A 233,294-nucleotide genomic window follows, 5' to 3' on the forward strand; every position below is an offset into this window, starting at 1 on the left:
TCTCCTTCCTCCCTCCAACCTCTCTTTCTACCCCACAAACTTACTGATTGATAAAAATATTTCTATATATAATTCTAAATAAATAAATAAATAAATGCCAGGTCTGGCAATTGGCTCTCAACAAGGAAGAACTGTGCAAAGAGATTGAAATGGCAGAGCTTGCTGGCAGCGGGAGGTGGAGATGGGCTCCCCAGAGTCCCCTAGGGTTGCCGCCCCTGCTATGCATTCATGGTGTAATGCTTCAAAGTGAGGAATTCCCTTCTGTCTGCGATAGAACCGCTGACCGAGGGCTCAGAATGCTTGCTTGTTTTCCGCCTCTCAGCCACCTTCAGCCTGGTTAACATCTTGAGTGTCTATACTCCCACTTTGTGCTCTGACATACAAACTAAGGACCAGTTCTATGAGGAACTAGACCAGGCTGCCAGGAGAGTCGCAGACTGTGAAGACCTATTTTTCTTGCTGAGAGATTTCAATGCCAGAGTTGGGAACGAACATCAGCCATGGGACAATGTGCTCTCCCAAGTCCCAGGCTTTGTGCATTGCAGAGATGTCTGCAAACACGACATGAAGGCTGGCAGCAACAACCCCGCTGTGTGGGAATCCCTTGGAGACGATTGCAGTGCCTGGAGACACACAGTCAGGTTGTGTATCCATAGCAGCGACCAGAGAAGGAATGACAGCTAGGAGGAGCACAGAGAGAAGAAACACCATGGTGCACCTGTAACATCACCAACCTTCATCAACCCCAGATGCAACAAAACATGTCTCTCCTGTATTGGTCTCTACAACCACATCAGGTGCCAGCAGTTTGACTTCACCCCCAAAGGCACACTCCTCCATTGTCTCCCAAGACAAAAGGATGCCAACAACAAGTGGCAATCCAGGTGTGTGCCCCCCCTAACCCTTCTCTACCCACTTTCTCCATGCTTTGCTTGTTTTTTTTTTTTTTTTTTTTTGTCATAACAGCATGGGACCAGCAGCAATTAGCCTTAAGAACCTGTGACCAATTTACTTATGGGATTACTTTACCCCATATTCACCCGTTTTGATCAGTGGTGTAGCACTATTATGGGTGCCACATAATGCCCATTATGGAAGAAATCAATCTTATAGTGTGGCAGCATGTACACTTTGATGCCAATTGACATCAAGCTGGTGCGTTCACTGTACACTATTTGGCACCTGCTAAAACACATTTTGGCTTAGGCAAAGCTACCCAGATGTTTAGAAACTTGTTGCGAGTTCTGATTGGTTTTTGGTTTATTGTTATTTTAACTTTTTAAAGTTTAAAATTATTGTTAATTCTTCTTAGTGATAATTTTATAGTTTTATCGTTTTTGTGAACCCTTTTGAGGGTTCCCCCCTCATTGTTATTTATTTTTTTTACAATCAAGCAGTGTATGCATTTTATGAAAGAAATAAATTATGGTGTAGACTTCTGGTGGGTGCCAGTTGGGCTTCTGTAACACGCGAGGGACACACCTAACACTTAACCAAGGAGTGGGCTCATGACAAGACCATCTCCTTGAGCCATTCCTGTTCAGTGTGTCCGCACACTTGGTAGCTTTCCCAAAAGCCAGTTAGAGTGTGCTGTCTGCCAGTTTTATCCCTCTCTGGATTATGAAATATAACCTGCCTTCATCTCCCCCACCACCACCCACACGCTGTGGCTGCCACTACAGCATACCTGTACTGGACTTCCTGTACTTTGCATCTGAGCACCAACTCACTTCGAAGCCAGACTGCTCTTTGCCCGCTGACAATGCAATGCTGGACTTTCTCCTCCCAGCCACCCTCTCCCACAGAGACCCTGGATGCTAATGCAATGCAAGGCAGAGAAGAGCAGCTTTGCTATGGCTTGCTGAAACAGTTGTTTTTTTGGAGAGTGGGACACATAAAATCCACAAGGCCTCCAGCACAGCTGGAGTTTTACCTGGGACCAGGTACCCAGCTGGGACCAGGAAGAATGTAAGAAGAGCTCTGCTGGATCGGATCAAAGGCCCATCTTGTCCAAAAACATGTGGAAGGTGGCCACATAGAAATGCTCTGATACCTTATGCTTGGGGATTTAGGCTTGAAAAGGGGGTTCTTTCCCCTAAAAGGAGGACTGGACAAGTTAATGGAAGAGAAGGCTTTTCTAACAACAACAACAAAGTTTTATTGATTTCCAAAAATAACAATTAGGAAAAAAGTAAAAAAGTTACAAAAACAATATCTCAGCTCCTCACCATTCCCCCCTCTAGGAAAGCTATTGATGGCTATTAGCCATGAGGTTCTGCCTCCATGGTTGGAGGCAGCAGTGCTTCTGAAACCCCATTGCTGGAAACCAAACAGGAGGAGGGAGTGTTCTTGTGCTTGAATACTGCTTGCAGGTGTTCCATTGGGGTGTCTGGCTGGCCAATGGGAAGACAGGATGCTGCACTAGATGGGCCACTGGCCTGCTCCAGCTGGCTTTTATTATGTTCAGCTATTGGCAGAGGAGCCCCCAATGGTAGTTCTGCCACCCTCAGAAGTTTGTAGATTTGTTGGGCGGTGATGGCCCAGGAGAGATATTCTTGTTAAGTATAATTGTTTAATTGCCCTGAAATGGAGAATGCCTGTATGTATATTGCTGAAGGTTTCACACTGGAAAATTTCATTGGAATTGTACACTAAAAAAATAGCTCTCGGTCTGCTGGCAGAATTATAGCAAAGAGGCAGCCAGACTGACCACTCTTGGCAGGGAATTTCCTCAATCTGAGAGCAGCCATTGAAAAAGTCCTCTCTCCTGTCACCACCAGCCATGCTTCTGATGTTGATGGGACCTCCACCACCTCTTCTCCTTCTCCTTCTCCTTCTCCTTCTCCTTCTCCTTCTCCTTCATATACCGCTAAGCCCTTTGAGCAGGACTACACTCTGCCTTGGCTTTGGTCCCAGATGCATTGTTTTGCGTCGGGGAGAAAACAACTGCCTTGCTCTTTTTATTTGTCTTCTTATATGTGGACAGCATTTTGTAGGGGTATTGTTTAACATTATTTTGAAGAGCTGAAAAATAATTTTGTTAGTGGTAGGAAAAGGCATTTGAGCTGCAGCAACACAGAAATCCCCATAAGAGCAAGCAGATTGTATTTAGTGAAACAAAGCAACAAAGATGTTGGAATTCATTTATATCTGCTTTTGTAGCTCTCCAAAAACTGAATTCTGGCAGGATCCCCAAAGCGACAGGGAGTTGTGTTTGTCTAACAGCCATGAACAGCACAGAGTGTATCCAAAACTTCCCTTTCACAAACTGGGTATTAAATAGGCCTGTTGAACTGATTCAATATTTATGTTGATCCACTACCTACCTTTTAACCAATTAATCTGATAAACTTTGCATATCACCAGATCTATGATACAGGCCAGGGGGCCTTTTTGAGTTACCAAGAGTAAGAAATCACTTTGCAAATTAAATAAGCAGAACCTAATGCTAATTGTTGGATGAAAAGGTAATTTTAATGGTTTCTTTTTGTTGTTGTTGTTGTTTCCAATCACAGTTAGCATACCAGAAGAGAGAAAGATTGAGTAACAGAAAGAGGAAGGAGGTGTCAAAGAGCAAAAAAGAGTGGGAGGATGTGTGAGAGAGAGATTGCACTATGCAATCTATGTAAATAGGCTTGCCATATTTCAAAAAGTGAAAATCAAGTCAGAAAATTTGTTGAGCTTTTTAAAGTTTCTGCCCGGATCTCGGGGGGTGGGGGTGGGAATGAAGCTACAGTGGTACCTCGGGTTAAATACTTAATTTGTTCCGGAGGTCTGTTCTTAACCTGAAACTGTTCTTAACCTGAAGCACCACTTTAGCTAATGGGGCCTCCTGCTGCTGCCACGCCACCGGAGCACAATTTCTGTTCTCATCCTGAAGCAAAGTTCTTAACCTGAAGCACTATTTCTGGGTTAGCGGAGTCTGTAACCTGAAGCGTATGTAACCTGAAGCATATGTAACCTGAGGTACCACTGTATTTTAATGGGAAATTGCCAGTATTGTAGAGTTGTAAACGTCATCTAGGTTCAGGAATCACAGCTAGCACTTTCTTTTCATGGAAAAGCCTCATTGCACACCTGTCCTGCTAACACATGTTGTCTGTGCTCCCTCAGCAGCGAGTGGAAGAGACAACACTTAAAAAAATTAATTGTCCTTTAAATGTAATATAGATCATTCCTCCTAGTCTCTGTTGTCTGGTGCATAATTACTTTATGGTGCTATAAAATATATATTGCATTCCCTGGCAACACTTATAGCACAAAGCAAGGTTGCCAGTGTTTCTTGGGAGTCAGATGTGGAAGGATCATAGCTAAGTGGCAGAGCATCTGTTTTGCACACAAGAAGTCCCAGGTTCAGTCCCCAGCAGCACCTCCAAGCAGGGCTGGGAATGTCTCTTGCCTGCAACTGTCTAGAGCAGCTGCCAGCCAGACTAGACAATGCTGAGATAGATGGAACCCAATGGTCTGATTCAGTAGGTTGCAGCTTCCTTCTTAAATCAGAACCACGAGGATGGGAATCTTACTTTCTTTCTTGGAGGAAGGGCGAAGCATCTGTTTTGCACAAGAAAGCCCCAGGTTCAATACCCAAAGGCATCTGTGAGAGACTCCCCACCTTAAACCTTGGAGAGCCTCTGAAAGTCAGTGGGTAGACAACACAGAGATAGGTGGGCCAATGGTCTGCTTCAATACAATGCCTCTTCCTATGTTCCTGTTTAAATCAAAACCACAACCTATTTATTTTTAGAGGGAGGGACATAGTTGGACAAATGGTCTGTATAAGACAGCTTGTACGATGAGCCCATGTAGCATTTCAAAACGAGGTGGTGGTGGTGGGGTAGAATAAAATAATGCCTTGATGCAATGCAATTATTCAGCTAAATCTGTATTGAAATGTGCAAAGGGCTTTGGCTGTACTAGTGATGGTGAAGTCTCTGGCCGTGATTGACCGAGCTGCCCTCATGGGACAGAAATATTGTGAGCTGACATTAACAATAAGTGCAATCTTCCTAATTTAAACATATATATCAATATAAACAATCCTTGTGTCCAAACAAATATCCTAACGGAATTGACAATTGTAAGATACATTTCATTTTACTATGGGTTTGAATGCCTGGGCAGCTCATATTAATATAGATGTTTAATCATGATTGATGGATTGTCCTTATCCTTAATGTCAGCTGATAATATTTCTGCATTCAGATCATGGAGTAATGGAGGGCGGGTGTTTATCCTTCCAACCATAAGGAATTTTGAGTTCATCGCCCATTGGTTCAATGTCCCCACATCTCAGGAACATAAATTAAAAGTGCGCAAAGATATGCAGATATTGAGGATTTTCCCCAAACACAGAGAATCTGTATATGATTTCTGACCAGAAAGAGCCACAGGATGTGCCCACATCATATGACACCCCCCCCCCGGAGGAATTATCAGCATTACGTTGCTGGCGTCTAACTGGCCAATTCTTTCCTATACAAAAAACCCTCTGCTCTTGGTGGTGATCTGGGATACTTTTTTCCTGTCATCTTATTGACCCTGGTTCTAATTCGAGCTCCAAAGACACTCAGCAGCGCCAGGCCCCCCAAGATGCATCTTCAGCAAAGAGAGTCATAAAGGCAGCCCTGGGATGGGAAAATCAATCCTTTAAAGTGGAAATCAATAGCTATAACTAATATTAATAGTGATTATCCTGTCTCTATTGCACTTTGCAGCTGGGAATGAATTGTTTTCAAGGATTTAGTGGTTGCTGAACTTTGCAATGCAACACAGAGCTGGAGATTTAGCACAGAGAGAAATCTCCTTCTGTCTGAAGCAGCATGGGGCACCAATTATAAGAATGTAAGAATAGTCTGCTGGATCAGGCCAAAGGGGACCCATCTAACTCAACATTCTGTTTTCACAGTGGCCAAACCAATTGCCCACTGAGAAGCCCACATGCAGGACCTGAGCTCAACAGCAGCTCTTCCTACATGTGATTCCCAGCAACTTCCCCAGGCATGGAGGTTCTGCTTTTATGGTAGACTTTCATATGGGGAGCCCCGCTAGATCGGACTAAAGACCTGTCTAGTCCAGCCTCCTGTTCTCACAGTAGTGTCCTTATGTCCTCATGCCACGGCCTTGCTCCCAAGCCCAACTGCAGTCTTGAAGAGCTGCCACCAAACTCTTCAGTACAGCCTGGCTTTCAGCAGTGATAATTCCAAACAAGGCTGAAGAAACAATCCTGACTTGCCCACCTTGCTTTGTATTTTGTCTGCTGCCAATCAGACTTTAAGGGACTGTGTTGATGAAAGGGAAGAGTGTGAGAGAAAGGGGAGGTATGAGATATATTTATGCGCCCCCTTGCCCAGATTGTCCGAAGCTTTGGGCTGGGTTATCATCAATATGCTGATGAAACCCAGCTTTATCTGTTGATGGATGGCCGCCCTGACTTGGCCCCAGACACACTGACCAGATGCTTGGAAGCTGTGGCTGGATGGCTGCGTGGGAGCCGGTTGAAGTTAAATCCTTCGAAGACAGAGGTCCTCTGGCTGGGTCGGGATGACATGGGGTTGGGGGCCCATCTCTTGCAGGGCCTCAATTAGTGCCAGCGCCTTCTGTCAAGAGCTTGGATGTAACCTTTGATGCCTCCCTTTCCATGGAGGTGCATGTTGCAGCCACAGCAAAGGTGGTATTTTTCCATCTCCGCTGTATTAAGCAGTTGGTCCCTTACCTTTCTCGCCCTGATCTGGCCACAGTGATCCATGCCACGGTCACCTCCAGGCTTGACTACTGTAATTCACTATGTGCAGGGCTGCCCTTGAAACTGTCCCAGAAACTCCAGAGGGTGCAGAATGCAGCGGCGAGGCTCCTTACAGGGTCCTCGCCGCGGGATCACATTCATCCAGTTTTTTGCCAGCTGCACTGGCTCCCGGTGGAGTACAGGGTCAGGTTTAAGGTGCTGGTTTTGACCTTTAAAGCCCTATGCAGCCTAGGACCCACATACCTACGGGACTGCCTCTCTTGGTATGCCCTGCGGAGGACCTTAAGGTCCATAAATAACAACACTCTAGAGGTCCCAGCCCCAAGGAAGTCAGATTAGCCTCAACCAGGGCCAGGGCCTTTTCAACACTGGCTCCAGCCTGGTGGAGCACTCTGCCTCATGAGACCAGGGCCCTGCGGGATCTGATTTCTTTCTGCAGGGCCTGCAAGACAGAGCTGTTCGCCTGGCCTTTGGTTTGGACTTAGTCTGACCCTTATGTTTCCCTTCCTCTATGGGCTACTTTTAAAATGAGGCTGCATTTTAAATTGCATTTTAACCTGTATTTTAAATTGTTTTGGTTTTTTGTCATCCCCCCATTATGTTTTTACTGTAATTTTTACTGGTGTTAGCTGCCCTGAGCCTGGCTCTGGCCGGGGAGGGCGGGGTATAAATACAATTTATTATTATTATTATTATTATTATTATTATTATTATTATTATAAAAGGTAGCTGCCCCAGACTGTGTCAGACCATTGCATCTATCTAGCTTAATATTGTCTACACTGACGGGCAGTAGCTCTCCAAGGCTTTGGAGAAAGAAGTTCGCAGATGGAAAAATACAAAGTACAAAAAAGAAAAAACAGTTAAAAACAATTCCATCTTTTCTTCACTTCTCTTATATTTACTTGTTATTTTTTTTTATTAATGTAATCTTTTTCTTTTGAAATTTCAATAAATATCATTTAAAAAAAAAAAAAGAAGTTCGCAGATGCTACTGGGAACTGAACCTTCCACCTGCAAAATATGTGCTCTGCCACTGAGCTACATCCCTTCCTCTAAAAATAAAGTAAGTCTTCATGTTTTGGTTTAAATAGGAGCATAGGGAGCTGCCTTGTAAAAAAAAAATCCCAGACCACACAGCTCAGTATTGTCTGCACCAGGCTTCCTCAACCTTGGCCCTCCATATGTTTTGAGACTACAGTTCCCATCACCCCTGACCACTGGTCCTAGCTAGGGATCATGGGAGTTGTAGGCCAAAAACATCTGGAGGGCTGAGGTTGAGGAAGCCTGGTCTACACTGAATGGCGGGGCTTTCCATTGTTTCAGACGGGGAGTCTCTCTCATGCCCACCTGGAGATGCCATTGGGGATTGAACCTGGAACCTTCTGCATGCAAAACAGATGCTCCAATGCTGAGCCAGGACCATTTCCCCTTGATCAAACAAGTAGATTGATCAGGCCAAAGGTTAAGAAAATGAAGGTATTTAATTTCCCTTTGCTTGTTTATTGTTTGAGAGCGAGTGACTGGCCCAAGGTCACCCAGTGAGTTTCATGGCTGTGGAGGGGATTCAAACTATGGTCTCTCCCAGATCCTAGTCTAACCACTACACAACACTGTCTTGTAACATGCATTCTTGTTGTATGATTGCATTTGAAAGCAAGCTTACTGAATATTTTAAAAGAAGAGGCATGTAGGCAGTAGCCAGTGAAATCTGAGTGAGACGGGGTCCAGATCTTGTAGCATGGCCATCTCACCACAGCAGTGCAGCACTGGACTCCAAGGCATCTCTCCCAGCCTGCCTTCAGCCAGCCAACCAAGATGGTTCTTGCCTTTCCCTCCAGGTACTCCAAGCCTCATGCTAAAGACCCTGATTCTTCTTCTGAAAGCATGCCCAGTTACCCTGGCAGCCTTCCCCTCTGTGCCCTGTGGCCAGAGCCACCCTATTTGTTTCTTTAAATAGCTCTGTGTTTTGCCAGGTTAATGACTCGGGGTGGCTCCTCTGCCAGGGGTTTCCCCGATCACAGGAAATTGTAGCTTGACCTGGCTTGACCTGTATTGTAGCACTTTGCCAAATCTAGCATCTGCTCCCCTCAAACTTTATGAGGAATATAGGAAGCTGCCTTATACTGAATCAGATCCTTGATCTAGCCAGATCAGCTTTGTCCACACTGACTGGCAGCAGCTCTCCAGGGTTTCAAGCAGGGGTCACTCCAAGCCCTACCTGGACATGCCACTGAAGACTGAGCCCGGAGCTTTCTTTACGCAAAACAGGCACCCTTCCACTGAGCCACAGCTGTTCTGCACCTGAAGGAACCCAAGTTTAATGCCAGACAAATACAAATTTTATTGGGAAATTCTGGACTAGCAGATTGCAGAAGAGAGACTCAGCAACTTCTTCATGGGTCTGCCAGAGCTGGATATATATATTTTCCCCTTCACCGGGACTCTGTGTCCAATAGAAAACTGTGCCCAAATGATGGTCTCTGGTGGCAACAAGTTGCTGCAATGTAAATGGCACACTGCCTTCCAGTACCAGACAGATTGCTCTCAGGCTTTCTTCTGAAATGGAATATAGTTGCAATCGTCCATAGTGAGGGATTTTTTTCCATAGTGAGGGATTCAGAAGGAGAGAGAGCTGTTGGCCACAAGCCTCCCAGCAGAATACAAAGGGACCTTCTTTTAAGCCGTCTGGGCTGGAACTGAAATTGCACACACAGAAAGAAAGAGAGAACACTTTGCTAATCTGCTGACATCCCACCCCACCCCAGACTGGCCAGGTTTGCAGTGTTTATGGGGCTGAGTTCCAGGCTATTGTGGGCAGCCCTATGTCAAAACTAAGTTGTGGGCAACCCTATGTTCCCCATGGTATTCTTGCGGAGAAGCTGGTAAAATGTGGACTGTTAGGTGGATTTGTAGCTGGTTGACTGACCAAACTCAAAGAGTGCTCACTAATGGTTCCTTGTCATTCTGAGAAAAAGTTGCAAGTGGGGTGCCACAGGGTTCTGTTGTGGGCCCGTAGTTGTTCAACATCTTTATGGACAGCTTTGATGAAGTAAATGAAGGGATGCTCATTAAATTTGCAGTTGACACCAAACTGGGACGGGTAGCCAATATCTCTGAAGACACAACTTCAAGTTTACCACAACAGGTAGGAAAACTGGGCCCAAACTAACAAAATGAATTTCAATAGGGGCAAATGTCAGGTTCTTCATTTAGGCAGGAATAACCAGTTGCACAAATATAAGATGGGGGACACCCAGCTTGACAGCAGGAACATGTGAAAAGGATCTGGAGGTCTTAGTGGACCACAAGCTTCACTTGAGTCAACAGTGTGATGCAGCAGCAAAAAAAAAGAGGTACAGTGGTACCTCAGGTTAAGTACTTAATTCGTTCCGGAGGTCTGTTCTTAACCTGAAACTGTTCTTAACCTGAAGCACCACTTTAGCTAATGGGGCCTCCTGCTGCTGCTGCACCGCCAGAGCACGATTTCGGTTCTCATCCTGAAGCAAAGTTCTTAACCTGAAGCACTATTTCTGGGTTAACAGAGTGTGTAACTTGAAGCGTATGTAACCTGAAGCATATGTAACCCGAGGTACCACTGTAATGCTATTCTGGGCTGCATCAACAGAAGTATTGTGTCCAGATCAAGGGAAGTCATAGTACCACTCTATTGTGCCTTGGTCAGGCCACACCTGGAGCCTTGTGTCCAGATCTGGGTGCCACAATTCAAGAAGGATATTGACAAGCTGGAATATGTGCCCAGGAAGGTGACCAAGATGATCAAGGGTCTGGAAACCAAGCCTTATGAGGAACGGTTGAGGGAGCTGAGTGTATTTAGCCTGGAATGGAGGAGACTGAGAGGAGTTATGATAGCAATTTTCAAATATCTAAAGTGCTGTCCCACGAAAGATGGAACAAGTTTGTTTTCTCCTGCTCTGGAGGGTAGGACCCAACCCAATGGCTTCGAGCTATAAGAAAGTAGATTCTGACTAAATATCAGGAAGAACTTTCTGATGGTAAGAGCTGTTTGACAGTGGAACAGACTCGCTCGGAAGGTGGTGAGTTCTCCATTCTTGGAGGTTTTTAAGCAGAGGCTGGATGGCCATCTGTCATGGATGCTTTAGTTGAGATTCCTGCGTTGCAGGGGGTTGGACTAGATGACCCACAGGGTCCCTTCCAACTCTAAAATTCTATGCGTCTATGAAAACTGTTCCTCAAATTTCTAAAAAGTGTGTTCTCTGCCTGTGAAAAAAGCTCCAGGGTAAAAAAAAAAGAGTGTTGTTCAGAATCTTTTAATGGTGGAAAAATTGTCCAGGCTGAGGGAATTGGAATAATAGAATCATAGGACTGTAGAGCTGGAAAGGGATCCTAGGGTCATCTAGGCCAACCCCCTGCAGTGCAGGAATTACAGCTAATTGTCCTAGATCTGCCACCTTTTTAAAAGAATTGTGGCACCCTTATTGGTTATTCAGGTGGTACCTGACTCTCCAAGTGCCGGAGGAGTCTTGAATGTCGGATGTGGAACCCCCTGACCTTTTCCTCCTGGTCTAGGGAGTGCAGTGTGAGTCTCGCAGTGCTTGACTCCTCTTGACAGAAAGAGGCATAATTGGCTCACCGAGCCTTCCCTGAATGTATTACAAAACACAGTGTATTAAGAATTTCACGGAGGTAAACAAGTGCATCTAATTTTCTCTGTCAATGGTTGGCAGCAATGCATTTTCCCCAATGATTGCTAAAAGTCAAGGCTCTCCACACCCCTCCCTGACCTATGATCAGCGTGGGCGCTGTGGATTTTTTTTCCAGTCAGAGGCCAGCTTAATGGTTAACTTTGTTGCCCTCACTTTCTGATGTCTTGATATCTTTTGATTTTTACACAAACTTAGCCAAGGAAGCATGAATGCAGATGTTGATGTGTGTGAGAGAGAGGGGGGGGGGGACACACTGAGCAACTGGCCGGTGAGAAGGGCCAGGGAATAGGAATTAACTCTGGTCAATGCAAGGGACAGTTGGGGAATATTCTCAATGAGGACTTGAGACTTGATTGCCATTTTCCCAGGTCCAAAAGACAAGACTATGGTGCTGCTGCAAAGCCAGAGCCTATAAATACCTCTAATTAGACTGATAACACAAGCCCCACCCCCCTCCGACTTTACGCTGTAAATCTCCCTTGCCAATTAGGCTGAGAGGGCCATAAACGAGAATTTACGACCCAGCCACAAAGTAATCCCTGTCAGAAGCTTGGCTTGGTTGCCTTCCATGATAGAGTCACTTTTAAAAATTATTATCCTCATCACCATCTACACACCTTGTCCATCAGGAGGAGATTTAGGAAAGGCTGCCAAAAGGAACTTGGCACACTTGGATTGGCTTGCAGCAGGATGTTGGAGGCAGTGGGGGAGATAAATCTGTGCATTAAGAACATTGACAACCCCTGCTGGATCAGACCAAAGGCCCGTCTAGTCATACAAAACATCAGAAATAACCACTGATCTTAGAATGGACAAGCATGAAGGAAGCAATTTCAGAGTGAGGTGGCAGAGTGAAACGGCTTACAAGTATTGAAGGCATTCAGTGCAATTTATTTGGATGTGAATAGAGGCAATAGTTTGCAGATGTAAAGTCACTCCAAGTTGGTTTATTTCATAGCCTACCACTGCTGTTCTAGAGGGTCCCTGTGCTTATTCTGCCTACATTATAGCTCTAATTTGAATGGTTCCTATCTGCGTTTCTGGAATTTCACTTCCCTCTGACCCCACTGCACACAACTCCCCTTCCATTGCCATGAATGTGTATACACACTCTCACTCACACCATGTATATGGTAAAGTAAGACTCTAGATCAGCACAACTTGGGCTGAAATAACAAGTGTGTGATCATCTTAGGAGCCACAAGACTCTCTTGGTATTGTTGTCCTTGTTTTACTGTAAACAATAAGCAAGCAGAATTCTCCTCAGGACAGCCAATTCCAGTGGTGTAGCATCAGTTGCTGGCAGCCAGGGCAGCCGGCCAAACATGCGCAGGGTGGCGGCAGCGGCGGCGAGGTGCAGACGTCTTACTCATATGTAAGGATGTTGGAGAATTCTGATGAAAATGGAAGCAGAAATGGAAATTATTGATGCTAACTTATTTGTCCCATGTTTGGAAAATCAATCCAGCAAATATGATTGGTAATTGATTTTATTTTCTCTCTCAGTTTGCAGTGTGTTTCCTTTGCATTGAAATGAAAGGGGCAGAATACGGTAATGACAATGTAATTGATGCAACTTACATATGGTGTGTTAATTGTATAACTGAAAGACAGAATTCCCTCATATGAAGCTGCTCAGGTTTTTAGATCTTCGAGGGAGGCCCTTCTCTCAGTCCTGCCACCCTTACAGGCACAACTTGGTGGGGTCATGAGAGAGAGTCTTTTCAGTGGTTGTTCCCGGACAACTTTAGAACTCCCTCCCTGGAGCAACCAGACTGGCTCGCTCCTTTTCATCCTTCTGCTGGCAGGTGAAGGCTGTTTTATTGCTACCGACTTTTGGGAACTGATAGTTTTTGAAGGAAAGGGCTTTTAATGGTGCTGTGCTGTTTTACGACCCGCATTTTAATAGATTTGCTTTTTATATTGTTTTAATTCTATGAGAGTTTAATTACTTTTAATGATTGCCTTTTATATGCTTTTAGCTTTTTGTATTGATTTGTGTAAGCTGCCTTGAGTCCCATTCTGGGGAGAAAGGTGGGGAATAAACCAACCAACCAACTTAATGTAATGACAATGTAAATTACATAACTTACATAAGTTTTGTGATTTTGCCATAGCAGACAGCGAGGCCAACGATGCAGCTTTTGGTGGAAGATGAATTGTGGCAGAATGGAAACAGTGCTGCTTATGTCACAAATGTGGTGGAATAGAAAACAACACCATCTTACATCGTAAGTAATAAAATCTTGCCAGAAATCCAAAGAGGAATTTTTTAGGAATTCAATGATAAATGCAGATCTTGCTCTTAGTTTTGCCATTATGCTGCCTTTCCTTCTTCCAATGCCACACATGAATGAGAAGCATTTGGGAGATATGTGGAAGTCCCACAACACTGAGGACCTTTACAAAGCACTGTTGTCAGCCCAGCCCAAGTCATCTGGAAGACACTGACTTCACCTTTTGACTTCCTCACCTCCTAAACTCCGCCCCCTGACCTGGCTGCCTTGGTAATATGATTTGTATAGATTGCTTGATTTCATCCTTGTATTCCCAGACAATTCATAATCTCCTGGGGAAGATGGGCAGATAATGGGCTTTCCCTGAGCAGACGTAGTCCCAAAGTGCAAGGGGAACTGGGATAAATTTACCCCTGAAAAAAATGTCACATTTCAAGTTGTTCTCTGTGAAGGACAACAGTAAATATTCTCCCAGCGTTCCCTAGATTTGGTAAATCTGGGAAATACTTGATATTCAGGAAATTGCCTTTGGCTTCCAAAGAATTTGTGGAGGGAGTAAAATATTGATAATAGCTAACAGCAGGCATGCTGCAATTTATTAGTTTTGTAAGACAACTTTTTTCTCCTGAAGTGAATTAACAACAATTAACAAGACACATGGGATCCACTTTCAGTTTGCCATTCTGCAGGTGTCCCCCCCCTTTTTTTTAAAATGTGTGTTCCTAGGTCTAATGACCACAAACCAGAAGGGAAATTCGGTGCTTTATAACACAGCTCTCCCTGTTTGTTTACATGGGGAAATAACCAGCAAATTAACCACCCTCTTTCAACCTTCTCCAATAAGATTGTGTTTGTTTTTGCTGTCCTCTACTTCATCAAAGAAAAGGCTTCAGAAAAGCATTGTCATTTCTTCTCCAGTGTTTTCATGATTAGCTATTAGGACAAGCAGGCCTGCTTTGCAAGCTCTGAGCTGGCTCAATCAAATCTTAAGCACCCTTGCAAGCACTCCTCTCCTCCAAGAAAGCATAAATAGGACAGGCTCAATTTTTTTGCAAACATTTGGTGGGAAAGTAAGATAAATGTCGTGTGTGTGTGTGTGTGTGTGTGTATGTATTTGTAGGTCATGGGAAGAAGCCCATACCTATTTGCCATGTTCAGGTGCTGTTGGATACAAATGTCCTCTTTGGAGGCATGGCACCCTCTGGAACAACTGGCACACCTGGAATATGTCAAGTGCCTCAACAGGCTCCTGACACTATAGGTGGAATAAGCCTGCAAAGTGCCTTCTTCTTGGTCATGGTTCACCTCCTAGCAGGAGAGGCAGGGGTGGAAGAGGGCACCATTCCTCCCTTGCAGTGAAACTTGACCCCACAGTAGCTCACAAGGCTTGAAAAGGTCTGGTGGAGTTGGGGAGGGGGAGCTTTCGAATGAGTGGCTTTTTATCTGCCATCCCTTAGGGAGCTTGAGCTCAGCAACCAATGAAATTATATCTGTTGTTTTAAGCAGCGGAGAAAACTTCCCCTGATCTTTATTGAGATTTATGGCTTCCCTCGAGCTTAATTGTCTCTGGGAGCTTTGGATGTTCTTAACGGGCAACGTAAGTGGTGCTAAGAAGGATGGTGGAGGCTCAAAAGGACTGGCCCTCCCCCATCTCCTTCTTGCTTAATCTAAGAGCCTGGCTTTAAACTTGGTGCTTGAAAAACTCAGTCTGGCAACCAAGCCCTATGAGGAACATTTGAGGGACATGGAAGGTGAAGCAAGCTTGTTTTTTGCTTCCCCAGAGGAGAGGACCCCAATGAACGGGTCCAAATGACAAGAAAGAAGATTTCAACTTAACATTAGAAAGAACTTTCTGACAGTAAGAGCTACTGGAGGATAGTGGACTCTCCATGGAGGTTTTTAAGCAGAGATTGGATGGAGATCTGCCAAAGATCCTTTGACTGTAATTCCTGCATTGCGGGGGGGGGGGGGGGGTTGCACTAGATGACACTTGGGAATCCCACCCTACTCTACAATTCTAATTTTTTCCCCAATGAAAGTTGTTTGGAGACCCTTTGGACAATTAAAAGGTAATTACAGCCATACCTCGGGTTGAAGTTGCTTCAGGTTGAGTGCTTTCGGGTTGCACTCCGTGGCGACCCCGGAAGTAACAGAACATGTTACTTCCAGGTTTTGCCACTCACCCATGCGCAGATGGTCAAAATGACGTCAGGCCCATGCGCGGAAGCGGCAAATCACGACCCGTGCACGCGCAGACACGAGTTGCGTTCACTTCAGGATGCGAACGGGGCTCCGGAACGGATCCCGTTCGTATCCAGAGGTACCACTGTAATATGTTTGATCAGCCCGTCCAACAACCAACCAACCAACCAACCAACCAACCAACCAATTATTCTGCAATGGTTTCCCAATGTTATGGCACCATTGACACCTGAAGGGGCACATTCATTCATTCATTCAGTCAGTCAGTCTGTCAGTCAGCATTCATTCACTCACTCACTCACTCACTCACTCACTCACTGTATTTATATTGCACCTTTGTTCTCCAAATTACTTAAGGTGACACACATGGTTCTCTGCCTACCCACAACCACCCTGTGAGGTAGGTTAGGCCAAGAGGCAGTGATTGGCACAAGGTCATCCAGTGAGCTTCATGATCAGGTGGGGATTTGAAACCTGGTCTCCCAGTTCTTAGTACAACACTCAAACCACTACACGACATTGGCTATTCAACTATAGCGCAGCAAATGTGGGGTGACACTGCCTCCCACCTGGCCTCAAACATTTGCAGTATAAGAAGTTCTCAGATTTCAGCAGGAAGGTATGGGGCATACCCCAGTTGCAAACAAAGCAGTCTGTCTGCTCTGAAACTTTTCCAGGCGCAATTAGTCTTTGGAAGAGGCATCACGTGTAACTGCCCTGATCCCATCACAAGCACAAATCATCATCATAAATGCGCAATAAAAAGGATGCCTGGAGGAGGTGCTATGGTCAATATCTCTCATTTCAGTTTCCCCATTGTTTAAAAAATGCTTTGGCTCTCACTGTGCCCGAGGAGCTAGAGAGGCAGAAGGTTTCCATCTGCCTCGGCCCTGAACTGCAATGACTCAGGCTCTGCTGGACGAAACAGCCTGGAGAAATATCTTCTCATCACCGTCGTTAAAGCAAATTGAATTTGTGCAGGAAAAAGCTACTAAATGCATTTTGCGGCAACCGGAGAAACAGACTCTTGTCTGCCTGGTTTTCCTTTGGGCTTGGAGGTGCGAAAGAAGGTTAGGGTCATGCTAGTCATTGTCTTACGTTGCATTTGCATTTCCCCCCCTTTAATGCAAAATAAAAACCCCAAATATATATTAAGAACACAAACCTAGGAAGCTTAAGAAAAATTCTCAGTGGCAAAAACACGTCCTCTCATGTTGCAGAGGGTTGGATTAGATGACACTTGGGGTCCCATCCAGCTCTATCGTTCTATGACTCTATGACCTCAGAAGGTGGTGGACTCTCCTTCCTTGAGGTTTTTAAACAGATATTGGATGACCATCTGCCAGAGATTCTTTAGCCGTGATTCCTGCATTGCAGGGAGTTGGACTACACACTAGATGATCCTTGGGAGTCCCTTTTAACTCCATGATTCTCTCACCTTTAGCTCTGCCAACATTTCCCCCACTGGAGCATGTGGGAACATTCCTTCACTGCCAAGTGCCAAAATAGCTCTTGAGCTCCTGCAGCGTCTTTGCGGAGGACCCAGCGTGAGGCAACATGTTGCCGCAATTAACAAGCAGCTGGCGTTGGCAGTGGTCCTTGGTTTGCAGCTGCACCTCTGAGCCTGTTTTCCAATGTTGTTTTGACAAGACAGGTTTTTTGGGGGTGGGGGGGGGTGGGGGATGGCATCAGGGAATTTTGCTGCCCCTGGGATTGCCCCGACTTGCACAAAACAATTCGCTCTAGCATTCAGGAGACCAGGTGCAATGAGGGTTTCATAATTAAATCAAGCACCTTGTATGCAGGCCTCTGGAATTTGCAGGTTTGCCTTGTGAGGAAAGACAGTTAGGACCCAAAAAGGCTTTACCATGAGGGGCTAGGCTGGGCCTGCATATCTTATGGCCCACTGGGCCAAACCTGACTGCCCTGTCAAGTATTCTCTATCTCTCTCACATAAACAAACTCACACATGTTCCACCAACGAAACCTCCAAAGTTCTTAGGGTTGCGGTTAGCCATATGTGGCTAAGCTACAGTTCCGGTAGCCTCATCCCAAAATGGACCTTGTGGAGTTGGAAAAAGCTTAAGAAAGGGCAGTGCTATTTTTCTAGAAAAAGAGGTGCCAGAACTCGCCATGAACGCCTCCCTCATTCTCTTAGAATGGCATTGGCGCCCACCTGAGTTCTGGGGAGTTCCATCTGAAAAGAAAAGCCCTGGGAAAGGTCAACCCAAATGACTGAGCATCCTGTTCTCAGAGTGGCCAAGTGGGTGCCCTAATGAGAAGCCCCAAAGGAGGAAGAAGATAAGAAGAAGAGTTTGGATTTGATATTCCGCTTTATCACTACCCGAAGGAGTCTCAAAGCGGCTAACATTCTCCCTTCCCTTCCCCCTCCACAACAAACACTCTGTGAGGTGAGTGGGGCTGAGAGACTTCAGAGAAGTGTGACTGGCCCAAGGTCACCCAGCAGCTGCATGTGGAGGAGCAGAGACGCGAACCCGGTTCACCAGATTAGGAGTCTACCGCTCTTAACCACTACACCACACTGGCTCTCACACTGACCCAAATGGAACAACAGCCCTCCCCACTTGTGATTCCCAACAAAAGGAATTCAGAGACAGGCTGCTTCTAGTGATGGAGGGAGTGTATTTATTTATTTAATAACAGTTAAAGGTAAAGGATTCCTGGATGGTTAAGTCCAGTCAAAGGTGACTATGGGGTTGCGGCGCTCATCTCACTTTCAGGCTGAGGGAACCTGTGTTTGTCCACAGACAGCTTTCTTGGTCACGTGGCCAGCATGACTAAACTGCTTCTGGCAGAACATGACACCGTGACGGGTGCCAGAGCGCATGGAAACGCTGTTTACCTTCCCACCACAGTGGCACCTATATATCTGCTTGCACAGGTGTGCTTTCGAACTGCTAGGTGGGCAGGAGCTGGGACAGAGCAACGGGAGCTCACCCCGTCACGGGGATTCGAACCGCCGACCTTCTGATCGGTAAACTCAAGAGGCTCAGTGGTTTAGACCACAGCGCCACCCGTGTCACTAAATAACATTTATACACTGCTTGGTTGTAAAATAACAAGAAGAATCTCGAAATGGTTTACAAGGAGAATAAAACAATAACATTACCAGTAAAAATTGTTAAAAACAATGTTTTAAAACTTTTTTTTTAAAAAAACCCAACATAAATAAAGTAAAAACAGATTAAAACACACAGCACCATTCTACACATCTGGGTAGGTTTGCCTAAACAAAAATGTTTTTACAGGTGCTTGTAGGCGCTGCCACGCTAAAATATTGTTTCTTTTTCAAATATGGAATGAGTATTATATGGCACCTGGAACAGTGCCAGTTCCACAGATCAATATCCTTCTGGAGTTGTGGTGCCCAGAACTGGACACAGGACTCCAGGTGGGATCTGACCAAGGCAGAATAGAGTTTTAATTTAGAAATTATAATGAGAGAGAGTGGTGAGGGGGGGAGAGAAGGAGGGGGATATAAAGTATTTGGAAAACAGCAGCTTTGTATACTCTTGCTGAGATTGAATTTGTGGTTAAAATCTCCCCAATGCTTAGATATCCCAGTCAGTGGTGAATGAAAAGAATCTCCCACTCCCACAATCTCCCACTCCCACAGTTTCGTTTATTACAGATGTACCCAAATCAACGTTGTGTGTGTGTGTGTGTGTGTGTGTGTGTGGCGCAACCCCAAATGTACCCAAATCAATGTTGTGTGTGTGGCGCAACCCCAAATGTACCCAAATCAACGTTGTGTGTGTGTGTGTGTGTGTGTGTGTGTGTGGCGCAACCCCAAGCCGAGAAAATAGGTTAGAAAATTGACTTTAAAAGTTCCCTTTCAGCTTCTTGTAACCCCCCGTAGCCTTTTCTCTTTCTTTCATAAAGAAAAGTGAGCACCATCTGGCAATCCAGGAGGTATTTAACCTTAACTCTGGTTTAATGTCACATTGGGATAACTTGATTCTCTTTTGCCTGAGATCACCTGCCTTTAAGGAAGGCTTTGTTACCGAGAGTCAACCAGCCAATGCGACATTAGACCTTTAAAGGGGCAGGGGAAAAGATGGAAGGAAAATGACTTTGCTCAAGTCTGCACACACACACACCCCGGTGCCCGTGCATAGTGAGCCCTCCATTCCCAGCAACCAGAACCTTTATCTTGCATATTTACTCTGTAGGCTTTCTGATCTGCCGAGTGGGCTTGTGTCTTCTCTCTGCAAAGACCGACCACATCTTGTTGAGGACAGATTAAAAAGAAGGACTTATTTACACAAAGTTAAACTACGGAACTCCCTGCCACAGGAGGCGGTGATGGCCACCAACTTGGATGGCTCTGCAAGAGGACTGGACAAATTCATGGAGGAGGCGAGGGTTATGGGTAGCTACTAGCCATGATGGTGATGTCCTGCCTTCACAGTGGGAGGCAGCAACGCTTCTGAATGCTAATTGGTAGAAGCCTCAATAAGGGAGAGGGTTCTTTTGCTCGAGTCTTGCTTGTGAGTTTGTCACATGCATCTAATTGGCCCTTGTGAGAACAGGATACAGTGGTACCTCGGGTTACAGACACTTCAGGTTACAGACGCTTCAGGTTACAGACTCCGCTAACCCAGAAATAGTACCTCAGGTTAAGAACTTTGCTTCAGGATGAGAGCAGAAATTGCACAGCAGTGGCGTGGTGACAGCGGGAGGCCACATTAGCTAAAGTGGTTCTTCAGGTTAAGAACAGTTTCAGGTTAAGAACGGACCTCCAGAACGAATTAAGTTATTAACCCGAGGTACCACTGTACTGGGCTAGATGGGCCATTGGCCTGAGCCAGCAGAGCTCTTCTTATGGTCTGATGGTTGGTGTAAATAGAAAATAGGTATAAAAGGAGAATTCCCAGGATGCCAAGATCTAGGTTTGGGGCAAATACTCTTTGGTGAGAGAACCCCAACAGAGGTTTAAAATCACAAAGTGTGGAAACATATTCTGTTAGACCTTTGAAATATGCTCTTTGGAGTGAATTCCAATAGTTCCCCTTTTCCCTTACCATAGAAAAAGACCGCACATTTGCTGAGTTAAAAATGCTTTACTTAAAAACTCTTCCAAGGCCAGGTTCATGTGTTTTTCCCCCATACAACATTCAGAAAAATTGCATAGGCAGTTAAACTTGGTTTTGTTCCAAAGTGGTAAAAGTTCTGAAATTATTGGTAAAGGAATTCAAAAGTGGCTTGTGAGACCCATGTAGTCTCAGCTGGAGCAACCAGCTTAGCCCTCCTAACATGCTGAGCTTCTCAGGTAGACTAAAGGTAGAAAAGAAAGGCTACCTATTTCCTCCCAAGGTAAGGGGAAATGGGCATAGTTAAGCCTGGCAGATCAGCTTATTCTGTGGTATTAACTCGCTCATGTATTACTTAGACCAGGCATAGGCAAACTCGGCCCTCCATATGTTTTGGACTACAACTCCCATCATCCTTAGCTAACAGGACCAGTGGTCAGGGATGATGGGAGCTGTGGTCCCAATACATCTGGGAGGCCGAGTTTGCATATGCCTGACTTAGACTTAAGCATGTTGGTTATATGAGGCTGGTTAACCCACACTTATGATTAGATGGGCTATGGGCATGTTCCAGGAAGCTCATCTTAATTTCTTAACGAGCCAACATCTATACTAAGGAGAGATGAGTTCTGATTTGAATCTGTGATTTCTGTTCATTTATCACCCACCTTTTGGGATGTTTGGGAAGCAGCAGGGGTTATTCGGCAGAGGAGAATACTTTGCATATGCTCAGAGGCGTGTTTGCCTCATATGAAGATGGGAGAAAAAGCTCTTGGAGAAAGACATGCTTTGGGAGTTAAATGCCCAAGTATTAAACAGGTTTTTATTTTAAGCTGAGCTCTGGGATTTCTCTTCACCCATTGTTTCTCCAATTGTTCTACAACAAGGTGGCAAATGTCAGAGAGCTGTCTAACGGTTTCTCTCTTTTCCTTCCTCCTTCTTGTTTCCACAGGTCTCCCTTAAACCACCAGCTCAGTGTAAGAGAACATCAGTATGTGTGTGGGAGGGTGGGGGGGGTAGTTTTCTGCAGAAGGAAAAGGTCAAGAAAGCCACCAAGGTGAGCTGTGCTCTCCACACTGAAGCCAGGTGTCTGCAGCAGCTCAGGGTCTCTACGCCACTTCAGAAAGCACAAGGACCACCTGGCAATAAAGAGCTACAGAAGAAAGGGATAGTAACTTACATTATATAATGCATAAATTTTAACCCACTCTTTTAAAAACAGCTGCACTGGCTCCATAATAATCTGCCTGCTGATTCCAGCATCCTCTCCTCACAGTGGCCACCCAGTTGCCCCAAATGGGGAGCCCACAAGCAGGACCTGAGTGCAACAGTATTGTTCAATTGTTGTTCCCCATTGTCTGCTATTTAGAGGTAAACTGCCCCTGGGCATGGAGGTTCTGCTTTCACAATAGACCTCTGCAAAAAGAGCCCTACTGGATCAGACCAAAGGGGGTCCATTTGGTCCAGCATCCTGTTCACACAGTGGCCAACCAGATCCCCCAACGGGAAGCCTGCAAGCAGGACCTGAGCACAAGGAGAGCACCTCACCTCTCCTGTAGCACCCAGCAACTGGTATTCAGAGGCATTGCTTCCTCCAGCCATGAAGGCAGAGCACAGCCATTGTGGCTAGCAGCCCTTGACAGCCCTCAACGTGAATTGGTTTAATCTGCTTTCTAAGCAGTCCAAGTTGGTGGCCACCATTGCCCTCTTCGGGAGTGAGTTCCACAGTGTGACTGTGCGCTGCTTGAAGAAGGACTTTCTTTTATCTGTCCTGAATCTTCCAACCTTCAGCTTCATTGGACGTCCATGAGTTCTAGTGTAATTATGAGAGTGGGAGGAAAACTTATCCTCTGTCCTCTTTCTTTAGGTGGACAAGATGTGAGTTCTAGTGCCAGTGGATTCACACAAGGAACAAGATCCATCTCCTCCTCATAGCTGGACTTTACAGCTGAAGATTCCTGCTCTGGGGGCTGATGGGCTGGAGGCTTCTTCTCAGGAGTCTTGGCCTGCCCTTTTGGTCCAGGTGCCCTCTATCACGCAATCTGAACGCAATCTGAACATCGCTGGCACAGGACCTCCTCCTCTTTTTTCATGTGCAAAGGAGAGCTTCACTGATGGGAGTTGCAACTCAGTTTGGCATCAGTTGCTCAGAACAGCAGGTGGTGGTTTAATTTCAAGGTGCAAGAAGACTTCAGGGAGAAGCATTGGATGGTAGCTGTGCCCTGCTTTTCAAGGAACTGTTTGCATGAGAGAGAGGGGGAGAGTAGAGACCCAAATGGCTTCATCTTTCAGAGCATCAGCGAAGAGAATCAGATTTGGGGAGGGGTGGGGAGCAGAGATATCAGCATCCATAGGAGAGAGGATACATTTTCCTGTAAGCCACAGGTGGTATTACCTTCTTTGTGGCTCAAGGGCTGCATTCCGTTCCGGGCAGCTTTCCAAGGGCTGCATGCCAGTGGTGGGCGGGGCTAGCGGCAAAAGTGGGCGGAGCAACAAATGTGAATTTTTCACTTTGGTGTAGTAGGCTGGTTTCTAACACACGTGCCCTGCTCTGTTCTCCATCCAAGTAACTAAGAGTCATACTCAGAGCTCAAGAACACACCTCGACCAAGAAAAAAAACCCCCAGGAGGAGTAAGAACATAAGAACAGCTTGCTAGATCAGGCCAGTGGCTCATCTAGTGCAGGCAACATTGCGTTAGATACAGTGGTACCTCAGGTTACAGACACTTCAGGTTACATACGCTCCAGGTTACAGACTCTGCTAACCCAGAAATATTACCTCGGGTTAAGAACTTTCTTCAGGATGAGAACAGAAATTGCATGACGGCGGCACGGCAGCAGCGGGAGGCCCCATTAGCTAACGTGGTGCTTCAGGTTAAGAACAGTTTCAGGTTAAGAACGGACCTCCGGAACAAATTAAGTACGTAACCAGAGGCACCACTGTACACCAGAAAGCGACTTCTTCTGTCCCTTTTTCATTCAGCTCTATGAGGACTAGAATCTTACTTTAATTTTAGGGGAAGGGCAGCAGCCATCATTGCATGGGTCCCAGGTTCAAAACCCAGCCCCATCAGATAGAGCTGTCCAATAATGTTAAGAGCTGCTGCCCGTTCGTGTTGGCAATGATAGGCTAGATGGGCACTTGGTACAAGGCAGCACCTCACGTTCTTCTGTCGACATGCAGCCACCTAGAGGGGTGGGATCCTGCACTGTGGAGAGGGGAGGGTTGAACTTGATGACCTTTGGGGTTCCTTTTAACTCTACAGTCCTATGATTCCAAGTACAGCATGAATAAATTAAATATTCTTTGGGCTGGGAATTCCGGCAGTTTTCCAGGAACGAGTTGCATCAGACTTCTGCTGCTGGCAAACAGCAACTCCCTTCTCCTGACGGCATGGCTGGCTGATGCCCTCTGGCTGGGTTGGCGTCCAACCCGAGTTCCTCCTGTCGCGACATCCGCTTCAAGAAAGCCCTCTTCAAGAAGCTTCTCCCAAGATCAGGTTGGCACATTGTACAAGGTTTCTGTAGCCAAGCTCAGGGGCATAGGAAGGGGGGGGCGGTCTGCCCCAGGTGCCGTCATGGAGAGGGTGTGTGTGACAAATTATCAAGGAACAATTACTGCCCTACTAGGGCAGTTCATAAAAAGCTTTTTCAAAAATGCCTGCTCCAAAGGTCTTATCTTACTACACTAGGGATTATATAGCTATATATGAAATTTCATGCATATCAGTTAATATCTTGACCCTCCTCCACGAAAATAGCTGTTTACTTGGCTGTTTTCCTACGTGGTGAAGGCTGAAATTTCAATTGGGTGGAGCAGGGTCAAGATATTAACTGGCATGTTTTTTGTTTTGGTAAACCACTTTGCAGGTTTTTTTTAAAATAAATAAATATAAATAAAACAACACAAGCCAAAACACAATCCATCCTGCAGATTTAAGTATCCGTCCACAGTCACCTACTTGTTATCAGAGGCCCAGAATCTATATTCCTTTGTAAGAACATATGAAATAAAGTAAAACCATATTTGCAGGCAAAAAATAAAATAAAAAATCAATGGGGGGGGGGAGTTGTTGACAAGAAATTTTCCATACCAGGTACCACCTGACCTTCCTACGCCTCTGACCATGCTGTTGTCTCCTGGAAGCTAACAGCCCTACCTGTGTTTAGCAGGACGGGAAGAAATAGCTTATGAAGGAATCGGTTCTATCACCATGGATAAACCTCTCCAAGTAGCTCTCCTGGGTAACAGCTTGTTGAGGAAGGGGAGTTGAGTGATCTGAAGTGTTTACTTTCCAGAGCATTAGCGGCAGGCTTGGGAGAGCTGGATTGTGGGAGATCATTGTTCTTTTATCATCAAAATTAAGTGTAGGGGAGAAATTAAGAACATAAAAGCCTGCTGCACCAGGTCAATGGCCCATCACCTGCTCTCATAGTGCTTTTTATAGCATGCCTGTGCAAGCAGGACCTGAGCACAACAACAACAGCCTCCCTTCCTCCTTTTGAGAGGCATACTGCTTCCAACAGTGGAAGTGGAACATAGGCATTGTGGATAATGGCCACCAGTCTTCCAGCATTCAGTTTCATTCAGTTCCACCAGCATATTCAAACAGTTGAACGATGCCTCTGTATTGAAACCTCCACATCCAACCCCCATTTAATAACCTTCAGCAAAGGAGAGTTGAAACACAGCGAACCCTCCTTGGAGGTCTTCAAGCAGAGGTTGGCTGGTCATATGCCAGGGATTCTTTAGCTATGATTCTTGCATTGTGAGGGGTTGGACCAGATGATCCTTAGCATCCCTTTTCAGTCTATGTTTGGGGCTATATGAATACCTGTCACTCAGAGGCAATGGTGGTAGGGTGGTCACTTTCCTGTCCCCCTTGTGAATTTCCTGGAAGCGTCTGACTAGGAGAAGCAGAAGGCTGGACAAGAGTTAGACTCTTGGTCTGATCTAACATGTTCTCATGTTTTTGTTTTAAATCTGAATGCCTTTTTATATTTATCCTACTTTTCTATATAAAAAGGCACCCAACAGTCCAATAAGGACATTCATCCAAGCATTTAAAACCTCAATAAGAAAGCAATGCAAGCAAATGCTCCTTTAGGAAAGGTGGAACCATCCCGCTTAGTGGAGATGCAGCTGGCAGAGATCAAGACATCCCCCCCCCCCCAAAAAAAGATCTCTTCCAAGAGCAGCAACAGGGCTGGCTATAGTGTTTGCCTCTCATCCCAGCCTAGGGATTCAATTTCATGGCATGGGCTTTGCAACCCCCCCCCCCCTGTTAAATTTTAACTCCTTTCACATGGGCTGCCGTGAACTTTGCCTGACATCCAGAGGCATGCGACCCTGCCGTGTTTCATCAAGTTGCACTCCTGATCTCTGCAAACAGAGGATGGTGCCCATGGCCTCAGTGCAGTTCTCCTGTGAGTGGCTGGATATTTTGGTGTTCCATGGGTTTCCATAGTTAATATATGCTTCCTCCTCCGCCACCAATTAAAGTTGGAAGTAACTGCACAATTAGAGTAACAGAATTGTAGAGTTGAAAGGGACCCCAAGGGTCATGTAGCGCAATACCTTGCAATGCAGGAATCTCAGCTAAAGAATTCCTGATAGATGGCCATCCAACCTCTGCTAAAAAACCTCCATGGAAGGACAGTCCACTACAAGGATGTCCATTCACTGTTGAACAGCTCTTATCCTCAGAAAGTAGTTCCTAACATTGAGTTGGATATTTGAAGATGGCTGCCATAATATCTTCTTTTCCAACATACCCAGTTCCCTCCACTGTTCCTCATAATGCTTGGTTTTCAGATTCTTGGTCATCTTGGTCATCCTCCTCTGCCCATGTTCCAGCTTGTCAATAATCCTTCTTAACTGTGGTGCCCAGAATTGGACCAGGACTCCAGGTGTGGTCTGACCAAGACAGAATAGAACTGTACTTTGACTTCCCTTTATCTGGACACTATACTTCTGTTGATGCACCCTAGAATGGCATAAGCTTTTTTTGATGCTACATGACACAGCAATTAGGACAGAAAGGTTTGTGCTTCTAGGATAGCTCAGTCAGTAGAGCAGAAGACTCTTAATCTTAGGGTTGTGAGTTTGAGCCCCACATTGAGCAAAAAGATTCCTGCATTGCAAGGGGTTGGACTAGATGACCCTCGTGGTTACTTCCAACTCTACAGTTCTATGAAGAGTGGAAAGAGCAAGAAGTAACCACCCTCAGAAAGGGATAACTCTGCACAATGTGCCTCTGTATGAGTCAGTGTTCAGGGCATGCCTCCTGAGATGCTACATGACACAGCAATTAGAACCTCCTCTGAGGTAAAGGAATTCTGTAAAATCCCTTAATCAGGGTGATCTGAGTGGTGCCATCAATGGGGTGGAGATGTATGGCAAAATCCCACCCCCACGCAGGTCTTGACTGGCAGGGAGGCCTGGGCAGCAACTAATGCAGAGAAACCACATGCAACCACCTTCAATGGCAAGGAATTCTCTTGTCCCCTGCACAGCATTCAAGTGGAACAGAATTACCCAGCTGAAACTGTTCGGAATAAGGCAAGCCCAGAGCATAGGCAGCTTCCCTATACCAAGTCAGAGTCTTGGTCAGTCTAGTTTGGGATTACCTACACTGACTGGCAGCAGCTCTCCAGTGCTTCATACAGGGAATCTTTCCTAGCTCTACCTGGAGATGCCATTGAGGGTGGAACTTAGGAGTTTCTGAGCTGCAGACCTTCTCCATGCAGCTAAAACGGTTCCCTGTAAAGCCAAGTATGATCAGTTTCAGAGATCAATTGATTCCTCCCCTCAACCCCCCCCCCAGGTGTAAAGAAAATATATCTTTTCCTGGTCAATTTCTATTTAAGGGTAAGAATAAGTTTTTAAGGGCCCCTTATCCCTTCCCCACTCAAAAACCTTGTTGTCTTAAACCTTTTCTTTTTATTAAAAAAATAAGTGTTAATGACATTGGAAATAAATTGTTTTGTTCAGAATTCTGAGAACCACAGACCTAATTAAGGCATTCTGAATAACATCTTCATATCTGAAGAAGTGTGCATACACACGAAAGATTATACCCAGAACAAACTTGGTTGGTCTCTAAGGTGCTACTGGACAATTTATTTATTTATTTCGACTGCATTCAGACCAACACGGCTACCTACCTGAATCTTGAATAACATTTGTGAGCCTTTAGTGCATTCATCCTGTCAGATAGTACTTAACATACTGTGCACTCCATGATAATCATTCAAAGTAATTATCCTTTGGGCTTGCAAAAGCAATTCTTTGCCAACCCAGAACTGTATGATTGAAAAGGACACTATGAGGCATAGTCCTATGAGAAGCTCATTGTGGACATGATGGAATTGTTAGAAAGGCATTGCCATCCCACCTCAGAGGTTGTGAATGGGGGACAGTGGGGGGGGGGTCTTCTTGTTGTCTTGGCCCAAGATGTGGTATAGTTGTTGAGTGTCAGGCTAAGACCTGGGACACCATGGTTCAATTCCCCCAGTCAGCCATGAAGCTTTCACTGGGTGACCTTAGGCCAGTTGCTATTTCCCTTGGCCTAACCTACTGTGGTGTGGAAAGCCATGGATAGCTTTGTTGTTGTTGTTTAGTCGTTTAGTTGTGTCCGACTCTTCGTGACCCCCTGGACCAGAGCACGCCAGGCACTCCTGTCTTCCACTGCCTCCCGCAGTTTGGTCAAACTCATGCTGGTAGCTTCGAGAACACTATCCAACCATCTCGTCCCCTGTCGTCCCCTTCTCCTTGTGCCCTCCATCTTTCCCAACATCAGGGTCTTTTCCAGGGAGTCTTCTCTTCTCATGGATAGCTTTACTCTCCTCCAATCCTCTTTTCAAGACATCAATGGGCTTATCCACTCTTATCTTTTGCCCAGCTCTTTCCAGGAGCTGGTCCATGCCGTAAAGCTCTATGTCTGAGTGCTTTGTTTTTGCTCCTTTGCCTGCTTTCCCTGCGAAAACCTGCTCTTTAAAGCTGAAGCACAACAAATGGCAATTCAGGTTTTGTGTGGATTGCCCTTTGCTCCAATACAGCATTAAAGAGCAGGTTTTTGCTGTGTGAAGAAGCACTTCACGAATCTTCCAGCATTTAGCTTCATTAGATGTCCAGTGTTATGAAATTGAGAGAGACTTTTTTCTGTCCAATTTCTCCATTACATGCCTAATTTAATAAACTTCTATCATGTCACTTCTTAGACATAAGAACATGAGAAGAGTCCTGCTGGATCAAGCCAATGGGAATGAGTTGCAAAAATTAACTATGCTTTGCTTTTCAGGGACAAAAAGAAAAGGAAAAGGAAAAAGGAAAAAAAAATGGGTCTGGATCACATGTTGACAACATAGGAAAAACAAATAGTCTCCACTGATTCTGGAATAAATGTTGTGTATACATAGCCTCCAATCAGGTGAAAAGGCCAACTCTGAAGCAATATTGGGGGGGGGGGGATTTCCTAATAGCTGTTCGACCATGGAATGGACTCCCTCGGAAAGTGGTGGACCTTCCTTCTCTGGAGGTTTTTCACGTTTGGGATTCTTTAATTGTGATTCCTGCATTGCAGTTGGTCGGTCTAGATTCTATTATCTGTGCCTCGGAATTTTCATAATAGTAATTTGCTCATAAGCAGGGGAAATGGCCGCAAAGGACAAGGAGGAATTTTGCAGGCCCACCAAGCAGCGCTGAGAGCAGCGAACAGATGCAACTCATCACACTAATCAGCTTTTCCTTCCCAGAGAGGTTGCTCTATTGAGAAAGAGATGTGGGGAGGGATCACTCTGGTCTCTCATGGCAACCCTGAGATGGGGATGAGAGAGTGGTGATGGGGGTTGGGGTTGGGAGAGAAACTGGGCTTTGATTTAATTTTTCCCCATGTGCCTTTCACAGGACTCGAATGAGCAAACAAAAGCCCCCTGGGAAAAGGGGTTGCTCATTTTTCTATTCCCCCTACCAACTCCTTTTCTTTCTCATTTTTTAAAAGAAGAGGGGAAAAATAGGGTTAGAGCAAGATGGATGGTCCTCCTGGCCAATAGGAGGAAGAGCTCAGCCATCCCGGCTGTTAGCCCATTAGAGGACATTGATGATGGATGGCCCTAAACGGGGATGATCACCAGCCTTGGAAAGATGCATTCTTTTGTCAGACTTAAATCTGCAGCCTGGATTTGTCCCCAAACTAAAGCTGGTTCTCCTCAGAGTAGGACAAATTCAAGGGCTGACTTAAATCCATTGATTTCAATGGGGCAGCTTTAAGTAGGGCTGACATCAGGTTGCATTCAAGCAAGTTTTACTCAAAGTAGACCCATTGGGATTAACAGGCTGAAATTACTCCTGTTTGTGGATGTTTCAGTGTGTACCTTCTGAACAGGACCAGCACTGAAGGCAACTCACTGGATGCAATGAATACTACTATATTTTTTATTTATATGCACTATTTGTATCATGCTTTTTATATTATTGTACTTGTTTTAAAGAAATAAGGCTTGCTTCCAATGCATTTGTTGTTTAAACTGTTTTTTTTATTATCTTATGTGTAAATTGCCTTGAGACAGTGGTTTGAAAGACAATTAATAAATTAATTGTAGCAACAACAACAACAACAGCAGCAGCAACAACACAACCCCTTGCATTCTAATTTTTTGTTTCTGGGGTAAGCTAGCTTCCCTTCCCCCACTCAACCATTCTAGATATTATTTATTTTGCTTCCTTTCATTTAATTTACATCCCACTGTCTTTTCCAAGGAGATCAAGAGGGCGTACGTTGTTTCCCCGCTCCTCTCATTTAATCCCCACAACAACCCTGTGATGTAGGTTAGGCTGAGAGGCAGTGACTGGCCCCCAAGGTCATAACCAGTGAGCTTCATGTGGCCCAGCTGCAGGGATTTGAACCCTGGTCTCTCTCAGGTCCTACGAGTCTGACACTCTACCCACTACCCCACCCTGGATTTCCCAGTGGTTGATGTGTAGATGATGACCTCAACTGTCCTTGTAATAGGGAAGGACCTCATGACTGCCGTGTCAAGTGCTTGAGACGCCGCTGAAATTTGCGCAACGAAACAGCATATAGGCATGCACACTGTTGTTCAGGGCTGGATTTCCTCTTTCATTTTATTGCATGTCACATTTTAAAAACTTACTAGTACTGCAATGTGTGTGTGTGTGTGTGTTTTGGGGGTCAGTCCCACAGCACCTGCACCACCTCTGAACAGATTCACCCATATGGCTCTGAAACAGTGTGCAGAGCCAAAGGGTTGGCCACTCCATTCCCCACTGAAAAGCTCCCCTTTGGATGAGGCTCCCTGATGAGCTGGGCACGCCTGGGTTTTTTTGGTGGTGGGGGTGGGGTGGGGTCTCTATTCTCCTTCTCCCCCATCAACCTGCTGACCTGCCTTTGACCTGTGAGTGCTTCTGTAATGGCATTGACTTCTATCCATAATGTAGCAGGGGCAAGAAGGAAGAAAAATGGTGGTGTGTGTGTGTGGAAATTAAAGAGGGAGGGCGCTGCTGTGTCCCCTGCCAAAGGGGGATTTGAACAGGCCCACCATCCTTAACAACTTGGGACCCACAATATTGCTTTACCCCATACATGCTTGCTTGACCTCTTCAATTGGCAGAACTGGCACTACTGGTGCCACATAAAACCTGTTCCACATTTGTAAGAAATAAGTCTGCACTCTTTTCACTTCCCACAAGGCACCTCAAAGTGATTTGCAATCTAATTGCATACAGTATTTGTTTTGGGGGTTTTTTGGGGGGGCAGTTTTGGTACTACTTAACTATAACCACCTCTAGAGACGGTATGCAAGAAAATCAATATAAGATGAAAAAAAATGGGTTAAAATAATAAAGATTTGAATTTAGTTAAAATGCCTGCAGGGTGACCACGCTGGGTCTAGTGGGGCTTCCTCCCAGGTAAGCACGCCTGGCTTTGCAGCCTTAATTGTTAAAGCAGATTGGACCTACTCGTCTCCTACCTTATTATCTGGCATGTACTCATGATATCCTGCAGTGCCAGCTTATCACCATTCTATTTCCCCTCAGACAACAAGAGACTTTAAGTCTAGGGCCTACCCTACTTCTCACAAAATTGGCATTCCCAATCTACTGAGAGCCAGTGTGGTGCAGTGGTTAAGAGCGGTAGACTCGTAATCTGGTAAACTGGGTTCGCGTCTCCGCTCCTCCACATGCAGCTGCTGGGTGACCTTGGGCCAGTCACACTTCTCTGAAGTCTCTCAGCCCCACTCACCTCACAGAGTGTTTGTTGTGGGGGAGGAAGGGAAAGGAGAATGTTAGCCGCTTTGAGACTCCTTCGGGTAGTGATAAAGCAGAATATCAAATCCAAACTCTTCTTCTACTGTGGCGATCACACAGGGTTCCCGGACGTTTCACCGTCTATTGATCCCTGTGCCACCACTTTATTTCTCGCTGCCACCACCCAGGCCCTACCTGGTACAATACTGAGTTCAGTCAGGGTTAAGTTAGAACATAACTTCTGTTTATTTATTGCAGTTTAACAAGCGTGTGGTTTCATAAACTGGATCGGTCAATTACAATCGTGGGGTGCCTATCCAGACCTATAACTTCCACTACCTGCTCTCACTCACTAAACCACCTCTCAGATATTTACTTGTCTTCCTAGCTCCTAACTGTTCCTGACTCAGCTTATTTCGCTACACTAACTCAACCTACCCACAGACTCTATCCCAATTCACTCCCACTCCAACCAACCACCCAACTCCCAATGAACTCCTCCTTCGTCCCTCCCACAGCTGGTTTTATAGTCCCTCTGACTCCACCCCCCTGGGTTCTGATTGAATAACCTGTTTAACTATTTCACCTCCAGCACTCTCATATGTTCACGTCACATCCACGAGCTCCATTTTCAAGTCCCCCCCCCTCCCCAAAGTCATTAAGACTTTGGCCTTGATCAGTCCCTCCATCGTAAAAGACCCAATCTAAATTGAAAATCAAAACCATTTGGGACTGAGTAGAGGCTTGGAGCCACGTCTAAACTTTTAAAATTCATCATTTCACCAGCTGAGACTTCGATAGCACAACCAAAGAGAATCTCCAAAGCCAAATGATATTTTACATACAGTGTGAATGTGGTAAAAGATGTGGAGTGCACTCAGCTCACAGGAACAGGCAGATAGAGGTGGTGGAAGAGAAAATTCACTGCTCTCTTTAAATAGATGCAGGCTTTCGCAGCACCCAGACATGTTTTCCTGAAAACTGGGTGCGTTGTGATGAGACTTTGTCAGATTGCATCAAATCTGGTCATTAGAAAATCAGGAAACTCTCTTCTTTTGTTTTCCTTTGGTGTCCTCTGCTCTGGTGCACTATTGGGCCGCCAAGGATCTATCTCATTCTCTCTTTCTCTCTCTTTCAGGAAGGTGATGGATGGTTGGTGAAGGACCCTGAGTGAGAGGCAGGGAAGGGAAGACCTCCCAGCATGAGAAACCTGGAAAAGAAAGGGAAGTCCCAGGTGAGAGAGGACTCTGTGCTTTCATTTCTCTTTCTCTCTCAGTTTTCATTTTTGTTCGGATTAGTTTCTTTTATTTTCTTGTATCATGAAAAAGCTTTAATAAAACCTTATTTTTAAAAAAGAAAGGAAATAAGCAAACAAGGAAAAGAGGCGTAGTGACGGTTTATTTGTTGGTTGCTTATTGCATTTATATCCTACTTTTTCCTCCCAGGAGGTTAAGGTGGCACACACGATTCTCCCCTTCCTCTTTCAATCCCCACAAGAAAAAGTCTCAAAGTGGCTCCACAATATGAAATTAATTTATTTCATAAAATTTATGCACCGCTTGATCGTAAAAACAAAAAACCTCAAAGCAATATATAAACAAGATAATAAAATTGTCAGTAAGAAGAACCAACAACAATACTTTTCATTGCTATTCTTAGCAGTCTCCTCCTACTGATGGTTTTATTGTATACCTTTTGTATACCTTTGTAATACTTCTGTTGTTGTTTTTTAAATTTGCTATACTGTTTAGGGATGCTTTATATTTTAAGTGGTATAAAAACGATCTTAAATGAGTAAATAAAACTTTTCTCTCTCCTCTCTGCCGGAAAGGATATGATTTCAGACACAGGTGTGTGTGTGTGCATATGTGTGTGTGTTTGGGGTTCCTGTTTAGGGGGAGGGGAAAATTAATATCCCATTTTTATTATTATTAATGGCAAGCGTATCTTGAGAGACTGTCTATTAAGCCTCAGAAAGTAGGTATCTCAGAAAACCTCCACCTGCATTGATGCTGAAATTCAATCCAAGTGCAGGACATTTGAATGGGTGTAGAATTTCTCTTCCTGAGAATTGTGGCTTTTGCTGTTTCTTTTTAATGCAAGCTTCTCTCTCTTAAGATGGAGAAGGTGTGCATGAAAGTGTGTCCATGCATTAGGGGAGGGGGCAAAGTGTGGTGAAACTTCTGCAGCTCCTTGTCCCCCTCCCATTAGCAGCTTAGCTCACAGGTAGCCCAGGTGGTACCCACCAGTTGTGGTTAGACCACGACACCACCCACGGTTGTTGGTTGAAATCAGAGCAGGAGTCGGGATTTTCTGTTATGGCGTCAGGGACTCCCAGGTTCCTTGCTCTACTTGTGTCAGGTGAGAAAGTCCAGTTACCTGTTTGTTCAAGAAGGGTTCTACTCTACAGCATCCATTCAAAGAGGTTCTACTTTACAACATCCAGAGGGCACAGGTTGCCTACCCCAGGACCCAACCCTTAATATTATTGACATAGGTCGATGATAAAAATGTAACCATAAGCACCTAAGAAGAGCCTGCTGGATCAGGCCCAAGGGGTCCATCTAATCCAGTGTCCTCACAGAGCCTTCTCCTCTCCTGTGGTTTCCAGCAACTGGTATTTAGAAGTACTGCTGCCTCAAATTATAGAGGAATAACACAGCCATTATGGCCAATAGCCCTTATTAGCCCTTTTCTAGTCCTCTTTTATAGCCATCTAGGTTGGTGGCCATCACTTGCCTCCTGAGGAAGGGAGTTCCATAGTTTAACTCTGTGCTGCATTTTATCTGTCCTTCTAGCATTCTGCCGATTTCATTTTTAAATAATGATTACAAAATATTTGCATTTCTTATGGCAAATAGAATGAAAAAAATCTTAAAAGAATTTATTCACCATGACCAAGCTGGATTTCTTCCAGGCAGACAAATCAAAGATAATATTAGAAATCTATTGAACATTATAGAGTTATTTGGAAGTGAGAAATGAAAAAAAAAGCAGCATTAATGTTCATAGATATGGAGAAAGCATTTGATAATGTTTCTTGGAGCTTCATGAAAAAAGGTGATGGAGGAGATGGGATTTGGAGAAAAATTTAATAGGGGAATGCAAGCTGTTTACTCAGATCAAAATGCAAAAATAATTGTAAATTGGGTGATAACGGATAAATATAGAATACAAAAAGGAACGAGTCAGAGAAAAACTTTTCTCTATCCACTTCCTCACCTTTTCTCCAAACTAAGAAGCCCCCAATGCTGCAATCTTTCCTCATAGGGGAGTCACTCCAACCCCCCCCCTTCATTTGGGTTGCTCTTTTCTGAACGGATACAACCCTGATTTCCCATTTCCGTTCTCTTTTGTGCTGGCCCTCGTCTCCTCCGCCTACTGTCTCTTGTCAGAGAAAGCAAGAGAACTGTTTCCAGGTAACCTTCCAGGGAGAGTCAATCAACGTTTGTAAAATGAAAAAAGACAAGTAAGCGGCGACATGATAGAGGTTAATAAAGTTATCCCCAGCATAGAGAGAGTGGATAGAGAAAAGTTTTCCTCCCTTTCTCAAAACACCTAGAACTTGGAATATTCATGACGGATGAAAGAAAGCCTTCCGTCATAGTTAAAACTATGGAACTCGCTCCCACAGGAGGCAGTGATGGCCATCAACCTGAATGGCTTTAAAAGAGGATTGGACCAACTCATGGAGAAGGAAAGGGCTACTGATGGCTGCTAGCTATGCTCTGTCTCCACTGCAAGTAGTACAGTGACAGTAATATGAATGCCATTTGCTGGAAACTGCTGGAGGGGACAGTGCTCTTGTGCTCTGGTTTTGCTTGAGGGTTTCCCAGAGGCATCTGCACAGCCACTGTGAGAACAGGATACTGGACTAGATGGGCCTGATCCAACACAGCTCTTGTTATGTTCTTATGCAAGAGCTGCTCTGGTAATGGGGTGTGCGTGTGCGTGAGTGAGTGCATGAGTATGCATCACTGCCAACTTTTGAAAATGCAACAGAGGACTTACTCCCTGCTCCCCCATCCTCTTCTGGAAATTCCTGCTCCTTGACCACAATGTTTGACCCAGCCAAGTAAAGGAAGTACATGACAGGATCTTGAGCATAACCAGACAGGATATTTTCAGATTCATTTTATGTTCTTGAACATATGCTAAAACAAACAAACAAAAAAATAATTAATCTGGCAACATTTTAAGGCTAAAGCAGGCTAAAGCTGCCATGACTATCTCCATGCATCCAGCATCTGCTTAGCTCACTGGTAAATGGTACTACAGCTCTCACAAGGCCTCTTCGTCCTGAACTATGTTTTGCAAGGCTCATCTTAATTTGATTGCAAAGGAGGTGACTTCCCCAGAGCTGGGCTTATTCTAGGTTTGGGGTTGTTGTTGTTTTTTTGCAGCTTATCCGAATGGCTGAGGAGGCTCGCAGTTAATCAAGATTTCAACATGGAACACTGGAAAGAAATTGTCATGACTCCCTGCAAAGAATTATGGGAAATCAGAAAGCTGGTGTAAACTATTTATCTCATTTATTTCAACCATTTGTATACTGTACTGCTTAGTTAAAGCAGACCAATTCCGCATTGCAAAGATGTCTGCAGACAAGAGGTCTGGCAACATCAACCTGTGGGGAGTCCCTTGCAGACAAACGAAAGGGTCTGGAGCAGGGGTCGGCAACCTTTTTCAGCTGTGGGCTGATCCACAATCCCTCAGACCATGTGGTGGGCCGGACTATATTTTTTTTGGGGGGGGAGAACGAATTCCTATGCCCCACAAATAACCCAGAGATGCATTTTAAATAAAACCACACATTCTACTCATGTAAAAACACACTGATTCCTGGACCGTTAACGAGCCGGAATGAGAAGGTGATTGGGCCGCATCCGGCCCCCGGGCCTTAGATTGCCTACCCCTGGACTGGAGCATGGGTTGGCAAACTAAGGCCCGCAGGCCGAATCAGGCCCAATTGCCTTCTAGATCCGGCCCGTGGAAGGTCCAGGAATCGCCGTGTGGATCACCAGTGGGTGGATCGCCAGTGCGCACGTTCTTTCCCTCTCCCTCACACAGCGGTGCTTTTCTCCTCAGCAATGGAACAATCTTGTCCTATACCTGGCGCCTTTGACAGTGGGAGTCAGCTCACCCGCCTGCCTGCCTCAGCAGGGTGGCACTGTGAAGGGGGTGTGTGACTCTGGCTGGTGGTTGCTGCTGCCTTTTCCTCCTGCTCCTCTTCCCTCTCCCTCAGTCTGCCCTTCCTTCTCCGCGCCCCTTTTCCACACCGCTTCCTCATGCTGCCTGCCTGCCTCCCTCCTTCATTCCTCCCATGGCATTCAGGTGGGTTGTTGAGGAGGCCGTGGCTGCCGCTTGCGGGTTGGCGGATGGCTCTGTCTTCTCCTCCATGTTGCCTCTCCATCCGTGGCTCCTCTGCCAGGGCTGCTGCTTCTGTCTCTGCCGGCCAACACAGCCTCCTACCCTGCCATGGCTCCTGGGTGGCTGAAGAAGCCCAACTGCAGCTATTGGTACAACAACTGGGACAGGTAAATCGAAGCATCTTCTTTGCGGGCGGGTGAAGATCATTCATCCCCCCCCAATATAGTTTGGCCCCCCACAAGGTCTGAAGGACAGTGGACCGGCCCCCTGCTGAAAACGTTTGCTGACCCCTGGTTCTCTGGCACTGGGGGGCAGAGAGTAGGTAGGGGCATGGCTGGTGCGCATCCTGAGGGCATGGCGCACTGCCTGCGGGGGCGGGGCACCCAGCATGGGCGGGGGGACAGCCGCTATAGCACCCCACCGGGATCGTGCTGCAGGGGGCGGTGCGCTCCCCCCGCACTCCTCTTCCTCCGCCAGTGCCCCTGGTCTGGAGGCAGACAGTCAGGTCATGCATCCACAGCAATGACCAGAGGAAAAATGACCACTGGGAGGAGCGCAAAGAGAAGAAGTGCCCTGGTGCATCTACAGCTGCACAACTGGATGCCTTCATCTGCCCCAGCTGTAACAGCTCTCCCACATCAGTCACTACAGCCACAGCCGGTGCTGCAACCTTTCAACAACTTGACCTCACCCCCAAAGGCACACGCCTCCTTCGTCTCCCAAGACGGATGCCAGCGAAGTCAAAGCAGACTCTTAAGTGGTGTGCAAGTGACAGTAAGGCTAAAAATGGCTTAAAACTATAAAGTAAGAGTTCACTTAAAAAGTCTGCTGGAATAAAGTTTTCAGTGAGTTCTGCAGGGAGGGAGGGCTACCATCCTAAGCACATGGCTCCTGGTGGGTATACATGGTGTAGCTGAGCCGTGGAGAAGGGAACTAACTCCTCTCAAGATCTCCATGAAAAGGCAGGGATTAAAGGTATCCTGGACCCAAAGGGCCTTGTAAATTAATACAGTAACCTTGAACCTGGCCTAGTAGCATTTTGGGTAGGACCTTTTTGAGAGCGGGAATGATGTGCTGGTCTGTCCTCATCAACAGTCCAGCAACAGAGTTTTGCACCAGCTGGATGAAAATATAATAAATAATGGCAAATTTAATCAAGTGAGAGGAAGGGAGCCTAGGGTATCTGCAGTAGTGTATTGGAAAAAATCAGAACCACGAGGTTCCTCCATGAGAGTCGCAGCCATGCCCCCTCGCAGCCACAGCCCCTTCTACAATTCTATAACTTCCTAAGGTTATACAATAAACTTATAACTATTCAATAAAATAATCCATTTATCCATTGGACTTGTTCTTGTTACAAATGTATTTTGTAAATAAAGTTTATTAAACAGCTGCTGCTAAAAAAAGATAACGAGCAGTGAATGGGGAACTGGGATCTCTCTAGATATCGTTCAAGATGGTAATAACTTTATTTTTTAATGTTTTTAAATGGTGATGAAGGACATCAGCAAGTTTCTTTACACTGTTTCTGTAAACTGCAGGTAGAAGTACTAACCACAGAGAAATTCAAGCAAAATGCTTTTAATGGGGATACTCTATAGACCACTGATATGGTGCCCTCCAAAGGATTTGGACTACAATTCCCATTAGTTGGAACTGATGGGACTTGTAGTCCAGAGCATCTGGACGGCACCATATTAGTGAAGAAAAAACAATGCTAGATAACTTGTTTAGGGAAGTTTTTAACGACTGATGTTTTAATGTATTTTTAATCTTCTGTTGGAAGCCGCCCAGAGTGGCTGGGGAAACCCAGCCAGATAGGTGGGGTAGATATAATAAATTAATAATAATAATAATAATAATAATAATAATAATAATAATAATAATAATACTAATAAAAGGATGCATTGCAACCATCCATGCAAATCTCCATGGGTTGCCTTTCAGCTGGATCTACTATCTTCTGTGCCTGTACATGGACAAATAATTTGGCATGGTCCAATATCCCCTTAAAGTTATGTTTCTCTTGAAGTTCCATTGTACATAACAGGACTTGCACCCCATTCTCTTGAAGCAGAAGCACCTTGCATTTTCAGTGTGCCTGAATGCTTGGCCTTGGAACAGAAAAAACAACTCCTCCTAGGCGTTCTTCCCATGCATCTTCTCCAGAGGGACCCTGGGGCCAGGAGATGGCCTGGGCCAAAAGGCAGAAAGGTGGATCAGATCCCCAGTGTGCCAGTGAGGGAGAAGATGTGATCCTGAAGTTGTGCCTGGAAGTGGCTGCAGAGGCTTTTTTTGGGGACTGGGGTGTGGGCTTGAAGTTTCTGACCCACAACCAGAGAGGCTGAACCTGTGAGTTTAGCACTGAATGGGCTGTTAAATTTGCTTGAACTGAGGACTGTGTGAAGATCCCATGAACAAGGAAATCTGTGTAGCTGTGTGATTTACTTAAGAAGAAGAACTATTTTCTATTACTGGGGAATGATCAGGAGCTCACCAAGTTAGTGGCTAAATATCTCTATTTGGTTTTTTGTGGTCGAAATAGACTGCAGACGCCTGATCTCCCTGGAGACCTTGAGATGTGGCGATAGACTGCTCTGCCTCCTTTCTTTTAGCAAATGTTTTGTGCCACTGGGGAAGTGGTATTGAGTTGTTTTGGATGTATGTATGTGATGCCAGTAAAAGGTCTGATATATATATAAGATGAAGAACTGGGTGGAAAGCCCATACAGGCTATTGCAGAGGGGCTCGTTTCTGTTCTTGGGACTGTGGACTGATTTGCAAAGAGATTCTTTTCTGCAAATTAGCAATGGACCTGGAATGTTGTTAATTCCTGTCCCCCCCCCCCTTAGTGTTTTTGATGGTGGGAACTGGGAAATGCATTTCATTAGAATCACTCGGTAATCTTTGTTCATTGGAAAGCTGTCTTTGAAATATAGACACTTTTTTGGGGGGCGGGAATATATTTTTATTGATACTTACCCAAAGATTTACAAAAGTTCATACTCAATACAAAGTATCTTTTTATAATACACCAGGATAAAAGAAATAATTTTAAAATCTAATCTAAAAAAGAACAGGAGCAAAACAAAAAGGAAAAAAGGAAAAAGAAAAGAAAAGAAAAAAGAGAAAATAAAATGGAATAAGATAAAAACATGTTCCTCCATCCTTCACCTAAATATAGTATTAACCACTCATTAACATCTAACTGTTCTATTTTCTATAAGCCAATCTTTTTCCATCTTTAAATCCAGATATTACACATTCATTTCATTTTCTCTTTCACGCAAAAAGTCCATAATTGTTTTTGAAATGTAGAATTGACTGCAGTGTGTACCCAGAAGGAGAGAGGAGACCGGGAGGATTCCTGAGAAATGAGAAATTGCTTGGTTGGGTTAAACAGTGTCAATGTTTTTGATTATGTGTTTTAATGCCTTTTCTAACTCTTCTGTTGTTGTTTTATTGAGAGGTTTATCACACATCTGAGGTCAGATGTGATTTTCTAGGGTGGATATTGTTACGGGTTTGCAGGGGCCAACAATCCCCTAAAATTCCTGGGTGCCAGCTTCCCCCCTTAATTTCTGAAATTACCAAATGTGCAGTTTGAAGTCAAGTCAGCCTGCTCAGGAGCTGAGCTTGAAGACGTGCCATCCAAGAATAAAGATATCAGAATCATTACCCTGACAAAAGGTGATACATTCAGCATCAGACAAGAAAGGGGGAAGCTGCCAGGATTACAGGGGGGGACATGATGTCACCACAGGAAAATGTGCCTTTTGCAGAAGGCATTTGAAATGGAGGTTGCCAGGGTGATGGGGGAGATGCTGAAAGTGAAAGGGGAGGAGTTATTTTTTGCAAAGACTGCTGGGAAGAAGATGGAGGAATAAGGCAATTCTCCATGTGGAAGAGGCAGCAAGCAAGACTGGCTGCTGGTTTGGACCTAAGCTAGCTGAAGCTATGAGAAGAGCCATGAGGGACAACCTTGGAGCCAGTGGCATAGCGTGGGTTGTCAGCACCCGGGGCAAGGCAAGTAATTTGCGCCCCCTAACCCGTGGATTTGCGCCCCCTAACCCTAACCCCCAGATGTTGCGCCCGGTGCGGCCGGCCCCCCCTGCACCCCCCACGCTACGCCACTGCTTGGAGCATAATGTTCTGCACCCCCTCCATTGAAGGCTAAATGTTGTTGTTGTTTCAATTTATATACTGCCCTTTACCAAAAGATCCCAGCGTGGTGCACAACATTAAAACATATAAATGATAAAAACGTAATAAAAAGCATACTGACAGACTAAACTAGTCATCATAGGTAGCACTTTGTCCTGGATCGTAGGCAAGTCAATTGGAAAATGGCAGGTTTTTGTAAAGCTCAACAATTTTGGGGCTGTCCGGGTTTTTACTTTTTGAAAAATATCAAAGCCCTATCATAATAACAGTCATCTCCGCACTTTTACAGACCATAGATTATTTAATAGCCACAAGCCTGGTAAAGAGGAATGTTTTTGTCTGGTGCCTGGCCCTAAAGACATGTAATGATGGCGCCAGGTGAGCCCCTCTGGGGAAAGCATTCCACAATTGGGGAGCCACTACAGAAAAGGCCTGTTATCTTGTTGCCAAGCTCCAAACCTCTCTGGGATGGGGGACATAGACAAGGGCCTCAGATGGTTTATATGTGTAAAATAAACCAAATTTCTTAAGGGCGCTAGTCTCCACTGTGTCTTGATTTCCCAATGGAAACACAATCCCACATGGGCACCTAGAATCCTCTGGCTTCTACTGCTCAGCAGAGATTGGGTGTGGTGTGTAGACTCTCCTCCATTCACTCTGATTGGCTCTAGCCAGCACAAAGGGTGAGAAAAGTCTGTGGCTAAATATCTCCCCCTTCATGCTAAGTGGGTGGCTATATTGGAAACAGGGACCATGTTGCAGAAATAGTAGTGTGTCTTGGAACCCCAGCCCCTGACATCTATACCTCTATGTCCTCCTCACCAACCCAAGTTCTCAGGAGGCTCAGTCTGTAGCATTGATGCTCCCATTGAAGAAAAGGTGATCTCAGTTCATTTCTCTCTCTCTCTCTCTCTCTCTCTCTCTGTGTGTGTGTGTGTGTGGTGACAGGCAGAACTTGTTTGTTTTTTTAATATAGTGATGAAGCGCAAGGAAGGTTATCTGAGGAATCGTGACTCACAAACCTTTCTGCCGTGTGACTCCAATATGTTGACAAGCAATTGCAGGAGAGAATGAATTTACTTTGGTTACTAGGAAGGCTGCAGGAGGCGGAACATAGATGCAGTGAGCTTTGGGAAGGAAGCCTTGGCAACCACATAGGGTTGTATACAATGCCAGCCATTCTCAGAGTAGACCCGATGAAGTCAATAGGCATGATTACCTTAGTGTCATTCCTTTCTGAGGAAGAACTGAGTGAAACTTAGTTGGATTCAAGCCCACTTTTCTACATAATGCTCAAATTTTGGAGGCAAAATGGTAGAATCATAGAAGCACATAATTGCAGGGGGGGAGTACTTCCAAGGCTCATCTAGTCCACCCCCTTGCAATGCAGGAATCATGGCTGAAGAATCTCCTACAGATAGCTATCCAACCTCTGTTTATAAACCCCGAAGAAAGGAGAGACCTCCATCTCCCAAGCTTGTAGAATAATAGAAAATAGAGTAGCAGAGTTGGAAGGCCCCCTGTTGGGTGACCAACAGCCACCCAACCACTGTTTCAAAACCTCCAAAGAATGAGAGCCCCTCACCTTCCATGGTAGTCCAACCCATTGTCGAATGGCTCTTGGTTTCAGAAAGTTATTCCTAATGTTTAGTTGGAAACTTTTTTCTTTTCATTTGAGTCCATTGTTTTGGGTCCTATCTTCTGAAGCAGCAGAAAACAAGATGGCTCCATCTTCCATGCTATAGCTTTTCAGATATTTGAAGACATCTATAATGCCACTTCTCAGTCTTTTCTTCACCAAGCTAAATATCCCCAACTCCCTCAACCACTCCCATTTACAGACCCTCCACCATCTCAGTCTGCACATGTTCCAGCTTATCAACTTCCTTCTTAAATCGTGGCATCCAGAACTGGAAACATGACTCCAGGTGTGGTCTGACCAAGGCAGAATAGAGTGGTACTATGACTTCCCTTGATCTGGACACTAGACTTCTTGTTGATGCCGCCTAGAACAGCATCAGCTCTTTTTTTGCTGCTGCATCACACTGTTGACTCATGTGAAGCTTGTGGTCCATTAAGACCAGATCCTTTTCATATGTTCCTGCTGTCAAGCTGGGTGTCCCCCATCTTATATTTGTGCAACTGGTTATTCCTGCCTAAGTGAAGAACCTGATATTTGTACTTATTGAATAGAGAGTCTGAAGGTTCCCCAGGTTGCCATTCCCAGGCCCAAATGGAGAGAATCATTTCCATGTGACTTGATTGGTAGATTTACTGTTAGAAGAGCTAGCAAAGTAATTAATTACACTCCAGGTACAAGATCTACTTACCGTCAAGTTAGAATGCTATTAATTATTATTAACTAGGATTTGTACAACACACACCTGGCATGCAAAGTGCTTCATGTGCTTTATATCAATGATGTGATGCTCAACACCTGTGAGCCACAATAGTACCAGTGTTCAGAGTCAAGGAACAAAATATGGGAGTAGAGCAAGGGTAAACACAGACATGCCCCCCCCCCCCCGCCGCAGGCATTCAGGATCATATGGCTGTCTACCAAGACTGGAGTGACTTTCTGGATGTTGGTGGGCTCCCAGTTCCTGTCAGCCCCAGCAGCCATCATGACCAGTGATCAAGCATGTTAAGGAACAGGCGTTGTAAGTCCAGCAACATTCAGAAGACACCAGGCTGTAAAAGGCTAGAATGGACAGATCCTTGGTCAGATTTCCTTGCCTGTGGAAAGGGTTTAGGCTAGAGCTCTCCTGGACAGGCAGGGTTGCATTTAGGCAAATTTTAGACACTGAACTTTATTATTGCTAATTTATCATTACTAAAAGGATTACTGTTATTTCATTTTAGAAGTGATCTTTATACTATAATTTTTAAATTGTTCTGACTGTTGAAGTTTTTACTATGAAATTGATTCAGTATCTTAAAGGAAGTGATTCATATTGTTGTTAGTTGGCTTCCATTTTTCTTGGGAGACAATGGAGGAGTGTGCCTTCAGAGGTAAAGTCAAGCTGTTAGAGAGTTACTGTGCCTGCTGTGGCTGTAGAGACCGATATGGGAGAGACATGTTTAATTGCAGCTGGGGCAGATGAAGGTGTTCGGTTTCACTGCTTCAGGTGCACTATGGCGTTTCTTATCTCTGCACTCCTCCCAGCAGTCATTCCTCCCCTGATCACTGCTGTGGATACACAACCTGACTGTCTTTCTCCAGGTCCTGTGGCCATTCCCGCATGGCAGGATTCATGTTGCCAGCCTTCATGTCTCATTTGCAGACATCTTTATAATGCAGAGTTGGTCTGCCAACAAGCCTAGTGCCTGAGGCCAGCTCCCTGTAAAGCTCCCTAATAAAAATAAAACAAAATTATTTCACAATTAAAGACAGTTTAAAACAGCCGTCAACCCATTAAAGCATTAAAACTGGTGCACTTTTCCCCGCACCTCCAGATACACAACCAGCTTGTCTCATAATTCTTTGTGCAAGGGTTCCTCAGGCAGCACCTAGTTCAGGGCGATGTCTGGTTGGCTGGGGAGGCTGAACTGGGCCATAGCTGTTAACCTTTCCCTTTTTTAAGGGAAAATCCTATTCGGAATAAGGGCATTTCCCTTTAAAAAAGGGAAACGTTGATAGCTATGAACTGGGCCCTTCAGTAGAAAGTGGGCAGGCCCTTGTCCTCCTCCTCTTTGAGCTTGAAGAGGCCCTTCAGGCCCCAGGTGTTGAGCATGGGACCTAGACTGTCAGCAAAGATGGACTTGTCCATCTCCCTTTTCCGAGTCCCAGCCTCCACACCTGCAACAAAAGCCAAGACTGTTCTCTGCGTTGTGACTAATCTTCCTGGTGGGAACCTGCATTCAGATGGTACCTCTCTTGCTATACTTAGTTCCAATTTTGTTTTAATGAGCTCTTTTAATGCCTCACATTGTTCAGCAAATTGTTGTTGTAGTACAGCAAATTCCTTCCTCAAACTCCCTTCTCCCTCTCACAGGGGAGGCGCCGTGTTATCTCCAGCCTGTTCAAATCTCAGTTCAGCTGCGTTCTTTGTCTCCTGCTTTTTTTAATGGTTTGTAAGATCTCCGTTTTTGCTTTGTGAAGGGCCCACAGACATCTCCTTATCTCCTCTACTAATGTGAGAGCTAGTAGCAGGTCGGAAATTCCTCTCGCAGCCAGATTTTACAGGCTGCTAGCCAGCTCTCCAGGATTAAGCAGCTACCTTCAGTAGCAAAATAATGTTAGCCAGCCTAGATGTCACTGGGTGTAAGTTGTCCACAACTTACTTCCATAAAGCAGCATGCTCAAAACACAAGCCTGGTAGGCCTCATCTTGGTATGGACATTAGCATCACATTCTCCAATACCCTTTTAGAGAGGTGAGCCATTGCCGTAGCTGCCTTGCCAATACACTTGTCCAGCTCAGCATCAGTGAAAAGCTTGGTGGTTATGGTAGAGCCCAGGTAGACAAAACCATCTATTACTTCAAGCAAGTGGTCACCAGTGTTGATGCATGGAGTGCTGGCAACATCCTGATCCAAGATGTTGGTCTTTGCCAGGCTGATCGTGAGGCCAAACTCCATACAGACTTGGGCAAAATGGCTAATGACTGTAGAGCTTCCTTGGAGTGCACTGTCAAGTCTGTGTCATCTGCAAACAACATCTCTCAGATAAGGACCCATCACACTTTTGTCTTGGCATGGAGACATGCCAGGTTGAACAGACCTCTATTGCTCCTTGAATGGAAGCACATACCATTGTCAGTCAAAGTGAAGGCATAGGTGAGCAACAGGAGAGAAGAATATGCCAAAGAGAGTTGGGGCAAGAACAAAGCCCTATTTCCCACCTCTCTTTATAGGGAAGGCATCTGAGGATGAGTCTTCATATCGGATGGTGTAGCGCTTATGCTTGTGGAAGGTGGACACCCTATCTTACTGAACAGTGTGAAGAGTCTTTTTCAGCTGATGAGGTCAAAAGCCTTGCCAGGTTTAAGATGATGAACAACAGGCATCTCTGCTATCAGCATTTCTTCTGTAGGTGGTGCAGGGACAAAATCATGTTGACTGTTGACCTCTGAGCTCTAAAGCTACATTGACAGGATAGATCCTGTCAGTGAGTGACTGCAATCTGTTGAGAACTACATGAGCAAAGGCTTTCCCCACAGTATGCAGCAGGGAGATTCCACAGTAGTTGTTACAGTCATGGCTGTCACTTGCGGCCCCTTCCAACTCTTGTGGAGATGCGTCATGAGGGAGGAATTGAGGCCGGCTTTCAGCACTTCAGTTAGGATTCCGTCCTGTCCTGGGGCTTTACCACATGCCTGAGAGTTGATGGCGTTCTTCAGCTCATCAAGGGAGGGAGGGAGGGACTTCCAGCTCTTCCAAGAGAGGCAGAGTCTGGATGCTGTCAACCGCTGTGTCAACGACCATGTTTTCCCATCAGTACAGTTCTTGATAGTGCTCTGTCCATCACTTCATCTGCTTGCTGTGGTCTGTGGTGATCTTTCCAGACCAGATTTTCAGAGGTGGTGTTTTTCTGAGTGTTGGTCCAAAAGCTTTCTTTATGCCTGTACAGTGGTACCTCGGGTTACAGATGCTTCAGGTTACAGACGCTTCAGGTTACAGACTCCGCTAACCCAGAAATAGTACCTCAGGTTAAGAACTTTGCTTCAGGATAAGAACAGAAATTGCATGGCGGAGGCGCTGTGGCAGTGGGAGACCTCATTAGCTAAAGTGGTACCTCAGGTTAAGAACAGTTTCAGGTTAAGAACGGACCTCCAGAACGAATTAAGTTCTTAACCCGAGGTACCACTGTATACATTTTGTGAGCAATGCAGGTGTCAGCAGTGAGTTGGATGCTCTGACACAGCTTTAGCAGGGCGCCAGCTCCTGGGGGCCACGCTCTTTTGGGTCCTCTCAATATTTTTGGGGTTGGGGCCAGCTCTCTCCCAATGTCCCAAAAGCATGGAGGTGAAGAGCTCCAGCGGTCACTTCCTTCTCCTCCCCGTGCTGCTGCACAGGGGAAGAACAGTTGACGCAGCTTCCCACCGGTGGCAGTGCCAGGAGAAGGAGGAGCTGCTTGTCATTGAAGCTGCGCAGCACCAAGTTTGGCTCCACCCCCGGCTCCTTCTGGTGTCCTGCCATCACACACACAATGTCCCCCCCCCCCCCATCACCCTTGTAAGCCAGCACCTGTGGCCAGTAGTCATTGACACATTGCCTGGCAATCTGCTGGGCACTAATCATTTACTTTCTCAGCGCAGCAAGTGTCTTTTCACAGGATGTTTGCTTGTAGTTCACAAGAGTCTCATGCTTTGCAATGATAACAGGCTCCATGTCCTTCATGTTGGCCTCCAACCAGTCAAGGACCTGTTGTTCTCTTTCACCAAAGGAGGACATAGCTGTGTTGAAGGCTGCCTCTTTGATGTGGTTCCCCCTTGTTTTGACAATATCTCTGGGGCAGTTCAGTAGAGCTTGTTCAATGGAATCAGAGAAGTACTCACAAATTTCAGGTATGACTGTTCTGGCAGTGTTGATTTGAGGCCGCACTTTCTGCTTTGTGCTATGGGCCCCCTGTGGCTGGATAAGGATTTTGTTCATCACCAGTGCCAATTCCCTGGTTACAATCAAGTCTAGCTGATGCCAGTGACCCTGGATGTCTCCAGGACATTCAGTGTTTTGTCTTGGTAGAGAAGATAATTTTTGTGCCGCAGGGGCTGTGATACAAGCACTTCTCAAGCAGCCTTTGTTCTTGTTCATGCTGCCAATACCAAAGTGACCAACGCAGTTGCACCATATTTGATGATCGCCCCCAACTCTGGCATTGAAACCTCCCAGCAGGAAGCCTGGGACCCTCCTGACAGCCTTGTCTAGTTCCTTGTAGAACTAGTCCTTGGTTTGTATGTCAGAGCACACAGTGGGAACATAGACACTCAATATGTTAGCCAGATTGGAGGTGGTTGAGAGGCAAAGGGAAAGCAAGCATTGTCAGTTAGCAGTTCTATCAAATACAGCAGGAAGTTCCTCACTGAGAAGCCATGGATACATAGGTCTTCTGGATGCCCTCCTTGCCAGAAGAGGATGTGGTCCTTTCTCCAAGGCAGCCATTCAAAGTGAGTCTGGTCTCCTGTAAAGTGACAATGTCAATGTTGAGCGCTTTCAGCTCATGGTCAATGATGGCCATCTTCCATGAGTTGCTGACTTGCAGCATGGACAAGCTAGGGCACATGGTCCTGACACTCTAGCTTTCTAGACACAAGAGGGTTTGTTTCTTTTCTTCTTTTACCTGGTGCAGTGGTTTGGTCCACTTGTCAAGTGATACTGTAAGCTCTAAGCATTCATTGTAGCAGGTGGATGGTGGTGGATCAGCACCTTATTGACCGGGGGCTGCCTGGCTTAAAGTGGACAATAGCTGACCAGTGAGACATGATGATCTCTTCCACCAATGAAGGCAACCTGTACTGCTCATACCTTATGCCATTCAGGTTGAGATTATAACTCGTAACTGCTGCCTCCCCCACCAGAGGTACTGCCCCTCCCCTAACACTCCATACACCCCAAAAAGTAGATCAGATAAATATTAGTAGCAGCAACAGCAGTAATACTAGTATTAATCTATCGATTAGATTTTGTAACCACATGGCAGGTTAAAACAATCTAAAGATAGAATATCAAAAACAGAGTACAATCTAGAGTGTTGGGTAGGTCCCCAAATACATCTCTTAGGTGCCATAGGCTTTTGAAATGGCAATGTCTATCACTTTCTTCCTTTCAAAATGGGGCAAGCCAACCCTGCTGCATTCTGTTCTCTTTCTGCAGAGCAGAGCCATGGATGGTGTTTGAGTCCTAAAGTCATGTCCTGAGTGTACCAATGCTGACAGGCTCATTTTCTCCATGTCAGGAGTGGTTGCTGTTCTTTAAACTGTAGGGAGCTTTCTAGGTCATATGTAATTCAGCCACAACCTGGGGTGGATGGGGGCAGGGGGAACACACCATGCTCCTTCTGGGGTAGTTTGTCCACCTTTGGACCCCACCCTGCACTCAGCTCTCACCTGTGGCTCCTAGAAGCTATTGGCATGTGACAGCAGCCACACCCTGGGAAATGAATTCAACTGGCCAGCTAAGCCAGAGGAGCCAATGGGTCTCAAAATCTGAGCTAGGGACCTGTTTACCCCCTGCATTCACAGACAGGGTCTAGTGTCTGGAAATATTTCCAGATTTGTCTGGCAGGGCAAGAAGCCTAGAATAAAATTTAAAATACTAACAGATGTAAAGGAAAGAGGTGGATTTGCCCTGCCAGACTTTAAACTTTACTATGAATCAGCAGCTTTTTGCTGGTTGAAAGAATGGCTGCTTCTTGAAAACACAGACATTTTGGATTTAGAAGGTTTCAACAACGTATTTGGATGGCATGCATATCTGTGGTATGACAAGGTCAAAGCGCATAAAGCATTTAAAAACCATATTGTCAGGAAAGCATTGTTTAATGTTTGGATAAGATATAAGGACTTATTGGAAAACAAAACCCCAAGGTGGCTGTCACCAATGGAAGCGAAAGCTCAGAAAAAGCTCAATACGGAGGTCAAATGGACGAAATATTGGGAAATTTTGGAACAAGATGGAGATAGACTGAAATTGCAGAGTTTTGAGAAACTAAAAAACAAAGTGCGAGACTGGCTTCATTATTATCAGATAATGGAGGCATATAATTTGGACAAGAAAATTGGTTTCCAGGTGGAAAAATCAAAATTAGAAACTGAACTGTTAGAACCCAAAACTAAGATTTTGTCAAAGATGTATAACTTGCTGTTGAAATGGAATACTCAGGATGAAACGGTGAAATCTGCTATGATTAAATGGGCACAAGATGTTGGACATAACATAATGATGGCTGACTGGGAACAGTTATGGACCACAGATATGAAGTTTACGGCATGCAATGCCTTAAGAGAGAATATTATGAAAATGATATACAGGTGGTACATGACCCCAGTCAAGCTTGCAAAAATCTATCACTTGCCCGATAATAAATGTTGGAAATGTAAAGAAACTGAAGGTACATTCTTTCACCTTTGGTGGACGTGCCCAAGGATTAAGGCTTTCTGGGAGATGATTTATAATGAATTTTAAAAAGTATTTAAATATACCTTCTTGAAGAAACCAGAGGCCTTTCTCCTGGGCATAGTTGGCCAATCGGTGTTAAAGAAGGACAGAACTTTCTTTATGTATGCCACAACAGCAGCAAGAATACTTATTGCAAAGTATTGGAAGACACAAGACCTACCCACTCTGGAAGAATGGCAGATGAAGGTGATGGACTACATGGAATTGGCGGAAATGACTGGCAGAATCCGAGACCAGGGAGAAGAGTCGGTGGAAGAAGATTGGAAGAAATTTAAAGACTATTTACAGAAATACTGCAAAATTAATGAATGTTAGATTGATGTTGGATTGAAGTTAAGTGGTTTTTAGCTGTAATGGTATAAAAGAATATGAAAAAATGGATTTTTAACAGGTAAAAATTTAATGCTATAATATATTAAGATTAAAGATCAGGATAAAACAAAGAGGGAAAGGATTTGCTGAACTAATAAATTGAACTGGAATACAAAAAAGGGAGGTATGAGGAGGTCCAGGAAACAAGCAAATGAAAGATAAGTGATGGAAAGATTGAATTGTTTTTAACTATTTTTATTTTGTATTTTTTCCTTTTTTCTTTTTTATTTTGTAATATTGTGAAAACCCTAATAAATATTTATTAAAAAAACAAAAACAAAGACAGGGTCTAGTGGATTGAGGAGCTGAGACTGATACGGTGTCTAATGATCAAGAAGATGGTTTCTGCATGTGCTGGAGAGGGAAGTGAGGGGCAGAAGGAGCTTCTCAATCTGGGAAGGTTGGAGGTTTAACCTAGAAGAAAAATTCTGGCCTTAAACCTCTGCTGCCTTGTAGCTATACTCATTAGGGACAAAGGCTTTGGGAGTAAACCCTGAGGAATAATCTCTATCCACTGCATTGTGGGACATCTTTGGGAGAGGAAAAGGCAAAGGAGTAAACCCTGGCACCTTGTATGCCTCCGTCCGGAAACTCCTGCAGCCAAGTTGGTGCCAAATGTATTGCTCCGCTTTACTTTGGATTGAGAGGGGAGTCTTGTCATCTGAGCAGCCCAGGACTTGCATGCGCACTGTCCAGGCTTACACCCCAGGGAGGTCACTTTGATGCTGAAAATGCAGCAACAGTAATGCGAGAAGCAGCAGTTACAACCACAGCAGGCACTGTAACCTTCCAGCAGTTTGACTTCACCCCCAAAGGCACACTCCTCCATTGTCTCATGGGACGGACAGATGACAAACCAAGCCTAATTCAGAACCATGAGCATTAGAACCTTACTTCACTTTTAAGGCTTATCACTTGATGGTGGAGCCTGTGGACAACACAGGAAAGGTCCCAGGTCGAATTCCTGATGACATCTCCTGGTGAGGCTGAGGGAAGAGACAGTGGTGGAGCATTCCCCTCAGCGCCTGGGGCAGGTGCACCTGTGCCTGGGCATGCGCAGCACACCATGGACACTGGGCATGCTGCTGGAGTGACCCTGGTTCTCTGGCTGGCTGGCTTTGAGGGGCGCATTCATAGCGCCCTGCAAACCCAGAGTTGCTTTGTGAGACTCGCAGGGGTGGCACTGGGCTTGCAGGGAGCTGGGGTGTCCATCTCGGGCACCCTCCAGCTGGAGGGCAGCTGGGAGGGAAATGGCGGTTCAGGAACCTTGCGAGCCCAGCCCCAAGCTGCTTTTGCAAGCAGTGCTGGGCTCTTCGGGCACCTGGGCTGCTGCATCCTTCTCAGGCACCCTCTCAGCTGGAGGGTGGCTGAGAAGGAAGATGCCCTGTGACCCTCAAAAAAAAAAAAATGTGCCCAGAGAGCCCCCAGCCCCCCCACTACACCTCTGGGAAAGACTCTCACCTTGAACCCTGGAGAGCCATTGTTACTAGTCAGTGAAGACAGTACTGAGGTGGTTGATCAACGATTTGACTCTGTAGAAGGCAGCTTTCACTGTTTTTATCTATGGCAGCCCTTCATCCAGAACGATGAGGACTAGAATCTTAGGATAAGGGTCATATAGCTCTCAGTTGGTGGGCTTAAGCTTTGCATGCAGGATGAGGCAGCATCCTATGTCCCTAGCAGGGGTGACAACTTGAATAAAATATTGAGGTGGGTGTGTGGCAGGTAAGCCCCGCCACGCATAATCGATCACAGGACATGGCAGGCAACACACCATTTGACTCGCAATGCCCACCAACTTTGGGGTCCCTTAAGCCCCCTCAAGTATTTTATGTGGGGGACGAAGGGAGCCTGGCTGTAGGAGTTGGTTCCTAAGGTCCCTAGGAAATCTCCCCCTCCGAAACTCCCCCTCCCTAAAATCCCAGCTGCGCGCGCCCTGAGACCCGGACAATGCCCCGTCGCTGCTAGACCTGTCGGCCATCAGGTTACCCCTTGGCGGGGTCCCTTTTGCAATTTCAGCTGCGGGCGGTGGAAGGGGAGAAGCAGCAAAGCGAGTGAGCGAGTGAGTGAGAGAGACAGAAACAGAGCGGGGCACGCGCGGGCGCGCACACACACCCGAGTACTTTAGTTATATTGTTGGGTGAGTTTGCAACAACTCCCTCCGTCTCGGCTTCGCGCGGACCCCGTGGGAGCGGAATTTTGACTCGCCTCTCGCTGGGACTTTCTTGGCGGCGTTTTCCTATCCAGACCTAGAGACAGTCACATTCATCTTTTTTATTTTTCTTCCAAGTGTGGGGTGGAGTAGAGGAGGAGCAGGAAAGAGAGGGGCGAAAGGGGGGAGACCCCCCCAATCAACAAATCAATCTCCAAACAGCCAACCTTTGCACAAGTAATTCTTGCGGAGAGGGGGCAAAAAAAATCACTTAAATCTGCCTCCTAAAAAACCCCCCAAAACCCTTCTTCCGGCTTTGATTTTTTTTTGGTCCTGTGAGGTTTCTTCTTCTTTCTTTGCTCCCCTTCCTTTTTTAATTAAAAAGAAAAAAGAAATTCCTCCACCGATCGCTCTCCCACAAATCGCGTTTGGCATGAGTTAAACCAGAAACGATGGACACCAAGCATTTTCTTCCATTGGGTGAGTTTTATTGGCTGATTTTCCTCGGCTTCTATTTTTTTTTTTAAAAAAGAAAAGAAAGCGGGGCGGCGTGGTGGTGGTGGGGAGCTGGAGAGGGGCCGCTTCGGGAAAAAAAATGCAAAGCTATATTGTAATATCTCTATGTTGCCAGTGTTACACACACACACAGAGAGACACAATATTGAGTGTCGTGGAAAGGGATCTGGGAAATGGGGTGTGTTGTGGGGGAGGTAAAATGTCTTTATTACGCAGCCGATCTTTTGATCACAGAGAAGGTCCGAGCTCTCCGCTCGCTCTCTAGGGGGGAGGGGAAAGGGGGCGGCCAGGAGCGAAAACCCCTTTGATAACATTTCAAAGAAGCGGCCTTGTCAATTTCACAAGGCTCCCTCGTCGTTTTCACTCTCCCGGTGCAAATCATGGGCAAATCAGGGCAGGCCACGGCGATCTGTTGTGTTGCTTTTGTGTTGCATTTGATTTTTCTTTTAAATGCTTTTTTAAAAAAGTGATCTCTGCAAATTTGCATGGAGCGCCTTGGGACAGTCCAAGGAAGAGCCCATGCACCCCCCCCAAAAAAAACCTACTGTTAATTGCTGGGGGGAGGGAATGGGTTTGTTGTTGTTGTTTGAGGGGAAGACACCGTTTCTGGGATCGGGTCTGGCTGCGTTTCCTTTTTCGCCTTTGGAAGTTGGCAGTGGGTTGAGCGATTGAACGTAGGGCGGAGTGGAGGGGGAGGGAGAAAGATCCGAAAGAGGCTTTCAAAATCGAGAGGAAAAAGGCCTGATCTTGCAACTGTTGCAAAACTCCGGCGGTGATCCCACCACGGTGTGGGAAAGTTTCTCTTCAAAAGAAAAATAGCAGAAAAGTGATCCAGTTAACTTCCCAGTCCAGCTCTGCGTTTTGACTTTTGCGTTCTGAATAGAATAAGCAGCTCCTTGTGATTTTAGGGGGCGGGCTTTTTAAGCAGGAAAAACTGTATTGGTTAACAGTTTCCACTTCTGGATTTTAGGGGGATTTGTAATTTTTTTTATCCCGCCCCCCTTGGGGGGGAAGGCAAATCCTGAATCCTAGCATCTTTCTGGAACTGTAGCTTTAAAGAACACACCTATTTCTCTTCCCTCACCCCCACGATATTTCTCCCCTCCTTTAATTTTTATTTCTCTTTAAATCTATTTTCAATGCATCTTCTCCTCCCAAAAATCTCCCAAAAAGCACAGTGCATTTGGTAGGACTATTTACAAAGTCTGTGAGGGTTACAGCCAGCCTTGATCTAGGAGCCTGGTCTTGACAGAAATATTGGATGATGAGGGGATTCCCCCGACACCACTCCCACCCCCAGTCTTACACCTCCTCCTCCTCCTTTCCTTTTCTTTCAAATTAATTTCCACCTGTGATTTTCTTCTTCTTCCTTATTTATGACAAGAGTTTCAAGTACTTATCAGCCCTGTTCTGACTTGCAAGTCTTTGCCACTGTCTGGATTTCTCCCTCTCTCCCCCCCCCCTCTCCTGGTTGATGCTCACGGCTGAACATGATAAAAGTTCTGAGAAGCAGGTTCAGTGTGGCCTCTTTCTGTGGTTTGCCTCATGATGTGCTGCACTTGTAGATAGCTGGGGTGGGGGGCTGCATTTGCACCCGTCTCTTAATAATCTCTTAACCACCAGGGTTGGTGCCACTGGAAAGGGCAAATTGATGGCCACTAGCCACAGTGCTATGCTCTGACTGACAGCAGCACTTCTGAATACCAGTTGCTGTAAACTGCAGGAGGGGAGAGGGCTCCTGCATTTGGGCTTCCCATTCAGGTACCTGGTTGACCAACAGGATGCTGAACTAGATGGGCCGCTGACCTGAACCAGCAAGTTTGCCTTATGTTTTTTTTTAGTGTTGCCTTGGGTTTGATTCCTTCTATTCACGTCAGTAAACTTTGTAGTGAACTAGTCCCAAAGTTTTGCATCCATGACAAAGGTTGTCTTCATCATATCCCCCCATGATATGATCTTATTTTTATTCACTCTGCCCTGTTTCTTTGGTCCTTTGCATCTTTAATCAATTTGCAATGTGCCCAGAGATGGTAAGAGTGAGAGATGATAATGCCTAATAAATAACGAATAAAATGTGTGAACTGTGTGGATAAAACCCTCCTTCTACAGCCTCCAATGAATTTGCTTTCCTCTTGCATACAGAATGTCCCAGGTTCAGTTGCCAATTGCATCTCCAGGTAGGTTCTGAGAAAGTCCCCTGACTGAAAAGGCAGAGACCCATTTCTGCCACTCAGCGCAGACAGCATTGAGCTCAGCGGACCAATGGGCGAACTCAATATGAGACAGCTTATTTATTTAGAAGCATGAGGACTGGGCTATTAGTTTGGAGGAAGGAGCATAACTCAGTGGCTGAGCACCTGCCTTGCATGCAGAATGTCCCAGGTTCAATCCTCACCTGCATTTCCAGGTAGGGCTGCAGATATCCCCTGCCTGAAACCCTGGAGAGCCGCTGTCAGTGTAGATTGTTTTGAGCTAGAAAATCCAGTAGTCTGATTCAGGATAAGGCAGCTCCCTACATTCCTGTTCAATTGAACCCTTTATCCAGAATGATGAGGACTAGAATAATTACTTTATTATTTTGGGAATTGTTGCTTTGCATGCAGAAGGGTCCCAGGTTCATTCTCTGACATCTCCAGGACAGGGTAGGCAGAGACCCTCTGCTTGAACTCCTGGTGAGCTGCTACCATTCAGCTACCAGGGGTCTGGCTCAGTAGAAAGTGGCTATGCTCACTGACAGTAGGGTTCACACACACATACGAGCCCCGCCCCCAAATGGTTCAGTTGGTTAGAGCTTTGTGCTGATCATGCGAAGGTTGCAGGTTTGATTCCCGTATGGGACAGCTGCATGTTCCTGCATTCCAGGGGGGTGGGCTGGATGACCCTCAGGTTCCATTCCCACTCTTCTATAATTCTGTGTTGAGATTTCTGCATTGCAGGGGGTTGAACTAGATGATACTCAGGGTCTCTTCCAATTCAGATTCTTTGATTCTATGAAACAGCAAGCACAATATTCTCCTTTAGGTACCTGCAAATTTTTAGAATCTGATGCAGAGGGCTTGAGTCTATGTAAATTTATGTCATAATAAATGCATTGGTCTTGAAGGCAGGGAGTGAGGAACAGGAGTCCTGGGAGGCAGAAGTGGCCCTCCATCATGCTCTGCTTGGCCCTCAGGGCATCCCCTAAGCCACATTCTCTTCCTAGACCACACCCCTCTCTGGCCCTGCTCCTTAACAACTGCTTTTGTTTGGCTGCGATGTGTCCTTGATCTGTGATGATGCCTTTTGCTTTGCCTGGACAGAGGATGGAGGAGGCGTGTGGGTGTTGAAACTAGTCTACTGCACAAAGATAAAATTCACATCTGCTCCTCTGCTCACCTTTTCCTCTAGCCTTGCCCACAACCAGATCATGGCCTCTGGAAGGTTGCTCAGAAAGTTGTGGACACAAACTTAAAAACCTTACCATCCAAAGGCTGAAGACTGTGATCATTTCTCTGTCTGTATGGCCCCCTCAGAGTGATTTCCCAACCACGCCCAATTACAGTGCTATCTTACGGCTTTTTTCTTTTCTTTTTTACTCCCAAGACTCCCAACTCCCAAGTTTTTGGAAGGCAACTGAGTCATGTGTTGTGGGTATGATGGAATAATTCTCGCTTTTGTGCTGCTACTGCAGTGTGTGTGTGTGTGTGTGTGTGTGTGTAGAAGAGGTGCCTCAAGATAACCCATGAAGAGCTCGAAAGTATGGCATCCGCTCTTCCTGGATTCTCGGTACTCCTCCACCCTGAAAGCGAGAGAGTGGTTAAGGCACAAAGCAAAACCCCATCTAGACTTCATTTTTTTGACTTGCTGTGAGTCAGGGTTTGCCTTCAGCCAAGCCATTGGGCATGGATGTGCCTCAGGTTTGTGGCTTTGCCTCCACAGTCTGCTTCTGAATACCAGTTGCTGGAAGCAGCAGGACAGGAGAGTGTTCTTGTTCTCAGGTTCTGTTTGAAGGCTTTGCATTGGAGCATCTGGTTGGCCAACCTCAGAACAGGATGCTGGACTATGATGAGCCCTCTTTAGCCTGATCCAGCAGCCAGTCTCTTAAGGAGACCGGTTGTGATAGCAGAACCATGCCTAAGGGTTTCCTGTCCAGCTACTGGAAAGGATATGTTGTTGCAGTCAGGTCCTGATTGAGGGTTTCCAATTAGGGCATCCAGTTGGGTACTGTAAGAATAAGATGCTGGACTAGATGGACTTGATCCTGCAAGCTCTTCTTATCTTCTTATGACTAGATGGGCCAATGGTTTGATCCTGAAGTTGATCACCTCTGCTTTACCAAGTGGCCTGAAGGTTGTCTATGGAGGGATGTGGACCTTGGGCTTTGCAAAATGAGAGGACTGTCCTTGTCCTCCTGAAAGCTGGTTTTGAACTAGGATGACTGGTGTGCCGTCATGCTTGCAAACGGGACAAAGGTCTGGTTTCCGCACCATCACCATCCTGCTCCCCATTTCTGCGTAGGCAATCTTGCAATTTCATAATGAAATGTTAAAATATTGTTTTCACAGGGGAGAATTGCCCTTGGGACTATTTTGTTCAAAACTCAGCAATTGCTAAGAAGAACTAGAAGAAAAAGGAAAAGGAAAAAAAAAAGATTAAATCCCCCTTTATATGTCAACAGCATAGGTTAAACATGTTTCTTCATGTTTGCTTTGCTCTTCAAAACCAGATAGTGCTGCCTAGCCCTGCAGTGCTGGGGCCTCCAGTATCTCAGAAAACACCTTTTGTGCCTTTGCATGTGTGACTGCAAGTTAGCAGCCCCCTCTCCACAGACACACACCTCCAAGCATTCTGGAAGGAACCGGGTTATATTGCCCCCCTCCCCCTAAAATGTTTACTGTGAGAACATCTCTGGCCAAACGTGTGGTCCAGGCCTTTCATAGATAAAAGTTTTCCTCTCTTTGTTGTAGTGCAAGATCTCTTGGACACCCAGCAAAGCTGGATGTTGGAATATCCAAGGAGGGATTAAAATTATTTTATTTGTTTGTTAAAATTTATACACTACCACTTGATTGTAAAAAAAAAAAAAAAGCAAATCAAAACCTCACAGCAGTTTTACAAAAAAAGTTAAAACAGTAAAATTATCAATATGAAAAGTTAACGTCAATAATTTAAAACATTCCAAAAGTTAAAACAACTGATTAAAACTCATATCAACTTTGTAAACATCTGGGCAGACTTGTCTAAAGAAGAATGCTTTTATTAGGCACTGAAGAGAGTACAGTGGTACCTCGGGTTACATACGCTTCAGGTTACAGACTCCGCTAACTTGGAAGTAGTACCTCTGGTTAAGAACTTTGCTTCAGGATGAGAACAGAAATCGTGCGGCGGCAGCGGGAGGCCCCATTAGCTAAAGTGGTGCTTCAGGTTAAGAATGGACCTCCGGAATGAATGATGTACGTAACCAGAGGTACCACTGTATAGTGAAGGAACTTGCTTGATCTCAATAGGCAGGGAGTCCTGGGGGGGGGGGGGGATTGCCACCATCAGTCCTAAAGGAAATTCAGTCCAAAAGAAAGTCCTTCTTCATGCAGTGCAAACTATGAAATTTATTCCCACAGGAGGCAGAGATGGCCACCAACTTTGATGGCTTTAAAAGAGGATTTAGAGTCAAATTCACAGAGGAGAGGGCTATCAGTGGCTGCTAGCCACAATGGCTGTGCTCTGCCTCCGCAGTTGGAGCCAGCAATTATTCTGAATGCCGGTTGCTGGAAACCACAGGAGGGGAGAGGGCTGCTCTTGTGCTCAGGTCCTGCTTATGGGCTTCCTATAATGGGCATCTGGTTGGTCAATGTGGGAACAGGATGCTGGAGTAGGTGGGCCACTGGCCTGATCCAGCCGAGCGCTTCTTTACCATTTCAGACACCATGTGCAATTCCTAACATTCAGGGATGTCGGAGTGAATGGGTCCCAGAGTTGCATTGCTGGCTGGGAGCCCGGGGTAACCTTTCATACTTTTTATTCTTTAGCAAACTGCCTTTTATCAAGAGCTAAGAGGCAGTCCAGGATTTTAGGTATCCATTACTGTTGTTGTTCTTGGCAATGGGCAATGCCATTTCCATGCCAGGTCTTGGAGAGAGAAAATCCCAAATCAAAGCAGAATCAGCACATTGACACGGAGATGGGGATCTCTGCTCCATTGTGGTCAAACATCAAATTTCTGGGCTGCTATAGGATTCTGCTTTTTGTGTGTATGTGTGTGAGGGACAGGGTGTTTTCTCTAATTATAACAACTACAGTGGTACCTCTGGATGCGAACGGGATCTGTTCTGGAGCCCCGTTCACATCCAGAAGCGAACACAACCCGGCGACTCGCCGCTTCTGCACATGCGCGTGACGCCATTTTGACCATCTGCGCATGCGTGAGCAGCGAAACCCGGAAGTAACGCGCTCCATTACTTCCGGGTTGCTGCAGCTCGCAACCCGAAAATACTGTATTTTTCGCTCTATAGGACACACCGGACCATAAGACACACCTTGTTTTAGAGGGGGAGAACAAGGGAAAAAAATTCTCCCCCTCTCTGCTCAGCGCCCCTTCAGCAAAGCGGCAGGAGAAACGGAACCCCTTCCATTTCTCCTCCCGCTTGGCTGAAGGGGTGCTGTGCAGCTCTCCCTTTCTGCTGAAGCCAGGAGAGCAAGACTCTCCTGGCTTCAGCGAAAGGAACCTGAAGCCTGTGGAGCCCAGCAGGAACTCGTGCTACGCTCTGAAGGCTTCAGGCAGCTATCCCTGAAGCCTGGAGAGCGAGAGGGGTCGGTGTGCACCAACCCCTCTCGCTCTCCAGGCTTCAGTGAAAGCAACGTGAAGCCTCCAGAGCGCAGAGGGAGCGCTCCCTCTGCGCTTCGGAGGCTTCACGTTGCTATCGCTGAAGCCAAGGAGCCTGCATTCGCTCCATAGGACACACACATTTCCCCTTAATTTTTGGAGGGGGAAAAGTGCGTCCTATAGAGCGAAAAATACGGTTACGTATCCCGAAGCTACTTCAACCCGAGGTATGACTGTACTACTACTATTACTACTACAATGCTTTCAAGTAAGGATGACATCAAGTATCTTTTGGGACTGATATGGGATCACTATCTCGAAGACGATGGCAAACCCCTTAGGGCAGTACCCAACTAGCGCATTCCACAGGTGCAAGCATTTCCTCTCTTTTTTCTTTTAGCGCATGTATATCTCACCATTTCCTCCAAGGAGCTCAAGGTGGGCTACTTGATTTTCTTCCTCCTCATTTAATCCCCACACCAACCCTGTGAGGTAGGTCGGGCTGAGAGGCAGGGACTTGGACACACCTGGGGTGCTTCATGGCCAGATTGGAATGTTGGATCTTGTTGTCTCAGATTCTCATTTAATCCCCACAACAACTGCATGTGGCAGGTCACCCTGAGAGGCAGGAACTGACTCCCAAGTTTCATGGCTGAGTCCTGGATTTGAACCCATGTCTCTTAGGTCCAGCACGCTGGCACTTTATGCAATATTACAGATACATTTTTTAAACATTGCTCAGCATATCAATAATATTTTTCTATTTTTAAAAGATACCCTTTTGTAAAAACTCTTCCGCCTTCCTCAGGAGAAGCTTGTGTTCTTTCTTTCCCTTCGTGTTCAAGGGACAGAAGGGGCTTGTGTGAGAACAGGGGTTGGGGGCCATAGAAGAAACGGTACCTTAAACATGATCAGAAATACTGAGTTGTACTCAAAAATAAATAGACAATTCCAAAATAAAATCATATGTAACAAAACCATAAGTCTCATGTTTTCATTTACACTGATCTCCTCTCCAATACCTTTACTTGATATTTCTTGCTGCTTTCTGCTTTCCTTATAGAATCTTTATAAAAAATTAAATCTCTTAAATCCTATACCAATCTTTAACAATTTCAATTAATCCCTTCACCTCCCTCCCCCACAGCCCAGTACTTCCCTCCACCTGTGTGTGACCTACTATTATTTTTGTTACTGTTATTCACTTTATTTGTTATTCCATCCTTAATATATTATTATCCTTTCTCCTTGTGCCTTTTAAACTTTTGCATATTAATTTTTAAGCTCCAGCACAGTTGATTTTCATTCATGAGGAGGGGTGATGTGGAGCATCTGTGACCGTCTGGATGTTGCCCATCATCCATCATCACTGTTTGGGGTTGCTGATGGTAGTTGGCCCACCAGCAACTGGAGAGTCACAGGTTCCCCTTCCTTTTATTTATTTCATAAAATTTATACACCACTTGATTGTAACTCCCCCCCAAATGAACCAATAAGAAAAAATAAACAGCAATAATGTAAGGCGTTGAAAAACTCACATAAGAATAGACTATAAACCGATTAAAATTCACACCGACATTCTAAACATCTGGGGCAGCTTGTTTAAACGAAAATGTTTTTAGCAGGTGCTGAAAAAAGTACAGTGAAGGCGCCTGCCAAGTAGCAATGGGCAGGGAGCGCCAAAATGTTGGGGCTGCTAAACTAAAGGATTGAGTTCCTACAAATGTAGAACCAACAAAATTTGGGTGTCCTTTTAGGAACTGAAATGGATCAAATGCTGCTTCCTTCAAAGGAGAAACTTGGCTTGGTTTTTTTTTTGGGGGGGTGTCTTCAAGCCCAGCCCACTTAACTACTTTTATGTCAGCTGAGGAAAGTTTTCTTTTGTCCATCTTCCCTGTTCTGTTTAGAGGTCAGGTTTTATTTCTGGGGAGTCTTGAATTTGGACCTCCTGTGAACTATGGTGACCCACCCCCCTTGGCCTTCTTGGGGCTGCAGACGGTCACCCCGCCCCCCAAATGAAAGGCCCCTGATCTTGTGGGCTCATAAAGTGGGTAATGGCTTTCCCAGCTGTTTCTCTGCCTTTAAAAAAAAAAAAGTTTATGCTGTTTCCCTCCCCACAATGATGCTGCTTGCTCAGATGCTTTTATGGATTTGGGCGGGGGAGCGAGCAGGTTGATGGGGTGCAGGATGTGAAGAGAGGGAAAGAGCAAAATAACGGCCCCCTCCTACAGACTTCAAGGCATCCGCAGGGGTGTTTATCCAAGAGCCAGACTTGGGTTTGGGTGTGAAAGTCAGGTGACACATCATTGAGAAGAGGACCAGAATGGAGTCACATTCAAAGCAGGGCTAGATTGAAGCCGGCTTTGCAGGTCAAGTCCAAAGATGTAGATGCTAGTCCACATTATTCTTTTATTTTTTTATTTTTTAAAAATTGAGTCTTCCGCCATGTACATGTTCTGTTCCTGCAGGAAATTCCAGGCTGGTTTCCTGACTTAGGGGATGCTGAACTAATTTGGCTTTCTTGGCATTTCAACACAAGCCTGCGTGATTTGCTCTTCCTCAAACAATAGGTGGAGTCAAATGTTGCTATCCTGCAAAATTTACACTCCTCCAGAGTTGTGATACAGTTCTTTGGTTAGAAATAATGGAGAAAACTGTGCAGGTAGATATGTGTGTGTTAGGGAAAGTAGTCAAAAGAATGTATTATATTAGGGGAAATGGCCTGCATATTTATTTGTACTTATTTATTGAATTCATGTATCACTTTTCTCTCTCTCTCTGAGAAGCTCAACATGGTTCTCTGCACTCTTTGTTTAATCCCTACAACAACCTTGTGAGGTAGGCTAAGTTGGGAACTGGATAAATAAAGCAGATAGATAGTTTAAGAAGGAGATTGACAAACTGGAATGTGTGCAGAGGAAGGTGACCAAGATGATTAATGGTCTGGAAACCAAGCCTTATGAGGAACGGTTGAGGCAGCTGGGTATGTTTAGCATGGAAAAGAGGAGACTGAGAGGAGATAGGATAGCCATATTCAAATATCTAAAAGGCTGTCACATGGAAGATGGAGCAAACTTGTTTTCTCCTGCTCCGGATGGTAGGACTCACCCAAACCAATGGATTCAAATGACAAGAATGGAGATTCCTTCTAAACCTTAGGAAGAACTTTATGACAGTAAGAACTCTTTTTATTAATATTTTTTAAATTAAACTTTCAATTTTACTTCAAAAAAAGCATTTTACAAATTTTAAAATATCCAATGACTTCCCCCTCTTTTATTTCGATGGGTCATTTTATATATCATACATCCCTGCATATTTTACGATAACCATTCAAATAAATTTTCCATTTTTACATCCATCAAAAATTATCTGTTGCATTTATCTTAATCCTGCCAGCTTTTTCAGCTGTATAGAGTTATTTTCCATATATTCAATACATGTTTTCCAGTCTTCTTTAAATGTACGTTCTTCTTGCTCTCTTATTCTATGTGTTAAATCTGCAGGTTGTGCATATTCCTGACAGTAAGAACTCTTTGGCAGGGGAAGGCAGTGGACTTCCCTTCGCTGGAGGTTTTTAAATAGGGATTTGAAAGCCATCAGGTCAGAGATTTTGTGGCTTTGATTCCTGCATTTCGAGGGGTTAGACTAAATGACTCTTCCAATTCTACAGTTATAAGATTCTGTAGACAGGCACATAAAACACTTTTGCTTTGCTGAAAAGGAAGATGAAATTATTTAAAAACATTAAGCCCCTTCCCGTTCTGCCTGGATTATCAAATTAAGGATATATATGTGTGTGTTATATGTATATGTGCTAAATATGTACATATACACACAAATTTTAGCTTTGGCAAAAAGGAAGAGACAATTATTTAAAAACAAAAGCCGTTCCCCAACTCTTCCAATGGGTGCTAAGCTTGGCCTCTCCCGCATTTGCTGTGCGCCTGCTTCCAGTCTGGCTCGCAGACGGTCAAACTGTCCCCCAGAGTTATAAAGCAATTGTCTGGCTTCGTAGCAGAATAAGCATGAAATGGTGCAGAAAGGAAGGAATGGAGCAAAAATTGGGGGAAGGCCAATTAGAGTGCAAGGAATGACATCTCTCTTTCTCTTCTGTTATGCTGGAGAAAACTTTGGAGCTGGGCCAGGGTTTTGCATTCTTTCTGCCTTCTCTCTCCTCCGCCACCCCAAAAAGCACCACTGGATAAGGTGAATGTGTTGACACTTGCCATGTGGGCGAGGAGCTCAGAGCTGTTGACGCCTTTGCGTCTTCCTTCCACACCGAGCTACATTTCCTTAGTTCTCTTTTATCACCAGGGTTCGTTGTCTGTCTCTCTCTTTCAGTCAATCATTTGCGTTGCTTACCCTTTGCAACTTTATTTCCTCCTCCACAGGGCTGGACACTGGGATCTGGGGGATCGGCTTCGTGCAAGGGGTTGGGGGCAGAAAAGCAAGGCTGAAGTGGGGGCCCCCTTTGAGTGTTCTCTCTCTCTCATTGGTCATGTCAGTGCTGCATCCCAGCACTTTAGACAGCAGACTTTAGACTCTACCAGTTGCTGGAAACTGAAGGAGGGAAGAGTTGCTCTTGTGTTCGGATCCTGCTTGCAGGGCATTTGGGTGGCTACTGTGAGGACAAGATGCTGAGTAGATGGGACCTCTTAGGCCTGATCTAGCAAACAGATGTGAAATGTGGAGATTGTAAAAATGAGAAAGCAAAGTAGACAGATTTTTGCATCCCTAATCCAGAACAGGTATCACCAACCTTTTCAGACCAAGGACCCACTTTTTAATCAATTTCTTATTTTATTTTTTTACCATATATTTGCATGCTGCTGCTCTGGCCTACCTTGGACCAGGCCATGGCCCATTGGTGGGTCCTCCATCCCACTGTTTGAAGACCAGTGGCTTAAGGGATGATTTGGCTTGGCCGATTTGGATTGTAAGCAGGGTTCAAAATTAGCTGGGCACCAGGTTCATTTTGCGTCTGAAGATTCTCTATCTGAGAGCACCTCAAAAAGTAAAAATGCACTGCCCACTTTCACAGGTGAGGGACTGAAGCCTGGAGATAGCAATGGGCAGTGGAGGGGCTTGACCTGAATCTATGGTGATAAAGTTCAGCAGCTTCTTCTTCTTTTGGCCAGAGCATAGCTGTCAACGTTTCCCTTTTTTTAAGGGAAATTCCCTTATTCCAAATAGGATACCTCGCAAGAAAAGAGAAATGTTGACAGCTATGGGCCAGGTGTGTCTGTGCATGTGTCAGCATTGCCAGATTAATTCTCAGAAAGGAAAAAGATTATCTTTTCAGTGTTCTGGATCCAGGGGGTTTAGAAGAAAAAATAAGTTTGGGCTTTTTAAAGGAGCTTGGTTACAAGCCTTTAGATTTTTCCGACTTCTTCCAGCAAACACGAGGACTATCACCTTAACTTTTTCAAAATAAAACCCAAGGAGCTGATGGGGTGAGGGCATGGGAGGCACATTTCTCTTGGCCTTTCCACAGAACCAAAGTTGATGTCCTTCAACTTCCAAAAGCAGTATGAGCTCACCCTGTGGCCCTCCCTATTGTTTGCAGATAAATGCCAGCTGTCTCCAAATACCAGTTATGAGGAAGGGACCTGTTTTAAGAATGAGCCTGTGTCTTGTTAGGCCCAGCTATTATACGAGGTTTTCTCTCATTGAACTGCTGGAAGTCTATTCGAGGCGAGAAATTTAGAGCCGGCCTTTGGACAGTAAGTGCCAACCTAATGGGCCAATATATTAACATAACTATCTCCTTTCCAATGGAGCAAGAGCTATAAGATCCTCCAGCTGTTTCTATTTGCTATTTATTGGTATGCACTGAGAGATAGCTGGAGAGGGTTTATTGACTCACTATTTATGTTTCACCTGCTTTTGGATGAAAGTGAGGTCCTGAATCCTGTCTCTTCTCATACATGCAACAGGACTGAAACTGCAAGCTTCAGTTGGTAGGCATAGGAGCCAACTCCTAGGGGTTGTGGCAGCTGTTAATATTTGAGGGGGCCTGGCCCCCACAAAGTTGATAGGCATTCCCGTTCAAATGGTGTGTGTGCACTGTATCATGTGATCGCTTATGCAGGGAGGAACTTAGCTGGGCCCCCCCAATATTTTATTCGAGTTGGGACCCCTGTTGGTGGGTGTTGACCTTATACTAGGGGAGGTTTAACCCCCATCTAGCGATAGAGGAGTCATTCCATTTTTCTTTTACATTTTTCATGATAAGCTAACTACCATATTTTTCGCTCTATAGGATGCACTTTTTCCCCTCCAAAAATTAAGGGGAAATGTGTGTGCGTCCTATGGAGCAAATGCAAGCTCCTTGGCTTCAGCGATAGCAACACAAAGCCTCCGAAGTGCTCCGGAGGCTTCACGTTGCTTTCGCTGAAGCCTGGAGAGCGAGAGGGGTTGGTGCACACCGACCCCTCTCGCTCTCCAGGCTTCAGGGATAGCCATCTGAAGCCTTTGGAGCGCAGTGCGAGTTCCCCCTGGGCTCCGCAGGCTTCAGGTTCCTTTCGCTGAAGCCAGGAGAGTCTTGCTCTCCTGGCTTCAGCAAAAGGAACCCGAAACCTGAGGAGCGCAGCGGGAACTCGCGCTGTGCTCTGAAGGCTTGAGGGATAGCCGCTGCGCTCCGCAGGCTTTGGGTTCCTTTTGCTGAAGACTCTCCTGACTTCAGCAGAGAGGGAGACCTGTGCAGCGCCCCTTCAGCCAAGCGGGAGGAGAAATGGAAGGGGCTCTGTTTCTCCTGCTGCTTTGCTGAAGGGGCGCTGAGCAGAGAGCGGTAGAATTTTTTTTTCTTGTTCTCCCCCTCTAAAACAAGGTGTGTCCTATGGTCTGGTGCGTCCTATAGAGCGAAAAATACGGTAATTTGCTTATGGCAAACCAGAATGCAGCTATGCTTTAGAAAAATCACACTTCTCTGATTTTTGCTGTGGGGTTCTCGAAACCAACTGATACGTAGAAAAATGCATATATTAGGAGGAATTTAAATAGACATTTAAATAATGCTTTTAAATAAGCTTATGTGTCATAAAATCATAGAATTGTAGAGTTGGAAGGTACCCCAGGGGTCATCTAGTCCAACCCCTTGCAATGCAGGAATCTCAGCAGGAGAATCCCTGACAGGTGGACATTCAATCCCTGCTTAAAAACTTCCAGTGAAGGACAGTCAAGCACCTTTTGAGGTAATCTGTTACACTGTTGAACAATTCTTAGTGTCAGAAAGCTCTTCCTAATACTATTAAATACTATTTACTATATACCTAATACTATTTAATACTATTAAAATAAGGCTGCATTTTAAATTATATTTTAACCTGTATTTTAAATTGGTTTATTATTTTATTTTATTTTTTTGATTGTAATTTTACTGGTGTTAGCCGCCCTGAGTCCGGCTCTGGCCAGGGAGGGCGGGGTATAAATTAAAAATTATTATTATTATTATTATTTAGATGGAATCTTCTTTCAATGAATCATAGAACTATTCAGTAGAAAGGGACCCCAAGGGCCCCCTAGTCCAAGAATCCCTGACAGGTGGCCATCTGACCCCTGTTTAAAAGCCTCCAGTGTAGGAGGAAGTAACGTTCCACTGTCAAACAGCTCTTGCTGTCAAAAAGTTCTTCCTAAGACCTAGTCAGGCTCCACTTAAACTTATGCTCCTCTGTGAAGTTCCATATTCAGCTTCTTGGGATTGCAAAACAATATTTTATGATTTTATATGTGTTGGAAGCCACCCATGTGGGCTGGTTATAAATAATAATTTTTTTATTATTATTAACCCCATAAGATTTGCAATGATATTCAGATAAGGCATCTCTTTTGCTGTCCTCCCATCCACTGCCACAATCCTGCTGTCAGTGTATACAGTATGGTGCGGAATTCTAATATGGGAAGCTTATTATGGAGCCAATTGTTTAATTAAGATTGTTTTTGATTCTCTGGTTTGATTTGTCTGCTTTGGACAGATGCCTAATTCTGCTTTTGAATTACTGTGTCATCAACAGATTTATCTGTATAACTCAGCTTATGTGTGTTTTATAAAAGGCTTTGCTTCTTCCAGCTTGGAAGTTGAAAAAATATCTTCTTCCCCATTTCTCTTTACATGTTGACTGGTGTGCAAGGGGATTTTGGGGCCCTCAAGGCACATAAACACCATGTGCCAGTGGTGCCAGGTTGCTCCCAAGATTGAGGGGCCCCAGTATGCGTCGCTTATGTGAGACGTGACACGTCTCCTGACACGGCATAGGCCAGTGCAGACTTCCGTGATGTTGCAGTCTCTGGAGGAGACAGAGCGCTGTGATGAATCTGGGCACTGAAGCTGTGACATGCAATTACATGCACCCAACATGCACAGAGGGATGCAGGTGGCGCTGTGGGTTAAACCACAGAGCCTAGGACTTGCCAATCAGAAGGTTGGCGGTTCGAATCCCTGCGACGGGGTGAGCTCCCGTTGCTCGGTCCCTGCTCCTGCCAACCTAGCAGTTTGAAAGCACGTCAAAGTGCAAGTAGATAAATAGGCACCGCTCCGCCGGGAAGGGAAACGGCGTTTCCGTGCGCTGCTCTGGTTCGCCAGAAGTGGCTTAGTCATGCTGGCCACATGATCCGGAAGCTGTACGCCGGCTCCCTCGGCCAATAAAGCGAGATGAGCGCCACAACCCCAGAGTCGGCCACGACTGGACCTAATGGTCAGGGGTCCCCTTTAACTTTAACATGCACAGAGCGCCCTCAACATTAAAGGGTCCTGGCCCCCTTCAAACAAATATTGAGGGGGCCAAAGGCACCTCGGTTCCCTAGATTCGGTGCACCTGCCACGTACTACTTATGCACACTGATGTGCCCTCATCACATGTGGCTCAGAGTTGGTGAGCCACAGGGCTTGTCTGGGGACTTCTAGGCAAACTCACTTTCAGGAAAAGGTTGCCTGCTTGCTGTTGCTTTCAAGGAGGAAACCAGTTCCTGAGAAACCCACATCTCTTGCCCATTTCTTTGCGGATTACTCATACTGCTCCCTTGTCAGCCATGCAGCAGAAAGTTTCTATTGCACTGGTGGTGAAATTAGTCTTCACTTCTGAGATACTGGAGGTTGTGTAGACCGCAATCTCTGGCAGGATGGTGTTTGCTCGTTTTGCATATAAGAGTCATATGTGCTGCCGGCTGGGTGCTACCTACAGAGAAGGACTGTAGATCAGTGGTAGAGCACCTGCTTTGCATGCAGAAGGTTCCAAGTTCTTATTTCTTCAGAACCATGAAGACTAGGAACTTACTGTATTTGGCGGGGAAGAGCCACAGCTTAGTGGCAGAGCATCTGATTTGTATGCAGGAGGTCCCAGATTCAATCATCTAGCAGAACTGGAAAGGTCCTCTGCCTGAAACCTTGGAGAGCTGCTGCCAGTCAGTACAGACCCGACTTTGTGTAAAACACCTTTCTTTGTTCTTCCACCCCTCCTCTCTTGGAGGCAGTACACTTCTGGACAGTGGGTGTGGAAATTGCAGGTGGGAAGAGTCGCTGTTACATTTGCGTCCTGCTTGTGGGCTTCCCATTGTGGCATTTGGTTGGCCACTATGAAAGGAGGGTGCTGGACTAGATAGGTCTTTGGTCTGATCCAGCAGGACTCTCCACCTGGAGGTCTACTGTGAAAGCAGAACTTTCATGCCCAGGGGTAGTCTGGCTTTGAATTTCAGTTGCTGGAAATTGCAAGGTGGGAGTGTTGCTATTGCATCAGGTCCTTCTCAGGGGGTTCTCTTGGGGCATCTGGACAGCTACCAGGAAGCTTGGGGTGCCTTTTTTTATCCCACCTGCATAATTTGATGGTTCAACCCGGGTGACCTGCCCAGTCCTTGTGCAATTCAAGCGCTTCTGATATCAGCATGGCTTTGATGGGCGGGGTAAGTTTCTTCCCTCCAGCCTGTCTGTGTACAGAGGCTTCCCCCTCCCTGATCCTTTGGCTGTGTGGAGTTCCTGGGAATGTCGCCTTCCCTTGCTCAATCCGCTTCTTAGCTGGAGCTGTGGGTTGGCTGACTTCTGGAGCACAGCTGTTCAGTTTTTGCTGGCATTATGCAGGGAGGGCTCTCCATCTTATTCCCACTGACTATTTTCTTTTCTAAAAATCGTTCATATTTTATTTTATTTACTTATTTATTTATTACAATTTATACACCACTTATTTAAGGATAACCATTCAAAGCAGTTTACAAAGAATATAAAACAATAAAATTATCAATAACAACGGACATTAGTGAAAACAACAAAGATGCATTATATCAGGCAAAAACGCTTTACAAAGAATGTGCATATTAGGAGAAATTGCTTTGCAAAGGTGTGTTTATTACACAAAATCATATTGAAAAACATATTGAAAAATATTTAATAAATGCAGTGCAGTCAGACCAGGATCGGTCTACAGTGGTACCTCGGGTTACATATGCTTCAGGTTACAAACACTTCAGGTTACAGACTCCGCTAATCCAGAAATATTACCTCGAGTTTAAGAGCTTTGCTTCAGGATGAGAACAGAAATCGTGCTCTGGCGGTGCAGCGGCAGGAGGAGGCCCCATTAGCTAAAGTGGTGCTTCAGCTTAAGAACAGTTTCAGGTTAAGAACGGACCTCCAGAACGAATTAAGTACTTAACCCGAGGTACCACTGTAATATATTCAGAGTGTCTTGCCCCAGTGAACAACTTGGCAACTGAATTTTGCATTACTTGAACTTCCTGAACCCTCTTCAGAGGCAGCCCCACATATAGCGTGTTATAGCAAACTAACCTAGAAGTTAACAGAGCATAGACAACAGTAGTTAGGCTATCCCTGTCCAGATAGGGGCACAGCTGGGCCACCAGCCAAAGCTGGTGGAAGGCACTCTGTGCCGCTGAGGCCACCTGAGCCTCCAATGTCAGCAATGGATCCTGGAGTACCCCCAAGCTGCATACCGGCTCCTTCAGAGGGAATGTAACCCCATCAAGAGCAGGCAGCCTCCCCGCCATTCAGTCTAGGGAACTGCCCAAGAGTGCCTCTGTCTTATCTGGATTGAGCCCCAGTTTGTTGGCTCTCATCCAGTCCATTACCAAGTCAAGACGACTGCCCAGCACATCCACTGCCTCACCTGCAGGTGTAAAGGAAAGGTAGAGTTGTGTGTCATCAGCATATTGCTGACAACGTTCTCCAAACCTCTGGAAAAACCGCACTCAGTGGTTTCATGTAGATGTTAAAGAGCATCTAGGGGATAAAATCAAACTCTGGGAAACAGTGTTCAAAATTCCCCAGGTGCCAGGCACGTTTTGCAACTGGCACGGGTCCAATTGCAACCACGTTGAGATCTCTGGATGCCAGGTTGGCAACTGACATCCCCATCTGCCTTGCTCCTCTAGCTTTCTTAAACAGGTGAGCAGAAGAGTTTACTCTAACCACTATACCGCACTGGCTTCCTAGATTACTTCTGCTATGGGGCAGCTAAATAAATTAAGTAGGTAAATAAATACGGGGAAAGCAAAATGGCACTTAGAAAAGGATCTGAAATATTTTCCTTGAAGCTTGAATTTGTTTTATTTTGGATTGTTTTATTTGGCATTTTAACATGTTGTAAACCACTTTGAGATTTTTTTCTTTCAAATATACAGAAATTTAAATAATAATAATAATAATAATAATAATAATATCCATTGCCTAAACAATGGCACCTAGAAATTCTGTTGTGACAACAGAAACATAGGTTTAAAAGTGTCATTTCGTGTCCAGCCTATATATCTGGGAAACCCTACGCTGAGAGCCCTCTGGGGCCAAAGCTCTCTAGAAACAACCACCCAAGTAGGACCAGAACCACTGCAAAGTAGTGCCACCCACTCCTAACTCAAATAGCCACTCCAGAAGGATCACATGAACAATGATATTGAAAGCCGCTAAGAGGTCAAGGAGAATTAACAGTGACACATCCCCCCTGTCTCTGTTTTGACAGAGGGCAACCTTTACTCTGAAAAGGGTACAGTGAAGGCACCTGCCTGCTACCAATAGGCAGGGAGTTCCACTGAAGGTGCTGCCCCACTAAAATATCAAGTTCTCACTAAAGCAGATTGGATATTATGTGCCACATGAAACAGTGCCAGTTCAGGGGTTGGCTGGCCACTTGAAACAGGTTGGTGGCTCTTATCCAAGCTACAGCTTTGGGTTCAACACCCATGGTTTAAACCCCTCACAAAAGAATGGATCAAGCCTTTCTATCCTTCTCTGGTAGAGACCATAACTTCCTGCTAATTTGTTCCTCCATGTCTTTCTCCTTCCTGCTTCCTATGAACTCCTTGATCCTTCCCATACATTGCAGGGACTTATCTGCTCATTAACAATTATCCTCCCTCTCTGAAAGGGATAATGACCATCCGTAAGTGCAGGGACCTCATTATAGCAGAGCTAATGAAGTCTTTAAGAGCCCGGCCTCCGTGGGGGGAAGGGAGAGTGGGAAAAGGCGTCCTCTTGGACCACGTCCCATGGCTGCAGAGTTCCATGATCTAAACAGCAGAGCACAGGCAGATTCCAGTCCCTGTTTTGGGAGAGCAGAGGATGCCTTAAGCAGGATGTTCAGTTGGTCCTCCCCACCCCACCCAGTGAGTACCACTATCTGCCATAATTTCAAAGAGTGAAATAGCTTTATTTAGGCAAGTAAAAGGCAACGTGATAGAAGTTTCGAAAAATATTCATGGCATGGAGAAAGCAGAGGGAGAAAAGTTTTTTCTCTCTTTCTTGTAACACTAGAACTCGTCCAATGAAACCAAATGTTGGTAGATTCCAGACAGATAAAAGGAAGTGATTCTTCATGCAGAGTTAAACTATGGAACTCCATCCCACAGGAGGCAGTGGGGACCACTAACCTAGATTGCTTTGAAAGAGGATTGGACAAATTCATGGCGGAGGAGAGGACTACTTGCCCTGATGGCTATGCTCTCGTCTCCGCAGCCATAAGCAGCGATGCCTCTGAAAACTGCAGGAGGGGAAAGGACTCTTGTGGTCAAATCCTGCTTGCAGTTTTCCAGTAAGGGCATCTGTTTGAGCACCGTGAGAACCGGACGCTAGACCAGAAGTGTCACTGGCCTGATCTAGCTGCCTCTTCTTATGTTCTTATGCTCTTAGGTTAGTGTGGTAGTCAACAGGTGAGGTGGTGTGTAATATTCTGTGCTTGAAATAATAAAAAAAGCAGAAATCTTCTGGGCCATGAAAAGCTAATTTCACAATGTATAGAGGTTTTTCAGCCTGAGTACTGTGTTTCCTTCTGGGTAACCCACCAGGGGCCACATGGCAGTGGTGGGCAGGGACAGAGGCAACAGTAGGCAGAGCAATGGATACCAGTTATTCTAATGTACTGTAGACCAGCAACATCAGAACTCAAAGACACACTGCAGTCAAAACACTTAAGGAAGGTGCAAAGCAGTGAGGCGTGTGGTATGAAAACAGGGGTGTGGCCTGGTTATGCCTGGGGAGCCACATTCAGCTCTGGACCTGAGATTCCCTACCCCAGGTGTACGTTACTGATATGTGAAAATATATACTTTCCTATTTGCTGTATTTGCCAACTGCTGTACCAACTGTAATTGGTTTGACAGTGACAGCTGCAGCCATTCTTGGACTGGGATACCTGGTCATGCATTGGTTACATAAAGACTGGATTACTGCAGTGTGCTGATTGTGGGGCTTCACTTGACCTGGAAGCTGCAAGTTAGGGCAGAATGCTGCAATAGGATTGCTGACAGGCCTTGGCAACATGCAACACTTGTGTTGAGAGATGGTTGCTGATTTCCTACTGAGTTCAATATGTATATAAAACCCTTAACAACTTGGGCCCAGTTTACCTGTGAGATTGCCTTACCCCGTATATGATCACATGACTGCTCCTATTGATGGAACTGGCACTGTTACAGGTGTCACATAATACCTGTTGCACGTTTATAAAGAATAAGTATTTTAGTGTAGCAACACCTGCACTTTGGAACTCCCTGCCTATTGACATCAGACAGGCACAACGACTATGTTCTTTCCAATGTACCCTTCAACGTACGCTTTTCAGCACCTGCCTACTCAGATGTTTAGAAAGTTGACGTGAGTTTTAATCTGTTTTTAACCTATTGCCATTTTAACTTTTCAAAAATACTGTTGTAATTTTTTCTGTTTCATCTTTTTTGTAAACCTCTTTGCAGGTTTACAAAATTCTACAACCAAGTACAGTCACACCTATAGCTGTCAACCTTCCCTTTTTTTGTGGGAAATCCCCTCATTCCAGTGCCGTTTCCCGCTGCTTCCCGCTGCTTTCCTGGATTGTTAGATATCCCGTAGACTGTCCCTGGGGCTGCTGAGGCTGCTGATCCCTTATTTTCAAATCTGAAAGTTGACAGCTATGGTCACACCTCGGATTGAAGTTGCTTCAGGTTGAGCATTTTCAGGTTGCGCTCCGCGGCGACCCAGAAGTAACGGGGCGCGTTACTTCCAGGTTTTGCCGCCCGCGCATGTGCAGATGGTCAAAATGACTTCACGCGCATTCGCAGAAGCGATGAATCGCAACCCGTGCACGCGCAGACGCAGGTTGCATTCGCTTTAGGATGTGAACGGGGCTCCGGAACGGATCCCATTCGTATCCAGAGGTACCACTGTAAATAAATCAGGAAATAAACAAAGATTCATCAGTTGCAATTTTCGCACTACAGTGTCTCAATACTAGGAAGTCGCCTTCCACAGAATTAGGCCATCGGGCCATCTAGAGTGGCTATTTTCAGCTCTTACCTGTGCCCACCCAGGCTCTTCCTTGTTACCCAGAGTTCTTGAAATCGTAGAATTGTAGAGCTGGAAGGCACCCCAAGGGTCATCTCGTCCAACCTCACAAAACAGGGATAGCGCTCTGAAAATGGATTGAACCATGGAGGGAAAGTGATTGGGAGGTGGAAACTGCTCTGCTTCAAAAGAAGGCTACATTGGCATTAAGCAGCCTGTAAGCAAATAATGAATGAAAAAGGGCCCACCAAACCCTACTTTTTGTGGTACTGTCTTTTCTCGGCGCTCCTTAGGCTGAAAGCATCATATGTTGTTTTTCCTTTGCAAAATCAATTGAGAGCTTTTCTGAAGTTCTGTCTCCCCATCCCTCGCTGCCACCGCCCCCTCCAGGGACCAGGAAATTAGGTCACAGCTCTTGCAGAAGAAAGGCAAAGATGGTGATAGGATACCTGTAATTAGTAAGGCACAACAGAGATTCCTGAAGGTGCCTGTTGCTTAAGCAGAGAGCAGGACCTTGTTGATGACTCCATCTCCGGGAAGCCATAAATTCTTTGCCGCTGAGTACATTAGTGGAAAGTGATTTGATGGTGTAGCGGCATATGAGTTCCTCTGCAGCAGGAGAAAATTAGCACACCTGCCAGTATTGCTCCTTTTGAAATTATACTATACTATACTATACTATACTATACTATACTATACTATACTATACTATACTGGCCGCCTCACCTAAAAAAGGATACTTGAGAGTTGGGAAAGATTCAGAAAAGTACAACCAAAATGAGTGATTATGGTCTGGGGTGAACAAACACTGATGGGAGAATGTGCTCTGTTGTTGTATTTAAAGAAGCAAGTTTCCAGACCCTAAGGTTGTGAATATGTGTTTGAAAGCAGATAGGAAGCACTTGCTGCAATACTGTATCAGATAAGTGACTTGCCCATTAGGAAATGTTTGGGATTTTTTAGTTTAGAGAACAGGCGAGGAAGAGGTGACATAACATTAAGTTTGTAAAGTTCTGCATGGCAAGGAGAAAGTGGACAGAGAATAGCTTGTCTCCCTCTCATAAGACTGGATCTGGCGGTCATCCAGTGAAGCTGAATGGTGGGAGATTCAGGTCAGATAAAATAAAGTCCTCCTTCATGCGGCACAGAGTCAAACTGTGGAACTCACTCCTGCAAGAGGCAGTGAGGTCCACCAGTTTGGAAGGCTTGAGGACTGGAGAAATTCGTGGAGGACAAGACCATAGGTGGCTACCAGGCATGGCAGCTCTGCCCTGCCTCCGTGGTAAAGAGGCAGTAATGCTTCTGAATGCCAGTCTCTGGAAACTGAGGGAGCAGAGAGGGCTCTTGCGCTCAGGTCCTGTTCCCTGGTTTCCCACAAGCATCTGATTGACCACTGTGAGAACGGGAGGCTGGACTAGATGTGCCATTGGCCAGATCCAGCTGCCAGGCCCTTAAGTTTTTATATACTCTTCTGGAAACTGAAGACGCACCTGAACTTTTGAGGCTCTCTTTCAGTGAGTCTCTTGCCTTCGGAGTTTCCCTACAGGTTTTCAAGAAGAAGAGCGCTAGTGGATCAGACCAATGGTCTCTCCAGTCCAGCATCTGGTTCTCACCGTGGCCACCCAGATGCTTATGAACATTAAAAAAGAAAGAAAGAAAGAAAGAAAGACAGTTGAGATTCTCATTCAGCCAAGTTCCTTGCATAACACCACATTAGGCATTCCTGCAGAACCGCAACATACACATTGTGCTGAATCGCTGCTACTTTTACCAAGGAAGCACCGAGTCTCTTGCACCATTCCTGTCCAGGGTGAAGGGTCCTGGATGTGTGGCTGCATGTGAAAGAGATTTGCAGGTTTTGCTCCAGGTTAGGATCTCCCTGGGTGCCAGACCAGAAAAAGGTGAGGTAAAGACATACAGTAGTACCTCTGGTTGCGAACAGTATCTGTTCCGGAACCTGAAAGGAACACAACCCACGTCAGCGCACACGTGGGTCATGATTTGCTGCTTCTGCGTGTGCGCAACGACGTCATTTTGTATGTCTGCGCATGCGTGAGCGGAGAAACCCGGAAGTAACCCTTTCCGGTACTTCTGGGTTGCCGCGGGACACAACCTGAAAAGACGTAACCTGAAGCTAACATAACAAGAGGTATGACTGTACTGACATATCTGCCAGGGATTATTTAGCTGTGATATTTGCATTGCTGCGGGTTGGACTAGATTGCTTTTGGGTCCCTTCCAACTCTACAATTCTATGATTCTGTGATGAACCTCTAAGGAAACGGCAGCTTTATCATCAACATCATCATCATCATCATTTAAAAAAATCAATTGTCGTGGAAAGGGGCAGGCAGAGTGGAAAGTATTTTAAATGACCTATAAATAGCCTGCAGTAGCAACTCTAGCCTCGCCACAACACATCAGAAATAGACAGCTTGTTTCTAAAGTCAGAGACATGCAATCTTAGTGGCATGGTTTGGGTGTGGACATAGGACTAAGAACTGGAGGGTGGTTGGGAATGGGAATCCCCAGTACAACCAGAATTATCACAAAGCTCTCTTGTCTGTTTATCAGAGCCTGAAAATATCTTTGCAGGCCTTAATTTTTTTTGTGGTGATGGGGAGGTGTCTTTCTGACTCCCACCCTGCTTTGTCAAAGCCATTCCACACATCCTCAGATGAGCAAAGCAGTGTTTGTTACCATCATCAAAACAGTGGCTGACATAGCGGCAGACCTGAGGTTTATTTGTTTCTTACATTTATACCCCATCTTTTCCTTCAAGGTGCTCAAGGTGGCAGGTATGGTCAGGCTGAAATGCTGCCGGATCGTCGCAAAACCTGTGTATGGTTTGCAAATTTGCAAACATGACAAATAAGTGAACAGAATTCTCTCACGTTAACTATAATAATAACCCATAAATCCTGATTAAAATATACTTTACTAATTTTATCCTCCATATTAATATTTTTTCTAGTTGTTTACTGCACTTATTACTGCAACGTGTTATATATAGGGCTGCCTCTGAAAGGTTTTGGAAACTTCAGCTAGTACAAAATTCGGCGGCCAGGTTGCTCACTGGGACAAGATGGTTTGAACATATTACACTGATCCTGGCCCAACTGCTCTGGCTACCAATTAGTTTTTTTGCCCGGTTCAAAGTGCTCGTTTGACCTATAAAGCCTTAAATGGCTCAGGACTGCAATACCTCAATGAACCTACCCACACCCTGAAATCACCATCTGAGGCCCTTCCTTGTGTGCCTCCTTCACAAGAGGTCCAGAGGGTGGCAACATGAGAAAGGGCCTTTTCTGCAGTGGCTCCCTTTTGGTGGAGTGCTCTCCCCAGGGTGTTTTGCCTGGCGCCTTCATTATACACCTTTAGGCGCCAGGCAAAAAAGTTCCTCTTTAACCAGGCCTTGGCTGAATGACACCCAATGCCCTTTTAAAAAGTCTTGGGCCATCTTTTTCTTTTGATTGTGTATTTCATGTTTTGTATGCTGTGTTTTTATGTTGTGAACTGCCCTGAGATCTACGGGTGTAGGTTGGTATACAAATTTAATAATAATAATAATAATAATAATAATAATAATAATAATGATGATGCATCTTTTTCTCCAAAGAGCTCAAGGTGGTATACATGGTTCTGCCTATACTCATTTAATGCCCACAAGAACCCTGTGAGGTAGGTTGTACTGAGAGGCAGCAACCGGCTGAAGATCACCCAGCGAGCTTCGTGGCTGAGTGGAGATTCAAACCCTGGTCTTTCCCAGGCCCAAATCCAACACTATTCACCTTCACACCACACTGCCCAGTGAGGTTTATGGATTTTAACCTGGGTCCCCCAGGCCTTAGACGGACTACAACGCCCGGCTTTAATTCATGGTTGGCTACAGGGCTCTCTCCACTGAAGTGGCGCTGTACGTCCTTGCCAGAGGTTATGGCCTTGCCATTGTCCACCCACCCAACCAGACACGTTCTGGGCTCCATTGACAAACAAGCTGTCACAGTTCACAAGGGAGTCACTTGTCTGGGAAGTTGCGCCGTTGCATTCCAAGGTGCTGAAGTGCTGAGGAACAAGCTGTCCAAAAACAGATAAATCTTTGAGCCCTGCTGATGTGTGTCACTGGGAGCAGAGCTAGAGAGATGATGCTGGGGCGGAGAATATCTCAAAGGAGAGGAGGGCCTAGAGAGCCAGGATCCCAAGGGAAGAGGGTGGAGGAAAGGTCTTCCTAAATTTCCCCCTTGCAATGACTTTCTTTATGTCCTCCCTTGAAAAATGGGTGCTTTTATTTGACCTTCAGACAAAGAATCCCTTTGTAAACATACACGGCAGGTTTTATTTTGAGTCCTCAAGTCTAAAAGGTGATGTAATGCTCATTTAAGTTTCCCCATTTATTTACTTATTTTTAAAATAATACCAAGATAGAGATGTTGTTTGAATTTGGGGACATATAATTGTGGCACACACGTATACACCAACTTTTGTTCTACTAGCACGGTGCCAAACTGGAAGTTTTGCTTTGCAGCGAATATGGACAGAGTCAGTGAAGTTAACATTTTTGTGTGTGAACAGGGCGGGTTCCTCCTCAGGCAAAACTTCTCAGGGATTTCCAAGGAAGCACCAGTTATTTATAATGTTGTTGTTGTTACTTTTATTTATATCCTGCCTTTTCTCTAGACCTGGACTCAAGTCGGACTGCACAAAACAACACAGATAAAAATACAAAAAAAGCTAAAAATATAGAAAAGATAATTTTAAAAAAGTTCTTATAGAATTAAAACAACATAAAAAACAAATCTATTAAAATGCAGATAATGAAAACAGTGCAGCACTGTTAAAAAGCTCTTTCCTTAAAAAGCAGTCAGTTCGCAAAGGACTGTCGGGACACAACAGCCCTGCCAAATGGCATGAAGCGCTGGAGCGCGATTTTGGCAGGATTGGGACAAGAGGGGCAGGGAATAGGGAAGAAATTAGATTCCGTTTGAATTCGATGGTGAATATGTCAGAATTGCACTTTTTGAAACAAAATGCGAACCAAACAATCCAAGAACCAGAAAGCAGCTATCCTTCAAAATTTGGACGTTTCTGAATTTTGCAATGCTCTTCTCCAACGAATGTCTTTAAAATACATATCTATAGAAAAGTGTGCATAAAAGTGTATATATTCATGAGGTTTATGATCTTGCAAACAAATATGGATGATCTCCTGTTTGTGGGAACACAGAGTGTTTCATCTATCCTACTTCTCTTGCAAAATCCAGGCTGGTGTGTGTATATGTGTGTGTAAAATCTTACTTTCACAACAACCTTGCAAGGCATGGATTATGTATTTCATAAAATTTATACACCGCTCAGTTAAAAAAAGAACCCCCTCAAAGCACTTTATGAAGGGTGTAAAAAAAAAAAAACAACCCCAGAAACATATGCATTTGAAAACAACTATTTTAAATGTTACAAAAATATTTAAGATCAGCATTAAACTAAAAACAAATAAAAACACATGTCAGCATTCTACATACCTGGGTATATGTATAAACAAAAGTGGTTTTAGCACTTATTGGAAAGAACACAGTCATGATGCCTGTCTGATTTCAATAGGCAGGGAGTTTTCACATTAAAAGATTGATTTCTCACATTATGTGACACCTATATTATTGTGACACCTATAACAGTGCCAGTTCTGCAAATCAAAGCAGTTGAGCGGGCACATATGGGAGTAAGGCAATCTCACTGGTAAACTGGTCCCAAGTCATTAAGGGCTTTATTTACTAATGGCAACAATTTGAACTTGGCCCGGTAGCAAATTAGCAACCAGTGCAGATCTCTGAGCACAGCTGTTATATGCTGCCAGCGTCTAATTCCTATAAGCAATCGTGCTGCAGCATCCTGCACTAACTGCCGCTTCTGCACCAAGCACAAGGGAAGCCCCACAGAGAGCGCATTGCAGTAATCCAGCCTTGAAGTAACTAATATATAAACTACCAATGATGGAGAGAAGCTGGTTGTTTTTTTTTTTTTTGCAACCAACTCTGTCCCCTCCCCTCCTTCTATTGAACTTGTTTGGGCAGGAATACTAACTCTGGTTTCTCGGTTATGCATCTGCCAGTTTCCCAATTTCCTGCAACTCAACAAGGAAGTGTTTCTCGTGTGTGTGTGTGTGTGTGTGTGTGTGTGTGTGTGTTAGAGAGGACCACCCAGCATCAGGCTACTTCTTTTGTTCCAGTCTTTTCCGACCGTCTAAATAAAGAAAATGTGCTGTAGGATTACTTCGTATTTTGGAGACGCTGCATCATTTTGGGAGGATGTTTTCTTTATTGCATTCCCCCGCCTGCAACTCCCTCCCCCCCAGAAAACCTTGCAATAAAAACAGACAAACTTTTCAAAAAAGGAGTTAAAATCTGCTGAGTGGAGGCAAGAAGGGAAAAGATCTCTTCTTCCTCCTCTCTCTCTCTCTCTTTCTTCATTTGTAGTGTGGATTAGCCAAGAATCCTTCTTGAATTCCTAAGCAGGGAGGATCCTGTGAGGGCAGACAGAGCACTCTTCCCAGTCTTCAGGAGTGTGTTCATTTGCAGCAGCTCAAGCCGAACAGTTGCTTAAGACATCTTGGGAGCAGCCTCTGCTATGAAGTGGGAAGGGCTGTAGCTCAGTGTCAGAGTACCTGCTTGGCATGCAGAAGGCCTCAGGTTCCATCCCTAGGTAGGGCTGGGAAAGAGTCCCCAGTAAAAAATTCTAGAGAGCCACTGCCAGTGAGTGCATTGAGCTAAATAGAGCTATGGCCTGACTTCCAACTAACGTGGCTTTCAAATTTAAGTCAGCCCTTTCTTCAAAACAATGAGGCCTAGAATCTTATTTTCTAGAAGTAGTTAAGCAGCAGAGCATCTTCTTTGCATGCAAGTCTCAGGTTCAATCCCCAATGCTATGGTGATTGAACTAGGATTTGTTTCACCCGGGTCAAAGACCCAGTTTGGCACACACCCCATGTACATTTGCTTATGCACACACACAGGCTGAAACCCTGTAGCTAGGGTTCTGCCCATGGCATCTCCTGCTAGGGCTGGAAAAAGAGACCTGGAGAGCCACTACCAGTCAGTGTGGGCAGTATTGAGCTAGATGGACCAAAGGTCCGACTCTGTATAAGGCAGCTTCTGATGTGGACCATGGGATCCCTTGAAATGCCCCACAGAATGTGGGAACTCCTGCGCTGTGTGCAGGAGCTTCTTGGGTTTTCCACTGACTTGGCCCTCTTAAGCCATTTTCTCTCTTTTGGGACAATCTCAGTGGAAAGTTTGTTTTGGCTGACTTTGGACCAGTATTTACATGGCCCAGCCAGCATTTACAAGGAAGATGGGAAATGGGCACAGTTCACACAGGGAATCATTTAGGGTGCAATGGGAAGCATCCACTTTGCCCTGTAGGCTTTTAGCTTAGCAAAGTTTTTCACCTTTTGAATAGAAAAATAAATAAGAAAACCCTGCTAGATCACATTGGCCAACCAGATGCTAGTTGTAGGAAACCTGCAAGCAGGATTCAAGCACAAGAGCCTTCTTGCGTATTCCAGCAACTGGGATTCCAGCATTGCTGCCTCCAGCTGTGGAGGCAGAGCAGAGCCGTTATGGCTAGTAGCAGTGGAGGAGCATGACTCCGTGCCGCCCAGGGTGGGGTGTGTGTGTGCGCCCGTGCATGTGCCCACACAGGGGGCAGGGCAAGCGGTGGAGGACAAATGGAGCCCAACGCACCTGCCCAAGCGGTGTAGTTGTTGTGCCTTTCTCAAACCACCCTCTTCAGATCCGAGCCTTGCAAGGCTGCTTGGGGAGGGCAGTGTGGGGACATGGCAACTGTGGGTCTGAGCCACTCCCGGGCACTGGCAGGGCAGTCTTGTCAATGCAGGAGGCAGGTGGGATGTGTGGGCATCCTCCTGGCAACATCCGAGGGGCCCCTGTGTCAGTGGAGGCCAAGCAAACAGATGGGTCTCTTCTCAGCACGCATTCTGCAGCAAGGCTGGTGGCGTGGACTCCAGATAATGCTCTAATCTGGCTGCTGCCCTGCCCTGTCGCTTTTGGCAGAGGCCGGCTGGCCAGGGCAGAAGCAGCTGCCACTCAGCAGAGAACCAGGCAAGGCTAGCTTCTGGCTAGTAGCCCTCTCATACACGAATTTGTCTAATCAGTGGTACCTGATAGGAAATGGGCACAGCCAGTGCAGAGAATCATTCAGAGATGCAACAGGCAGCCTCTCCTTTGCCTCACAAGTTTTGGGCTCATGGAAGATTTTAATATTGGAATGCATGCCACAACATACTAGGAGTCCTCTTCTCCTGGTTTGGGGATGGCTGCTCTACCAGTTGGACTGCAGCCTGGGCAACCGTCCCCACCCACTCTCCATTGTGGTGCTAACACCTGCCCCGTGGCTTTAAAGCTGGGGGGGGGGCAGCGCTCTGCTTCCCTGCTCTCAAAGCAGAGCCAGTGAGAGCTCAGCTTACTTAACCTTGCAAGGGACTAATTAATTCATTGGCAAAGTGCTCCCAGGGCAAAAGCACTAATTAATTGGCATTATTTATTAATGCACCAGTTAGGCCTTTGACCTTCAGGGCTTCTGTTTCTGTTTCCCTATATGGCTGGCAAAAGCACTTTCACAACAGCCCCAGTTTCATGATGGCTGACTTTGCTGTAGCCATGGTCCATGGCGTGCTCCACTTCAGCCTCACAACAGCCCTGTGAGGTAGGAAGCTGCTTTATCCCGAGTCAGACCCATTGGCCCTTTCCCTAAGATTCTAGTCCTCATTGTTCGGGATAAATGGCTGAATTAAATAGGAACACCGTCAGCTGTCTTCTACGAGGCAAACCATTGATCTGCTAGCTCAGTTTTACCCACTCTAGCTGGCAGCCGCTCTCCTGAATTTCGGACAGGAGTGTTTTCCTCCAGCCTTACCTGGAGGTGCCATTGGGCACTAAACCTAGGACCTTCTGCATGCAAAACAGGTGCTTCACCACTGAGTCTCAGCCCCTGATCCTATACATAAAGCAAGATTCTAGTTCTCATGCTTCTCAATAAAGAACTGCATTGAACTGGAACATAGGAAGCTGCCTTACATGAATCTGCCCATTGGTCCGTCCAGCTCAGTTTTGTCTACACTGACTGGCAGCAGTGGCTCCCCAGGGTCCCTTTGGTATCAAGGTGCTGAGGGTGGTTTCCCTGTCTCTCCCTTGAAAAGCACATAGAGCTGAAGAAGGAGGCATTTGTGTGTTCCAAAGTTCAGATTAATTCAGTTCCAGGGTAAAAAAAATCAAAACCAGTATGGAAATTTACGGAGCCTTTTTCATTTTTCACTGGGTCTCAGCCACGCTGGTTATCGACTGCAAAAGAAACTCTGGTGCTCCACTACACAGACTCTCCAAACATCGCCACAGCAAGGCATCTGGCTGCACGACTCTCATTTGAGGGTGCAGAGATGTAGGGGGCTTGGATGAGACTGATGGTGCGCAGTGCTCCTCGGTCTTCTTCAAGCTAACATCATGGAGTGTTTGCTTTTTTGTGCAGGAGGTCACAAGTTCATTCTCCAGTAGCATCCCCAGGTTGGACTGGGATATCTGGTACCCTGAAGAATTGTAGTAGAATCATAGAATTGTAGAGATGGAAGGGACCCTGAGGATCATCTAGCCCATGCAGGGCCATCTTACCCATAGGTGCTAGGGGTGAGGGGCACCCGGGTGCCGCACTCTCAGGGGCACCAGCCCGAGAGTCCAGGGCCCGAGAGTTGAGTCAGGGGAAGAGCCCGCCTGTCGGTCGGAGCGCCACAGTGGGCTCTTCTGCGGGCAGCTCCTTGCCATGAGTTCAAGGGGTGACTGAGCCAGTGAGACACTGAGGCGGCCAGCCAGCTCTGCTCTCTGCGCGCCTGGGACTGGGCAATGGGGGGTGGGGGCGCCAGGCAGATCTTTGCACCCCAGCACCGCAGATGCTTAAGATAGCCCTGAGTCCATGCCTGTGAGTCTAGTCCAACCCTCTGTAATGCAGGAACATGCAGCTGTGCCATACAGGGATTGAACCTGCAACCTTGGCATTATCAGCACCACACTCTAACCAACTGAGCTATCCTAAATTGCTACTGCCAGTCAGTGTAGACCGACAAATAGTCTAGGATTTGGTATGAGGAAGTTTCCTAATATAAGTAAATAGCTCAGATAAATAAATCAGTTGTGATTCTTGCATTTCAGGGGATTGGACCAGATGAACTTCCAGGGGCCTTCCAACACTTTGATTCTGTGATTTCATTGAATAATGTTTCACCATCTCTCTGAAATGCTGAGGGTGTGAGATATTGTAGATGTTGCACACCCAAGCCTGGGGTTTTCCTGAGCTTCTCTGGCAGATGGTTAGAAGCAATTGAGATTTGTTAATCTCCCCGCCCCCCCAATCATCTCTCCCACTCCCCACAAATCAGATCATGTAGTGGATTTGGCTCCAGTTGGTAGATGTCTCCCTTGTGGATGTCTGGTTGCCTCTTTCCTGAACCTCAGATGCTGATGAAGCTGCATTGACTTTCTATTTGCAAACAGCAAATCGCAAAGAAGGGAAGGGAGGGGTGCCCTTTTCAGCCTATTGACCCAGGCTGAAAAAGGCTCATCCCAACTTCCTTCCTGCAGTGGATTCCTTCCTTCTGTTTTCACCACAAAGCTCTGGCTGCTTCCTTATGCTGAATCATGTGGGGGTGGGGGGAGTTGAGTAAAGAGGAGGGTGGGGTGGGGAGGAAGCTGGATGCTGCACATGGCCCCCTCCTTGTCACATGACTGCAATGTGGTGACTGGAATCCCTGGGAAATGCTGATTCGACATTGACATTTCAGGCTCAGGCTCAGCCTCTTTTCATCTCTCCAGTGACATAATAACATAAGAAGAGCCTTCTGGATCAGGCCACTGGCCCACCTGGTCCAGCATCCTCTTCTCACAGTGGCCAACCGAATGACCCTGTGGGAAACCCACAAGCAGGATCCGAGCACAAGAACCCTCTCCCCTCCTGGGTTTTCCTCCCCTCCTGGTATTTAGAAGCATTTGTGCCTTCAACTGTGGCAGCAGAGCATTCTGGCTAGAAGCCTTCAGTAGCCCTCTCCTCTACAGCAGTACCTCGGGTTAAGTACTTAATTCGTTCTGGAGGTCTGTTCTTAACCTGAAACTGTTCTTAACCTGAAGCACCACTTTAGCTAATGGGGCCTCCTGCTGCTGCCGCGCCGCCGGAGCCCGATTTCTGTTCTCCTCCTGAAGCAAAGTTCTTAACCCGATGTACTATTTCTGGGTTAGCGGAGTCTATAACCTGAAGCGTATGTAACCTGAAGCGTATGTAACCTGAAGCGTATGTAACCTGAGGTACCACTGTATTTGTCTAATCCTCTATTAAAGACATCCAAGTTGGTGGCCATCACTGCCTCCTGCAAAAGCAAGACCCATGGTTTAACTCTGTGCTGTGTGATGACAGACTTCCTTTTATTCGTCCCAAATAAATTGGAAAATTCACCTTCAAGGATGTCCACCAGTTCTAGTGTTATGTGTCCATCTCTTTGTGTGTGTGTGTGTGTGTGTGTGAGAGAGAGAGAGAGAGAGAGAGAGAAAGAGCTTTTCCCTATCTGCCTTCTCCATGTCTTGCATGATTTTATGAACTTCTATCGTGTTGTCTCTTGTTCACCTTTTGTGTATGGAAGTAGGTGTTGAGCGGTTCTGCCATCTCTCTCACCCAATAGCATTTCTCCATCTTCTCCACACAGAGGACTTACTACTTGCTTGCTCTTCCTCTTGCTTCGTACATAGCCAAAGAAACCTTTTTAATATTTGACCTCTCTTGCATGCCTGAGCTCATTCTCCTTGCAACTGTTGGCTACTCCTGTATACTCTTCTTTTGAGATTTCCCATTTCTTCCATTTCTTATACAGTGGTACCTTGGGTTACAAACGCTTCGGGTAACGAGCTCTGCTAACCCGGAAGTAGTACCTTGGGTTACCAACTTTGCCCCAGGATGAGAACAGAAATCGTGGTGCGGCGGCAGTGGGAGGCCCCATTAGCAAAAGCGCTCCTCAGAATAAGAACAGTTTAAGAACGGACCTCCGGAGCGAATTAAGTTCAGAGCCAGAAGTACCATTGTACATGCCCTTAACTGCTTCTTATGAAGCCACTTCAGTTTTTCTTTAGATGCCTCCCACTTCTCTTTCTTGTTACAGTTGTCTGCATTTGTCCTTTCAATATTTCTACTTTAAGAAACTCTCACCCACCTTGGCCTCCCTTCTCTTTGTGTTTTCTGACCGTGGGATTTTGCCTAGTAGCTCCTTAAGCTTTTTGAAATTGGCCCTCTTAAAACCCAGATGCGGAAAGCCTCTTTTCATGACACTCCATTTCTTTTGTGTTGATCTAATGAGGCAGCTATTACAGTGCTTTAATTTTTCAACTGGCTTGAGTGTCTGGTGTTTCTCCACCCCCCCCTCTTCCAGAGCCCCCCTTCACCCTTCTTTTTCCAGCCAGTGCTACATTACAGTGGTACCTCAGGTTACAGATGCTTCAGGTTACAGACTCCGCTAACCCATAAATAGTACCTCGGGTTAAGAACTTTGCTTCAGGATGAGAACAGAAATTGTGCGGCAGCGGCACAGTGGTGGTGGGAGGCCCCATTAGCTAAAGTGGTGTCTCAGGTTAAGAACAGTTTCAGGTTAAGAATGAACCTCCAGAACGAATTAAGTTCTTAACCTGAGGTACCACTGTATTGCACTTCAGGGAGAAGAGGAGCTGTCTTCCTGACTATGCTTTGAGCACAGTGCTAACAGGCGAATGACCAGCAAGCAACGTCCAGAAAGGGGACAGAGGAGGGATTTCTCTTCTCCTCTCTGTGAGTTTCAATTTCCTCCTAACTAATCTTTGTGGTTAAGAGGAAGCAGCCCAGGTGGGCAATCCTGTGCCAATAAAGACCTGGAGATTTGGACATTGTGCCGGTATTTATTGTCCTGGTTGCTGAGTTGACATAGTGTCAATAGGGAGTAATCTGGGGGAGCAGCATTTTTTGAGAAAATCTGGCACCTCGAACATGTTGCTGAGGATTGCTAAGATCATAGAACTGTAGGGTTGGGAGGGACCCCAAGGGTCATCTAGTCCAACCCCTTGGAGTGCAGGAATCACAGATAAAGAATCCCTGACATATGGCCAGTCAACCTCTGCTTAAAAGCTTCCAACAAAGGAGATATAATTGTGTTTATATTACCTGTTTATGATTATAGGAAGCTGCATTATACAGAGTCACATGACTGGTCTATCTAGCTCATATTGTCAGCACTGACTGGCAGCATCACTCCAGGGGATATTCTCAGTCATACCCAGAGATTCCAGGGTTTGAATTTGGAACCTTCTGCGTGCAAAGCGGATGCGTCACTAATGAGCTAGGGCTCCTCCCAGAAGCAGAGGGAGAGGCTTTGTGCCATGACACTATTGGTCCATCTAGCTTAGTATTGTCAACACTGAGTGGAAGCAGCTCTCCAGGGTTTCTGGCATGGGATCACTGGAGATGCCAGGTAGAAGCTGGGGCCTTCTGCCTGGGATGTGAATTCACCCAAAGAACTGAAAAAACCTGCCCTGTACTAAGTCAGGTCATTGCTTGTCTAACTCAGTGTTGTCTACACTGACTGGCAGCAGCTCTCCAGGGTTTCACCTCACAGGGCTGCTTGGAGACGTTGCCAGCAATTGAATCTGGGACCTTCCACATGCGAAGCAAATGCCCTGTTCTGTTTTGCTTCAAAATATTCTGCCTTTGCTCAGACCCCACCTAGAATAATGAGTCCAGTTCTGGGCGCCACAATTTAAGAAGGATATTGACAAGTTGGAATGTATGCAGAGGAGGGCGACCGAGATGATTAAGGGTCTGGAAACCAAGCCTTATGAGGAAGGGTTGAAGGAGTTGGATATGTTCACCTGCATAAGAAGAAACTGAGAGGGGATATGATAGTCATCTGAAGGGATTGCTGCTCCAGAAGGTAGGAACTAATCCAGTGAATTCACACGACATGGAAGGAGATTCTTACTAAACCCTGTGTGTTCTGACAAAAGAGCTGTTTGAAAGTGGAACAGAGACTCCTTTGGAAGGTGGCATGCACTGCTTTTCATTGGGGGCTTTTAAGCAGATGTCGGATGGCCATATGCCTAGGATTTTTAGCTGTAATTCTTGCCTTGCAGGGGGTTGGAGAAGGGGGTCCCTTCCAACTCTACAGCTATATGATTCTATGAAAAGGAAGGGGTGGAATCTTTCATATTTATATGTGCTGGGATTCCCATGCCCTCTCCCCATTCCACTGAGTGGCTGATCTGTTTATCCAAGCAAGCTGCTCCCCAAGCAGACCCACTTAAATGAATGTCCACAAGCAAGTCATGCCAGTTGATTTCAATGGGTCTGCTCTGAGTAGGACTGAACATTGGCAATGATCCCATGTGCTGAACCATGTGTGTGGCACTCCCCCCATCTCTTATTGATGCATAGTGTATGGGGGGGGGGAGAGAAATAGCATGGGGGTGGATAATTAAGGTTGGAACAGCCTGTACCAGGTGGTTCTCATTCATTACTAGATCTGGGTCAGCCACCAGAGAAGAGGAGAAGAGGAAATGGGGGACGGGGGGACAGGGAGGGGGTGTGGCACCCACAACACAAATAGAAAAACCAATAAAATAGGGGCGCTATTTCAGGCTTTAAAGTAGCTCGTGAACGAGAAGCAGGCAGAAGGTTGCCAATCAGAACTGAGTTCATAATGTGTGTTTTTCCCCTCTGCTTTCTCTATTTGCACCCCTGGCTAGAAGTGGAACAATTTCATTGGCATTTCAAGGCCCTTGTCACTTGGTGTTTCCTTCAAAGGGAGCTGTTTGCAAATTTCTAACCAAATCTGGGCATGTTGTAGATTTGGAAGGTACCTCCAGGGGTCATCTAGCCTAACCCACTGCAATGCAGCAATCTGTTTTCTGCTTCTGGGCTAGAGGAGCAAGGGCAGCAGTTGCAGACCTCAGAAAACTCTGAGGTGGATGTGAAAAGTACACTGTACAGAACAATTCCTGCTAGAGGAGGAAGAGGAGGAACTCTAAATAAGAGACTTCTTATTGAGAGGGATAGAGGCAACAATGGGCAGAGGTAACAGGACATTCTGGGAGATGTGCTGTCTTCCAGGTGCAAAGATTCATGATGTGAACAGAGAGGTTGCCAAAACTTACAAAGCCCACTGACCCCAACCCCTTCCTTCAGAACTCATGGGGGGTACAAAAGATACTTTCAGACACAGCCTTTGTCATACAGCGAAGGACTATGAGACTCTGGGCAGGAAGCTGAAAGGCCTTGGGGCACTGTTGGTTTTTTATATCCCTTCTTCCTGCTGAAGGTCATGGCCCAGGAAGGAGGAAAATACTGGAAGTAAACCACTGGGTGTGCAGATGCTGTTTTCAGGAAAGGTTTGGCTTCCTGGGCCATAGTCTCTGCTTCCTTAAGGGAGGAATTCTGGCAAGAGATGGGCTGCATCTCACAGTGGTTAGCAAGAATGTGTTTGCTAAGAGTCTCATGAAGCTGATCAGGAGAGCTTTAAACTAGATCCTGAGGAGGAGGGAGACAACACTCCAGACGACAGGGGAACTCAGATTACAGGGTTTTTGGGGGTAATAACTTCATTGATGCACAGGAAACTGAGGCACCAGAATGTGCTACATGGCTGGGAACTACAAGAAGGAACCAGATGGAGGGCTTCAGTAGTCTCTATACTAATGTATAGAGTATGGGAAACAAGCAAGAGGAATTGGAGCTCGTAACACAGGATGGCAGATACGACCTCATAGACATTACTGAAACATGGTTGGATGAGATTCATTACTGGAATGTAGGAATTGAGGGGTATAACCTGTTCAAAATGAATAGACCAAACAGGAAGAGAGGGTGAATAGCATTATATGTAAAGGATGTCTACACTTGTGAACTTGTGTGGTGTAATGGTTAGAGTATTGGACTAGGGCCTGGGAGAGCAGTATTTGAATCCTCATTCAGCAATGAAGCTCGCTGGGTGACTTTGCGCCAGTCGCCTTCTCTTAGCCTAACCTACCTCACAGGGTGAAATGGGGAAGAGGAGAATCAGGTTCACCAAATTAAACTCATTGGAGGAAAAAGGTGGTATATAAATTTAATATATAAATATAAGAGATCCATGACCTGGAGCATGGAAGGCAGATTGAAAGTATATGGGTAAAAATTGTTGGAGAGAGAAACAATAGTGACCTTACTGTCTGTGTCTTCTATAGACCACCAAGTGGATGATGCATTCCTAGAGCAGATTACCAAACATTCAAAAAGGAGGGATATAGTAATCATTGAAATGAGGTGTGGGAACTCCTAGCTACTTCAAATGAATTCAAATCTCCAGGGCCAGATGAGCTGCATCCAAAGGAGCTTGTGGATGTAATCTCAGAGCCTCAGTCTATAACCTTTGAGAATCCTTAGAGATCTCTTGGTGAGGTCACTGTGGATTGGAGGCAGGCAAGTGTTGTTCCTATCTTCAAAAAGGGGGGAAAGGAGACAAGAAAGGAGATTCCGATGAAACATCAGGAAGGACTTTCAGATGGCAGGAGCTGTTCAACAGGGGAACAGACTCCCACAAGAGGTGCTGGACCCTCCTTCATTGGAGGTTTATAAGCAGAGGTTGGATAGCCATCTGTCATGGATGTTTTAGTTGAGATTCCTGCATTGCAGGGGGTTGGACTAGATGATCTGGATGTACAATGTGAAATCAGGATATGGATTTCCTTGAACTCTGATCATGCCTCTTGCTTGCCTGGATGGGGGATGGAGACGGCTATGTGAGCAAAAACCACCCACATTTGCCTTTGGTCCCTGGCAAGCGACCCCTGGTGAGCTGCCCAGGAGTGAATGCAGCCCTAGGGCCAAGAAAACACCCCCTCCAACCCTAAGATACATAGGTTTATAATACAAATTTCCATGTGCTTGGAAGAGTTTCCTTTCAAGCAGAATTTCCCAAGACCGTCTTTCCAAACCCAGCGTCGACTCTTCCTCATCAGATCTGTTTCCACCCAAGCTGCATGGCATCAGCCAGAATTCTCCTTAGACCGTGAATAAATTGATGTTGGATTTTGTAGCGTACACAGCAAGGAAAGGATAATCTCATGTGTGATGGAGATGATGGGAGCCAAGTCTTTCAAGGTTGCAAACCAACCGTGCTTTTGTGAACTGTGTCAGCCCTGTCTTCGCATCTAAACAAAATCCTGGATTGACTATGCTTTTAAGGCTCAAGGACAGATCTAATGGGGAACATGGGCAGCTTGATAAGAACCAGCCTGGAAATCTATAAATGGGAGGGTGGAAGTTAACTCATTAACCTAATTAGGAACATAGGAAGTTGCCTTGTATGACATCAGACCATTTGTCCATCTAGCTCAGTATTGTCTGCATGGATTGGCAGGGTTTCAGAGGCCGAGCTGTGCCCTTCAAAATAAAGGTTCTAGTCCTCATGGTTGGAAATAAAAGCATGATTTAAATAAGAAGTTGTCATGCATTGGTCCATCTAGCTCAGTGTTATCTGGCAGCAGCTCTCCAAGGGTTCAGGCAGGGTTTTCTCTTAGCTCTATTGATGCATTTTTTCATATGGATATATCATTTTTTTAAAAGCTCTGCCTGATTACTGGAGAGCACTTTCGGGGGGTACGGTGGTCTTGCGTATAGCCCCAAGAGGAATCTGAATGGCTGGGGGCAAAGCATGACATTTATGGACCCCCCCTCCAAAGTAATTTACTGGGTGACAACTCTACTTCTCTGTTGATGCTCCTTTCCATGAGCATTAGCTTGATGCCAGTTGAGCCCCCAACTCCTCTGCACCCTCAAATGAGAGTCGTGCAGCCAGATGCCTTGCTGTGGCGATGTTTGGAGAGTCTGTGTAGTGGAGCGCCGGAGTTTCTTTTGCAGTCGATAACCAGCGTGGCTGAGACCCAGTTCTGTCGTGAGCAATGAAGAAGACAGCCTTTCCTCCTCAGTTATTTTTAATGTGTTCAGCATTCATGGGCTCTTCTAAATAATGACAATAGGAGAGGAAGAGGCTGCCGTAAGAGAATAAGACAAGCCTGCTGGACCAGGCCAGTGGCCCATCTAGCCTAGTACACTGTTCTTACAGTGACTGTCCAGTTGGCCATTATAGGAAGCCCACAAGCCAGGATCAAAGCACAAGACCACTCCTCAAACCTGTGGTTTTCAGTACCTGGAATTCAGAAGCATTATTGCTCCTCCTACTCACCTTTTCTCTAAACTGCTCTTAACTTTCTCCGGTGTTTGAAAAACAGCCCTGCCTGGAACCTGCCGCAGAGGAGCCTCCTTCTGCAAGAGCCCACCGCCATCTCAGGTCAAGGCAGGCGGCAACCTGGGAAAGAGACATCTTTAGTGGTGGTGCCCCAGTTACTGATTTGCTTTCCCAAGAAAGGCCTGCTTGGCTCCTTCCTTGCTGAAGACTTCTGGGATTTCTATCACTGATAGCAGAGCCACTTAAGTCAGCATTTCCCAACCTCGGGCCTCCAGCTGTTTTTGGACTACAACTCCCATAATCCTCAGCTAGCAAGACCAGTGGTCAGGGATGATGGGAATTGTAGTTCGAAAACAGCTGGAGGCCCAAGGTTGGGAAACACTGACTTAAGTAACATAGGCAGTGTCCAGAGGAAAAAGCAACAGATAATGAATGACTGAGGGAAACAGAACAAAAACAGCATATAAAGTGAGGCAACAGGAACAGATAGGTTTTCTCTTTCTTAGGATAGGCCTCATCCAGAGCAGAAACCGCAGGAGCCCATCACCATCTCAGGTACGGCTGAATACTACCAGGGAAACAGTTTCTTCAGTGGTGGTGTGCTCTCCCAAGAGAGGCCTGCTTGGCTTCATCTTCACTTGGCTTCATCTTCACTTAAGACTTCTGGGGCTTATATCAGGATGGCCAATCCAGAGTCCTCTGGTTGCGTGCCAGCCTCTGGGACTGCTGTTGCATGTTGCATGTGTGTTTGTGCATCTCTTCACAGCGTGAAGAAAGCACTAGATATGAATGGACAAATCTGTCAGGTTCACATCCTCATATTTCCATTCTTAAAGTACCACTCTCAATATTTCTGCTGCAGTTTGCCATTTACCGCTCAAAAATTTGGTAGCGTTTTGCCCACAGTGTTAGCAGAGCACCCCTTTTCTTTAAACTCAAAAGTGCCAGACTCTGCATCCTTTCCTCAAAGTGGCCTTGCTCCTTTCTGTTGCCCTTTTCAGATCCTTTCCCTAAGGTAAAGGTAAAGGGACCCCTGACCATTAGGTCCAGTCGTGACCGACTCTGGGGTTGCAGTGCTCATCTCGCTTTATTGGCCGAGGGAGCCAGTGTACAGCTTCCGGGTCATGTGGCCAGCATGACTAAGCCGCTTCTGGCGAACCAGAGCAGCGCACGGAAACGCCGTTTACCTTCCCACCTATTTATCTACTTGCACTTTGATGTGCTTTCAAACTGCTAGGTTGGCAGGAGCAGGGACCGAGCAATGGGAGCTCACCCCTTCGTGGGGATTTGAACCTCCGACCTTCTGATCGGCAAGCCCTAGGCTCTGTGGTTTAACCCACAGCGCCACCCGCGTACCTTTCCCTACTTCCTTGTTATTCCTTTTTGAGGTGTGGTGACTTTTCACAGTATGTAGTTATCCCGTAGATTTGTAGGAAGGTGTTCTAGAATCCTAGAATTGTAGTGCTGTGTAGTCCATTCTCCTGCAGTTTTATTCTCAGTTCCTTTTCCTGAGCTTCCTCCTGGTTAGGAGATCTCCTCTACGTCCTATTGAATTTTTTCTCCATTAATGTCTCAACTTCAGCTGTGCATTGCTCTGTCATTTTTATGAGAGCTTTGCAGTATTTATGCAAGGGGGGGGATAAACTCTGTGGGCTGCTCTCGTGCGTTCAGGAGGCCCCTCTCCCCCACTTCCCACCCGTTTCCTCTTCTATCTCCTGTTTAATTTTTTATCTTCTTTTCCTCTCCTCCCCCACCCTAGATCGGGAAGGAAACTAGAAGCTTGGCTCTCTTGCCAGATGGCCTAAATGAAGTCTTTGCCTCTGTAATATTTCACCGGGAAGAAATTGCAGCCCATTAACTTGGATGGGCTTTGAAAGAGAATTGGAGAAGTTTGTGGGGTAAAAGGCTGTGTCGGTGGCTACTAGCCACAATGGCTGTGCTGTGTGTCTGCGGTCAGAGGCAGAGATTCTTCTGAATACCAGTTGCTGGAAACTGCAGGAGGGGGGAGAGAGTGTTCTTGCATTCGAGTCCTGCTATAGCAGGCTTCCCATAAACGTCTGGCTGGCCACTGTGAGAACAGGATTCTGGATTAAATGGGCCTCTGGCCTGATCCAGGAGGGCTCTTCTTATGACTCCCATTGTAGTAAGCAGGTTTGAAGCCTAATTCTGTGGGTGCAGGAATGTATCCCATTGAGCTGAATTAGTTGCATTCCTACCAATGATTAGCACGATTCTATGAATGAGTTTTATTCCTAACAATGTATTGTTCCTTTATGCCTGTGACAGCAATGCCATATCCATTTGGTCCTAGAAGTAGCCCACCCTGATTTCCTGGAATTGCAAGTGGGAAGAATGTTCTTGGTGCCCCAGAAGCCTCTGGTTGGCAGCTAAGAGGACAGGATTTTGGACTAGATGGGCCATTGGCAGCGTTCTTCTGATGCTCTTATTCCTCTTGGAAAGGGCTTTCCAGATTTCAGCTTTCCCCACCTCTGTATTACTGTGACTTCTGAAATGGCACATGCCAAAACTCCCTTTCTAACACTATTTTTAAAGGGAATATGTGGGTCAATTACCCTTTATAGAATTAGGCAAGTAGGGTAAAAGACAGTGACTCTGTGGTTTGCAGGCAGAAAGTCTGGTGTCCAATCCACGGTATCTCCAGGTAAAACTGAGAACATAATCCATCTGAAAACCCGAAGAGCTGCTGCCAGTCAGTGCCAGAAATACTGAGCTAAATAGTCCAATGATCTTGATGTGGCAGAGGACAGCTTCCAATGTTTCTAATTAATTCTTTCCTCCGTTCAGAACTATGAGGACTAGAATCTCATTTGATTTCAATGGGAAGGTCAATAGCTCAGTGATGGAGCACCTGCTTTGCATGCAGAAGGTTCCAACTTTAATCCCCAGCAGCATCTCCAGGTAAATCTGGGAATGATTATCTGCCTGAAACCCTGGAGAGCCACTGCTGCTAGTCAGTGTAGGCAATACTGAACTAAATAGACCCTTGATCTGATTAGGCAGAAGGCTGCCTCCTAGGTTCTATGCTTTTTCTAGATCAGTAGTTTCCAAAGTGGGTGGTACTCCCCCCTTGAGGACAGTGGGATTACATAGGGGTAGTTTAAGAGGCAAGGGGGAGGCAGGGGGTGAATTAAGATTCCTGCTAAATGACTTCCAACCAGATATTGGGAAGGTGTTATACCTTCACCAGGCAGACCCATCAGTCACATTAAGATTTTACTGAACAGTGAAGGCATCAATAAATGTGGTATCTAAGACTCTTGCTAAATGACTATCAGACTTTGAAAAGCTGGTACTACTGGATCAAGTCCATCAGTTTTGTTGAATTCATTCAGCTAAATAGTTTTAATTGGATTTTGAACACATGTGCTATTTATCGATACTGTTTTGAATTTTGTTGTGTTACGATCTTAGTAGGTAGATTCAGCAAATCTCTTTTCTGAATAATGTTTTTTGTAGGGTAAAGGGGGGCTGGGAATGAGTTTCTGGAGTCAAGGGAGGAGGGCAGTCCAAACAAGTTTTTTTGGGGGGGGGGCCGCACTGCTCTAGATGGAGACGTGGTCTTGCAGCTCCGTCTCCACCAAGAAATTGTTCCTGATAACATGGTGCATCCATACAATGTTCTTCCCAGTGCAAGCCCAAACCCTTTCCAGATCTTTCAAGTTTCGCATTTACCTCTTTGTTTCCCCCCACCCACCCCGAAGGCACAGGGCAGAAAACAACCTTTCAGAAGCAAGTCACAACTAGTGAAATTGCAAGTTTAGAAGATATCACATTACACTGTATTTTGCTTCTTCCTTTTCTGTTGTTCATCTAAGGAGAAGGCGAGATTAATCACCTATTCAGCAACCCTCAGCTGAGATTGACTGGCTCTATGTAAGAGCAATTATCGGGGTGGGGGGGGGAGAGAAAACAGGAAAAAGCTTCTCAAAAATATATGTAGAACACCAGAACTGCGTTGGTGCAAGGATTTTAAAAGGAAATTAAATCTTATTTGGGGGGCAAGCGGTGATCACTTTCTGGGAGACAATATGGGTGAGGGGAAGAAGTTGTTATAATCGATCCTTGCAGAGTATTTATGCAAAGCGGGTCCTGAGTTACAGGCCTTCCAAGGAACATGAAGTAAGATTCTAATCCTCTGAACAAGGGGCTGAATTAAATAGGACCGTAGGAAGCTGCCTTCTCTGGGGTCCATCTAGCTCAGCAGGGCCGGCCCTCCCATGAGGCAGACTGAGGCAGCCACCTTGGACGGCGGAATCCCCTGGGGCAACTGCTTCCAGAGAGATCTTGCGGAACTCACATGTGACCCTGGGAAGCAAGGCTTGTGGAGTGGAGAGGCACCTTTTCATTTTGCCTCAGGGATGAGGCGCTCCTGTAGCTCAGCACTGTCTACACTGGCTGGCAGCAGTAGCTCTCCACGGTTTTAAGCAGGGGACTGTTGCCAGCGACTGAGCCCGGACTCTTCTGCATGCAAGGCAGATGCTCTGCTGCTGAGTTGCAGGCCTTTCTTGGTGTGAATGTGCTCCTGAATGCACGAGCCCTCACAAGTGTGTTGCCTGTGTGCCTGTAGCTTCAGGTAAGCACAGTGGAGCCATCCACCTCAAGAAACATTATCTCGTTCTTTTTGTCCTCGCCTATCAATATCCCATGAGCGTATTAAACATTTAAACCCAAATGAACTCTGCTGTTGTTGAGCTATGGGTGCCTGCACGTAGAGGGAGGGTGGGTGACGAGCTCAGTTTCAGTTTAAGTATATGCCCCCCTTTATAATGCAGCTGTGTCAATTGGAAAAATGACACTGGTATTTAAAATGCTGTTCCGTAGTCCTCTTTAATTAAGGAAACGGCATAATACCAATCTGCTCTCATTAATGAATTTTTAACAGTCAAAAGGAGCCATGAGTGACATCCAGTAAGTTGTGGACTTGTTGGTGTGTTTTGGGCGGCATTTGAACGATTTAGACTCCGCTAGATGTCAGAATGAAAAAAAACTTTCTTTAGGGTCACTTTCTTTTATTTTTTATCTATCTTTTACTTTGTTTTGCAAGATTCATATGCAACTCTGTTGTACTGAAACCTCTAAGCTATTTACAAGTCTAAAAATATGAAAGAAAAAAAATGATGTCAACTCATGTTAATGATAAGAGCAATCCCCTATTGAGAACAGCATGCTGGACTGGATGGGCCCCCTTTGGTCTGATCCAGCAGCCAAGCTCCCTTATGTTCATTGGAGGACCTGGTCTTATATCAAGTCAGGCTATTGGGTCCATCTACTTACAACCTCTCCATTAGCAGGACGTCTACCCAAGATTTCTAGCATGTGCATATAAAATTGTAAGAAGAGCCTGCTGGATCAGACCAGTTCACCATCTAGCCCAGCATCCTGTTCTCACAGGTGCCTGTTGAGGAGAACCTGAACACAACAGTAGTGCTCTCCCTGATTAAATATTCAATTCACAAAAACATCAATTTGCAGTTAGAGCATTAAGAATGTGAGAAGAGCATGCTGGATCAGGCCAAGGGCCCATCTAGTCCCAACAGCCTGTTTCCCCAGTGGCCAACCAGATGCCCCCAATGGAAAGTGCCTAGGCAGGATCCAAGCACAAGAGCCCTTTCCTCTCCTGTGCCTTCCAGCGACTGGCATTCAGAAGCATTGCTGCCTCCAACCGTGCAGCCAGAGCATAGCCATCAAGGCTAGCAGCCATCAACAGCCTTCCCCTCCTCTCCATGAATTTGTCTAAACCTCTTTTAAAGTATCCTGCAGGAGTGAGTTCCATAGTTTAACTCTGCAGTGCATGAAGAAGGACTTCCTTTTATCTGTCCTGAATCTTCTGACATTCAAGTTTTTCCAGATGTTCATAGGTTATAGTGCTATCAGAAAGGGAGAAGAACTTTTCTCTGTTAAGATCCTGGACCACATGTTTGGCCAGAGAGGTTCTCAGAGTAAACATGTTAGCTGGGGTGGCCACAAAACCTGGACCCACTGCTCACCTTAGACCTCCACGTGACCTTAGACCCCAACCCTCTTTTAAAGCTGTTCCCATTGGTTCCCATTGCTATGCCCCATGGCAGCCAGTTCCGCTGTTTAACAATATGCTGTGTGAAGAAGAACTTCCTTTTCTCCACCCTGAATCTCCCTGCTGTCCAGCTTCGTTTGAAATCCTTTGTGAAGCTGGTGGAGCTCAAAGGAGAGAAAAGGGGACCTAAACTGAGCTCTGTGCAAGGCAGTGAGTGGTAGGAAGCTGCTAACTTGGCAACTAAGCTGGAGATACAATTACTCGAGCTGAAGTAATTATGTCGACGTATCCTGCGGTAACCCTATCTCCCAACTAGGGCTTAGTGGCAGACGGGGCCAGCAGGAACGGCGCGTCGGAGAGCCTTAACGAAATGGCACATGGAGCACTCGCAGACCGTGGGATTCGGAGCTGCTCCTAGAATCGTTGAATTGTAAAGTTGGAAGGACCCCCAAGGGCCAGCTAGTCCAGCCCTCTGCAATGCAGCAATCACAGCTAAGGAATCCCTGGCAGGTGGCCATCCAACCTCTGTTTAAGAACCCCCAACAAAGGATTTCCTACCACCTTCCCAGGGAGTCTGTTCCACAGTCACTTCCTTACTGTCAGAAAGTTCTGGCTGTGTTCTACTGCTGGAGGCAGTGTGCATCTGAACACCAGTTGCTAGGAATCCCAGGTGGCGAGAATGCTGCTGAGCTCAGGTCCTGCTTGGAGACTTCCCATTGGGGCATCTGGTTGGCCACTGTGAGGGCAGGATCCTAGCCTTGATGGACCACTGGGCAACTACTGGTGCTTTCAGGCAAGTGGGCATGCTCTTAACTATGGCCATGGCAAGATCTCATCTCATTGTTAATAATATTTATTTATATATTGCATTTACATCCTGCCTTTCCTGCAAGGAGCTCCAACATTTACACCACCCTGTCTTGGACGGATGCGGTTTGCCTTGGCTGCTCAGCTGTTCCATGTTAGAGGCTGTGCCAATCAATTGGCGCTTTTCTGCCCCCACTCCCCACCTGCTTTTCCTCAGAGCAAATAAATGTGATTAACCGGCTAATTAGGATATATTTTCTGCTTGGGCCCCTCCTCCCTTTCCTCCTTCCTTAGAGAGGAGGGTTGCTGTCTGCAAATAGCTAGCTCAGAACCATCTCTCCTAATAGGGCTGTCACAACAGACCCTAGATGCATCCAACACAGCTGTGTTGCAATTTTCTAGTAGGCATGCTCTGTGGGGAATGAGGATAAGTAGCAATGCCCAGTTGTGGGGATCCCCCATTCTTTTTCTTTTTAAATGATGTATGGGATAAATAATTTTGTCAGGTCAAACTTAGGAGCGTAGGAACATGCAAGATCACATTATGCGTCCACTCAGCCACATCAATCAGCTGAACTGTCACTGTTGAAGGTACCATCACATCATAGAATCATAGAGTTGGAAGAGACCACAAAGGCCATCGAGTCCAACCCCCTGCCAAGCAGGAAACACCATCAGAGCACCCCTGACATATGGTTGTCAAGCCTCTGCTTAAAGACCTCCAAAGAAGGAGACTCCACCACACTCCTTGGCAGCAAATTCCACTGTCGAACAGCTCTTACTGTCAGGAAGTTCTTCCTAATGTTTAGGTGGAATCTTCTTTCTTGTAGTTTGGATCCATTGCTCCGTGTCCGCTTCTCTGGAGCAGCAGAAAACAACCTTTCTCCTCCTCTATGTGACATCCTTTTATATATTTGAACATGGCTATCATATCACCCCTTAACCTCCTCTTCTCCGGGCTAAACATGCCCAGCTCCCTTAGCCGTTCCTCATAAGGCATCGTTTCCAGGCCTTTGACCATTTTGGTTGCCCTCTTCTGGACACGTTCCAGTTTGTCAGTGTCCTTCTTGAACTGTGGTGCCCAGAACTGGACACAGTACTCCAGGTGAGGTCCGACCAGAGCAGAATACAGTGGCACTATTACTTCCCTTGATCTAGATGCTATACTCCTATTGATGCAGCCCAGAATTGCATTGGCTTTTTTAGCTGCCGCGTCACACTGTTGGCTCATGTCAACCAAGACTCCTAGATCCTTTTCACATGTACTGCTCTCAAGCCAGGTGTCCCCCATCTTGTATTTGTGCCTCTCATTTTTTTTGCCCAAGTGCAATACTTTACATTTCTCCCTGTTAAAATTCATCTTGTTTGTTTTGGCCCAGTTCTCTAATCTGTCAAGGTCGTTTTGAAGTGTGATCCTGTCCTCTGGGGTGTTAGCCACCCCTCCCAATTTGGTGTCATCTGCAAATTTGATCAGGATGCCCTTGAGTCCATCATCCAAGTCGTTGATAAAGATGTTGAATAAGACCAGGCCCAAGACAGAACCCTGTGGCACCCCACTAGTCACTCTTCTCCAGGATGAAGAGGAACCATTGATGAGCACCCTTTGGGTTCGGTCAGTCAGCCAGTTACAAATCCACTGAGTGGTAGCATAGTCAAGACCGCATTTTACCAGCTTCTTTACAAGAATATCATGGGGCACCTTGTCAAATGCCTTGCTGAAATCAAGGTAGGCTACATCCACTGTGTTCCCTTCATCTACCAGGCTTGTAATTCTGTCAAAAAACGAGATCAGATTAGTCTGACATGACTTATTTTTCAGAAATCCATGCTGACCCATCAGACCCATTCCGCATTTTTTAGAACTCGAATATTTTAGCACAACTGTACCTATACACTTTGGAACTCCCCTCCTAGTGACATCAGTAGTATTTGAAATTCCCTGGGTGCCAGGCACGTGTTGGGACTGCGAATGGTCCACTTGTGACCAGATGGAGATGCCCTGTTATTGGCTTGGTGGCTGACATCTCCACCACCTGTCTGTTGTGGAGAATGTCAAGAGTCTTCACATGCGTCATGCTCCTTGCTGTTTCTCACCTCCCTCCTTGGGGAAGGGATGCACAAGCACTCATTCTCCACCTCTTCCACTCCCTCTTAACTCCATAGCAGTGCAAGGGCATATCTCTCTGCAGTTGAATCCTTGCTTGTGAGTCACACATGCAGCCCCCTCTCCAGTGTGCACAGGAAGGAAGCCCCCCATGCTCCAACAACAAAGCTCACCTCCCCAGGTAGCCATGTGGAGGGTCACGCAGCAGGACTCCTTTCCCAGCCAGAGCGAATATGTGCCTGGTGTGAGAGGAGAGACAGTGGCCCAGACCTTGCCCCCCATTGCCAGAGCTGCCACCAGTTTCCCAGGGGCAGCTGTGGGTGAGCCCGGTTCCTGCACATGTGCCCAGGGCACGGTTGGTTGTGGCTGCACACAGCAAGCAGCAGGAGGGGACAATGTGCAAGTGTTTAAAGGCTGGTGGAGGTGATGCCTCCAGAACTGGGAAGGCGAGTCAGCTGAAGATTGAGGCAAGTGCAGGCAGCAGCAGCAGGAGGTGGTGGCACACAGTTCAGAGTTGTTTCCAGGTGCATTGGAGGAACGACGCCAGGAGGGGACCTTCCTGGCTTCTGCTGCAGGTTTGGCTCAGTTTCCCCTCTCTCTGGCTTATTTAATTCTCGGCAGTGCTGGATTAAACCCTGTGGAGGCCCTTAGACAGTCGAAACCGTGGGGGCTTCCCTCATGCGCATGCTCTAGTGGGAAAACATTGAACTAAGAAAGTTTGATTGCAATTTTCTTTCAATATCAAATCAATATTATATTGATCTTTTGCCTTGAAGCCCCAAAAGGCATGGCCTATTCTACCTATTTGGTAATTCGACACTGATTTTTTTCATGTGGGTGCCACCCCACACACCCTTTCCCTTCCTCTTGGAGGAAGAGCTGCCTCTTCCCAATTCTCTGAGGCCTTCTCTCCCTCCTTCCTCTTGCCCAGCCACTCCCAGCTGGCCTGAAAACTTGGCTGCGGCTGCAGGGAGTGACGGGGTGGGTGGGCATGGCTTCCCCAAGGAAGGAGAGTGGGAGCCATGCGGGCACATGGGGGGACACATCCCAGACCTGGGATCTCGCCAGTGAGGGAGCAGTGGGGGTGGGCAAGGCCAGGGAAGTGGCTGTGCAGTGGTGACAGCAAGGCAGGTGCACAGCAGTGGCTCCTCTCCCTCTCCCAGAGCAAGAAAGGCAATGAAGTAAGTTTCTCGCAGACACTTCTCTCCTTCTCAGTCCCATGAGCAGAGAAGTCCTTGCAGCTTTCCCTGTAGCTAAAGAACTGGGCAGCCTGCTTCGGACCTATTGACTCTGAAGGAAACTCTGCCGAGTTTCAGCTGGGTTGGCTCAGTGTGCAAAGGATGGCTTGTCAGCAACATCCTTCCTTCCAGCTTTGTGTGTGTGGCCCCGTTCCCCCAGTCCACACTTGGCTGCACGAGGGGGACCTGGGTGCAGATGACGCGGGAGAGAAGCATTTCACAAAGCAGCTTGGAGGCTTTTGTGAGCAAGTCAGGTGTCATCTTTGTCTGTTTTAGCCTTGGGTTAGGCTCAGTAGTCGTCCCATTTTCGTATTTGGATTTGTGGGTGGCAAGTGATGAAAATGCCATCTTGTATGGGTATGTGAAAAATAAATCATATTTTCCCCCCTCATCACCATCATCGTCCATAGCTAATACTATGTGTGTGTTTTTCCTTCTTGCATACTGGGACAAGTGAATTGTTGCAAGAGTAAGCTACAGTCAAGCAATGTAGCTGAGATAATAGAATCATAGAATTGTAGCGTTGGAAGGGACCCTGAGGGTCATCTAGTGAACATGCTAGTGAATAGATATTCTGCTGTGGCTACTGTAAGCCAGGTTTAAGGTGTGATTTGGTTTATATAGCTTGAGTTTCTAACATCTAACTGGACATCAGGGAGACGACTTCACTTTTTTTTAATGGCCTGCTAAAAACATTCTAAAAACATCAATGCAAGTTTAAATCTGTTTTTAGTCTTCTGTTATTTGGAAATCGTAATTCTTTTTGGTAACTTTTATTGTTTTATCTGTTTTGCAAACTGCTTTGAGGTTGTTGTTTTTACAACTGGCATGCAGCGATAGACTGCCTCTGGGCATAGGTGTACCATTCTCAGCTATCACAATTGAATCAGACCAAAAGCCCATGGTGCACGCAAGAAAGCTTTGGTTATTAAGCCCAGTGTGCTGCTGAGCCTAGGTCAGGGGGAAAGCCAGGATCACACCTATTAACTAGCACCACATGGGGGGCCATGAAATGCATCTCTTAATCCTCTCCTGTTCTTTTCCTAGCCTCCCCAGCGCCCTCAGATCCATCAGCCATTCTGCAACGCCGCTGGCAAGCCTTGGCTCAGCAAACAGTCCATCAGGAGAGTGAGTTATCCTCACCCTGTGCCCTCCGTGCCATTATGTCTGGAAATATTAACACCACAAATCATGCCACCTCGTGGCTTTCTTTGTACTTAGTGTATAAGCCCTTTCTGACGTTCCCAAGAGAGAGAAAGGCAATCTTCTTCCTTCACAAGAGATCCTGCCCTGTGGCTTAGGGGTGGAGTCAGGCCCAGAGTTAGTCCAAATCAGAGCAGATTGACTGAAAACAAAGGACATGACCAACTTCAATCTGTTGATTCCAGTGGGTCTACTTTGAGCATTTCTTAGCTGGTTGTCAACCTTTAGGCTGCTTGGCTAGCTCTGAGATTCAGAGAGTTCCCCAAACGGAAGACAGAGGTGTTTGTTTGGGGTGGGGGATTAAAGGGGGGAGAATCTGACAATTTTGACTTTTCTTCATTTTGCATTTTTCTGTTTTCCATATTTCCTTATCATTTTTTTTTTTAAATTCTCATGAAAATCCACCAGCGATTTAGTGCAAATGTTTCTTAATAGATCCATGTTTATGTGCCATTTTGCCTTAAATACACCTCATTGCAAACCAGTTTCCCCCTAACATAATGTGATTTTTGCATGCTATTTTCCAACAAATATATACATTTTAATGCACCACAGTACGTGGATCTTGCATGTTTCTTGACTGGAGAATTCATTGCAAAATTCAGAGGGGAGTGTATTCTGAAGGAAGGCTGGGCTTGGTTTTGCAAATTCTTTCCAAAAGCACCTTTTAAGACTTCTGGAAAGAGAATTGCAGATGAATGAAGCACCAGCAAAAGCCAGTGTGCCAAAAGAAACTGTAGGTGCCTGAGTTTTCCTCCATCCTTCTGAGCTTGAACCTTGAACTTTTTTTGAAAGCAGAATATCCTGAGTTTTGGTTCCATTTGCTGGGCCTGAAATGAGACAGTGGTTTCCGATTTTCACATAGGGATTAATTAATTCAGCCACCCGGAGATGATTCTTTTCATCTCCAAATTGGTGGTGTGGTAAATGGGCGCTGGGCTTAGTTTTCATGATTGAATTGTCACAGAGGGTATACTTTTTGCATTTTGTTACCCTCTAACCACACCTTCCACAAATCCTATGTACCAATCAACTGGGGCTAACCCTCCTGCATCCAGCAAACTGGCTGATGAAAACTATTGGCGTCATAAAGTCAATCATAAGCTCCTGCAATAACTATTTTGTAGTCCAAACAATAATGCAAATTTCTGTTTCTATAGTTGCTAGCTAGCAGCTGATTGGTGGCCTGTATACCAGATATATTTATTTATTATTCTAACACACACACACACACACACACACACACACACCCTCCCTCTTTTTCTCCCCCCCCCCTTTTTGTGTGTATGTGTTTTAAGCAGGGAGCAATAAAAACTGGAAGGGGGGCTGAGATTCCTGCACTTCAGGGGGTTGGACTAGATGACCCTTGGGGTCCCTTCCAAATCTCATAGAGTCTATGATTCTATGAAATCATGGAGAGCTGATGCCAGTCAGTGTAGACAATACTGAGGTAGGTGAAATTGAGTTAGAGGAGTATTGAACCAGAAAATATTTGGAGAATGGAGAATATTTAAGGATTATATAAGATCATAGTGTACCAATCACACCATATCAGCAGAACTTGTAAACACAACAAATACCGTTTGTGGAGTAGACGGGAACAATATTAAAGAATATAAAAATGTGCGGGCAGAACAACAACAGTATAAACAGCACAATAAGAATGATTGGAAGACTCGTTTTGTTAGAAGTTTTTTTAAAGTGTTTATTTAAGTATTAATTAGGAAGATTAATTTTTTATGTACGTAAATTTGCTTTTTCTTCTTTCTTTTTTCTGTATTTTCTTCTTTTCTTTTTTCTTGTTTTTTCATTAATTTCCTTTTTCTAGTATGAGATTGTAAATTCTTTGCATAAGTATGTAATTTAAATTAGTAAAGATTATTTAAAAAAAGAAAGAAAAAAAATTGGAAGCGGTGGTGGTCGACCTTGTCGTTCACCTCAGGCAACAAAAAGTTTTGGACCAGCTTTGCATCTGAGTTCTGAGAAGCCAAAAGTACTGGTGATCAGGGACATGAAGAAAAGGGGTAACCATGGGAACAAATGATGCACAGGCTGATGTTCTGAGGTAAAACACAATTTCTTCATTTTTTGAAATGCTATTGCACAGAAGAATGCCTCTTGAATCCTCCTCAGGAAAGGTTGTTGTTGTTTGTGTTTTGTATACTTGCAGAGCAAAGTATGCGTACATACTCCTCTCTAGGGTTCCTGAGGTAATTTAGAAATATTTCAAATAAGTGAAAAATAAAAACCAGCAAATATGGATAAATAGATAGTTAAAGAAAAAATTAAGAAGGCCACAGCCTATTCAACAAAAAGGAGCATGGGAACAAGGTAAATGACCTTATATCCTGAAATGTGAAAACTTCTTACTGAAGAAAAGTCCATCTAGCATCTAGCACAGTAATGTTGACAGTGACGGGTATATTGCCCTTCCTTAACTGGAGATGTAGCTGGGGATTGAAGCCCCGTCCTCCGCATTAAAGACAGCTCTTCTGCCACTAAGCCACTGCCCTTCCCCTAAAAATAAAGTGAGATTCTAGTCCTCATTGCTTTAAGCAAGGGGCTGGATTGAACCTGGAAACTTCCGTACACCAAACAGATGCTCAAATGCTGAGCTAAGGTCTCTCTCCTGCCCCAGATCTCTCTGATCCAATACTCCTTCTCCATTGTCTGTTAGGAAGAGCTTTGCTGCGTTCTGCCATAAACACATTAGCATGAGGCTAATGAATCAGGCCAATGGACTATCTAGGCCAGTCTCCTGTGCTCACAGTGGCCACCCAGAAGCCCATTATGGGAAACCCACAAGCAGGATTTAAGCACACAGTAACTCCCCCCGCCACATGGTTTTCAGCAACTGGTATTCAAAAGCAACCACGGAGGCAATGCATAGCCGTCGTGGCTAGTAGCCATTTATACCCCTCTCCCCCATGAATTTGTCCAGTCCTCTTTTAAAGCTGTCCAAGATGGTGGCCATTACTGTCTCCTGTGGAAAGGAGTTCCATAGTTTACAATGCAGGAAGAAGGAACTTTTTATCTTGTCTCAAATCATCTGACATTCAGCTTCATATGATGTCCACAAATTCCAGTCTTACGAGGGTGTGGCATTTTTCTCCTTCCACTTTCTCCATGCCATGCATCATTTTATAACCTTTAGCCCTTGCTTTGCAGTAGGAAGGTTATATCCTAAGCAGTTCCTGCCCTCCGCAGTCCCATCAGGCTTTTGCCATCTCTTTCTGGAGGACACAAAAGCCTTGGGACACACAGGCCTCAGTTGGTTAGGCTCCAGCCCTGCCACAGCCTTGTTGCTGTGGGAACTGCAATGAGGTCGTTTAGCTGAATAATGCACACAGAACTTGTGATTATGGGTGGTGATGAGGTGACCGTAGCAGATCATAACGGCGAAAAAGAGAATGGAGCCTTCCTGGGTTGGTTGGTTGGTTTGTTTTTCTCAGGTAGTTTCACTGTCGTTTTTTAAAAGGCAGAACTTGCAGCTTTGCTAGACTTCTGGCAGAATTTTAGAGCTGGAAGGCACCATGAGGAATCACAGCTAATCACTGTTGCTCAACATTCGCCAGGTTTTCACTTGTGGACAATGTTTAATTAAATATTCTTTATAAATTCCCCATTCTTTTTTTATACCTTTGAGTTGGCTGTCTCCTAATTGTCTCTTGTCAATTTTGCTAATTTGAGATATTCAAACAATTTCTCCTACCACTCCTCTTTTGATGGTATCATTTCGCCTTTCCATTTTTTGGCGACCCGTATTCTCGCTGCTGTTGCAGCGTATGAGAATATTATTCTTTTTTTCTTAGGCAGGAAAAAATGGTGGAGAAGGAGATTTTAAGTAAACCCTAGGAAGAACTTTCTGATGGCAGGAGGCTGTTCAACAGCAGAATGAACAACCTCGGAAGGTGGTGGACTCTCCTTCACTGGAGATTTTTAAGCCACCTGTCAGGGATGCTTTAGCTGGGATTTCTGCATTGTAAGTGGTTGAGCTAGATGATCCTTGGGTTCCTTTCCAGCTCTACAGTTCTGTGTTTCTTTCTGGTTGGCCACAGTGATAACAGGGTGCTGGACTAGATGAGCCCCCATTTGGCCTATTCTACCAGGCCTCTTCTTATATTCTTAAGTGATTGCTTGTCTATACACTCATGACGAATTTACCTTTGAATCGGTGCTTGATCTACCCACCTTTGGAAGACGGCTGCCTCTTGCACAAAGGACATTCAGCATCCTTCTGCCTTCCATGTGTTCTGCTGGTCTTCCCTGGTTGAACTGGCCTCTGGCTCTCATTTTGCCTGATTTCCAAGCCATTCCCAGCTTCCTCAGCAGTGAACAGAGCTCCACTCCTGTCTTCCCATGGCACTACATCTGGAAGACGTTACTTCCCGGGGCAAAGATGGAGGGCATGTCTCCCTCTTGGTGCCACCTCCACCCTCTGGGAGAGATTAGCACGGTAGCGAAAGGAGGACCCCCCTTTCCCTATATGATTTTGTGTAAGGTTGGCAGACATCCCCGTTTCCCGGGGACAGTCCCCGGATTCACAAATCAGTCCCCATACAAAATCCATTGAAGTTGAACAGTGTCTCCGGATTCATTCAAAAAAATCTGGTAACCTTAATTTTGCGTAAAAATGTGTGTTGAGTGGGTGGGGAGCATGGCAGCTCATAGCTCACCCGTTAAACAGGTAGATTGATGGATTACATTACTTCCCTTGCCCTTCAGCCCCTCGGGACTTCTAGGGTGATTCAGAAATGCGCGTGCGCGCGCGCGCACACACACACACACACACACCAGTATAAGAGATAGCAGAAGAGCATTGGCATGTTCAGCTATGAACAAATCCCTTTGGTAATAGCCTTAAAAATACTTTTGTCACAGCCATCAGGCTACTGTAGTGAGTTTGTGTGTGCGAGTGTGCGAGAGAGAGCAAGAGAGAGAAAGAAAGTGTGTCACAGAATTGTAGAGTCGGAAGGGATACCAAGGGTCTTCTAGTTAAACCCCTTTGCAATGCAGAAGAAAGTGTGTGTGTGTGAGAGAGAGAGAGCGCGAGAGAGAAGAATGTGTGTGAGAGAGACAAGTCTGAGAAAAACTAACAATTCTGGCTAGTTGCTAAAGTGTCCTAGTGGAGGTCTGCGCCTCAGTGGCAGAGCATCTACTTTTCAGGCATCAGGTCCCAGGTTCAATCCCTGATTATATATCCAGGTAGGGCTGGGGATGTCCCCTTCTTGAAACCCTGGAAAGCCACTGCTGCCAGTCAGTGTTGACAGCACTGAGCTTGATGGACCGACAGTCTGGCTCAGTATGAGGCAGTTTCCTATGTTACTATTAACTCCTGCCCTTCAGTCAGAACTCTGAGGATGATAGACTCTGATTTTAATTTTAGGCGAAGGGTGTAAAAATAGGATCATAGGAAGAGCCTGCTGGATCAGGCCAGTGGCCCATCTAGTCCAAGATCCTGCTCTCACAGTTGCCACTCAGATGCCCATGATGGGAAGCCCACCAGCAGGACTTGAGCACAAGAGAACTCTCACCTCCTGCAGTTTCCAGCAACTAGGATTCAGAAGTGTGACTGCCTTTGGCTGTGGATTTTAATGGAACACCTAGCATTTTGTTGATTAAATCTACCATTGCCACCTGGAGGCTTCAGGATGAGACAGTGGCTCTGTGTTCAAGCAAATGGACCTAGGAGTTAAATTGTTTTCCTTGATGCGTGAGAGCAGTACACCCTGTCCTGCCAAGGGGAGCAGAGTCCAGCCGTTCTTGTGAGTTTGCTTCCTTCCCTTGACGATCCCAGGAAGTCCAAAGTTCACACACACAGTGGACACCCTTGCAGGATTTCCAACAATCTGTCATTCTCTTCCTTGTCTGGAAGGTGAGAAGGGTGTTGCCACTGATGCAAAGTTTTCAGGTGCTTCCTTCTGAATGTCCTGTGCAGAATTGGGGACTGCCTCTGCTCCAGATAAACAGGATCTTTCTTGTAAATGTTTGGCTTCTTTTTTCTTTTTCCCCCTAAAGTGCAAATTCCTATTCCTTGTGAAGGAAAATCAAGAATCTTATGAAGTCACTGGGCACCAAACATTAAAAGTACACATTTCTCATGGGAAGTGTAGTCTAAGAATGCTGGGAACTGTAGCTATGTGAGGGCTGAACTATAATTCTCAGGATTCTTTAGAGGAAGCCATGTGCTTTCAAGCTACAGCCGATGTTCATAGCCAATCTGTGATATGTTAACTCTTCTCAAGAAAAGGTTGGCCCACAGTCATTTTGGTGCACAATGGAGAAAAACCCACATTGCACCTCCTACTCGGAAACAGTCCTTTCAATCAGAGTTGCTCCCACATAAGTGTCCTTGGTAGGGATGGAGAAGGTGTTTCTGACCCGAGGGCCACATTCTCTTTGTGGAAACTTTCTGGGGGCCAAACTGCGGAACTCACTCCCCAAGGAGGCAGTGATGGGCCACCAACTTTAAAAGAGGATTGAACAAATTGGTCGAGGAGAAGGCTAACAATAAGTCAGTAACGCTTCTGAATGCTAGTTGCTGGAAACCACAAGAGGGGAGATGGCCCTGTGTTTGTGGGCTTCTCATGTGGTTGGCTGCTGAGAACAGGATGCTGGACTAGATAGGGCTTCAATCCCCAGGGCTCATCCTTTGTTCTCATGTACAACACTTGCAGTATTGAGGCCTAAGTGCCCTTCCCGGACCAGCAACTTCGTGTTGTGCTGCTTGGCTCTTGGGATGCCATGAACAAAATCAGGCTATGCATGTGTGTGTGTGTGTGAGAGAGAGAGAGAGAGAGGAGGAGGAGGAGGAGGGAGGGCACGTTTGACGTGAACCCGATACCAAGGGTTGATGCAGGAGGAAGCGATCATGGTATCAGGGAAATAAAACCCATCAAGGGATAATAGGATCCAGCTGGGGAAGGAGTGTCTTTTACCAGTTGTGACAGGTGATGTCTTTTCCCTGACTGGATGTTTGGTTTCATGTGGCTCAGCTGAAGACTCCAGCGCTAGTTGGTGGAGGTCCACCATGGTGCTCTGTGGTCTCTTTCCACAGCTGATGACATTGCCTCTGGGATGTCTTTCGAAGCCATTTTAAGTGGAAGAAGAAAAGTCCCATTTTAATAGCTATGTAGGGATCTTGACTGGCAAAGCTGCTGGGAATCAAGGAGGGGAAAGAGGTTAGTATCCCCCTATCCACCAGAGAGATCTCCTAGGGCAGAAGTTCCCCAAAACCTGTTACAGGTCTTTGTATGCCAAGGTTCAAGGTAACCACTGAAGAAATCAGATGTGTGGTCCTGGAAGTCATCTTCCTAAGAATTTTGTTTCCAGAACTCCTTATGCTGAGAATCCTCCTTCCAGAATTCCCCTAGAACCTGACTTTTTGTACACATTTCTTGGCTTCAGAACTGCATCCTAAAACTCAAAAAGGTGTGAATTTCTTCCCCCCACCTTTGCCCAGGTAGATTCACAGGAGAATGAAGGGGTGTATGAGGATGAATAGATTTGCAGACAGGTGTGCATAAGTTACTACACCGTTAAATACTTCTGAAACCTGCAGGCATACATACCATTTGTCATTCAGAGTTCAGCTGTGGAGAAGAGGGCATTTTTGTAGGGGGAAAACAGGAAAAAATTGCTGTACTCTGGAAACATGTGATTGAGGTTTGGCATCAGATGCTAGATTTGGATTAAGTGCTGGCCATTGACAACGACGGCTGAGGGGCTGATGATTCCAACGTTGTAGTGCATTGTTAAACTTCGGAACTCACTCCCACAGGAGGCAGTGGTAGCCGCCAAACAATACGGCTTTAAAAGAGGATAAGAAAGTGAGGGAGGTGGCGGCAGCGGCTATTGATGATACTAGATGATCTGACTCAATATAACACAGCTTCTGATATTAATAATAATATGTTCCTATTTCATAGAATCATAGAATTGTCGAGTTGGAGGGGACCCCGAGGATCATCTAGTCCAACCCCCTGCAATGCAGAAATATGGAGATCGAACCTGCCACCTTAGCATTATCAGCACTACACTCTAACCAACTGAGCTGTTCATGTTCTCCCTTTATTCAGAACCACAAGGACTAGAATCTTGGCCTATGCTTAGGTGAAGCTTCACAGCTCAATGGTAGAGCACCTGTTTTGGATGCAGAAAGTCCTGGGTTCAGTTCCCAGCATTTGCAGGTAGGGCTGGGAATGCCCCCTTCTTGAAAACCCAGAGAGCTTCTGCCAGTCAGTGCTGGCAATACTGAGGTAGATGGATCTGATTCATCCTACAAGCCTATTCAATTTGTCCTATTCTTCAGATCCACGAGGACTAGAATCTTTATTCTTAGGGGAAGGGTTGTAACTTGAGTATGTCTCTCCCATGCTTGCTGCCCATCCAGGGATTGCTGTGGTTTAATATCCAAAGTGTCCATTTGCTCAGAGGGTAGAAAAAGAAAGTTATTGAGACAGAGGAGAAGAGAAAATAAAATTACAGTCTAATCCTGTAGATGACTCAAGGGTTTTTTGTTTTCTTTTTTAATGTGGATGACTCAGTGTCTCCTCAGCTAAAAGAGCTTGGTGTACTATGAAAAATAGACATTCTCTTTGTTTTTCTTTCTCATTAGCTGCACATATCTTTGTATACCAGGGAGCAAGTTGCAAACAATGGATGTTCTTTTAGCCGTCTTGTCACTGTTGCTTGTACAGAACCACTGAAGAAGTTCTTCTTCTTCTTCTTCAGCGATCACTCGTAGTCGAGTAAGATTGTCTTCCATCAACATGGTTTTAACAATGAGTCCATAAGTGACTGTGGAGGCCAATTCTGGATCCACACGTCCTTCCACAGTGGGGACATTGGTTTTCAGGCAGGAGTTGATCATGGTGTGGATTTGCCAAGCGTGCCTTCCTCTCCCTTGCGTCCTGAATTCAAGTGTCTTCCTCTCCCTTGCGTTTCTCCCTTGCGTCCTGAATTCAAGTGTCTTCAAAGCCCATGACATCTTTGGTAAAGGCTGTTCTCCAATTGGAGCACCCACAGGCAAGGGTTTCCTAATTGTTGGTGTTTATACTACACCACAGAGTCTAAACCACAGGTCTAAAGCACAGAGCCTAGGGCTTGCTGATTGGAAGGTTGGCAGTTCGAATCCCTGTGATGAGGTGAGTTCCTGTTGTTCGGTCCTAGCTCCTGCCCACCTAGCAGCTCAGAAGCACATCAAGTGCAAGTAGATAAATAGGTACCGCTCCGGCGGGAAGGTAAATGGCGTTCCTGTGCGTTGCTCTGGTTTGCCAGAAGCGGCTTAGTCATCCCGGCCACATGACCTGGAAGCTGTCTGTGGACAAACACCGGCTTCCTCGGCCTATAGAGCAAAATGAGCGCACAACCCCAGAGTCGTCTGCAGCTGGACCTAACAGTCAGGGGTACCTTTACCTTTGTACTACATTTTTTAAAATTTGCCTTTAGAGAGTCTTTAAACCTCTTTTGTTGACCACATCATGTTTGATGAGGGTGATGTCAGCTTCCATGGACTTGGCACTCTCTGGAAATGAATTTTTCCTTCCAGGTCTCCTTCAGGAGTGCTTAACATGAGAACTTTATTGTTTCATGTGTCAAAAACCTTTTATAAAATTGATTCAAACAAACAAACAAACAAACAAACAAACCACACCCACATAAGACGAGTCTGCTGGGTCAGACCAGCAGCCCATCTAGCGCAGCAGCGTCCTCTCACAGTGGAGAACCTGATGCCTCAGAGGGAAACCACAAGCAGGATTTGAGCTCAAGAGCAGTGCTTGCCCCACTCCGTGGTTTCCAGCATCTAGTACAGTGGTACCTCAGGTTACATACGCTTCAGGTTACAGACTCTGCTAACCCAGAAATATTACCTCGGGTTAAGAACTTTGCTTCAGGGTGAGAACAGAAATCGTGCTCTGGTGGCACGGCGGCAGCAGGAGGCCCCATTAGCTAAAGTGGCGCTTCAGGTTAAGAACAGTTTCAGGTTAAGTACGGACCTCCGGAATGAATTAAGTACGTAACCTGAGGTACCACTGTATTCAGAAGCATTTCTACCTTGGAACTGGGAAGGCAGAGCGTAGCCATTAGGGCTAGTAGTCACCTTAGCTCTCTCCTGCATGAATTTGTCCAAATCCTTTCTCAAAGCCATCCAAGTTGGTAGCCATCCTTGCCTCTTGAGGGAGTTCCATAGTTTAGCTCTGCGTTGCAGAGCAGGGCTCGCCTTTACTCTTACCATGCTTTTATTGGGAATGAATTGTGCCCCATCCCTTGAAACACAGGCATGTGGGGTTGGAAGGGGGGATACTGACATTTAAACCTGCACAGTCAAGTCCCACCCCCCTGCCACTCTTATGCAGCACTGCAGCTCTGACCCAAATTGGGCTTTTGGTGATAGAATGCCCATTGTCTATTTGGTCCATTAGCGACTGTTGGAAGGGGGGGGGGGACACACACAGGAGGACAAAGAACTTCTGTGTTTTTTTCCTGCACACCAAGATCCTCCGCCGAGGAGACACTGAGTCATTGGCATTAAAAGCCAGACTTCATATGTACGCTGTTGGGGTCTGAACTGGCAGTGGCTGAACAGGGATAAATGGTTGGAGATGTCAACCTGGTGTGTGGCAAGAGAGAACATTTATATCCTAGGGATTGTTAGGAAAGGAATTGAAAATGAAACTCCCGATATCCTTATGCCATTACACACATCTACGGTGTGACCACAGTTAGATTACTGTGCACAGTTACGGTCGGCTTGCCTCAAAAAGGATATTGTAGAGTTGGAACAGCTTCAGAAAAGGGCCACCCATACATACCAATCTTGGTGTGTATTTTATGGTTGGTGTAAACTGATTAGCAGGTAAATTGCTTTTAAACCTACATAGAAGTAAAACACATAAAACAGATACGCTCCTTGGAATACTGTGTCCAGTTCTGGGCACCACAATTTAAGAAGGATATTGACAAGCTGGAACTTGTGCAGAGGAGGAGGGCGACCAAGATGATTAAGGGTCTGGAAACCAAGCCTTATGAGGAATGTCTAAAGGGTTGTTGCATGGAAGATGGAGCAAGATTGTTTTTCCCTGCTCCGGAGAGTAGGACTCAAATTAATGGCTTCTAGTTATACGCCTGCCAACCTAGCAGTTCGAAAGCACCCCCGGGTGCAAGTAGATAAATAGGGACCGCTTACTAGCGGGAAGGTAAACGGCGTTTCCGTGTGCTGCGCTGGCTCGCCAGATGCAGCTTCGTCACGCTGGCCACGTGACCCGGAAGTGTCTTCGGACAGCGCTGGCCCCCGGCCTCTTAAGCGAGATGGGCGCGCAACCCCAGAGTCGGACACGACTGGCCCGTACGGGCAGGGGTACCTTTACCTTTACCTAGTTATAAGAAAGGAGATTCCGACTAAACATCAGGAAGATGTTTCTGTCTTTCTGAGGGTAAGAGCTTTTTGACAGGAGAACGGACTCCCTCGGGAGGTTGTGGGCTCTCCTTCATTGGAGGTTTTTAAGCAGAGGTTGGATGCCCACCTGCCAGGGATGTTTTAGTTGAGATTCCTGCATTGTAGGGGGTTAGACTGGATGACCCCCCAGGGTCCCTTCCAGCTGTACGATTCTGTGATTCTATGATTGTTTATGTAGCAAATAACATTAACTGCCGAGCAACAGATTTAAAAACTATTCAAAATAAAAACTCTTTAAAACTAGAACAAACTGGAGCGCAAGAATGAACAGCCTTGTTGTCATCTTCACCCCGGGAATTGCAAGTGGGGAGAGTTGCGGTTGCCCTCAGATCCTGCTTCTGGGCTTTCCATTGAAGCATCTGGTTGGCCACTGTGAAAACTGGATGCTGGACCAGGTGATCCAGCAACCAGGCTTTTCTCATGTTCTTGGAAGTACAAGGTGGCTGGAGATTTTGGGTCCCTCGCTTCCTTTCACCACTTACTGAACCATGCCCTGGCAGTTCACCAGCCATCACTGCTCAGCTGGATTTGGCACAGTGGTTCACAAGAGGTACCAGCCTGTCCCCCCTCCCTCATAGAATAAGAACAAAAGAACATAATAAGAGCCAAATAGATTAGACTAATGGCACACCTATTGCAGCATCATAGCCCCACAGTGGCCAACCAGATGCAAGCAGGACCTGAGCACAACAGGAGCTGTACCCTCTAAGTTTGCTAGCACAAGTGAGAAAAATGGGGGGGGGGAGTACTGGAGGGGACAGGTGAGGGAGAAAAGGTGGCGCCCATTGCATTAATAATGGAATCCCTGACATCCAGATTAGATTAGTAAAAGCGAGAGAGCATGGACTATTCTCATCTTTTACCCAGCATGCAACTTTAATGGCAAGATAATGAGGCAGAGTATTTATTTGTAAAAGATCTGGAGATATCACAGCTCAGTGGAGTCTCTGAAGAGTGATAAAGTTGCAAGGCACTCGCCTGCCACCATGACACCAGTCAGCTGAAACCTAAGATCTCCCTTTCACTGTTTCTGGGTGGCTTTCTCTGCTCCCCTAAAATGTGTAGCCAGAGTTTCACCGCAGCAAACTTTTTGTTTAGCCAAAGACATTCCACGTGAACGACGGCCTCTTTCATTCTGCATTCTTTCAATGCCAGCACAGCAAAAACTTGATTTGAGTAGAACGTGAATGGAATACAACATACTCATCACAAATAGTGGTAAATAAATGGAGAGTGTTAGCTTTCTAGCTTGGGGGGGGGTACTTAAAAAAAGAAATAAAAAGTCACAATGCACAAGAGAACTACAAATTGATTTAGCACTGCCTCTTATGAAAGTTTTCCTGCATTGCAGGGTTTTTTTTTTTACTAAATGACCCTTAGGGTCCCTTGCAACTTTACAATTCTATTATTATTATGATTTTGGAAGGTGATGGCCTTTCTTTGGAGATTTTTAAAAGAGAGGTTGGATGTCCATCTGTCAGGGATTCTTTTTCTGTGCTTCTTGCATTGCAGGGGGCTGGACTAGATGACTCTTGGGGTCCCAACCCTACAATTCTATAATTCTATGGCTCATTGAATTCCTGTTGAACAGATAAGGGTTAGCAAATGCTTTGCCCCTTCAGCTGCCAAAAAGATCCTTACCTGCTGGGTGCTGCCATTAATACCCACCCCACCCCACCCCCCCCGTTATTAATTGCAAGCTCTTTTTTTGGAGTGTTGTAGTGTTTTATCCCAGCAATAAGGCTATCCCAAGCAAGTGTCCTCCTCACGTGACATGATTCAGCTTGCCTTGCGGTCTCGCTGGCAGATGAATCTCTATTGGGTGATATTTTTTTCTCTCCAAGCTGGTGATGACGGTGTGATGACCTTGATGAGATAATGCGTTGTTATTTTTGAACCATCAAAAGATTAGCGCTATTGGGCTCTAGCAAGCAGGCTTATCGGGTGGAGTTTATCCCAGCTCAGAGCCTTGGCTCAAAAGGTGTGTTTATGCTCTGGGCACAGGACATTCTAGGAAAATAACGCGAAGGATGAGGTTGTGCCTGATACGTTTTGAGGCAAATGTGATTAGACAGCAGATAAGATGAGCCACTCCAGAAATGGGCCCTTGTCATAGCCTTTTCCTTGACACAGTGGCATTGATGAGGGCTTCCTCAGCACAAAGGCACTCTCCTCTCCTGTGGTTCCCAGCAGCTGGTAAACAGAAGCTTTACTGCCTCCAACCACGGAGGCAGAGCATAGCCATCAGGGCTAATAGCCATTAATTACAGTCATACCTCGGGTTAAATACGCTTCGAGTTGAACGCGTTCGAGTTGTGCTCCTTGGCAACCCGGAAGTAACGGAGTGCGTTACTTCCTGGTTTTGCACTTGCGCATGCGCAGACGCTCAAAATGACATCACACGCATGCGCAGAAGCGGCGAAAAGTGACACGCGCATGCGCGCAGACATGCCATCGCTAGTTATGTTTACCTCTAGATGTGAACGGGTCTCCAGAATGGATCCCGTTCGTATCTGGAGGTACCACTGTAGTTCCATCTTTTTAATGCCATTCAAGTTAGTGGCCATCAGTGCCTCTGGTGGGAGTGAGTTCCATGGTTAACTTTGGGACTTTCTTTCATCCTTCCTGAATTCAGCTGCATCATTCAGCTGCATCCTCTTTTAAAGCAACCCAAGTTAGTGGCCAAATTCCGTTCAAGGAACAGAACTTCTCTGCCCCCTCCCTTCTTCATGCCCCCGCCCCCCAAATCTGCTCTGGGAGTTTGGAGGAACCCATGTGTCTGGTTGGCTTTGGTGAGAAGAGGATGCTGGAGCAGACGGGCCATTGGCTTGATCCAGCAGGGCTCCTCTTATGTTCCTTGGGGTGCAACAAATGCATGGGATGGTTGTCTTAGGTCCAATCAACCTTTTCTTGTGAAGACCTCCAATTCCCTTGGATGTGAGTAGTTAGCGAGGGAAGAGAAGAGGGGAGGGAGTGTGCTTTGCCCATATTGGCCTCCCATTTCCCCTTTTCATGCCCTGTCATCTCCTCCCGCCTGGCTGGCAGCTGTTGTCTGGGAACGGTGGCTGGCATCTGACCCAGGAAATGCAGCCTTGGACAGCAGCCAAGTCGTCCACTTGATTCAAATACAGCTGGAACTGATCTGATTGAGAGAACGAATTGAGGCGGAGAGCGCCTGTTATCTAAGGCAGGATGGGGGTTCCTCTGCCTACTCCCTTCCTCCACTAGGCTTGTAGCCACTCTCCGAACTTCATTTATTTTGATTTATTAGGGAAAGCCTCTTCCCTGGGGGCTGTTAATTACAATCTGCTGCATATGGGGTCTGGATTGTGCAAGATGGAGCGATAGTTCTGCTCCACCATTGGCTGCCAGGGTCCATGCCCAGGGTGCCCAAGGCTAGACCAGGGTGCCCAGCGCTGATGATCAACATACAGTAAGTGTGTTAACCCTAACAGCTTGCTGGATACCTGAATTCAAAAGGCACTGAGACATGTTCGTATGTCTTAAAAGAAGAGCTGTAGTTCAGTGGCTTGAGCATGGGTTTGTAAGAAGAATGTCCCAGCTTCAGTCTCCATTTGTAGGGCTGGGGAAAGACCTGTGCTGGAATCTCTGGACAAATCATTCCTTTGTTAAGAATCACGAGGTCTGGAATCTTACTTGATATTTTAGGGGAAGGACTGCAACTCAGTGGTAGAACCAGGCTGCTCACTGGATCAAGATGTTTTGAGCAAGTGCTGGTTTTGACCTGCAAATCCTTACATGGTTCAGGACCGCAATCCCTCAAGGATCACCTCTCTCCATCTGAACCAACCCAGACATTGTGACCATTTTCTGAGGCCCTTCTTCACGGGCCTCCTCCGAGAGGTCCGGAGGGTGGCAACACAAGAAAGGGCCTTTTCTGCAGTAGCTCCCTGTTTGTAGAATGCACTCCCCAGGGAGGCTCGCCGGGCCTCTTTGCTACGTGTCTTTAGGTGCCAGGCAAAAAGGTTCCTCTTCAATAGGCTGATTAACATCCTATATGCTTTTTAATGTGCTTGTGGGGGGAGGGATTATTGTTTTGCTTTTTGCTTTTCTTGTTTTATCATGAATGTTGTGTTTTTATCTTGTATATATGGGATCATCAGACAAAGGGCAGCCTACAAATTTAATAAAAAATAATAATGGTTATAACACCTGCCTTGCATGTAGAAGGTCCCAGGTTCGGTTCCCAGTGGCATATCCAGGTAGGAGAAAGCTCTGCCTGAGACATTTGAGAGCTGCTGCCTGTCGAAGTAGACAGTGCTGAGCTAGATGGACCCCATTGTCTGACCCTGTATAATGCTGCTTCCTTTGTAAGCATTAGGTCTCAAGTGGGTGGGCTGTAACTCAGTGGTGGAGCTTCAGCCCATTCTTCAGAATGATGAGGATTAGAAACTTACTCTTATGTTAAGGGATATTGCTCAGCAGTAGAGCACACGCTTTGCATTCAGAGGATCCTGGGTTCAGTCTTTGGCAATATCCAAGAAGGAAGCCTTATGAGGAACAGTTAAGAGTTGAGGATGTTCAGCCTGGAGCAGAGGAGACTGAAAGGTGATATAATAGCCATATTCAATTATCCGAAGGGCTGTCATGTAGAAGATGGAACAAGGTTGTTTTTTGCTGCTCCAGAAGAGAGGACCCAAAGCAAAGGATTTGAATTCCAAGAAAGGAGATTCCAACTAACATCAGGAAGAACTTTCTGTTCAACAGTGGAGCAGACTTTTTGGAAGGCCATCTGTCAGGGACGCTTTGTTATGTTGGCAGCTCTTATCTTCATGCACTTCCTTCTTATCGTAATATTGAGTGCCTTTTCCTCCCGTGCTTTGCCTGTGCCAAAAAAAACCAAACTCTGTCACATGAACACACAAAAGAGGCATGTTTTATTATATAGACATCAGCTGCCAAAACCGTTTCCCCTTTTCCATCACTCAGATGACAGCTTGCTTCTCACTGCCTCAGCTTCAAACTTCCCACCGCTTTCCAGGTCCTGTGTTGCTTTGCTCATTCACTGTTTTGTGCAAGCCATTGTTTACTGTGAAATCCAACCCAGCGAACTGTGGCTTGTGCTTGGCCTCCGAGCAAGAATTTGAAACTATGGTTTGACCCAACCAAATCTGATTTGACTCTTTGCACCTGCATGCCAGGTACAGGCCTGGCCACTGGGGCTGCACTGTGCCCCTGGCTGCCTATACAGGGAGGAGCCCAGCCAGCTGATGCAGATTTTGGTGGGCAAATCTCTCTATCTCTCTCCCCGCCCCCGACACTAGCCCCAATCAGCGGGTCTAGTGATGTGGCGGTGAGCCCAGGCCGGGCTCCGGAGCCCAGAGACCCCCAGTGGTAGGCTGGGTGGGACAAGGATCCGGGGGGGGGGCACCTAACTTGAGACCCTTAAAATTGTGCACTTGGTGCTCTGGCCTCTTCATGCTACTTCCCTGCACAGATATGCAGCACCCCCTGTCCTTAGTTAACCCACACCGGCTCTGACCAAGGCAGAATAGAGTAGTACTATTATTTTTCTTGATCAGGACATGATAGTTTTGTTGATTTAGCCTAGAATAGTACTAGTGTTTTGTTTGCTGCTGCTGCTTCATCACCATGTTGACTCATGTTCAGCTTGTGGTCTACTTAGACCCCAAGATCCTTTTCTTATGTGCTATTGGCAAGTCAGGGGTCCCCCTGTATTACATATGCATTGCATTTGTTCATCTCATTCTTCCTGCCTAGCATTCCTAGCATTTGTTCCTATGCAATTTCATTTTGTTAGTTTGGGCCCAGTTCTCCAGTCTTAAAGTCATATTGAGTCCCAATTAATTTAAAGTAGCTAGGTTGGGCACTGCTTTCCTTTTGGGTGAAAACAGAGACAAAGTAGGTGTTGAGTAGTTCCATCTTCTCTCTGTCACCCAATAGCATTTCTCTGTCTTCTCCATGCAGAGGACCCACTACTTGCTTGTTCTTCCTCCTGCTTCAAACATAGCCGAAGAAACCTGTTTTATTCTTTTTAACCTCTCTTGCAAGTCTGAATTGGCCCTCCTGACCTTCTCCCTGCAACTACTGTTGGCTACTTGTGTATGTTGTTGTTGTTTAGTTGTTTAGTCGTGTCCGACTCTTCGTGACCCCATGGACCAGAGCACGCCAGGCACGCCTGTCTTCCACTGCCTCCCACAGTTTGGTCAAACTCATGTTGGTAGCTTCAAGAACACTGTCCAACCATCCTGTCCTCTGTCGTCCCCTTCTCCTTGTGCTCTCCATCTTCCCCAATATCAGGGTCTTTCCCAGGGAGTCTTCTCTTCTCATGAGGTGGCCAAAGTATTGGAGCCTCTGCTTCAGGATCTGTCCTTCCAGTGAGCACTCAGGGCTGATTTCCTTCAGAATGGAGAGGTTTGATCTACTTGCAGTCCATGGGACTCTCAAGAGTCTCCTCCAACAGCATAATTCAAAAGCACCAATTCCTCGGCAATCAGCCTTCTTTATGGTCCAGCTCTCACTTCCATACATCACTATACTTGTGTATACTCTTCCTTATTTATTGCATTCACATCCCACTCTCCCCCACAAAGTTGCTGAAAGTGGCGTACATGGTTTTATCCCCCTTCATTCAATCTCTGCAACAGGCCTTTGAGGTAGATCAAGCTAAGAGGCAATGACTGTCCTCAAAGTCACCCAGTGAGCTTCATTGCTGAGTGGGAATTTCGTCCCTGGCCTCCCAGGTCCTAGTCTGACCACTTACACCATACTGGCTCTCTATAAAACTTAAAATAAAATATTACTTATTTCTCCTTGCAGAAAATAGTGTGGCTTACAACATATACTTGTAAACAGGACATAATTTATACACACACACACACACACACACACACACACACTGCATCAATCAATAAAAAAATGGCTTCAAGCTGCATATTTCCTGGGGCTGCAACAAAAATGTTGGGCAATTCTAACACCTAGTAGGTAGAGAAGGATTTGCAATGGAAGGGGGAGGGGGGGTGTCTTAGAGCAACCCCTGCATTTATTACCTGACTTGCGATGGGAGAGATGGTGGCATAAAAGGCTTGTGCTTCTGACTCTTGGACAACTAGCGTAGCTGTTGAGACTTGCCCTCCCAACTGGGATGGAGCTGTGTGTGAGAGAATCGAGACACTTGGAGAAACAGGTTCAGCAACACTCAGATCTTAGGGCTAGAATGAATTTTGCAGTGTGTGTGTATGTGGATGGGAAGCCTGGCCAGACCTGAAGAGAAGTGACGCAACCCCCTTGAGGCCCCGGATTCCTCCAGCTGGTGCCAAGACCTGAGATTCCGGTTCCAGGGCCTTGCTGCACTGCTCTTCCTGGGGGAGAGGGTGTGGGTAGAGAAGAGTTCTTCTCCATCATGACACTAGAAGTAGGGGGCCTACCATGAAGCTGAATGTTGGAAGATTCGGGACAGCTAAAAGGAAGGGCTTCTTCACGCAGTTCGTGGTTAAACTATGGAACTCCCCTCCTGCAGGAGGTGGCAATGGTCACCAATCTAGATGGCTTTGAACGAATTAGACAAATTCAAGGAGGAGAGGGCTGTTGGTGGATGCTAGCCATGATGGCTATGCTCTGCCTAAACAGTGAGAGGCAGCGATGCTTCTGCATAATACCTGTTGCTGGAAGCCATGGAAGGAGACCATGTCCTTGTGCTCTGCTTCTGCTTGCAGGGTTCCCACAGGCAATCTGGTTATGAGAACAGCATGCTGTTCTACATGTCCCCCTTTGGCCTGATCCTGCAGGCTCTTACGTTTTTTATGACCAGCCAGTAGAACCACCCATCTTATTATTTTGGGGTGCAAGCATAGCAAAGTGCATGCTTTAGCCTGCTTGGCATGGTAGGAAGAGAGGCAGTGCGGCACAGTGGTTAGAGAGCTGTGGAGTTCTTGTGGTTTTGCTGCTCTCTAAACCCCTTTGCGCCCATAGGGTGTCCCAGGCTTCCACTTCCCTTTGTCCGCTATCCTGCTTAGGCGGAAATATTTCAGCTATGTCTGTGGCATGCCAGGAATGGCTTAGAATCACAATGGGGCTGAGTCTCTCCATGTGGTCTGCTTGGGGATCTGGCATTCTTTGGGAAATTCGAAGCAGATTCAGTGGCATGAAAAGAGAGAGAGGTGCAGGATCCTTTTCATTGCTGCAATGGAAGTGGGGCTGAAGTTCTAGACCTAGTCAGACATTTCTCTTCATGAAACTGAGAACATAGGAAGGGCTTGCCGGATCAGGCCAATGGCTCATCTGCCCCAGCATCCTGTTCTCTCAATGCCCAACCAAATGCCTTAATGGGAAAACCCACTGATCTGATAACATAAAAAGAGCACTGCTGAACCAGGTCAATTACACATGAAGCCCAGCCAGATGCACTGAGATTTCTAGGCCTCATGCTTATTTTGTCACTTTGGTCAGAACCATGAGGACTAGACCCTTACTTGACTTTTAAGGACTATTATTTAGCCTTCTTCAACCCAGGGGCAATTCTCCCTGCCTGAAATCCTCAAAGGGCCTCTGTCAGTCAGTGTAGACCAGTGATGGCCAAACTTGGCCCTCCAGCTGTTTTGGGACTACAATTCCCATCATCCATGAACACTGGTCCTGTTAGCTAGGGATGATGGGAGTTGTAGTCCCAAAACAGCTGGAGGGCCAAGTTTGGCCATCACTGGTGTAGTCAATACACTTGGTATAAGGCTGCTTCCTACACTCCTATGTGCATATTAGAAGAAATTCACAGAGTCCCATAGCATTTAAGCTCTTGTCTCAGCTACGTTTATAGACAATGAGTTACATTATGCCTGTATTGCAAGGGGTTGGACTAGATGACCCTTGGGATCCCTTCCAACTCTACAAATATATAATTCGATTGCTGATTTTACATTTTTACCAGTGGTTATCTGATTGTAGCATTCTCTTACTGCTTTGTGAGCATTCTATATAGCTGTTAGAAACATCATAATGATGTTATTTGGATCCCCTGATCTGGGACCTGGTTTTCGGAACGTCCCTTCTGATTAGCACACGAACCAGCCCTCTTTCAGCCTCAGTGTGTTGTTCCAGGACAGCTTTGAAATGGTAAAAGTCACCCTTCACTGGCAAACACCATGAAAGGACACCTCTGTTATGGCTTTATTAAGACCAGCTTTTCTGAGTTAAGCAAGAGAAGTTGCACACAGTGTTTCAAAGGAGCTGGCTGAACCTTGAGTCTGAGCTTTTTTAATGCATGGAAGGAAGAAGACAATGCAGAAGCTTTGGTTGGGCTTTTCCCAAAGCTGTGGCTGTTTACGGGCTTTGGTGGAAGCCAGTTGCCAAGAGGGAAATGATTTGGGCAACTCTGCAAGGAGAAGAGAGACAGTGGATTGCTTCTGAGGAAATGTCTTTGCAAAGTTCTAATCGGGGTGCTCGGCTCTCTCCAGAGCACTGTCGATTTGCTAATTGTTGTTATACTTTCTGCACATTTCTCTCTAGGCTTGCGAAGGGCTGCAGCTCAGCAGTAAAACATCTCCTTTGCATGCAGAAGACTCCCAGGTTCCTATTTATTCAGAACCATGAGGTCTAGGATCTTGTTTTATTTTCAGTGGAAGAGCCATAGCTTTGTGGTTAAGAGCATCTGCTCAGCACGCAGAAGCTCCCAGGTTTTATCTTCAGTCTCTCTAGGTTGGGGTGGGGAAAGGCTCCCTGCCCAGAGCTCTGGAGAACTGCTGCCAGTCTGTGTAGACAATATGGAGCTAGATAAATGATCCGATTTAGTATGAGAAAGCTTCCTGTGTTCCTGTTTAATTCAGTCTGTTCCTCAGAATGATGAGGACTAGAATATTGCATTATGTTTAGTAGAAGGAATGTAGCTCAGTGGGAGAGCACATTTTGCATTCAGGAGGTCCCAGGTTAAATTGTTGGCAGCATCCCAGTAAGCCCCTTTCACATGTGGACCAATGGCCTGTATAGGTGTGATGCAATGAGATGATTGCAGCCCTTTATCAAAGGTTCTTGCATCTTGGATCAGGGATTCCAGTAAGTAGTTTTGTTTTGTTTTGTTTTTGCAGACATGTGTGTGCGTGCGTGTGTATCCAATGGCAGCTTTGGCGTTTTGGGTGAGTGAAATAAATCATGTGCATGATGTATGAACAACGCCTTTGCTCACTTTCCAAGGTGGTTCTACTCTGGGAAAGTGAAAAGGGCCCAGGGAATGAAGGGAAGCAAGACAGCAAAGGAGTTTCCTGCACATGAGAACCCAGTAAATCGCCCACCAGTCCTGCGAGAGCAGCAGCTGTGGATCACGTAGTGCCCCCAGCAAATTAATATTATCCCAGTCATTTCCTTCCCCACCCCAGTCTCTGCCACCATGTCTTTTAAAAGCACAGGCATCTCTTGTAAGTGTGAAGATGAGCTTGACTCTGGTACAAGAAACAAGCTTCTAGTGTCACCATCAATTTGCTATGTTGAGACTTTAGGGCAGATATCCAGGGGCCCCTTGGCAGAAGGAGCAGCAGGGCTGATTTCTACTGCCTTTTGGAGCAAGTGTAATGATATATCTTACCCTTTGAAGAAAGGGACATAAGGAAGATGTAAGACTACAGTTGTAAGACGAGAGTTGGGGACGGTTCAGAGAAGGGCAACCAGCGTGCTAAAGGGGATGGGGTGACTCTTTTATGAGGAAAGTGTGCAGCATTCGAGGCTTTCTAGAAAAGGCAAGTAGGAAGGGATATAGATGCTTATAAAGTTATGCATGGCATGGAGAAAGAGGAGAAAGAAAAGTGTCCCCCCCCCCATAACACTAGAACTCGAGGGTCTTCCATGAAGTTGAGCGTTCGAAGATTCAGGGCAATGAATAAGAAGGACACAGCACATAGTTAAACCATGGAACTCTCTCCCACTGGAGGCAATGATGGCCACCAACATGGATTGCCTTACAAAAGGACTGGACAAATTCGTGAAAGAGAGGGCTAACCATGGCTACTAGCTGTGATGGTTGTGCTCTGGCTCTACAGCCAGAGGCATTGATGCTTCTGAATACCAGTTGCTGGAAACTGCAGAAGGGAAGATGGTCCAGTTTCTCAAACCCCAAGTGGAGGAGAGTTGCTATTTCACCCAGGTCTTGCTTGTGGACTTCCCTTGGGGGCAGGGATCAGGTCAGCCACTGTGAGAACAGGAAGCTGGACTAGACAGGCCTGTTCTTATCCTCAGTACTCCGTTCTCTCTCTCTCTCTCTCTCCCCCACACATTCTCAGTTGCTGCAGCAAAAAATAAAATAAAATGTTGCATCACCCAGGTTGTATTTTTTAACCAAAATGGACAGTAAATTGCATGTCTGGTTGAGATCTCTGAACCCAGTGACTCTGTGCAACAGACGGAGATTGCTGGATAGGCTGCCATTGCACAACCACGGACCAAAGGTTGTTATTGTTTGTTTTTAATTATACCTGCCACCCAAATAGTGTGAAATCACCTGTTCAGCCTCATGGGCAGATGGCAGATTGCCTGCACACTTTGGCAGACTGCCACTTTTGGTCACCGGATGTCTATACACATGCAGCTTGGGGGAATTGTGAAAAGGCAATGGGCATGAGTGGGAGGATGGATGCATTTGGAAACTGAGGCTTCTTCTGGGTGGCTTCAGGGAGATTACCAGCCCCGATGCAAGTCTCTGATTGCCACACCACATTGGCTCTTGGAGGTTTCAGCTGTTAGTGTAGTGGCAAATTCGGAAGTGCAGAGTCTGTCTCTTCATGATAGTTGTAGCCATGCTCCCTTCTAAGATTTTAAGACCTTTTAAGATTATACAAATAGTCTTACACTCTATTATTAATAATAATAATAATAATAAGAAGGGATGCATTCCAACGATCAGTGCAAATCTCCACATGTTGCCTTTTAAGTAGATCTACTACTGATTTTAGAATGAACTGATTTTAGAATGCTGTATTATTTTACTGTTGTTAGCAGCTCTGAGCCCAGCTTCGGCTGGGAAGGGCGGGATATAAATAAAAATTATTATTATTATTATTATTATTATTATTATTATTATTATTATTTTCTGCACACACAAACATGGACAAATTATTTGGAGTGCTTCAATATTTTTTACAGATTTCCTTGAAGTTCCATTGTATATTTATATCTCTAATGCAGCCTTTATCAGCCTTGGGTCCACAGATGCTCTTGAACGGCAACTTCCATCATCCCTGACCGTTGGCCATACTGGCTAGAAATGATGGGAATGGTAGTCCAATATCTAGGGATCCCAGGTTGAGAAAGGCTGAGAAAGAGACCTCTACACCCTGCTGTGTCCACCTAACATCAGCTGCAAAACCTCTTTTTGGCTAGGAGTGCCCAGTCCTTCCAGTTTGCCATTGTGCTGCCCTGAACAAAGCAGGGGTGTGGAATGGGTGCGTTTTGTGGGGAGGGGGCAATCAGAATCTCTGCAGCACGGAAAGAGTTAACTTGGGGCTGTGTTGGGCTGGGAGTTGAAGGAAGTTGGGGTCAGGGAATGTGACCCTGGAAAATGTGTGTGAGTGTGTGTGCGTGTGTGCACGTGTTGCCTCAGGACCACCAAGCGCGACTCATTGATGGAAGAACTTTTTGCTTGTTCCCAATTAGGCTCTGAGCCAGTTAAGGAATGTAGACCCAACAAAGATGGGTGTTGAAACAAATCATCTTTCGTTTCCATGGGGGGGGGGAGTTCACAATCTAACTAGGCCTCAAAACATTTCCAAAACCACTTCCCTTCTGCAAAATTGTTTCAGATGCAAGCTGGGGGCTGGGGAAAGGGAGGGAAGAAGAGGCAAAATAGACAATTCAATTGGAGGAGTGGAAAAAACCATAAAGTTTGTTGCGTTGCGTTGTATAAATCCCAAGATAGGTTGTTGCATGCATGTAATCCTAAAGTTCTGTGTACCTTCCATAAGACAAGTCTTAATATATGATGACGCTATATGATGACGCTAGGTTCCCAGCAGAAACATGGTACCTCCAGCTGTTTATGGACTACAGTTCTCATAATTTCCCATCACACTTGAAACTATGGACGTCCAATGAAAGTTTAAAAGAAGAAGAAGTCCTTCTTCATGCAAAACATGGTTAAACTATGGAACTCGCTTCCACAGGAGGCAGTGGCGGCCACTGACTTGGATGGCTTTAAAAGAGGATTGAGAATATTCATGTAGAAAGCTATTGGTGGCCACTAGCAATGATGGTCATGCTCTGCCTCCATGGTCAGAGGCAGTAACACTTAATTCTAGTTGCTGGAAACTGCAGGAGGGGAGAGAGCTCTTGTGCTTGGGTCCTGCTTGTAGGCTTCCCATAATGGGCAACTTTTTGGCCACTGTGTGAAGAGAAGGCTGGATGAGATGCGCCCCCCTTTGGCCTGATCCGGCAGGTTCTACACTCTTGTTAGGGAGGCTGAGCTCTCTTGTGTGAGCAGGAGGAGTAAAATCCAGCCTTGTGTCTTTAAAAGGAACTCCTCTGTCCTGTACACAGAGGGAGCCAAGCTCTGCTCCCAGCCATTTGGCAGACACATATCTTCTTTCCCTTATCAGGCTGGGCCTCTCCCTGTGGCACTTAGACAGGCAGTGTTAGACACTCAGGCTGTTTCCCCCTCACCCCACCCCAGCTACTGCCATGTCCCCCTCCCCCAGGATACCCATCCGTAACATGTCAATACCAGCTAGGCCAAGCCTGCTTGCCCACTGGTGGGCAGAATGCACGCCCCTCTGCTCTAGCTGAACAACTTCTGTTGAGAAGATAGCATTAGCTCTGTGACAGAGCAATGGCATGCCCAGTCTCTGGGCAAATAACTTTTACGGATCTCCCTCCCACAGGAGGCAGTGATGGTCACCAACCCAAAGGAGAATAAGGCTATCAATGGCTACTCATATTTGGAAGCAGTAATGCTTCTGAATTCCAGTTGCTGGGAACTGAACGATGGGAGAGTGCTCCTGTGCTCAGGTCCTGCTTGCAGGTTTCCCATTGAGGTATCTGGTCTGCCACTGTGGGAACAGGAGGCTGGACTAGATGGGCACTGATCTGATCTAGCAGGCTCTTTTTATATTTCTTAACTTCTGTGCTCGCATCAGATGTGATGCCCACTTTCATGTTGGTTCCAGGTTAGGAATGGGGGGTGGGGAATAAGTTTGATTCGGTTTTCATTTAAAGATTGGCCTTCCCAGTTTGCGCTTTCCAAAACAGTATGTGAGCTGAAAAACCCAGCGATTCACACTTCTCTGAATTTTGCAATGCCGTTTTGCAGCCAACATGCATTACAAAGAGGGAGAGAAAGAGGGAAGGAGGACAGCATAGGCCTAGAGGACAGAGTGTGTCTATCCACTTCCATTTTGCAGTTGCATATTTTTGCATGTCTCTTGGGTGTTTTTAATTTGTTTATGTGGGGTTTTTGTTTTGCTAAGGCTGTCAGTATCTGCCTGAATAGGGCGAGTGATAAATTTAACATCACGAATGTCAGGAAAGAGAACCAATTCTCTTTGTTCTTCTCCTTATATTTTCTTACTGCTCTTAAGAAACACACATCAACAGCCCAAAACACCTCCAACTCACTTCTCTGCTTTTCAGCCAAAGCTCCCCTCCCCACATGTAGTCCATTACATCATTTCCAACTTGCCTAGAGCCCATTAAACTGCAGTTGAATGTAATTAAAAGGCCGTAATGATCCCGGACAACCTGTCGGCCTGCCTGTCGTGACAGGTTTTCCTTGTTCATTCGTATCAGCCCCCAAGGATGAAGTGTGATACTGGCTTCTCATGGTTGCAGAGCCCTCCCGGAAGAAAAACCAATACGGGTCGGGCTTGAGCCATCCCAATGCATGCTGGGAGTCAGGTAGAAATACAGTCACCACTGAAAACCTGATAGGCTGCTTGTTGCAACCACGGAAACCCCAGATTCTCCACTGCAGGCTAGACATCCAACGAAGCTGAATGTTGGAAAATTCATGCAGCGTATAGTTTAACTGTGGAACTTTCTCCCACAGGAGGCATTGATGGCCACCAACCTAAATGGTGTTGAAAGGTTGGAGTAATAAATGAAGGAAAAGGCTACCGATGGCTTCTAGCCCTAATGGCTGTGTCCTGCCTCCAGGGTCAGAGGCGGCCATGCTTCTGAATACCAGTTGCTGGCAACCACAGGAGGGGAGAGGGCTCTTGGGCTCAGGTCCTGCTTTTGGGCTTCCCATTGGGACATCTGGTTGACCACTGTGAGAACAGGATGATGGACTAGATCAGCCATTGGCCTGATCTTAGTCTTTAGACACTAAGCCCTCAATTATGGATTGAAAAAATTCATGGAGGATCTGGCCACATTCACACCATATGTAAAAGAGGTGTGTGGCATAGGACTGCATTCTCCTGCCTGGGCTCTGAGACCATTGGGAGACACCCTTCTCTCAGTCCTGCCACCCTCACAAGCACACTTGCTGGGGACATAGAAGTTGGGAGAGGGCCTTCTCAGTGGCTGCTCCAAGACTCTGGAAACTTCCTTGCTGGGGAGGAACCTGGACTTCCTCCTCCCTCCTTGTTGTTCTTCTGCCAGCAGGTGAATACTGTTTTATTCTGACAGGCCTTGGGGAAGTAGGGTTTGTACCTTTCCATTTGTGTTTTCCAGTGGTAATGTTGCCACTGCTTCGCACAACACAGTCATGTTTGGAACAGGATCCGAAGTCTGGAGTATGTTGATTTTTAAAACCCTTAAGTATCTGTAGAGGTGAGAATGCAGTGGCAATGAGACCCATTTTTTGAGGTTTGTATGTGAAAGTGTTTTGAGCTCCTGGGAAATGCCTTAATACCTGAGGAAGTCTGCTAATTTCTCCTTACATCAAAAGAGATGGGGAGGACAGAAGAAACTGTGTGTAAATATATGTCTGACAATCTGAGCCAAATGCTCTTTAGCCCCTCTAATGTTTTCTTTGCTCATGTTATCCTAAGTTCGTCATGTTGGATTACATGTGTGTCATTCCCAAATTTTTAGTAGCTGAATTATATTCCACCCACCACCACCACCAATGAAAAGTCGCAATGAAAAGTATTTCTCCCGTGTTTTTGTCCTAACCATTCTCCATCAGTTAGTGGGGAAATAACTTTTGTTTAAAAATGATCAAGGGGAAGAGAAAATTTCAGTGCAGGGTTTTTGATGCGCTTTATTTTTGAGGGCTATTTTGAGAGTATTTGCTCTTTCATTCAACACATCACCATCTCACCAACTACCTGCACTCTGCAGCCTCTCTGACTTTCTACACTTCCAACAAAGCCCAGGGGGAAGACACCACAAGGCTACCTCCTCCCATAGGTGTCCCCCCCAAAAAAAACCCAGGAAGGGCAGGCACCTGGGGATGCCGTGGAGTGTGCTGGAGTTATGTTTAAGGGAAGGAAAAAGCCATCTCACTCATGGTCTGCATTCTCCAGTGGGGGGGGGGATGCATGTTCCACCCATGGCCATCTCATAGTGGTGACATGCCCTGGGAATGTGGCAGAAAAACCGAAGTCTCTTTTCCAAGGGAAACATAGTTTTGAGAAATTTAAAGAACAGATTTCAGCACAGCACTCATTAGAACTGCAGGCTTTGCTCCAACAGCTGAGGAAAGGTTTACTTTTTCAGATGACGAAAGGACACCTTTCTGAAAGGACTGACCTATCTCAAAACAGTGTCTGCATGAATTACTGTACTTAGTATGACTTAGGGGAGGCAAGCACAGCGTAGTGACTCATGTAGAGACTTGGCCAACAACTTCCTCTAAGCAGGTGGCTGCTCATCAGTGTCTTTCCATAAAGAGCATGCAAATGATCCAATTATATCCCATTTGGCCACAGGTTGGAAGAAGGCAGAAACAGATCAGGGAATCATGCAGAGATGTGGCAGGGAACCACCTATGGGGTGGGTGGATGAATTTAGCTTCCAAGATCTTATTTAATTTCTTTCTGCCTCCTGGCACATAGCAGTTACTGAGTTAGACGAATGAGGGTATTGTCTGGACCTTGCCAGGTGAGGAGGATGGATCCCTTCTGAAGTGTAGGTGGGTTCAGGCATGACCCAAGATGGAGATTCAGCTCAAAAAGGATTTATTGGAACATCAGGAATAAGAACAAGAATGACAAACTGGGGCACTTGGTCCAGTATATATACCATAAGCTGGCCCAGGCAAAACACACACACCGCCTGTGATAGGTCACCTTAATGCTATAATAAGCGAATCAGAACACTGGCCCTATCTCAGCAGGGATTGGCTGCCTGCCAGCTACTAACAATGTCATTGGAGGGTTTTAGAATTCCCTCCGTCTTTTATTATTCAGATGAAGCTCCTGAGCTCTAGGCGGCCTGTAGGCCTAGGCCTGAATTGCATGCATACAGTCTGGTTTTGCCTTCCACCCACTGCAATCACTCAGCAAATTCTGAATAGATTTAGCTCAGATTTTTAAGCATAATGGAAATATACCAAAGTTTAGAAATGCATAAAGATCACTTAACGTGGAAGGAAATAGATGCAATTTACAGGGAGAATGATATGCTCTGCTAATATGTTTCTCTGGTGTCAAAACCAGTAAACTCATAGTTGCTTTTAAAAGCATTTTGGAGAGTTGCAGAGGTTGCACTGACAGGTTTGATCGTAGAATTTTATAAAATTGTGTATGGAATAGAGAAAGTGGATAGTTTCCCACCCCGCCTCTCATGAGGCTATAAATCCTGGGCATCCAATGAAGCTGAATGTTGGTAAATTCAGGACAGAAAGTCCTTTATTCATGCGGTGCATAAACTATGGAACTTTCTCCTGCAGGAGGCAGTGATTATCACCACCCTAGATGGCTTTGAAAGAGGACTGGACAAATTCATGGAGGGCTAAGGCTATCAATGGCTATTAGCCACAATTGCTATGCTCTTCCTCCAGAGTCAGAAGCAAAAATGCTTCTAAATACCAGTTTCTGGAAACTTCAGGAAGGGAGAGTGTTCTTGTGCTCAGGTCCAAATTGCAGGTTTCCCAGAATGGGCACCTGGTTGGCCGATGTGAGAACAGGATGCTGGACTAAATGGGCAATGGGTCTGATCCAGCAGGCCCTCCTTACGATCGTGTGTAGCTTCAATTCAAGGTGGTTTAGCCAATGGTCTGTGTTGGTCTGAGGCAGCATCCTTGGTTCCTAACCTGTGATCACTCCGAGGGCTAAGGGATTCGCTTCCCAAACTCTGGTGCTCCAGAGCATCTTTTTACAGAGGAGGTGCATGCTGGTGGTTCTTTTTAATTCTTTTCAAGCTTCACAAAGTGGCAGCATCTACATCTTTTAAATAAATGATTTCCCATGCCATGTCCTGTCAAGCCTGGATTGGCAGCATAATGTACCCTTGGGGAAGACTGACAACCTCTCTTGCCCATCCCCCCATCCCACCCCCTGGAATAAAACCCTGCATGTGCTTCTGTTTTTATTTTTGGTAAGCTGCCCTTGAAATTTACTCGCTTGAAGGGCGGGTTCGACATTTCAATAATCAACAAATAAATAATGTATGCATATGCTTGTCACATTCATTTAAAAAACAACAACTTTGGGTGTACATTGGTGGGTACATTGAAAGCATGGGTGTGGAGTCTTTTTCAGCCCAAGGGAGTGTTCCCTAAACAGCCGCTGCCTGTCAGTGTAGAGAATGCTAAGGTAGATGGACCAGTGGTCTGGCTTGGGCTATAGCAGCTTCCTGTGTTCCTGTTCAATTTGGCCTCCTATTCAGAACCACATGGACTAGAATCTGACTTGATTTACAGGGGGCCGCAGAGCATCAGCTTTGCATGCAGAAGGTCCCAGGTTCAGTCCTCAGTGGCATCTCCAGGTAGGGCTGGGAACCCCTGCCAGCCTGGATAGCTCAGTTGGTTAGAGAGTGGTGCTGAGAATGCCAAGGTTGCAGGTTCAATCCCCTTAAGGGACAGCTGCATATCCCTGCATCACAGGAGGGTAGGACTAGATATTGTCTCTTCCAATTCTATGATTCTGTCTGAAACCCCAGAGAGCTGCTGGTGCAAGTCAGCATAGACAATACTGAGCAAGATGTTCTGGTGGTCTGACTCAGTGTAAGGTAGCTTCCTTTGTTCCTGTTTAATTCAAGCCTTTGTTCAGGATTATGAGGACTAGAATCTTACTTTGTTTTTAGGAGAAGGGCCATAGCAAACTGGGTAGAGCACTTGCTATGCTTCTTGTAACTCATTGGATTAAATGAAATAAATAAATTTAGGTGGAAGTGTGTGTGTATTTTTTTATTTTGTAAACTGCTTTGAGGTTTTATACAATCAAGTGGTACGTAATTTTTTTGAAGTAAATAAATACACAAATAAATCTAATCACTTAATTTCTTGCTTGTCTGTTAGTGCTTTCAGTATTTTCCCCAGAAAGGGGTGTGTGGTGTGTTTGTGAATGAATGAAACACAGTAGTGTAGAGTTCGACAGGACCCTGTGAGTCATCTATTGCAACTCCCTGCAGTGAAATAATAGCTGTATACTTTCTTCTTTTTTAGAGAGAGAGATTTGGCCTATTTAGTACGGATATGCAATACATCCCCTGGTCTCTTTTTCAACTGACAGTGTATATTTTTTCCTTTTTCTCTTCACAGATTTCTCCAGCCCAGTCAATTCCACCTCCTTAAGCTCTCCGAACAGCAGAGGAGGGCCTATGACTGCACCTTCTCTCCATCCGTCGATGAGCACTGGCATTGGTGGGGCTTTGGGGTCCCCTGGCCAGCTCCACTCACCCATCAGCACCCTCAACTCACCCATCAACGGCATGGGGCCACCGTTCTCAGTCATCAGCTCCCCAATGGGGGCTCACCCCATGTCTGGACCCTCCACCCCTGGCCTTGCGTATGGAACCAGCAGCCCTCAGGTGAGTCACCTGGTGGTGGGGACTCTGGAAAGCAGGTGGCAGCCAATGTGATGGTGGGGATAGGTAGATTCAGGTCAGCGGAAGGGAAGCAAGGGCTCTGCCCGAGTGGCAGAGCACCATCCAATGTTCCACTTAGTTCAGTCCTTTATTCAGAGCCACAAGGATCAGAATCTTACTTGTATTTTAAAGGAAAGGGCCACAGCTTAGTGGCTGAGTACCTGCTTTGTATTCTGAACACTCCAGGTTCAATCCCTGCTGTCTCCTGGTAAAACTGAGGAATGCCCACTTCCTGAAACCCTGGAGAGCCGCTGCCCATTAGTGTCAACCATACTGAGCTAGCTGTATTCCTAAGCAAACATAACACGTAGGAATTTGCCACGGTGGTGACTGGTAACAAGACGTCTCTCCTGTATTGGTCTCTGCAGCCACATCAGGTGCTGTAACCTTCCAGCAGTTTAACTTCACTCAAAGGGCTCACTTCTCCATTGTCTCCCAAGACAGTTGGGTACCAACCAGACAGATTCATGAAGGACAAGTCTTGTCAGTGGCTACAAGTCATGCTGGCTGTATACTCGCTTCAATATCAGAAGTGCTAATGCTTCTGAATACAAAAAGAGTCCTGCTGGATCAGACCAGTGGCCCATTTATTTTTTAAAATGATATTTATTGAGAATTTTAAAATTACAAAGAAAAAAGAAGGAAAAAACAAGAGAAAGAGAAAAAAGAAAGAAAAAGGTAGATAAAAATAACAATTAAACAATACAAATCAATAAAAACCAAAGTCAAAAAGAGCAAACAAAGCACACAATACATCAAAAGCAAAAAGCAAAAATAAACAAAAAATTTGAAAACATATCCAATATTCCAAATCCTTAACTTTCATTATCTTATTTCATCGACCTCCTCACACCTCCCTTTTTTGTATTCTAGTTGTTAATTATCTCAGCAAATCCTTTCCATCTTTCACAATATTCTGTCATTAAATTACCTTAATCTATTTTAACCTTATCTTACCATAAAAAACCTTAAAGCTTAAAACTTAAATCTTATTTATACCAAATTCTTTTAACCATAACATATTCTTACATAATTCTTTTTAACATTTCTGCTAAAGCCGAATAATTTCATTCCAACATTTTTCTAATACTCATTAATTTTACGATAATTTTCTAAATAAATTTTTTAAACTTTCTTCCAATCTTCATCCATCGTCTCTTCTTCCTGGTCTCTGGTTTTGTCAGTCCTTTCTATCCCATCCATCTAGTCCATCAACCTGGTGACCTTGTATCCGAGGCTCTTAAGTCTTTTCCATGTCCTTCCGCAGGTCTTCTTCATGTTTATATCTGTACTTTACTTTGTCTTCTGCTGATCTTATTCTTAATTTCCTTCCTTTCACTCGGGGAGACTCCAACTTGACAATATCTTTGTCCCTTCTCGACAAGTCAGCCCCTTTTCCATAGTCAACACTGAAATCCATATAATATTTAAAGGCATGTTTCAAAATCCCTCCAAAGTTAAGGGCCCCCACAACTCCGAACTCCCCCCGGCCCAAAGCCAGACTCGAAAGGTCAAAACATCCCTGCATAGGGGGATCCATCCAGCCCCCCATCCAGACCAGTGGCCCATCTAGTCCACCCTCCTGCTCTCACAGTGGCCAACCAGATGCCTGCATGGGAAGTCTGCAAGCATAGGCACCAACTATAAGGGGCCCAGGTCCCTTCTCCCCATCTCATAAAATATTATGGAGAATGTTGAGAACAATCATTTGCAGAGGAGGCCGAATGTGGAGCTGAGTGTGGTGCAGTTTCCGTGGCTGGTGGCTCCTCCTCTCCCTGCCACGTCTGCTGCTGCCACGTTCAGCCCCCTGGCTCACCACTGCGTCATGCACATGTCATGTGCGTGTCATCGCTGCCGCCGCCACCCCACAGTCTTCTGCTCAAGTTGGAGCCTCAATCGGCAAGCCATGCCTGAGCCCTACAGCAATCTCCTGCGGTTTGCAGCAAGTGGTGTCCAGAAGCATTGCTGCCTCCAACTGTGGAGGCAGATCACAGCCATCATGGCTGCTAGCTATCAGTAGGCCCCTCCTCCTTCTCCATGTATTTGTCCATCCTCTGTTAAAGCCATCCAAGTGGTTGGTCATTGCTGCCTCCTGCGGCAGCGAGTTTTTCAGTTTAGCTCCAGTTTTCTCTGGTTGGATATCAGAGTGTCTTTCAAGCCCAGGCCCTTACTTCCTCCTGTGCAGCAGCAGCCGCAGCAGTTTGTTTTCCTTCTTGAGAGAGAGAGAGACTGGGTGGCCGGTGTGTGTGTGTGTGTGTGTGTGTGAGAGAGAGAGAGAGAGAGCGAGAGAGAGAGGATGGAAGATTACATCAAAAAAAGCCTTCCCACGACAAGGAGATAAGCCCTGTGGATAAAAATAGTACAAGCTTGACTAAGACTGACACCTGTTGCTGGCTTGGCTTGGTTTGGCTTGGCTTGGCTTGGCTGGGCTGGCTCTGCATTGCACATGCATGCAGTGGGGAGGGGGGACTGGTGCAGAGGGGGGCAAGGAAAGAAGGATTGATCAGGAAACTTGCCACCACCTGCTGGTCACTGTTGTTGTTGTGTTATTTATTCCAGCTCCCCTCCAGGAGATTATCTGTCTGTCTATCTATCTATCTATCTATCTATCTATCTATCTATCTATCTAACTGGGGTTCAGAAAGAGTTGGAAAACTCCTCCAAGAGACAGCCTGCTCATCTCTGGGTGGATCTTGTGATGCTCAGCCACCTGGATGTGCTCAGACCTCCTTTGAAGGGCTGTAGCTCAGTAGTGGAGCATCTGCTCCTCATCCAGAAGGTCCCAGATTCAATCCCTGGCAGCATCTCCAGGAAGGCCCCTTGCCTGAAACCCTGGACAGCTACTGCCAGTCAGTGTAGACAATACTGAGCTAGATGGACCAATAATATTGACTCCATTTATGGCAGCTTCTTAACTTCCTATTTAAACCAGCTCCTTATTTAGAACCATGAGGACTTGAATCTTGATGTGTTTTTAGAGGGGAGTGCCAAAAGAATCTGCTTTGCATTCAGAAGGTCCCAGCTTCAGTCCCCAACAGCATTTCCAGGTAAGGTTAGGAGAGAAAAATCCCTGCAAGAAACCCTGGAGAGCCGCTGCTGCCAACCAGTGTGAGTAACACTGAGCTAGGTGAATGGACTGAAGGGTCTGATTTGGTAGAAGGCAGCTCCTTCTCTGCCCCCCTTTCCACCCGTCTTCCTGACTTTCACTCCACATCTCCCGGAGGAGAGCTGCCTTGCGCTTCTGTCTATTTTTAGAGGTGGTCATGCGATGCAGAAGACCGGAAATAAACAGGGGGGGGGGGGAGAGATAGAGGGGGAGGAGGGAGGAAAAAGAGCTTGTCAGAGGATGCTCTCATGGAGAGCCCCTCCAGTTCCTGCTGGCTCAGAAGGAGGAGCTCTCATTTACTCATGGCCCGTCTTAAGTGGTTTTCCTGGAGGAGATGCTTAAGATGCTCACGCCCTAATGACTCCTGCAATCTGTCTCTCTCCTTCCAGCATCTTTCCTTTCCTTTGTAATGCTGTTAAGAGGTTTTGTTTATGGGGGAAAGGGAGGCATTTCAGGCCCAGAGGATCTGCTTTGTGTGCAAAATGTCCTAGGTTTCGTGCACCTATTTCACTTCAGCACAGGCTTAGGAGCACATGGATTTAACTTTATTTTTTTTGTAGGAAGGACTTGGAGAACCTACAAATGTCTTGGGTTCTGTGTTCCAGTTAACTCAGCCCAGTCTTTTGAGGACTAGAATCTTTCTTTCATTTTATCGGAATAAGGACTTAGCTTAGTGGCCGAGCAGCTGGTTTGCATGCAGGGGGTTCCAGGCTCTATTCCTGGCATCCTCAGGTAACACTGGGGAAGGAAGACTCCCCTATCTGAGAGCTGCTGCCAGCCAGTGTAGACAGTGCTGAGCCAGATGGACCATTGCAATGGTCTTGACTAGATAGAAGGCAGCTTCCTAGGTTCCTATTTATTGCAGCCCAGAATTATGAGGACTAGAATCTTTTATTGTTACAGAAAGGACGTAGCATAGTGATATCTGTGTCACAGACACACAAAAAGGAAGATAGGAGAGGAAAGGAAGAAGATACGATGCCATCTGTGCAAAGAAGACACTTGCATCCTTTGCTTCCCCTCTGCACCTCCCCTCCAGGATCCTGCTCAGCACTGCCCCCCCCGCCCCATGAAGCTAGGGAGTTAATGAAGTGTGTGCCCCCACCTTCAAGCAGAGGTGGCACTGATGGAAGGTGTTGAGCATCAGATGGCAGGTGCCACTTGCAATCAGGTTATGCTCTGTCAGCGCTGAAGACCTAGCAGAGCAGAAGGACAGTTGGAGGATGTCTGGTTGTGGGCTGAGTCAAAGCCATCAGGGTTTGCTTCCTTCCTCCCTGTCTCCTCCCTCTCTCCACAAGACTGTCTTTTGCAATGCCCACAGTGGCATCTTTCAGGGACCCTGCTTTGTTTGGCATAAGGGGCTTGTGAAAATGGCCAGTGCTGCAAGCCTCTCTCCCTCTCTCCCTCCCTCTTTAAGAAAATAGTGGCTGACCATATGCCTCAATGGCAGGACCCAAGTACAAGAGCCCTCTCCCCTCCTAGGTTTCCAGCAACAGGGATTCAGAAGCATGACTGCCTCTGACTATGGAGGAAGAGCATAGCCACCAGGGCTAATAGCCATTGATATCGTTCTCCTCCATGAATCTCCACCACTGCCTGCACCGTTGTGCGGTGGAGCTCCATAGTTTAACTCTGCACAATGTGAAGAAGTTTCTTTGATCTATCCTGAATCTCCCAACTTTCAGCTACATTACACGAGCTGAAAAAGCAAGAAAAGCTTCTTCCCATCTACTTTCTCCATGTCACACATAATTTTATAAAATTCTATCATGCCACCTCTTACTTGCCTTTTCTCTAAACTGAAAAGTCCCAAATGCTTCAGCCTTTCCTCATAGGAGAGCCATTTTGCTTGCCATTCCCTGAACCTTTCCCAACTCTACTACAATATCTCTGGCCCTGCCTGCCACTGTCATGCGACCCCTAGGAAGTTACCCACAAGGGATCACGGACACCCCCTTTACAAGCAGCTTCAGGCTGGTGAGTGAGCGCGTTGCCGTAACTTCAGCTTGGATTTGGACTCTGAGGCTTCCTGGTTCCTTCTGAGGCTGTGATGTGCAGAGCAGGTGGCGGCTGCTGCTCCTCTCTTTTAATATTTAGCCCCCTCCCCTTTCTGTTGCTGCTGCTCCTGGACTGCCAGGCTGTTCTGGGCTCAGCCTGTGGAGATTGCCTGTCATCCCTTAGGCCATTCTGACAAGGACTTGGCGGGGGCCCGAGCCAAGGGAGGTGGCTGATGCTTGGATGCATTTAACTTTGTGGATGTCTTTCCTCTTAAAGGCAACAGTAGGGAATTTCTTAGACAGGTGGTTGTCCTTCGGTGTGTGTGTGTGTGTATAAAAAATATGTTGAAAGCTTCCTTAAACTGCATCAGACTGTGGGTCCATCTAGGTTCAGTATTGTCTGCGTTGACATGCGGTGGCTATCCAGGATTTCAGAGGCCCTTCCTCCGGAATAAATTAAGATTCTAGCCCTCATGGTTCTAAAGTTCTAGTTTAAATAAGGAGTGGTCTTATGCTGAGTCAGGCCACTGGTCCATCTAGTACAGGGGTCAGCAACCTAAGGCTCATGGGCCACAAGCAGCCCACGGGGGTCATTTAACCGGCCCATACGCCGCCCCCGAACTGAGCCGGCCACTTGGTGAGTCCCCACGCGCTGCGCTAAACTAGCACAACATCTGTGCATGCGCAGAGGTTGAAAATCACATCTGCACAGATGCTGGAAATCACACGCGCGTGCGATCCAGCCCACAGAGGGATCTCTGTGCCAGTGTGGTGTAGTGGTTAAGAGCGGTAGTCTCGTAATCTGGGGAACCGGGTTCGCGTCTCCGCTCCTCCACATGCAGCTGCTGGGTGACCTTGGGCTAGTCACACTTCTTTGAAGTCTCTCAGCCCCACTCACCTCACAGAGTGTTTGTTGTGGGGGAGGAAGGGAAAGGAGAATGTTAGCCGCTTTGAGACTCCTTAAAGGGAGTGAAAGGCGGGATATCAAATCCAAACTCTTCTTCTTCTTCTTCTTCTTCTTCTTCTTCTTCTTCTTCTTCTTCTTCTTCATCTCCGCCGGCGTAAACCTTGCCGGCCCCAATCTAGTAGCTCAGTATTTCCTGCATGGACTGGCAGCAATGGCTCTCCAGGGGTGCAGGCAAGAGACCTTCCCAGCCCAAACTGGGCATGCCAGGGATTGAACCAGGAGCTATCTGCAAACATCTGCTTAAGAAATTAAGTAGAGCCTGGCTGCTGGATCAAGCCAGTGGTGCATCTGGTCCAGCATCCTGCTCTCACAGTGGTCCACCAGGTGCCCCAGCTGGGGGAAGCCTGCAAGGAGGACTGGCTCCCTCCTTGTCGTCCTCCACCAGCAGGTGAATGTTGTTGTTTTCTGGGAGGTTTTTGGAACTGACTTTTTTTTTTAAAAAAGGAAAGGGCTTTTAATAGTTCCGTGCTGTTTCTATTAGTTGTATTTAATAGATCCTTTTAAATATTGTTTTAACTCTGTTACGGTTTAATTATTTTCTAATTATTAACTTTTAGCTTTCTGTATTTCATTTGTGTTGTTTTAATTTGTGAAAGCCACCTGGTCTGGAGAAAAGACAGGATATTGATACTATTGATAACAACAACAGTTGTATTCTTATCCACAAACAATGATAAATCCCCCTCATAACTTTTAAAATCAAAATCACCCAGCGCAGGGACAAAAGTTAAGATCTACCTGTGAAGAGAGGAGTTTGCATTCTTTTTTTTCTGTTTTTATTTTTGTTTAGATTAGTTAGGTTATTTTATTGCCATGTATTAGATTATATGAAAAGTCTTAATAAAAATCTTACTAAAACAATAATAATAATAAATCACCCAGCACACACAAAAAAATAGGGGGTGATGTTCAGGTAAATTTACTCCAAACATTACTAACTTTTATTAAGACATAGAAAAGAAAGTACTTCTTTGCACAGTGCATGTTTAAACTATGGAACTTGCTCGCATAGGAGGCACCAACTTGGATGGCTTTAAAAGATGCTTTAAAAGATTAGACAAACTCACAGAGGAGAGGGCTAATGAGGGCTACTAGCCAGGATGCTATGCTCTGCTGCTGCAGTTGGAGACAGCAATGCTTCTGAATATCACTTTCTGGAAGCCACAGGAGGGTTGAGGGTTCTTGGGCTTGGGTTCTGCTTGCTATAGTTTCTCTGGTTGACCACTGTGAGAACAGGATGCTGAAGTACATGGGCCATTGGTCTGATCCAGCAGGGCACCTTCTTATGTTCTTAACCTAGTCATGCTCAGGAGGCTCTATTCTCAGTCAAAACCTCCCACACACTTTTTTGGGAAGGAAGGTTGGATCTTGCTTGATCGCTTGCAAAAAGCAGAGTGAAGAAATTCATCCGCTGTCCCTCATCAGATGCTCTTTGGAGCGCTTGAGCACAGAAGAGGAAGGACTTCTTGGCGCCAGGGTGAGAGAGGGGAAGACCCCAGGATGTGTCGTGGTTTTGGGGCCAGCCACTGAAAGAGGAACCTTGGGAGGTTCCCGTTCCTGGGAGCTGAGTTGCCCGTGGCTTGAGGTTTCCTGCTGACACATGCGGAGCATCGCCTTTGCTGTGTACAGCCTGGGTGGACAGGTGGTGGGAAAAAAGTGGTTGGGCACTCAGACTCTGAAGCCGTGATGCACAAAGTCCCCAAGTGAAAGCTTCTGAACAGTTTCGGTTTTTCATTCACTGCTAGGCAGTGTTGCCCAGTGGTCAGGGAACTGTGGTCCAACCACACTGGGAGGCCACCAACTTTTCTATCCCTGCTGCTCCAGAAGGGAGGACCCAAACCAATGTATTCAAAATGTGAGGAAGGAATTTCCAACTAAAACCTTAGAAGGAACTTTCTGCAAGTAAGAGCTGCTTGATAATGGTATAGAGTCCCTTGGAAAGTGGTAGACTCACCTTCGTTGGAGGATTTTAAACAAAGATTGGGTGGCTTTTTTTTTCAAGGATCCGTTAGCTATGATTCCTGCATTGCAAAGGGTTGGATTAGATGACCCTTACAACTCTGGAATTATATGATCCTATACTGGTTGTTGTCAGGATAAAATGGAGAGGGGCAACTCCATGCTTTGAGCTCCTTTGAGGAATGGTGAAATAGAAATGAAGTAAAATAATAACAACAATTAAACAGAAAAGGTCTATGTGAATGCTAGCTGAATCTTTTTCTTCCACGCTGAGATAAATAACATATTTGTGACTTTAGCAAGGCTAACCCCTACTCCTTGCTCTTCCTCTGAGCTGGTGATCACCAGGCAGTTTGCAAAGAAGCAACTGGGTTTCCCTTCCCCCATGGAAAGAAAAAAAACACGCCCACATATTCCTTGCCAAAATAAAGAGAGGAAACAAGGCAGCCAACTTGCAACAGGAAATTTTTTTTGCATCAGGCGGGTTCAGTCCTCAGGCGGAGACAGGACTGGGCGGAGAGAGAAACAGAAAGTGCTGACCTCAGAAGTTTAGAAAGGGGGGAAGCCCAGCTTGGCTGGGATGGCTTCCAGAAAAGCCGCACATCTTCTTTTGGGGCACCACTGCAGGATCTCAATGTGTGACTCCGCGGTGGGGGCAGATAGATATTTGATATACGTGCATGCCGAATTCGGCAGAGATTTTATTGGCTTCATGATAAAGGCGAACCTATGCAATCCACACTTCCCGAAACAAAACCTAAGAATGTAAGAAGAGTCCTGCTGGATGAGCCCAAATGGAGCCCATCTAGTCCAGCATCCTGTTCTCACAGTGGCCAACCAGATGCCCCATATGGGAAACCCGCAAGCAGGACCTGAGAACAAAGAGCCCTTCCCCCCTTCTGGGGTTTCCAGCAACTGAAGACTCTCCTGCTGCTGCTGTGGCTGTTGAAGGGGGCTGTCATCTTCCCCCACCCAGAGACTCCTTCTGTTGCTGCTGTGGTTGTTGGGGGGCTGCTGTCTCCCCCACTTGGAGGACTGTTGCTGCTGTGGCTGCTACAGAAGCAAAGAGGACTGCAGAGAGTACTGCAGGGGCCAGGACCCTGGGCAGGCAGGAGAAGTGGGAACAGCTGCTGCCCCAGCTGGGCGTGGTCCAACTGCTGGGGCAGCATTATAAAGTCTGCCTGCCCTGAATTCCATCTACCTGGCCCTGCAATGCCAGGTCAATGGTTCACAAGACCACTGCCATCCATGACTTGATCGTGGATGGAGGACTTGACCTGGCATGTGTAACAGAGACTTGGTTGGATGAAGCAGATGGGTCTGTCCTTGCCACTGCTTGTCTACCAGGTTTCTCTTATGCACAGCAACCTAAGTCATGTGGGCGGGGAGGAGGGGTTGCAGTGATTTTTAGGAAGTCATTAGCTTGCACCAGGCATCCTATTGGGAAGACCCAGATTTCTAAGTGCATGTTCTGGACGTTGGGCAGTACAGGATTCCTTTTGGTGTACCGACCTCCCAGCTGCACCAAGGATTCCCTGCCCAAGCTGCTTCAGGTCGTGGCGGATGTTCTCCTAGAGACACCTAGTTTGGTTGTCCTAGGGGATTTTAATATCCACGCTGACACGACCTTACAAGGGGCCTCTTGGGACTTCATGGAAAGCATGGCCTCCATGGGGCTGTCCCTGAATAAGTTTGGCCCAACACATAGTCGCGGATATGCTTTAGACTTGGCGTTCACCTCTATGGATGTTGGTGATCCAACACTAAGCAAAAGCGAAACAAAAGAAGTCCCATGGTCCGATCACTTCCTGGTGCAACTGGACTTCTCCACAACCCTTCCCCTCTGCAGGGAGGTGGGACCGATTCAGATGCTCTACCAACTGAGCTATCCCCAGAGGTTGAGAATTAGCAGTCAGTGTAAGCTGCAGTGAGCTAGATCAACTCTCAGTTTGACTCAGGATAATGCAGCTTCTTGCATTCCTGTTTGAATCAGCCCTTTATTCAGAACTAGTTTGGAGTATTGTACGTATTGGAACATTTGGATAGATGTGGTTTCAGATCCGTCTTCAGCATAGAGTACATTCTGAGAGTGACCTAGGGGCTCCAGGTTTCTTAGTCTTTTTAAATGTCAAGGTTGTGCTCTCACAGCTGTTATCCTGGGATTGCAGTTCGAAAGCACGTCAAAGTGCAAGTAGATAAATAGGTACTGCTCCAGCAGGACGGTAAACGGCGTTTCCGTGCGCTGCTCTGGTTTGCCAGAAGCAGCTTAGTCATGCTGGCCACATGACCCGGAAGCTGTACGCTGGCTCCCTTGGCCAATAAAGTGAGATGAGCGCTGCAACCCCAGAGTCGGCCATGACTGGACCTAATGGTCAGGGGTCCCTTTACCTTTACCTTACACATATGGTATGCCTTTGTGCTACACAGTTAGTTGAAGAGCAGTCCGCTGTTTTGAAGTGCATTGCCTACATGTCCCTAAGCATAGTTCTCTCGCTTGATGCCTCCTGTTTCCTTTTTTTCTCTTTCAGCTCAATTCTCCAATGAACCCTGTCAGCAGCACAGAAGATATCAAGCCTCCGTTGGGAATCAACGGGGTCCTCAAAGTTCCAGTGCACCCATCATCTGCCATGGCCTCCTTCACTAAGCACATATGTGCCATTTGTGGAGACAGATCTTCAGGTAGCGCCAATGTTTTCAAACACCCTCCAGGGGGAGGCAGGATATGTGGGGCAGCAATGAGTGTTAGCTTGGGAGTTGCTATATGCTAAGAAAGATCAGAACTAATTTACACCAAATTAGGGATTAATTTGTACTTATTTGTTTCACAAAATTTATACACTGCTTGATTGCAGTATGCAAAAAGATGAAACGATAAAATTGTCCCTAAGTGGAATTGATAATCATTTAAGAAATTTGAAAGGTTGAAATAACAATTATAAATAAATAATTATAAATATATAATATATAAATTATAAATAACAAACTCAAATGGGATTTTAGCAAGCCCCGAAAAGAGTACTGTGAAGGCCCCTGCCTTCACTTAAGAGGCAAAGGGTTAAAAGTTTAGGTGCTGTCACACACACAAAAATCCATTTCTTACAACGTGGAATAGGTGATCTTGTAGGTAAACTGGCCCAAAATTCTTAAGGGCTTTTTAAACACTAATTGTATCACCTTAGCTTATCTTTCTTCCCCGCCTCTGGATAAATTTGAAACAAGCCAAGCTTCTAGTCTTGCCTTGGTAATGGACTGGGTGAGAGCCAACAAACGGAAGCTCAATCCTGATAAGACAGAGGCACTGTTAGGGGGTGGTTTCCTGGACCGGATGGCTGGGAGGTTGCCTGCTTTTAATGGGGTTACTCCCTTTGAAGGAGCGGGCATGTAGCTTGTGGGTACTGCTGGATCTTTTGCTGTCGCTTGTGGCTCAAGTAGCCTAAGTGGTACAGAATGCCTTCCATCAGCTTCAGCTGGTGGCCCAGCTGTGGCCATATGCTATGTTAACCTCCAGGTTAGACTAATGCAATGTGTTATACATGGGGCTGCCTCTGAAAATGGTTTGGAAACTTCAGCTAGTGCAGACTTCAGTAGCCAGGTTGCTCACCGGGGCAAGATGGCTTGAACATATTATGCCAATCCTGGCTGACTGCAGTGGTTGCCAATTAGTTTCTGGGCCCAATTCAAAGTACTGGGTTTGACTTATAAATCCTTAAATGGCTCAATACTTCAAGGACTGCCTCTCCCCATATGAACCAACCCAGACTCTGTAATCAATACTACTTTGTGTGTCTCCTCCATGAGAGGTCTGGGGGGTGGCAGCCTGAGAACCGGCCTTTTCTGTGGTGTCTCCCCATTTGTGGGATGCTCCCCCAGGGAGGCTCGCCTTCGTTGCCTATATTTAGGTGCCAGGCAAAAACATTCCTCTTCTCCCAGGCCTTTGGATAATTAAACAATCTATGGCCTTTTAACCTGTGGGGGGCTATTGTTTTTGCTTGTTGCTATGTTACGTATTTCTGTGTTTTTATACTGTAGAGCATCCTGTGATCCTCGGTTGAAGGGTGGTATATAAATTTAATAGATAAAAATATTCTCTAACCTTCCTGCAATCAATGACATACCTGAATCATATACCCCTCCTGAGCCTGGAAAAGCCTATAGAGCTAAAAGAGAAAATGGGATAGAGCGGCACTCTTCCAACTTCCTGTTTCAGCTCTATGGGTTTTTAAACTATGCGCACGACCTCATGACCAAGTTAGCCTCATTATCACCGTATTGTTGCTCTTTCTCTGTCCCCGCACCCAGGTAAACATTATGGGGTGTACAGTTGTGAGGGCTGCAAAGGCTTCTTCAAGAGGACAGTGAGGAAGGACCTGACGTACACCTGCCGGGACAATAAGGACTGCTTAATCGACAAGCGGCAGCGGAACCGGTGTCAGTACTGCCGGTACCAAAAGTGTCTTGCAATGGGCATGAAGCGGGAAGGTAAGGCGAGAAGGCGGCTCAGGACTTTGTGAGATCCAAAATTAGGTGGCAGGGTTCTGGGCTGAACCGCTTACGGCAATGCTAGAACACAGAGGAAGCCAAATATCCAGAGATGCGTGACATGCGAAAGGAATCACTTCTTCATGCAGTGTGTAGTTAAAACTATGGTGTTTGCTCCTACAATACGCAGTGAGAACTAGCAACATTTGGATGGCTTTAAAAGAGGATTAGATGAATTCATGTTGGATAAGGTGACCAGTGGCCACTAGCCTAGGTGGCAATGCTTTACCTCCACAGTTGAAAGCACTAATACTTCTGAATGCCAATGGCTGGAAAACACACTGTGGGGAGAGGGTTGTTGTAATACAGGACACTTGGCTTGGTGGGCATTTGATATGGAAGGGGTCTTAGGTTCTCATGTGTTTGTAAGTTGGAGTGTGGTTGTCATTTAAAAAAAAATGGTATCCCATATATTAATCTTGGATGGCTTTAAATGTGGATCTAATTATCCTGGAGGGCTTTAAAAGAGGATTGGACAAATTCATGGAGGGGAATACTATAGCAGGCTACTAGCCGTGATTGTCCATGGTTTGAGGCAGCAATACTTCTGAATCCCAGTTGCTGGAAGCCACAGGGTGGCAGAAAGCTCTTGTATTTGCGTCCTGCTTGCAGGTGGGTTGCCCATCAGGGCATCTGGTTGGTGACTGTGAGGTCTTATGTTCTTAATCCCCCTGCTATGAAATACAATATTAGGGAGAAAGGTTAGAAAAAACTCTGCGGCAGAATGGGGTTGCAACATGGGAGTTTTTCTGTAACTTACCAGTGTTTCATTTTCCGTTGGCCTAAGCTACCCTACAAGGTCGTTTCAGCGGTCAAGTGAGCCAGGACCAGTGTTAGGAGAAACTCGGATATATAAGCTAATCACCACATGGAATCTTAAACCTAGGATATGGTCGCCATAATGGAATGTCTAGACGCCATTTTTCTTGAATAGGGCTTCTCTTCTTTTTCTTCCTACTCCTACCACCACCACCACTACTACTACTACCATTACTAATATTACTACTACTTTCATTTCTATTATTATTTCTATTTCTATACTGCTTTATATTTTAAAGAAAAAAAATCTCAAAGCGGTTTGCAACACATTTGCAACACATTTGCAACCCAAGCTTCAATGAAAATATTTCAGATCCTTCTCTAAGTGACATTTTTGCTTTCCCCGTATTTATGTCTGCTTAATTTATATAGCTGCCCCATAGCAGACGTACTCTAGGAAGCCTGTGTGGTGTATTGGTTAGAGTGTTGGACCAAGACCTGGCAGATCAGGGTTCAAATCCCCACACGGTTATGAAACTCACTGGGTGACCTGGGGCCAATTACAGCCTCTTAAGCTACCTAACATGGTTGTTGTAGGGATTAACTGAGGAGGGAGTGAGCCTTGTACTTTTTAGAGAAAAAAGTGAGATGTAAATGCAATAAATAAGCTCTTGCGCTTACCCACTTAAGAAAGCTGGAGGGGTCAGCCAGATGGAGACATCAGTCACCAACCCGGTGACTCTTGGCCCCTTTACTGTTTAATCTCTATCTTCATGATGCAATTTCCACTTTGAAGCTAGCATCTAAGTATCCTCCTCACTTAGCAGGCCACCCCGTTGCTTCCCTTTTCTATGCTGATGATGCCGTCATCTTATCCAGAACAGCTGCGGACCTAGCAAATGCAGTTAATGCATTTATCGCCTATTGTAAGGCGGAAGCTCTTAATATTAATTATAAAAAATCGAAAGTCCTCCACTTCACGCGTTCCCGCAAACTCAAGTTGGAGCCGCTTAAGATCACAGGTGGCTACTTAGAAAAGGTAAAAGCCTTTAAATATCTAGGCTTAATATTCACTTATAATCTCTCCTGGACCACCCATCTACAATCTGCCTTTCTCGCTGCAACCACGACCTCTAACGCCATTGGCCGATTTTACCACCAGAAGGGCGGCAAACACCTTCCAGCAGCAATTCAAATATTTAATGCCAAAGTTGTCCCTAAATTATTATATGGATGCGAAGTATGGACTACAGCAATATCAGGTAACTTGGATCGCCCACTTCATATGTTTCTGAGATCTCTTTCCGGCGTCCCGAGATGTGTCTCAGGTGCAGCCCTACGACTCGAGTTCGCCCAGCCTTCAATTGTTAGACGAGCATGGAGTCGAGCCATTTCCTACACCTTCCACCTATTAGCATCGGATGCTCGAATTAGAGGTGGCTTTTCCAATCTGATCCTAAGAGATATTCATAATTCCCCTTGGAAAACTACAATTAACCTCAAATTCCGCTCTCTTCTCAATTTGAATTGTAAAACTGTTCTTAACTTAGAGTGTATCAGCCCGGTGGCCCTACCCCCAATTAAAAAGAAACTACAGCAACTTGACTTCTCTAACACAGCTTCTTGTGCAAGAGGACCGTGTTCAGGCCTAGCCCTAGCTATTCCACCCCCTGAAGGGATCCCTCTATACTGCTTCACAATTTCTTCGGAGGCTAAGCGAAGGGCCTTTACCTGTGCCCGTCTCAACTGTTTTCCTACAGCAGTTCTGTCGGGTCGTTATTCCAGAGTTCCCATCGCAAACAGAACATGCTCCTGTAATGACACGGCCCTGGAGACTATGGAACATGTAATGCTCTTCTGTCCCAACTGGACAGATGAAAGATCTCAGTTTTTAACTCCCCTCGTGAATAAGTTCCATCTCCCAATCCAGCCTTGGATAGTGTCCCTCTTTTTGCAGGATTCTGATTGTTGGATTACCGGGATGACAGCTAACTTCCTGCTTAGTGTGATGAAGAGGAAAGCGGCACTAACTTCTTCCTTAACACCACAGCTGCAGTCGATACGCCACACAACCGAACGAAGTTCCAAGTAGCCTTATTGTACAAGGACAATCGAGTTAGGACTAATCTGAGGAGCTGAAGGACCCTTCAACGGTCCTCCTCCAGCCTCAGCAGTTTTTGTTTTTTTTTTCTCTTTCTTTAAGTATTCGCCCAGGACGATATCTACCTCTACCTCCCCACCCCCATTTTATGTTGTTATTTCAATGTATATCATGCTATGGCCACACGGCTAATGCAATAAATCTATTATATATAAGAGGATTAGATGAATTCATGTTGGATAAGGTGACCAGTGGCCACTAGCCTAGGTGGCAATGCTTTACCTCCACAGTTGAAAGCACTAATACTTCTGAATGCCAATGGCTGGAAAACACACTGTGGGGAGAGGGTTGTTGTAATACAGGACACTTGGCTTGGTGGGCATTTGATATGGAAGGGGTCTTAGGTTCTCATGTGTTTGTAAGTTGGAGTGTGGTTGTCATTTAAAAAAAAATGGTATCCCATATATTAATCTTGGATGGCTTTAAATGTGGATCTAATTATCCTGGAGGGCTTTAAAAGAGGATTGGACAAATTCATGGAGGGGAATACTATAGCAGGCTACTAGCCGTGATTGTCCATGGTTTGAGGCAGCAATACTTCTGAATCCCAGTTGCTGGAAGCCACAGGGTGGCAGAAAGCTCTTGTATTTGCGTCCTGCTTGCAGGTGGGTTGCCCATCAGGGCATCTGGTTGGTGACTGTGAGGTCTTATGTTCTTAATCCCCCTGCTATGAAATACAATATTAGGGAGAAAGGTTAGAAAAAACTCTGCGGCAGAATGGGGTTGCAACATGGGAGTTTTTCTGTAACTTACCAGTGTTTCATTTTCCGTTGGCCTAAGCTACCCTACAAGGTCGTTTCAGCGGTCAAGTGAGCCAGGACCAGTGTTAGGAGAAACTCGGATATATAAGCTAATCACCACATGGAATCTTAAACCTAGGATATGGTCGCCATAATGGAATGTCTAGACGCCATTTTTCTTGAATAGGGCTTCTCTTCTTTTTCTTCCTACTCCTACCACCACCACCACTACTACTACTACCATTACTAATATTACTACTACTTTCATTTCTATTATTATTTCTATTTCTATACTGCTTTATATTTTAAAGAAAAAAAATCTCAAAGCGGTTTGCAACACATTTGCAACACATTTGCAACCCAAGCTTCAATGAAAATATTTCAGATCCTTCTCTAAGTGACATTTTTGCTTTCCCCGTATTTATGTCTGCTTAATTTATATAGCTGCCCCATAGCAGACGTACTCTAGGAAGCCTGTGTGGTGTATTGGTTAGAGTGTTGGACCAAGACCTGGCAGATCAGGGTTCAAATCCCCACACGGTTATGAAACTCACTGGGTGACCTGGGGCCAATTACAGCCTCTTAAGCTACCTAACATGGTTGTTGTAGGGATTAACTGAGGAGGGAGTGAGCCTTGTACTTTTTAGAGAAAAAAGTGAGATGTAAATGCAATAAATAAGCTCTTGCGCTTACCCACTTAAGAAAGCTGGAGGGGTCAGCCAGATGGAGACATCAGTCACCAACCCGGCACCCAGAGATCTGCCCATGGCCATGATTGGATCCGTGCCAGTTGCAAAATGTGCCTGGCACCTGGGGAGTTTCTAACACTGGCCAGGACCATGTCCATCTTAGGCTTGGGATGTGAAGGACAGAGCAGGTCGGGGTACCAGTGCAGAGCTTTGGGGGGGGGGGGTGATGCTCTCAGCTTCGCTTCATTCCTCCGTCCCCCGGCCTTAGCTAAATACAGGCACTCAAAGAACTGTTTCCCCACCTTCCTGCACATCCTGTGTTTCTGCCCTGCCTGCAAGAGGCAAGCTCTCCCGAGCATCCTTCTCTGCATTGCCCTAAGCACCAAGCGAAGCTGTCGTGCTTGATCTGTGGAGTTATTCAAGGACTTGCACGTGCAGCTGCTCGAACTGTCAAACTCTTCTCTCAGGAAGGTGATGGACAGAAGGGTGTTTGGAAGGAAGTGTGGAGGGCCCCAGAAAACAAAACAAGAATATATATGATGGGAGGGTGATGTCAGGTCTTAGGTGGCAAGTCAAATGTGGAACAAGGTTGGCTGTAAGCAGAGCCTTGCCTGGGCCAGACTTAAGAGCCTGCCTAACACAGCATCCTTTTCCCTTCAATTGCCAATCAGAATGCAAGAAGCTGTTTTGTATCGAACCCGGTCATTGGTTCATGTAGAACAGTGCTGCCTACACTGACTGGCAGTGGCTCTCCTGGATTTCAGGCAGGGAGTCTCTTTCCCATCCCTACCTGGAGATGCTGCTGGGAATTGATTCTGGGACCATCTGCATGCAAAGCAGATGTTCTTAACCACTGAGCCATGATGCTTCCATTCTATGTCTGCAAAGGCTTTATGATCTGGTTTTCAGAGGTTCTATTTAGATCGGGTGGAGAACATCAGGCCTGAGTACCAGACATGGCCTTGTGGCCCTCTCTTTTCTGGCCCTTGGGACTCTCCAAGCCACACACCCTTACTGGCCTTCTGCTGCCCCCTTCTGGGGTGCCTTTGATGGCTGAAATGTGTCCTTGTGCCAGGAGTATGCCCATTGTTTGCCTGGAAGGAGAAATATGTACTGTATTTTTTGCTCTATAAGACGCACCCGACCATAAGACGCGTCTAGTTTTTAGAGGAGGAAAACAAGAAAAAAATATTCTCAATCTGCGCGGCGCCTCTCCAGCAAAGTGGGAGGAGAAACAGAAGGGGCTCTGTTTCTCCTCCTGCTTCGCTGAAGAGGCGCTGCGCAACTTTCCCTCTCTGCGCAGCGCTTTTCCAGCGAAGCGAAGTCGGAGCAGCAAGAGGGATCACTGCGCAGCGAAAGCAGCGACCCCTCTTGCTCTTCTGGCTTCAGCAATAGCTGCACAGCCTGCATTCGCTCCATAAGATGCACACACATTTCCCCTTACTTTTTAGGAGGGAAAAAGTGCATCTTATAGAGCGAAAAATACGGTACGTAAAGTGTTGGGGTGGCGAGGGATAGAAACTTTTGGCTTTTGCATTGCCATAATGTAGAGTTAACGTCAGAGTTGCAGGTGAAAAAGTGAGGAAAAGATGCTTGATGTTTATAAAATTATGCATGGCATGGAGCAAGCTTTTATCCCTCTCTCGTAACATTGGAATTTGTGGGTGTCCAAAGAAAGTCAATGTTTGAAGATTCCAGGCAAATAAATGAACGTACTTGGTTAAACTCCGGAACTGCCACAGGAGGCATTGATGGCTACCAACTTGGATGGCTTTAAAAGAGGCTTAGATTAGATGGGGCATTGGCCTGATCCAGTAGGCCCTTCTTGTGTTTCCATGTGCCACTGCTAGGAGGGGTTGTCATGTGGAGCAAAAACAGGATTTATGTTTTGGCTTGTTCTTAAGCTTGTGGGGTAAATGCTTAATTCCTCCCATCCCCCACCCCAATAGTGATGCTTCAATCAGTGTGGGAGACATGCTGTTGCTCAATAAGTATGTTCAGAGTGGGGAAGCGGGTGTTTGTGAGTGAAGTGCAGTCTGCTTATGCTCAGAAGCACTGTCTTTATTCAGCTGTTGCTGTTGTTTTTGTCTAAGGAAGTTGTGTTCTGGAATTCGCTGACAGATAAATGAGTACAGGCATTCAAGCTTCAAAGATGTTGGTAAACAAGCCTAGGATCATTTGATGAAGGGCAGTACTGTATGTGGATTTCTTAAATAAACAAGTAAATGAAAATGCCACCGCATCCTGAAAATTGTATACCTGCAATTGCAAACGGCATGTACACTTCTGATATTCTTAATGCTGCAGTCATGTATTTACTTAAGAGCAAATCCTTACTTTGCAGGAAGCACACACAGGGTTATGGCATGAACATTTCACAGAGAAATGCATGCAGTCTGGAGCAAAAGTAGCAGAGTGAGCTGGTGGGCAGATTCATCCTGATGTGAGAAACCTGGATGGCTTTGCCCCACAGTCCTGAAATCTTCCCGTTTCCCTGGGTTTTTTTTTACAGATTGGTTGCACAGAACTAGAATTAGCCTCTTTCCCCTGTTTATCCTGGAATGACTCTCTCTTGGATTTGTGCTCTTGGAAGGAGGCGGTTGCACAGTGACCCATCCCTGAGTCTTCTTGCCATTGTTGCTCGCTGGCCTTTAGCAAATGAGTTGGATGCAGGCACAGGGCTGCCCATGGCAGGCAGGCTGGTCTCAGAGGCAGCTGGTCTGGCATCTTGGGTGGAGAGAGGGAGGGAAGAGAAGAGAAGGGGGCTAAGTGAACTGACAGCAACCCTTGCCAATCTGGTGCCTTCCAGGCATTCTGGACTGTAACTCCCATCAGCTTCAGCCATCTCAACTGTACAACATGAGGGCCATGTGAACAATTGTGCGTCCATTGTCCACAGCATTATATGACGCCGCTCGCTCTGGCTAGTGGGTTGTGTGGTCCATAATATCCAGTAGGGTGTTGTGTTGGGGAGAGACCCATTGCTGGCCAGAAAAATACGGTTTTCTGTCACACACACACACACACACACACACACGTGTATATGGGGCACTGCTGTGTGAAGTGCTTTCCCTCCTCTGTTCAATCTAGGTGCTTCCTTGCTCGCCTGCCTGCCCACTGCTTATCATGCTGCTACCTTTTGGTGATGACAATGTGAACTGCAGAGCATGACAACATCCTTCCATTTTTATGTATATAGGGAGATAGTTCAATATAGATTTATTGCAGGGTCTGCCTGAGATTCCTCATGTGGTGGGGGATGGGGATAATACAATTTTTTAATGATTGTATTTATTTTATTTATTTAGAACGTGCAACCCCCACTGTTTAACCAAAAAAGGCTCCCAAGGTGACTTGCCAAGCTCAGTTTTAAGCATCCAATTTAAAAAGACACAGCATGCAAAGAAAAATGAATGGGAGGGAAGAGGAAAAAGCAAGTTGAAGTGCAAACTCTTAAAGTTTGCAGTTCTTTAAAGTAACATCTGAAGTCTATGGTGGTTCTGGCTGTCTTTTCATGCATGCTCACACACACACCAGATCCCTAGAAGCAAAGCAGGTGACAACATGTAGGCTAGGAGGACAACTTGCCACACATTTTGTTTATTTATTGCACCTACATCCCAGTTTTTCTTTCTTTTTTTTAAATGATATTTATTAAAGTTTCAATAAAAGATTAAACATAAAACATAAAAAAGAATACACAATTCAAAAATACACAATACATAATCTAAAAGAAAAAATATATAAGAACAAGAAAACAAAAGACAAAAAAGAAAGTAGAACAATTAAAAACAATATCACCTTTTCGTCTCCATTTTTAAATTTACTTATTTTCTGGACCTCCTCGTACCTCCCTCTTTTGTATTCCAGTTCAAATTGTTTGTCCAGCAATTTCTTTCCCTCTTTTTTAATCCCAATCTTAACTCTTAATATAATATAACATTAAAATTTTACCTTTTAAAAACCAAATTTCCATTTCCTTAAACTTTTTTAATCCTAATCCTTAATCTTAATCTATCCATAATTTTAAATCCTAAACAGCTGGAAGCCACTTATTTTTAATCCAACATCACTCTAACATTCTTTAATTTTGCAATGTTTCTGCAGATAGTCTTTGAATTTCTTCCAATCTTCCTCCACCGACTCTTCTCCCTGGTCACGGATTCTACCAGTCATTTCCGCCAGTTCCATATAGTCCATCAGTTTCATCTGCCATTCCTCCAGTGTGGGAAGCTCTTGTGTCTTCCAATACTTTGCAATGAGTATTCTTGCTGCTGTTGTTGCATACATAAAGAAAGTTCTATCCTTTTTTATCATCATTTGGCCGACTATGCCCAGGAGAAAGGCCTCTGGTTTCTTGGGAAAGGTATATTTAAATACCTTTTTTAATTCATTATATATCATTTCCCAGAAAGCCTTAATCTTTGGGCATGTCCACCAAAGGTGAAAAAATGTACCTTCAGTTTCTTTACATTTCCAACATTTATTATCGGGCAAATGATAGATTTTTGCCTGGGGTTATGTACCACCTGTATATCATTTTCATAATATTCTCTCTTAGGGCATTACATGCCGTAAATTTCATACCTGTGGTCCATAACTGCTCCCAGTCAGCAAACATAATGTTGTGTCCAACGTCTTGTGCCCATTTAATCATAGTCGATTTTACCGTTTCATCCTGAGTGTTCCATTTCAGCAGCAAGTGATACATTCTTGACAAATTCTTAGTTTTGGGTTCTAACAGTTCAGTTTCTAATTTTGATTTTTCCACCTGGAAGCCAATTTTCTTGTCCAATTTAAATGCCTCCATTATCTGAAAGTAATGAAGCCAGTCTCGCACTTTGTTTTTTAGTTTTTCAAAACTCTGCAATTTCAGTTTATCTCCATCTTGTTCCAAAATTTCCCAATATTTCGGCCATTTGACCTCCATATTGAGCTTTTTCAAGGCTTTCGCTTCCATTGGTGACAGCCATCTTGGGGTTTTATTTTCTAATAAATCCTTGTATCTTATCCATACATTAAACAACGCTTTCCTGACAATATGGTTTTTAAATGCTTTATGTGCTTTGACCTTATCATACCATAGATATGCATGCCATCCAAATACATTGTTAAAACCTTCTAGATCCAAAATGTCAGTGTTTTCAAGAAGCAGCCATTCTTTCAACCAGCAAAAAACTGCTGATTCATAGTAAAGTTTAAGGTCTGGCAGGGCAAATCCACCTCTTTCCTTTGCATCTGTTAGTATTTTAAATTTTATTCTAGGCTTCTTTTTATTTCGGTCCTGGAGGTTTTGCTGAACATGATTAGAAGAGACCAGTTGGTTAAAGGTATACAGGTTGGAGCTAAACAGTACAAATTGAGAGCATTTGCAGATGATTTAGTATTGACGTTACAGGAGCCAGAATCTAGTACTAAAAGAGTTTTAGAATTGATTCAAGAATTTGGTCAAGTTGCAGGATTTAAATTGAACAAGTTAAAAACTAAGGTTTTAGAGAAAAATCTAACACTGATCGAGAGAGAGAGGTTTCAGAATGAGACAGGCTTAACAGTGGTTAAGAAAGTTAAATACCTGGGGATTAACATGACAGCAAAAATGGGAACTTATTTAAAGATAACTATGAAAAATGTTGGGCGGAAGTGAAAAAAGATTTAGAAATTTGGTCAAATTTGAAGCTTTCACTGCTGGGCCGTATTGCTGCGATAAAAATGAATGTATTGCCTAGAATGTTGTTCTTGTTTCAAACTTTGCAAATTGTGGACAAAATGGACTGTTTCAAGAGGTGGCAGAAAGATATTTCTAGATTCGTCTGGCGGGGCAAGAAGCATCCCAGTTTTTCCTCTAGTGAGCTTAAGGTGACCTACATGGTTCTGCTCTTCCTCATATAATCCCCACAACAGCCCTGCGAAGTAGGTCAGGCTGAGAGACAGGGAGTAGACCAAGACCACTCAATGAGCTGATGAGATTAGCAGTGGGGTCTCCCAGGCCCCAGTCAGATGCTCTAACCAGTACACCACACTTATACCTTTAATAATGACGACTACCACTCAGTTTTTAAGCATTTCTGTTGGTAAAACATACTGAGGCAAAGATTGTCATTAGTGCATATGGTTGATCTTTTGCAACTGGTTGATCTCAGGATCCCCCAAACCCCACGGAGGTGATGTCCACTTCATTCCAGGAGGTCCTGTCAACTCCTTGAGCTTTTGTAGAAAGAGCTTGTGTCCTGATTCTGCCCAGCAAAGATTCTGGAAGAGGGGGAGAGGGAATGATGCCATAGCAAAGAGGCCTCTGGACCTCAAGCACCATGACCAGGCAGTGTCTACCTACCTTCTCTGAGCTCAGTAAGATTATCCGCGGTACATAGCAGTCTTCTCTTTGACACCGTTGGAAAATGGCTTGTCTGTTCTAGAAAGCTGTCCATAGGGACAGAGAATTCAGAGGGAAAATAACAGAGGCTTCTAAACAGCCACACTCCTGTGGTGAGTAAAAACTCATTCTAGGCGTTGTATTTTTATGTTGTGAACCGCCCTGTGAATTTTGAATGACGGGCGGCACACAAATTAAACAAACAAATAAAATAAACCCTTTGCAAGCCGGATAAACATTGTCAGACCCTGAGCCCTGTTTTTCTTTTCTTTTCTGTTTTTAATGGATCATTTTTGACAGGTGAAGTGCCATGCTTTGTGGATGGCGCTTTCGGAAAATAATAATAATCCAGAATAATACTTTGGATAGTTATAATGTCAAACAGCAGCAGCAAGAGCAGGATCATTTACTACCGCGATGTTTCATTTCAAAATTTTTACTCTATTACAGGGATGGAGCACCATCCATCCCGGCCCACAAGACTCCCTGGAAGGCAGGAAGAACAAGGTATTATTCCCATTTCAATATTTCTAGACCAGCTGTTAAGCAGCAAAAGAGAATGTTTATATATCTGGAGGTGTAAAAATGAAACAAGCCCAGAGCTAAACCAGTTCTTTCTTCCTAGTTCCGCCAGGCCAGATTCCCCCCCCCCCCCGGAACTTTTCCCCTTTCCAGTTTTGGAAGCCTGATTAGTTTCAGATGCATAGAATCATAGAATTGTATTGTTGGAAGGGACCTCCAGGGTCATCTAGTCCAACCCCCTGCAATGCAGGAATCTCAACTAAAGCATACACAACAGTTGGCCACCCAGCCTCTGCTTAAAAACTGCTACCACCTCCTGCAGGAGACCGTTCCACTGGCAAACAGCTCTTACTGCTTAGTCAGAATCTTCTTTCTTGCAACTTGAATCCATTGGTTGGGTTCTCCCTTCTGGAGCATTAGAAAACAATCTCCATCCTCCATGTGACAGCCCTTTTAGATATTTGAAGATGGCTATTGTATTACCTCTCGGATACAATTTTTGTTTTGTTTCGTTTTTTTAAAGTAAATGAATTCAGATTAAATGCCTCCCAATTGGACCAAGGAATCCTGACCTACCAGAGGTGGCCCAGAGGGAATCTGGAATTGTAGGGTTTAACTGATAAGTACAGAGTATTAGGGTGAGAGGCAGGGTACATGGGAATCCCTTCAAAGAGGAGGTGTCCCCTCTGATTTTGGAGGAAGGGTTATTTAAAAAGGTAAAGGGACGCCTGACCATTAGGTCCAGTCGTGGCCGACTCTGGGGTTGCGGCGCTCATCTCGCTTTATTGGCCGAGGGAGCCGGCGTACAGCTTCCGGGTCATGTGGCCAGCATGACTAAGCCACTTCTGACAAACCAGAGCAGCACACGGAATTGCCGTTTACCTTCCCGCCGGAGCGGTACCTATTTATCTATTTGCACTTTGACGTGCTTTCAAACTGCTAGGTTGGCAGGAGCAGGGACCGAGCAATAGGAGCTCACCCCGTCACAGGGATTTGAACCGCCGACCTTCTGATCGGCAAGTCAAGGGTTATTTACTTGTTCATAATTTTAAAAAAAAATCCGTAACACTCTTCAGCCAAAAAAAATTTAAAAATTAAAAAGTGGCTTACAAATCACTACAGACGAACGAAGCAGACCCCCAGCACCAGGACTGCAATCTGAAAAGATATGGCACAAAAGGAAAACATTTGGAGTGGGAGGAGGAAATAAGCAAGCTCTGTCACAAGTCCTTTACCCCTCTTTTTCTGCATTATTTCACTATGCATTTGCGGCGTTGAAAAGAAATTGCAAAGCAACGCGTGCATATTTTTGTCCCATCATGCAAACATACCCAAAATAACTTTGTAGGGTAACCTTACCGCTTGGTGGTACATCCCTGTCATTTTATTTTATTTTTATATTTTTGCTGCTTATGAGTGCCGCCTTACTTAAAGGGCTATGTACAGATCATACGCATTGCCTGGAGGGTGCTAATGTAGTGCCATCAAGGTGCGTTCGCGAAGCTTCGAACTACTGTTGTCCCCAACTATTGGTGGCAATGATAAGTAGCCGCTGATTGCTGTATCCTCCATGAATTTGTCTTTCAGCGCCATCCGGATTGGATGGCCATCCTTTATGCCATATGTTAGCAGACACCATAGTTTATAATTCCTCGCTGCATGAAGAAGGACTTTCCTTTACTCTGTCTTGAGTCTTCCAACATTCAGCCTCACTGGATGCCTAGGAGTTATGGGAGAGGGAGAATAAAAAAAATTCTCTCTAGCCACTTTCTCGACACCAAGGATTCTTTGGACTGCTGTCACCCCTGACTCTTGGAGGTAATGATGGGTGGATACAGTGGGTGATGGTAGTTATAAGATGGAAAGGTGCCTCCGAAGGAAAGCCCTCTGGTGGAAGGGCTCTGGCGATTGGAAATCCTGGAAGCATTTTTCTATACGTAGAAGCCCAGCTCTGGTTGGGAAGGAGTGACAGACAGGAGTCAGGAACATCTGGGGGCAGTGCCATTGCAGAGAGAGCTTTGAGGGGTGAAAGGCAAGTTTCTTTTGTAACTCTGAAGGGTCAATGCTGTTCCTCCACACCTCCCCACTTTCCAGGTTTTGCACGCAGCATTTGAAGAAAAAAGAAGCAGATTGCTTACTTATTTCCTAAAATTTATACTTCTTTGATTGCAGCAGCAGCAGCAGCAACAACAACCCTCAACATGGTTCACAAGAAGAATAAAACAATCAAATGATTAGTGGGGGAGAGAATTGAATAGTTCAAAAAAATAAAACTAGCAATAGACTAAAACACAGCCAGCTATCTGGACGCACCTGTCTAAATCAGAATGTTTTTAGCAGGTGCTGGAAAGAATACAGTGAAGGCACCTGCCTGAGGTCAAGAATCAGGGAGTTTCAAAGTGTATTGGTGCTGCCACACTAAAATATCAAGTTCTTAAAGATGCAGAATGTGTATTCTGCGGTGCCTGTTAGTGCAAGTTCCACCAGTTGCATTGTTCCAGTCTGGTGTCCTAAGACCTATCTAAAATTTTATTTATTTACTGAATTTATAACCCACCTTTTCCTCCAAGGAGCTCCAGGGTGGTGCACCTGGTTCTTCCCCTTTCCTCAATTAATCCTCACAACAACCCTGTGAGGTAGGAGAGGCGGAGAGGCAGTAAATGGCCCAACGTCACTCAGTGAGTATTTTGGCCAAGCGGGGATTTGAACCCTGGTCTCTCCCAGGTCCTAGCCTGACACTGGCTGGGTAACCACCCTGGTTCTCCAGTTTGCATATGGTAGAAAAAAGAATCATATATTGATAAAATGCATATGGTGTTAAGCAAGTGGGCAAATATTGGCATAATTTCCTTTGAAGGCCTGGGGGCATGGAAGGGCCTACCTAGAGTGGGTTTCCCCAGTGTGGTGCCTTCAATATACTGTTGGGACCTCAACCCCCATCACCCTTCACATGTTGAGCATGAGGGGAGTCCAACAACATATGAAAGGCATCGTGTTGGAGAAAATTTTCCTAGAGCTTAGGCCTCATGGTCTTTTTTTTTTTTTAATAATATTTATTGAATTTTTTTTGAATTACAGAGAAAAAACAAACCAGGATCAGGACGGTGGAAAGTTACTTTACTTTAAACTCACTTCTGCAGGTTTAAACAGTCCAAAAAAAAGATCCCCCTTCTTCTCCTGCTGCCGAAGGGGGGTTCGACAATTTTAAATGATGAAAGCCAATCCTTTAGAAGCGATTTTCTAAGCTCTAGTTTACGTTGTCTTTGCTTTATTCTGTCTACAAAGAAACGGAAGGCTGACTTCCTGTTTAGACCTTCCCGTTTCAGTACCAAATTGAAGTAAATCTTTAAGTCCAATTCCTTTCTGCTCGCAAGTCCTTATTTAAAGTCCAATTGTTCAAAGTTTAAGTACTCACGGGTGCTTATTTTAGAAGCCAAATTGTCCCAGGAAAAAGGCAGCGCTCTCCGGCAACGGCTATGCGGCTTCGCTCCACGGAAATAGCAGTTGACTCACAGCACCGCGCCACTTCCCCCTCTTCACTTCGGAGCCCGTTAGTGGGTTCCTTTGCGGGTTGGGGGGCGCGCTAAGGGTGCCCGCCGAGTCCCACAGTCACAGGCTTCATCCGCCTGTGATTTTTAACAGGGTCCCTGCTTTGCCGTAGCGGAAAGGACCCGTTTCACGCAGAGCTAGTCCCTCCAGTTCAGAGGGAGTCCGCCATTGCCGATGGCGCCACCCCGGAAGTCTCTAGGCCTCATGGTCTTAACAAGCTGGAGGACTTCCCGAACCCATCTCACTTCTGTCAGCGATTGTGCTGCAATTGGTGCAGAATTCTCCAGTGCAATTGCTAGTAGCAATTGCTGACAGGAGTGAGACCCTGTCAGCATATAACACCTGTTTTCAGAGATCTGCACTGGTTGTCGATTTGCTACTGGGCCAACTTCAAGGTGTTACTTTAAGTAGATGAAGTCCGTGGCAACTTGGGATCAGTATAACTGCAAGATCGCAGAGCTGGCACTGTTACAGGTGTCAAATGAGACCCATTCCACATTTGTAATAACTCCATATTTTAGTGTGGCGGCAGTTATACTCTGGAACTCCCTGCCTCCTGACTCCACCAGCCAGGCAACCTTTGTTGTATTCAGGGCCTGCTAAAAACATTTTCTTTTAGGCAAGCCTACCTAGATAATTGGAAAATTGATGCCAGTTTTAATCTGTTCTTAGTTTATTGTTGTTTTAATTCTTCAAAAGTCTTAAAATGCCATAGTGGTTGACCGTTTTATTGTTTTGTAAACCGCTTTGAGGGATTTTTGATATATATTTTTAAGTGCATAAACTTTATGACATGAATAAATAATAAAGGAACGAACAAATGCTTTTCTTGCTGGACTCCACCCACTGATCCATTTTCCTCCATATTTTTTCCTTCTTTTCTTCCTTTGTTGGCTCCACCCCCCTCCCCGCAGCTGTCCAAGAGGAGAGGCAGCGTGGGAAGGACCGCAATGAGAATGAGGTCGAATCCACGAGCAGCGCTAATGAGGACATGCCTGTGGAGAAGATTCTAGAAGCCGAACTTGCCGTTGAGCCAAAGACAGAGACATACATTGAGGCGAACATGGGCTTGAACCCCAATTCGGTAAGGAAAAGCACACCCCCATAGCTCTTTCCTTCTAGGCAAACTTTTTAAAAATGCAGTTAAGTCACCTTAAATCTGGTGTGGGGAATCTTTGGCCCTCCAGATGCTCATAGAATTGTAGAGTTGGCAGGGACCCAAAGGGTCATGTATTCCAACCCCCCTGCAATGGTCCAATCACTGTTGATCTACAGCTCCCATCAGGCCCCAGCAAGCATGGCTGATGGCTAGGGATGATGGGAGTTGTGCTTCTGGAATATCTGGAGGGCCACAAATGCTCCGACAGATACCAAGACTAGAAGATGGCTCCACCAGCATCCGTTGGGCATGATAGTTATATACAAAGCCAGACTAAGAACATAAGCAGAGACTGCTGGATCAGGCAAAAGGGGGTCCATCTAGTCCAGCCAGCCAGATGCCTGTGGAAAACCACCAAGCAGGATTTGAGCGTGAGAACAGCTCTTCCCCCTCCTATAGTTTCTATCAATTGGTATTCAGAAACATTGCTACCGTGGAGGCAGAGCACAGCCAACATGGCCAGAAGCCATTGAGAGCCCTACCAGCCTCCATGGTCACCAGACACCTCAAACATCCCATTTGCAGCCCTTGTGAACCTTGATGTGTTGGGGTTCCTAATCCCCTGGAAAGTCTCTGAATGAAAAGAGAGCCCACACAGCTCATGTTTCCTTGAAAGGAGATGAGGAAAGCCGGTCTTTGGTTACCCCCAGCACCTGGGAGGCAGCAGTTATCAAGATTAAAAATACTTAGGGGAGGGGATGTAATGAGCATCACTGCAAGCTTGTGGAGAGGGGTCTGGGGAGGCAAAATAAATAGCTGCTTCTGGTCCCAGCCTGCTTTTAGCAAATTGAATATGGCTTCCTGCATAATTCAGCATGTGTGGTCACAGTCTACGAAGATGCAGGCAGCATCTGTAAGTGGAGGTAGGAGACTCCTTGAAAGGTACCTAGAAGCACCTCCTGTTGCAGATCAGTGCTTGTGCGCGAGGAAGATCAAATGCCTGGGTGAGGGAGAAATATCTCTTTCTTCCACCACCACCACCAGGATTACCACAACTGGGGGGGGGGGAATTGGGAGGGTTTTGAGGAGCAAAGAATGGAACACATGAATATAGTTATATGACATATGTTACCTAACAACCCCCACCAGCTCCCAAAACAGGTATCAGGTTGTCCATTGATATGAATGATTCTTCCAGCTTACCAATGCCAGGATGCTCGTGTTTTTTGAACGGCCGCTGACAAATATTTAATTATCACTTTGCTTTATTGCTTTTATTGTCTTTATTTTATTTATTGCACTTACATCCCAACTTTTCCCACAAGGAGCTCAAGGTGAGATGTACACATTTCTCCCCATTTAATCCCCACAACAGCCCTGTGAGGTGGGTTAGGCTAAGAGGCAGCAGCTGCCCCCGAGGTCACACGCTGTGAGCTTCACTGCCAAAGGGGGGTTTGAACTTCACCAAGCTATCAAATGTCCAGCATATAATGTCCCCGGGGCAGTACAAAACAAACTGTTTTGTACTGTTTGTTTTTAATCCACCACAGATGGTCATTTCCAGGAAAGAAATAGATATAGTCCAAGCCACAATGTTTAGGACAGCCATTTCCATTTTGCATTGGAAAATTTAAGAGGGAGAAAACTGATTTATTTATTTTTTATGTAAGGTGACAAAGTGGGCATATGGAGTGTCCTTGAACTTCTTGAAGGTCTTTGCCCACCTTCGCATCTAACCACAGTGCAGGTCATGCAAACCTCTCCATTCAGTTTGTGTTGCCTGTTGCTTGTGGGCCTCCCTGGACACCCTGCCCCCGTCCTCACCAGGAGATCCCAAGCCTTGGATTCCTTCGGTTTATACATAGCCCCAGATGGGATCCTGGCTACTGAAAGATGATTCTTGTAACAGAAACCACCCCCCCCCCCTTTGGCAGGCATTTGCAAAGGAGAGTTTTGGGTCACTGCATTCCTTCTGGGTGTGGCCCCAGAGTTCCTTTTCCAGAGGGATCATTTGCCAGGGGTGTCCTTTCACCTTGTCTGCATCATTCCCGCTTCATGGAAGGGGGTGGGGAGGAGAAAGGCTGTAGCCAAGTGGCAGAGCACTTGCTTGGCATGCAGAAGGCCCCTATTTCAATCTCTGGCATCTCCAGGTAGGGCTGGAAGGAAAAACCCTGTACTTTAAACCCTGGAGAGCTTCTGCCAGTTAACAATACTGAGCTAGACGGTTTGGGGTTTCAGGCAGGCCCAGCCCCGATTGAAGATGCCAGGGACTGAACCTAGGAACATAAGAAGCTTCCTTGTACCAAATCAGAAAATGGTCCATCTAGCAGAGTGTTGCCAACACTGACCGGCAGCAGCTGTCTAGGATATCAACCAGGGGAGCTCTTGAGAGTTTCTGATAGGGAAATATTCCTTGCCCTAATCAGAGATGCCAGCAGGTATCAAGCTTGACACTTTCTGCACGCAAGGCAGATGCTCTAACCACTGAGCTGCAGCCCTTACCACAGTCTGCCCTTCTTTTCCATTCCTTTGTCCCACTCTTGACGCCTCACAGCTTCTCTGTTCTTTGCAGCCCAATGACCCGGTCACCAACATCTGCCAAGCGGCAGACAAGCAACTTTTTACATTGGTGGAATGGGCCAAAAGGATCCCACACTTCTCAGAACTGCCGCTAGATGACCAAGTGATCTTGCTCAGGGCTGGTGAGTACAAGGCACCCTCGATGGGGAGGGGGTGGTGCAGAAGGAGCAGGGCAACCTATTGCTTTAAATAAATGGTTATGAAAGTGGGCGATAGAGCCCCCTCGCGGGATGCTAAGAGGCAAGTGGGTGGCAGGGGTGGGGGGGTGTTGTGATGATTTAAGACCCCCGCTAATTGACTTTCAACCATGTGGAAGAATTGAAGCCTGTTTCAGATTAAGTAAAGAAATACTACAGGTGTTACGAATTCGTGAGCAGGATTTGAATTATGAGCAATAGAAGGAATTAGAGATTATTGTATTGTTGGTATAAGAGAGAGAATATAGGGTGCAGCAAGGGGGAGAAATTTTAAAAAGCACCATGGAAAACGGGGTGGGAATTCAACAAAAGAAAAGAAAAAAATATTATGCATCGGAGTGCATGTGTGATTTTTTTTGGAAATTTAATAAAATGTAACTGTTTTAAAAATGACTTTCAACCAGATATTGGGGAGGTGGTATCCCATTATCAGTATCAGGCCCACCTTTCACATTAAGACTTTACCTCCAATGGTGAAGGAGTTACTAAATGTGGCATCTAAGACTTTTGCTAAATGACTGTCAGACTTTGAAAAGCTGGTATCACTGGATCAAGTCAGTCAGTTTTGTTACATTCATTCAGCTAAATAGTTTTAATTGAATTTTGAACAAATTTGCAACTGGTTAATACTGTTTTGAATTTTGTTGTGTTATAATCCTGCAAACTGCTCTTCTGAATAATGCTTTTTGCAGGGTAAGTTTTTGCAGGGAAATGAGTTTCTGGATCCAAGGTACCAGTGGCCTGAAAAAGTTTGGGAACCACTGCTCTAAAGCCACCAGTGTTGTGTCTTGCAGGTCATTTGTAAGATTCATGGTGCATTTTCTGCCTTTGTTTTCTAAGAAAATTCTGTCCTGCTTGCAGCTCAAGTACCTCAAGGTGGCTAATGCATCAACATGTTTGCTTCCTTGTTGCCCCATCCTTCAGCAAAAGGTGCCAGGGTGGATTACAGCATTTAAAACAATATTTAAAAAAATACAGAAAAAATTATTTATAAAAGTTAAAGACAGGCTCCAGCAGATTGAGCAGACGAGACCAATAGTGAGTCCAACAGTCAAGAAGGTGGTTTCTGCATGTGCTCTAGAGGGAAGAGAGTGGCAGATGGGGCTTCCCAACCTGGGAAGGGAGCCCATGTAGGAGAGAAGGAAAACTCTGATCCTAAACCTCCACTGCCTTGTGGAGCACTTTCAGGAAATGTAAACCCCTACACAAGTCTGGAGTGGAGTCCCTAAGGCGGTTGTATTGCACCTTGTACGCCTCCTTTGGGCAACTCCTGCAGCCAAGTTGGTGCCAAATGTATTGCTCTGCTTTCCTTTGAACCACATCAGTGAGAGTGGGGTCATGTCATGTGGGCAGCCCAGGACCTCCATACACACTGCCCAGGCTTGTGCCCCGGAGAGGCCACTTTGGTCCTGCTAATGCAGCAGTTTGGCTTCACCCCTGGAGGCACACTCCCTAGTCTCTTGACCCAATCCTACCATGCTGACATCTCATAAAATATCAGCAGTATGTATGCAATGAAACACTATTTAAAAACATTACTAATATAATATTATTAGGACTGGCTAATCAGGCTCCTGGCCAAGAATCCCGGGAACTGTAGTTTGTGAAGGTTGCTGAGTTGTTAAAAGAGCCCCTTCACTTCCCAGAGCTACAGTTCCCAGAGTTCCCTGCAAAGAGGGATGGGTTGTTAAGCCGCTTTGGGAATTGTAGCTCCAGGAGGAAGAACAGGGACAAACTGCATCTCCCAGAATTATTTCGGGGGGAAGCCATGACTGTTTGAAGCAGTATCATAATGCTTTAAAAGATATCAATATTTAAAATATATTTAAAAGAATCAGTTGTAGAGGGCCAACTAGTCTAACCCCCTGCATTGCAGGATTTACAGCTAAAGAATTTCTGAGAGATTGCCAGCATGTGCTTTGAAAGCGTCCCAAGTTATCCTTGGAGCACCATTCCATCTGTTTGGGTCTACTGTCAGTAGGGCTAACATTGCATACAATCCGGTGTTGTGTAACATGCATCTCTATACAGTGGACGCTTAGGTTGCGAATGTGATCCATGCGGGATAAACATTTGCAACCCGCAGTGCCTGCAACCCGCAGCGGCGCATCTGTGCACTTGCAGGTTGCGACTCGGCGCTTCTGCACATGCGCAAAGCACGATTTAGCGCTTCTGCACATGCACAACCGCCGAAACCTGGAAGGAACCCGTTCTGGTACTTCCAGGTTTCGGCAGTCCGTAACCTGAAAAAACAGACTCTGAAGTGTCTGTAACCTGAGGTATGACTGTATACACAGAGCAGCAGGACAAACACAGTTCAGGGAGTTCGGTCTATTTAGCATGGGGAAGAGGAGAATGAGAGGAGATATGATAGCCGTCTTCAAATATCTAAAGGGCTGTCACATGGAAGATGGAGCAAGCTTGTTTTCAGCTTCTCCAAAGGGCAGAACTCGAACCAATGGATTCAAATTGCAAGAAAGGAGATTCCGACTAAACATCAGGAAGAACTTTCTGACAGTAAGAGCTTTTAGACTCTGGAACGGACTCCCTCGGAAGATGGTGGGCTCTCCTTCATTGGTGGTTTTTAAGCAGAGTCTGGGTGGTCATCTGCCCTGAATTCTTTAGTTGAAATTCTTGCATTGCAGGGAAATGGACCACATGACCCTTGGGATCATTTCCAACCCTACGAGTCTGATTTTTTTTGGTCCAGAATCCCTTGCAACACAGAGACCCCCAAACCTTCAGTGGCCACCCAGCTTGTCGAGAAGGGAAGCATTTCATTACGGACTTGCTTGATCACCAGAGTGGGAGTGGGATGGTGTACCACTGGAGGCAAAATGCTGACTTGGCGAGCTGGTGTGAGCTCATCGGTTGCACCCAAGTGGAACCTGCCAGTGTCTTTATCAGGAAAGGCCTCAGCTGACCCCCTCAAAGTCTTTCAAACAAATGGCTTTATGTATTATTGAGTGGCCTGCGGAGAGCACCTGCCCATGAAATATTGACGTGTTAAAACCTAGCTAAAAGAGGTGGCTGGTGTCACGTGTGCCTCTAGCACGAACGGAATTCAGTATGGCTCATGGCTTCAGGGGGCATCCCCTGTGCTAGCTGCACGGAGGGCAAAGCCCTGATCTAGGCCACATTCACGCCATACGTTTGAAGCACTAAGATACATGTAATTTGCAACTTACGCTGATTTAACTTGTGTGCATTCAGCTTTACTCACCTGGCAAAAAAGTAAAAAATATTAATAATAGAAAGGGGGCACCCGATGTGTTTTGATTATACAGTGGAACCTCGGGTTGCGGACATAATCCGTGACGGAGGCACGTCCACAACCCACAGCGTTCGCATCCTGAAGCGCTGCATCTGCGCAGGCACGATTTGGCGCTTCTGCACATGCGTGAAGCATGATTTAGCGCTTCTGTGCATGTGTGAGCGGCGAAACCAGGAAGTAACCTGTTCCAGTACTTCTGGGTTTCCCATGGTCCGCAACCTGAAAACACATAACCTGAAGCGTCCGTAACATGAGGTATGACTGCATGTGATTTTGGCGTTACATGCCTGTCCCACTTTCAGCAGGTGGATAGGGCTCTGTTAATAACTCTCAGTACTCTTAAGAAACTGCAGCTTCCAGAAATTTTTTGGGGAAGCCATTTAAAGTAGTATCAAAGTTCTTTAAATGTATGGTGTTGATGTGGCCTTAAATGGGACAATGGGACAATAACTAGTGAGGTTTTGAGAGATGATTATTCTTCCTGGTCAGCATCTATTTGTTTTCCAGAAATCAGTAGGATAGCATTAACTCATCCATAAGAATCAAGAGAAGTTTTGCTAAAATTTTAATTGTTTTAAATTCTCCTGTAAAACCATCCCATCCTGGAGCCATATTGCAGGTGTTGGGAATCTTTTACCCTCCAGATATCTCAATGCCCATCATCATCCCTGGTCACACTTGCTGGGCCTAATGGGATTTGTAGTTCAGCAAAAGTTCCACACACCTGTCGTAATGGGTTGTATTTAATGTTAGTCATAGTCAGAGCGGATCCACTGAAATTCATGGACAAGGCTACCTTGGGTCCATGGATTTCAGTGGTCTGCTCTGATTAGGACTAACGCTTGGATACAGCCTCATAGTTTTTAAGTTGTCTGGTGGACTCTACTTCTTTGGAGGTTTTTAAGCAGAGGTTGGATGGCTACCTGTTAGGGATTCTTTATTTGGGATTAGTGCACTACAGCAGGTTGGACCCTTCGGGATCCCTTCCAACTCTGCAATTCTGTTATTCTAAGCATCACCACTTTACTCAGATTGTATCTCTAAAAAGGGGCCGAAAGGTTTTTGGACAAAGTTTTATCTCGTGATCTGTTCTAGTAGACTTCACAGCCTCCTCTCCATTTATTTCACTGCAGGTTGGAATGAGTTGCTCATTGCCTCCTTCTCACACCGGTCCATAGCTGTGAAAGATGGGATCCTCCTTGCCACAGGTCTCCACGTCCATCGGAACAGTGCTCACAGTGCAGGCGTTGGTGCCATCTTTGACAGGTGAGAGAAAACTGTTTGGAGATCAGGAAGGGTGAGGATTCGGGGCCATGGGGGGTGGGGAAGGTGAATAAGGGATCACAGCTTCAGTTTTGATTACTTCACTCTTCTTCTTTTCTCTACCCACCCCCAAATTGAATCAATTGCTCTTCAAACCAAAACCAAGCTAGGGTTGCTGGCTTGTATCCAGATTAGTGTTAAGTCCTGTGTTCTGTTAGAGCAAGGATTTCTGCTAGTGCAATGGAAATTCTAAGTCTGTTCTGGGGTTCTCCCAACCTTCCAGAGCAGAACTGGGTGGGGGGGGTGCATGCAGGGAGAGGAGAGGGAATTGGGTGGAGGGTGCATGCAGGGAGAGGAGTGGGAGGGAAAGTTCTGTTGTGCAAGTGCCAATATTAACTGAACAAGGTTGTTGGATGCTGTGCTGTGTTTAAGACGAATATTATTTTAAGAGAAATTGTATGCCACTTCCTCAACAGGAAGCCTCTAAGCAGTTTGCAAAAGGACAGAATCTGAAGGATTTGTAAACCACCACCATTTGAAAATATTATACAAAGAAAGGAAACATTGGGTCCGTCTTTAAAACTAGCATGAACAATAGCCAACAATGTAACCCTGAAGATGCCTGGCTGACTGGGGAAAATAAACTCGCAAGGAGGCACCTGAAAGAACATATTGTTGGCCCCATCCTAATTTCCAAGGGGAATATTTTCCAAAGTGCTGCCACACTGAAAGCTCTGCCCTGAGTGCTCACTGAATTCAGGGTGTGTGGCACCCGTAAGAGGGTCTCCTGCTTGATGACCTAACTGTTTGAGCAGGATGATCTGAGTAAACAGCAGGCTTGAAAATACAAGCGTTTCAAGTCATGCCATTGGCTGCTGAAAGGGAGAATATGAAGAGACTAGTCAAAGGAAGTCTGAGCTAGACTTGGCTTAAAATGCCAAAATTTCAAGGGGGTTGCTGAAAGCAAATAGATGAACACATGCTCAGAAGTCTTTAAAGTGACTGTATTATTATTATTATTATTATTTATTATTTGCAGAGTATTGACAGAACTCGTATCAAAAATGAGAGATATGCAGATGGATAAAACAGAACTGGGGTGTCTCCGAGCCATTGTCCTCTTCAACCCTGGTAGGTTCGGTTGTCCTTGCAGGATAGGGGACCCCTTTTCAATTGAGGTTTCCACTCTGAGTTAGAGGGAGGCTTCGTTTTCATGGGCCACAGGCCGCCCCACTTATCTCAGGGTTGAGGGGTGGGGGAACCCAGAGCAGGGCCTCTGAGGCCAGATCTAAGTGAACAGACTAGTTCCTAGGAGAGAGCAAGAAGGAATACCCTGGGAGCAGGTGCCACAAACCATTGGGGATGCTGACCCCCAAGGAGGAGTGATGGCCCAAGCAAGGAGAGTCAGCGCGGTGTAGTGGTTAGAGTATTGGACTAGATCCTGGGAGACCAGGGTTTGAATCCCCACTCAGCCATGAAGCTTCCTGGGTGACCTTGGGCCAGTCATGCACTCTCAGCCTACCCTAAATCATAGGGTTGTTGTGTGTTTAAGATGAGGAGGAGGAGAACTATGTATGCCACCTTGGGCTTCTTAGAGGAAAGATGGGATATAAATGTAATAACATTACCCAAAAAAAAAAAAAAAAGGAGTAGCTAGCTATTCCTGGTTCCGCAGGCAGAGGCCACGGTCATGGTCATCACCTCGGAAGGAGATGAAAGGGTGAGTTCAGGGCTACGGATTGTGTTCCTGGAGCTGGGCCAAATATCCAGGTTGCCATAGCAAGGTTCCAGAGCAAGCAGCTGAGTTTTACAGCAGGGTGAGGTGGTTGTTGATTGGCGGGGGGAATCCACCTGCTGAGTGCTGCCCTGACCAGCGAAAGGGCCGGTGCCTTCTGCTGCAGACTGTGGCTCCTTTGCAATCATGGGGGTTTCCAGCTGTGCAGATCTCTCCTCTGGGCTCTCCTGAGCCCCCAAGGAATCTGTGGACCAGCCATGAGAGTTCTGGTATCAGAAGTCTCCCCTCAGGGCTCCAGGAACAGGGAGGCTGCTCTGGAGGGGAACCAAATCTGAGTTTAAGAATGCTGATATGGTTCCTCTCTTGACTGCAGTCTGGACACACTGCTTGCTCACTCCTCAGCAAAGGCACTTGAATAAAGGAGAGACAAGATATATTGGTAACACTTTATTGAGGGGGAAACCAGGGTTTCTTTCCAGCACCTCTCAGGTGGGCACCATTGCCATTATAAGAGAACAAAGGAGGCGCTCATGGTGAGTTCCGTCACCTCTTTTTCTGGAAAAACAGCTCTGCGGAAAACTAACAAAAAGTACTGTATCATTTCAGGAGAAAGGAACAGAGAGGTTTTGTCTTTCTTAGTTCAGTCCTTGTACCTGACAAGGAGACATTCAACCAAACATACAGAGGAAAAACTCCCTCAGAACTACGCAGCCGATCAGGGTACACTGTGCCCAGCCTGGTTGCTAAGCAACACCGCCTTGCATCCCCATTAGCTATGATAATTATGATTATAATTTTTATAATTTGAATACTGCCTGTCATCTAAAGACCACAGGGCGGTTCACAACATAGCTGATTTTAACATGAGCAAAGTTAAGGCTTCAGTTGCAAACTAAATGATCCCTGCTGTTGCACTTCCACCAGTGTTGAGCAAGCCAAGTCAAGAAATGTTGACTTGCCGAGGGAAAAATGTTGGTGTTACAACCATCTTTGGAATGTCACTAACATGTTGCTCCTCAGGCCCTCTTAAGCCTCCTGTGGCACAATAGGTCCATATGATGGGCTGTTAACCAGAAGGTTGGTGGTTCAAGCCCACCCAGGGGTGGCTGTGAGCAGTATTCCTGCAGGGGGTTGGTTGAATTAGATGATCCTTAGGGGTCCCTCCTGACTCCATGATTCTTTGATTCCTGTGGGGCACTTCCTTTCAAGACCAGAACACTCACTGGGTTAATCAGACTCCCAAACCTGTATGTATTCATAGTAATTGGATTTGCAAAGTTATAAAATCCACTGAGTGGAGTGGTGCTGCAGGAAATATGCTTTAGGAATAACTTAATCCTCTCAAGCCTGTTTCTGCTTTCCTCCTCCCACTCCCCCTACACAACCTCGAGTTTCAGATTACGACTCTATCCCTGAAATGGATGGTATATCTACTTTCCAAAGCCTGTTAAGAACCGAATTGGTCTTCAGAGCTGAATTCACCTGCTGATTACAAAAAGAAAGTGTCTCCCTTGAAACATGTGTGCCTCTAGTCCTCAGGAAAGCCTTTCCCCAGTTTTAAAATATCCCCTCACTCCTTAAAATGTGCATGCCTCCAGTCCTCAAGATATTCCTTTCCTCAGCTTTAAAATGTGTGTGCTTCTAGCCCTCTACCTTTGCCCAGATTTCAAGGCCTTTCATCTGTCCCACTGCAGACTCAAAAGGGCTTTCCAATCCTGCTGAAGTCGAGGCCCTGCGCGAGAAAGTGTATGCGTCACTTGAGGCCTACTGTAAACAGAAATACCCTGACCAGCCCGGGAGGTGAGTCTTTGAATCTGTGCCTGTCTGAAATCCTGAAGAGCAAATACCACTCAGTGTGGACCGGTGATATGATTCCGTATAAGGCAGATCCCTAGGTTCCTATTTAATTCAGCCTGTTCTTCACAATCATTAGGGCTAGTATGTTCAGGGGAAGGGTGATAGCTCAATGGGAAAATGCTTTGCATTTGGATAGTTTCAGGTTCAGTCATTGGCAGTATTTCCAGGTAGGGTTGCGAAAGACTCCCTGCCTGAAACCCTGGAGATCCACTGCTGCCAGTCAGTGTGGACAATATTGAGCTAGATGGGTCAGCATAAGACACATTCCTCTGGCACAGCAGTAGACATGTGGTCCTAGGAAGCTTTCCTCTTCCAAACTGAAATCCGCCTCCCATCCTTGGGCTTCCTTTATCCCTGCTGTCCTCCGAGTCAGCTCTTTCATGGTTAAAATGCTCCTTGAACATCCATCATCTGGTTTAGTTTAAAAGCGAAACTTTCTAGGTTTTCCTCTGGGGGAGGAAGAGAGTGGCAGGGTTTGATTTGTATTTTCCTGGCTTCCATCTCGGAGGTGTACTTTGCCAACTCAGCATTTGGAGGGGAGGTGGGCGGGGGGGGGATGCAAGCACAAATTCAGGCCTCCCCTCCACTGTTTTCCTTTCCCCCCATTAGTGATTTTGGTTCTGACACACATTGGAAGCCCCAGATTTTGCAAGCGGGGGCTACCAATGGAAAAGAAGTGGGGTGGGGTGGGGGGCTCCCATAAATATTTGTTATGTGGAACTGGTGGTCACAGGTTCAATCCCTTAAGTCAGAATGACATCCGCTCCAACATTTCTCCGATGAAAATAGGGAAGTCCTATTCCATAAAAATAATAATATTATTTTTTTATACCCCACCCATCTGACTGGATTGCCCCAGCCACTTTGGGTGGCTTCCAACACATATAAAAGCATAATAAAACATTAAGCATTAAAATAAACTTCCAGGTGTCTTCTAAAGGTTGCATAGTTACTTACCTCCTTGACATGCAGGCCACATAACTCCATGCCTTCCAACATTAGGAGTGCGCTAAGGAAAAAGGGGACATTCCGGAATCAAACCAGGATGTCTTCTGTAAATGGGGTCTGTCCCTGGAAAACAGGGGCACTTGGAGGATCTGAAACCATGAGAACTAGAATTTTACTTTATTTTCAGGGGAAGGGGCTGTAGCTCAGGGGTAGAGAATCTGCTTCGCATGCAGAAGATCCCAGCTGGAAAGACCCTGGGCCAGAAGCCCTTGAGAGCCACTGCCAGGCAGTGTCAACATTCACATGGCTGTGTTGCTGTGATTGCCTCTTCCCGTGCCCTTAATTGCCATCTGTCTTTCTATTACGTTTCTAGGTTCGCCAAGCTTTTGCTCCGCCTCCCTGCCCTCCGGTCCATTGGCCTCAAATGCCTGGAGCACCTCTTCTTCTTCAAGCTAATAGGGGACACTCCCATCGACACCTTCCTGATGGAGATGCTGGAGGCTCCCCACCAAATGACTTAAAGAAAGCAGACGGGGTTGGTCCCATTTCTTCTCCTGCCCGGCGGGCTCGCCGATGCCACCACCACCACGCCTCCCCTTCTACTGCCAACGTGTGCCCCCGTTTCTTCCTGGCATGTGCGAGAGGCAGCCTACCATCTTCCTTCTGTGACACCGTTGACTCAACCCTTCAGCCGTTTCTCACGCTCTCTCTGTGCATCTCGGGGATCTGACAATAGCCGTTTGCTGTCCCTCTCACAGGTGCAGAGGCAAAAATGGCTGTTGTTGATTTTTTTGAATGTGCGAAAATGCACCCTGCCCCCACCGCTGTTCACTTTCCTCCTCCTCCACCACCACCACTGTTTCCACAGGCCTAGGTGGATTTCATAGCAAGCTGTAAATCTGAGCCCACCCCCTGCCTCGCACAAACTTATCTGCCTCACGTGTGTGGTTTTGGTTGTCAGCTCCCCCAACACACAAACACACACACACTTGTTGCCGTGTGTGGGAATTTAATTTGCTTCGTTGCAGACGGACATTTTGGAGAATGGAAGCCTTTGCAGGGGTTGGGGTCCCTTCCAACCCCACAAATCCTATTTGTTGTTTTACCTGCCTCCAAGCTGCAACGAAAGAAAGCAAAAAATTGCTCTCTTAGCATCTCAAAAGGGAAATGGGGTCCAGGTTTTCTAGCACTGGGCTGGGTGGGCTTTGCACCAGTGACTCAGGTGGGAAGACATGTTCTAAGAATTAAGGAACAGGGTGCCCACTTTGTGCATGTGCTCAGCCCAGCGGTTTGTAAGCAGCACCAGAACCAAGGTCACAAGAACTTTCTCATAAAACCCCACTTCTCATCACCACACCTTTCCGGTGTCCTAATTCAGAAGGGTGATACTTTCAGTTCTTAAGACCTCCAGGTGTCAAAAACTCTTGTCAGTTTGCTGCAAATTTGGTGGATATTTTTTTTTAAGAGAGCAAGTTTCTAGTCCTTACAGTTTCAAATCCAATTGCCTGTCTGCGGATCCAGAGCTACCTTTTGCCCGACCTTGTTCTGAAGCCATCTGTAAATTGTGTGGGAAGGGTTATGGATTTGGGCTGTACAGCACAGGTCATTCTTGTTCTGCGCATGGCGTGTGTGTGTGTGTGGCCATTTTCTTTGCTTTTCGTCCAAAGATGACTTTCTCTTGGTAACTGAGTGAGCCGCTCAAACTGCAAAACCAGCCGAAATGCACAAAGGCTGCTTTAAAGCTGTGGCAGTCAATGCTGCAAGTCCTCTAAGCACTTTCCCCTTGTCTGTTTTCAGTGGGATTCCCCCACCCAACTCCCTTAAAAAACAACACTCACCTCTGTTAATATCAGCACTCTCTGTTGCCGTTTTTTAAAACTGGCCTTGATAACCCAGCAGTGTTCCAAGTGCATCAAGCAATCCCTGGCAGGCAGTCAGGCAGACACTGAACCCTAGGTGGGCAATTTTAATAACAACACCAAGTCCTTAGGGTTTCAAACACCTGCTTGGAATCGTGTCTCAGGGAACGGGATGCTGGACTAGATTTCCAGCAATTTTGTAGAGGGAAGTGGCAATTAATTAGCAAGTTTGGTCCAGGCCAAGAGTGAAGTGTGTAGATGGCTCAGACCCAGGAGGTTCCCTGAGATGCTCATTTGCATATATATATATATATATACGCCTTGCATGTTCTATAAATATTCTGCAACACTCAGCAGGCCCTGTTGCCACTTTAAGCTGGCCCTTAAATAGATGCCTTCTGATATCACTGCATCCTGATTATTCTTTTCCTCTTCTTCACCAAATCCTTTCTCGTTCTCTCTCCCTGCTTTCCTTTACGCCCTTGGCACCCATTCTCCCATCCATCCTTCCATGCTCCCAAGAGTCTGCCCTAGGATTTCAGAAGACCTATTTGCAAAGCCACCACTCCCCCCCCCCACCAGCCGAAAAATGTGGCTGATTGCAGCAGGCAAGATGGGAGGGGAGAAGATCCTTGGAAATGCCACCTCAACCAATTTCCCCTCTGGAAACCCTTTGCCAACAAAACACTCATTCCAGAGGGTATCAAATAGAAAAGAAATGTGTTCCTTGGAACACAATATCATTCAGTTCCCTTGAGGTCTTGGTAGCTGACTGCCTTCCTTTCCTGCTCTGTCTTGCGAGCTCAGTCATTGAGCCAGAGCAACATCCTTTAACACCTGCCCTCTGATTTGCTTTGTGGCAGCTGAATTTCAGGGTCAGGTCTGAAGAACCCAATGTCCAAACTCTTTGAGAGCAAAATAAGAAAAAGAGGGACACTTCATTTGGAGTTCTAAGCCTCCAACATTCATTTAAGAGTTTTATTTTGGCTCAGGGTATTTGTGAGAATCTTTCCACTGCATCCGGTTTGGTCTTTGCTATTCACTGGAGTGTATTAGGGTATGCCTTCCCTGATCCAGCTCTGTTTGTGAGTACCAATGATGAATATTGTGCCAGAATGATGTGGCTTTGTGCGTACCCTTCCAGTTTTAAAAGCACTGGGAGCCATAGGGCAGTTTCTGATTCTTCAAGCAATCTGCACCAGAAGGCCACTTGCATCTTACAGTTTGGGGCCACCACCTGCATTTTCAATCATGGCAGAGGTCATGCCCAAAGCCCTGCAGAGGTTGACCCCTGCAGCCTTGAATCAATGGACTTTAGTGTGCTTGTTCACACATTACCTGCATTCAGCATACAAGCTGTATGAGTGTCCCTGTGTGAAAGAGTGCGTAGTTTGTTGGTCTGTTCAGCTCAACTGCTGCATAAACATACTGTACACTCACTAAACTCTGCGTGTGAATAATGTTACCAGTGTATTGCTCTGTATGCAGAGTCGTATCTATCAGCACCAGGGTTTCTGCTCAGGCAACAAGACTTCACCCCCACTCTCCCCAGATGCGCTTCAGGAGGTAGGGGGGACCCCCTAAAACAGATTTAGCGACACAAAGGGGGGAGGAGAGTGGGAAAAGCCCCATTACACGGGTGAAAATTCTTGCACCAATGGGACAGGTTACTCAGCGCAACTTTGGAAACAGCCCAGAGATTGTGCACTTGTAGAACATTACGTGCAGACATCCCTGATGACTCCTTTGTTTGCATTTGCCTTCACTGTTTGGGGCTTTTATGAGGTTCTCCTAGCATAATAACGGGACCCTACAGGTGACCCACCTTTCTCACCTGTGTCATTTCGTATTAGCTAGGGATTTCGCCATATGTCAAAGTCATCTGTAAGGAGTCAGAAATCATTGCCAGTGAGGTAATACTTGATTTCTAAAGGAAAATGTTATAATGGAAGACCATAATAAAGAGCCTTTGGAGACATTAATCAGATGGCATCCACTGATGCCCAGGTCAACACTACTTTTCACTCCCACCTGAATGGGGAGGGGTGAGGTTCACTTACCCAGAAGCATCCATCTTTAAATTAGACCGTGCCTTCCTTGAAGTGATGGGCTACTGGTGTGAAGTGGATGGTTCCAAGCAACAGAGGGAACGGTTTCATTAAGCATCACTGTGTCCCATAGACTTCTGCAGTATCGGACTTGCAGGAGATGGCCAGGGGTTGTCTTCTCTAGTTAAGTTCTACCCAGCATAGGCCCATTAGTTTCAGTGGGTCAGCCCTGAGTTGGTCTGTGATTGCATACAGCCCTGCCCTCCTAGAGCAGTGGTTCCTAAACTTGGGGGGGGGGGGTCCTGCCCCCTGGGTTCCATTAACTCATCCCCAGTGAGTAAAGCATTATTCAGAATAGCGGTTTGCACAACTCACAAAGTAAGGTAATAAAAGACTAAAATTCAAAACAATAGCAATTAGTTGCAGATTTATTAAATATATATGCAAAAGTGAATATGTGCTCTGATCTAATCTGGCATCTCAATTACACACACACACAGCAAAGAATATTGCATGAGAAATATTTTCTACACATTCTTACTAATGAAAACTTTAAGGGTGAAGGAGATTTATACCATAAAATATTTATATATAAGGACTTACCAAACATGCGCAAACCTTCACCTGCTACAGGTAACTGATTTATAAGAAAAGAAATAACTATTGCCAATAACTGTGACAACTCAGAATCATAAATACAAACAAAACATGACCAAAGGAAATAGCTTTGAAAGCTATAAGAGCAGAAAGTTTTAAATGCGAAGTGAAGAAGGGGTTTCATGCCCTTGGCTTTTAGCATCCTAGGGAGTCTCACAGCAAACGAGAGTGGGGGCAGTACCACCCACGTTTGGAACTGCTGATCCAGAGCATGTGAAAAAAAGCAAAGCCTTCTACACGTTTCTTCTGACAAAAAGCTCCATGCTGTGAAAGGTAGTGGATCTCCCCTTCATTGGAGATATTTAAACAAGAGGTTGGATGGCCACCTGTCTGGGGTTATTTAAGATGGGGTTCCTGCATAATAGGGGGTTGAAGCAGTTGACTCTTGGTCAGGCTTCCTCAACCTCAGTCTGCCAGATGTATTTGGCCAACAACTCCCATGATCCCTAGCTAGCAGGACCATTGGTCAGGGATGATGGGAATTGTAGTCTCAAAACATCTGTAGGGCCGAGGCTGAGGAAGCCTGCTTTGCAAATTCTGTGTGACCTGTTACGGGATATACTCCTGCTTAATAAAGCCCCTTTCCTCATTCCGTCTGCTGGGATCCTTCACTTTGCAGTTCCGGGGGGGGGGGGGAGCCCAAAGTTGCCCTGAACTTATTCTGGTATAGCCACAAACAGAGGGTCTAATATTTCCCTCTGGCTGTGTTCGGTCAGGGCACCTGAGGACACCCCATTTCCCCAGGACAGGTGGACAGGCTGGTGACGTCCCCACGTCTAGAACAAGATTGCATGAATCCTTTTTTTTTTAAGTTGATACATGTGTGTGTTTATGCACGTGTGTTGTGTAGATATATACACTGTATAAATACTCCCCATTCAAATATACATATGTTATACCCACTTCTTAGTGTTACCAATGTGTCCTCAGATCTCTCTTTTTTTTAATGAAACTTTCTTGTATTTTCTTCAAGTTTTTAAAGAAAATTTGCTTTGTGGGAGCAAGTGGGATTTTACGTGGGAACCTCCCTCCCATCCTTCCCTGCCCCGTTCCTGCTGCCACAAAACATGGTGGTCACTAATACTGGATCTTTGAAAAGGGAAGAAAAACATTGCATCTATTTTAAGATGCTTTTTTTTTTAAAGAGGGGGGAGGTCAGCAGCAGCAGCAGCAGCAGCAGCAGCAGCAGCAGGTGTGTTGAACAATAGCTCAATAAGTTCCCATCAGTTAGGGACAATGATGCCTTCGCTAAGGAGTGCATAACTTTTTTTAAAGAAAGAAAAGTTTAGAAAGGATTACAGGGAAAAAAACAAAAACATGAAAATGTTGAAAAAGAGTGAGAGAAGGTGAGCGGAATATCTAAAGCGTCAATAAAGCTAAATATCTATTTTTGTACAGATGTAACTTTATCCCTTGCATATTCCTAGATTATTTGGGGGATTTGTTTTCTTTTTCTGGGGAGCGGGGTGGGGGGAGGAGGCGGTGTGTGTTTCTCTCTCTGCTTTTATAGAATTTGTTCTATGCCTCTTGATTGAACCAGCCACCAACACAGCCCTGTATGGAGGAAAGAGAAAGGGCCTTCTTGAAATGGCTCCGTCCAAAATCTCTTCTCCCTCCCACGCCCAATTTGGAACAAGTGAATTTTGATATAAGAAAAATTATCTAACCCTCCCTGCACCTTGCTACTCTGGGGGGGGGGGGGAAGCAAAATACAAAACATGGCCTTTCGTTGAAACCCCTCCAACCCTCTCCCCACCCTCTCCCCACTCCAAAAGCATTATCCTGCAGGTCTGCTCTACTGTGAAATCACTACCGTGTATTATTGTTCACTAAAAAAATAAAATGAATTTTTTAAAAAATCTGCTGGAAATGCCAGTATTTTGAACAAATGTATTAGAAATGTTTAAGAAAAAGTAAAAGAAAATATATGACCATTTAAAAATATAATACTGTTCTCTTTCTCTTTATTCTGCAGTGGGTATTTGTGTAGTCTCTTTGCTGCATCACCTTCCACTGTAGTTTGCCTTTTGGCTCCTGGGCTTCTCTAAGTGCATTTCAGTTCCATTTCAGAATGACATTCCATTGAAGAATAGCTCTGGTTCCTGCATTGGACTAGATGATCCTTGGGGCATAGCTGCCAACTTTTCCCTTTTCTTGCGAGGAATCCTATTCGGAATAAGGGAATTTCCCTTAAGAAAAGGCAGACGTTGACAGCTATGCCTTGGGGTCTTTGCCAGCTCTACAATTCTATGTATCCAAGTCTAAGAGCATTGGAGTTTCCTGTGCAACGTTCCCACCTGGTTTTGCTCCTGGGCTGCTCAGATCACATTTCAGTTACATTTTATTGCCTTTGTAGCTCACATTTATCTCCTAGGAGCTCCACCTCCCAATTTAATCCCCACAACAACCCTGTGAGGTAGGCTAAGCGGAGAGAAACATAGGTTATGTCCCAAGGTCACGCAGTGAGCTTTAGGGCCATGTGTGTGGGGTGGGATTTGAACCCTGGTCTCTCCCAGGTCCTAATCTGGCACTCTAACCACTATGCCACACTATTTCCTGGCAAGGCACAACAGAGGCCCAGTGACATGCTTTGTGGCTGGGGCAGAAAATGCAGCAGGGGGAAAGTTCAGAAGTCCTGTGAAGAAGCTGAGTGCCCCTTCTCTGTGGCACAGTGACCATCCTGGAACTGTCTCCTAGTTCTTTTGGCATGCTGAGGATAGGACAGAATGTTATTTTAATTTCATCTCCTCTTCTGGTGTCAGGTTTTTGTGTTCCCCAAGCAAGAACATTGCGACACCATGGGCGGGATGGTGGTAAGAAATGCTGTTGCCAAGAGTGATGCCATGTATTGCAAACTGGAGCAGGGGAAAACTTCTCTGCACATTTTTTCATGAACAACACGTTTAAAATGAACGAACAAAAAAACCCCTGCTACTAGTTATAAGCAGTAGACAAATGAAACAGATAATAACGTGTAGCATTTATAGAGGAAGTCTTCGTCCCTGTCTCTTAACACTACAACTCGTGAGCGTACAATGAAACTGACAGATAAAAGAAAGCCATTCACACAGCAAATAGTTTATATTAGCCCAGAGGAGACAGAGATGAAATATGATAGCCATCTTCAAATATCTAAAGTGCTGTCACATGCAAGATGGAGCAAGCTTGTTTTCTCCTGCTCCATAGGCTAGGAACCAAACCAATGGCTTAAAATAATAATAATAATAATAATAATAATAATAATAATAATAATTTGTTTATACTCCACCCATCTGGCTGTGTTGCCCCAGCCACTCTGGGCAGCTTCCAACACACATAAAAATAAAATATCAAACATTAAGTTAGAAGAAAGGAGATTCCAACTAAACATCAGGAAGAACTTTCTGAGAGCTGACAGTGGAAAGATAAATAAATAAATAAATAAATAAATAATCCTTCCAGTTGCATCTTAGATACCAACTAAGTTAGTTATTGGTATGAGCTTTTGTGTGCATCCACACTTCTTCAGATACACTGAAACAGAAGTCACCAGACCCTTATATATAGTGGGAGGGTGGGGTGGGGTACTACTCAGAAGGGTGGTGGGAATGGGTGATTTACCACATCTATCAGCCAATCACCCATTCCCACCACCCTTCTGAGTAGTACCCCTCCCCCCCTCTCACTATATATAAGGGTCTGGTGACTTCTGTTTCAGTGAATCTGAAGAAGTGTGGATGCACACAAAAGCTCATACCAATAACTAACTTAGTTGGTCTCTAAGATGATACTGGAAGAATTTTGTGTTGTTTTTTTATTATATTATTTATTTTATTTTGTTTTGACTACAGCAGACCAGCATGGCTACCTACCTGTAACTAGAACAGTGGAAAGATGATAGACTCTCCTTCCTTGGAGGTTTTAAAGCAGAGGTTGGATGACCAATTTTAATGCATGCATGATATAGTTGAGATTCCTGCGTTGCAGGGGGTTGGACTAGATGGCCCTCGGAGGTCCTTTCCAATGATTCTATGACCCATCTAGTCCAGCATTCTCTTCTCATAGTAGCTAACTGGATACCCGTTATGGTAAGTGGGATTAGGGCACAAGAAGAGGGCATGCTGAATTTTTCATTTTTCAAATTCCCAAAGCAATGGGTGTTAAAAGGTTGAAGCTTAACTTGGAAAATCAAAAGATATTTTGATTAAATTAATATAATTTATTTTTCCTTGGTAAATAGGTACATAAAAGATATTGACTTCTTAACATTTTTTGTGGAAATTCCAATAATTTTAGTCTTATTAATATTTTTTGTGTAGAAATAAATGCATGGAAAATTGCATAAAAAATTAAACTACAAAACTTAACAAGCTTTTTAACACCCTCAGTTGCAAGTGTAAACCATTTTCTCTGCTTTGAATTTGGTTGTCCTGCCATAACTGTCAACTTACAGATTTGAAAATAAGGGACCAGCAGCCTTGAATATAAGGGATCAGCAGCCAAAATAAGGGATTTTAGTCAACCAGCTGAAATACAAAGTTAAAAGGGACCAGATAATTTGGGAGAGCAGCGCTGGTTTTTAGCCCTTCGCTTCCAGAGGTTGCTGCTCAAGACACCAGCTGATGAAACACTGCAATTAAATAACTACAAGCAGCAACCACTTTTCACGCAAAACTAAGTCCAAGCTACAAAGATGCTGATGTAGTTCTGTATCTTTTCTCTCGTGCTCCATCTGCAGCTCTCAGTTCCATCAGGTGGGGCGGGAGGAAGAGGGGGGGGAAATAGTGCCCGAAGTAAACCCGCAGATCAGACCATATATGCTAGTTTACCACTACAAATCTATGGGAGAAGCACTTGCGGTCCTTCCTCCACTTTCCCCCTCTATGGTTAGCCCTTGGAACACCTGCCCGTGCCTCCACTTCTGCCTCCTCTCTCTGAACTGCTTTCTCTATGGTTGCCCTCGCTCTCCTCTCAAGGCTCCTCAGCAATGGCTGCCCATCTCATCTGGGTCCTTTGGCAGCGCAGCCGCAGTACAGCCTAGCGGGAGCGGCGGCGGCCACGGGCAGAGATGCTCAGTTCAGCGGCCGTGAGGAGGATAGCGGCAGAAGGGCCCAAGGCTCCCGCCAGTCCCAGCGGGGAGGGGCTCCTGGGGGCTGAGGCTGGTGAGAGGAGGCCAGAGGGGGGCGGGCCAGGCAGCCAAGCAACACGGAACCTCCCTCCTCCCTGGCCGGCAGGGAGGGAGGGAGAGGAGCTGCTTCCTTTGAAACCCGGGAAATTTAAGGGACATCATCAATAAAGGACAGCAGTGGGACACGGTGCTGGGATAAGGGAGTTTCCCACCAAATAAGGGACGGTTGACAGCTATGTGCCTTGCAGATGCTGGTTGAGAAAAAGGAAACTCACATTAACTCCAGGTGCCCTAAGGATATGAAGATCTCAGTGAAGGAACTTTCTTTCATTAAAAGTCAGAGACAAGACCTGGTTCTGTTGGACCATCAGATTGGCTTGAGCATAGCAGGCAAGTCAAAAAGCAAAAGTGGCAAGAAGATAAGAGAAGGCTTGCTGAATATAAGCAGAGAAGAAAGCAGGATCCTTCAATACCACTGTATGAAATAGTTTTCTCTGCTGATGAAAATGAATAGCAAATAGCTGATGCCCAAGATGGAAATGATGGAAGTTATGAACTGACATTAAGAAAACCAAGTATGTCTTCCACTTCTAATAAAAATACAGAGTGCAACACGTTAGAAATACATAATGTCGCTATGCACTGCACCAGATATAATATTGGATGGGTTGTACACACGTGAGAAACATGAGGGCTACATCAGAGACCAAGAAGCAAGTCTCTAAACTTAATTTCAGTAGGGTTCTGCAATTAGGCAGGAAGAACCAGCGCCACAAATATAAGATGGGGAACACCTGACTTGCCAGTAGTACATGTGAAAGGGATCAAGGGGTCTTAGACCACAAGTTTCACGTGAGTCAACACTGTGATGCAGCAAAAAAAGAGTTAGTGCTATTCTAGGCTGCATCAACAGAAGTTTAGTGCCCCCCCTAGAGTCCACCCCGCCCCCCCAAAGAGAAGTCATAGAACTACTCTATTCTGCCTCTAGACGGTGGAGTTACACAAAACAAATGAAATGCCATGAAAATCCCTGAAATGAGAAGTAATTGACTAGAAATATTATCTTATAGAAACAAACTAAATAATAAAAATCATAAAGTTTAAGGACAAAATTAGAATAACCTAGAATTGAACAAAGCCTTAACGGGATGCCAGCTACAAACTTCGTTTCACTGAACTATTCAGTTTCCTCAGAAGGAAATAGAGACATAAACCTTAAATGACCAAATTCAAAGAAAGGGGGTAAAACTCCCAAAATTTCTGAAGTATTATAATCCTAGTTCAGCCTAGGTGAAACAAAGTGCAGCAATAAATGATTGAGGACTCAAAGGTACAGTTTCTAAAACTAAGTTTACAAAAAAGGTTTGAAAACCTGAAATATACTCAGAGTCGCAAAGTGATTTCAGGCTCTTTATTCAGCTCATAGTGGTGAGGAGGAATGAATGGAAGTCCCCTCACAGTATCTGCTTTATATACATTATTTACACAATGGGCTGCACATGATTGGCTAATTCTGGAATTCTACTGTAAGCCAATCAGGTTGTGGATTCACTTCTATCTGGAGCAGGATTGGGTGGTTCCTGCCAACCAATCATACTGCTGCATTGTTCTAGGACCAATCAGACTGCTGCATTCTGAATCCTATTGTTCTAGGACCAATCAGACTGCTGCATTTTGGATCCTATTGTTCTAGGACCAATCAGACTGCTGCAGTTTGGATCCTATTCAACTCAGTACATAACAAAACCTAAATGGCAAGTTTTAGATACAGCCCAGCTTGAAGAAAGCCAAGCATAGTAATAAAGAGTTGAGGACTCAGCTGTGAAAATTTTAGTATTGCCTTTACAAAAAGGTTTTAAAAACCTAAATGACACAATTCAAAGAAACGAATACAAGATAAGCTGTTTTAGATTTTAAACAAACTCAAAAACAGGGCTGAAACGCTCCCCTGAGTTTGCAAAAAAGGTTTGAAAACCTAAATGGCAAGTTTTAGACACACCCTTCTGATAGGAAATGCTCTGTGGTGGAGCGGGTTAGGGTTAGGTCGGGCAGGAGACACCCAAAAAGTGGAGGGTTGAGGAGGGTCAGTTGTGGGGGGAGTGAGAAATGTCCCTGTTTTTGTCCAAGGAATGTTGGAGGGTCTGGGTCTGGAAACCAAGCCTTATGAGGAACAGTTGAGGGAATTGGGTATATTTAACCTAGAGAAGCGGAGACTGAGGGGAGATCTGATAGCTATCTTCAAATATCTCAAGGCCTGTTGCATGGAGGATGGAGGAAGACTGTATTCTCCTGCTCTGGAGGACTGAAACCAATGGATCCAAGTTACAAGGGAGATTCCAAGTAAACCTCAGGAAGACTATGGAAGGAGCAGTTCGACAGTGGAATAGACACCCACGAGAGGGGGCAGACTCTCCTTCCTTGGAGGTTTTTAAGCAGAGGTTGGACAGCCATCTGTCACAGGGGCTTGGACCCACATGATCCCTTTGAATTCCACAATTACATGACTTTTCGAATTCCCAAACGCCGCAATCTTTCTTCAAGATCAGGATTGGAATCATAAATTGTCTCTGTGTGTGGGTTGTGTACGTGTGCAGCAACTCTGCACCAGTTGCTATTTGACTCAATAGGAAACCTCCCACAATGTTTTTAGTATCAGGAGGACTTACTTCCGATTGATATATCGCACTGCCATCTGGTGGTCAGTTTTGAGAACTGCGGCTTAAGGTAAGGGCGATGACTTGTCAAAACGCTGAGACTGCTGGTTGCCTATTTATATTTTTTAAGAGTCAAAATTAGTGCTTGTGCACGAAGAGGAAGAGGAGTAAGATGCTGCCCTTTTGAAAACAATCTGCTTCCCTGCCCCCTATTTTTAAGATCTATTCCTGTTTCTTGACCGAGTGGCAATATCGATCTAAATAGTTAAATATCAGGTAAAACGAAATACCAGCTAAAGCATTTGCTACCACCTTCCTGCTTTGCCCTGCTATTGCTTTCCTCTGAAGGGAGAGGAAAGATGCAAGACCATCCCACTGGTGACCTCTGGGTGAGGTGGGCAGGTTAAAAGTTGGAGAAATAATTTGTTTATCTGCTAATTAGTGGGTGGGAGCATTCTTTGCCTATTATTTAAGTATTTTTTGTTGTTGTTTGTTGTTTATAGGGCAGGTGTGTTTTGTTCTTTCATCTTTACATAAGTGTTATGTTAGACAGTATATTGATGTATGATCCTCCCCCCCCCCCATGGTATTATGTATTTTTGTGTGTGTATTACTTTTATGTCGCTTGGAGACCTTTGGATGGCAAGTGACTAATAAGTTTAATAAATGTACATAAATGGAATTGTAGGTCACCCTTGGTATATAGATCAATCAACATCAACCAGCCCAGGTTATTTAACTGCAAATATTTCATTGGGTTATATTTCAGTATAACTGGCATTGGGTCTTGTCTTAGAATGGCTGGACTTTCCTTCCTTCCTCAGAAAGAATCGCCTGCATGATCCCAAATAATCTGGGGAGACTGTACAGATTGAGACAGGGTCACAATCCCTGGGGAAAGGGGAGATGAATATTCAGTAAATAAATAAAATAAACACCATAGCAAACCACCTCCCCCCAACCTGGTGCTTTCCAGATGAGGCAGATTTCCAGCTGCCATCATCCTTTAACAGAGGATAAGGCCCTCAGTGTAGTGGCAGAGCTTCATGCTCTGGCACTGGGGGGCGGAGAGCAGGCAGGGGCGGGGTGGCACGCTTCTTGGGGGCGTGGCGTGCGTCCTGGGGGCGTGGCATGCCGCTTGCGGGGGCGTGGTGCCCAGCGTGGGTGGGCAGGTAGCCATGATGGCACCCCACCGGGATCACACTGCTGGGGGCGGTGCACTCCCCCCACACCCCTCTTCCTCTGCCAGCGCCCCACTGGCTACTAGTCACAATGTCCAGGTTCTTCTTCCACTGTGGGGGCATGATACCCCTGAATGATGGTTGCCAGGAATTACAAGTGGGGAGAGTATTGCTGTAGGGCTCACATCCTCCTTGAGGGTTTCCCGTTGGGAAGGTTGAAACTTGCTGCATTGTTGGATGAACCCTGAGAAAAGAGAGAAATCTGTTCAAAACAAAACAGATATGAAAATAATGTTGTGTGCCACCCCCAATCTCTGACTGGTGCGAGATTCCATGGGTTCTAGGCGTTTACCCAGAGTTTGGTTTCCTTGGAACAAGTGGCAGTGCACTGTGGTGCCTTTGGGATATTTGGTTTATTTGCACCTATGTACAACCTGAGCCCACAATGGAGGGGTCCACAGCATTAACACCCCAGAAGGTCTTGCTTCTCCAATATTCACAGCCTTAGAGACAAGCAGAAATCAAGTATGGCTCTCCCATTTCCAGCTTCTGCCTGCTTCTGGCCCAGCTCACATGCATACCTCAACTTTGCCCTGGTTATTGTCCTTCTCACTACCAGCCAGGTGAGGGAAGGGGCACCACCCATTTGCGTAGTATGGGTTGGGCCTGAGTGATGTATCAATACAATGGTACCTCGGGATGCGAACGGGATCTGTTCTGGAGCCCCATTCGCATCCTGAAGCGAACACAACCCGCATCTGCGTGTGCGTGGGTCGCATTTTGCCGCTTCCGCGCATGCGTGTGAAGTCATTTTGACCATCTGCACATGCACGTGTGACGAAACCCGGAAGTAAAGTGCTCCGTTACTTCCAGGTCGCCGCGGAGCACAACCCGAAAATACTTAACTTGAAGCACATTTATCCCGAGGTATGACTGTACATCGCCCAGGGTTGGTTTGAGGGCCAGAGTGCAATGGTGCCTTCACTTGGTGGTATATTGCGGGTGAAACCGCCACTCCTGAGTCAGGACACAGCAGCGGCAGTTTCACCTGCAATATACTTCCGGGTAGGTGCCATCACACCCTGGCCCTCAGACCAGGGAGGAATGATTCGTGAGGTGCCGAGGCCGATGGAGCTCGTTTGAGCTTGTTTGTCCCTCGGTGCGCTGGGCTCTGGCGACAAAAGGACCCCCTCTGCTGCCAAGTGCCTGGCACACTGAGGGACAAATAACCTCCGTTGGGCCCAGGCCCACAAGGTGCTGAGGTGAAACTGCTGCCACTCCCGCTAATGGAGCTGAGGTGGTTTCACCCCAACGCCTTGCAGGGCCTGGTCTGATGGAGCTTATTCCTCCCTCCTCTTTCCAACACCACAATGTATCACTATATTGTGATACCTGGCATCGTGAGGTGGAAAAGCTGACATTTGGAATTTGAGGCAGTAGTCATTCCAGATTGAGCAACTACCCACCCCCCAACTTTCTTCCCACTGAGATTGTTTTCCTCAGCTTGACTGTGAGGCACTTCTGAGGGGAACTGGCCCTTTCCTTTGCTCCTTCTTTCCTCAGCAGTCCCCGCTCTGTCTTCCCGCCCACAGCCATGGCTGCAGTGCCACTCCAGGCCTCTATAAGGCCCTGTCCTTGCCCTCCCCCTGCCACCCTTCAGAGGCAGCCATGCAGCTGGGCTGAGACACCAGGCAGGCAGAGCAATGGCTCCCTCAGCTGGTGGGGCAGAGAGACAGGCAGGCAGCGGAAGATGGCAGTGGCAGGCAGGGCAGGACTGGGATGGCAGAGCCTCCTTGCTTTGATTGCCACCACCTCCCCTGTCTCTGCCCCAGAAAGAGCAAGTGGCAGAGAGGAAGAGGCTGTGGCTGAGCTTGCGCCCCTTCCCTCGGCTTCCCTGATTCTGCTCTGTTTCTCCCAGCGGCACTCGGGGAAGATGGCCAGGGTCGAGGCAGTGGGGCTGTGTACCTGGGGGCCATGTTCCCCCTTCCCCTGCCATGCTATGCCTCTGCAACCCATACTTTGGGGCCGTGATGCCCCCCTGTCTGGCAAATTCAGCAATGGGTTCCTTCATTAGATTTTAATCCTTTCCAGAGGTAGGAATTAGGCCTCATACAACCTATCCCAGGGGTCAGCAAACTTTTTCAGCAGGGGGCCAGTCCACTGTCCCTCAGACCTTGTGGGGGCCGGACTATATTTTTGGGGGGAAATGAATGAATTCCTATGCCCCACAAATAACCCAGAGATGCATTTTAAATAAAATCACACATTCTTCTCTTGTAAAAACACCAGGCAGGCCCCACAAATAACCCAGGGATGCATTTTAAATAAAAGGACACATTCTACTCATGTAAAAACACGCTTATTTCTGGACTGTCCGTGGGCCAGATTGAGAAGGCGATTGGGCCGGATCCGGTCCCCGGGCCTTAGTTTGCTTACCCATGGCCTATCCTCACCCTCAAACCCTCAACAATAGTTAAACGGAGGATTGCCTGCTACTAAGCACTTTGACGAACGGGGCACGAAGTGGGGAAACTGTCCAGCCCTATTAATGACTTGGAGGAGGAGAAGGAAGGAGGGCAGCACAAAGGCCCCATCCATTTGCAAAAAGGGAGACTGAATTCTTTCTCCATATCCCCCACCCCCCAAGCACCTTGACATCACTTTCAGACCCACAGCTGTCCAGGGTTGGCTCTGGATTCCCAGTGTAAACATGTGCAGCTGCTTTAAAACTCACTTTCTTTCTTTTTTTAGAAAGAAAGGGAAGACAGATGAAAATAAGGGTCCACTTAGTTCACATACAAGGCAAGAGAACAGATGCTTATTTGTGCATTTGTTTTATTTTTAAAAAATTTCTTCTGCCCTTCATTTGTAGATCTCAGGGTGGTTCACAACATAAAAATCCTAGATGCTTTGAAACTCCCCCCTATTGCATATGCTGAATATGCTGAAGTAGACAGTCTCTTGTAAAAGATTAAAGATGTCAAAGCAGGAGTTCGTTTCAAACTGGGAACCTTTAAGGAATTATCCAAAGAATAATTGCTGCAATTTGAATTCGGTAGCAGCCTTTGAGTAATCTCTGTGAATAATTTAAAAGAGGAAAAACAGGAATATATAGGTATGAATATTATTATCTTATTAGTAATGTATAGATGAAGCAATAGGTTTATTAGAATGGAAAAAATTGGGAAAGGACCGGAAGTCAAATGTTTGTATCAAATGTATTGTAGGAAGACCTATATCCTTTTGTTGGATTTTATTTTGGGAAAAAAAAAAAAAAGATTTATGTAAAATAAGGAAGATATGTCTTTGATATACAGATGCAAGTATGGATAATAAAACATAATAAAAAAGAAAAAAAACTCCCTCCTATTGGCTGTACTCTTTTGGTGCCTCCTGAAAACATGTTTCGTTTAGGAAGCCTATCCAGACTTGTAGAATGTTTTGACATGTATTTTAACCCCCCCCTTTTTTAGCTTATTGTTGAATTTTTTAAAAAAGTTGTTTTTTAACTATGCTTCCTGATAATTTCCTTGCTTTATTCTTTTGCAAACTGTTATGAGGTCTTTTGTTTTTTATAGTCAAGAGGTATATAAACTTTAAGGTTTGTTTGGTTTTTTAATACTAATAATGATAATATAAAATGCAGATAGGGAATCGGGTGCTTGAAATGCAAGGTTTTTACAATGATATGCCACCCGACCACTAGATGGAGGCATTGCACTGCAAAACATTTTTGCAGCCCATTCTTCCCTTCCCCCACTTTAATCGCATGGTGCCTCTCTTCAGTAAAGGCTGTTGGTCTGGAAAGTCGTCTAGGACCCTCCCCTCCCTCGTCTCCGCCCACCCCCAAATGTCTTTCTCCTCCAAGGGTTCTGCATGTTTTACCCTCTGGAATGTTTGCTTTTGTTCCAATTCCATGGATGTTCAAAACGTTTTCCAATCCGAACAGTGTCCAAGAAGTTATTTATCCACCTCTCCCTAGCCCTCCTGTCATTTTTTAAACAAGCTAAACAGAATGTGATGTCCTCTCTCCCCCTCCACCCGGCTCCCCCGCAATAAATAAATAAATAAAATAAAATAAATCCCATTGCACACATATCGTATTGGCAGTCAAGAAGTTTTAAATGTCATAGGAGTATGAAGGGCGGCTGAAGAACAGCTGGCGGAGACATCAGAGGTCTTCCAGAGCATGACCACACCATTTCTCCAATAGCTGGAGTGCCCTTTTCTTTTCTGAATGAAAACTGGGTTTGCAGGGTGAGGGTGGGCAATGGGAATGTGCTGCCCTGTCTACCCCCAAGCTCATGTTTAATATAGAAGGAGAAAACACCCATCTCCCCTGCCAAGAGCCCCAGATCTCCGTACTTATCCCGAGTGGGAAAGGGCCTGTACAGAACTAGGGGTGGCTCAGCCTAATCTTGGTTCCTGTGTTTCTCACTTTTCCAGACTTAAGGCTCATCCACCCTGTCTCAAAATCTGGCTTGTGGTGCTTCTGAATCCCAGTTGCCGGGAACCATGGGAAGAGAGAGTGCTTTTGTGTTCAGATCCTGCTTGTGGGTTTCCCATAAGGGGCATCTGTTTTGCCACTGTGAGAACAGGATGCTAGGCTAGAGGGCTAACTGGTCTGATCCAGCAGGCTTAATGGGCCATGGGCCTGACCCAGCAGACTCTTCTTAATGATGATGTTGATGATGATGATTTTGTTATTTCCACCCCTCCCACCTGGCTGGGTTGCCCCAGCCAATCTGGGCGGCTGCCGGCACATATAAAAACACAGTAAAATGTCAACCACTAAAAACCTCCCTGAACAGTGCTGCCTTCAAATGTCCTCTAAAACTCAAATACCGGGTAGTTGTTGATCTGTTTGACATCTGAAGGGCGGGCGCCACTACCAAGAAGGCCCTCTGCCTGGTTCCCTGTAACTTCGCTTCTCACAGTGAGGGAACTGCCAGAAGGCCCTCGGAGCTGGACCTCAGTGTCCGGGCAGAATGATGGGGGTGGAGACGCTCCTTTAGGCATACTGGGCCAAGGCCATTTAGGGCTTTGAAAGTCAGCACCAACACTTTGAATTGTGCTTGGAAACATACTGGGAGTTAGTGTAGATCCTTTAGGACCAATGTAATACGGTCCTCAGACACGGGTGGCGCTGTGGGTTAAACCGCAGAGCCTAGGGCTTGCTGATCAGAAGGTTGGCGGTTCAAATCCCTGCGATGGGGTGCGCTCCCGTTGCTCGGTCCCTGCTCCTGCCAACCTAGCAGTTCGAAAGCACGTCAAAGTGCAAGTAGATAAATAGGTACCGCTCCGGCAGGAAGGGAAACGGTGTTTCCGTGCACTGCTCTGGTTCTCCAGAAGCGGCTTAGTCACGCTGGCCACATGACCCAGAAGCTGTACGCCGGCTCCCTCAGCCAATAAAGCGAGATGAGTGCTGCAACCCCAGAGACGGCCACGACTGGACCTAATGGTCAGGGTCCCTTTACCTTTTCAATATGGTCCTGGCAGCCGCTCCCAGTCACTAGTCTGGCAGCTGCATTCTGGATTAAATTCTTATGAATTTATGATGAATTTAAATTCTTATGAATTTATGATGAATTTAAATTCTTATGAATTTATGATGAATTTAAATTCTTATGAATTTATGATGAATTTAAATTCTTATGAATTTATGATGAATTTAAATTCTTATGAATTTATGATGAATTTAAATTCTTATGAATTTATGATGAATTTAAATTCTTATGAATTTATGATGAATTTAAATTCTTATGAATTTATGATGAATTTAAATTCTTATGAATTTATGATGAATTTAAATTCTTATGAATTTATGATATCTTATGATGAGGTGCTCCATTGGCTTGATCCAGCAGAGCTCTTGTTACATTCTTAGATCTGTGGTCCTGCTTGTAGGTTTCCCTTAGGGGCAACTGCTTGGCCAGTGTGATAAAAGGAGACTGGACTACATGGGCCCCCTTGCAGAGGTGTATCCAGGAGGGCAGGACGCACAGCGCACCATACTGTGGGGGTGGCACTTACCGCAGGGCCTTCAGAGCGCTCAAGCCACACATCTCTCCTGGGAGTGACGAGGCGGCTCAGGCACCTGCAGGCTCCACGCTGCCTGAAACGGCAATGTGGGGCTTGTATCTGCCTGCCGCCTCCCCCTCAGCTGCCCCAGGTGCCCAAGAGGCTAGTTACGCCTCTGCCCCCTTGCTCCAATCCAGCAAGCTCTCCCAGAGTTCTTATGCACTTTGGACATGCTGGTTGATGCTGATGATGGGATATGGAGCCGAACAACATCTGGAAGGCTACCGGTATAGCTCTCATTAAAACATCGTTCTTAATACCCCACTGTTTGAGGTCCACAACTTGCTGGAACGTGGTCAGTCTTGACTGCAAGGTCCAGAAAATGAAACAACTAGGAGATGTTCCTGGAGGATCCAGGAATCTCCTTCTCCACCTCAGAGCTGCCCTCCCTAGTGCATCCAACCAGATGTTAGTGTCATCAGCCAGCGGCCAGCGACCCATTCCAGAGCCTGCCTCTGCCTGACAGCCCAGCTGTTTCTAGAATTCTCTGTGCCTGGGGGCTGAACTTCCAAACCCTGCAGAACTCATTCCATTCCACTCAGCCGATATTTCAAAGCGTGCAAATTAGGTTTGTGCATGAAACCGGGAAAGAGGGCCAAATGGAGTCTGAAATAGGATGAGATTTACGATGTTTGGGTTCCACGAATCACACGGGCAATGCTCACCGAGAGGTCAACCTTGTATGCAATCCCTTCCCATCAATTACATGTTTGGCCGGCTGTCCTGGGAGCTCAGTGTGTACACCCCCCCTCCTCCCATTTACAGCTGCAGTGCACTAGGAAAATGTGTTTGCTGCAGTTATGTTTTATTTATTTATTTATTTATTTATCTATCTATCTATCTATCGCTAGGACTTCAAGGTGGCATGTGTGGTTCTCTTTCTCTCTGTGTTTATCTTCACAACAACCCTGTGAAGTAGGCTAGGCCAAAAAATAGAGACTGGCCTCAAAGGTCACACCCAGCAAGCTTCATGACTGAGCAGGGCTTTGAATCCAGACCCTTGTTCTGAAAGGGTTTCCACCACCCCTTCTCAGGAATGAAAATAAAATTGCTGTCTTTTTTAGCTGGGAGAGAGAAAGGGGTGGGGGGAGAGGAAGCAGAGCCCAAACTTGAGCTGACTGACCTCCCTGTGCCCCGGTGTGGGAGTGACTGAAACGGCACAGGTCATAAAATTTGCAGACAGAAAAGCCTGCATCTTATGCACATTTACTCAGGAGTAAGCCTCATGGAATGCTTACATCTGCGTAAGCATGGATCAGATCTGTCTGCAAATAAGATTATCATTCCCTTGCTGCATTTGGAGACCACGTCTGCGAAAGCAAGAAAGAAAGGAACCCACATCTGGGTTCCTCTTCCATGCCTTGATTCACATGTGCTAGAAACCAACTCTTTAAAAATACACCCCGCCCCCATCAACCCTTCATACTTTCCCACTGACATCATCTGGCAGGACAGGAATCTACCACTAACTGGTAAACCCTCAAAGGCATAATTGCAGTTGTTTTAAGAAAGTGGGAGGCATTCAGCTCTCTCTCTCCCCCCCTTTCAAATCTCCCTTCTGATTCCTGCTTGGTTTCCAGATGTTTCCTGCAACAGCTATTGTCATGGGGACAGAACAGAGAAGGGAGGAAGAGGACCACTACTGCAATGCATGCAGGGAAGGATGGCATGCTAGTGGTGAACTTGCATCCATCCTCACTCAGTGGTATGTTTGCTGGTGGGGTGTCCAGTGCTAATTGGGGGGGGGGGGATGGGATGCTAGGTTTAAAAGGCAAGCAGAACCTCTCAGTAACAAAACTCTCCATCCTCCTGTTAAAGGCAGTAAGAGGCACATTACAGACCCGCCATCAATTGGGCTGGCTTTGCCACGCGCCAAAATAAATGGTGTCATTTTCTCTCCTATTATGAGAGGCTGTAAAAAGCCCATTTTGGGAGGCCCCTGTGCATGCATGCCTGTGGAATGACCGATGGCGTTGAGGGTTTCTGCAGGAAAGATGACTGGTGTTGGGAGTAAATCTTGCGGAACGGTTCCTGAGATCAGGGGAAAGGAGCACTTGTACTTATTTTTATTAATAAGTAAAGTGATTATCGGACCTGGGTAATGGCCCATTTTGTCTTCCCGGTGACAAATCAGGGGTACTTAGCAGGCCTTGAGATAGCATTGGCTTCGATTTGGTACTAGGGGTTTCAGTTCCAGGAAAACAAGTGAATTCATTTCTACTCAGTGTAAGAATTTAGAAGAGCCCTGCTATATCCATCTGCTGGCACATCTGGTCCAGCATCCTCTTCTCACAGTGGCTGACGAGATGCCGAAATGGGAAGAAGCCCACAAGTAGAACCAGAGCAGAAGAGCAACACAGCCCTCCTCTAGTTTCCAGCAACTGCAGTGCTGGTGCCAGGCTACTTTGCACCCTAGGCAAGGATAGCTAGTTGCACCCCCACCACACACATGGTTCTCCATGCTAGATTCCAAAGCGGGTACTGGCAAATGGATGCCAAAGATAAGGGAAGAACTGATTTCACAGCAGTACAGGGGCAGTTCGGAGTCATGACTTGCAAAATGGCCCTGCCATGTTTCAGATACTCATGGAGGGAGAGGGTGCCCCGTCAGCCTGCTTGTTATACAGTGGTACCTCTGGTTGCGAACAGGATCCATTCCGGAGCCCCGTTTGCAACATGAGCAGAACAAAACACGCCTCTGCGTGTCTGCGCGTGCATGTGTCACAAATCGCTGCTTCTGCACATGTGCATGATGTCATTCTGAGCATCTGCGCATGCGCAAGTGGCGAAACCCGGAAGTAACCCTTTCCGGTACTTCCGGGTTGCCGTGGGACGCAACCTGAAAATGCTCAACCAGAAGCAAACGTAACATGAGGTATGACTGTACAGTGGTACCTCAGGTTACAGACGCTTCAGGTTACAGACTCCGCTAACCCAGAAATAGTACCTTGGGTTAAGAACTGTGCTTCAGGATGAGAACAGAAATTGTGCTCTGGCGGCACGGCGGCAGCAGGAGGCCCCATTAGCTAAAGTGGTGCTTCAGGTTAAGTACAGTTTCAGGTTAAGAATGGACCTCCGGAACAAATTAAGTACATAACCAGAGGTACCACTGTACTTAGATGACATCCTCCTACACACGAGACATTTGTCCAAGAGCAAGCGTTCTGCGACTCCAACCACAAGCAGCCATACGTGGTCCTCTGGAAAACAAATGAACTGGTATATCAGATCCAGCCGGGCCCCAGGCACAAGCCCCAAATCATTCATGTGGGTAGCTTCCCCAACCATCAGTGGAATCCAGGTCCTAGGGGCCTAGGAGAAAAGTGTTGCAGGTCACACCTGGACAAAGTGGCTCCACCGCTGTAGCGAAAGTAGCCAAGGACGGCCCAGCAGAGCTAGAGGAGGGTGGCTCCATGACACAGTTTGCTGGGAGATCCCAGAGGCACAGGAATGCACTTCAGAGACTCAGTCTCTGAATTTGCTGCAGACGGAGATCTCTGTGAAACCCTAGTTGGCCTAAGGATTGCACTGTCCCTGTTGGGAAGCACTGATGCCTCTGACGTGGAGGCAGAGCACAGCCATCCTCACTAGTATGAACTTACCATATTGGCCTGAATATAAGCTTCACTCCCCCCCCCCCCCAAATTTCGACCGTGAAAAGTTAAAGTGTGGCTTAAATTTGCGACCTCACATGAACTGGCTTTTACGATATCGCTGCTGAAACAGACATACGGTAAAACAGCGGGTGTGAGTGCCTGCGGAATTTTAAGGGGGCGGCTTATATTCGGGTATTGTCTTTTTCTCCCCCCCCCCCCCAGTTTTAAAGGTGCGGCTTATATTCGAGCCAATATGGTAGCCAAAAGGCTGAGAAGCGACATCATCCTAGCTAGTAGCCATTGATAGCTTTTTCCTCCATGAATTTGCCTAATCTTCTTTTAAAGCTTTTTAAAGTTGGTGACCATCACACATGATGGGAGAGTGGTGCTCTTGTGGATTTCCCATTAGGGCATCTGATTTCAGGAGTGGCACCTCTTGCATTCTGTTCTGCCCATTTCACTATGTCAGATTTAAGTGGCGCCCCCTAGACTCAGCTCCCAGTATGACAGAACTGGACACACTGCCTAAATCCACCTTGACTGGTTGGCATTGTAAGAACAGGAGGCTGGACTAGGCAGGCTCCCTGCTGAAACCCACAATAATGCAAAAGAAGAAGTATGTATCTGACCTTGAGGAGCTTTTAATGTTAATTGCAGCCATAAGTCAGCCAGCAAAAGGAGTGGAATTGGAAAAGCAAAGTTAACGAAGGAGGAAATGGAACAACTGCATCTCCCTCGGTTATCATTAAACCAGTTGTTATTACAGCTCTCCTCTTGTTACTCAGGTAGCCACTAGGTGGCAGCGCAGCAAGCCCCTTCATGCAGGGGTTTATGTGAAGGGAGTGATGCTGTATGTGTAACTCCCAAACTGTATACTGGGGTGTTCTGCCCTCGCACCAGGAACCTGCCTGTGGCCCAGGAGAAATCAATCCATTAAATGACAAGATGTTTTGCCAAAGGGGAGGTTCTCATATCCACCTCCCATTCCACTTTATGCAAAAACCCAGGAGCCAAAGGACTTCTCTGCACACACAAGCACACTGCAAGGAATTTCAGAACTTTCAGAAATTAGCTGTGATTCCTGCATTGAAGGGAGTTGGACTAGATGAGCCATTGGCCCTTAGGTAAAGGTAAAGGGACCCCTGACTGTTAGGTCCAGTCGTGGACGACTCTGGGGTTGCGGCGCTCATCTCGCTTTATTGGCTGAGGAAGCTGGCGTACAGCTTCCGGGTCATGTGGCCAGCATGACAGAGGGGCTTCTGCCGAACCAGAGCAGCGCATGAAAACGCTGTTTACCTTTCCGCTGGAGTGGTACCTATTTATCTACTTGCATTTTGACGTGCTTTCGAACTGCTAGGTTGGCAGGAGCAAGGACCGAGCAACGGGAGCTCACCCCGTTGCAGGGATTTGAACCGCTGACCTTCCGATCGGCAAGCCCTAGGCTCTGGTTTAGACAACTCTGCAATTCTTTGTTTCTCCCATCTCGCTGAAATGCATTGGGCTGCCTTCAGCTTGCAGTATTTTAGGGCTTTGAAAAAAGGTGAGGAAGAAACTGGCAGAATCCGAGACCAGGGAGAAGAGTCGGTGGAAGAAGATTGGAAGAAATTTAAAGACTATTTACAGAAATATTGCAAAATTAATGAATGTTAGAATGATGTCAGAATGAAATTAAGTGGTCTTAGCAGCAATGTTATAAAGGTGTATGTACAAATGGATTGTTAACAGATGAGAATCTAAAGTTATAATATGTTAAGTTAAAGGATTAAGACAAAAACAAAGAGGGAAAGGAATTGCTGAATTAACTAATAGAACTGGAATACAAAAAAGGGAGGTGTGAGGAAGTCAGGGAAGTAAGGAAATGAAATGTAAGTTATGGAAAGATTGATGTGTTTTTGTTTTTTTAAGTGTTTTCTATCTTTTTTCTGTATTTTGTATTTTTTTCTTTTTTATTTCTTTTTCTTTTTCTTTTTTTTATATATGTAATTTTTTCTTTGAAACTTTAATAAAATATCATTTAAAAAAAAAAAAAGGAAGAGGACACACCATAGAGGTGCATAAAATCATGCATGGTGGAGAGAAGGTGGATAGCGAAAAGTTTTCTTCCCTCTTTGCTGTTCAGTGGGCTCTGGTGTGGGCGACCAGGGCCCTGGCTCTGGATTTTTTACCTCATGAAAGATGACAACCTAATGAACACAGACAGGTAGCAGCTCTTCAGGGTATTAAGGGGGTCTCTCCCAGCCCCCACTGGGAATAGAACCTGGGACCTTTTGCATGCAAAGCCAGATGCTCTTAACCACTGAGTTATGGCCCTTCCTGAAAGAAGCACAGATTAAGAACATCAAACTAGAAATGTAAATCCTCCTGCATCTCTCACTGCAAGAACTCTGCCCTGTCACTGTTTCCCTTCTTGTGTTCTGAGTAGAGCAATGTGAGGAGCCTGCTAAAACCATCTTTCTCCGCCTAATGGTCCTGGTAACTTCTGTATCAACCTGTCAAACCATAACCCTGCCTGATGCACATCTGGCTGACTTCCTTACATAAGAACATAACAAATGCCTGCAAGGTCAGGCCAAAAGGGGCCCGTCTAGTGCAGAATCCTGTTCTCACAGTGGCCAACCAGATGCCTCAACCTAGCTCAGGACCTGAGTGCAGCAGCAACTCTCCATGGTATTCCCCACTGGTGGGTATCTTAGGGGTAGGCTGCCCCTGAGCATGGAGATCTGCTGCCATAGTAGGACCTCCACATGGACAGCCTTGCTGGATCAGGTCAAAGGGGACCCATCTAGTCCAGCATTCTCCTCTCCTGCCATTTCCAGCAACTGCTATTCAAAAGCATTGCTGCCTCTGATCGTGCAGGCGGAACATGGACATCATAGCTAGTAGCCATTGATAGCCCTTATACTCTCCACGAACATGCCCAATCCTCTTGTAGAGCCATCCAAATTGGTGGCCACCACTGTCTCCTGTGTCAGGGAGTTCCACAGTCTAACTCTGTGTTGCATGAAGGAGGGCTCTCTTTTCTCTGCCCTAAATATTGCAGCATTTAGCTTCCTTGGATGTCCCCCATTTCTAGTTTCATGAGTGAGAGAGAGAGAAAAAACTCTCTATCCACTTTCTCCATGCCATGCATAATTTTTTAAACTTCCTAGGAAAAAGGAGAGAGAAGGAGAGGGAGAGAGAACAGCAGCACAACTGCCTCTGTAGAAATTTGACTCACAGATGGTCCAAAGACCAGCTGTGGCTTCACAGGACAGTCAATTTCTGGGACAAGCAGCAGGTCAGTAACTCCTTCCAGCTTTTTCTCCCGATTGCCTCTCTACAACCCTCGGAGGCATTCCAGAATCTCCACCCTTGGAGCGACGTGGCAGCCAATGCGATGAGGTCATCTGCAGAACGTATATAAAGTTTTCTGAAGTTTTCTCTTGCAGTCCCCATCGCCATGTTGTGCAATGGAGAAGGACTGCATTTCAAAACAAAGAAGCAAACAAACAGGTCCCTAGGGTCTCATTTTGCTGGTCAGGCTGGTTTTTAAAAAATATTATTATTTTAAAGTATCTAGGCAGAATATTGCAACTCATCACCTTTTATTGGAAAGATGCCCCCCTCCCCCCAGTGAAAGTGACTTCATATCAATTAGGGATGAAGGAGAAAAATGATCTGGTATACAATTTAATGTGAATCTACATAATTCGCACTTCCTGAACCTTCTGAATACCAGTTGCCTGAAGTCATAAGAAGGGAGAGCAGTGCTGCTGAGCTTGTGCCCTACTCCTTGGCATCTGCTTACAGGGGCATAGTGTGGAGGTGCTGTGGGGGGTCATAACCTTGGATACACAATTTTTGACTGGGTGCAAACCAGGTGCCCCCATGCAGATGACTTGAATGGCACCGCCTTTTCCTCCTCTTCACCTGCCAAGGGCTGTGTCAGCTGGCCAGGCTCCCCCCGTGTAGGCAGGCAGATGGTTCAATGTGGTCCCAATTTGCTCTGGTGGTCATGGAGATGCTCTGGCAGCATCAGCAGTGAGGGCTGGGTTGGCATCCCCCCACCTGGGGCTCCCGCCCAGAGCACTGACAACCAACACTTCTGGGCTATAAGACCCCCTTCAGCCAGACTCCTAGAATCATGGAATTGTAGAGTTGGAAGGGACCCCAAGAGTCATCTAGTCCAACCCACTGTAGGGCAGGAATCACAGCATCCATGACACATGGCCATCCAACCTCAGCAAAAAAAAGCTCCAAGGAAGGAGAGTCTACCACCTCCTGAAAAGAGACTGTTCTACTGACAAACAGCTCTTGCTGAAAGTTCTTCCTGATAGGTTCTTATGGAACCTCCCAATTCCAGTCTAGTCTATCTAGCTTTCTTGGGGTATTTGGCCACTGTGAGAACAGGATGCTGGACTATGTGGGCTATTGGCCTGATCCAGCAGGGATCTCCTTATGTTGTTCATCCATTGTCAGACTCAGTATGAATACCTCTGGACACCAGTTGTGAGGATTTGCAGTTGGAGAGAGTCTTGCTGTCACTCTCAGATCCTGCTTGTTGGCTTTCCATTCGGATCTGGCTGGGCACTGTGAGAATGGGATGCTGAATTGATGGGCCTTTGGCTGATCCAGCAGGGCTCTTATGTTCTGGATGCAGTATACCTCTGAATACCAATTGCTGGCAGCGGCAGACTTTGGGCTCTCAGATTTCAGTGGCGCCCTGTGGGATGCTAAAACTCAGGCCACTCCATTCTACAGCATTGTTGTGGCTCCCCCTGCAGCACAGCTGAAGTGGTCACACTACCCTAAAAGCACCTCTGTTGGTGAGCATCTTTGATGGACAGAGTTGCTGCTGCACTCAGGTCCTGCTTGGGGGTTTCTCATCAAGGCATCTGCGAGTTGGTCTTCACTGCAGGCAGCAAATCAATCAGTGGTTGTGAGGCAAGAGTCAACCCTCCTGAGTCCTAAAGTCTTAACTTTGTAGGGGTTTGCATTCTGAGATTGAAACGTGACTGGAATTTATCTCACACCAAGTGGGAAATGACGATAGGCTAGTCTTGAGGTTTGAGGTCAAGAATCCAGTCTCTGGCAGATTGTCCTGGATCGGGATACCATGGGATGTCATTTTAATTTTTAATTATTCAGTGAATTTATGTTCCAGCTTTCTCCCCAGGAAGATTGAGGTTGCACGCATGGTTCTCCTCCTCCTCATTCAGTCCCCACAAAAACCTGGTGAGGTAAGTTAGTCTGAGAGGCAGTGACTGGCCCCCAAGGTCACCCAGTGAGCTTCATGGCTAAGGGGTGATTTGAACCCTAGTCCCCCAGGTCCTAGTCCAGCACTCTAACCACTGTGCCACACTGGCTTAGGCACGGAGGCATCTTGCGCAAGACCATTCAGTTCCTAGTCAAGAGTGAGTGTGATATCAAGAGATCAGGGATAGATAACTGGTTTCTCTCCATTTCTCATTTTATGCAAGGTGTGGAGAAAACAGATAAAGAGGTGTTTTTCTCCCTCTTATAAGACTGGACCTCCAGTGAAGCTGAATGTTGGAAGATAGAAGGAAGGAGGAAAGAAAGTGCTTTGCACAATGCAGAATTAAACTGTGAAACTCGCTCCCACGAGAGACTAGGGATGGTCACTGAAATATACTCGGAGTCGAGAGTGGATTTCATGCTCTTTATTCAGCTCATAGTGGTGAGGAGGAATGGAAGTTCCCCCACAATATCTGCTCCATATACATTATTTATGCAATGGGCCCCACGTGACTGGCTAATTCCGGGATTCTCCTGTAGACCAATCAGGTTGTGGATTCACCTCCACCTGGAGCTGGATTGGGTGGCTCCTGCGGACCAATCATACTGCTGCATTCTGAATCCTATTGTTCTAGGACCAATCAGACTGCTGCATTTTGGATCCTATTGTTCTAGGACCAATCAGACCACTGCATTCTGGATCCTATTCAACTCAGTACATAACAGTCACCAACTTAGACAACTTTAAGAGAGGATTGGAGAAATTCATGGAGGATAAGGCCATTGAGGGCTGCTAGCCAGGGTGGCTTTGTTCTGCCTCCACCGTCTGAGGCAGCAATGCTTCTGAATGCCAGTTGCTGTGAGCTGCAAATCGGAGAGCACTCTTGCACTTAGGTTCTGCTTGCAGCTTTCCCAGAGGCTTCTGGTTAGCCATTGAGAACATAAGAAAAGCACTGCTGGATCAGGCCAATGCCCCATCTAACACAGCATCCTGTTCTCATAGTGGCTGGGTACCAAGACATACAGGATGCATCCCTCTGCTGAATCTCGGGTCTCTTGGTTGGATTATTTGAAGAAAGGACAACTGTAAAAGATCAAACGTTCACCTCTGCTGCAAACATCTCATTGGAAATTGCAAAATACCTGGCATCGCAGAAAAGGAGCCCAAGGCCCTCGGAAGCACAGCTGCAGCTCTTGAGCAGAGACAGCTGACTTAGCATTTCTTGCTCAGCTGGCAGAAGGGCTGGTGGCTCAGAGGAAGGCTGTACTGAAACAGACACGCCCTTTGCTTTCTCGGGAGTTTCCTTCGCTTGGAGAATGAAGCTCTTGGGTGACCTTGGGCCGGCTGCTGCCTCTCAGCCTAGCCCTACCTCACAGGGTCATTGTGGGGATTAAATGATGAGGGGGAGAAGCTCCTTGGAGGAAATAAGATGGAATAGAAATGCAATAAATAAATGCAAAGAAATAGTCAGTCTGTAGCATCCCTTCCATCTGGCTGCCCCCATGCAGGGAGCGAGAAGCAGGGTTCATTTCCACCAGCTTTGCCAAAAGACCAGTTCCGTCAGGGGCCTCCTACCCCATGAACCGTTTCTATGCCAGTTGGTTGTTATGAGAACTACTCTTCTGGAATCAGCACCTGAGATTGTTTTTTTCCTTCTTCCTCCCTTCCTCCTTTCTTCCTTGTGTGCTGTGTCATTTAAATTGTAAGCCTGCAAGGGCTCATTCTATCAGTTTTGCTGAAAGACCATCTCTGTCAGGCACCTCCTGCCCCTAAACTGTTTCTATATCAACTGGTTATTATAAGAACTACTACGCGGGTGGCGCTGTGGTCTAAACCACAGAGCCTAGGGCTTGCCGATCAGAAGGTCGTTGGTTCGAATCCTCGCGATGGGGTGAGCTCCTGTTGCTCAGTCCCTGCTCCGCCAACCTAGCAGTTCGAAAGCACGTCAAAGTGCAAGTAGATAAATAGGTACCACTCTGGCGTAAAGGTAAATGGTGTTTCCGTGCGCTATTCTGGTTCGCCAGAAGCGGCTTAGTCATGCTGGCCACATGACCCGGAAGCTGTACGCCGGCTCCCTTGGCCTATAGAGCGAGATGAGCGCCGCAACCCCAGAGTCGGCCACTACTGGACCTAATGGTCAGGGGTCCCTTTACCTTTACTGAAGAATAGGTGTCTGAGTTTGCTTTATACTTCTTCCCTCCCTGTCCCTTCTTCTTTGTGTGTGGTGTCTTTCAGAATGTAAGTCTGCAGGCAAGGACTGTCTCATTTCAGTTTATCTCAGGTAAAATGCTCCCCGTAGCCTTTCCGGCTGTAGAGTGTGTTGCAAAATGCTCTCAGACAAATGAAATAAGCATTGGTCACTGCACTTGCCTCTTGTAAATTTCATTTACGTTTCCTGTTATTCCGTGGCAGGGTGATGTTTGAAGGCTAGATAATAAGGCCATTAATTCTTGTCACTCACGGTGCTAGTTATTTCATGGAACATGACAGGGAAACGTTGATTCCTCCACTGGAGTAATTACTGTACCACTTCAAAGGCATTGCCCTAAGAGAGGAGCAGCCACAGAGCAGATGGAGGACATCATCCAAGAGGACTGAGATGCACCTTTCATTCCCAATGGCCAAAGGTGGCAGCCTCTGGACTAATATCTTCTCCATTGCTAAGATGGGCATTTGGCCTGAGTACCTACTTTGCACACAGAAGGTCCCATGTGCAAATCCCAATGGCATCTCCAGGTAGGGCTGTGGAAGTCTCTCTGTAATCCTAGATAGCCAGTGAATGCAGACAATTCTGAACTTAGATGGGCTTGGGGTAAGGTAAGGCATCTCCCCATGTTCCAATGTTCATCTGCCAGCCTGACTGGGACTGATGGGTGTTAGGGTCCCTCAATAGCTCAGTTGGTTAGAGTGTGATGCTGATAATGCCAAGGTTGCAGGTTTGATCCCTGTATGGGGCAGGTGCATATTCCTGCACTGCAGGAAGAAGAAGAAGAAGACTTTTATTATTTATACCCTGCCCATCTGGCTGGGTTTCCCTAGCCACTCTGGACAGCTTACAGAATATATAAAACATAATAAAACTTCCCAATACGAGGAATATAACAATAGCGTTATTAGTAAAAGCAATTGAAACATTTTTTTTAAAAAAATCAACAATAAACTAAAAGCACATCAGCATTCTAAATATCCAGATAAAAATGTTTTTTTAGCAGCCACCAAAAAGAGTACAGCGAAGGCACCTGCCTGATGTCATTAGGCAGGGAGTTCCAGAGTGTAAGCACCACCGTACTAAAATATAGATGTCATACAACTGTGGAATGGGCATTATGGGGCACCTGTAACAGGATCAGTTCCACAATACTTCATCCTCCGTTCTCCTCCTTCCTTTTCTCCTCCTGATGCCCTCAGTAATTGCAGGCGGTCATTATGTTCCTATGTTAAATTGAGGTTGAAGAGGTTCACTCAAATGAGGATGCCTGAAAATTCTCCCCTTACCTTAGTTGGCCAGCTAAGGCTCTCCCCGCCACACCCCTCCTCTGACTGGCAAGGACTCAGGTTACAAATCCATGTCCCCATCCTGTTTGTCTATCTCCTAATCCTCACTTAATGGGCTGATTCTCCCAGAATAAGCACTGCTTTATTGTAGCTGTCAGGCGAGGGCTCCATTAGGAATGTCAGTGGAACTGATACTGGTAAGATGGTAAAACATCACAGTCTGATGCCAAGGTTTCCTGGTGTGAAGTGTCCTTACTTCCAAGTAGCACAACTTTAGAAGTGTACTGGTGGGTTGGTCTTTCAGCCATTTGGGTCCCTTCCACTGTATTCTGGGGACAGAGCAAGGGATGGTAAGTAGGCGTGAAAATGACTGATGTCAGGAATTCAAACAGCTAGACCACAACCTCCACATGAGCCAACAGTGTGATGCAGCATCAAAAAAAGGCTAATGCAATTCTAGGCTGCACCAACAGAAGTCTAGTGTCCAGATCAAGGGAAGTCATAGTCAGACCACATCTGGAGTACTGTGTCCAATGATAGGCACCCTGATTTAAGGAGATTGAGAAGCTGGAATGATGATCAAGGTTCTGAAAACCAAGCCTTATGGTTAGAGGGCGTTGGGGATGTTTTGACCTGAATATGTGAAGACACAGGGCTCATCCAAACTTCCTTTTGCACAGGTCTTCACTTTAAAGCTCTGTGACTCAGTGGTTACCCCCCCCCCCCCAAGTCCTGGTGCTTTCCTCAAGAAAGCCAGAAAACCAGAGCAAACAGAAAGCCTGATTGCTGTTTGCTCAGATTCAATAGTAAAACATGATTTTTCCCAGGGAAAACACCAGGACGGGGGTGGGACCACTCAGATAGTCAAAAACGGAGCTTTAAAGTGTGGAACTGTGCCTGGAAAATGCAACACAAAAGGAAGTCTGGATAAGCCTTAAGGCATGATAGGATAGCAATCTTTTAATATCTGAAAGGCTGTTATATGGGAGATGGAGCAATCTTGTTTTCTGCTGCTCCAGAAGGTAGGAACTGAGCCAATGGATTCAAATGACAAGGAAGGAGATTCTGACCAAACTTAAAGAATAACTTTCTGATGGCAAGAGGTGTTTGACAGTGGAACAGACTCCCTCGGAAGGTGCTGGACTCTCCTGTGTTCTAAGTTTTGGAACAGAGATTGGATGACCATCAGTCAGGGATTCTTCAGCTGAGATTACTGTATTGCAGGATGTTGGAACAGATGACCTGGGGGTGGGGGTGGGGTCCCTTCCAACTCTATGATTCTATGATTTTATGGCCCCAGGATGCCTTGACCCCATCAAAAGCTTAATAAATGGACTGGATTAGTCAATGGCTGTGATGAGGAACACGTTTTATTATTATTCTTTCTTTTTTAAGCTGGTGGGTCATCCCTGATTGGATCAGGGCCACTCTGAAGCACCAGATCAGGCCCTGGGCTGGGTCGATGTGTGTCTGTGTGTGTGCATGCACAGCCCTGCATTGTAAATCTATCTCCATTATGCTCAGTTCAGCCCAGGACACTATAGAAGATGCTATAGGGCAGGTTTGCAGATGGTGATTCTGGCATTGCAGGTCCCTTCTAACCCTGCAATTCATTACAACCACCATACAGCCACATTTTGCCACATCCCAATCAAAGGATCCCCCACCTGTAAATGCTCCCATGAGAACTCATCCATATTGAAATTCTGCCTGCATTTTCAAAGAGGATTTACTCCTTGCCCCATGGGACATCCCGGAGACGTCTATGTAATTCTTCCCTTATGTTCATTTTTTGGAGGAGGGGGATCTGTGCATAGAAATAAAAGTCTGAATTTGGCTTTGAAGAGGCTTTAATGAGCAGGGAAATTCAGGTCTCTAGGCATCCCCTTTTAATGCCTGCAGAATACTAATATTGACAGGAAAGAGCAAGGCTGTAGAATGGCGAAGCGAGAAGTCTCCATCTGTGCTCAGTCTGGGGAAGAACTCTAGCTCAGTTGTACCACTCTTTTATTGCAGGTTTTGGGGAATCAGGTCTCAGGAGGTTGATAGCTTAAGGAGGGGTGAGATTGTCAATCTGCACAGGCCACAGACTTCTTGGTGGGAATGAGTGGAATTGCAGTGATTAAGGTGCTTCTGCAGAACGGTGGAAGTGGAAGCCCTTGGTGGATATAATGAGTAGCCTTTCAGATACTGTTGGACTACAAGTCCCACCATTCCTGACTATTGGCCATGTTGATAGGGGATGATGGAAATTAATAACATAAGAAGAGCCTGGCTGCTGAATCCTGGTCCAACAGTGACCAAACAGATGTTCCAGTGTGAAGCCCACATGCAGGACCTGAGAGCAACAGCACTCTACACACCTGCAATTCCTATCAACTAGTTTTCTGACAGTGGGGGTAGAACATAGGTATTGTGTCCAGTAGCTGCTGATATCCTTCTCACCCAACAACATTTGGAGGGCATCACATTGGTTCTTCCTGGTGTACCCCACCTAAGACAAACGGGACACTTAAGCATCAGTTTTATGAATTTTGCTTCGTAACAGAATGTGGACATGCGATGGAACAGACTTAGAAAGAAAGTTAGGGGAGAGACTTTTCCAGGTTTACTTGGAGATGCCATTGGGGATTGAAACTTCGGACCTTCTGCATCAATGATGATCTCATATGCTAAGGTCTACCAAAGAGTCTTTGCTCCAGGGACAACATGAGGAAAGTTGAGAAGCCCAAGAAGTGCTTCAACAAAGACGAGTGAGGAAAGGCATTTAGAAGATTAAGGACAGAAAAAAGAAAGTCCTTCACATGGCACATAGTTAATCTATGGAACTCCCTCCCACAGGAGGAGGTGATCCCCACCAACTTGGATGCCTTTAAAAGAGGATTGGACACATACATCAAGGACAAGGCTGTCAATGGTACTAGCCACAATGGCTATGTTCTGCCTTCACAGTTGGAGACAGCGGGGCTTTTTTCCAGCTGGAACTCACAATAACTCATTTCCAGGTCCTCTCAGGTGGGTGCCATTGCCATTATAAGAGAACAAGGGAGGCATTCATGGTGAGTTCTGGCACCTCTTTTTCTAGAAAAATAGCACTGGGAGGCAGTAATGCTTTTGACTGCCAGTTGCTGGAAACCACAGGAGGGAAGACCTGCTTGTGGGTTTCTCAGAGGCAACGGTTCAGTCACTGTGAGAACAGGATGCTGGGCTTGATGGACCGTTGGCCTGATCCAGCAGGGCTCTTCTTATGCTCTCCCTCCACTCTCAAAGGCAGCATGCCTCTGGATAATACTAGTTGCTATGAATCAGAGGTGGGGAGAATTGCTGTTGCACTCAAGTCCTGCTTGCAGGTTTCCCACTGGTGCAGCTGGCTGAGAAAAGAATGCTGGACTTATGTTCTTAGAGCAATGGTCCTGCTTGCTGGTTTCCCTTTAGGGATCTGGCTGGCCACTGTGAGAACAGGATGCTGGACTAGATTGGCCTGATCAAGCAGCAGGCTTTTGTTATGTTCTTACTCTCTAAAACCTTTATGGGCATCTATCAAGTGTCTAAATAGGGCCATCGGTCCAGCCATGAGAATATCACGCCCTCAGCCTTAGAAAGCAAGAGACACCAGATGTTTTCCTCAGCAGTTTCTGGGTTTGCGACGTCTGTGTCGCTTCCCTTCTGTTCTTTGGGCACCACTCCATCTTTGTTCAGGGATGGTGTGGGCTCCCCTTTGTCATCTCCATGCATTTGAGAAGCACTGCAATTATATTCATTTAAAAATGAAACAAAAAATGTGACCCCCAAGGTGCTTGGTCAAATGCCACCTGGTATGACAACATCTGGGCAGCTGTGCTATGAAACTGCCAGCTCTGTGCTCCTTGTCCAAGAAAACCCGAAAAGCATTTTTACAAACTGATTTTTACACACTTCTGCCAACCATGACCTCAACTCGACTTCCTAGACTGCTGGTGAGTTGAGGCTAGGCGGATTTTATCTGGATTTTTTTTTTTATCTCAATACTACACAATGCAATGCTTCTGGCTCCAAGGAGGAATCCCAGATTCTGAATAGAATTAGGGGTTGCATCCAATGCTGTAGCTGACTTATCGAAACAAAGCAGATGGCTAATTTAAGTCCATTCATTTCAGTGGGTGTACTTTGAGTAGAACCTAATTGGAGACAACACTATGATACTTATAGCACAAATTCACCACTGAGCTAGGGCCTTTCCCTCCAAAAATGAAGATTCCAGACCTCATGGTTTTTCATTAAAGCCTGGTGTAGAAAGCTGCCAGATACCATGACAGAGGATTGTCCTATCTAGCTTAGTGGGTTGCAGCCATTAGTCGAAACTGATAGACAGGATGAAGTTAGCTGCATTGGTTTCTTTGAGTCTACTCTGAGTAGGCAAAGGTATGTCTAAGGCGCCTCTGAGCTACACCCAGCACACACTGCTTCAGGCTAGTCTGAAAAAATGGGGGATGGTGGGGAAGGACGGATCCTGATGGCTCAAGAGGGACAAGTCCCTGGATGACCTCATCACTGCAACATCTGGAAGTGTTTAGCAAAACTGGAGCTGTGATTACATAGGCTGCCCCTGAAGTCACACACACGCGCACACACACGCACAAACAAAAGAATCCCAGGGTTTTCAATGCCTTTTCTCTCATTTATTTGTGATTGCAAGCTCAGGGTTTGCGAGTGAGAGAGCAGGAACTTTTGCAAACAATTCAAGGGTGCGATTCCAGACTTTGCAAGGACGAACAGGGTCATCCTTGCGGTCATGCATCGGGTTCATGTTCACCTGCCCCCCCCCCGAACTTCCCTGAAAACAATGTCCAAAGGTGAAGAACATAAGACACCAGCCCTTCTGGATCAGGCCAATGGCCTATCTAGTCCATCCTCCTCTTCTCACAGTGGCCAGCCAGGTGCCCCAATGGGAAGCCCCCAAGCAGGACCTGAGGACAACTGCAAAGCTCTCATCTCCTGTGGTTTCTGGAACTGGCATTCAGAGGCATATGGAGATACCGTACAACATAACCATTGTGCCTTGTAGCATTCTGGGAACTGTAGCTTGTTCAGGGTGCTGAGAGTTGTTAGGCGATCTCTATTCCGTTCATAGAGCTGCAATTCCCTCAATTCCTTCTGAAGAGGGATTAATTAGAATCATATGATTGTAGAGCCAGGGGGACCCCAAGGGTCATCTAGCCCAACCCCCCTGAGAACTCTGTTGGCGGAACAGGGGCTTCCTAACAACTCTCAGGAGCCTCCACAAGCTCCTGTTTAAAATGGTGTCATAGTGCTTTAAATATATGGTGCCGATGTGGCCTCAGAATTAGGAGGAGGAGGTGCCATTAATAAGGGGCTGGATACCCAGGGCAATCCTCAGAGCAAGGGAAACACAGAGTGTTGGGAAGGACGGCAAAGATTCCCCTGGCAGGAAAGGCGAACCCTGGACAAAATTGGAGTGCTTTAATGGTGGGACAGGACAGCACTATCTGACGCGGATTTTCCATCCTCTCTGCTGCGCCCCCAACCTGATCCCAATTAGATAAACGCCTGCCAGCAGTCACTTATGACTCATTCGCAAAAAAGAGGGGGGGGGATGTAAGTACAGAGGCTGGAGAAAGCTGCACATTTTCAGGACAGAAAGAGCCCACAGCTGTTGTTTCAAGAAGGCCGGGGTGCCTTTGCTGAGGTCACTTTGCAACCAGCAGTAGCTCCTGAATTTAATACATTCTGGAAAGGGTAAAAAAGAAAATTCTCATTTTTTATATATTTTTGCTTCTTGGTGGGATCCTTGGAATATTCTGCATATTATTTTTTTTATAAAAAAAAGAGGGGGGGAAAAACACACATCTAAATTGGCAGCAAAGTTTCCGTATGAAACAGTTTTTTCCAGCATCCCAGTAGCGAAAATGTGTGGTTAGGGATAACTAGCTTAGGCTTTTAAAAAACGTGTCATGTGTTTTCTCCAGATCAGCAGAATCCTTGGCCGCATTTTACCACTTACGGGACTGAAATGAAAAGAACCAGGAAGCAGACTTGGGGGTGTGTGTGTGTGTGTGTGTGTGTGTACGTGTACGTATGTCTGCCTCCATCTTCTGGGCTAGAATTTTGAGCCCAGGTTAGTATACCCCTCCCCTTAAATGTTATGGGGAAGGGGCATAGCTCAGAGTCAGAGCACATGTATTTGGTTTATAGATTTGGAAGGGACTACCAACCCTCTGCAGTGTAGGAATCTCTCTCTCTCTCTCTCTCTCTCTCTCTCTCTCTCTCTCTCTCTCTCCACACACACACACACACACACGGTGCTGGTTGGCCACTGTGAGAACAGGATGCTGGACCAGATGGGCCATTGGCCTGATCCAGCAGGGCTCTTCTTAATGTTCTCTCCTCTCAGCCCCAACCAGCATGGCAGATATTCAAGGCTGATGGGAGTTGTAGCTGAGCAACATCTAGAAGGCATCACAGGTTCCCCAACTGTGCCCTACATGTGAGCCTCAAAAAGCAGCAGCAGCAGCAGAGTCCTTCACACTCCCAGGAGAAGCAAGAGGTTGTCCTGACGCCTCTTCCTGTCTCCTCCCCTCCACCCTTGGACAGGCTGCCACAGCCAAGCCATAGAAGGAGAAGGAGATAGAGGGGAAAGTTGAGCAGTGCTCATCAACTCTTCTGGAGAGCTTCCCAAGAAACTGGGAGGCTCCAAAGCCAGACTGACCTTTCACTAGTGTGGCCTGTTCCTCTCGATCTTCTCCCACACATTCTTTTCTTCCCCTTTTCCATGATGGGTGAGGTGTCTGCACAGAGACGTTTGACTTTTGTCCGACTGGGATGTAGCTTCCTCTGTTGCACCGCCCACTTTTGTCTCTGGCCCCACCTATGCGGCCCCTGAAAGGTTCAAGACAGATGTTCTATCACTGAGCTATGGTCCTTCCTCATACAAAATGATGCACCACTGGTCCCTCTAGCTTAGTGTTGTTTACCCTTACTGGTTGCAGTGGCTCTCCAGGATTTCATGCCCTGCACTATTTCTCCGATGAAAATAGGGATGTGCTGTTCCATAATCAGGATGTGGGTGGCGCTGTGGGTTAACCCACAGAGCCTAGGACTTGCTGATCAGAAGGTTGGCGGTTCGAATCCCTGCGACGGGGTGAGCTCCCGTTGCTCGGTCCCTGCTCCTGCCAACCTAGCAGTTTGAAAGCACCTCAAAGTGCAAGTAGATAAATAGGTACCGCTCCGGCGGGAAGGTAAACGGCTTTCCATGTGCTGCTTTGATTCGCCAGAAGCGGCTTAGTCATGCAGGCCACATGACCCGGAAGCTGTACTCCAGCTCCCTTGGTCAATAAAGTGAGATGAGCGCCGCAACCCCAGAGTTGTCCACGACTGGACCTAATGGTCAGGGGTCCTTTTACCTTTATTACATTATCATCATCATCAATAATCATCATAATTTTTATTCTTTATGCTGTGCTCGCCTGAGTGGGTTGCCCCAGGCACTCTGGGCAGCTTCTAACATATATAAAAACACAATAAAACATTAAACATTTTAAAAACTTCCTATACAGGGCTGCTTTCAAATGTGTTCTAAAGGTTGTATGGTTCCTTATCACCTTGTCTCGTAGGTCACATAACTCCAAACCCTTCAATATTTCTCTGATGAAAACAGGGAAAGTGGGACATTCCAGATCAAATCAGAAACCAGCATGACTGTTCCTGGAAAATAGAAACACTTGTAGGGTCTGGGATTTCAGGCAGAAGTCTCTCCCAGCCCTTTCTGGAGAAGCCAGCGGGGATTGAACCTGTGGCCTTCTGCTTACAAGGCAGATGCTCTTCCACTGAGATACGGCTCGTCTGGGACAGAATGATCCTTTATTTCCAGAAGGCATGAAAGTTTCCCAGCAGGGAAATTTAAGAGGTGGCGGTCTTTTATAATGGAAGCAGCACAGTTTGGCACGGGTCGGTATTTCTCTTCTCGTAGCCTCGAGTGCCAACAATCCCATTGTAGTGGAAGGAATCTCCACCTCCTCACATGCAGGAGCTGCTGAAATCGCTTCCTGCCTCATTCACTCTTCACATCAGCCTATAACTCTCTGAGGTTCATTTCCAGACAGGGTAGTCATCCTGTCCCAGAGAGGATGACGAGACCTGGGTCTTTACGGCAGAGATTGCTCAGGAAGCCTAAGGAGAGGAACACGGCCCCAAATATTCAAACCTTAAATCATAGCCCACAAACATAGCTTCGTTTTTTTATGGCAGAAGCCATTCCTTTAGTTACTCTTTCCCACCCACCCCCATTTATTGAAATACGTTCAGCATTCTTTTTCTTACACCAAAGTGGTTTTCTCAATTTCTGACTCAATCTTAGTCCTGTCCTGTGATTACTTATTTTATTTTTAGAATCACATAATTGTAGTGTTGGAAAGGACCCCCAAAGGTCATCTACCTAACTCCTTCTTGAAAACCTCCAATGAAAGGGAGTCCACCACCTTCCTTTAAAGCACAAGAAGGACTGATTTTCTTTAAAATTCAGCAGAATCAAATCCACTACTAGCTCACTGCTAAACCAAGGCCAGGAGCATGGGTGTAGTCAGGATTTTTTGTGGGGAGGACAGGACTTGGTTGGGGGGGGGGGGGCAGGACATTTGTGGGGGGGGCAGAACCTATGTGATTGGTCAGTTAGTTAAGTATTTCTATTGTTTTACTTGATCTAAAGGGGGGGCAGCGTCCCCCCGTCCCCCTTGACTATGCCCATGGTCAGGAGGCGCTTTTCACCCCAATCAGTGGCGGAGCTTCATGCTCCAGCATGGGGGGGGGGCGGAGAGCAGGCGGGAGCGGGGCTGGCGCGTGTCCTGGGGCGCGGGTGGGAGGGCAGCCGCGATGGCACCCTACCAGGATCACACTGCCAGGTGCGGTATGCTCCCCCCGCACTCCTCTTCCTCTACCGGTGACCTCAATGGCTTTTTTTCCCTTCTGGGCAACCTTCCAGGGGTCGTAATCCCGCTAGAGGCAAAAGTGGCTGGAGCAGGATTTGTTTGTTTTACTTTTGTACCATAGAATCATAGAATTGTAGAGCTGGAAGGAACCCCTAGGGGTCATCAAGTCCAACCCTCAGCAATGCAGGAGTCACAGCTAAAGCATCCCTGGCAGATGGCCACCCAACCTCTGTTGAAAAACCCCCAAGGAAGGAGAGTCCACCACCTTCCCAGGTAGCCCATTCCACTGTTGATCAGCTCTTACACTCAGAAAGTTATTTCTAATGAATAATAATAATAATAATATCATTGGGGATGAAATGAAGGTCTCTGGTTGCCCTGCACTGCAGGGCGTTGGACTAGATGGCCCTTGGGATCCCTTCCAACTCCACAATTCCATGATTCTATGATACTTCCTACTTCTAATAAGAAACACATGAGGCCTCTGGGAACAACATGTACCTGCAGGATGAGGCAGGAACGAGTGTCTTGCATATATTCAGTCTGGGAAGAGAAGCGACAAGGCTGCCCAATTTCCCCATTGCTGTTTATATCGGTCCTGGAGGTTTTGCTGAATATGATTAGAAGGGACCAGTTGGTTAAAGGTATACAAGTCGGAGCCAAACAGTACAAATTGAGAGCATTTGCAGATGACTTAGTACTGACGTTACAGGAGCCAGAATCTAGTACCAAAAGAGTTTTAGAACTGATTCAAGAATTTGGTCAAGTTGCAGGATTTAAGTTGAATAAGTTAAAGACCAAGGTTTTAGAGAAAAATTTAACACCAATGGAGAGAGAGAGGTTTCAGAATGAGACAGGTTTAACAGTGGTTAAGAAAGTGAAATACCTGGGGATTAATATGACAGCAAAAAATGGGAACCTCTTTAAAGACAACTATGAAAAATGCTGGGCTGAAGTGAAAAAAGATTTAGAAATTTGGTCAAATTTGAAGCTTTCACTGCTGGGTCGTATTGCTGCGATAAAAATGAATGTATTGCCTAGAATGTTGTTTTTGTTTCAAGCATTGCAAATTGTGGACAAAATGGATTGCTTCAAGAAGTGGCAGAGAGACATCTCTAGATTTGTCTGGCAGGGCAAGAAGCCCAGAATAAAATTTAAGATATTAACTGATGCAAAGGAAAGGGGTGGATTTGCCCTGCCAGACTTCAAACTTTACTATGAATCAGCAGCTTTTTGCTGGTTGAAAGAATGGCTGCTTCTTGAAAACACTGACATTTTGGACCTAGAAGGTTTTAACAATGTATTTGGATGGCATGCATATCTGTGGTATGATAAGGTCAAAGCACATAAAGCATTTAAAAACCATATTGTCAGGAAAGCATTGTTTAATGTTTGGATAAGATATAAGGACTTATTGGAAAATAAAACCCCAAGGTGGCTGTCACCGATGGAAGCGAAAGCTCTGAAAAAACTCAATATGGAGGCCAAATGGCCGAAATATTGGGAAATTCTGGAACAAGATGGAGATAGACTGAAATTTCAGAGTTTTGAGAAATTAAAAAACAAAGTGCAAGACTGGCTTCATTATTATCAGATAATGGAGGCATATAATTTGGACAAGAAAATTGGTTTCCAGGTGGAAAAATCAAAATTAGAAACAGAACTGTTAGAACCCAAAACTAAGATTTTGTCAAAGATGTATAACTTGCTGTTGAAATGGAATACTCAGGATGAAACGGTGAAATCTGCTATAATCAAATGGGCACAAGATGTTGGACATAACATAATGATGGCTGACTGGGAACAGTTATGGACCACAGGTATGAAGTTTACGGCATGTAATGCCTTAAGAGAGAATATTATGAAAATGATATACAGGTGGTACATGACCCCAGTCAAGCTTGCAAAAATTTATCATTTGCCCGATAACAAATGTTGGAAATGTAAAGAAACTGAAGGTACATTCTTTCACCTTTGGTGGACGTGCCCAAGGATTAAGGCTTTCTGGGAGATGATATATAATGAATTGAAAAAGGTATTTAAATATACCTTCTTGAAGAAACCAGAGGCCTTTCTCCTGGGCATGGTCGGCCAATTGGTGCCAAAGAAGGATAGAACTTTTTTTATGTATGCAACAACAGCAGCAAGAATACTCATCGCAAAGTATTGGAAGACACAAGATTTACCCACCCAGGAAGAATGGCAGATGAAGTTGATGGACTATATGGAACTGCCGGAAATGACTGGCAGAATCCGAGACCAGGGAGAAGAGTCGGTGACGGAAGATTGGAAGAAATTTAAAGACTACTTACAGAAATATTGTAAAATTAATGAATGTTAGAATGATGACGGATTGAAGTTAAGCGGTTTCTAGCAGTAATGGTTAAAAGAATTGGAAAAATTGGTTTTTAATAGGTAAAAATTTAACGTTACAATACTTTAAGATTAAAGACTAGGATAAACAAAGAGGGTAAGGATTTGCTGAACCAACAAACTGAACTGGAATACAAAAAAGGGAGGCGTGAGGAGGTCCAGGAAATAAGCTAATGAAAAATAAGTAATGGAAAGATTGAGTTGTTTTTAGCCATTTTTATTTTTGTACTTTTTTCTTTTTTTGTTTTTGTTTTGTAACATTTTGAAAATCTTAATAAATATCTTTTTTTAAAAAAAAGGGGGAAGAGAAGCGAATTAGCTCCATTGCCAGAGCTGCACTAAGTACTGTTGCATTTCAACTGAAGGGCTGGGGCTTTCCTGTAACCGCCTTGCCTAGCTCCTAGGACAAGGATAGCCAGAGTTGGGGGTGAGCTGAGCTGGAATCAGACTGGAAGCTGGAAACACAGAGTCCTACTTGCTCTGTGCTGGATCGAAAGCTGTTACTAATGAAGAAGCAAGATCTGTTGGGGGTGTTAATGCTGTGAGACACATACACACACCCTTATGCTCAGGTTATATAGATGTGTAAAAATGAAATCATCTATCCTGAAAACACTACAGCCTCCACTGACTTCTGTTCCAAGGAGTACAAATCCTAGATGGGTGTCTGGAACCCCTGGAGTCCCTCACCTCTTGGAGATTGGGGTCACATGTACGGTAACTACACACACGGGCAGAAAGTGTGTCTTCACACACAGGCAGAAAGGGTGCTGCATTGCACATATTCAGTGGTTATACATACATTCAGTTTATTGCGCCTCACTCCCACCTTGACAGTATGTGAATGTTGGGAGATCAATCCAATATATAAACAATAGAATCATAGAGTTATGGAATTGGAATGGATCCCGGGGGTCATCTAGTTCACCCCCCTGCAATGCAGGAATCTCAGCTAAAGCATCTATGACAGATGGCCATCCAACCTCTACTTAAAAAACCCCAAGGAAGGAGAGTCCACAACCTCATGAGGGAGTCTGTTCCACTGTCAAACAGCTCTTACTGTTAGAAAGTTCTTCCAAGGGTTTAGTTGGAATCTCCTCTCTTGTAACTTGAAGCCTCTCTTGTAACTTGAGTCCGACCCTCCAGAGCAGGAGTCACTTGAAACCTTCAGATGAGGAGTCACTGGAAGCTGAAGGACCATGCTGCCATATGAGGAACGGTCACAGCCCAGTCCTTAGAGCACATCCTTTCTTGGCACACAGAACATCCCAGATTCAAGCAAGGCTCTAGTCTAGGATCAGCCCGAGCTGAAGGAGAAGCCAGGAGCAAGGAAGGAGAAGCAAGCCAGAAATGTGGACTGAAGAGTAAAGGGTGAAAGACAAACCAGGAAGTAGCCTGGTCAGAATTAGCTGTGATTCCTGCATTGCAGGAAGTTGGACTAGATGATCCTTGGAGTACCTTTCAAGTCTACAATTCTATGATTCCCCAGTCTTGATCAGAGGAGAATCAGGCATTACACCAAGCCCTGGGTAAGGCTCCACCAGGGGGCCAAGATCCTGCAACGAGGCCAAGGAAGGGCTGCACCCAAGGAGAGTTTCTTCTTTTGTATTGATGCTGGACAGGTCCTAAGCCCTAGCAAAAGGTGGCAGCACCTTAAACGCCAGGTGGAAACCCAGCCTCTCCAAAGAAGTGCCAGATTACAGGAAAGGTCTCCTTGGGTTATACTGTGATCTCAAGGAGAGCTCTGGAAAGGAGGGCATTGAGAGGCATCAGCTGATGTTGAGGTGTGGTTCCAGCAGCTCCAGGTGAAAGCACCCTAAGGCTGGGCTGGAAGAACATATGAAGAGTCTGCTGGATCAGGCCAATGGCCCATCTAGTCCAACTGTCTGTGCTCACAGTGGCTAACCAGATGCCCATTGTGGAAATCACACTCAGATCCTGCTGAGCTCTCTCCCCTCCTGTGGTTTCCAGCAACTGGTATTCAGAAACATTACTGCCTCCAGCTGTGGAGTCAGAGCAAGGCCATTGTGGCCAGTAGCCCTCACTAGCCCTCTCTTCAACTTGGTGGCCATCACTGCCCCCTGGAGTAGTGCAACAACATCTGTGTACCAGCTGCATGTGCTACCTATGCCAGACCTGACCACAGAGTGCCCTGGCCCTGCCTCTTGCCCAACCCTTGTTGTGGACCTTGCTTGCTTGGACTCTGAACTTGGACCCTAAATTTTGTTCTAGTTCTTGCACCCATGGCTGTGGCTGCTGGCAAGTCTCTTTGTTACTCCAGGGCCCAGTGAGTAAGGCATTAAGAATTCATTGAAACAGAATGCCATTTATACTCCTACCTTGCTCAGAAAGATTTAATGGTCATCTTGGGCGAGCAGAAGGCCATTCCAGAAGCATCTTCCTCGCTGAAAAGACAGCTTCCTGCAATTCAGAGACCCACCACATGGGACAGCTGTGTCTGATCCAGCAGTTCCCAGCCACATGTATGTATGTATGTATGTATGTATGTATGTACAGTGGTACCTTGGGTTAAGTACTTAATTCGTTCCGGAGGTCCATACTTAACCTGAAACTGTTCTTAACCTGAAGCACCATTTTAGCTAACGGGGCCTCCTGCTGCGCCGCCGCTGCCGGAGCACGATTTCTGTTCTCATCCTGAAGCAAAGTTCTTAACCCGAAGCACTATTTCTGGGTTAGCGGAGTCTGTAACCTGAAGCGTATGTAACCCGAGGTACCACTGTATGTATGTATGCATAGACATAACTATTTTCAGACTGTAGAGCCGGAAAAGTACAGAAAGGGCTACTAAAATAAATAAAGGTGGACTGGGAGCTTTTAAATTTAGACAAAAGATGAGGTTGGCAGGTTGGGTTTGTGGGGGGCTGAATCCAGGGGCAAATGTGTATATAATTATGCATAGAGTGGCGAAAGAATCGAGGATGAGCAGAATGAAACATTCCGCCCCCCTCTTTCAGGCAGAAAGTCCCAGGTTCATCTCCAGATAACTCTGGGGAAGCTGCTGCCAGTCAGTGCAGACAATCTGGAGCTAGATGGGCCCCGTAGACTGAATCAATATAAAGCAACTTCCTGTATACTGGTTCTATTGGCTATGGGGCAGAGTGGTCTGACTAAGTGTTAGTCAGCTCCTTAGGTTCCTATTTAATTCATTATCTTTTAGAATGATGATCTAGAACAGGTATAGGCAAACTCCGGCCCTCCAGATGTTTGGGACCGGACCACTGGTCCTGTTAGCTAGGGATGATGGGAATTGTAGTCCCAAACATCTGGAGGGCCAGAGTTTGCCTATGCCTGATCTAGAACCTTACTTTATGTTTAGGGGAAGGGGTGGCTTAATGGGTAGAGCACATGTTTTGCATGCAGAAGGCCCCACATTCAACCCCCATTGGCATCTCCATGTAAGGCTGGGAGAGGCTCCCTGCCTGAAACCCTATAGAGCTGCTGCCAGTCAGTGTAGACAATGCTGAGCTATATGGACCAGGGGTCTGATTCTGTGCAAGGCAGCTACCTGTTTTCCTATTTATTTCCTGTTTTTCCTATAGGATTCAGAGGAGGTGGGAGAGGAGAGGTGAGGTTCTGAGTTGAGGAGAGAGGAGGAGAATGCGGCATAGGGATGGAGAATCTTCCTCCTCCCAAATGCATGAGCCACATTCTCAAAGTGGCTCCATGCTGTATGCCATCCCTAGCAGGCAGGGAGAGAGAAAACAATCTTTGTGTGCAGAGGGAAGGACAAGGGGAGCAGGCAGGCGGGGGGGGGGTGTTTGAGTCCGGGGCCTAAAGCGACCCAACAAAAGTTTGAGGCAATGTGAGCAGCCTCCATCTGTTTCCACTCAGGCCTATCCTTGGAGGCAGAGTGATGTAACTCTCCCTAACCCCACCGTTCCTCTGGCACAGCCGAGCCCCTCACAACTCCAACTGCAAGCTCCTTCTGCTAATAAGCAGGGACGGGGGGGGGACGGGGGGACCTGTTTCATTCTCTTCCTAACGGGCCAGACTTTCACCTTGAGGTCCTCCCCATACCCTTGCCTTGACTCTTTTCACACCACAAGGAGTGCAGATGTTAATGAGCATGCAGCTGGCAATGCAATACCTGGCGATGGGGAAACGGGGGAAGGCCTGGTTGGAGGGGGGTATTGTCCCCAACCCATTCCGCCAGGCCCCTTTCCAGAAACAACTCCCCCCCCCCCTTCCTTAGAAAAGCAACCTCATCTCCATACAAGAAATCCTTAGGAAACTGTGTTCCGGCTGTGATGGAGTTAAATTTATTATGGCTGTTCTTTTTCCCCTCTACGTTCCATCAAGAATGTTTTACCACAGCGCTCTCTCCACACAGTCACCAACCTCCAAGTGGACCATGTTAACAGCAGCATTACACAGCCTGTCAAGGAGCATGTGTTTCTTGTAAGATGATTTCTGGGCCCGCGAACCTTGGTAGGAAATTGTTTATCTCTCCCCCGCCCGCCCGCCCTTCCTCCTCATTTCCTCACTGTACTTCCACTGCCTTTCCCATCCACAGCCGAACGGGGATGTCCAATGTGGACGCTCAGGCAGATGTTGTTTGTTCTTGCCTTCCACTCAAGGAGACCTTGCTCCCAGAATGAAGGCTGAGGCAGACGTGCCTCTTGGAAAAGGGGCGAGGGTTGCTCGACTTCTCGAAGAATTTGAACTTTTATCCATCGAGAACAGATTCTGACCCAGGGCCAAAATATTTCTGCTGCTTCCAAGCCATACGATTCGAGGCGGGTTTTTTGGGGGGGTGGGGGTGGAATTGAGAGTCCTGGTCAGGCAAAACATCTGGAAGGATTTGGGAAGAGGGTGGCTAGCGTTCAGTTATAAGACAATCAGTGACATTTCTCCATGGGGGTGGGTCGGAAAGCAGCGGCATACCTACGGTCCCTTGCTCCCATGGCAAGGAGCAGGATCAGCATAATAGCCACATTAGAAACCACTATGTTTTACATGACCCAAGTACTTGAACTGACCGGAGCAAGGGCAAGTCAAGGGGGCAGACTGCAGCCTTGCAAAGTGGCTCAAGGGCTGGTGTTGCTCTGGGAGTGAGGGCTGGGCTGGCTTGCGGTGGGCTCCTTTCACCCTCTGTGCCCCGCTGCCCCGGGCCTGGTTAAAGCACATTCTGCTGCTGTACACTATGCATTCTGATAGGTGATTTTTGCATGTCCTTGGATCTGTGCCCCCAGCAGAGGCAGGTTTAACCAATTCCTAGGTATGCCTCTGTGGAAGCATGGTTTTGCCCAGATGTACAGTAAAGGTGAAGGGACCCCTGACCATTAGGTCCAGTCGTGACCGATTCTGGGGTTGCGGAGCTCATCTCGCTTAGTAATAATAATAATAATAATAATAATAATTTTTATTTATACCCCGCCCTCCCCAGCCAAGGCCGGGCTCAGGGTGGCTAACAAGCAATAATAAAAACAAGTTGAATGAATACAACTTAAAAACAAGATTAAAATACAACATTAAAATACTGAAACATTAAAATATTAAAATGCAGCCTCATCACAGGAGGAGAAAGGAAAAATAAAACAGAAAGAGGGGGAGGGAATAAAATTGGCTCCAAGCCAAAGGCCAGGCGGAACAATTCTGTCTTACAGGCCCTGCAGAAAGAAATCAGATCCTGCAGGGCCCTGGTCTCATGAGGCAGAGCGTTCCACCAGGCCGGAGCCAGTGTAGAAAAGGCCCTGGGCTCTGGTTGAGGCTGATCTAACTTCCTTAGGGCCCGGGACCACTAGGGTGTTGCTATTTATGGACCTTGAGGCTCTCCATGGGGCATACCGGGAGAGGCGGTCCCGTAGGTACGAGGGTCCTAGACCGTGAAGGGCTTTAAAGGTCAAAACCAGCACCTTAAATCTGACCCTGTACTCCACCGGGAGCCAGTGCAGCTGGAAATGTTGCATATCATAAGGTGAAGCAAAAGCTGTAGGTGAGTATAAGGAACATAAGAGCCCTGCTGGATCAAGCCAGTGGCCCATCTAGTCCACCAACCTGTTCTCACAGTGTCCAACTAGGAAAGTCATACACAGGTCAATCTAGTGTTGTGCCAAAATCTGCCCTCTGGTTCCTTTATCTTTTTTTCTTCTCCTGCAAAAGAGGCTTCATGTTTTGTTTCCTGCCTCATTTTCATTTCTCAAGGTGCTTTAGGATTTTGGAGGGTGAGAGGAGGTTGAGCTTATCATTCTTTTCCAAGGTGGTTTGGGTGGTGTGGTTTTCTTTCCAGGAAACATTTATTCAGCCCTCGCCATTGGTGACCCATGCTTCCTAAACTGAAATAGCTCCATAGGAGGAGTCAACCTTGTCATGTCACCACCCCCAGTTTTGTTGTGCAGGGATCCAGGTTGGCTGCAGAGTGCGGACCATTGGTGAGGTGGTTTGTAGAATGAACAACTACCCCCAGCCACCTTAAAAGTAAAGTAAGTGCGACAAAAAACCAGTTTCCCCAACCTATGAGAATGTCACTAAAAAAATTCTCTCGAGGGCGTTTTCTCGTCAGTGGGTGGAGAACAGTTGGGAACCACGCACCCACTAGAGAAATCATCAGCACAGGAAATAATTGATAGTGTTACCAAAGTTGGGTGCCTCCTTCTCTCTCTGCTGAGCATTGGCAAGAGTCTATGGGGTTTCCAACACTCACCCAGGGTTTGTGTTTCCTTTGGAGAATTGAGACATGGCAGACACTGTCGTAGCTTTAAGAAATAAGGTTTATTCACTTTCAGTCTGCATAGAGGGAATCCAGATCTTACAGCATGGTCATCTCAAGAGGGGCTTGTTCCCTTGTCCCCCACAGAGGTGCAGCCCTGAAGTCCAAGGCATCTCTCCCAGCCAGCCTTCAGCCAGCCTGCCCAAGATGGATCCCAGTCTTTCTTCTTCCTCCTCCTCCTTCTCCCCAGCACACCTTGCTAAAAACTCTCTTTTCCTGTCACCTCACACCCAGTTACCCTCGCAACCTTCCACATCTCAGGGCACCTCAGGGCAACTGGGGAGACATTGCCTATGGCACTCAGTGGCCTTGTAATAATAATAATAATAAATTTTATTTATATCCCGCCCTCCCCAGCCAAAGCCGGGCTCAGGGCGGCTAACAACAATAAAACAGTATAAAAGTATTGTTGTATTGTTTCTTAATAGCCCTAACTTGGCCAGGTCTTTTGCATAAGCTAGCTGTAGAATTCCTCTGCAGCTTATTTTCCCGCCTTCACATCCCAAATAATCAAAATCCTACCATTTATTAATTTCTAGGGTTTAGGGGCCCCCCACCCCAAATATATAACACCAGGAAGTTTGAGGGAAATCAAACAACTGTGGATGAGTTTCTATATATTTCTATATATTCCACTGCTTTGTTTGCACCTCACTCATATTCAGGGAAACTGAGGACAACCTCACACCATTTTTGAGATGCAAAAATCACAGCAAATTCTCTATTTAAAACATAAGAAGAGCTCTGCTACATCTGGCCAATGACCCATCTCACAGTGACCAACCTGGTGCCCCAACTGGGAGAAGCTACCAAGCAGGACCTGAGTACAAGAGCCCTCTTCCCTTCTGTGGTTTTCAGCTACTGGTATTCATTGCTGTCTACAACTGTAGAGGCAGAGCAAGGCCATAATGTCTAGTAGCCATTCATAACCGTATCCTGCTCCATGAATTTGTGCAATCCACTTTTAAACTCATCCAAGTTGGTGGCCATTTTTGCCTCCTGTGGGAGTGAGTTCCACAGTTTAACCATATGCTTTCTTCCCTTCTGAATCTCCCAGCATTCAGCTTCATAGTATGTCCATGAGTTCTGGTGTTAGGAGAGAGGGAGGTAACCACTTCTCTACTCACTTTCTCCATGCCATGCATAATTTTATAAACTCCTATCATGCCAACGATTACTCACCTTTTCTTTGTTTTTAAAAAGTCCCAGACGTAGCAATTTCAGATTGATGCTCTTCCTCCTATAAGCCCTTTGTTATTGTTCAGGAAGCCATTGTCCCCTTCCCCCACCTTCATATAAATAAACCACCCCAAATTTCCTATATTTTCCAAGCCAGCTCTTCACTTTCATTTTGTTGATGGGATAGAATGTTTAGTGTTCTGTTAATGCATCTCTCCCATTTATCACTGGGGTTCTTCCTCCTTTCCCCCCACCCTCTCAATGGTGTCTGTTCTCTGCTGGGACACGGTTGAGGCTCAGAGCCAATGGGGTGATGAGCCAGAGTTGCATTCGTTCCACCAAGGTCCCCTGCTCCCTCTGTAGAACATTTTTGCCTCTGAAGTCCAAGGAAAAGAAAATCCCTTTAGGGAATAAACTTTCCTCAAGTACTGCTGAGTCAAAACAGATCTATACATCTATTGCAAACATCTCAGTCATGAGAGCATATGAGCAGAGGGTGGGACGTTTTTAGTCCTGGTGGGGCACATACCATCATGGGGAGCTTTGCAGGGGTCCAGGCACAGTGGTGGGCATGGCTGGAGGCAAGAGCAGCAGGGGCAGTATTTATTTGTTTGTTTGTTTGTTTGTTTGTTTGTTTGTTTGTTTTACTTCATAACATTTATACACTAAAGGTAAAGGACCCCTGACAGTTAAATCCAGTCATGAACAACTTTGGGGTTGCGGCACTCATCTCGCTTTATTGGCCGAGGGAGCCGGCGTACAGCTTCCGGGTGATGTGGCCAGCATGACTAAGCCGCTTCTGGCGAAACCAGAGCAGCGCACGGAAACCTTCCCGCCGGAGCGGTACCTATTTATCTACTTGCACTTTGACGTGCTTTCGAACTGCTAGGTTGGCAGGAGCTGGGACCGAGCAACGGGAGCTCACCCTGTCGCGGGTATTCGAATCACTGACCTTCCGATCGGCAAGCTCTAGGCTCAGTGGTTTAGACCACAGCTCCACCCACAATAAGGCAGAACTCTAGAAGTAATTCACAAAAAAGATGAAAACAATAAAATATCAATAAGAAAAATTAACAATTTAAGTTTTTGAAAATAATAATAATAATGATAATAATAATAATGATGATGATAATGATAATAATAATAATAATAATAATAATAATAATAATAATACATTACTTATACCTCACCCATCTGGCCGGGCCTCCCCAGCCACTCTGGGTGGCTCCCAACAGAACATTAAAAAGACAATAAAAGATCAAACATTAAAAACTTCCCTAAACAAGGCTGCTATCTGATGTCTTCTAAACGTCAGATACTGTAGTTGTTTATTTCCTTGACATCTGATGGGAGGGCGTTCCACAGGGCAGGTGCCAATACCGAGAAGGCCCTCTGCCCGGTTCCCTGCAACCTCACTTCTCGCAGTGAGGGAACTGCCAGAAGGCTCTCGGAAAAGTAAAAATAGCAATGGACTAAAACAGAATGAAATTCTCATCAACTTTCTTTCTTTTTTTATAATTTTTTATTAAGGTTTTAAACAAAGAAAAAAGAAAAGCAACACACACAAAAAAAATACAAAACTTAACAATAAAAACATAAAACATAACAATTAAAAACAAACTCTCTTTTCCATTTCCAATTTTAAATTACTTATTTTCTGGACTTCCTCATACCTCCCTCTTTTGTATTCCAATCCACATTATTTGTCCAGCAGTTTCTTTTCAACTTTTTTATCCCAATCTTTAATTTAATAAAATGTTAAAATATATAACTTCAACTTTTTTTTTAAACCTAATCCTTACTCTTAATGTCATATAGCTTTAAATTTTTCCCTTTTATTATCAAATTTCCATTTCTTTAAACATCTTTAATCTTGATCTTTAATCTTAATCTATCCTTAACTTTAACCTGTACAGCTGGAAACCACTTATTTTCAGTCCAACATCACTCTAACATTCCTTAATTTTGCAGTGTTTCTGAAGATAGTCTTTGAATTTCTTCCAGTCTTCCTCCATCAACTCTTCTCCCTGGTCACGGATTCTGCCAGTCATTTCTGCCAATTCCATATAGTCCATAAGTTTCATCTGCCATTCCTCCAGCGTGGGAAGTTCTTGTGTCTTCCAATACTTTGCGATGAGTATTCTTGCTGCTGAAAATTCTCATCAACTTTCAAACAACCAGATAGGCTTGCCTAAACAAGAATGGAAGAGTACAGCAAAGGGGCCTGCTTTATGTCACTAGGCAGGGAGTTCCAAAGTGCAGGTGCCACCATAGTAAAAGATTGAGTTCTTATAATTGCAGAGTGGGCATTATGTGGCAGCTGTGAAAGGGCCAGTTCTGCCGACCAAAGCAGTCAATTGGAAGCCACAGAAGAGCAGAGTCTTGATTGTGGGCTTCTTCCCAATGGGGCACCTGGTTGGCCACTGTGAGGACAAGATGCTGGACCACTGACCAGCAGCCAGACATTCTTATGTGAAGACGGAGGTCATTCCCCTCCCCCTCCCTGCTGCCTATAATGAGAGAGGGTTTTTTTCCCCCCTGCCAGAGTTCTGCAGGCAGAAGCAGAGAGCAGCTGGTGGGCTCTGGTGCGCAGATGGGAGTGCAGATGACTGCGCTCCAATCTCAACTTTGAAACACTTCCAGCTTTCATCGGATGATTCCACTCAGGGCTTGGCTCAGCTGACGAGAAGGGATGGCCAAGGAAGCTGTCTGCAAAAAAAAAAAAGAAAAAAAAAAGAGGGTAAGCAATTGGAGTATGTGCAGCCCTTGTTCAGTTCCCTAATGCTTCTCTGAGTATGTTGGGGTCATTAAATAATAGAGCCGGAAGGGTCCCCAGGGGTCATCTAGTCCAAACCCCTGCAAGGCAGGAGTCACATGGGGAGCATGTGCAGCCCTCTTAAGCAAACGAGTCTGGCTTGGCATCCACCTTTTCTCTCTCTTAAGACCTTTTCTGCTCATTTTGTGTAAGTGCCCATAAAACAGACTCTCTCTTTTTTTTGGGGGGGGGAGCAGGGGGCAGAGTTTCTCATGTTGCTTTACAGCAGGGCCAGCTCCCAAGAGAGCTACTTCATTGCAAAACAAAGCAAGAGGTTTTATCCCAGAATCCCATTCAGGCCTGCTGGGCATGGAGACACGACTCTGAAGCCACCGAACAAACTCACGAGTTTCTGGTCCTGCAGCGTGTGGAGCTGCGAAAAAGAAAAACGGAAAATGTCAATGTGGTTTGTTATTACATGCTGCCGAAGCCGTTCTTCCAGTCTCTAAAAGTTTTGGGAGGCTTGTAATGTTCTGCTCAAGGATGAGCCAGAAGTTTTAAATGCCAAATTCTTCTGGGGCTTAGAGGAAAATCCCAGCTGGAGAAGAATAAGTATGCAAGAAGAGTCCTGCCGCTGGATCAGACCACTGGCCCATCTAGTTCAGCATCCTCTTCTCACAGCAGTCAGCCAGATGCCCCCAAGGGAAACCCACATGCAGGATCTGAGCACAAGAGCACTCTGGCCTCCTGTGGTTCCCAGCAAAGGGGACTGAGAAGCAACTGCTGACTCTGTCTGCGGAGGGAGAGAATTGCCATCATGGCTAGTAGCCACCAATAAGCCTCTCCTCCTCCATGGATTTGTATAAGCCTCTTTTAAAGCCATCCAAGCTGTTGGCCATCACTGCCTCCTGTGGGAACAAGTTTCATGGTTTAATCTCTCTTAATTATTCCCACTAGTGTACAAATATCCCTTGAATAAACAATTCTAGTTGATTATTATTACTGTTGTGGTTGTTATTATATTTATAATAGCCTGTTTTCCCACTCCAGATCGGGACTGAAGGCAGCTTACAGAAATTAAAACAATACGGATAAAATACAAAAAGCTAAAAGCACATAAAAGAAAATTGTTTTAAAAAAGCAACTAAAGCAAATTTATTAAAATGCATATGGTAAAAATAGCACCGTTTAAAACCCTTTTCTTTTAAAACTAGTCATTCCCTCAAAAGCCTGTTGGGAAAAGAAAGTCTTTACATGCCAATGGAATGAGGAGGAGGGAGCCAGTCTGGCTTCTCTAGGGAGGGAGTTCCAAAATCTGGGAGCAGCCACCAAGAAGACCCTTTCCTGCACCCCTCGCCCCCAGCTTGCCTGTGAGGATGGTAGGACTGAAAGAAGGGCCTTGCCTGGCAGGTTAGATGATGATTTGATTTAACTGATATCCTAGCCTTTCTCTCAAAGGAACCTAGGGGGGCATTTTTATTCAGTCCCTAGGGTAGGGGTCAATCTCATGCCTTACACCTCTGTTTCCATCCCTCCTCACACTTATCCTGACCGCTCATCTCTTTTCCCTTTCAGCTGGATTGCTGGGGCAATGGGAAGATGTGTTGAAGGGGAGGGAGATCTCATTCTCCCCTTATTCTCTGGTATCTGGAGACAAGGCCCAAGTAGCCCCTGAGAAATGTAACTTTCAACGAAAGACATGCTGGAATGTAAATGACCAGGGGGATGAAATAGTCTCCGTCCACATTCCACTCCACCCCACCCTGTGCCGTCTCAACAGCTTAGAGCACTTAGCATTTTGGAACGGTGATGAAAGGTTATACATGATCATCTCCCATTTCTCCTTTGCCTTTATAAACAAGGGGTACCCTTTGATCCCATCTGGATGGTGGAGACTCTCGCCACAGGGCTGTCTTTATACATACGTATGGTGCATTTTAAATGACCGGTCTTCCGAGGACAGTCAAGGCAGGAGGCAGAAGCCTCACAATGTAAATTTGAGAACATAAGAAGAGCCTGCTGCTCAATCAGGCCAATGGCCCATCTAATCCAGCATCGTGTTCTCACAGTGGCCAACCAGATGCCTGCATGGAAAGCCTGCAAGGAGAATCCAAGCACAAAAACACTCTCCCCTCCTGTGGTTTTCAGCAAATGGTATTCAGAAGCATTGCTGCTTCCAACTGTGGAGGCAGAGCACAGCCATTGTGGCTGCTAGCTATCAGTAGGCCCCTCCTCCTCCATGTATTTGTCCACCTTCTTTTAAAGTCATCCAAGTTGGTGGCCATCAGTGCCTCCTGTAGGGCTGAGTTCCATAGTTTGATTATGTGCCCCAACAGTCCCGGAATTATGAAAGCCGCCTCGGCTTCTGATTTCATCCCGGAATGTCCCTATTTAATTCACCAGCACTGCAGCCACCGAACTCAGGGAGAAGCATGAGCCCAGCGCTTGTCCCGAGCAGCAGCGGCAGCTGCGGCTGTAAGAGAACATTCCGTTGCCTCTGCATGGCTGCCGCTGCCGACCTTCTCTCTCTGGCAGCTCATAGCAGCTGCTGGAGAGCGGGCAAGGAGAAGGGGCCACCACTGCCAAGGCCCAGCCCCGTGTGACATGACAGTTCTGAG

At 45.9% G+C, this 233,294-nt stretch overlaps 1 protein-coding gene and 2 long non-coding RNA genes across 9 annotated transcripts; all 3 read left to right on the forward strand.

The window, feature by feature from the left end:
* Positions 1 to 24,303: 24,303 nt before the first annotated feature.
* LOC308468062 lies at positions 24,304 to 40,274 on the forward strand. Its single transcript, XR_013981427.1, has 3 exons — positions 24,304 to 24,424; positions 33,332 to 33,427; positions 36,597 to 40,274. It is a non-coding gene; the product is annotated as an uncharacterized lncRNA (long non-coding RNA).
* Positions 40,275 to 53,266: 12,992 nt separating this feature from the next.
* RXRA (retinoid X receptor alpha) lies at positions 53,267 to 182,506 on the forward strand. 7 transcript variants are annotated; one of them, XM_080989861.1, is made up of 13 exons: positions 53,269 to 53,850; positions 104,954 to 105,034; positions 126,626 to 126,673; positions 136,168 to 136,436; positions 147,051 to 147,201; positions 148,822 to 149,001; positions 160,231 to 160,287; positions 164,766 to 164,935; positions 167,523 to 167,652; positions 172,135 to 172,267; positions 173,304 to 173,395; positions 175,694 to 175,799; positions 177,178 to 182,506. In XM_080989861.1, exons 1-13 carry the CDS (start codon positions 53,823 to 53,825, stop codon positions 177,323 to 177,325), a joined length of 1,593 nt encoding a protein of 530 aa, XP_080845987.1. In that variant the 5' UTR covers positions 53,269 to 53,822; the 3' UTR covers positions 177,326 to 182,506. The 7 variants fall into 7 exon arrangements, 6 of the variants coding, with proteins under 6 accessions (XP_080845987.1, XP_080845988.1, XP_080845990.1 ...); XR_013981403.1 differs by lacking the exon at positions 173,304 to 173,395 and having other exon boundaries at positions 53,267 to 53,850; positions 177,178 to 177,317; XM_080989862.1 differs by lacking the exon at positions 126,626 to 126,673.
* On the forward strand, positions 65,527 to 66,123 carry LOC308468902. Its single transcript, XR_013981939.1, has 2 exons — positions 65,527 to 65,656; positions 65,978 to 66,123. It is a non-coding gene; the product is annotated as an uncharacterized lncRNA (long non-coding RNA).
* Positions 182,507 to 233,294: the final 50,788 nt, after the last annotated feature.

The sequence above is a fragment of the Podarcis pityusensis genome (genome assembly GCF_964106645.2).
Source record: "Podarcis pityusensis genome assembly, chromosome: Z".
Classification (NCBI taxonomy): domain Eukaryota; kingdom Metazoa; phylum Chordata; class Lepidosauria; order Squamata; family Lacertidae; genus Podarcis; species Podarcis pityusensis.

Coding starts and splice junctions, on each gene's coding strand:
- RXRA (XM_080989861.1), top strand. CDS start 53,823: ATGGACACCAAGCATTTTCTTCCATTGG. Junction 164,936..167,522: donor TGGGCTTGAACCCCAATTCG/GTAAGGAAAAGC, acceptor TGTTCTTTGCAG/CCCAATGACCCGGTCACCAA. Junction 172,268..173,303: donor GTTGGTGCCATCTTTGACAG/GTGAGAGAAAAC, acceptor TATTATTTGCAG/AGTATTGACAGAACTCGTAT.